The 244826-nt window shown below is 30.8% G+C and overlaps 3 protein-coding genes across 16 annotated transcripts; 1 reads left to right on the top strand and 2 right to left on the bottom strand.

The window, feature by feature from the left end:
* Positions 1–212: 212 nt before the first annotated feature.
* On the bottom strand, positions 213–67342 carry LOC142323670 (uncharacterized). Of its 3 annotated transcripts, none has more exons than XM_075363742.1 (12): positions 67324–67342; positions 63212–63569; positions 61157–61347; positions 58209–58412; positions 54468–54591; positions 37453–37622; positions 26462–26601; positions 21318–21569; positions 4448–4588; positions 3955–4140; positions 1984–2169; positions 213–497 (listed from the first exon to the last, which is right to left on the bottom strand). In XM_075363742.1, the coding sequence occupies exons 2-12, from the start codon at positions 63522–63524 to the stop codon at positions 395–397; spliced, it is 2010 nt and encodes a 669-aa protein (XP_075219857.1). In that variant the 5' UTR covers positions 63525–63569; positions 67324–67342; the 3' UTR covers positions 213–394. The 3 variants fall into 3 exon arrangements, with proteins under 3 accessions (XP_075219857.1, XP_075219856.1, XP_075219855.1); XM_075363741.1 differs by lacking the exon at positions 67324–67342 and adding an exon at positions 63731–63916; XM_075363740.1 differs by lacking the exon at positions 67324–67342 and having other exon boundaries at positions 63212–63916.
* On the top strand, positions 66391–109552 carry Mccc2 (methylcrotonyl-CoA carboxylase subunit 2). 3 transcript variants are annotated; one of them, XM_075363743.1, is made up of 11 exons: positions 66392–66762; positions 69801–70051; positions 78296–78536; positions 80896–81074; positions 83241–83442; positions 91309–91458; positions 92874–92940; positions 94555–94711; positions 98868–98982; positions 102053–102138; positions 109287–109552. In XM_075363743.1, exons 1-11 carry the CDS (start codon positions 66643–66645, stop codon positions 109402–109404), a joined length of 1686 nt encoding a protein of 561 aa, XP_075219858.1. In that variant the 5' UTR covers positions 66392–66642; the 3' UTR covers positions 109405–109552. The 3 variants fall into 3 exon arrangements, with proteins under 3 accessions (XP_075219859.1, XP_075219858.1, XP_075219860.1); XM_075363744.1 differs by lacking the exon at positions 91309–91458 and having other exon boundaries at positions 66391–66762; XM_075363745.1 differs by lacking the exons at positions 66392–66762; positions 69801–70051 and adding an exon at positions 71378–71396.
* Positions 109553–124963: 15411 nt separating this feature from the next.
* LOC142323672 (uncharacterized) lies at positions 124964–162810 on the bottom strand. Of its 10 annotated transcripts, none has more exons than XM_075363750.1 (5): positions 162538–162810; positions 157465–157671; positions 151701–151881; positions 140714–140787; positions 124964–125249 (listed from the first exon to the last, which is right to left on the bottom strand). In XM_075363750.1, the coding sequence occupies exons 1-4, from the start codon at positions 162617–162619 to the stop codon at positions 140742–140744; spliced, it is 516 nt and encodes a 171-aa protein (XP_075219865.1). In that variant the 5' UTR covers positions 162620–162810; the 3' UTR covers positions 124964–125249; positions 140714–140741. The 10 variants fall into 10 exon arrangements, 7 of the variants coding, with proteins under 7 accessions (XP_075219865.1, XP_075219862.1, XP_075219864.1 ...); XR_012756149.1 differs by lacking the exon at positions 124964–125249 and adding an exon at positions 132657–133208 and having other exon boundaries at positions 151732–151881; XR_012756150.1 differs by lacking the exon at positions 124964–125249 and adding an exon at positions 132657–133668 and having other exon boundaries at positions 151732–151881.
* Between the last annotated feature and the right edge of the window lie 82016 nt (positions 162811–244826).

A 244826-nucleotide genomic window follows, 5' to 3' on the forward strand; every position in this document is an offset into this window, starting at 1 on the left:
TCTTCAATTTCTTGGAAATGAATATCTTAAGATTAAGATAATTTTTTTAAGACCTTACTTGAACATATTAAGACATTCAGGTGACATTCATCAACTGAATACATTTATCCTAGAATTCCTACTTCAACACTACTATTATATACATCAAATATTTACTAAAACTAAAATTTAAAAGGTAACAGGATGAAATAAGTAAAGAGTATTTATTTATAATTGGCATTTACAAATATTTACATGTTATAATTATTAGAAAGAATCTTTAAAGCTATGCACTGAAAATTATTTTTATACAATTTAAGTTAAATATACTTCATTTATAATTCTTGCAAGCATTTATCACATCACAATATGTAACTTGTGTAAAGCAATTTCAGTGGTAATGACCATTAATATATTAAGATATTTTATTTCTAAGGTACGCCATCACTGCCTCGGTTCCTTTGCTTAGTACTTCATAACGAGGAAGTTTAAATGGATTCCCAAATAAGTATAAATCTCTGCAAAAAGTAATTTTTAAATTAATAAAAAAATATATATATATATATTATTAAATAAATTAATATAGAAAAATTATAACTTATTTAGTAATTTGATTCAATATGGTATACATTGCATACCAACTTAACACACTGGACACTATGGACTGTCATCCACACCGCCTTTACTGGGTGGCTGCAGACTACCATTGAAATCCTTGTTACTGTGAGCATTATACTTGTTTTAGTTTTTGGTGGGGGTTGCCAACATTCATATACGATTGTCTAATACTTTCAGTAATATTAATTTTACAAGTAAAGTGTGTAGCAGTTTCAGCATATCTTGTATAAAATTTTTTTGCTGATTTTTTTTTTCATTTTGCTGTGTGGTTTTTCCATTTATTGTTATATATTTGATATTTAAAAACTGTTTCTAAGTGTAATAGTGTTATATTCAAAATTATCCATCAGTAATTAAATTTTAAGAGAAAACAAATTATCTATCAGGTAAGAAATTAACAATTTTTTTTTGTTGACAATATTACTATATAATTTTTTTACATTATTTCTTTTTTATCACTTTTTAACATTTTTAGGATGCCTTTACACACAAGGAAGGTTAAAGAGATTGCATTACCAAATGAAGAATTTACTACTATATGAGTTAGTACCATCGACATCATGAAATTCAACCTCAACATCACAACAAAGAGTTCGGGTTGAGAGATATAATTCAAAGTGCCAAACAACTAATGAATCTTCTTGAAAACAGTGATGATATATCTATTTCATTAGATGATTGGTCAGGTGAATCTGACTTTTTAGAAAGTGATGATGATGAGGAAGCGGTTGACAACCTGTAGTAACCCCTTTCAGGAAACACCAGCACACCCTCAGCCACTACTCCACATAACAAAGGTTTACAATTCTAACACAATCCACTAAAAACTGGCACAAAGACTGACCTCAATTCAATGAGCAACCATATACTAACATATTCAGCTTGAAAATTTTATCTACTGAAAGTGATCCTAGACAATACTTGCTTCAACATCACCATATGCCCAAATAACACTTCAAGAAAGTGGTATAAAGCCCATCTTGTTTGAGTACTTACTGCCAAGCCTTACTTACTTTTGCCTACAATAAAGCAAAATTATAATGGGTACCTCAACACAAGGGTATAGATGGAAATGAGAAATCTGATGTGTTCATTAAGGGAGGAGGATCTCTTCCACTATGGCCTGTAAACTATATTTGTTATCAGCCTACAAAAACACATCCTCTTTGAACATGACACCCTTCTCCAGAAACATTCCGTATCTTTGCTGCGGAGGGAGGAGGTTTGTCTTTTACGCAGTAAAGGTACTGTCTTAAGAGAAAAATAAATAAATATAAATTTGCAAAACTTAAGTTGTATTTAAAAACACAGCTTCATAATTATTAATTATCAGTCAAGAACTTTTTAATATTATATTTATGTTCTTAAATACTAGAATATACCTACTTTATATATTTAAGATATCCAAGTTCTGGTGGAACTTCCTGAATTGAATTATTTCCAAGATCTAAAGAATACAGATTTTTTAAATTTTTCAATCCATCAACATCTATTTTAGTAATTTTATTATCACGGAAATTAATAGTTTCTAAAGATGTAATTGCATAAACAACTTCTGGAATCATTGAGAAGCTGTAACAAAAAAACTTATGTCTATTCAATAGTTTAGTTTGTAAGGACCCATCTGTAAAAATAATTGGAGAAATCTTGACCAAAACAAGAACAAATCATCATGACATATTTTTTCGCTAATGCATACAGTATAGAGTGTTGGAAATAATCTCCTTATGCATTCTTTGTTAAATGTTTAACAAAATGGATAAGAAATTATTGATCTACACAAATTAATGCTATTTTTCAACTAAGACTAAAGTATAGTACTATTCTGCAATGGGGTGGAAATTTCCAACTAATTTAACTAATAAATTTTTAACTTACCTTAAGGGAATGCGTGTATGTTGAGCAGCACTGTGTGCAAATCCTTTCTTCAAAAGAGTACATAGTATGTAATGATATAATATTAAAGTCTGTTGAAACTTGATAACGTTTAGCAGAAGCAGAACACACTACTACCACGCCTATCCTATGAACATCTGCTTTTATGTAACCAATCAGATCTTTAGAATCACTCAGCAATAAAACATGAAAACCTGTACACTGTAATTTCTAGAGAGGATTATATTCTCTTACATCTTTGTCAAAAGACAATTAAGTTTTATTCCAACATTCATACTGCTTACTTAATGAACATAAACTACCAGTTTAGTGTGAAATACCCTACATAATTACATAAAAACATACATTACAGGCTCCAGTAAAAATGAATTGAGTTAGCTTTAGCAGAACTACAGTACTAAAAAGATAATAGTACATTTTACTAATGAGAATATTTTTTAATAAAATAATCTGTTTTCTGTAACTAAAACTAACCAGTTTTTAAAATAATATTGAGAAAACTGAATTTCCTCAAAATCAGAAAGGCAGAAAAATGTCAAAAGTTACAGATGGTAAATAAAATTTCACAGAATCACAGTATATAAATTCTGACTTTTTATACTGTTTAAATGCCATAAATTAACCTCTGTCTTCAAATTACACAGAATTAAGACTTCCAACATGACTACTTGTAGATTTATGTTTTAATATTATCTGAACATTATTACTCTTGAAAATAATGCTACTAATTTTAATCATTAGTCGTATATTATAAGGTAGTTTTAAAAGGTTCCTGGAATACATTTGTTAAAAAACACAAAAGAAAAACTAAATTAATTAAAATATTTTATGTTATATTTTCTTGAAAGTAGTTTCCTCATGTAGCTAGCTGGTCACTTATGCCAATATCTATAAAGCTTTTGTAAACTTCCCTAAAAGTTAATAGGTATTTTAGTAATAGATATTTTCTTCAGCTGTTTTGTTACATTATCATTCTTGTGTTACTTCCCTTTTATAGTCAATTTGAGATAAACCAAGTAAAAATCAGGTGGTGGTGCCAAGCCAGGTGAGTATGATGGATACTTTAAAGATTTTAAATTAATGTTTCTGATCTGATGACAACATTTTTAATCAATGTGTTTATAAATACAATCTGTTTCCATCACATTATGGAGAATAATTTAGTTATTTACCTAAAATATACTTCCATTACTTTAACATGCCCAATGCTAATATGATCCTCATAGACATGTTCCTTCAAGCGATATTTACTGTCGGCAACTGATTTTTTTTTAAGCAAGATTTGAACTTGAAAATGAAAAATAAATGAAACTTTGGTTTGAAAAGGTACAATTACTTTATCAAATGGAAGTTACTGATTCTAGCAACCTTTTGAAGTTACCTCCTAAAAATGGCATGAAAGAACTATGCTCACTATTTATTAAGTGATAAATAAAAAAACATATAATAAAACCCACTTACCAGTTACATTCAGCAATCAGTGTTTTAAGCCTGCAAGTTGCCATACCAAGAGGCAATGACTCTAGTTTATTATTACTGATATCAAAATATAATAAACGTTTCATTTGTCCAATGAAATCTGGTATAACTCTCAAATTATTTTGCTTTAAAATTATTTCAGTTAAATTGAAGGCTAACATTTCCAACCTAACAAAAACAAACAAAATTATAATCTATAGCTATTAAAATAAGTATAAAAAAATAACATCTAAATATATGGATAACAAATAAAACAAAAACTTGAATCTTTTTTCTCTTATTCACATCCTTTTGTTTTGTAAGTACTCTACTCATGTAATGGAAATAAATTGTGTAAGGGAGCCAAAGACCCATATTATAAATGATGCAAGAAGACATGAAAATAAAAAGTAAATTCAATAAATATTGTCTTCTTAAATACTAGTTACAGTTTTTGTTACAAGATTTAAATATTACGGATATTATAACACTTTACCTGTCAGGAACAGAAGTGAATTCATTTTTTGATAAATCAATTCTAAAGACTTCTTCTTTTTTTGCTTCTTGAAGTAAACTAGCAGACAATTGACTCAGCTTCATATTTGACAGAACAAGACAATGATTTGTTCTCATGTTCCTTTAACAAACAGATCAGATTTCTAATTTATAGTGTAAACTTTATTAAAGCTTCAATCTAAAATCCTATTTCAAAAATTAACATTACTAACAATTCACAAAAAAAAAGAAATGTTCACCACTAGCAATTCAGATGTAAATTGTGAACAGCAGTATATACTTTCAACTAGTACAATTTCTATGGTGAAATCGTGCAGTTTATATTTTGATTGTATCTGGTATTGATAACCATGAACAGTTACACTTTATTTCCACATAGTTAACAAATCTTTTTCTTTCCAACTAACAGGACAATACTTAAGAGTAAGAATGCTGAAAAATACTGTTTTTATAATTTTTCTTCCAGAAGAAATCTTTTTCTGCACTACACTTTGGCCAGTTTCTTTCAATTGTTATAATTAAAGAAAATGATAGTTTTCAAGATGCTGTTATTCACTAACTCAAGGTTAATCAACTGTTTGCATGCAAAATCACAAAAAATATATGCAAGCACATACTTAAATATAATTTAAAGTCTATATTTATTACATGTATTTTTAATATTAGAAATCATTAAGAAGTAAAGATTTAATTCTTTTTACAAAATTTATTTTAATAAGATGCACAGGGAAATTTTATACATGGATAATATCTTTGATTTTGCACCTGTAATGAAAGAACATATAATATTTCTGTTTTGTTTTCCTATTGGAGATGGTAATACTAATTAATCATTTTAATGGTTTTATACATTAACAGTAATCATCATTAACAATACAATGTGTCTTTCATGTTTTAGCTCTTTTAAGAAGTGTTATATTTCGTTTAAGTATATCCCACAATCAAAGTTTTATAAAAATAATATCTAGTTTAAAGAGCAGTAGCAATCATACGTATACTAGACAAGATATTTTTTGGTTTAACCCAACCAGTTGTGAGTATATTAAATTATCAACTTTTACCCTATGCAAAACTAAATATACCACAATAAACAGAAATAAATAAATATATGATTTATGAAGCTTACAACTTGGAATCATATGTACAAATAATGTACTTTTTAGTAAGACTATACAGCAACTTAAAGTAGTGAGTGGATAGATGTCTATCTTCAAACGAAACTAACTGGCATTTCTACTGGATAAAATGCCTACTGAAGTAAATTATAACTTGAAGTATATGCAAATAAGATCTGAATTACAAATAGTGTGATAAATTCATTATAATGAAAATAGACAAGTTTGAAAACCTATCAAATTACCACTGAATGTTAAAAAAAATCAATTTGGCAAGTGTGGCATCAAAACATGTTTTTCATCTCTTTTTATGTACTTTCTGACTCTATAATTTAATATGAGGTGCGACAATAAAGTAATGAGACTGATTTTTCTTTGCAAGATGTGGCAACCCTGCAGCTTGCATAGGCACACCATCTTTGACCTAGGTCTATAAGCTACTTCTAGCCCAAGCGGCACATTGATGCAACTGCTCAGTCGTGAGTTGTGCTGTAATAAGTGAACACGTATTTGTCTCTCGTCACAGAAATGAAACCGCAAAATATTGCGCAACAGTATGCCATTTTTTTTTGCGTTAAATTGGGTGAAAACGCGATGACAACTTATGGTAAGCTTCAGAAGGCTTTTGGAGAGGAGGTTATGTCAAGAGCTCAAGTTTTTTTGGTGGCATAAAAGTTTTAGTGAAGGCAGAACGAATGTTGAAGATGAAAACCGCAGTGGACGACCATCAACCTCACGGACAGATGTCAACTTGACCGTGCGTGAAATCATACGATCTGATCGAAGATTATCCGTGAAAATTATTGCAGAAGAACTCAACATCAATCGAGAAACGGTTCGTCTAATATTAACTGAAGATCTTGGTTTGAGAAAGATTTGTGCAAAAATGGTCCTCAAAAATCTCACACAACAGCGAGAAACACTGAAAAATGTGTCAGCCGATCTGTTAGAGCAAATGGAAATCAATCCAGATTTGTTGAGCCGTGGTAACACTGGTGATGAAGGTTGGTTTTTTCAATCGATCCAGAGACAAAATGCCAAAGTTCGCAATGGTGCTCAAAGGGATCACCCAGATCAAAAAAAGCTTGCATGTCAAAGTCAAAAGTGAAATGCATGCTTGTGTGCTTCTTTGATTCCAAGGGAATTGTTCATAAAGAGTGGGTACCTCCTGGACAAACAGTTAACCAATATTTCTACAAAGAAATTTTAGAAAGACTTCGTAAACGAAGTCTTCGTGTCCGTGCCAACATTGCTGATAATTGGATTCTGCATCACGATAATGCGCCATCCCATACTGCTCTGTCAGTACAGCAATTTTTAACCTCAAAACAAATTTCAGTACTACCACAGCCACCTTATTCACCAGATATCGCTCCATGCGACTTTTTTCTATTTCCAAGAGTCAAAATGGCGGTCAAGGGACACCATTTTCAAACAACACAAGATGTCCAAAAAGCTGTGACGAGGGTCTTGGAGGATATTACAGAAGATGAGTTCCAGAAATGTTACCATCAATGGTAGAAGCGCTGGAATAAGTGTGTGCAATCAGAGGGGAACTACTTTGAAGGAGACAACACTAAACATGACTAAAACGGTAAGCAACATTTTTTTTCACATCAATCTCATTATTTTATTGTCGCACCTCGTATATTGTGCAGTAATATAAAAGAGCATATAATTGTATATAGGTAAAAATGCAAGTAATAAATGTAGTGATTATATTATTTGTAATATGTATGTTGCATAAGATGAAACTTAAAAAATTAAGATGCACATAGTTATTATCTACCACAAATAAATTGCCCATAAAAAATGTAAGAATAAAATGGGAAAATGACTCAAGTTTCTTGTTTAATTAATGCAGTACAAAATCATATAAAATTAAATTTTCCTGCTCAATTGAATCTTTACAGGTTTAAACATCCTTTTTTAATATTGAAGAAATTAAAAGTTACACATCATTCAATTTAATTCATGTACTTTTCTTTGACTGTTTACATAAGATCATTGTAATTAAAAAAAAAAAACAAAAAAAAATACTCATATTTAAGTTAGTTAATCTCAATACAGACCTGACAGATATGAATGAAAAATCAATAAGCAATACTGTGGTATTTTTTTACTGTACTCAGGTCCAGTATGAATTTAACTAACATCAGAATTTAAGTTTTAGAATTAGTCAGTATGACATAAAAAATAAATGAAAAAGCTAGATGAAAAATACACATCGCACAGAAGCAGAAAATAGGATGCCTCATCACACAGGATTATACAGGACAAACGTAATTATACATGTAACGTACTTTCTTTTTTTTTGGAGGATACAATAAATAATGTACTGTATAATAATCTAATCTTTTATATTTAAACGTGTTCGAATAAAAACCTCCTTGGTGCCACACCTCGGTTAGGTGTATTTATTGTTTATTAACCTTGCTGGTTCATATATAGCAGTAAATAAAATACACTGTTCAATTATGTTTAAAAATATATTTTGATAAGTCATAACAATAATTACATGTTTCACATTTTAATTTAATTTGTATTACATTGTTGAAAAATATATGGGGTTAAGTCAATTATTATCTGTTATTTAGTTATATTTTTGTTTATGTTGGTAGTACTGTCATGTTGCGTAGAAGATTCATGCGTGGTTTAATTGTTGTTATGTGTGTGCAGGTTTGATGCTGCTAGGTTAGTTCCATTATCTCTGCCCTGCTGTTAACCATGGCTGCTCTGCTTTCTGTTTGCACCAAAGAAGAGCAACGTTCAGTGATCCATTTTTTGTGGTCGGAAGGTGTATCAGGGGCCGAAAATTCATCAAAGACTTTTGGACCAGTACGGGAACAGTGTGTTGCCACAACGGAGTGTCTACGAATGGATTGAAAAATTCAAATATGGTCACACAAGTGTTACGCACGATGTAGGAGCCAGACGACCATTTACTGCCACAAATGAGAAAAACATTGAGCGTGCACGTGACATGGTTTTTTTAGACAGACGAGTAACTATTGATGAAGTGGCACATCATCTGCAAATTAGTCATGATTCTGCCTATGAAATCATCCACAACAGACTTGGGTTTCATAAAGTCTGTGCAAGGTGGGTCCCAAAACAACTCACAGTTGCATAAACAAACGTGCTTGGACATCTGCCAAAAACATTTGGATCGCTATGGTAACGAACGCGGCATCTTCTTAGATAGAATCATCACTGGTGACGAAACATGGATCCATCATTATGAGCCGGAGAGTAAATGGCAGATTATGGAATGGAAACACCCAAATTCGCCCTGCAAAAAAAAGTTGAAGACCCAACCAACCGCATGAAAACTGATGCTTACAGTTTTTTGGGACTCACAAGGCCCAGTAGTGGAACATTAGGAGGAAGGGGCACGACAATAAACAGTGCGTGTTACAGTGAGATGCTTACTGCCAAGCTGAAGCCTGCAATTTGAAGCAAACGCCGAGGACTGCTGTCGAAAGGTGTTGTGTTGTTGCACAACAATGCGCGTTCACACAATGCTGAAACGCTCCAGAAACTCAACTTTGAAGTACTGGCTCATCCTCTGTATAGTTCTGATCTTGCCCCTTCTGAATACCGCTTGTTTGGTCCATTCAAAGAGGCTTTCTCTCGTAATTGACTTACTCTCGTATATAATTTACTATGTACATGTTAATTTCATGATGTGTAAATCTGAACCAAACAGTATTAGAATTAGATACATTGCTACATTATTAACATAAAATATCAGCTGAATTGTAACAAATTATATACTTTATTTGAATAAGAAAGCAGTTAGTTTCCTTATTTATAAAATAATAAGGAGGAGATGATACATGTGTCTGAACATACTGCCCGCCAAAAATCATATGATGATTTTTTTGGTATTGTAATGAATAGTTATAGTAATAATATGAAAATAATAATAATGCTTGATTTGTAATCTCAATATGTTGTACACCAAATAATTGTAAATGGATGTATTATATAATGTAGTTAATGAATAAACAATATAATATACAATGCTGCATAGATTAAGCCATATTACAGAACAATAAACAAAGTTTAAATGTGCACATTGGTTAAATACAATATTACAATTAAACTGTTGAATCTATACTTTACTTAAAATTGTATTAATACACATTTCACATATAGTAAAATAATGATTATGTAATTATATAATGCATAATAGTCATAAAGTTCATGTGTATCTTCTTAATGTGTAAAAAATCTCAATCAATATATTACATTGAATGATTGAATAAATAATCTCTAGTGTTGTATCACACCTAGATATGTATTGCACGTTGAAAATAAATAAATGAATAATCTCTTGTACCTATAATCATATATATCTAGGATTTCTTCTAGTGTGGTTTTCATGGGTCCATTGGAGTAAAGGTGTATCCAGTGACCGGCATGTAACTCATGGCAGAATCAATTAAGTGTACATAATCTCTTGTAATTATAATCATATAGATCTAGGCTTTCTTCTGGTGTTTTGTTCGTGGGGCTCCATCGGAGTGAAGGTGTATCCAGTGGCTGATATGCAACTCATGCTGCTGATGAACTATGTGTAAACAATATTTAATATGTATGCATACAATGTTGTACGTATGTATGTATATGTTGTATGCATGTATGTAGTATAGTAACTAGTTTTTAGACTGTCTAAGAGTGTAAGAGCAATATGAACATGATATTACAATTAATTTAATATAGTTAATATGAATATGCAACTTAAGTTATAAACAATAATGCAAAATTTATGAACAAATCAATAATCATATTTTTGAGAAAATAAATCAATGAAATTGCAATAGCAATAGTATATAAATATCTAATCAATCATATTATGAGATACAAATTAAATGAAATTGTAATAACAAAAAGGTATGTAAATAATAAACTCAATCATTAGAGATTGGTAGTAAACAACTTATGCACAGGTCTTCTAAATTGACCATTAAATTAAAGTATCTAAATCAACAACCTTAAAAGGTTGTCAGAAACTGAATAATGTGTTACTTGAACAATGTGGATAACTGTAGTTGTGAATAACTTGCACAATGTGTTGCTTCCAATGCATGCTGAAGTATTCTTGTTGGTGATCAGCACTAAATCTCCAACAGAAAGGTTATGTGATAAATGGCATTGCTGCAAATAGATTGTATGGTATTTTGAAGTAGTTGCTAACGGCCTAAGCAGTTAATTGGAATGTTTTGGTAACTGGGTTCAGATAAAGACGTGAATGGACATTCAATGAATCAGTGTGCCGGTGATAGAGGTTCTCAATTTAAAGGTTGAATAAATTATGAACAATATTTTTTTCACAATGGAAGTTGAACCGTTGAAAAGAAAAGACTTGAGTAGGTATATCCCTAATTGTTATGAATCTTTTAAAAGTTGCGATAAATGACTGACTTCATCATATACTAATTCCAGATGAATAGCTTTGTTTACAAGACAAATGAAGTGTGAGATAAGCCTTACTCAAGGTTTAGATCCCTGCTCACCATGACAAATTATAATTGAGCTGCCACGGTCTACTGCTCAAGAGGAGAATGTTTGATCAAGTTGTTGAACCTGGGTTCCAGACCTCTGCCCGTCATGATGAATCACAATTGGACAGATTGAATCACAATACTATTTATAAATGAGAAATCATCAATAAATTCATTATCGTAAGCACCTAGTAAACCTCCAGTTTTATCAAAACACCAACCATTCAATTTAATTTTACACATATCTAAATCATACAGCAATTTATACTGAAATATAATAATATTTATAATGACAGATTATAATAACAGTTTTATTATAAAACTGTTACTACTTCTACATACTATTAAAGATTCTTTGATCATTTTTGGCAATTTAATTGTTTACCATCAATCATTAACTCTAATCTAATGTCTACAATTATTTGATGTTCTGTTCATTAACACAAACACCAAACTTGTTTTTGTATTCATCTGATGTTGTGTAAGTTTTAGAAGCACCGAAAGAATTGACAATCAGATAGGCAACTCTTGAGTGAACAAAACAGAAGTGTAATGTGATGATATTTGAAAAAATGATTTTCTTTTATGTTATTTATAGATGTCAATGATATTTTAATGAACAAACAACTGGTGTAAGCTTTCTTGAATTTTCTAATAAGCCTGAATTATTACAAAACCATTTTGTCTTCTAATAAATGTTATAATTTTATTAAGAAATCCTTTGATAGCATTTATTGCAATAGGATGGCTTTCAATTGCATCATATTTGCCAATAACAGCAAATGATGTAACATTAAGAAACTGTTTATGTTCATCAAACTGCAACTGGACATATTCAGTAATTAATTCTATTACATCTGGTCCAAAACAGTGCAAATTGATTGACCTAGTCACTCAGCCTTTGGTTTTTAAACCAATCAAAATATTGAGCCAATAGTTTTATTAATGATTCCAGTTCATTTATTGATGATGGTTTGTTTATTTACTGATGAATCTATTTGAGTATTAACATTAAAAATGTAATACAGATGATTAATATATAAATCCAACCTGATGTATCTATTATATTATTTTTGTAATTCAACTTATCTTTTCCATTGCTATTATTATTAGATGTACAATTATAATTCTCTCAAAAAAATTCTGCATAATTCATTTCACAAGTTTGGTTTTTTATTATAATAAATAACAGAATAACATTTTTTTTGTTATTAATTAAATATGATCTACTCAAATTAAATATGATTATGTCAAATTAGGTTACCAATTCTCATCTCTGATAACTAATGATGCATTTGGATTTATATTTTTACTGGTATTTGAAATAAAAAAACTTTTATTAAAATGACCAGTTTCTTTTAGATCTAAATAACCCTGCATTTTCTATAATCAACTTGATGATTTATGACCAATTTAAAAATCATAATTTTTATTTATTATTCTCAATTTCTTTTGAGTGTTAAATTTATCTGCTTAATAGATGAACAAATATGCTTTATAAACTTAAATCTATTACCTTGTATTTTTTTAATGGTATTATTAGCAACTCCTTTGTCTGTTTTAATTTCATTCATTTTTCATCTAATAATGTGTTATTTGTTTTAAAATAAGTGTTGGTTTTGGAGCTGTTGTTTTAATATTTAACTCTTTTAAACTCCCATTTGGGATTGATTTAAAGTACAATATTTTTCCTGAAAATCATTAAACTGCAATTCGAGCTGTGTTTGAATAACATTATGTCTTAACACAATACCTATTTCAAATTGTAAATCTTAGACCGACATAAACATCTTTACCTTTCACAGTCATTTGAAATAGTTTCAATAAAACTATTTTATTGAATAGAAAACTGAATTTTATTATTCAGAGATTATAAATCTCTGTTGAATACTGAAAATAACCTGACAAAAATCTTGTAGTATTCATTAGTATATTTGTTCTGAGATTGTTGATCTATAACCTATACAATGAATGTAATAATTAAGATTTTAATAAATGATTATTTGGCATACCAGTGGTATAAATTATAGCTTTCACTCAAATCATAAAAAGTTTTATTTCTATATCAGGATTATACCTGTTCAGATCCATTTCTAATGTTAATGGTCTTTTATCATTAATTTTTGACTTTATTGTCAATTCATAATAACTGTTTTCTTTTGCCGATATTGAATCTCCAAAAGAATGTCTATTCTTTATTGTTATCTAAATAAATAAGGAGACCTATATTGACACTCCTGTACTCATATCATTCATAAATCTTTCACAGCCAAAACTTGTTATGCTTTAAATTAAATTTTAAAGTAGATAAAAGATTATTTTCTTTACTGTTTAAATCTTTCTTCATAATCAGTTGAAAATGAAGTGAATTCAAACAAGATGGTACATTCAATAAAAACTTTACATTAATATTTGTTACATTATTGTAAATATGTAATTACTCAAAATAATATTTCATTCTAAAAGGTATTTGTAAATTTAATAAAATAGATTTGTTTTGTGTTCTCAACACCAAAATCTAATTTATATTTATTGTCAATCAATAGAAGACATTTAAAATCTCCAAAATAGTTCTTTCCTAAACCAATAGAATTTGATAAAGTCATTTCAGCCACCTTTTGCCATTTCTGTCAACATCAAATACATGATTGTATTCACTGTCTAGTTTAGACAATTTATATGTATAAATCAATGAATCAACATTAACATTTTTAGATATCTTCTCTGTAACTAATTTTTTTCTATCTTGAACAAGATGTTTAAATTCTAAATTATGTCTGAATCATGTTTTTAATTTTGAAATAGGTGCAGGATTATAATATGGTATATTTGAAGGAAATAAATTTGTCTGAAAAAAACTTGTTTGAAAATATTTGAGGACCTCGTATTAGGGTCATTCTAAATACACTTGGTTATTTTAATGTGATCTCTTTTCTGTTTCATGCATAAAAACCTATCTCAATAAGTTACTATTAATTTGTTTTGAGTCACTGTTTAATGTGATTGTAACAAGAAATATTTGTTTCTGTTTTACAATGTCTGACATGACAATAATTATGATGGCATAAATTACTGCTGTAGAAAGGACAGCTAATTAAAAATATCCCTTTGATGGTGGCATTGGTCCTGTATTGTTATAAATTAGTTTATTAATATTATTTCTACAATACCTAAAAAAAAAGTTGGGATAAAATAGTTGAAATAATGTTAAGTTTTACAGTATCCTTCTTCACTTATTTCACAATTAAAGTTAATGAAAGTACCTCTCTGTTTAGTAATTGCTCTTTGATAATATTAATAAAAATGAATTAAATATAAATAAATTAAAATGATGTAATAATATGAATTGCTGCAAATCAGTTCCAATACTGAATGTCTGAATATACAACAATTCCTTTCTCTTGTATTAATCATAAATTAAAGTACTGAATTGTAGAACCTTCAATATCCGCGGTCAGAAGCCCAAAAACATGTTCGAATAAAAACTGCCTTGGTGCCATACCTCAGTTAGGTGTATTTATTCCCGTTATTAACCTTGCTGATTCATATTTAGTAGTAAATAAACACATTGTTCAATTATGTTTAAAAATATATTTTGATAAGTCATAATGAAAATGACATGTTTCACGTTTTAATTTAATTAATTATATTGTTGAAAAATATATGTAATTTACTGTATGTAAATGTTAACTGTATGATGTGTAAAATTGGACTAAACAATATTAGAATTAGATACACTGTTACATTATTAACATAAGAAGGAAGTTATACAAGAGTCTGAACAATACATTCAATTTTTTTTTAGCAGGTCTACTCAGAATTAGTAAGCAGTTCTAACACTATTAGAAAAAAAAGTTTAATTATTTTTACGTCTTACATTTTTTATTTTATGAATATAAGTAAGATTTGTTTCATTGCTTCATTAACATTTACCCTATTTACATATGTTTATCTGCTTGTATTTACCAATTCCTTTATAACTATTGATGATTATGATGATAGATTAACAGTTTAAATACATATATAGTAACACTAGAATTCATATATAAGCAGTTTTTCAACATTGGTTATATTATTCCAAAAAAACAATACTATCATAAATCATTCTTTGTATAAAAGTTTTAATTACCTTTAAAATGAAAATTTTTAAAATCTGCATATGGCATACACACACTACCTAAAATGAGTTACGGAAGACTTACCACATGCACAGATGTATTAGAATAGGAACTTGTCAGACTAATAAGTAATAAAAAAATTCAAGTATATCTGACTTAACAAGAGGATTAATAATTAAATAAACAAAAAATAAAAATTAACCTTAATAAAACATTATATAATATTAATATATTTTGTGTAAAAACAACATTACATTTTATTTATATCTGAAACAAAACAATTTTTATAAATCAGTGAATGTAAATGGCAAACATAACTACAGTGTACATTGTTATCATATACGGTAAGGTGCAACAAACAAAAAAAAAGTTAAATATAGCAGCATGATTTTCAGGACACTACACCTTTATTATTTTATGATGAAGTTTTAAGTTTTCTCTGAGTCAACAGTGACATATGATTCTCATTATTGTTTGACTGCATTATTTCCTCGTTATAAATCACTTAAGGAAAATTAGCATGATTTCTTCTACACATAGGTGATCCTCGACTTTCATGTGATCAGCTAATTTTTACATCATGAATCTTAATGCCCAAGTTTGATACTTCCTGTTTGGACTAATGTAAATCTGCAGTAAGCCACTCCCTGCTGCACTCCATCCAGTCCAATCCTTTGGACAATTTCTTTAAGAAAATGTACAAAACCACAACCGAATTAAACTTATCAGCATCACTATTTAATTATGAGCAAAGATTTTAAATTAAGATAAATTTTAAATTCTAAAATTCATTTTATGAAATATAAATCTTATCTACAAAAATATTTAAAAAAAAAAGCTAAGATAAATACTGAAAAATTTTGTAATAACTTACTTCGCGCTGCCCCTAATAACCTCTGCATATTTCTTATATATTTTTTTATTATTTGCATATCAGGAGAATAGTAATTATATTTATACAAAAAATTAAACCCATTACTACTTAAAAAATAAGTACATAATTTATATTTATTTCTAAGTTAATATTTTAGGCTCTGCAAATAATGATTATAAAAATATACAGTGTTTATAAATTGTTCAGCGCATTTTAAGTGTTAATAAAAAAATAATAAAGGGATGTAATTACATGCATATTTTAATGTTGAACAGGGCATTTCAAACAGTTTTGCTTACAACACTTATTAACTTCAAACAAGTTCCACATTTTACGCACCAACTTTTGTGGCATATAAAATGTCTAAATGATATTCAATTTCACATCACACATTATGAAGATTATCTGAAGTTATTCCATTAATTACACCTTTGATTCTTCTTTTTAGTTTGTTGATGTTGACAACCTTCATTGCATACACCATCTTTGGCAAACCCCTCAAAAAAAGAAATTGAGTGGTGTAAAATCAGGGGAATGAGATGGCCAGGGAACCGGTCCATCATGCCCAACCTAATGTTGATGTAATTGTTCATGCATGCAGTCTTAACATGTAAACCCTAGTGTGATGGTGCACCATCTTATTGGAAGTAAACATTGGGCTGCCGATGTTATGTTCAATTTGTGGTACTGCATACTCCTGTAACACATATAGAAAACTAGCGCTAGTAACTGTTGGCTTAGTGAATAGTCTGATCACTTCATAAACAGTTAACGCACACCAAACATTAATTTTTGGGCTATTACGTTGTGTTTGTCAAATATCATGAGGATTCTCATTACCCCAAATCTGACAATAATGATGGTTAAAGTAACCAGAAACATAGAAGGTAGCTTAATTGGAGAAGATTATTTTTTCTAAAAATGCATTATTGTGTTCACTTTATCAAGAATGTCCAACAAAATTGTAATGGCAAGTTTATCATCTTCAATTGCATGCACCGACTGAATCTTGTATGCATGAAGTTTTAGATGCTTGTATAGAACATTGACAATCGTTGACTGTGGTACTCTCAGTTCTAAACTTGCATAAGTCGATCTACCAGGACTTCTCTGAAAAGTTTCTCTTACTCAATCCACAACTTCCTCGGAGGTAGGAGCATTTTTTTTGTGTACTACACTTCCTGTATCCTTAAACTGCTGATACCAATGTTTAATAGAGTCTTCGTTAGGAGGATCACGGCTGTACTCTAAATGAAAACATCCATGAACAGTAATAACAGCTTCGCTTTCATGAAACCAGAGTATGCACATTGGCCATTGCTCAAATAACAATCCTCCCTGTCATTACATTGCACCAGTGATCATTCAAGGTCACTTTAGTAACTACACTAATGTTTGAAAAAATCAAAGCGCAATACTACATTGTTCATTTTTTATTAACTTCTAATAAGAACTGAATAATTTATGTTCACCTGTATATTCTTTTATCGTTTACTAATTTATAAGGTACTAAAAATTATTTATTACAATAATGCCAAATATATGTATATATATAACTGAAATTCAACTTATTGTTTATCAAAAACTAAAACCCTTTATTGTAGAATCTACTGATGTCACGCTGCTTCCCATACACATGAAATACTGTAGATGAATAATGCAGTATTTAATAACACATCTTATTCTGTTTATTACTTCTGATCGAGATTAAAGTTTTTCTCTAACAGAATTAAATATTATGGAAATATTAAAATAAACACATTAGCATGCTAAAATAAAACGAACTACACGCTAAATTAGACGAAGATGGCAATAACTCACACTGAAATAAAAATTAATTAATCTGATATGCTAAGCATGAATTTGAAATTAATATAAAAGTTGGTTTTTCTTTTATCATTTTTTTTTAAAAACCTTACTTTAAAATTTTCATATCAATTAAGGTGACCAATATTCATTCATTTACAGTTGGGCAAATGTAGCAAAGTACTGTAATGTAAAATATAAACAGGAAACAGCCATGAAAATGAGGGAGTATGATATACAGAACATGACATGTTCTACTTAACATGTGACAATGTGAAAAAAAACTCTTAACTGATAAAATTCCTATCCTTTAAGCATTACATAACTATGGAGGGGGGTCTGTGGAATTTGTAAGTTACAGGTGATTTTCCAAGTCTGAATTGAAATGAACAACACATATATAAAAAAAAAACATAAGAAACATTTATACAAGCAAGTAAATATATATTAATTATGGCTGTAATGTTTACAATTGAACTTTTAAACCTTTCTCCAAAATAACAACTTTAACCAAAGTCAGATCAAACCTTCACAAGGTGTACCTGGATATATCCAGAACAAAGAGGAGAAATTTATCTATGAGATGAATCCAAACAAACTTCACTTCACAACTTCATCTATCATCAAGTCACCCCACTACATCACATCTAGAGTTTTAAATTGGGACCTACTCCCATCACAGGTGACCTGTTGACAGTCAACCATGAAAGATCTTTTAAAGAATACTCTACCGGCTGAACCAAGCAACACCAGAGTACAGAGACAGCAGCACTCGGATATGGTGGGGTACCACTTAGAGAATGGCCACTAGATCATGTCTTCATGGACATACTCCACCACAAAGAGATCTAAAATGTAAAAGTCTTCCGAGGAGTAAACACAGGCTTAGATCACTATACAGTCAAAATTAAAATAAAATTCACTTCCCAAAGGAAGTAACAAGACCAAGCCCCTAAAACTAAAAAAAAAATAAACCTACCCAACAAATCATGAATGAAAATTACCAAAATGAAACCAAAAAAATAACAATCATGGATAAACTCAAACAGCTAGTCAACAACCTTAAACAAATTGCAGAATTCCTTAAGAAAACCCCAAAAAAGACATCAATGGTGGAACAATGAATGCAATGAGCCAGTGGAAAAGACATCAAGCATGGTTATTACACCAATCCCAAAAATCAGAAATATCCTTCCAAAATCTAGAAAACAAAGAAAAGAAACCATCCAAACTCTAAGGAAAATAAAAAGACAACACTATAAAGACACAGAAATCAATAGAAGAAGAATTCAACAAAATGCAGTTGAGAGACTGCTATAAAACCTTCAAAAACTCCACAAATACGAACCCCCAACCCTACTAATGAAGGATGAAAACCATAATCTGGCCCATAACAATAAAGATAATGTGAAAATCCTAGCTAAATATTTCAAGAAACTTCTAAATTGCGAAGAACTGACAGAACTCCTAAACCTCAATACCAGCATCCCAAAAACAACATCACCAGAAAACATCAACCCTCCCACAATAAAAGAAGTCTACCAAGCACTGGGTGAGATGAAGAACTATTAACAGGCGGTTGATCAGATCTTTGTGGAGATCTGTAAAGATGCAGGAAGACAAGCAAAAATTGCCCTTCACCAACAGCTTGTCAACATCTAGATCAAAGAAGAACTACCAGAACACTAGACAACAGCCCTCGTCCAGCCACTACACAAAAAAGCAGCAAAATAGACCCTAACAACTACAGGAGAATCTCACTCCTAGACATAACATAAAAAATTCTTTCAAGAATCATTCTCAACACGATCAGCTTACAAATCAAGAGAATACCAGGGAGGTTTCAGACCCTAGAGGGGCTGTCCACACCAGATCATGAGTGTCTCAAGTTAATAATGCATTACAACAGAAAAAGAAACAGAGAAATGATAGTAATGTTTGTAGACTTCAAGAAAGCATACGACTGCATCCACAGAGAAACCTACTAAAAATTCTAAGATGTCTCAGACTACACCCAAGTTAATAAACATGATAAAACTGACCCTCACAAACACTAAGTCAAAAGTAAAATTCAGAGGTGAGCTCTCGTAACCATTTGATATCAAAACAGGACAGCTCCAAGGCGATGGATTCTCATTGTTCAACTGCATTCTGGAAATGTTAATGAAGGAATGGCTCAAAAGATGCTCCTCAGAAATAAAGATAGGCCAAAAAATCAAAATAAACTGCCTTCCTTGATTTTGCTGACAACTTGACACTGCTAGCAAACAACATCAACAAAGGTAAAACACAGATATTAGAACTTCAAAACATTGCAAATAAAATTGCCTCTATAAAACTGTGTTCTCTGTGAAAGGAAGAAAAAAGTTCCAACATCAACTGTAAAAATAAAGGAAACTATGCTGGTTTTATAAATTTGACAGATAAATCACTTTAAAAATATTAACATTAATGGTAGAATGCAAAAAAAAATCCCTTTTACATTAAAAAAAATACAATAAACATATAAAAATGAAGTGCATTAACAAAATTAAATAATATATACAAATAAACTTCTTGATGATGTCACATTTTTCTGCTATAATACTTACTACAGAGCTAGACCAATAATTAGTTAAAATGAAGAAGAGAATAGTTTTACTTGTTACTAGAAAAAAGTATTGAGAAAAAGCAATTTTTTTTAAATTTTTTATGATGAAAGCTAAATTTCTGTTTACTTTGCGCTGTCTTTTCACAGTTATGCCGCATATAAACAAATATGACTGATACCTTGTGTGTTGGTGTAAAAAAACATCAAACATATATTTTTGTAGATGGAAAATAGTGAATGTGATTGCAATAAGTGATATTAATGTTAGTTCTATTACCAGTGATTTTAAAGTAGAATTACAGTAATAAAATAGTGTAATATTTCTGTAGTCAGCTTAGTAAACATTAGCAAATGGTTTTGCACTTATGTCACTGTACAAAAACAATTTACCTTATTGTATAAATCCTTTGCCGTGTACTTCTGAATTTGAACCTAAACACAATTTAGGTAGGTGCATTAGAAAAAGTTTACTAATTCCTTTTAAAAGACAAATTTTTAAAACATTACATACAAAATAAAATAGATCAAAAATACTATAGTATACTTAACAAAGTGTACAGTCACTTGTAATGTCTAATTTTTGGTGCATCAGTACAAAACAGATATCTGTGTACGATATTGTACTGATAATGAAATTAACATTCTGTCTTCATCTTTCTCATCATCAGTATACAGGTTTAGACAAATAGCCTGTACATAACTGTTCCTAAATCTTGCACACTGCATTTTTTCCAATCTAACTTTCTCTAATACATTTTAAAAAGTATATTTTTTCAGCTACATCATCATGATTACAAGGATATTAAAATAAACAAAGATTAAATATAAGATTCTTACATTTTCAGCACACCATCCTGAATGTCATCTACATTACTATCAAATAAAATACTGTCATCTGCAATTGAAAGTCGTTTTCCTTTTGTAAAGGTTTTATCACAGCCTTCATCAAATGCAATAGACTGTCGTTTAAGGTGAGAGAGAATTCTTGCTGTACCACTCCTTAATATGTCTGTACGAATATCCTCCAAAGGGTTATCATCAACTTTAAGACATGATAAATTTCTAAGATGAGCTAAACGATAAGGTAACCTAGAAAAAAGTGGTTTAATTAGCATATTTTATTAACAGTGTTAAATAAATGTACAATTATTTAATTACCTTATTTTTTTTTAAATGATGGATTATAATTCTGAAGTTTTAATGATGGTATCACTGAATAATTGCATTATGTAAAATAATGAATAAAAAAAAAACTAGAAAGCTACAGGATAAAAGTGACCTTTAAAGATACTGAATGTTGTAAAGCATTAACTAACACTATTTATAAGTGATAAGTGTTTCTTTAAAGCACTTTTTTTACTAATTATACAACAGAAAAATACACAATAATCTATATAACTCAAAAATTGCCCAACTTTCAAGATTGAAATGGAATTTAAAAAAAAATTATTTCTATTCAACCATTTTGTCATACAAATTTGATTTGAGTTTTTACAGCATTTTCATTAAATATTATGTTTTCATATGAAATATTATCAAAAGCGTTGCTTATGTTCAATTGTTACTGTTAAATGTTAAAATTCACCACCACTAAAAATGTGAGTACATCTGACAATCTTTTTGGCTGCATAACCTATAAAAATAACCAGGCTTGAAGAGCTTACATTAATACACAGAAACAGACTGTGTTTGGAGATAAATTAAGGAAATTATTAAGAGAAGAGCAATCGGTTAGGGCAATCACAATCTGTATTGGCACTAACTGCAAGGAAGTAATGAGAACTGGTGAGGACAGATTCAACTACCTGGTATACTCTCCCATTTAATTGTCATAAGAAATGAGAAAAATTATACGACTCTGGTAGATTCAGTTCATTCATATCATTCTTAGTTCTGGTAGTTAGAAGCATAAGGCAAGAGAAAGGTGAAGGAAAAGTTAAGTATACCAAAATTTGAGCAAACCAAACCAGTTAGGTTGATGTTGTGATAGGATAGTGTAACTTGAAAAGCAAAGTAACAGTGGGGTGAAATTTGTTTGTACAGAAGTAACAACAGAGATGCAACATCTTAGAGCTAGTACAAATAAAAATATTTTCTGAAAACAACTTATTTAGGTACAATGAGTCTAGGTTTAACAACTTAAAGTCTCTATTAAGGATATGGAATATCATTCTGGTATCGTTGGGATTACCAATTTTTTTTCTGTTTAACCTCCAGAACCACCATAAGGTATTACTTCAGAGGATGAATGAGGATGATATGTATGAATGTAAATGGACTGTAGTCCTGTACAGTCTCAGGTTGACCGTTCCTGAGATGTGTGGTTAATTGAAACCCAACCACCAAAGAATACTGGTATCCACAATTTAGTATTCAAATCCATATAAAGGTAACTTTCTTTATTAGAATTTGAACCTTAGAACTCTCGACTTCGAAATAAGCTGATTTGCGATGACGAATTCACCACTAGACGGACCCAGTGGATTGGGATTACCAATTACCTACGCAACTAACAAAATATCAACAGACATATCCCATCTATGTTTTCTCTTTTGCCATTCTTCCTTGCCAATGCATGGCAAGGGAGAATATAATTTAGTTTAGTAAACCATCATATTGTCATATATGATTTTTCTTTTATTATTAAAGACTTTATTGTAAAGAGAATTAAAAACTGAGCCTAGGTATGGTAACTAACAGTGCTAATAAATAACCATTACATCTTTGGGGGGTTTTAACAAAAACAAATTCATAAATTTTAATGCAATATAAAATCCAAGTATCTATTTAACCTACTGGTGGCTAGACCAATTGATAAGCAGCTTATCAGATGATTCCTGACAAAATAATCCAAAAGTATTTTTTACTCTTCATTATCATCCAATGTGATACTTAACTAGTTCTAGCATCTGATACTTTTCTGATCTTCTTACAACCTTCTTCAAATTGGATTTTAATACCAGGCACATATATACATTGTCTTGTCTCATCCAAGAAAATTTTAGGAGTTCCGAGAATCCCAGAGTTTATAAAAATATTGTGTTATTTTCAATTTAAGTTAATTTTTCTGATTCTTCTAATTATTTGTGTTTATTCTGCTTGTATATGTGGTGTTATAACTTATCCATGGATATTCAATATATGTTTACTAAACATAATTATGTAAACTGAAGGGCAGTTTTTTTTTTTTACAGAATATTGGCAAAAGACCTTTTTCTTGTAAAAATTAAATTGCATTTTCTTCAGTATTTGATAAATCCATATTTTCATGATATCTACACTGTGTATAACTGTCTATTCTCGCTCGTAATGATTCAACAACATACTAACAACTTTTCCAAATCAAAATTTTACATTTCTATCACATAATTATTATAACATTTCTTGAGTGGAGAACATACAAAAATCATGTATTCCTAGGTAATATTATTTAAAAAACATATTTTTACTCATTTTACATTTCTCACCAAAAAAAAGTGGCGGTGCAATAACAATAAGGCATGTTATTAATATAAGTTGTATATAACATGCATATTTAATGTTAATTTTCAAGATTAGCGAGCAAGATTATGTTTGGTTAGGTTATGTTATAAATGTGGATATATTAGGAATTAGTGAGGTTCGGTGGAAAGAGGAAGACGACTTTTGGTCAGGTGACTTTAGAGTAATTAACTCAGCGTCAAATAATGGGCAGGCAGGAGTAGGTTTCGTGATGAACAAGAAGATAGGGAGGAGAGTGGAGTATTTCAAGATGCATAGCGATAGAATCATTGTAATAAGGATAAAATCAAAACCTAAACCGACAATGATTGTTAACGTCGAGAAAACCTTGGGTTTCAGACGATATATTGCAGCTGATTGATGAACATAGAAAATATAAGAATGCTAGTGATGAAGAAAGTAAAAGGAACTATCGGCAATTAAGAAATGCTATAAACAGGAAGTGCAAACTGGCGAAAGAAAAGTGGATTAAAGAAAAGTGTTCAGAAGTGGAAAGAGAAATGAACATTGGTAAAATAGACGGAGCATATAGGAAAGTTAAGGAAAATTTTGGGGTACATAAATTAAAATCTAATAATGTGTTAAACAAAGATGGTACACCAATATATAATACGAAAGGTAAAGTCGATAGATGGGTGGAATATATTGAAGAGTTATACGGAGGAAATGAATTAGAAAATGGTGTTATAGAGGAAGAAGAGGAAGTTGAGGAGGATGAAATGGGAGAAACAATACTGAGATCTAAATTTAAGAGAGCATTAAAAGATTTAAATGGCAGAAAGGCTCTTGGAATAGACGGAATACCTGTAGAATTACTGCGCAGTGCAGGTGAGGAAGCGATTGATAGATTATACAAACTGGTGTGTAATATTTATGAAAAAGGGGAATTTCCGTCAGACTTCAAAAAAAGTGTTATAGTAATGATACCAAAGAAAGCAGGGGCAGATAAATGTGAAGAATACAGAACAATTAGTTTAACTAGTCATGCATCAAAAATCTTAACTAGAATGCTATACAGAAGAATTGAGAGGAGAGTGGAGGAAGTGTTAGGAGAAGACCAATTTGGTTTCAGGAAAAGTATAGGGACAAGGGAAGCAATTTTAGGCCTCAGATTAATAGTAGAAGGAAGATTAAAGAAAAACGAACCAACATACTTGGCGTTTATAGACCTAGAAAAGGCATTCGATAACGTAAACTGGAATAAAATGTTCAGCATTTTAAAAAAATTAGGGTTCAAATACAGAGATAGAAGAACAATTGCTAACATGTACAGGAACCAAACAGCAACAGTAACAATTGAAGAACATAAGAAAGAAGCTGTAATAAGAAAGGGAGTCCGACAAGGATGTTCCCTATCTCCGTTACTTTTTAATCTTTACATGGAACTAGCAGTTAATGATGTTAAAGAACAATTTAGATTTGGAGTAACAGTACAAGGTGAAAAGATAAAGATGCTACGATTTGCTGATGATATAGTAATTCTAGCCGAGAGTAAAAAGGATTTAGAAGAAACAATGAATGGCATAGATGAAGTCCTACGCAAGAACTATCGCATGAAAATAAACAAGAACAAAACAAAAGTAATGAAATGTAGTAGAAATAACAAAGATGGACCACTGAATGTGAAAATAGGAGAAAAGATTACGGAGGTAGAAGAATTTTGTTATTTGGGAAGTAGAATTACTAAAGATGGACGAAGCAGGAGCGATATAAAATGCCGAATAGCACAAGCTAAGAAGAAAGAAGAAAAAGAAAGCCTTCAGTAAGAAATATAATTTGTTTACATCAAAAATTAATTTAAATGTTAGGAAAAGATTTTTGAAAGTGTATGTTTGGAGTGTCGCTTTATATGGAAGTGAAACTTGGACAATCGGAGTATCTGAGAAGAAAAGATTAGAAGCTTTTGAAATGTGGTGCTACAGGAGAATGTTAAAAATCAGATGGGTGGATAAAGTGACAAATGAAGAGGTATTGCGGCAAATAGATGAAGAAAGAAGCATTTGGAAAAATATAGTTAAAAGAAGAGACAGACTTATAGGCCACATACTAAGGCATCCTGGAATAGTCGCTTTAATATTGGAAGGACAGGTAGAAAGGAAAAATTGTGTGGGCAGGCCACATTTGGAATATGTAAAACAAATTGTTAGGGATGTAGGATGTAGAGGGTATACTGAAATGAAATGACTAGCACTAGATAGGGAATCTTGGAGAGCTGCATCAAACCAGTCAAATGACTGAGGACAAAAAAAAAAAAAAGTTATGTTGATATATATATGATTCATCAGTACATGGAGTCAACATAATCTAAACAAACATAACCTATGCTCGCTTTGCTTACTAACAAACAAATGTTTTGTTTAATATACTGTTTTTGTTGAAAAGAAGTTGCATCAAAAAAAGGTGGCAGTACAATATCAAACATGTCTGAGATCATAATGTACAAATATATCATAACAGATCTGATTACTCAAATTAAATACCTGTTTAACTGATTTTTGCTAATATCCAACAAAGTAAGTGTAGATAAACGAAATATATCTTCAGGAAGTGAAATCAGTTTATTGTTCTGAAGCCATAATTTATTTAAAGGTACGCCTTGCAAATTATCTATTACCAATTCCTGAAACAAATTTATATAAATATATATATATATAATAATAATATTTTTATTTTTCTTATAAAAACATATTTTTTTATGTTATAAAAAACAAACTATATATTTGGCATCAGTCATTAGACAGTTTGATGCTATTCCCCATCTTTCTCTATTCTTGTAATGACATTTTAACTGCAATATATTTATGTTACACTGTTCATCTTTAGTTATTTCATGAATCTTTTCAATGATTTTTACAAGTATACTTGCTACCATTATTAGATTAATGATAGTTATATACAGTTAAGGACTCGCCTCTGATTTTGATGGAATTTAGAATATAGCTTATTTAGGACCTAACTAATTTATTACAACTGAAATCATTCGTCAGAAACATCTTTAACCTGAGGAGTTATGTCCCTTACAAGTTACATGCATCCAAAATTTTGTTATTTTGCACTATACACATGTAACATACATTATCTGTTGACTAAATTATTTGGTTTCAGTTAAATTTAGTTAAGAATAAGGTTAGATTTGCTTAAGATTAGATTTTTCAAAAGTTTTGAACTATGTCTTTTTCAGATTAATAAATAAACCCAATGGTGAAAAATGTAAGAGTAAAAAACTTAACATCATTAAATGAAACTTACCTTTTTTTTTCACCATTGGGTGAAGAACCCTGCTGCTGCTTGCCTGCACAGATGATAGTGTCAGGTTCACACCGACTAAAACCCCTACCCCTTGTAAAACATGATGCCGGAACTGATGATCAGGCATATCATCAGCACCATGCATACCTTGCGAGCTATCATCCAAGCATCATGATACCCATCAAGAAAACACCAGTATTAGTAACATATGTATTACCCAGCAGAGTCCCGCAGAATCATCACATCCACTAGCAATCCTGGTAGACCCCTAGTAGCTAGTCTCATAGGCTGTCCTTACCCTACCTACCCACCGGCATCTCCTCGATCATCTTCTGTTGCTGTATGTCTTTAATAAGATTACAGATGTCATCTCATCTACTTCTTGACTTTAGCATCTCTTGTATTCTACTGCCAGGATTTATGGCACCTCAACCAGCACACCTTCACCTGTGTTCCTCCAGCCTTCACAGACAAAAATGGTGTGTTCTGCTATATCCTGCAACCCACAGTATTTGCAGCTGTCAGTTTCAAAAATATGCCTCACACAAATGTACATTAAAACTCTGGCCTGATAGAAATTGCGTTACGTGGAGGTTAACCTAGATGTGTACTCTGGGATGCCCAGGGAGTTTACTCTCCGGGTGTGATTACTAACTTCAGCATGGCGATTGGTTAAATTGGAGTGCACACTTATTATGGGAGTAATAAGTTAAATGTAGGTTGCGATTAACCTAGTGCTAATCCGAGCGGTCCTAAAAGTTGGAGCTGAAGTGGGAGACTAGAGGTTATACTCAGCTCCCGAACAAACCAGACCTCTCTGGGACTTTAGTTTATGGTGGATGCACTCCAACCGCTTAATTTAATGATCTTTTAGTGGCAATTTAGGCTGAATTTGCTGTGCTGATATGCTGTTGTGGCATACCTGTTGTATTTGTAGGTACTTTGGTACTTGCAGTTTAGGGCTTATTAGTGGTGACAGGCGCGGGGTCTTCGATATTCCGCGTGTAGGCTTGTAGCTTGGTTCCTGAGGGCTACGTGGTAGTATTAGACGTCTGATGTCTCCTTTGAAGGCAAACTTAATGGGGGCAAAATTACTGATGTAGATGTCCCTCAGGGCATCTCACGAGGCTGTACTGAGCACTGTGGAATGTGATCAGTTTGAGGGCATGAAGATGACCTCCGATTAAGCCACACTTGGCTAGGAACGAAGGGGGTGGTGTAGCGACCAGACACGCTACAAGGCGGGATCTTCTCCCTTCTGGGGGGAATCGAGATGTGTACTCTGGGTCTGCTTGCTCTCATGCCAATAAATATGGCAGGGATATAAATATAAACAGGGATGCACCCTGGCAATGACAAAGCTACCTCCAACAAAACTATATGATATGCACTTACCACCCTTATTGCCACCCTCCTCTATATATTCTCAAGCCTAGCGCGCACTTTCCTATACTGCAATGCCCTCAACCATGAAGACACTCCATAAAGGACTATGGAGTCAACAACCACAACATACAATCTTTTCCACAAGGTTCAAGGGCCTCCAATTTTCCCCATCAACTTAGAGTGGTTATGGTATATCCAGCTTTCACTAGCACCTCATCAATATGTGGAATAAAGATTCTCCTCATGTCCAGTCAGACAAGTATTTGGCTTTACACTCCGGGATGGTGGCCACACCTGCTACATTGAAGCTTATCGGCTCCAACACACTCTTGCTGGCCATTATTACAACTTTAATTTTTTGAGCAGCGAGCTGGAGATCATTGATAGCCATCCACAGTGCTATTGCCTTGATCACAGCATTCCATTTCCTCATCAGCTCCTGCTCAGTCTTTGCCACCACAACAAGCACTAAATCATCAGCAAAGTTGATGGTGGTTACACCTTCAGGCAATTTTTGGCCTCAACACCTTGTAATAGGCAACATTCCATAAGTCAGAGCCCAAAACTAACTCCTGAGGAACATCTCACTATGCACCTAAGGGTGCATGGTGCGTGGTGGTGGGTGGTGGTCACAGTAGCACTCTTTTCCTCCGTCCTAGGTTGGATCCTGTATTAAACCCATCCAATCTTTACTTGTCCTTTTATGGTGAGCAATTTGGAAAAATTGGTATAGATCAGTATTGAGCATTATTAATTAAAAAATAACAGGAAATAGCTCCAAGTTTAATCTATAGGTAAAAATAATTTAATCTGTAGTAAGTTCATTAATTAATTCAATTAAATTAGTTTATATTTTAATGTTGGAATACTTACCAAATGTTGTTCGGATTAAACACTCGTATGGCACAATGTAGGGAAAAAAGAAAAACCGCTCAACTAATCTCAAAATAATTTATGTCTGGAATGTTTGACAAAAGTTGTTTAGGAAATTTAGACATAGTAAAAGTTCGCCACCAAAATTAACCTCCAAACCTAATGCAGGATAAAGGTTTGCTCAGCTGTTCTACCCTAAACCAAGCAATGCGGTAAAATTCCTCCCAGATCTTGACAATCAAACTAACCTTAAATTACTTAGTCTATAGGACTTGCCAAGAGCAACTCACAAAAAGTTAAAATACTCACACACACTCTCTGCGCTTTCACTCAATTCCACACACACACACACACACACACACCACTATAGTTTGAAAACATACACACTAATAAATCACCAAAAATTACCCATGAAAAAAACAATAAAAACTACACTGTATTACCATAAAACTAGGATCAGTACACATGTCTGATGTAACTTAACACACTAAGTTATGATATAAACCAACCTACCCTAACAAAACTCATTAAAGTTTTACTTAACCCAGGTTATTTACTCTGTAAATAATGAATATTGCACATTTACCAAAACTTACAAATAACTTAATTAAGTGAATCTATCTCAATCTTAACTTAATTTCAGTTAGTCTGAAAATAATGTACATTAAACTTGTACAGTGCTGAATTATGAAATTTTTGGTGAGGGTATTATGTAACTTACGAGGGACGTAACTCAGGTAAAAGGCATTTCTGAAGAATAATTTCAATTGTACTGAATAACTTAGGTCCTAAACAAAGTGTATTCCAAATTTCATCACAATCAGAAGTGAGTCTGTATTTGTATATGTTTATCAAATTAAACTAACCCTATGTGCATTGCACCAATTTATCTTTTTATATTAAAATTTTACAACAGAAAACTTATTGTATAGGTTACAATTTTTTTTCCTTTAACAATTTTCTATTCAATTCTGAAACCTCTATTGATCTGAAAAAATATATATATTTAAAATATATTATAGCTATTTAACAAGTTGGACACAGGAGGATGACTACTGTCATCCAAGTTGTCCTACTATCCATATCTAAGTTGTCCTTTATACATAGGGATAAAGGACACTACTGTCAACCAACTATTGTCCAGTTCACTAGTGCTATATGTGATGCAGTAAGAATGCCATCTCCTGCAAACCTTTATTCCTCCCTGTTATTTAGTGTGTTCACTCTTCTGTTTGGTACCTTTTGATTCAATTGTACTCTTAACCACTTATTTTTTTTATGATTTTTGAAGTTTTTTTTTAAAGTAATCTCCAGTCAATTAATTTCCAATTCTTGTCAAACTGTATATTATCCTGTATGCCTGTAAGATATAAAATTCACCTAGAGTTATATTTTTGTAAATAAATTTTAAAGCATATATCAGTGCATTTCTAATGGAAATTAAATACAGAAAGTTGAATGTAAGTTTCTAACAAAAAGTTACAGTTTTATCGACTTACAATGCGGTTAATGAGTAAAAGTTAACATTTTTGTTCAAATAATGTCAAAGACTAATGCAACTTCTTTTATTTTATGTATTTGGACTTGTATACCAAATGTGGCCACAGTAATTTTATACAAATTGATATATGCATCATAAGAAATCATGGTAATAATATTACCCTAATTAAAAACAAATTGCATTTTTGACCAAAGTGCATCAATAGCTAAGCTTTTTGAATCATATCTTGGGAAAAAACTTCCAGTTATAACTCTCATCATGTTCACGCTGATAGAAGTGTATATTTCTCATCAAGCCCAGGAATTAATTTACATATTATCTGTTTCAAATTATAATGTTTTTTTTCAAATTTATTCTAAATATGGATCAGTATACTCAATATGTTGGTAATAATTTCCTCCAAACAAATTTTTTGTCATTTTTCAAAGGGATCCCATGAAAGGATTTTCATGGTAAAATTAAGTTAAATCTCAACATTCTGCACTAGGTGGTTTATTTTAATAGATTTTAAAATATAATTTAACAGTAAAAAGGAATAATATGAATCTTAAAAAGATTAATTTAATTAAATTAATAAATATATATTATTTTATTATAAAAAATTGTTATGCAATTTTACAAAATTTTTATTTTAAAATAACAGAAAGAATGAATTGAAACTACAGACAACTGTCACACTCTCTTTTTTAGCCTCCAGACCACTGAAAGGTATTACTTCAGAGGATAAATGAGGATGATATGTATGACAAATATAACCCATATGATCTGACTTCCTGCTGATGGCAGAAGATAACCATTATCCATTATAATTTAAATTATAAATGTTAAAAATAGCCACAACTAAAAACCTTTATATCAAGTCTTACATGAATATATTATAATTTTTTTTAATTTCATCTAGCAGGAAAAAATTAAAATTTCTTGCTGTGTTGAATATGTTAAGTCATAGACCTAAATTAAAATAATTAGAGAATATGTACACATACAAATTTTAGCTACAATAAATGTTGACATGGATATGTCTTATGGCTGGGGTCTTAGAAAAAATTTGTGTGTCACACCATGCGTTACCATGAGTCATCATGAGTTTCAGAGGCTAGGTGTAGTGGTGTGCATAGTGGGAGTAGAAGTGGGCCGCACTCAGCACGCGCTGCGCTGTAGATATGCGCAGCATGTTGCAGTCCCCATTTTAGGGCCTGTGGACCCCGTTTCAGACCCTCAGACACGTGGTCTAAAGTGTGGTTCACATGCATCACTATTTCATCATTCTTCAGTAATTTTGAATGAACATTTTATTAGATAGCGGTTATCAGCTTTGCAAATAAATTCCTGGTAAGTATATCTCTTTCCTATTAAGAATCAAGTTCTGTGTAAAGATTCAACGCTTTTCTAATAAAATAAATAATATAAATAAATTTATATAAAATAATAAAAAATAAAATCGAATCAAAACAAATTAAATAAATCAAACAAATAAAATTTGATCTTATTAAATATATCAAATCAAATAAAATCAAATTGAAATTATAATTTAACTGTTAATTTGTTTTACATATAAAATTAATGTAATAAAGTGAAATTACATGAAAATAAATTGAATTGAAACGAACCAAAAAAAATTCAATGGTATCAAATAAAATTGATCTAAAGTTCTGATATCGACATTATTACCAAACTGTTCATTCTTCTACATACAAAATTAGTCGACTAAGTAATTCAACATTTCTTTACTCTCTTATTCTTTCGTATAAAACAATTAGGTTGGTATAGCGCCACCAATGTAAGTATGTGTAAAACTTGGATAAATAACGATTATCAAATAATATTAATTAAAAATATCAATTAAAGTTAATTAAAAGGTCTGATTAGAGAACTCGACGAACTAAAGTACTCAAGACATTCCGATCATACTCAGCGGCGATCTTAATTTGGATCTACGTGGACCAAATGGTGCTCAATTTCATTGAATTTATGCATGACCGATTCGGATTTGAACTCAACAACGAGACCGTGCTGTTTCCACCACGCAAAATTTGACGTGTATCGATGCAGTATTTTCTCGATATATTGACCTACTCGAAACGAAAGCGTATGTTTCGTACTTCAGTACGCACCGTCCTCTTTTGTCTATGACTGCGCCCTCTACTAACTTGATCAATGTGATGTAATGAATTGTAATCTAGGTGACGAATTATTGCTCGTAAGTGTAAAATATGTATATAATGATTGTAATATATTTTAATGTATATATGTGCATAATTTGATCAAATAAAAAATATTATCGAATATATAAATTTAAATTTGTGTAATTTGTACTTCAGATCTTAATCAACATGAGACATATCCATGTCCGATGTGCCTCTGTGAAGCTGAGGCATTTTTGATTTTTTCAATGTTTTTTCTTCATCCATTTTCAAAATTAGTTTTTAATAACAATACATACTTATCACCTATGACTATTGTAAAAATTTTTTATCACTTCTTAAAATTCATACTACGGCATATAACCTACTTTCTGTTACTTTTGTTTTTAAGGATTAGCTTTAGGTTTTTCAGTGGTCTGTCCCAACTATGTATATGAAACAAACTTATTAGTTTTCATCTTAAGAATGAATGCAAATACATACTCCTTTCCTGTTGTAAAATTTTAACTGAATTTAAATAAAAAGATAAAGTAAAGTTGTGCTGTATGTATTTATAACAAATATTTATTTTACATCATTAAATAGACAAATACATATTTCACTTTTTCAAAATATCAATTTGACATTTAACTGTAATACAATCTATTTCTTTGTACTAAATTAAGCACAATAAAAATACTAAAACAGTAACAAGAGTCTACAATATAAATAAACAAATCTCTTATTTTGACTGGAATACAGAAATACACTATATAGATCGTGTAGATATAAGATAAATTATAAATATAAAAACTATAAGATATAATTATAAATATAAGATAATGAGTAGATGTGTTTAAAACAGTATTAATTATTTAAATACAAATACATGAAATAATATTAATACCAAAAAAAGTTAAAGTAGATAAATACATTAAATATAAAAAATTACTACAAAAAATTCACAATTTTGCAGCCACTATTGAAAATTATTTTGAGGGTAAATTTTCATGAACATGCTGAATGAGATGCAGATTAATCTTTTTTTTTTAAATTCATCAAGAGTAATATTGTATCCATAAAAGAAAATCTTGCAATTGTATTTTAAATAAATTGGTTGGAATATTTTCCAAATCATTCAGCAATTTATTAAAAAATAGCAACAGAAGCATAATAAGGGCCTTTCTTATAAACCAAATTATTTTGTTAAATCATACAAAGACAGTTCTACTGTCTGCTTTGGTAAAGTTGGATTATTTTTTAAGAATAAGTGACCATTATTTTTAGCAATGACTGCACATTCATAAGTATAAACATAAGGAAAGGTTAACATATTTCATTTTGTACATATAGGTCTACAATTTACAATATAATATAGGTGTTTTATGACACCAGATAATCATCTGACAGCCCATTTTTATATCTTAAAAACTTATTCTGACTTTTTGAAGGAGCCCCAAGTGATATTTAAATGAGAATATATGAAGATATAATAAATATTTAATTACAATGATAAGCTTAGTGTTTTATTAAAGTGCTTCAGAGCAAAACAATACTGCTTGATTTTGTTACAAATTAAATGAATTTGATCATCCCACAAGAATTTATCTAATAAAACATCCAGAAAATTCCCTTTGTGGGCAACAGAAATACTATGTTATCATTAACAGGAATTCTATCAATATGATCAGCAATATTATATTTAATTAAGAAGAAACAATGCAACAGTTTTATCCATATTTAAATTAATATGGTTACAATCCACCCAGTGAATAAGTTTTTGTGTTGCTATTAATTTTCAATTCCCTTTAAATAATTATCTTTAGGTATAGAGACAGTTGTGTCATCTGTGAAAGTGATTACAATGAATGGCTCAAGATTTTGAGGCTGGTCATTAATAAACAATAAAAAAAAGCAAGGCGTCAGGAACACTTCCCCGAGGCACTCCGAATTCTTCATCTTGAAGTGAAAACCTAAATTTTACACATGTATTCTTATCAAAAGATGAAATTTTAACTGCTTATTTATACAACTGGTTAAAGTATACTTTAACCAATTGTATGTAAGTTGCTCCTCTGATACCATAGCTACTAAGTTTTTTCATCTGTAAAAATGTGGAACTGAATCGAATGCTTTACAGAGATCAAACAAATTTTATACAGACATTTTTAGTTATCTAAGGAATTTAAAATATTTCCCAGAAACTGTGAAATTGCTGTCAGTAGACAACGTTTTTTTATAAAACCATGATGAAAGTTTGTTAATACAGAATGCTCTTCAAGAAAAGTTAAATATTAACTTTTTACAATTTTTAAAAATATAGACAATAACAAAATTTTTGTATAATTTTATAAATTAAGTGTAAACCTTTCTTGAGGAGGGGAATAACAGAAGTCTTAAAGCAGCTAGGGAATAATCCAATGCTGAAATATTCATTAATAAAATTTGTATGGGGATAACAATAGCACCTACAACTCTTTTAAAATACTAGCAGTAACATCACCAATACCTAAGGAATATTTACTCTTTATATTTAAAATACTGAGTATCAACGAGAAATAATTGAGTTTTAACTTCCTGAGGATCAATGAGAAATAACAATATTGATTCATCAACAAAACTACTTAGTCAGTGAATTGACTTATTTGAAATGGATCAATACTGTTGTTTGAAATACTGAAACAGAAATTATTAAATTCTTCTGCTACCTGTACAGGGGATGACATAACAGAAGTCGAGTCCTTTTGTATCTTTGGTAAAATTATCTGACCTGTTTTATATTCAATCCAGTTTCACTTTTGAGAACTACTCTCATGGTTTTAAATTTATTGTTTGAATTAGCATTAACTCTTCACGGACGGAAACCCATATATGGACTACCTGTATTTATGCTGGAGGGGGGAAACCCATATACAAGTCTCTGAATGTGACCGGCTATGTCTTCACGTAGTTATGAATAAATTCCAAGAGATGGCAGGAGATGTTTTTTCAATCATTTTGAGACGGGAATTCCTGATACAATGTGACTGGGAATCATTTTACTTCAGTTATCAGATGAGTTTAATGCATTATTACCGTGCATATGTAAACAAGATGCATGCATTATTATTTTTGTGTTTTTCGTTCATTTTTAAGTAATTTGTTTACAAACTGTTCCTTTCAAAACTTCATTTTTGGCTAACTTCGTTTGAATTCAAACAAAATTTTAGTGACAAAAATTCAGAAGGAAATAAATAAAAATATTTATATTATTATTATTATAATGAAACCATATTATACTATTCCCTACCTAGGTGCTCTACTTCTTCAAAATTGCTATTGTTATTATATTATTATCAATGTTACTACTGTTACTATTATTATTCAGTGTCTTTTACAAGAAAAGAACTCAATGAAAAACACAACCAAAATCATCACCTATAGTTCACAAATTCTAGTGCACTCAGTGAGACTTGTACCATATTCACATAAGAGTTTTCTTGTAAGATAATTAAACAGTGTTCCTTAACCAGATAAGTGGCAAAATTCAGAAAAAACACAAGGAAAATGCTTTTGTGCATGAATGCATGTTTTAGGTTACTTTAAATTTTTGCATGAACTTTTTTTTTTGAAAATGTCTTCTGCCCACAGCCATAAAACATCACCACCTGTGAAGGGTTAAATTATCATATAAACTTTTAGCAGTTTGAATAACTTTAGCGTAAATACATTTGTGATTTTGCAAATAATTCTGGAGGTTATCACACAAATTATATTCACAGACATTTCATGGAGATTTCTTGGCGTAGAACCAATTTTACAATTCCTTTAGTAATCCATACCTTTTTTTTTATGTTTAAACTGTTTCTTTTTTACTAAAGGGCACGCTAGAAAGAAGTCTTTCTGTAATTTATTAAGAAAATTGTTAAATCTTTCATGAAAGGTAATATTGTTATTACTTTCCCAATTTGTTTCTGACAAGGTACTCAAGTTTATGATTGAATCTTTATCGATCACCCTTTTGAAAAGGATAAAAGTAATTATTTTCTCTTGCCACATTTTCATTAATAAATGATGCTACTACAATTATGATCAACAAGAGTATAATCTGTACAAAAGGATCAAAAATTATATTTTGGTAAATTTGTAAAAATAGTATTTATATAGGTAGCCAAACCGCTTGAATAAATCTGTTATAGTAATTTTTTTTCTTATAATGGCATATCTTTGAAAAATACAACACTTCAACTATAAAGTGTTGAAGGTGAAAATACAGCAATTTTTTCTTTAAATATATAGTTTAAAATTAACTTAAATGCAATATTAAATATTTCTGAAATAACAACATTTCTATCATTACCTTCAACATATTGTTCTGCAAGTGTATTTCAACCAATTTTTGACAGCCACAAAAATTTATGAACTCACAGATGTTGTTAGAGCTTCCATTGAATATGGTAAGATTTGCCATATCATTCAAATTTGGAATAGTAGAAAGAGAGTTGTTTGAAAAATCTAATATTTTTACCGCTGAAACAAAAATATTTAAAATTCAGAATTATGAAGGCTAAATCTTTAATCTACAATTTAAAAAATACTTGAGAATAAGACAACTCACTTTTCAAACAACTTTTAATTCCAAAGGTCTTTTGGAGTTAATTAAAAGCAGCTCAAAAGATGGTGGAGTCAAACAATAAGAAACATAAAATTTCACAAAATGTTACAAATATAACATTTTTCATTACACATTAAAGAGCTTCACTAACCTTTTTAAAACACCTTTACTAACAGTTTTAACAATACTACTGAATATTCCACTGAAGAATGCTGAAAATTCCTTCCAAAAAAACTTTAGAAGAAAAATTTCTTATAAATAATTTTCAAACAAGCTATTTAATAATTTAGAAGTATCACCATGATTTTGTGGCTAATATAGATCATTAGAGAACACGGATTACTAAGATTAGGTTAATTTAAAACTTTCTATCTTGTCTGTTCAACTATGCTATAATAAACAAAGGACATAGAAGTAGCTAAGCGAGTTATCTCTTTAAAACAAATACTACCTTTATCACGATAAGCATAGTCATCTGCCTTTTTAGCATACAAAAATACCATTTCACGGAGTGTTCTGGTCAAGTAGTTTTTGACCATGTTAAATGTTTTCATTTTACTGCGAAAAAATAGATAAATATTAAAAAAAAAGTTTATGAAGTTCTAGAGAGTATTTAAAATTTATTGTTCTGCAAAAATACGACTTCAGAGCACTGTAATTTTCTTTTTAAACAATTTAAAACAGTCCACTGGTTACTGCTCCTGAATATGTAAATTGAACTTTGTCAAAGACCAACATATCAAGTTAGGATTTCCAAGCAGATAGTAAAAAAAAAAGAAGAATTTTACATTAACGCTGCAAACTTGATTTAGTAATACATGCAAGATAAAGTTTAACACCATTTAAAAAAAATATAATTAAAGCAATTTTTTAGAAGTTAAATGATGGCTTTCAAATGTTTTAAATTAACCAAACCTCTTAGAAGATCTTCTGGAAGCACAATTCCATACACTTTCGAGAATGAAATGCTTTAAATTATAAAAAAAAAGTGTTTCCACATTTTATAATGTTGATAAATGAATATAAAACATCTTGACATAGTTTTTAATTTAATATTTCAAAATTGTCTCCTGATTATCAAAAATATTATAACAAGATTATTTTACAAAACCTAAATTTATTAATTACTAGACGAAAATTAAAAAAAGAAATAGTAATAATACATATATTTTAATAATTGGATATTTTTTAAATAATTATTCATAAATATGTATAACAGGTAACTGAAAAAGAACTCTGCGGTTTTACATTATATTTACTTTATTCCATTTAGAATTAGAAATGTTTGTCTTATACATGAAAGTAAAATGTTTTGACAACTTTGTGCTTATAATCTAAAATCTTTTTAAGGTTATAATTATTACTACTTCCTTGTACAAAGTAGAAGTATCGCAAATAATTTTGGTTTTCAGATTTCAATGGAAATATCCCTCAATCAGATTTGACTATCCCTCAATCCATTTTGACTAGTTTCAGCATGACGTCTGTATGTATCTTGCATAACTCAAAAACGATTAGCCGTAAGATGCTGAAATTTTGGATTTTGGACTGTTGTAACATCTAGTAGTTGTGCAACTCCCCTTTTGATTGCAACTGACTGGACCAAAAGTGTCTAAAAAAGCCCAAAATTAAAAAAATCTGGATTTTGAACTTTTTCTTAACAGCAGTAATAAGCTCTCATTGATAGTTTTTCAATGATATATCATAAGTGGTACTTATTTTCATTATCATATAAAAATGTTAGCCAAATAAAATGTTAATTAATGAAGTATTTGGATCTTACACGGGATCGATTTGAATTCGACTTCATCTCCTTTTTATAAATGTTTTTTTTTTTTAAATTTAAATATATTGATTTATTAACCTACGATTGTAAACAATTTTTACAATAAATAATAATTCAATAATAACAATAAAAAAATGAAAAGATATTAGAAGTTATTAATTAAATAAAATTTTATGTACTTTTCATTTTAAGAAAATGTGTATATAGACCAATCGAAATAATCATTTAGAGGGAAAAAATAATTGTTACCTGAACTTCTATTATTTTTTCAACCCCCGAAATCATCTCTCCACTCACCCATTTAATTTTTTTACGTTTATTATAAGCCCCTTTACCATTACCACTTATAAAAGTCCAGATAACAATTTTTTCTCTCTCTAAGTGTAATTTGGTTGGACTAATACTCATATGTAATTTAATAGATGTCCAAGGAAGTCATGTGGTGTCCACATCAGATATTTATAATTAATTGAGTTTATTATTATTATTGTAGCTTATTAAGAGGTAAAATTTTTCTTAGCACTTAATGTAACTCAATATGAGAACTTTACAGCCCTGTAGATGTCAAACCAATAATCTACACTCTGACAAGTAATAGATGTCTGCAGTAATAGCTTCCATGGCTGCAGTAATTCTTTGGCACAGTTGGTCAAGTGACTGGATTTTTTCTTGATATACAATGTCTTTTACATAGCCCCAAAATAAGAAATCCATCAGCATCAAATTGGGATTTCATGGTGGCCAACAAAGCTTCTCTGCCTAACCAGCCTTCTGGAAATCTGTTGTTGAGCACAGTCTCCCCAATTTCGAAATGATTTGGAGGGGCTTCATCCTGTTGGAAAATTAGACCCTCCATATTTCCAATCTGCAGAAATACAAAGTTCTCTAATATGTTTGAGTATACTATGCCATAATAGTCTGATCATGGAAAAAAATTGCCCAAAAATTTGATCATGCATGATAGCACACCAGACATTCACTTTCAGACAGTTGTGGACAAATTCCACTGATTTGTGTGGATTTTCCGACCACCAATCTCGCCAATTATGGTGATTCACAACTTGAATATGAAACGTTGCTTCATCAGAAAATAAAATGCACTGCAGGTAGTTTTCATCAGCAGAAATGAAGACTAATATGGTTGTTACAAACTGAACACTTATTGTGGTTTATTACTAGGTTTAATTTCAAGGAACAGCTAAGTTTATAAGCATAAAGTTTCAATTGCTTGTAAACATCATAGACAGTGCTTTTAGGAATGTTTGTGATTAACACTATGAACTGAATGTTTTGAAAAGACAGCTGAATTCTTTCTGTATATTTGGCATTTGTTTTAGGCCTACCTGGTGAGTGTTTCAAAACATCCCCAGTTTCCAAAAACTGTTTACACCACTTATGTATGCGTGTCACTCAGAGAATTTCTACAAGAGACCCGCATAATTTCTTTGTAAGACAGCCACTGATTTTGTTTGTGCACTGTGCTTTCTCTTTTGGCAACGTTATGGTACTGAAAAGACCTGACTAATAACAGCATCCTAGCCTAAACGTAGCCGCTATCTGATAGAGATTATGTAAAATAAAACTTAATTGGGTCGCTTCAAAATTAAGAATGAAACACTATTGAATGCTATAAAATAAAAAAAATATATTCATTCTTGAAACCACAGAGTACTTTTTCAGACATCTAATATACACGCACGCACGCACATACAAACACACAAAGAGAGAGAGTGAGATTGAGCAGGGGGAGAGAGTAATTATGCACACTTAATTTGATTTTGATCTCCAAAGTATGAAACATGATGTTAACATTAAGTCATTATGCCTCTAAATTGCACAATTTTCTACATAGAAATATGCTATACCCCTAAAGTAATAAATTAAAAAATTATGAACAGGCACGTAAATGTAATTTACATATTCTTTATACTTTAAATACAGTAGATTATTGAACAAATCTTAAAACAGTTATTAACTTTTTTCCATCCTGAGTACCTTCCACTTCTTTAGAGTATGTTAGTAGAAATAAAAGAAACAGGATGGGACTGACTGTAACAAACAGATTGTATATCTTGTTTTGTAAACTATAAAAATGATTAATAGCAGACTGTTAGAAATTTTAGAAATTAAATTACACTATATTACTACGGAATCCTGATATAAGGATTCTATTACTAGTTTGTCTGAGAAAGCTCCCTCAAAATGTAATGAAAAATATATGTAATACATGGAATGTCAGTAAATGAGTTAATGAATCATGATAATAATAATAATAATAGTAATAATCTAGATCATCTGGTCACAATATAGTGGGTGAATATGGGCTGGGCAAAAGGAATGAAAGAGGGGACTGACTTATAGAGTTTTGCAAATTTATTAATTGCCAACACCCAATTTAAAAATCATAATAGAAGAATATACACTTGGAAAAAGCTAGGCGATACTGCAAGGTATCAGATAGATTATATCATGGTTAAGCAAAGATTTAAAAATCAACTCACTGACTGCAAAACTTACCTTGGAGCAGACATTGATAGTGACATAATTTGGTGATAATGAAATGTAGATTGGGGTTTAAAAACCTGAAGAAAAGGTGTCATATGAAACGGTGGAATTTAGAGAAGCTTGAGGAAGAGGAGGTAAAGAAAATTTTTGAGGAGGACATCGCAAGAGGTCTGAGTAAAAAAGATAAGGTAGAAAATGTAGAAGAAGCATGGGAGAATGTTAAAAAGGAAATTCTTAAATCAGCAGAAGCGAACTTAGGTGGAAAAAAGAGAACTGGCAGAAAACCTTGAGTTTCAGACGATATATTGCAGCTGATGGATGAACGTAGAAAATATAAGAATGCTAGTGATGAAGAAAGTAAAAGGAACTATCGACAATTAAGAAATACTACAAACAGGAAGTGCTAACTAGTGAAACAAGAGTGGATTAAAGAAAAGTGTTCAGAAGTGGAAAGAGAATTGAAAATTAGTAAAATAAACGGAGCATACAGGAAGGTTAAGGAAAATTTTGGGGTACATAAATTAAAATCTAATAATGTGTTAAACAAACATGGTACACCGATTTATAATACGAAAGGTAAAGTCGATAAGTGGGTGGAATATATTAAAGAGTTATATGGAGGAAATGAATTAGAAAATGGTGTTATAGAGAAAGAAGAGGAAGTTGAAGAGGATGAAATGGGAGAAACAATACTGAGATCTGAATTTAAGAGAGCATTTAAAGATTTGAATGCCAGAAAGACTCCTGGAATAGATGGAATACCTGTAGAATTACTGCTCAGTGCAGGTGAGGAAGCGATTGATAGATTATTCAAAGTGGTGTGTAATATTTATGAAAAAGGGGAAGTTCCATCAGATTTCAAAAAGGTGTTATAGTCATGATACCAAAGAACGCAGGGGCAGATAAATGTGAAGAATACAGAACAATTAGTTTAACTAGTCATGCATCAAAAATCTTAACTAGAATGCTATACAGAAGAATTGAGAAGAGAGTAGAAGAAGTGTTAGGAGAAGACCAATTTGGTTTCAGGAAAAGTATAGGGACAAGGGAAGCAATTTTAGGCCTGATTAATAGTAGAAGGAAGATTAAAGAAAAACAAACCAACATACTTGGCATTTATAGACCGAGAAAAGGCATTCGATAACGTAGACTGGAATAAAATGTTCAGCATTTTAAAAAAATTAGGGTTCAAATACAGAGATAGAAGAACAATTGCTAACATTTACAGGAACCAAACAGCAACAGTAATAATTGAAGAACATAAGAAAGAAGCCGTAATAAGAAAGGGAGTCCGACAAGGATATTCCCTATCCCCGTTGCTTTTTAATCTTTACATGGAACTAGCAGTTAATGATGTTAAAGAACAATTTAGATTCGGAGTAACAGTACAAGGTGAAAAGATAAAGATGCTACGATTTGCTGATAATATAGTAATTCTAGCTGAGAGTAAAAAGGATTTAGAAGAAACAATGAATGGCATGGATAAAGTCCTACACAAGAAATATCGCATGAAAATAAATTCGAACAAAACAGAAGTAATGAAATGTAGTAGAAATAACAAAGATGGATCACTGAATGTGAAAATAGGAGGAGAAAAGATTATGGAGGCAGAAGAATTTTGTTATTTGGGAAGTAGAATTACTAAAGATAGATGAAGCAGGAGCAACATAAAATGCCGAATAGCACAGGCGAAACGAGCCTTCAGTCAGAAATATAATTTGTTTACATCAAAAATTAATTTAAATGTCAGGAAAAGATTTTTGAAAGTATATGTTTGGAATGTCGCTTTATATGGAAGTGAAACTTGGACGATCGGAGTATCTTGAGAAGAAAAGATTAGAAGCTTTTGAAATGTTATAAATGCTATAGGAGAATGTTAAAAATCAGATGGGTGGATAAAGTGACAAATGAAGAGGTGTTACGACAAATAGATGAAGAAAGAAGCATTTGGAAAGATATAGTTAAAAGAAGAGACAGACTTATAGGCCACATACTAAGGCATCCTGGAATAGTCGCTTTAATATTGGAAGGACAGGTAGAAGGAAAAAATTGTGTAGGCAGGCCACGTTTGGAATATGTAATACAAATTGCTAGGGATGTGGGATGTAGGGGGTATACCGAAATGAAATGACTAGCACTAGATACGGAATCTTGGAGAGCTGCATCAAACCAGTCAAATGACTGAAGACAAAAAAAAAGATCATCTGGTTATAAAATGTTGTTTAAGTTCCTAGTAAGAATGAAATAGTGAGAGAATAAAGGAATTTTCTATTATTTTAAGGTCAATTTCTGACTTACTAATCTTCATTACGGCGGATAGGCAATATTTCTATAAATCAAACACTCTGCTCAAAATCTCTTATCATTAAAGAATTCTTTTTATTCACACCTACCTTATTTAAAAATTTTAAAGAAAAGTTTTTAAAGATTAATCCGATTAATATATAATTCAAAAATTAAAATTTCAATTTATTCTTGTTTATCTGCATTTACCTTGAAACATGGCAGAAACTAAATGTCAGAAGAAATACTAAATATATAAATTTATCTGCTTAGAGTGAAATTTATTTTGAAAATAAATATGATTTAAGTGAAGAATATAAAATGCAACAGTAAGGACAATAATGAGAAATTAATAATATAACGGAATGTAAAATACAATTTAGAGAAATGTGTTATTTAGTGTGCAATATTATAAAGGATAAGTAATGTAAATAGAAAAGTAATAACAAAAAGTAAAATGTAAATACATAAAACAGATTGATACACACAGAAAGAGAGCTTTTATGCAAAGAAGTCTGAAAGTATTAAATGAAGTTCTAAGAATTAGAAAGAAATTTCTGAAGATATCTGTATGGAAAGCAATGCTGTACGATAGTGACACATGGAAAAGTAGAAAGGAGTATTATAGGAGGATGATGAAAATCAGGTGGACTGTTAAGTCTTAATATAGGTAGAAAAGGAGATAAATTTGTGACAAAATCTCATAAAGAGGTAGACTAGGCCGGTCGGTCATGTATAAAGAAATCCAAGTTTAGTTAATCTGGTAATAGATAAATGTATAGAAGGTAGAAACTGTAGACTAAGATAAAGATCAGAATACATAAAGAAGGTAATTGAAGATGCAGTATGTAGTAAATATGTTAGAGTTAAAATATTAGTTCAGAACATAAAGAAGTACGGAGTGTAACATCAAATCAGTCGACAGAATAATGACTCTGAAAAGTGATCCACTAACCTAGTTCTAATAAATTTCATCATGAGTTTCTTTTTCCTTTTATTAGAGATGTCTCTCTTCATTTCAATCTTTATTAAACCATCTAACTTTCAACATTACCTTTTAATAAACTATTTCAAAATTCTCTTTTCTTTATGTTTGTGGTTTTCTCACCAGCCCATGTTTTATTGGCATAAAGTGCTGTGTATTATACCATACAAATAATAAAACAAATTTCTTGTAATTCCTACATAAATAAATGATATAAATAGACTTCTACTCTATATGAGAACGTAATAAAAGTATGATATTATAAGATGAGATATGTTAAATGCTATAGTTAATAAGACAAATCAGGCCGTCAACCATACTAATACTGTTGCAGACTGGTTATAAATTTGGGAATTCTTGGAGGAACAGTGGGTCAGAACAATATTAGAAATTAGACTAACAGCTAAGCAAACATTACAATGTTTTTTTTTTGTTTTTTTTTTTTAATATTTAATAAAATTGTTAAAACATACAAGTAATTTTGAACCGTCTCTTCAGAATATCTAGTGATAAATCAAATTATGATAACCGCAAAGAGAAAACAATCTACTAATGCAAATGTATAAAATTTATGCATACATATCACCAAAGCAGAAATATTACTTTTTTTTAACCTTAAATTTGTTAAAAAAATATTTCTAATGGTGCACCATATTCAATTTGAAATCATTACAATATACATCAACTTAAAACCAGTTTGTTACAAACTGTTAATAATTGAATTAATTAAAATTAATCCTATGAATTAGTTCAAGGTAATCATGAATTATTTCAAATATTATTATCAATTAGTTCATAATTAATTGAAATTAATATTTTGATTTGTAATCATGTTTTCCCATCACATTTACCTATTTCATGTTTATACAAAAATAATAATAATAATAAACCAGAATGATTAATAAAATTAAATACATATATTTTACTGTAAAATTTTTAATTATATAATTTAACTTGTACGTAACTTCATGTACATAAAACAAGTTCTTTAATATTAATTATAGGTTTCTTAAATCAATGAAACAAGATAAGGTAAGTGAATATATTTACATTTAGCTCTTACAATTACAGCAACATATAGTTAAACAATGAATGAGAAAACTATTAGGATTACAGAAAAAAAGACAAGTGCATACAATCTATTATTATACAATCAATATCCACAATGATTGTATTCAGAAAAAAGATAATTGAAAATTGTTGTGTTACATAACTTGAAACATAATAAGAGATTGGAATTGTTGTGTAAATAATTCCAGCTATGATCTCATTAGACGTAGAAGGTATGTCACTTTCAATAATCTAATTGACTTCACTCCAAGAATTTCCTCATCCATTTATTAATAAAATTACAAAGTGTAACAATTTAACTGAAGTTAGACATTCTGTTGTTAGAAGCCAAACAATTTTAGCTGTTTAACGGTTTGTGTCATTTTCAATGAAAAGCTGCTCTGGCAATTAAAACAGAAAACACACAGCATGCTAGAACATCGTGCATGTACAAGAAAAAAATAAAAATATAACAAATAAGGTTTCCCATTAAAGATATAATACTTTATATTTAAATAAATTACAACACATGACTAACATTTAAAGAAAAAAACTGCAAAAGCAACACACATTAACATAAAATCTCTGCTGAAGCAAAACACATCAACTTTTTAGAACTACAGTGGCCTCTCTCTTAACCGATTCTTTTTCAAGAGGGTGATATTTTTTTATATATTTACATAAATAAAAACTGTAACATAATTATGCACTGTATACATGTGCATAATGTTTATCTGAAACAAAATATGAGTATCTACGATAATAACACTACGTAATTAATTACAATATGTAGTTTACAAATTCAAGCATTTAGATAAAGGAAATGATTCATAACAGACATTATTTATCCTAAGAAATTAATCACGTCCTGTACGTCCCTATTAACATAAACATTGCATATATTACAGCGTAACTTAATAAACAATTGCTATACTTTCAATTAGTTTTCTTATAGACATTGTGAGGTTCAGTTCAGTTTATGTATTATCTAAATTGAAATATTTTCTTTGTTTGTTTCATTGCAGTAATTTACACTGTGCTGTACTTTATGAGTTTTTGTATGTACTTAATTTAAATCAAACTGTGTAATGTGAAAAATAAATATGGGCAATAAATGAAACAAGTTGTAGTTTCATTGGAAACTTGCAAGTTTTGGAACATTCAGAAAAGGGGGTCTGTTAAAAAAATTTCCCTCAATTTTAGGGATGGGGAAAGTACAAAAGGACTGGAAGAAAAATAAAATGAACATAAAGGCTTTAGGTTCTAATGTATTAAGTGAAACACCTTCTGCTTTATTAGGTCGCCGTACGCAAAAGAAACTGAACTTAGAAACTTTGAATAATGCTTTATGATTATGGTTTGTTCAACAAAAACATAAAAACATGCCTTTGAGTTGCCCAACAATTAAAAAAAAACGTTAAATTTAAATCAGTTGCTTAATGGTAATGAAAATTTTATTGTTAGTGAAGGGTGGTTTAAAAAAAAGGAAAAAAAGTGTTCATATTTTATCAATTTGTGGAGAAAAGTTAATAGCTGATCAGTCAGCTGCTACTAATTTTTCAAACTGGTAAATAAATATTATAGTTGATGAAAATTTGGTGGCTGATAAAAATTTATAATACTGATGAAACAGGTCTAAATTATAGAATGCTTTCGCATTAGACATTTGCTCAACAAGCAGAACTAAATGCACCTGTTATAAATTGTCTAACGACTGAATTACTGTTGCAATTTGCTTGAATGCGTTGGGCTGACATAAATTATAATTTTTCGATATAGAAAAATCTGCAAAAAATATAAAGAACTTTAAAAAATAATTCCATCATCGCTACCCATTTATTATCGTATACAGAAATCTGCTAGGTCCTTTTTATTTCAAGACTAGTTTAATACTGAATTTATTCCAAAAGTGAAAATATTTTTAAAATCAAAAAATCTTTAAGAAAAAGTTATTCTTTATTAGACAATGGCCTAATTTGAATGAATACGATCAAATTAAAGCCATATTAATGCCAGCAAATATTACAAGTTTAATACAACCAATGGATCAAGGTGTTACAGAGTCAATGAAAAAGCTATGTATATACACACACACAAAAAAAAAGTTTCTGACTTCAATTTCAAAGCAGTCTGACACCTGATATACTACAAGCTTTAAAACAAATTAACATCACAGACTTTATTTACATTCAAAAATGAAACGCAAGTCATTCATTTATACAATTTTATGTAATTTTATTAGATATAAAACTAGTATAATCTTATAATTATAATTTTATATCTATTCTTACAATATATATGTATTTAATTTTTAGATCAAAATTGGGTTATATCACAAACACAGAACATATCAATTCTTAGTTCTATAGGGTTGTAAATGAGCTACAATTCTATTAATTAACTTTTCAGTTATACAACTTTTTTTTTTATTAGAAGACTTTTCAGTTACACAACTGTGACTAGGTCCCATCCAAGTCAGTTAAGAGAGAGAGAGAGAGGCTACTGTACTAAAAAAAATAATTCTACTTTTATGGACTCTTTAAACCACTTCAATGAAACAAGTCCCTATCAATGGTTATTTCTGCTTACCTCTTCTAAACATATATCTAAGGGAAAAATTACATTAACAACTAACTGCTACAACAAGTAAATAATTACTAACTGCTAAATTATTCCATTTTAGTACACATACAAAAAGGGTTATTATTGCTTACATTAACAATGACAAATATACTCATGAATTATATTCTGTGGTAGCACAGTATTAAAACATGACAAATATCAAATAACATAAATTTGTTTTCTTTCAAGTTGTGATAAATTTATTTTCCTTTCAGATCTTTTCAGATAGTTTCTTCAAACATTATCTAGTCAAATATAAGTTGAAATTTAAAATTATCTGCTACCAATTCAAAGACAAACAATAAAGGAAAAAATACTACTGTATTGAGATTAACACTGTAAAAAGGAGTATTTTCACTCTCGTTTTTAAATACATTTTATTTTATGACAAAAAGGTATAAAACATTTTTAGTCTTGGAATAAAAGACAGATTTAATGCCAGTTTTCCTGTGAGGAAAGTTGACATATTCAGTCTAGTCATACAAGTTAAAGTTCAACTCTTAGTTCTATATCCTGACACCGCTTATTTTTGCGTCAACAAACCCTAAATTGGTGAAAGTGTGTTGTAAGTGCAGTACATATGTATCCTATCATCTCATTAATATGGGATGGAGTTACCTGATAATATAGTATATAGGTTCTGACCAAATACCACATCAGATATCCCAAAAATGTCTGACACTTTTTATTTAATGGAATTATCCCTGAAGAAGGTACTTACTAGTAACAGCAAAAAATACTGAAAACTAAAAAAGTTTAGTATTAAAAAGAAAACAAAATTTATGCCAATATTATTGTTAATAAATTTTAAATTGCATATACACTTATGGTTATTAGCCACTAATAAATACCAATAGCATTCATTGAAACTGTACATAACATTTAACTTCAGTGTTCAACAAGAACTGGTTTTTAATATTAAATACAGCTTTAACTTATGAAATTTTTCCTTACTTCACAATCTTAAATTTCTGTGATTCTACACTCTAGATACTCCAGATGTTATGGAACCATTATATTGTAAGGAATGGAGTACACTATCCTTAGAATTACACCAAGTCCTTTTATGTTAATGACTTTAATAAGTTCATAAAGACACTAAACTATACACCCTCAAAACTTCAATACTATATTGTATTATATATTGTAATATATAATAATATTATATATTGTACTATATTATATGGAAGTATAAAATACAACCAGATTATCTTAAAAACACAATCTTGGAAAATAAAATCTCTAAGAATAACAATCTAGATGTAAGGATAAATTTCAAAATTTTATTCCGCATTTAGTAAACTGGTTTATGCAGGTTTGCAATTCTAAAAGTAAATTAAATTACCCCTTAGGGTACCAGCAGGATTAAGGAGAGACTAAAGAAGGGAGCGGCAGCATACTTGCAGTAAAGCAACTTTAAATAAAAATATTTAATTATATTTATAATTTTAATAAACAGAAATCACAAGTAAATCAACTAGCAATCTATCTTCATATACAATATACACATGTTAGAGTATTAGTTCATATTACATGGCTTGTGACTTTTTACTATCTACATAGAGTGTATCATGGAAATTCAACCGGGAGTTCTGTAACCTATTCTACTTGTGAAAATAATGGAAAAAGTTAATGTAAACATATATCCTAAAATGCTTTATTTGCAATTTACAGCTAGTGAAAGATTTCACTCGGATTTCAGCTATCCTGGTGAAATGAGATCACACTGAAAATTTTTAGGATGTTGATTAAGGAGCAGAATTAGTGATTTTTCATAATTTTTGACCTGAAAAATCAAATAAGATAGGTCGGAATGGAATGGAATGCAAAGTTGGCGGGAGTTTATAGATTCTCCCTACAGATCGCAGAACCTGGACAGTGTCCCTTGCTGCTGGATGATTCTATCGGGCGTGTTTTTAAAGGTTTATTTTAGGTGACGGGTCTAATTTTTCAATTTTTTAATATTTTGTGTTTTTAAGGACGGATTTAATTGCATTAAGATAGGTCCCAGAACTGTATTTGCAATAGTTTTTGAGAAATCTGGGGTGAAAACCAATAAACTACGGTAAAACATACTTTTTTTATTTTGACGTACAGTAACTTTGTTAAATGGGTAATAAACACATAAAACTTTTAAACAAAACTTGTAGAGAATTTAATTCTAAACAAAATGGTGTAAGATAAGTAGAATGAAACAAAGAAAAGTTAGAAAAATTTGAATTTCATTTAGAAAATACCTTACATTTTTCAAAAAAAGTACTTATTTAATATAAACAAAAACCAAATTCTATTTTGATGTGAAAAATTTTTAAAACAAAATTAGATATTAAAAAAAAAAAAAAAATGGAAATTACACCATTGCAAAATAAAAATAAACAAACAAAAAATTACTTAGAAAATAATTTTTTTATCAAGACTGAAATACTATAAATTATTTGACAAATTATTATTTCAAAGATTGTAATAAAATAACAGCTGATCAACAATGCGCAATAGTGTATTATTGGTTAAATTGTTCTGTAATGAAAATTATATTGGGTACTGCGAACTGTGCTGTAGTTAATGAAGGTTTTCTGAGAATTTTAATTGAATGTGATTGGTTTGCTGTTGCCGTACTTAATTACAACAGAGGAATATGCTGATATGGTATTCATTTTGGGTGTATCTAATATTAATGCTGCAGCTAATGCAGTAGAATATAAAATACATTTTCTAAATCGCAGGATTCCAGATCCCAAAAAAATTAGTGTAACTTTTCAGAATCTTCAGGAAACAGGTTCACTCCATAGTATATGTACTAGCTATGAATGATCTGTCCAACACGATGCTGCTATTGATGAAATTAAGAAATAAATAAATGTTAATTAATTAGTCTTTCTAAGCAGATTGGGGTTCCATATTCAATGGTTTGGAGGACACTTGAACAACGTTTTATCCTTATCATAAATAGCCAATTCAACATCTACATTCAGGAGATGGCTCACTTCACTTAGAGTTCTGCAACTGGTGAAATAATCGACAACTCTACAAGGATGTTTTGTTTACTGACGAGGCAAATTTCAATCAAGATGGCATCAACAACTTATAAAATGACTATTGGGAAGAAGTAAATCCTCATGAAACGGTGGAAGGCAATTTTTAACACTGATTTAGCATCAACATATGGAGTGGCCTTCTTCACAATCAGCTGTTTAGACCGTTCATATTACCTGGCCGCTTGAATGATGAGAACTACTTGCACTTTCTTCAAGAATTGCCAAAGCTGCTTGAAATGTTTCTATAGTGCTGAGATGGAGAGTATACTTCCAGCACAGTGGCATGCCTCCCCACTTCTTTTGTGTAGTTTCACTTAAATCATAAGAGAAATGGATCAGTTGTGGAGGTCTACTACATTCCTGGCCACCAATATCACCTGATCTAATACTGTTAGATTTTTGCTTCTGGGGATGGATGAAAAATATTGTATACGAGGCATGTTTTTAAAGTAAGTACTATTTTGAAGTTAAAAAAAAAACAAGTACACTATTCTTAACAATTTTATTTTTACTTGAAAGCCTGTACTTAATCTACTTTTCTACATAATTGCTGCCAATATTAAGGCACTTGTCGTATCGTGCAACCAGCTTTTGAATACTGTTGTCATAGAAGCCTGCTGCCTAAATTAATAACCACAGCAACACAGTCGCTTTGACACCATCATCATCATGGTGCTGACCACCCAGATGTTTCTTCAAATGCAGGAACAAGTGGTAGTCACTAGATCGGGACTGTATGAGTGATCAAGTTGTTCCCAGCCAAATGATGCGATGAGTTCTTGAGTTTGATTAGCAACATGTGGACAGGTATTGTCATGAAGCAAAAGCATCCCTTTACTCAGCATGCCACATCTTTTGTTTAGGATTGCATGGTGCAGTTTTTTAAGGTCTCATAATATGTCGTAGAGTTTATTGTGTCACCACAAGGAAAAAACTCCACCAGCAACACCCCCTTCCTGTCCCAAAACACCATACACATGATTTTCCAGGCTGAAATTGTCTGCTTAAACTTCACTTTCTTGGGTGATGTTGAATGCTGCCAATCCATGGAGTGCTGGTCTAGTGTATTGTTTCTAAATAAAATTCAAAATTTTCTAACTTTTCTTTGTTTTATTCAATTAATCTTACACCATATTGTTCAGAATTTAATTCTCTTCATGTTTTGTTTACAGGTTTTATGTGTTTATTACCCATTTAACAAAGTTATTGTATGACTAATATAAAAAACAAACACCAATTTATTGATTTTCACCCAAGATTCCTCAAAACCTATTGCAGCTACAGTTCTGGGACCTATTTTATTTGATTTTCAGGTCAAAAACCATAAGAAATCACTAATTCTGTCCTTTAATTAACATCCTAAAAATTTCAGTATGACTTCATTTCACTGGGGTAGCTGAAATCCAAGCAAAATCTTTTACTATTCATAACACACAAAGGAAGCATTTTAGGACATATGTTTATGTGGATTTTTTCCATTATTTTCATGTATAGGGTAGGTTATGAAAGTCCCGGGAGAACTTCATGATACACCATGTATTTCTACTTGAAACATTAAAATTCAGTGCTTGATTAATATTTTTTTTCTTATATCTAACAATCTTTACAAAACAGGTTGCTGATGAAATATTTACTTTAAAAAGACAACTGGTAGAAGAAGTTTGGAATCACTGATGTAGATTATCAAAGAAAAAGAATGCTAGCTGCAGCTAATCTTTGAATACACAATTGCTTGCTTTGGCATTTAGTGGATGTTGATTAAAAAAGCCAATGCAACTTGAAAGTAAAGAAAAAAATATACATTTATGGTGGAAGACATTACAGAATTTTAAGTACTCTTCACATTGCCAGTGTATAGCAGAAAACCATATCTGCTGTTCTTTCAGGGAAAGGAGATGGTAAATGTAAACACTACCTGTTAGGAAGACCATGTTAAACAACCAGATATGCATTAATAATATACACATCACATGATTTGGTTTAATGTTACTAACTCAGAAAAATTAATATATACTAGTCAAAAGATCTGGCTATCACAAACTGTGCTTTAGCAATACTTATTAACGTTGCAGTGATTATTACTTTATTTGACTATGTTTGCTTTTAGGTTGTACATCCTTAAAATTTCTGAAATTTAAGAACAATAATTTAATATTTGAAGGCAAAACTAAAGCATATTTTAAAGTAAGTGGCAATGTACAAGGAAAACACAATGTTTACAAATATCAAATGACAATAAAATATAAAGAAAGCAGACTTATACAAAGCTATTTTAAGCACGTAGAATCTATCCAGGATTTATTTTTAATTACTCAAACATAGGTACACATGTAAATATTCAAATTTTGTAAACAAACATGCAGCTGGAGTGCAAGAAAAATAATAAACATCAATAGCAATAACACTAATAACAGACTAGTAGTGAGTGGATGGAATATGTGAGTCCACCAAATGAACAACCATTACTCATACAGATAAAATCATTATTACTGACCCCTAAGGCTTTGAATTTCTTCAGGTACTACACTGATATTATTATAAGACATATTTAATTCTACTAAACTAGTCAAATATCCGATGTAATACGGAATCGTAACAATCTTATTGAATGAAATATCCTATAAAAAAATAAAATATAGTAAACACCTGCCGACCATATTCAAGAAATTCACATTAACCGCTTAATTAATAAGCATTAATATTTTTTAAAAAATAATAATTTACAAACAGGAGAAATTCTTCTAGATTAGTTTTTAAAAATGATCAGCTGCTAAACTGAACTTCAATACAATCACGCAAAACAACAAAAAGCCCAAAACACAGGCATGAAAACATTTAAGTAAAAACAAACTCTCTGAAAATTAATTATGCACATATGTTGTACATAGGCAATATTTTATATAAAAACAAAAGCAACAAATGATTTTTAACTATAAGAAACCAATAGCCAATACCACAATTTACCATTAAATAGTAATATGGGCAGCTGTCACACACTTAATGTCCACAACACATGGACTGCAATGTTACTTTACATTACATAAAGAGCAAATTATGTTTTTATACAAAATAAAAGGTTTATGGGCAAAAAACTTCCACATACAGATTTTACAACATTGCATCAACGGTATATGCTGAAAGTTATAAAAAGATATATGAAATGTAGTTCACACGATAGTTTAAACAGAAAACTTCTCCTTCTCTTGTAAAAAAAATTACATTTAAAGCAGTTACATTATTTTGAAAAAAAATCAAATACATTTGAAGGTGCAATATAATAAAAACTTATGCATGACTTCAAAAAAGTTATTCCTTAATAAATATTCAATTTTTGCAAACAAATATATTACTCATAACACATAAAAAACCCATAATACAAATATAAGGTTACACACTAAACAATAAGCTTGTTTCTGAAAAGTTATATCTTATGAACTACTTATGAAAAAACTGAGTTTGAAAAGAGCCTGAAGCAATTACGGCAGAGTACTCTGTTTTTCTGTAGTGCTATTTTAACAGTCCATTATTTCACAAAAGATTATATGTTAAAAAGAAATGTCAAACTATATTTAAGAAAGAAAGATTAGCAGCCATTTACAAATAATTGCTGCTAGGCTCTCAAGTAACAGTAGTGATCTATGTGTTTAATTATTAGATTAAGTACACTACATAATTCTATAACTTTAATTAACAAGATGGAAAAATAGTTCTGAAGGTAAAGATTTTTATTAAAACTGGTCAAAATTTCAACATTCTTAAAAAGAGCAGTCTTCACAGTGTTCTACAGTGAACAGGTGTACAGACAAGTACATGTTATACAGTTTTGTAAAGCAAATGCACTCTTTTCTGACAGATGAACAAAATTTTCATGAGTTTTAATTAAAATTCTTCTTTCTTTTATAACCCTTTTTTTATCCCACTGTTTACTAAAATTATAATCACATAATATTACATTAAAATAGTAAATTATAATACATAACAATATAGTTAAAATGCAAAGCTCAAAGCAAACTCTCAAGAAAATCCAGAAAAGAACATGGTTTAATGTGTTATAAAAGTATATTTTTCCATTTAAGTGGTTCATAAGATATAATTCTCTTCAAACAATTTTTTTTTCTTTAACAATGTATTTTATAATAGTTAACATTTTCTCTAAAATGCCCATTAACTTCTCTAGAATGTCTTCAGTCACAAAACAGACATTCAGGAAAAACAGTCATTTAATCTAATTCACTAAGCTTTCCTGCCAGCATACTGATAAGATTTTTTTTCAACCTGATAGAACCGATACCTTAAAAATAAAGATAGTCTGTGAAAGATACAAGAAACCTTTTCTATTCAGATAGCAACTTTGATGTACTACAGTATACTTTAATAAATTCCACATACGAGGCTGTTTTTTTCCACCTTCGATTGTGCATTTAAGTAAACCAGAGATAGGCGGATGCCAGGTCTGCATGTCGTACGATTGTGCTTACCCCACCACAACCTCTGCTACTGCCGACTCCATTGAATCAGCCTAAGCTAAACTACCGGCAACTGAGCATGGTCACTACAATTGATGCTTTCCCACCATGTGTGATACATTTTCTGCAAGCAGAAAGATGTAGAGCTGCTGAATCTATTGCAGAATAAGCCTAGTGTATGGTGAAAACTTTATGAGTAATGGTGATGTATGGAAATGGTGTAGGAAATTTAAAGAAGAGCAAATGGACGTCCATGACGAAGGTGGGAAAGGACGAAAATCTGTTGCTACTGTATGCTTGGTTGAAAGTGTTGATGATTTTTTCAGAGACAAACAGTGGTTTACAACAAGTGAACTTTCTACAGAAATCCCAGAAATTTCAAGTCTTCTCTGTACACAATTGTGACTAAACACCTAGGATAATGGAAACTGTGTGCACGTTGTATCCCAAAAATGTTGAGTGATGATCACAAAACACAGCAAATGGCATCAGCCTTAATGTTTCTCACATGTTACGATAATGAGGGAAAAGAGTTTTTACAGTTTATTGTTACTGGCAATAAGACTTGAATCCAATATGACAAACCAGAAACCAAACAGCAGTCTAAAGAGTGGATGCAAACTTCTTCTCCAAACCAACCAAAAAAGTTGAAACAGAGACTGAGCAACAGGAAAACAATGGCTACAGTTTTTTGGGACTATAAAGGTGTCTTGTTGGTGGACTTTATGAAGCAAAGGACAACAATAACAAATTAAGTTTATTGTGAATCTTTATATTGCCTCTGCAGTGATCCAGAACAAATGAAGAGGCATGCTCTTGTCCGGCGTGGTTTTGATCCACGACTGCACTGTGCCAATATGACGCAAGACCTTCTCAAACAATTGAAGTGGGAATTTTTCAACTATCCACTGTACAGTCCAGACTTAGCACCTAGCAATTTTCACCTTTTTCAAGAATTGAAGGCATGGTTGGGCGGACAACACTTGCCAACAATGAAGAACTCCAAGAGGTTGTCAAGACATACCTTACCTCATTGGTGGCAAACTTCTTTGAAGAGGGCATCGGAAAGCTGGTGTCATGATACACAAATTCCTAATCATTTTGGTGATTATAAAGAAAAATAAGTTAGATACTACTCAACTTTTAGTAATAAAGTCATTTTGTTATGTCAATATGTCTCCTTTTTTATTGCCCATCACTGGCTGAAAAAGAAAACAACCCTCGTAGATCACTAATGACAGTCCTAGGGACAATTACATAAAAAGTTTTTAAGATGGATCTGTAGATCTGTAATGCAACCAAATGTAAAATCCATTTGGTTCTCAATGTGACAAAAAAAAACTTTCTGTGCACAGGGATATGAAATGGCTGAATATACTGCCTGCACTTTAAATCTCATAAAAATTAATCACCCTGAAGATCCTTAAGGTGAAGAATTAGCAACTCGATTCTGCTAATTCTAATGTATTATTGTAATCAGCAAAAAGCATTGCTGTTATTATTAATAAATTATAGTAACAAGAGATAATATAGCGGTATTATAATAATGTCCAACAATTTATGTTGCGGTTACCTCACAGTTTATATTTTCTACAACAATGAATGAAAGATGAGCAAATCTAAACATAATAAACTGTAATCCCAGAATACCACCTGCACTTTACATTTATTCAATAATCTCCATTAATGAAACTTATTTTGTGCCACTACTGGGAACCTAGACTATAAAAATAAAGAAATACAATTAACATAATAAAATAAAGAATTACCAATATTTTCAGATTAAATAGATTTCCTAATTCTTCAGGTAAAGTCTCTAAATAATTTCTCTGTAACCTCAGTTCCACCAAATTTTTTAAATCGCATACATTTTTTGGCAAATAATTTAAATCGTTATCATTTACAGATAACACTCTCAGTTCCTGAAACCTTCCTATTTCATCTGATATTTTGGTTAAGGAATTATTATTTATCTGAAAAATATAAAAGAAATAACAAAACTGATTTTCTACAGAAACAGCCGATTACAAATGAAACTATAACCATTTGAAAATTACATGCTACATACAATGGATAAATTAAATGCAGCTTTTAATTACACCTTTTCTTTTAACCAAGTGTTTCTCAAGTATTCATATGTAATATTCAATAAATAGGAACAGATCATGACAGCAAAGAGCATAGAATGTTTGCTCTTAAAAAATAGGCTTAAATGGAGTATTATCAGTCAAATAATCTTCTCTTGCAAAGATATAAAACTCACATTTTTTACATTTAGCCTACACAGTTTACTCACAAAGATTATCAATTTATTTACTTCTAAAATAAAATTGCCGAATCAAAATTTTATAGACAAAGCAAAATGGCCTAATACTGTATGAACAATTAGAACCAAATTTATTTTTTATGCTTTTCCTTTCTACCAAGAAATGTCTAAACTAAATTTTAACATAATTATTTAGGGCTAAATATTACAATAAATCACACTAACCACTCCAAGTTACACATCCATTCTGAAAGGTATATTTACAACTTCTAGTGAACATCAGATAATAATAAAAGTTAGTATGAGAATGATCATTTTACATATAACACAGAAAATTGACAGCAACCAATCAAAACAGTGAGTCTGTTTGGATAAATACAGTTTCTATATTTTTACATTCTTATAGTACAAAGAGAAAAAACAAATTAAAAAATATTTATTATCATTTAATTTATTAAATTAATAACAGTTGTGTGTTATATTTTTTTTGTCATTCTATACACTGCAAAGGGTTTGTTCTGAAGCAAATTATAGTGTTGCTGCTAGCATCAGTTTGACTAACCCAACATTTGAATCTCCTTGGAAAAAATATTCCTCACAAAAAATGGGTTATGGAATTAGATGAATTTATAAAAAGAAATTGTTCAGTAACCGGTTAAGGATTTCTATGACAACAGTGATTACCCTACGACTAAAAAAATAACAAGTGGTTTTAACTGATAAAACAGGCTTAGGTGGCTCTAAGATCTACATATTAGTAATTTTTTTTAAATCTCAAATTTAAAAATTGAAGATGTAATGTTTCTAGGAAAACAAAAACACATTCAGTACAAATAAAAAAATACTCTTGACCCATGGTTTGTTGGGACAAAACTTAATATCATTCCAGAAATTACATATGACAGAATAGTACTGTAGCAGCAGTCTTCAAGTTCCAGTTCCAGAAAAGGATTGCGATTTTTAAAATGAAGGATGTCAAAAAATTATTCAAGATACTAAAACGAGTGATGGTAAAAACTGGAAGAATGTGTTGAATATTTTGAAGATTGTTAAATTATATGAAGATTTCATCAGAGAATAAAGAAGATCTTTTATCAGAGAAAGGTTTAGGAGATGGAACTATACATCAATTTTTTTATGAATTTATGCGATGATAGTCATACAACTAAATTGATGAGGGTAAGCTGAGAAAAGTGATATGTTTTAATCAGTAGGTGTTAAATTGTTGAAATTAAGTTTCTTAGGTTAAATAAAAAAATATATATATACTGTTGGGCAACAAGTATTTTATCTTGTTATCTACATAAGAACCAAGGTACGTTTCACTTTACACTTTATTTCTTATTCTAATTGTATAATTTTTTTTTTCTATAGGAAATTAAAGTACTGTTTTTTTAAAATTAAATAATTACTTAGCTTTACACATACAAGGCTGTTTAAACTTTCATTAAGATAAAAAAAATTTATTGAACTAATTATTTTATATTAATAAACAGAATTTAAATTAACATGCTTTTAATTTGATAATATTCATTAAGATAAAAAAATAAAATCAAAAATAAGTATCAGTTAATATACATCAGAATGTAGTAAATAATTAACTTTTAATAAAACACGTAGCAATAGTGTATCACTTGTAAAAATATACAGCACTTACAGAATCATAGAAAGACATGGAAGTAATATGTGTTCTAGAACTAGACCTGAATATTTTATTATATTTATTTCAGTATTCTTTTCAAATATTGAAAAAAGGTATCAGAATGGCAAGCTGAAAATTTGAGTTGAAAAGTTGATTTAAAGATTAAATTTTAGATGTTCAAAAAATTTAACAAATATATTTTTTCCAGATGGATGACGGCCAAATATAGTGGGAACAAAGTACTATTTAATGCTGAAAATTCTGAAAAAGTGTGGATAAAACAGAATACGGTGGTACATAATATTTAAGATACACAACAGGATTAAACAAACTGTAGGTAGACATCTATTATAATAATGGAATATTCATGACAGCCACTCAATAGAAGTGCGTGTACATTTTATGTGACAGTGTGGATTAAACTCAAAAATTATCACACTATAGTTTGCAAAGGGTTCTGTATATTTAAAAAGATTAGAAACTTAAATAACTGAACATCTATTACTCTTTGGTTGACTTATGTGTCTGTAGTTCTAAAATGTTGATACTAAAATACAATTCTGATATAAGTTATTTAGTTAAAATATGAAAAAGAAATAAGTAATTCAAATTTCTTTTTGTATTTTAACTCATACTTAATAAATAAACTGTCCAAGTTCTAATTCATTTTCTGTATAAAAAATATGATATCAAATGTGTTACTGCTTTTTTTTTCTTACACATTGAGAATTTTCTTTCAGTGTCAAAAAAACTTATAAAACAATCTTTTTCTGTAACTAAATTAAAGTTAACAAACTTTCAATACTTACATATAACTCTTTCAAGGAATAAAATATAGTTCCTTTAGGACAAAATTGTTTTAAACAATTATGACTTAAATCTAAAGATTCCAGGTTTTTATAAGTCCACCAAGGTTGTGCTTCTTTATCGTCAAACCTAAAACTAAGCGTCTTTTTTTCTTCTTCTGTCAAAATTTCAATCGACCATACAATGTCAGGTACTTAAAAATAAAAAAATACAAACCAAGATTAAGATATAACACAATGTATAAAATATAAAATAAAGTAATACAAATTATATAATTGGAAATTTTTTAATAGAATATGAAAAAACAAGCAGAAAGATTAGACATCCAAGTGGTGAGCACAATTCCAAAACTTCAGATCAAGCACATTCATTTCATTAAGTGCAACACATATAATTTGACTTGAATGTAATTTAAACAATTTGTAACTTGGAAAAAATTAACAAAAATTGATAACTGAATATAATGTCAAATTTCAATGGACTCAGTCAAAATATTGACTTACATACTCCTTATTGGAAAAAGTTTTTCAAAAGAAATGTTAAAACTTATAATCTATATCCTTAACAATAAATACTTGCTCAATAAGCAACTATTACTCTGTTGATGAGTCTTTGAATTATGTACCTCATAGGTGTTAATATCTCTAGCAGCATTTTCTCAGACTAATTGTTTTTAACTTTATAGCAGGGTAAATTTTATGAATATTACACATGAATTTCACGTTAATTACACTGTACAAGAAATAAATAGAAAGAAACCAGCTAAACTAGGCAGGTAATATTTCCATGATATACAGAAATAAGTATATAAAAAACTGCTATTATACTGGTTTAAGGAGGTGGTGTTCCAAGTTATAACAAGTGACACGGAGAAACAGGTTACGATTGTTCATTGCAAAGCCATGGTTGGAGTGGGCAGGAATATTATGAGTCATAATACATTTTGTTCTCCAGTCAATGCTGTTTAGTTGCAACTGAATATTGGTCAAGAATATAACATGTATTTGTCATAAAAACAGTGACTGTTATAGTGTAATGAGAATTCCATCATCAATTTCAACTTCGTTATCTTGATTTGATTTTATTAGCTTATGCTATGAAGGTATATTTTTAGGCTGAAGCAGTCTTTGAATACTTTAAAGCTTTTATCTTTTGAATATTTTTAAGTTGAGTTATTTTTGCTGTACAGATTTTGGCAAAATATAGAAAAACGAAAATTTCTTGAAAAATCCTCGAAGACTGATGTCGATAATCAGAATTTCACCATAAAGGCTTTGGAGAATTCTAATCTTTTACACCAAAGGCTGATGCACAGTGAAAGAGACAGTTTGGTATGCAATGTCATTAAAAGGAATTATAAGGCCAATTTAAAAAATAAAGATGGTCGTACAGTTAATGTGATTTAAGAATATTGCAACATAAATAAAACAAATCTCAGCAATAAAGTGAGCAATTATCTAAGGAACTACATCATATGATTTCAGCTGGGCAGAGCTACAGCCCCATAGTACAAGAATACAAATTACTACTTCATAAGATCTCTTTGAAAATATTCCATTTGTGTTTATAACTGGGATTATCTACAATACTTCATAATTTTAATTTTAAGTTATTTTATTTCATAAATGTAGATAGAAATTTTGTAAATTTCTGTATTTCAAAATGTTCTATAATTGGTGTTCAGTTATTATTTTATAATTATCTGTTCTTTTATTCTTATTAAGTGTTTAATATTTTTACGCTTATTTCTCAATATCTACAAAAGATAACAAGTCAGTATCTTTTCTAGATACTGATACCATTTAAAAAAAAATTATTAGGTACATGACTAAAGCAGAAAAATAACCATAAATTAAGGGAGTCACAAAATTCTATTGATTATCCACTACATAATCCTACTGGCAGTGCTATCTGTGAATTTCTAGATTCCTCATTTGCTTTTTTAACCTGGGACTTCAATCACACTGAAGCAACTCCAATAACTTATATGTTTCAAAAGAAACATAATAAACAATCAGATAAATAAATTAAAAGTATAAAGTCTAATAAATACATACCTTTAATTAGATATCTGTGACTTAATTTTAACACCCCAGTCTGTCGAGCCTCATTTATCTCAGACTTAGTCAAGCCATCAGAGTCAACATCTTTATCAGTTAGTTCATAAAATAAACATTTAGTATTTACTATACGTTTATCATCTGATAATAACGAAGAGTAATCACAATCCTCTGGGCGAGTTTGAGTAGAAAGTTTTTTTTTTTTCAAAACAAACCTACTTCTTTGTGAACCGACGCCCTTGGTAGTAGCTGAGGACTGACGTGAGGGTTGGGATGAAGAACCTTTAGTCGAAGATGTCGGTTCATCCATATCCTCCTACTATAAAGTAGTCGATGCTTTAAAGAAAGGTTTGGGCTAAACAAAAATAAAATACCTGTTATAAATTTCGCAATATGCGTGATTATTCAATATCATATTTGCTATATTAAACAGCTTTTTATAAATTTTTACTCTCCTTGAGCTGATTCTCAATAAGTAATTAGGTAATTAGTAGTTAGGTTAAATGTATTACACACACTTATCTACTGGTTTCATCATGATAACCTGTCGCACTGCACAATCATTCAATGTTTAAGTTCATCAGTTTTTCAATATACTACCTACAGCAACTGATTTAAACGAACCATTATCTACAAAAATCTGAACGTACACAAATTATTCGTTTAACCCGCTGATAACAACCAAACCAAAGTTCACTTTATTTTCTGTTAACTAGACAATGCCAACTTGATATCGTATCTGACATTTTCAGTTTACCAAGTAATTCTCCTAAGTTTAAAAATACTTTCACTCCCTTTAGAGTTAATTAAAAAATTGTTCAATAGAAAGTAGCTGAGCTATTTAACCGGCTCTTTTTTAACAGCGTTACCAGTGGAATAGCCTTCATAAAAAATCAATCTTAGTGTTTGTAAATTCGATAATGTTCCAATTGTGTCAAGTTCATGATTTTTGTGTTGTGTAAATCACCACGTTTGAATACATTTTGTTCTGTCTCTGAGGCACTGATCTCTATGTAATTGGATAAGGGACCATTTATTGGAATTGGTAAAATTTGAAGCATAAGCTAGCGCCACTAAACGAGTGGCAGAACTAAATAAAATGAAATAGCGCATGCGCAGAGGTAGAGTAGATAAAACTGCTCTACCTATTGTATTTTACTAAAAAGATTCCCTAACAAGTATACAGAGATCAGTACTCTGAGGCAATTTACAGAAAATTTTATTGTTGTATGTTCCGGCTTGCTTCTGTTCTTTGCATTTTTTGATAAGTATGCGTCCAGCCTGCCTGTTATAGTATTTAGTGTTATTTGTTATTTTCTTAAACGCAGTGCTGGAGTGCACCTCCTGTTCCCTCTTCTAAAGGCAGAAAAACATAACTTTTAGTCTGACTATACTTAGATCACTGCTTTGGAATATGTTACTAGTTTACTAAGGAAATGCACATGCAAAAGGTTCTATAAATGCTTAAAAGACAAATAAAAATTAAAATTAGAAGATAACTAATAATAAAAAAGAATTGTGTTTATTTATTACAATACCCTTAATAGAAAATACTACAGTTTTGTTGCAATGCATTATGTTGCTACTATTTGATATTGTTTGAGGTTTGTCACGACATTAACAGATTGACTGCCATGAGACATCAAATGATGTCTCAACCAGTTATCCATTATCGCTATGAGACATAATCTGATGTCTCAGTTTCGCAATCCAATACTGCTATGAGGCATCAAATGATGTCTCAATGTAATGTCACACTTACGATGCAATATTATTGTTTATTTCTCATTTTTTTGTACCAAATTACACATTATTTTAAAGATAAAATTCTGTATATTATTGTGTTGTATGTAGTACAGATGTTTTTCTTTAAATTTGAAATTAAATAATTTTTTTTTAAATCACCAAATGAAAGCAAAATAAATATATTTAAAACTGTTGTAATAAAATGGGAATTGATTTTAGTTGTTTACTAACAAAGCTTAGTTATTTTTTAATACCAAGTACTCTTAAAAATATTAAACTCAAAATTTACTTTAAAAATCTCAATTCAAAGCATAATTATCAGTAATTCAAGTATAATTATCAGTATTTTATTACAGAAGAGAGTGACTTTTAGTAATTTATGTTAAAAAAAGTATAGCAATTAATAAAAATAGTATTCAAACAACTCTAAGAGTTGTAGAATTAAAAATAGATATAATATAATAATACGAAAATGAAAAACGACACTTAAATGTTACTTAATGTATTGTACTGAAAAAAGATTTTATAAATCTAATATGTAATTAACTTTTTCTATGATTTTTTTTCTGATGATACTCTTGCGAACTGTCATTAACAGCGCTGCCAATAACAGAATAAGACTCGCTCAACTGCCTACGCTGAATTAACAAAAAAATTGCCAACATTTTTCAACTTTCTTAATAACCTCATTTTGTTAAGAGCACGGATTCCGTGCGTATACTGGTTGAATATTTCCTAATTAAATTCTGATATGTGAGGTGTTTGTTTCGTTAAACAAACTGAAAAACTTAAAACCGAATTATTTATAAAAGATAATTTGATTCAGTGTTTTTTTATTTCTTTTGCGAACGAATATGATTGTTTGGATAACAGTTGTCTAAACGTAGTTTAAAGGATACTATAGCCTTTTGATTATCCTTTTCGTTTGATCAAGTACAATAGTCATTATTTTTTAAAATCCTATTGCAAAGTAAAAACCAATATCTTGTAAAATGATTCCCAAGATTCAATTGTGCTGTATATATCTTTTGTTAAGCTGCATGAAAAATACTAGTTTATAATTTGACAAAAAATGAACATGTTATTATTTTATACCCCAGATTTAATAGTAAATGTATTATCGGTAGTAAATTCATCCTTAGGCTGTCCCTACGACTTTTCTAAGCCCCTAGACTAGCTCAACTATCAATCTAGGAACACCTATTGAAAGGAAAAATCAGATACTACTGCACACTCGTTAAAGCTCGCGGTATGGACGCCCAGTAATAGCAAATGCTTATTGTATCATCTGAAACTAACAAACAAGTCCTAATGTACTGCATTACATTTTTTTATCACAGTAGAAATGATTAGTTAACTATTTTTAAATCAGAGAGTAATCTTGTTGGCATTGGTGGTCAAGGACGCGTTTCAGGTTCATTCCTACTCTCCCATGCGTTAAAAACACAAGATAAGCGCTGGTATATTATTACTGCATTATCATTGTGTTTACTGTTACTAAAAGTGTCTGTTCATCATATTCGTTCGCAAAAGAAATAAAAAAACATTGAATCAAATTATCTTTTATAAATAATTCGGTTTTAAGTTTTTCAGCTTGTTTAACGAAACAAACACCTCACATATCAGAATTTAATTAGGAAGTATTCAACCAGTATACGCACGGAATCCGTGCTCTTAACAAAATGAGGTTATTAAGCAAGTTGAAAAATGTTGGCAATTTTTTGTTAATTCAGCGTAGGCAGTTAAGCGAGTCTTATTCTGTTATTGGCAGCGCTGTTAATGACAGTTCGCAAGAGTATAAGGTATTTTATTATAGGCTTCAGCTAATTTTTCATATAAAATTAATTACAATTTATTTTAACTACATTTGGCAGTTTCAGTTTCTGAAATAATAATAAAAATAGTAACATAATCCGGAGGGGCTTATAGGAAACTTGAAGGTCGAAATCCATTAACTATATTAATTTTATATGTATAATAAATAATGGCGTTAATAAATACATTTTAGAGTGGTTTATTAATATAATAAAATCAAATACGTTTAAACAGATATTAAAATCTGTTGAAACAAATTTCCATTGACATATTTAATATCATTGTTTATTTACAAAGACACAAATGTGTGCAGAATTTCTCCTATGCAACTAGTAGTGTACAATAATTTAGTAAAGAAAAAAATAAAAATAATAAGAGTTCACTAAATCTTTATATTCCTGGCTTGAAAAATTTCTGATTTGAAATAATTATTTTTTATTTTTAATGATATTGAATACCATGTTCATTGGCCACTAAAAAACCCCAGCATTATCAAAAAAATTTTAAACTACAAACCAAATCAATGATAATTGGTTTTCAAAACTTACATTCAGCTGCTCTTGCCCTGCCATCACAATGACTGGTGCTGCTGCTTACATCCTGGGACCAACAAATGTTTTCAGTGGTTTTGTTTGTTAGGTAGATAATATGTATTTAGAATATGGTAGTAAAATGTTACATTTAAATTGTCTGGTCATTGAATATAGTATTATTGGTACTTATGCAGTTTGTTCCACCCTAAACAAAACTTTAATTGTTATGACAATGCAAAAAAAATGTGCAAACAATAAAAAATGCTTAATACGCATTAAATTGAGACAGAAAGATCTGATTAACCAAATTTTATTTGATAAATACAAACATCAAACAAAATTTAACTTATATTATTGTAACTCTTCCACTTGTCTGATGTAAAACAGAGTCAGGTAAAACGTACTTTCCAGCTCATAACACCAAAAATAAACCAACTGGACAATCTCTGATAATGATAAATTTGACTTTTCAAAAAATGAATCTGTTCGAAATCCAAGTTTTTTGCGACTTTATCTGTACAACGCCAATGGAATCCATCTTTTGCCTTTGAAGATGACATAAGCTGCAATGGTTTTTATAGGCCTTGTCTTTGCAATATCGTATTGAATACAAAAGTCCATGGTCTTGTAGCCATTTAATACAGCTTTCATCAAAAGAAGTCACTTGGTACAAATTTTGCAAAGAATATTTAAATTCTTTGTAAAATTTTTCATAAAAAATAATGTGTTCAGCCATTGTAAATATTCATGGATACAATTGTGGAGCAATTAGATGTACAACATGTCAGTAATGATGTATACGATAAAAAAACGTTGGGGTGGAACAAACTGCTTAAGTGCCCTATTATTGAGTGTTTATATATTTCATAATATTTGAGTGTTTTAAGATGTTCTTTTTTGTGTACATGCAGAATATCAAGCTTGTTGCTAGTATTGGTAGATTTGTGATTTGCTGTTAAATGTTGGATGTGTTGTTGCACCAACTATTTTGCACTACAAATCATAAATCCACCAACACTGGTATTCTGCAAATATATAAAAAAGGATCACATCATAATACACTCAGATATTACATTATGGAATATATAAACATACAACATATATTAAGCAAGCACAATTCAATCCAACACACTTTTTTCATTACATCTAACTGCTTGTCTTCCTAATTGATGGTGGTCAATAAAAAACACCACCAATAACATCAGTCGATATCAGGATCAACATCATTATTGATCCTTGATAACATACGTTTATCCCTGGTCATTTATTACATGCATTATCATCAGTCACTGAAGGTGACCCAAGAGAGACTGAAAAGTTATGGTGTAAGCTTTGAAAATATTATATTTCTTCTGGTCCATCTTTTAAGTAGTCTAGAATTTTAGTAATTTTCATTAGCAAACTGCAAAAATAATTTAAAAAAAATGAAAGTAAAACAAAATTCTGTACAAAGTTCTAACACCATTTTGTGTTCTACACCCAGGATTCTTAATTTTGATGTACGCAGGAGTACACTCGCAAATTTTCCAGTACCTGAAAATTTCATTTTGTATTATAGCAGATTGTAAGAATATGGTCAACAGCCACAGTTGACTGGCTACTTGACAATGTTATGAAAAATTCATATTCATCTTGATGTTTACACTGACAAGAAGTAAAACTTATCTTTTTCGTGTCAAATGTTAAAATTTTTTTATGAATTAGGTTTTTAGCAGTTTATTTTGTCATTGTTTGTCTTTCTTTTTCTGTTTAGCCTTTGGAACCACCATAAGGTATTACTTCAGAGGATGAATGGGGATGATATGTATGAATGTAAATGAATTGTAGCCTTGCACATTTTCAGGTCAACCATTCCTGAGATGTTTGGTTAATTGAAACCCAACTACCAAAGAAAACCAGTATCCACGATCTAGTATTCAAATCTGTATAAAAGTAAACTGCCTTTACTAGGATTTGAACCTTAGAACTCTCGACTTAGAAATCAGCTGATTTGTGATGATGAGTTCACCACAGACCAACCCGATAGGTTTCACTATTTGTCTATGGATATCCAAAACCAAGGACCATTTTCATGCGATCTGATATTATAATTTAGTTTATACTTTTTATGTTAAAATAAAATGTAGGCCAGAATTAAGTTAAAGAAATTTTATGTGAAAGATCAATTTTTTATTTCTCCCAAAAAGCATTACTGGAATAGTGTTCCACTGTGTTCTGGTACCAGAGCACGCTTGGATCTATGGGAACTGGTTTATTGAACATGGCAGCTTAGGTTGTTGGTCATTTTTCCTTACTTTTCATCTTCATTTTCCGTGATGCTACGTCCTGAGATTTTCAGGTATTATGGAGTTATTAGATTATAAGGATACACGATTATTGTTTGCTATCTTATCCAGAATCTATCAGGTAAAAATGTAGTAAAGTAGATTATTATTCTGTTCTTTAATTTCTTTTTAAATTTTTACTTTACTGCTTGTTTTGAACATTTTTAGGAAAATTACACTGGGGTGAAAAATCTTGTTGATGAATTACAAAATACAGTTGAACAGATTTTGCTTGGTGGAGGGAAGAAGTTTATAGAAAAGCATACATCTCAAGGGAAACTTCTTGCAAGAGAGAGAATTGAATTGTTATTGGATCACGGGACTCCATTCTTAGAATTGTCACAGTTAGCTGGTTATGAGCTTTATGATGATTATGTACCAGGTGGTGGTATTATTACTGGAATCGGCAGGGTATCTGGGTTAGTTTTTTAATTTATTCTAATTCTACTTCGGTTTAAGTTTTTTCATGTTTTCCTGGAAATGTTTATTTAAATTTTAAATATTTGATATTATTAATTATTACTCTTTAAAAGGAATTTTTTAATTTTAGCTAAAGTATCTACATATTTTTTCTGCTTGATTTTGGAAATGACTTTTCTGTTATCACAATAGTTCAGTAACTGAGCCCTTTTTTTTCTTATCACAGAATATCAGATCAAAGTTCAATAGTTTTTCTTCCAGTAGTAATATAATACAAATAAAAACAATTGTTGACCAAAAGAGAAAGAAGTATAATTTTTAGGCAAGCCTAATTTTGTTTTTAGTGAGAACTTTTGTAATGATTTAGTTGATTACTACATCTTTACTGTGATTCATTTGTTAAATAATTAGAATGTGCTTCCAGAAGATCTTTTCAGAACTATGATGCAGCTCCTTCCTTAGTGCTATTTTTAATGGAATTTTTCATTTTAAAATAGTTAGGAAACTGCTTAGTATATGGCCAGATTTCATATTTGATTTATGCTTTGTTTGTTAGTTCAGTAAGTAATCTTTTTTATGATTTTGTTGATGATTATTTCGGCTGTATGTAAAATTTACATATTTTGGTTGATGTATTTGCTTGTATTTTCCTCATTCTATGAGATGATTAGCAGAGATTGATTTTGATGTGTATAGCACATGTACATGTTATGAAGGTGAATGTGCAGTTACTCTATTCAGTGTAATATTTAATGCAATAGCTGCAGTTTAATTTGAATAGACGTGACTTGCAATGTTAATTGCTGTAAGTTTGTCAGCATTTGACTAAACTTGTGTAATCTGTTTGTGGTTTAAAAATCAGTAATTATTCTTGAAAATATCACCGGTTTTGAATGTTGATATACATTAACATTATGTATTTTTTAATATGAACAGTTTTGATTTTTGTTGTTGGGTGCACTTAAGTAATATGCTGCAAGTTTGGATATGTAGCTAATCATTGATATGTATTTGTTATTTTAGTGCACTAAGTTCTTCATTGTAATTGTTGGTTGGCATGGGTACGTAATAGGCAACATTAGGCATGTGTAAAAGCTGCATGTTTATGTTATTTATTCAGCAGCAACAGACTGATGCCCAGTAGCAGTTACTGATAGATGATAATGAATTTTTATACTGGGTAAAAATTGCTGTGTCTGATCAGGATTCGAACCTGGAATTTCACAAACCCGGGTTTGTCACTTATACGTTTTGAAATTGTGTTTGCTGCCTAATGAATATCGTGTGATCTAGAAGATGAATGCTTTGTTGCCTCATATGAGTATTCTGCAATTTAAGTTTTAAGTGAGTTTGAGTAATTAATTTAAGTTTGAGTAATTTAAATTTAAGTTGTGTGAAGTTTGCTAAGTGTGAGAAACGTTATATTGTTTAACATTTCTTTTGTATGTAAATGTATAAAATCATTAACCTGGTGGAGTCAATATATAATTTTTGTGTTCTTCATTATGTAATATACCTACACTTTTGAAGTGTTGTAAAAATATTTCAACCAGGAGTAGAATGGATGAATCCATTGGTAAGCCTGGATGGTGTAGTATTTATTGCTATATGTGAAGAAGTTCTGTTTTTATTGTGGCTTGCATTATGTATTCTGGTGGTGTGTTGTGATTCCTGTAATATGTTTATGGTTTCTTGTACAGTTATGTTGATTTTGTTCATTCATGTATTCTGTGATTTTTGTTATGTGATACGTTAGTATGTAGAATAATAGTTGTTTCCTTTTTTTGCCTTAGTATAGTTTAGGTTATGTGTGATTGTTTATTTTTTTGAGTGCATTAGTGGTTTTTAATTAATTATGTTTGTAATATTATGTGTTTTGTTGTGTAGTGAGAGGAAATTTGATTCTGTGTTTTGTACGGTTATGAATATGTAGATTAAATTTCAGTGATTATTCCAAACTTATTCCAGAAATTCAGAATGAGTTCCAAGGTAAAAAATGAACTCTCAGATCATTGTTTGGTGTTCATGCATTTGAATCATTTAGACCAATATTTAATAAATTAAATATTATAATTTATCCATTTTTTAATGTTTAATATTATACTAAAAAAAAGTAACACATTCCTAAAACACAACTATATCCATTTTAACAAATCATAGACTATTTTGGAGTAAGTCAGCACAGTACTTCAGTTTACAAGAAAGAACCTTATTATGTTTTTAATTACCATTTTTAATAAATTACCAATCCATTTCAAAGATCCTTCTACCAATTTATTTAAAATAGAATTTTAAGATTTTCTTTTACAAAACAATATTACTCTACCAATGAGTTGTTAAATAATACTAATTAAAAGAAACCCCCTGAATTTGCATATTTGTTTAATGTGCACAATAAAATGTGCTTCATGTCATTTAAAAATATATGTTTGTAAGAGCTATTTGTGTAGTTTGTTAACTGCTTTTTCATGGTTTCCCTTATTTCATCCAGCTAGATATTGAGGTAGTTCCTTTTTAGCACATTTCCTGATATGATCTGTACAGTGTATAATTATGTGGTGATCTGTATAAAGTATTTATTTTACTTAAACACTACAGTGGACAGACTGGACACAGACTCCACAGTGGAATTGTTTATGAACCATAGGACTACATATATATACATTTATATATTTAAATTCTATTAAATAAACCACCTAGTAAAGAATATTGAGATAAGACATTATAAGCCTTTAACATTACCTGTTCTTTCCTACATTCCATAATTATTTTTTTATATTTAAGGAGAAAAAGCCAAATTGTATTTAATTTTTTCACTGGTGAAATTTTAACAAAAAGTTATCATTGAAACATTCAAAGGTGGTTAACTGTTTTCTTGGAATTTCTCTCAAACCTTGAATTTTTTTTTGTATTTTAGGTAATTATATGCTTTTAAATGATATCTAAAAGGACTGTTTAATGACCAGTGATTAGATATAATCTTACACCAATAAACAATATAAGCCAACAGCCCTTACTTTATGAATATGCCTCGTAAAAAGAAAAATACAGGGATAACTAAAGGAATTATAAAATCGATTCTATGCTAAGAGATCTCTATGAAATGTCTACATACAATTTGTCTGATAATGTCCAGGATTATTTGAAAAATTACAAATGAATTTACACTAAAATTATTATGTTAAATGGTTATTGGGTGATGTAATATCCAATTCAAACAATTAATCTAAAATCATATGGGTAGTTATCAAAAGTGAAACCGGATTTGAAAATGAAAAGCTCAGATAACTTCACCAAAAATACAAAAGGACTTTACTTCCGTTATCTTATCCTCTATTCAGGTACCAGAGGAATTTAATAATTTCTTTTCCAGTATTTCCAACAAAGCCATTTGTTGACCTTTAATAATTTTGTTGACGAATAAGTATTTTTATTTCCTGATGATATGCAGGAAGTTAAAAACTTGTATTTTAAATGTACAGAGTAAATATTCTGTGGGTATTGATGATACTGCTGTTAGTATTTTTAAAGAAGTTGTAGATGCTATTGTCATCCCCTTACAAATTTGATTAATGGAAAACAACAAAGTATTTCCTAGTTGCCTTAAGACTTCAGAGAAAACAACTCTTTCTATATCTGAAGATAACTATTTAAAGGAATTAAAAGTTCTATGATAGCAGCTTAAAAAATTTCCACTGGATGGATTGTAACTACCTAACTTTAAATATGGATGAAAATAATATATACTTTAAATATGCATTGTGTAACTCAAGTAGATGTAACATGGGTAGAATTCTCAATAATGATAATAATAGTATTTCTATTGCGCACAAAGTGAAATTTCTGAGTGTTTTATTAGATGACATTTTTTATGGGATAATTAAATTGATTTGTTTGTAACAAAATCAAGCAGTATTGTTTTGCTCTGAAGTGCTTTAAAATCTAAGCTTGTCATCATTATTAAATATCTATTATGTCTACATATATTTTCTTACAGAGTCATCTCTTGGAGCTCCCTCAAAAAGTCAGAACCCGTTTTTAAGAAATAATAATGGGCTGGCAGATTATTATTTGGCACCCATAAATAGGAATTATGTAGACCTATATTTAGAAAATGGAATATGTTAATTTTTCATTGTATTTATATTTATGAATGTGCAATCTTTGCTAAAAATGATAATGTATTCTTAAAAAAATAACAATATCTGTCTTTATCAAACCAGACAGCAGGGTTATTTTCATATAACTCAACACAATATTTTGGCTCACAGTAAGGGCCTTATGCTTCCATTGCCATTTTTAATAAATTGCCAGTTATTTATTTTTATTTATTTCCGAGCTTGAAGTTTAATCCAGGGTTATCCAGTACCACTACTACTTACTACTTCTTTAGAAATTCTGGGCAGTATTAGAGAAATTTACTTTTTTTTTTTTTTTGTCTTCAGTCATTTGACTGGTTTGATGCAGCTCTCCAAGATTCCCTATCTAGTGCTAGTCGTTTCATTTCAGTATACCCTCTACATCCTACATCCCCAACAATTTGTTTTGCATACTCCAAACGTGGCCTGCCTACACAATTTTTTCCTTCTACCTGTCCTTCCAATATTAAAGCGACTATTCCAGGATGCCTTAGTATGTGGCCTATAAGTCTGTCTCTTCTTTTAACTATATTTTTCCAAATGCTTCTTTCTTCATCTATTTGCCGCAATACCTCTTCATTTGTCACTTTATCCACCCATCTGATTTTTAACATTCTCCTATAGCACCACATTTCAAAAGCTTCTAATCTTTTCTTCTCAGATACTCCGATTGTCCAAGTTTCACTTCCATATAAAGCGACACTCCAAACATACACTTTCAAAAATCTTTTCCTGACATTTAAATTAATTTTTGATGTAAACAAATTATATTTCTTACTGAAGGCTTGTTTAGCTTGTGCTATTCGGCATTTTATATCGTTCCTGCTTCGTCCATCTTTAGTAATTTTACTTCCCAAATAACAAAATTCTTCTACCTCCATAATCTTTTCTCCTCCTATTTTCACATTCAGCGGTCCATCTTTGTTATTTCTACTACATTTCATTACTTTTGTTTTGTTCTTGTTTATTTTCATGCGATAGTTCTTGCGTAGGACTTCATCTATGCCGTTCATTGTTTCTTCTAAATCCTTTTTACTCTCGGCTAGAATTACTATATCATCAGCAAATCGTAGCATCTTTATCTTTTCACCTTGTACTGTTACTCCGAATCTAAATTGTTCTTTAACATCATTAACTGCTAGTTCCATGTAAAGATTAAAAAGTAACGGAAATAGGGAACATCCTTGTCGGACTCCCTTTCTTATTAGGGCTTCTTTCTTATGTTCTTCAATTGTTATTGTTGCTGTTTGGTTCCTGTACATGTTAGCAATTGTTCTTCTATCTCTGTATTTGAACCCTAATTTTTTTAAAATGCTGAACATTTTATTCCAGTCTACGTTAAAAAAAGCCTTTTCTAGGTCTATAAACGCCAAGTATGTTGGTTTGTTTTTCTTTAATCTTCCTTCTACTATTAATCTGAGGCCTAAAATTGCTTCCCTTGTCCCTATACTTTTCCTGAAACCAAATTGGTCTTCTAACACTTCTTCCACTCTCCTCTCAATTCTTCTGTATAAAATTCTAGTTAAGATTTTTGATGCATGGCTAGTTAAACTAATTGTTCTGTATTCTTCACATTTATCTGCCCCTGCTTTCTTTGGTATCATAACTATAACACTTTTTTTGAAGTCTGATGGAAATTCCCCATTTTCATAAATATTACACACCAGTTTGTATAATCTATCAATCGCTTCCTCACCTGCACTGCGCAGTAATTCTACAGGTATTCCGTCTATTCCAGGAGCCTTTCTGCCATTTAAATCTTTTAATGCTCTCTTAAATTCAGATCTCAGTATTGTTTCTCCCATTTCATCCTCTTCAACTTCCTCTTCTTCCTCTATAACACCATTTTCTAATTCATTTCCTCCGTATAACTCTTCAATATATTCCACCCATCTATCGACTTTACCTTTACCTATATATTGGTGTACCATCTTTGTTTAACACATTATTAGATTTTAATTTATGTACCCCAAAATTTTCCTTAACTTTCCTGTATGCTCCATCTATTTTACCAATGTTCATTTCTCTTTCCACTTCTGAACACTTTTCTTTAATCCACTCTTCTTTCACCAGTTTGCACTTCCTGTTTATAGCATTTCTTAATTTCCGATAGTTCCTTTTACTTTCTTCATCACTAGCATTCTTATATTTTCTACGTTCATCCATCAGCTGCAATATATCGTCTGAAACCCAAGGTTTTCTACCGGTTCTCTTTATTCCTCCTAAGTTTGCTTCTGCTGATTTAAGAATTTCCTTTTTAACATTCTCCCATTCTTCTTCTACATTTTCTACCTTATCTTTTTTACTCAGACCTCTTGCGATGTCCTCCTCAAAAATCTTCTTTACCTCCTCTTCCTCAAGCTTCTCTAAATTCCACCGATTCATCTGACACCTTTTCTTCAGGTTTTTAAACCCCAATCTACATTTCATTATCACCAAATTATGGTCGCTATCAATGTCTGCTCCAGGGTAAGTTTTGCAGTCAACGAGTTGATTTCTAAATCTTTGCTTAACCATGATATAATCTATCTGATACCTTCCAGTATCGCCTGGCTTTTTCCAAGTGTATATTCTTCTATTATGATTTTTAAATTGGGTGTTGGCAATTACTAAATTATACTTCGTGCAAAATTCTATAAGTCGGTCCCCTCTTTCATTCCTTTTGCCCAGCCCGTATTCACCCACTATATTTCCTTCCTTGCCTTTTCCAATGCTTGCATTCCAATCTCCAACTATTATTAAATTTTCATCTCCTTTTACGTGTTTAATTGCTTCATCAATCTCTTCGTATACACACTCTACCTCATCATCATCATGGGCGCTTGTAGGCATATACACGTTAACAATCGTTGTCGGTTTAGGTTTTGATTTTATCCTTATTACAATGATTCTATCGCTATGCATCTTGAAATACTCCACTCTCCTCCCTATCTTCTTGTTCATCACGAAACCTACTCCTGCCTGCCCATTATTTGACGCTGAGTTAATTACTCTAAAATCACCTGACCAAAAGTCGCCTTCCTCTTCCCACCGAACCTCACTAATTCCTACTATATCTACATTTGTCCTACCCATTTCCCTTTTTAAATTTTCTAGCCTACCAACCTTTTTCAAGCTTCTAACATTCCACGCTCCGACTCGTAGAATGTTATTTTTTAATTTTCTGGTGACCCCTTCCTTAGTAGTCCCCACCCGGAGATCCGAACGGGGGACTATTTTACCTCCGGAATATTTTACCAAGGAAGGCGCCTCCATTATTGCTATGTGAAAATGCAGAGAGCCACATTTTCTTGGAAAAAAAGCAGCTGTAGTTTTCCATTGCTTTCAGCTGCGCAGTACTCAGAGGACTGAGTGATGTTGATACGGCCGTTTAAGTCGTCCTGACTCACGCCCCTAACAACTACTGAAAGAGCTGCTGCCCTCTTTCAGGAATCATTCCTTAGTCTGGCTCTCAACAGATACCTCTCCGATATGGTTGCACCTTCGGTCCAGCTACTCTGTATCCCTGAGAACTCAAGCCCCCTCACCAACGGCAAGGTCTCATGATTCATAGAGGAGGAAATAGAAATTTACTACACCAAGAATTAATGGGTTAGATTACCAGTTTCTGTCTTCTTCAAAAAAATATATGAAAAAATATTGTTTGGTACATTAGCTAAATAAAAACTTATTATATATATATATATATATAATAATATATATAATTAATACACTTCAACTATATTATTAGTAACAAAAATCAATTGCTCAGCTTTATGGCTAATGAAATATAAGAATTTAAATCAGTTTTAAAAAAAAGATTATTAAAAAAATCTTGTAATCTATTTTGTTTTCAAATGAATAATTTCATCAGAGAACTTGGACAGTAGTGTGGTGGAGCTTTTGAGTTTCATTTTAGCTAAATTTTAATTGTAATTATATATTACAATATCATAACTTGTACTATATTGTTGTTTTGGTAATTTCAGGACTTTAAGTCAGGATATTTACAGAAATTAATATTTTTGCCGAACTAAATGAATATTTTTAACTTATAAAATTTTGTCAATGATATATTTAAGTATATATTTAGTGCGTATGTTTAAGTATTTCTGTTTACTTCAGACAGGAGTGTATGGTGTTTGCTAATGATGCTACTGTAAAAGGAGGAACATATTTCCCAATAACAGTAAAGAAACATCTAAGAGCTCAAGAAATTGCCCAGAAGAATAAATTACCCTGTATTTATCTAGTTGACTCAGGAGGTGCAAATTTACCACATCAAGAAAATATATTTCCTGACCGAGATCATTTTGGAAGAATATTTTATAACCAGGCTTCTATGTCCTCAGAGGATATACCTCAGGTAGTTTTTATTTTTATTTATTTTTTGTGCAGAGAAAATGATCTCAGAAATGTAATAGTTTAGTTTTTTCCTAATATTTAGATGACACAGCTTGTACCACATCCTACGGTCTTCTGCATTTCCACCCCTTCCATATGCTATATATATTCAAATGTATTTTGTATGACAGACAACATACCATTTGTATTGATTGTATTTTAAGCTAAACCATTGTTAAGTATGTTATATTTGTTTTATGTATATATGTTTGTACCTCAATACATTTTGATCTAAATATGAATTTTTATAATGAACAACTAATAATTCAGGTTTTCTGTGGTTAACCAATCTTACTTGAAAAATCCCCTGCCCGAAGAAAAATGATTAAAATATAAGTAAAAATTTTTAAGGAAGTTAAATAATTTAAATTTTTCGGAAGATAGAATTAATGGAATGGTATTCTTTTAATGCTGCTGCCATTAATCTATTCATGTTCTATGAATAGAGAACAATTAGAGGGTAATTCTACAATTTCTTTTATTTGAAAAATTTGAAACATCAAATGAAAGAAAATCTTATCATCTTACTTTCATAGATCTATCTATATACATATTATTTTGTTTTAAATTACCTTTCCCTTCAACATTCAAATACACAAAAATGATTCCTTTTCAGATTTTTTTTGTACAGCTTCCAGTTGGTTTGTTCTAAAATTAGAAACCATTGATTGTAATCATGACAGGAGGAATTGTCTCAATCACAGAAGATATATCTTTTGATATCTCTTACTTTGTCGCAAAACACATATCTATGATTAATTACCTGAAATTCAATTATTTCATAAAATTATGTTTGATAAGTATATTCCACTTATGTTTTGAACTGATGAAAAGAAAAACTCAGTATGATTATTGATGTGTCCTTGAGCTCACTAAAAATCATTATTGCAGCACATTCCAGTATTCATAAATCATACATGTATTGTTTATAACCTTTATAATAGCGTTTATAAATAACCTTTATAATTAGTGTGCTGTATATGCATTAATGTCTTAACTCAACTGAAGACCTTTTTCCATTCCCAAATAATAATTTGTGTTGGTAATTGTTATTTTAGCATTAAATCTTAGTTAAACTTTTCATACACCCTATACTTAGTTCTAAATCTCAAGGGATGATCTAAAATGGTCCAGATATCAAACTTGAATGGAATACACTTATGTTTTTACATAGTCCCAAAAATAGAAATCCATTGGGGATAAGGTCTGAAGACCATGGGGGCCAGACAATCCACCCTTCTCATTTGACCCATCGCTGAGGAAATTTTTCATTAAGAGAATTCTGCATATTTGAGGCAAAGTGTGGAGGATCTCCATCTAACGGGAAATGGAATTCTACAGTATTGGGGTGCTGCATGCCCTTCTAATATATCCAGGAAGATGTTCCCTGTTATTGTTTTTTTCTTCAGAAAAAAAGAAGGGGCCACTTACTGTGTTGTCAAATAGTACACCAAACATTCACTTTTTCCCTGTCATGCTTACATCAGCATGACAGTGAAAAAGTGAATGACAATGGGATTGACAATAGTAAATAACATTACAGTGGGAATGGCAATAGTAAATAAGTATGTGACAGTGTGGTATTGAACCTCCACATGCCGTTATGTGGAGGTTCATATACCAACATTATGTCAATGTAATGATCCAGAAACATAAAACGTTGCTTCATCACTGAAAATGAACTTGTTTAAAAATTTATCATCGGCTCTAACTTAACCAGAATTTCTACAGCAAAATCGAATCATTTCACTTTTTCCTATGGATAAATTTGTAACACCTAAATTTTGTATGCAGTAAAATGTAACCGTCATTTTAACACACTGTGAACAGTTGTTTTAGGAATGCCCAACTTTCTAGAACACTTGCACATGAATTTCTTCAGGGTACGCAAGAAACTTGTTTACACTGCTTCAATTGTTTTGTCATCAGAAACTAATGGCCATCTTGGATGTGTTTGCTTAAGTAGGCTGCCTGTTTCTTTGAGTTGTTTGTCCCATCGCCGAATGTTATTTTATGGATGTGAAGCTGACTCAAACATAGCAAGCCCTTACACATATTGAACCTTCCTTTGCATCACAAACATGATGACTAATGCAGACATGATGCTTATGTGTACCGGAAACATAACATGCATATGTTAGCTTTCGCATACATAAGCTTGGAATGTTTCTCTTTCATTTAACATACAGTTCATTTCTCTACAATGCTTTGTTTTGAAGCTGTAACCATTTAAAACCCTGCTATTATTTTATGGACACGCTATATACTTACACTGTGTAAGATATATATATATATATCTAAAAAACATATATACTGTTTAGATAGCGGTAGTGCTAGGAATTTGCACTGCAGGCGGAGCGTATGTTCCAGCAATGTCAGATGAAACTGTAATAGTTCGAAAACAAGGCACCATATTTCTTGCTGGTCCACCACTTGTTCGAGCTGCAACTGGTGAAGTAGTATCTGCTGAGGAATTAGGTGGTGCTGATCTACATTGCTCGTTAGTATTAGATTACTTTTATTACAATATTTAGTTATAGTTATCCGAACTAAGTGAGAAATCTAAGATAGTAAAGAAAACATAATAAAAATAAGTCTTTAAAAGTGTAATATTCTTATTTATAATTAAAATATGTAAGTAAAATTTTATTTAAATTATTTTAAAATCTAATGCTGATCCAGAATTCAAAATAATCTAAATTTTTGGTAGATAAGCTACTTTATAATGTAAGATTTAAAATGATTCTTCAGTAAACTAGAAACAATAAATACCATACTTCATGAAATGTACATAAAGTAAAATTTAATTATGTGGTTAAATGATATTAAAATAATAATCTTAGTCTGTAAAGCAGACCTTCATAACAAAATGATTCATATAAGCTTGAATATAAAAATTCCTTACATTTGCATTTACATTTTTGTCATCATTTGGTATTCTGCCTGGTGACAGTCCCTTATGTCACCACTGTCTCCATCCATTTCTGTCCACGTCTTTTCCTTTGTCCCCTTGTAGTTTCCAATCTTTACCTCATCTACTAACTTCTCCTTCTTCTTCACTTCCTTTCTCCTTGTATTCATCCATCCATTGCTGTTGTCAAGAATCTACTTAACAGTTTCCTTTCCTTTTGTTTACTTCCTGCATAAGTACTCTTTCTTCTTTAATCCTGTTCAGTACTTGCTCATTCCTCACTTTATCCCTCCATTTTGCCTTCTCTATCGTTTTCCATATCCAAATTTTAAAAGCCTCAATCCAGTACCTTTCCCTCTTCCTCATTGTTCATGCTTCACTTCCATACAACAAGATACTCAATACATAGGGTTTGACAAACTTCTTCCTTAACTCAGTCCAGACTTTAATTACATAGTAATTTCCTCTTACTGATGGCTTTCTTGCCATTGCAATTCATCCTTTTATTTTCATTATAACCTAATCTCCATGCAAAAAGTACCTAAGAATTCCCTAAAGTAATTACATGATTGTAAATGGCTGAACATGCCCTACAGTGTGAGATGAGGTGTTAGAACTGACCCAAAACTACTATTTAACAAAAAACAGAAATATCAGATTACCTGCAAACCTATCATGAGGTCGGTGGTTTGGGGAGGGGGGGTTAAAGTATTTTGAAGTAATTAATACTTGTGTAAGCCATAAATTGAATATATACACATTAATCATCAATTAGTTTACTGTGTTACACACGAACAAAATGTTTTTGACATGCCTCGTAACAATTCTCTTTTATTTAATGAACATTCTTTTCATTCATAATAGAACCTGGGGACATAGATATCCATAATGATGGATATCTATACCTTTAAAACTTTTCCCTCTTCAATGATCATACAGTTATAATATCAGTAAAATACTTTTATTTGTATGTAATTATCAACAAAAACCACCCATAAACATACTAAATTAATAACAAGTTCAATGCAAACTTGCCAATTTACATGTTTTTTGTTGGAAGTTATTGATTTTAACATACTAGAGAACACGTTCAATAAAATCAAACTATTCATAAATATAATTCTATATGTGATTAATTACATTTTCTCATTGAGATTGTATAACAGTGTGCAAAGAATGCTATATTTGTACATTAATTTGATATGTGAAAAATCAACATATGAATTAAAGTTTGTTGGTTTCAGTCACTGAAACCATTTACATTTAAGATTGTTGAACACTAATTTCTTCAACTTCAACAGCTTTGTTGAAAATCTTGGATTTATGTGCATTTCTCTTTCTTGGATCACACATCCTGCCTATACAGGTAGGAAATTTATGTATGCAAAATCATTCTATTTTGGAAAGAAGTAATTTGTGTTTTTTTTTATTGATGAAAATATTTACTTTGTAAAACCATGAAGATCTATATCATCATAATTAGAGTGACCAGTAAATTCTATTAATTTTCCTATATTTATTTGGAAGATCTCTCAATCTGAAATATAAAAATAGCTCTACAAGTCATATCAGGTTATTTTATATCAAACAAATATTATTAAAACTTTCATTAATGCTTATTTTCTTGTTATTTTTATAATTTTAGTTGTATTTTGATATTTCTGTTAATTTTTATCATTTTAATTACATTTTGATATTAATGATATGTGTTGAATTATTTGTTTTATGTAATCATGGGATTTTTAATAACTGAAGTATTACTGGAGTTGCTGATCACTATGCAGTTAATGAAAAACATGCTATTGCAATAAGTCGTAACATAGTTGCTACCTTAAACAGACAAAATCATAATTATAATAATACAGCAAATCCTCAACCAGATCCTCCTTTGTTTGACGCTGATCAATTATATGGTATTGTTGGGACTAATCTTAAAAAAAGCTTTGACATTGAACAGGTGAGAATTTATTTCATTATTAATTTGCATTATGATAACAGACATAATATCTGGTACAATGATAACAGACATAATATCTGGTACAATGATTGTTTAGATTTTCCTGACTACAAAGATATTTAATTTTTTTCTTATTACACATCACTTCTACCTTTGCAGACCAATGTTTTGTACTCAGAATAATAGAGAGTATAGATAAAAACAAATAAAAATAAAAATAGATTCAATTTAATTGGTGTTTTTCTACTTACATAAAAATATTTTCAGTCACTCTTATACTCTTTTTCATTGACACTAGCTCTGGTGTTTTGTAGTGTGGTTCAGGGTGAAATTATCATTCATCCTTTTTTTTTGTTGGAAAAAAGTATCTTTGTGGAAGATAGTTAATTATGATGTAATTGAAATTGTATACGATTAGAACTCTGATAATTTAATACATTGATGTTCTGTATTTAATGTTAAAATTTGCTAAGATGTGGTTGTTTTTAGCATATCATATAAAACATCTAGTAAGTGGATTTGAGAATTTTTTGTGATGTGGTGGTGGTGATGGTTTTTGAGTGGAAGATGATGACTATGTATATTTATATATATCCAAGTATGTTTTATGTAACCATTATAATTTTTTATTGCAATGTTTTTGTTTAGTGAGTGTATTGAATGGCTAGTTTTGATTTTGTTCTAAAAGTTACATTCAGGTTTTTTAATTTTATCACAATTTTTTTTCTAAATCATTTTATTATGATCCCTTTAGTGTTTTAGATTTGTTTTTTATTTGAGTAAGAATGAGACAATGAGTGTACTGATATGTCTGTTATGGGTGCAAGGAATTCTGTACTATTGAGTTCTCCTGTGTGATACTCAGGTGATACGAGTGTGTTGAGTACTCTGTGAATCATGGTTCTAAAAGCTAAGTTTATTTGCATTGGGTGGTCTAAGAAATTGTGAACTAATATCCTTTTCAGTGTTAGTTTTCTGTATGTCTTAAAAGTGTGTTTTTGTTTGTAATGATGAAGTATTTGTATTCAGCTGTGTTCAGTTTTTCATCAAGGTCGCAGACACAACATTGATCCTAAATGACTAGTATTGATGGATTCTTTCACATTACACACATTACAATTATATATTAAGTATAAAGAACATATTTATTTCAAGACTTATTTTTTGTGTGTTTCTAAACGACTAGCTGTTTTCAGGTATATTTTTTTGTAATTGATGTCATTGAATTCATAATGTTATCTAATGTATATATTAAATTATTTTTTCTATGTTTACATTTGTACTTGTGTTACATAAACTAATAACTGCGTTCAATATTTTTTAATTTGTTTTCAAATCACTACCCAAGGCCAGACTCTCGATTTCTCTCAAACATTTTTTTGGTTCTCTGGGCCGGATATGGGTAGTGTTAAATATGTGGAAAGTGTTTGTGGAAGTCGAAATAGAACATAGTCATCTGACAGCTTGTCAGATGACTATTGTATTTGCTTCAGCACTACATATTTTCTATGTCATTCGCCGGTCAGGTTGTGCTTCAACGGAGTTGTGCATCATTTATTGAGTCCATAGCCAATGAAACCAAGTCAGTCACCTTTCTCACCATGGAAGTGTCGGAATACCAATCCAAGTTAGATCTGCTGGAATCCATGTGGTCTCGATTTGATGACCTCCATGAGAAGTTGCTCCGTTCAATGGACCCAGCTATCGAGGACGTGTATGTCAAGAACAAAGTCTATGAGACTAGCATGCTTAATTATTCGCTCACTTGGGTCTCGTTCATTCAAGCTATCACACAGAAGGGTCAACCTCTCAGAATCGTTTGGTGAGATAAACCACAACTGCTCACTTCAACAAGCCATCGATTAGAGGCATCCTCCTGCACATTGCTCTTTCTCAGTTCTCAGGATGGCTCTCTTTCCAGGACCTTTTTGATTCATTAGTGGACTGCAACACAGAAATGCCCAGAGTTGTGAAAATGCAGTACCTAAGAACCTGTCTCAACGGCGAGGCTGCTCAGTTGATCAACCATCTCCTGATCACAGATGACTTGTTTAATATCGCTTGGGGGTTAAGTCTCTGCTTGCTACAACAACTTATACCTGCTCCACTCCACGCAGATCACCAGGATGCTCGATGCTCCACCAATGGCCTTCCACTCAGCCAACCACTTGAACAGGTTGCTCTGTACTACCTCTGAATCACTCAATGTTCTTCACGCTCTTCAGGTTCCAATAGATAATTGTGATGCTTTTCTTGTAATTATCATCAGTAAGAAGCTCAGCCAGCCCTCCTTGAGGCCTGGGAATGCAAAATCAGCCAATCCATGATTTTTCTGCCGCTGTCCGAGCTGTTCAAGTTTCTTGAAGGTCGAGCTCGTGCCATGGAGGCCATAGAAGCCCGAGGAGTTGTGCAGATTGACGCTCAGCCTATTGGATCATCTCAGAACCGCTCTCGCTCTTCTCTGCAGACGTTACGCTCAACACAAGCATTGTCTCATGCCACCAGCATGTCCAATCTGTCCAGCTCAGCCCAAGATGGGAATTATCTGGTACTGAATGGTTCTCCTGCTGCTTCTGCCAGGATGATTATTACGTTGCATACTGTTGCTCTTTTCAGCAGCTCTCAGCATTGGAGCACTGACAGTTCATCACACAACAAGGCTTTTGCTACATTTGTCTGCGTTGACATCGTTTGCAGTCTGAATGATGCCAAATTTGCCGAGATTGTCACCACACATTGTTGCACTTTGACACCAGCTCATCCATGCCTACCATCCAGTAAGTTAAGGCTTTTACACTGACTTCACCAGCTCCAGCTTCAACATCAGTCTATGCAGTGGCTGTCAGCTCAGCGGATCCATCACCAGGACAGTTCAACGAATAAAGATTTGCCTCCCAAGAAATGATCATCAACTCCCTCCAGGATTCCAACTCTAGAGTGGGAGTGCTCTTGGCCACCTGTTTGATCATACTCATCATCACCAACAGCTCGCATCACCAGGTAAGAGTTTTACTGTACTCTGGTGCAGAACTTTCTCTAATTTCCAAACAGTTTGCTAAATGCCTGAATCTTCCTCACATGTGGTCCTCGGTGTTGATCACTGGACCTCTTCTGGGCGCTCATCTGATCTGGTGTACCTCACTCTTCAATCTCGCTTCTCGGACTTCACTCTCAACTGCTCAGCATTCACTCTCAACAAGATCACATCCTCTCTGCTTTCTTTTTCAATTTTCTCTGCTCCACAGTGGCCACATATCCAAGGATTAGATCTCGCAGATCCCAGATTCCTTTGCTCTGCACCCGTCAACATTATTTTGGGTGCTGACGTTTACAGTCATGTCATGAAGCCACAGGTTACCAAGGCAACGGCAGATTCTCTGGTCGCTCAGCTCACAAAGTTCGGTTGGGTAGTTCTAGGACCCACCTCTACAAAGGAAACATGCTGCTCCATCTCTGCTCACACAGCCTTTGATGATTCTCAGCTCATGGATCTCCTCACTCGGTTTTGTAGGCAGCAAGAGGTTCCTGGTGTACCCGACAGTGATCTTTCTCCAGATGAAGCGGCTTGTGAACATAATTTTCAGCAGTCGTTCACCTATGATCTGTCAGGGAGATACATCATACGGCTCCCGTTCAGAGAATCAGGCTCAGCTCTCGGTAACTCTTGTTCTGTTGCTCAGGTTAGGCTCAATCACCTTCAGCGTCGGCTTGATCATGATCCAGAATATGCTCGCCTCTACACAGAATGCCTTGAGGAATGTGATTGCCTTGGCCATATGAGGAGACTTTCAACCGCTCTATTGGTTCAGATGGGATTGTATTACCTTCCACACCACAAGGTCCTCAAGGAGCACAGCTCTACCACTAAACTCAGGGTGGTATTTAACGAATCCAGTGCCACTTCAAATGGTTTTACACTCAATGACATCCTTTATCCAGGGGTGAAATTTCAAAGAGACATCTTTGACATACTCTTGTGTCCTCGACGACATCGATTCATTTTCATCACCAACGTTACTAAGATGTTCTGCCAGATTCAGGTTCACCCCGACGATTGGCCTCCAACAGATTTTATGGAACGATTCTGAAGGTCACCCCTTGACGTTTCAGCTCACTTCCGTCACTTAAGCAACTCTTCCGGTTCCATTCCTCGCCTGTCGAGTGTTCCTTCAACTCGTCAAGGACGAGGGTCATTGGTTTCTTCTTGCTATCGATCCTCTCGCGTCTGATCGATACGTAGACGGCATCTGTGGGGGAGCAGACTCCGAAGAAAAGCTCATTAGTGTTGCTCAGCACATTCAGGAGCTCTGTTCTGCAGGCGGGTTTCCGCTTGCCAAGTGGCATAGCAGTTCATCAGCTTTCCGTAAGAAGAAGTCCTCGTTGCATTCAGAAGATCAATCGGCCATCCTCTTTAATCGGTCCACTTCTAAAATTTTTGGCTTGCTCTGGAGCTCAGTCAACGGCTAGTTCAGGTTTTGTACGTCCCTTCAGGGAGTATAGAACCTTCCTAAGTGCAATATCTTGTCGGAAGTAGCTCAACTCTTTAATCCTCTTGGCTTCCTCTCTTCAGTTGTGATCCGTGCTAAGATTCTTCTTCAGGAGTTATGGCTCGATAAAGTCCAGTGGGACTTATTCTGTCTTACTTGGGCACTTGAAAGAAAAACTTCCAGGCTGATGTGGCTCAACTTGTGGACCTTAAAATTCCTCCATGGTTCAGACTTACTGTTTTGTCTTCTCCAGAACTCCACGAATTTTCAGATGCATCCCAAGCGACCATGGTCGCAGTTGTTTATCTCGTCACTCGTAATTCAGGTGGCTCAGCTCAAACGGCTCACCATTCCTCAATTGGAAATCTCAGCTGCCGTTTTTCTCAGCCGACTCTTTCAGCATGTTACTGATCAACTCAAGAAGCCTGACATGTCAGTGTTTCTATTGACCGACTCCTCCGTAGTGTTCGCCTAGATCAGCCCTACTCCTTCTTGATGGAAGGAGTTTGTCTGAAATCGAGTTGACATCATTCAGCAGCTCACGCCCGCTGCTCAATGGCGTCTCATATCCGGGAAGGAGAACCCTGCAGACTGCGCATCAAGAAGATTGTCAGCAGCTCACTTTACTCTTTGGTAGTCCGGCCCTCTGTGGTTCATTCGAAATTCGTTTTATTGGCTGATGCTCGAGGTTATTCTTGATCCAGCTACACCCCTTGAGGAGATCTCAGGGATTTCCCTAGCACTTTCTTCGTCATCGCAAGAGTGGGACTTATTAGACTGATATTCATCTCCCTCTTCACTCTTGTGTATCATGGCTATCTGTCAATGCACTCTAGCCCGGTTTCGGCGCCTTCCCGACCCCTCTATGCTCCTGCCCAAACACCAAACACCCCCAGGTTGTCCTAGAGGCTGCTCAGCTCTTCTGGATCTGCACCACTCAAGCCACTCATTTCGTTGCTGAACTCAAACTTCTTGCTCAGGGCCATAAACTATCAAAATCGAACCTGCTCACCCGCTTCACCGCATTTGTTGATTGGAGTGGGATACTTAGAGTTAGTGCCCATTTTCAGCATGCTCCCATCAGGGACGACTCCAAGCATGTCATTATATTGCCTCGTCATATTTGACTCTTTTATCTACTAATCTTGATGCTCACCTTCAGACTCTCCATGGAGGAACTCAGTTCACTTTAGCTCAACTTCGTCAATGCTTCTGGATTCTTGGTGGCCATGTGTTGGTTTGCTCTTTCATCTTCAGTTGTGTGGTCTGTGTTCGCTTCAGGGGTCAGAGAACTCAACAACTGATGAGCCAACTTCCTGCACGCAGGGTGAATCCTGCTCATGCCTTTCTCTGTAGAGGAATTGACTATGTAGGTCCAGTTTCTATTAAGTCTTGGAAAGGTCATGAACATAAGTCCTCCAAGGTCTGGTGTGTCATTTTTGTGTGCATGGTCACATCAGCAGTTTGCCTAGAGCTAGTATCAGACTCCGTCAATGGGTTTATCTCAGCATTCCGGTGGTTCATTTCGTGTTGAGGTCCCTGCCAGTCTTTATCTTTTGATTGTGGAACCACCTTCCTTGGAGTGGATCAGCAACTAAAACGGCTGTTTTCTTGTGGCACTCAGGAACATGCAGCTCTATCGTATCTGTTACTCAACGATGGCACTCAGTGTTTGTTCATTCCTCCTAGTGATCTCCATTTTGGAGGAAAGTGGAAAGCAGCAATGAAGTCAGTGATGTTTAACCTTGCTCACATAGTCTGGGATGTTATGCTCACGTATGAGGAGCTCAGCACACTTTTAGCTCAAATTGAGGCCGTACTCAACTCTCAGCCACTCGAACCACTCTTAGAGGACCTGGATGATTTCTCAATGCTCACTCCAGGTCACTTTCTCATTGGGGAGGCTCCCATCATGATACCAGGATCTTCTCTGCACCAGCTTCCAATCTCCAGACTCACTCAATGGCAGCTCATTCAACAACGTTTACAGTCGTTCTGGAAGGCCTGGTCAGCTAGTTCAGCAACCAAGGCCTGGACAGCAGCTGCAGTTCATCTCTAAGTGGCACAACCCCACTTATGACATCTCAGTTGGCTCCTTCGTCCTACTCACAAATGAGCGATTTTCTCCTTCATAATGGCTGCTTGCTCGTGTTCTTGGTCTCCATCCTGGAAAGGATGGGCTCACTTGAGTGGTTACACTTAAAACTGGTACTACTTCTACTCTAACAAGACCTATCTCTAAGCTTGCTCTTCTGCCATTAGCCCTCAACCCTGACATCTCTATGTTGTAGACCGAATATTTTCAACAACTCCATTGCTGACTGCTGGGGGAGGATGTTCAGTTTTACGTCAAGGTTGCAGACACAACGTTGATCCTAAATGACTAGTATCGGTGGATTCCCTCACAAGCTGTGAAGTTTAATTTACAGTATATTGTTTATTTATGTCAAGAATTGTTCATGTTGCTCCCTTATCGACTTTAATTAAAAGTGAATTAGAGAAATCATGTTTATTTTCACTAAGTTGATGACAGAATTCTATTAATTAACTTTTGTTCTATTAATTAATCGTTTTGTTGATACATTACTAAAATGTAATTTTAGTAATAAATAATAAATAATTACTGGTTTCATTAGAGATGGTTCTACAGGAAGAAAGGTTCTACATTTGTAGTATATAACAGGAAAGCATCCTGAAAAAAGTGATTCTTGATAATAGATATATAGCTTTTATTGGGAAGTAGTTTAATTTTACAATATAATAAACTAATGAGTTAAACTTAAAACACAGAGATCTTGGTGTTTTGATGAGCTTATTTGCAATACTTTCCCATAGTATCCAAGGTTGTTTTATAGTGATTTATCACGTAACCTTTTTTAATTGCTATGTTTTACACATTTATATTTATTTTATTTTAATATTAAAGTACGGATATGCTTCTGCATATATTTTAACTAGGAGGATGGATGGGTGAAATGATAGGTGAAAAAATTGTAGACTCTTGCTGGGAATTGAATTATAATAACCTGTAATTAGCTTAAGTGATAAGCAGAATTTCAGCTAGTAATAGAATTGCAGATTGATATTCAAACTGGTGAGATTGTTTATTGTTACAATTATAATTATGAGATAAAAAAAAATAAACCATAACAGAATGCTGACAAAATGGCCTAATGAATCAGTTGATGCTATTGTACATACAAGGAAGATTTGATTCACTGTTGCTGATTTTTCTTATTTGTAGTCAGTTTTTAATTTTTACTGAGGTTGACAAAGTACGAAAGTAATAGTCATTTAATCTTACTGTTACAGGTGTCATTAAATCTTATCTTAAAGGTGCATACTCATTTATTCATTAAGTAGGTAATTTTGTTTACAGGTTATAGCTAGAATTGTTGATGGCTCAAGGTTTTTAGAATTTAAAGCTAATTATGGAAAAACATTAGTCACTGGCTTTGCTGAAGTTTATGGCTATCCTATTGGAATTTTAGCTAATAATGGAGTGCTTTTCTCAGAATCTGCTGTTAAGGTACAAAAAAAATCTCAGCCTAAGTATTATTTAGTGAAAATAAACTGGTATCATAGAGAAATAAAAATTTTGTTTTCAACAATGCATGACAAAATTCTGTGTTGTCCAGGAGACATGGCGACATGGCTAACCATCAAGAAAACTTTTAAGATTTTACGTTTTTTTTTTCAGTATATTTAGTTATCGTGTTGAGATGCAGCATTGTTTTATTTTAAACTTAATTGTTTTTGAATAATAATAACAAAATTATGTTAATGAAAATTTATATTTAAAGTAAAAAAAAAAAATAATAACCATTCCTTTAGTATTAGCTGAAATGGAAAAATGAAATATATTAAATTTCAGTACAGCATTTCCACACACTTTAACGAAGGTTTTTAATCTGCTTTTATGAAAATTAGTTGTAAGATATTAAATGGTTAGATAATTTATCAAAAATTATTACTACAGCATAATGATGTATATTTCTTACAGGTTGAAATGTTATATATGCTTCATAACATGAAACTATTTCTGAATTTTAGTAATTGCCCATAAAATTGTTTGTGATCATCTTCATCAATTGTTAATGTTTATTTAAGTCATATTGATGAAGAAAAAAATAATCATAAGAGTTTTATACTATTTCTGAGGTTTATTTGTGTGCGGAAGATAACAAAAATACCATATAGTCTATAAGTAGCAATAAACACTTTATAAAAAGGTTAGTGCCATTTGAAAGCAATCCCTACACAGAATGGGAGATGCTATGTTATTACAATGCATTAGATAATTGACTTAACATTTTCTAATTATTCTTCTTTATTAACTTACTCTCTCTCTTCAGCCCCCAGGAAAAATGTATAAACAGCAACATTTTTGAATCCCTGAAATAAAAGTGTTTGTTACCACAGTCAAATCATGCATTATAAAATCTTAGTTACAGTAAAGAAGTAGATCATTAAATCAGATTTTATTGTCTTTTTCTAGGATTCTTGTAATTTACATAAAAATGAAGTTGATTTGTTTTTAAGCATAGAAACACAACAATGTAGCATGTACATATTTTATATACAGTACGCAGCAGGATTGTGTGTATTTAACAGCGAAAAATGAAGTTTAAAGAATCATGCTATGTTTGAAAGAACTACACTGAATTACTGTGATGCTGTGCATTTTAAAATAATAGATTAATAGGAAGACGATGTGTTATAATTGAGCCTGTCAAATAAAGAGAAAAAATGAAGATCGTTGTCTATCATTATATGATGTAGGGTTAAAGAAATGTTACTTATGAAAAACTATTCCAAAGTAATGAATGGTTTGGGTTATTAAGATAATGAGATTATGTTTTTTTTAAAAGTTTACACTATTTTTTTAAAGAATTTTAACTGTGGGTTCAAAATAATTATTTTCATTATTCTTTATCATTTCAGGGAGCTCATTTTATTGAAATATGCTGTCATAGAAATATTCCACTTCTCTTTCTTCAAAATATAACTGGTAATTGAAATGGAGTACGTTAAACTATAAAAAACCTTATTTTCACTGGTTAAAACAGTGCTTGAGGTTTTCACAAATACAGTTCTTATAAACATAAGTAGAATTTATCAATTATTGTGAAGACAAGTCTTTTATGAAGTTATTTTCAATTGTCTTCAGTAAAAGGACAATGATGGTATGTTGAAACTGTGAGGTTATTAAAAGGAATGGTGTAAAAATAGACAGTTTTTTAAAGAGGTGGGATATCTGAGTTATTAATTTTTATTGATGTATTAAGAGTGTCATTTTTATTGGAGTTGTTCATTATTGTTGCATATAGGATATTTTGTATTTTTATTTTTTCCTTCATTAGAATACATGTCTTAGAAATCATGAAAATTTTATGATGTGAAGTGAACAAACAAGTTACTTAGATTTCACGTTGTTATGTGAATTGGTTAGTAATATGTGTATGAAGTGTGTTAACAGTTTGGGCAGTATGATTATCATTTCATTTGAGTTTTTGTGTGTACATATGTATAAATAAAAAATAATATGTATATTACAAATATATAATAATACTGGGTGGGCTATAAAAAGTATTCTCGCCAGAATATGGAATATTGAATAGAACATTATCATCATACGTTTGCACACAGGACACTGGCATAGAAAATTGGAACAAAGTAAGGTTACATAAATTCCTGCATAAGAACATTCCTGTGTTGTGCTGAACATGCGTTAGCGATGTATTCAATACCAGAACGAGCAAATATTGTAGAGTCGTACATAAAAACCAGTTATTTGAAGGAAATGCGGTAGTTATTCCATAAAGTGATTCCTAATCGTCCATTCCAGCTAAATGCAGCATTCATCAATCGGTGAAGAAATGGTACCAAACAGGATCTGTTGTAAATGCACCACAGAATAGGGCGTCATCTGTAGAACAGTAAGTAGAGGCTTATGGTCTCTGTGGTCACTACGTGACTTTTATTAATGAGGAATATTGAAAGGATAAGTGTATCAAAACAATCCATACACAATCAATGTAGGTTGCTTTAGATGTTGGCAGGGCTACTTTTTCATGGCCCACCTTGATATTTATAAAAAGTCGTATTTGCAGCTTATATTATATTTAGCTAGTTGTAGTTATTTTAAACATTTTTTTTAATATTTTGCTTTTGAACAATACTCTATGGCTTAATTTTTGTAAATAATGAAGTAGTGTTTGTAACTACAATAAGAAGAAGAAAGAAATATATATATTTGGATAGCATTGTTGTAAATGTTTCATTTTGTTGTTTGGGATTCATCATTTTGTGTAGTTTTTTATCTATTTATTTTTTGAGTAATGCCAAAAAGTTATGTTATGGAAATAATGTTAATATAATATCCATAGTCTGAGGTCAGAGGGAAGAAATTATAATGTGATTGGTTACTGTGAAAATGAATTAAATTGAACTCTTTAATTACAACTACTAGATATGAAAAGCTTTAATTACAAATAATGAAAAAAGGTAAGTTTTAAATTTTCTAATTCTATTGATGTTTTGATAAAGTATTGGCATAACTGAAAGTTTGTTCATTATAAGTTTATTAGATAAAGTAAATAATTGAAAGATAAATTTTTTTCAGGTTTTATGGTTGGTAAAGATGCAGAAGCTAGTGGTATAGCTAAACATGGAGCTAAGTTAGTCACAGCTGTGGCAAATGCAAAAGTGCCTAAAATAACAATAATAATTGGTGGATCATATGGTGCTGGAAACTTTGGGATGTGTGGACGTGCATATAGGTATAATTTAAATTATTTCAGAAAAAAGCTCTAGTATCTCAGACACCTTTGGGTAGACATGTTGCTGGTTATATGGGTTTTTCCAGTTATAAAAATATTATCTATTTTACTCCAATAGACATATTACTGTAAATTTTTGCGTAGTAGGATCTGTGAATAAAATTGAACAAATTTATATGAATTAGCAAAAATATTTTAATTTCAGATGAACATTTTATTTTATTCAAAAATTAAGTTTAATTTTTAAAAAATGTATAAATAAAAATGTTTTTTTGTTGGAGTATATATTTATATAGCAGATGATTTGTCATATACTTCCATAGGAAATGGTCCTAATTAAAAAGAAATTTTGATTTTCATTGTTTCATCATTGTTTCTCAAATGCAGCTTCCAAATCTGCAAATTGTTACATACCTGACTAGAAATTTTCTAGATTATCATTTTTCTGTTTCGAGAATGCTTTGAAATATAAGGCTAGGCACTATGTAAAGAACGGAAAAAAGTGCTTGTTAACATTTTTAGAACTTTCTAATTGTTAGGATATTGGATATTGGGACTTTTACTTTAATTAAAAAAGCTGTGCCTACTGTTATTCTTTTTTTTATATTCTTTTATTGACAGTTACTTTTATATGTTGCCAAGATCAGTTTTGTTTTGTGGTGTCTTTTCTCACTGATATGAAAAAAAAGTTATGTTTCTAAAATTGATAAGACTGGTTTATTGTAAACTACTTTATGTTAAATGGGGAAGGAAATCAAAGGAACTTGATTTCCTCTTAAAGGAGATAATTAATTGTTATAAAGATAGTAATTCAATGTGTACTATGAGAGCTATATGTTACATATTGCTTTCAGAACAAAAATATTTTTATGCTTGTCTGCATGGTACTGCCATATGTAAATGAACCAGTTGCTGGTTTATTTATAAACCATAGCTGTTAGCTATGGATTGTATACTAAACTTATTTTCTTATTCCAAAAAAAGTACAAGTAATATTTTTTTATTTATTTTAAAAATTAAAAGAAAGGCAGTTGAGTTGCATAATTATAAATAATGACAAATGATGTCAAACTGTAGAATTTCTATTCAGACTCTTCTATGTCCTGAAAGGCACATTTACCAAAGAAAAGCATTTATGCAATAAAATTTATTTAATATATTTTTGAAGATGGCTTACAACTTGTTCACAGACGATTGCATTTGACAGTTGATTCTTCTAAAGATGAGTTTTAATGGGTGATGATCACAAGCTTATTAATGACTACTCATCATTTTCCATTGATGATTGCTGAGTTGCTTCCTACAAGTGTGACTGTTTTAAAGTGAATATTTCAGCAAATTTTTGCTGGTTTTTATTTTCTTTTTCTTATTGTTCATAAATGTTGTAATTGAGAATATAATTTTTAGCAGAGTCTGGGTAAACGAGAATAATTATGAAAAATGAACAAAAAATAATTAAATAAGTTTTCCTTTCTTTTCTCACAGACATTTTTTCAAGATAGAGGTAAGGTAGTCAGCAATGTGAAATTTAATATTACTTCTTCATTTTATGTTGCATTTGGATGCCTGTAGTCTTAATAAGCGGAGGCCATTAAAGTCACCATGTCATATAGTCTACAGAGGCACCCGACTATATCCTGAAAATATGCCTGTGAGAAAATAAAGAAAAACTTGTTTAATGATTTTTTGTTCGTTTTTCATTAATATTCTAGGCAGATGTGTACAATTAGTAGACGGTTTTTTGTTTTTTTAATAGTTATTCTATTCAGCACTTTTTGTTGCTTCCAGAACCCTACCATTCAATATACTAATCATCTAGATATAATACTGGTATTAGCTTTTTTTAATTTTTAGAAATGTTGTACTACTTGAATAGAAATTTGAATGTTAACAAATGATAATGTACGTGCATATAAGACATGTATTTTCTAGCTGCAATGTGTTCCTGCTTCCTTTTGCTGAGCACTTTTTTTGCTTGTATCTTGAAAACTATGAATTTAAAAAAAAATCACAAGGCAAAAAGTGTATTTTTTTTATCGTTGTATGGAATACCACCATTAAAATTTGAAAATAGTGTAATTTTTAAATTTTATCCCTTAGTGCAGATAAGATAAATTTTTCACCCCTCCAGATAAGACACTTAAGATAGCCTATGTTACTTTTAGATCAAAGACATGTTACTACATAAAACTTGGTTGTAATTGGTTAGATGTGTGAAGCTACAGAAGGGAACAAATGAGCATATAGTTAAATACAGCACCACTCCTACAGAAGTAATCTGATAAAACAAAATATATCTCGTGCAGCTGGTTAAAAATCTGTGTAATATAGTACAAATGTTGGAAAAAAGCATTTAACGTATAAGAGGATATACAATTTTCATATATATAAACTTTTATTATTTTTTTAGAGAAATACAATGGAATGTCAATTATTGTATACACCATATGATGAAAAATGGAAGCCATATTTTGAATCTCATCAAAAGTTAATGGATTATTAATGTACAAAAGTTCTGGAATTCAATAATTTACAATATTATTTAACAAATTTATTTGTAACTTTGGTTAATAAACATAGAAATACCCAATTTACTTCATTCTTTCATATAGATCTTTATTGAAACTATGTACTACTTACAATTTTTATTATTAAAAAAAAAATTCCCTTTGGAAATTATATTTTTCTACTTATTTTATGTTATATGTCAGCAACGTTTTAATCTTCTGGTCAATTCTTTCAATTGTTTAAAAAGTATTGTTAGTTTTATTCTCAAGGCATGTAGTGAAAGAGTTAAAATGGTGTCGTTTATAATAAGAAGGTATTAAAAATAATCTGGAAGAACTGGTAGTAACTTTGCATGAAGGAAAATTGAACATATAAATTCAGTTTTGAAAATTATAATGGTGATAACTTAAATGAAAACTGATCTACTTATTTTCATCTCAACTGGTTTACGAAATCATATATACCCAGTCAGTTCACATTCTGAAAGTGATACTGTATTAGAAAAAAGTAGCAAGAATATGCTGTTATCAGAGCAGATTTCAAGTGCTCCATGAATATAAATTCACAATATTTTTAATTAATTATTACCTATCATAATTTGATTGATAGCAGCAGTAAATTTACATATTAAGAAGATATTTTATTACCTTCTTCACTACAGAATAATGATTGCAGTCTAAGATATGATTGTCAGAAGCACTATACTTGAAACATACAAGCCACTGATTTATCAGCAGTGAGGGTGCAATGATTGAAAGAAATCTGAGTAACCAGAAGCATATAATTTTTCACCACAGTCTTTTAAGTGCAAGAGTTAAACATTTATCTGAAAATGGATGAGAGTGTAGATGGATTTGGTGGAAGGGACTAGCCTCAGGGCATGATGATGATGATGATGGTAGTTAATCCCATTCGATTCTATGAGGGAAAAGAGTTAGTTTTATTATTATGCAGTTCATGTATTCACCAAATTAATTTGACATATTTTATTGTTGTTGTTCAACAAATACTAACACCATTATTACTTTTAATATTAATATGTTAATCTGTTGCTCTACATAATCTATCTTAATATTTCTTATGGCTGTGATGTATATAAAGCATCTGAGGTATAAGATAAATCAGTTACAGTTGCTTTCTTTGGTAGTAATTTTGCTGCTCATTATTCAACCAGTCCCTGTAATGAATAGAGTAAAGGTGTCGCTTGTGCTAAATATCACATGTTTTACAGTGTACTTGATATGCTGGTAATGAGTATTTATTTCGATGAAAAAGGCAACAGGAATCCACTTCACTGTCATTTTTCCTAGTAAGGTTGGCATGTACTGCTTTTTATTCTTAATGTACACAGAGATGGCTGTGTCATTTTTAGGAGGTGATTTCTGACATGCATGTGGTTACCTACAATTGTTACAGTTATGGAACTTAACATATTATTTTTTTTTTTAACCTCCGAGGTCATCGTTAGGTATTGCTTCAGAGGATGAAATGAATGTCAAGTAGTGTATGAAAATGCCATGCCCGACTGGGATTCCTCTGGAGGTCCTGGATGAAAGGCCTAGACATTACCACTCACGCCATGGAGGCCGGCACTTTAACTTAACGTATTATTATTTTTAGATGACTGACTTAATATTTTTATTTTCAGTCCAGACTTTTTGTACATGTGGCCAAACGCACGAATCGGTGTAATGGGTGGTCAGCAGGCAGCTGGTGTTATGGTTCAACTTACAAAAGCTCAGAAATCAGTTAAAAAGATACCGGTCTGTATGTGATTTAAAATGTATTAAATAAATTTATATATATATAATAATTTACATTTATAATAATTAATGAAAAATCTATTAAGATATAGTCAGAAGAACAGGCTTACTGGTGTTCACTATTTATTTCATAGATTTCCTGTATTACCAACTGAATGTTACCATTATCTGTATATAATTAAAAACAGAAGTTTTTTCTGCCAGTTTATTGGTGTTTAATAATTTGTTAAATGTAAACAAACCATATGATATTGGTACCTGTGATGAAAAAATTATTACCACGTCTATAAATATGAAACCAGAATTTTTATATAGAAAATACATGTTTATTGTATGAAAATTATAAAACAAATATTTTATCTGAACTATTGTCCATCGCTAGCTATACATTTTTCCCATCTCTCTGACAATTTATGAATGCCACACCAAAAAAACTGTTGCTCTTTTGAGGCAAACCAGTCATCGAGCCATTTTTGTACATTTTCATAAGAGGTGAAGCTTCACTTCACTGAGACACGCACTTGCTGAGCAAGTGCTAGTCGATGTAAATAAATAGTAGTTGGATGGAGCCAAGTCTGTTGAGTAAGCCGCACATGAAAGTATTTCCCAACTGAATGCCTCAGTCGTTTCCTTGACTGGTTTTGCTGTGTGTGATGGTGCATTATCATGAAGCAAAATCACTTTGCATTTCCTTTTTTGATATTCTGGTAATCTTTCACGTAATGCTTCACTCAAATTGATCATTTGTTGTTGGTAGCATTCAGTATTAACAGTTTCACCAGGTTTTAGCAGCTCATAATAGATCACATCCTTCTGATCCCACCAAACACAGAGCATTAGCTTCTTTCCGTAGCTATTTGGCCTTGAAATTGATGTCGATGGTTCGCCTGGAGTTACCCATGAACTTTTATGCTTAGGATACTTGAAATATATCCACTTTTCATCACCTGTCACAATTCGATGAAGAAATGACTTTCTTTTGTATCTGGCAAGCAGCATTTCACAAATAGTTTTTCGGTTTTCTTGCTGTCTTTCATTGAGTTCATGTGGAACCCATTTTCCCATCTTCTGGATCTTTCCCATGGCTCATAAATGTGAGGAGAGACGGCTTCTCGTGTCACATTTAATTGATCTGCAAGTTGTTGCATTTGAGCGTCATCCTCATCCAACAATGCTTGCAATTCACTGTCTTCAACTTTTTCGGTGGTCTTCCACGTTCTTCATTTCTCACGTCAAAATCACCACTTTTGAATTTTTTTTTTTTTTAAACCACTCAAAGCACAATGATTTATCAGAAGCATGCTTACTGTAAGCTTTGACAAGCATTTGATGTGATTCTGCAGCAGTGTTCTTTAAATGGTTACAGAAAATCAATGCTGTCCGCAAATCATAGTTTGTAGGTACAAAACTCAACATGTTCAACACTAATTAAAACTATGGTGTTGTATGAAACTTGTATTGTTGTGAGATGAAAGTCTTTGTCAGCTGTCAAAGAAAGAAAATGGTGCCAATGATGCAGTTTGACAGTAATTACATTGACAGCTAGGGCCATCTACGGGAAAATTCCGGTTTCATATTTACACACCTGTGTAAAAGGCTGAAGTAGTTTTTAATTGAAAAATGCTTTTAAACACTTTTCTCTTGCTATCTCAGTTTTTCTTCTTAATTCATTATTAAGCTTTCTATACTTTCTTTTACCTTCCTCTGTGTGAAAACTTTTCCATTTTCTCCTTTCATTCATTTTTCCTATCATTTCTTTAATCCACTCCTTCCATATTCTTTCTCTGTTTTTAATTCCTGTCATTTCTTCAGCTGCTTCTTTTATACTGTTTTTAATATTTAGCCAATGATCATTCACACTATTCGTCTCCGCTCATGTTCTTGTTTTCTCCAGTATTCTGTTTTGATTCTCTTTGACTATCTCTATTTCTTAGTTTTTCTAAATCATAGGTACTTCATTTCTGACCAACCTTTATTTTCTTGAGCTTCAAGTTGATTTTTGCTACTACTAAGTTGTGATTTTCAAACTTTGTGTTCCCACTATCATATCATTTTCTCTGCAGAACTCAACTAATCTCTCTTCTCTTTTGTTTCTATTACCTAAACCATATTTTCCTATTATCTTGCCTTCTTGTCCTTTATCAATCATAGCATTCCAGTCTCCCATCATCAATACATTTCTCCTTTCTTTCTCTAGTATGCTTTCCAGCTTTCCATAATACCCCTCAACTTCTTCAGTATTTTGTGATTTGGGAAATATACTTGAATTATTATAACCTTTATCTCTACCTTCTATCCTTATCATCATCAGGTGATCATCAATATATTCCACCTTTACTTTTCATACTAGTTTCTTTTTTATTAATACATTAACTCCATAATTTATTTCTAATCATTTCTTGTTTTGTATTTTCAAGCTTACTCTTTTGCAGTAGTGTCAGTACAATCCATGTTCCTATTCTTATCATACTTATCTTAAGTATGATAAGAATAGTTTCATTTTTCAGTTTCATTTTTCCAGTCCTCCCTGCACAATTATCCTTTCTGTGTCCATAATTTATTCTTACTTTTTCACAAGCATGAAACCTTATTCTATTCCCCTCCCAGAGATTCAAATGAGGGGAAGCTGGAGCCTTTTATAAAAAGGTTCATCCCATGCCATGATTGACTAAGGATATCCTTAAGGATCTTTAATGCAGTGGTTTCTCATTGCCTTCGCATTCCAATGCCATTGATCTGGTGATTCATCCACCTTCAGGGGCAATTACTCACCCCCAGGGCAATAGAGTGCCCTTCCTTCTACCCGCTCATCTACCCTCATCAGAGGCTGTTGGCACTTAGTAGAAGGGGGGACATTTATACCGATGGCCACTCGGTCACCGGAGCCACGTCTGTGAGAACAGGATGTACCATGTAGCAAGCCATAGCTACACTTTGTGAAGGTCTGGTTGACATTTACATGGGAGAGATTTGTAAAGTTACCAAAACACAATTCACCTGTAATATTAATTAAAACATTTTAAAATCTTAAACATAATTAAACATTGAAATTAAAATAATCTTGTTACAGTGGTCAGATGAAGAAGAAAAGGAGCTTAGAGAAAAAATAGAAAGTAAATTTGAAGAACAAAGCAAACCATTCTATGCAAGTGCAAGGTAACCTATGCTGTGACTAGATTATTTCATACTGTGCATGAATTAATAAAACATTATCCACTTTATTCCTTTTTTTTAGTCAAGCATCATTAAGGCAGGTCTACCATTTTTGTAAATGATGGATACTAAAGCTCTTTAAGGAAAGTTTGTCATCTGCACTGGAAACATGAATGTTAATTACATGTCAAACCTTAATGATAGGGTGGCTTTGGATTTACTATTTAGATTAACTCTGGTAACAGATGATCCTAGTAGAATTACTCTTTCTTCCTGAACTCAAATAGAGTATATTGCAGCAAATTTGGCAACTAACTACTTTGTATTTTCTGTTAAAAGACTGGGTCAGATCATAAAGCTTTCACATTGAAAGTACTTACCATGTCTTTCAAATCTATTATATAAAAGATAAAATAAAAAAGATTGACATTAAATTAACATTTGATAAATCTGAATTTCACACTTATTAGTGTAATCTAGTATAGTATTCTGGGTAAACTAAATGAACCAAATGAGATTAATTCTTTTTTGATTTCTTCCTTGATATCCTATTCAAAGAGGTCAAATATAAGCAGTCCAAATATGAGAACTGATTTACAACAGATCTCTTCTAGTGACGACAATAAAGCCAAAACAAGTTGGAATTTAATTCAAGGCAAAACAGGAGAGTGTAAATCTTCTATTATAAACAATCCATAAAAATTGTATGTAATAAATGGTAATATTATCTTTGGTAAAGTGCTGACAATTAATCTAATAACTTTAATAAATACAGAGTTACTTATTATTGTGTTAATACTATCACTGCAGTGAAAGTTTTTATGCTCCTTGTGTAATTTTTTATGCTGAATTAAAGAATGTAACCAGAATTTTTTCATCACCCACTGTTTTTGGTGATAACATTTTTGAACTATTGCTTTTGTGGAATTCTATGTGTTTTTGTTTAGGACTAACTTGTCTACATAAAAGAATATTTTAAATTTCTAACAGAGAGTACAAACATAACATTATGAAGGCAATAGCTGTATATTCATGATGATTCATTAACTGCAGGTTCTAACATGTCAGCACAGAGCAGTTTTCTGAGTCAAGTTAACACAACATTATTGTTTAAACGTTTGCTGTGTACGCACTTACTATGGTTTCATTCTATTTTGTGATTTACAGTTACTGTGTGAAGTATGCTATGTTACTAAATAAATATGCCAATGAAGCGTGTAAATGATCCAGATAATTTCTGTTATGTGTATGGAGATTTAATGTTTAAAGAACAATGATGAAGTTTGACTCCAGTAGTTAAAAAATGTTATGAACTATACTTTGGCTGTACAGTTGGGAATTAAGGTAAGAACTGGACCCCTCACATCTGCTGTTCGATCTTTGTGAAATGTCTGACAGACTGAGCTAGGTATAATTGACACATGAGTTTTACCATACCAATGGTGTGGTGTGAACCACAAGACCATCTTTTTGGACTTTTATTTTTGTATTACAAAGATAAAAGGAATAAGTAGTAAATCCAGTCATACAGTGTAGTACCCGAATCTACAGTCTACTATAAGATCAATGACTCATGTTAAGGACTTTGTATCACATCCACCATTACATCTAACTAAAAGATGAATCGAAATATAAAGTAGCCACTGAAGTGTGACATAAGGAGCACGATGATCCACTTAGAAGCAGAATCCTCTTCTTGTGAATTTCATCTGTTAACTCAAGGGGAATTAAATGATCTTGTTCACGGTTTAAACTAGTTGAAGAAACAAGCCAAGCTTTTGGGGTCTAAGCTGAAAGACTATCTTCTCCATATTGACACTGAAGTTTTTATCTTTCATAATCAGTTGAGAAAAAAGTTTAGTGTAGTGTAAAAATATTTATGCTGTTATGGAAGCACTTCATCATGGACATAACTCTACAGAATGGAGACTGTTCATTGATTCTTCAAAAACTAGTTTAAAGGCAATGACATAATGCTAGTGAATTTCCTTCTGTGCCATTAGCAATAAACATGAAAGAAACATATGACAATATGAAAATCCTGCTAGAAAAACTTTAGTACAAGTACCATTGGATTATTATTTAAAAGTTGTTATTAATGGGTTTGCAGCTTGGCTGCACTAAATTTTGTTACTTTTGTGAAAATGGGTCAGGACAACATGAGGTGTTAGTATTTCAGAATGGAATAGCCAAAGTGTGAAGCACTTACACCTGGACAGAAAAATGTTGCATATCCCCCACTAGCAAACTCTGAAATGATTCTTCAAACTCCACCCCATATAAAGTTAGGGCTTTCCAAAAACTTTAATAAGGTGATGGATAAAAATGGTGCTGGATTTCATTATTTGAAAGAAAAATTTCCTCGTGTTAGTGATGCTAAAATCAAGGAAGGAATTTTTTGTGGATCCCCAAATAAGAACTTTGATTTGAGATGGACAATTCGAAGAACTGTTAAGCCATGTTGAAAAGTCAGCATGGAGGTCATTAAAAATATTGTAAAACTTTCAGGAAATCAAAAATCCTCCAATTATTATGACCTTGTGGGTGAATTATTACAGTCATTCAAACATATGGGGTGTAATATGCCACTAAAAATTAATTTCTTAAATTCACATTTGATTTCTTTCTGGACACTTGATTTAATCTCTTTGCTGTCAATGATGAGCATGGGGAATGTTTCCATCAGTAAATCTAAGTAATGGAAAACAGGTACTAGTGGCAGTAGAGTACAAGAATGTTTGCAGATTATTGTTTGACTATAAAAAGGGGAGTTCCAGATGCCAAACACAAAAGGCAAAAACATCTCCTTTATATAATATTTTATGTAAGTTGAATAGTGCACTGCACACATGTAATTTCTTATATTTCTTTCAAAGTTTACCTGTGTATACCAAAAGAATGGTGGGTGATGGAGAAAATCTATTTACATATTTGAATTCAGTATGAAACGTTCTATTAGAATCACATATTTTGTTCCTCGTCCAAAAAAAAAGTATATTTTTGTTCCTCAGTATAATAACATTGGTAATATTTCTTCTGTTGCTTGTAAAAACCTTTCTACGTCTGATTCCTGACTTTGTGGAGATTTTATGGAAATTCTCCTGATTCTGATCCATTAGTGAATCAAAGAATTTATGAGCAGATCTGCTAGGTAGCAGATCTAATATCAAATCAGATGTCCTAAAAATAAGACTTCATTAAATATATTAATAATAATTAAATGTAATAAATAATAATATTTTGAAGTTTTGCATCCTGTCTTGTAATATTTTAGCAAAGTGCTAATGGTATAGAAAGAAGTCAGAGGCATCCTTAACCTTTGACCCCATGATGTCATACCTCTCCAGGTCAAAGTTCATTGTGAAAAATTCCCTTCTAACTCGCAGTGTTGCCAATATAAAATGTGTTTGAAGATAAAATAAAACAGATTGAACAAGGTGCTTCCCAGAAATATCAGGAGTTTAGTTGTATGTCCTTCAAACTGTGGTAAAACGAGCACAGTTTTTAAATTGTTAGTATAATGTTTTGCGTTTTAGCAATTTCTATGAATTTTCTAAACTGCTTTATCAACCGATAAATATACATTTTTGCAAAAGTATTATTCGGGATTGAAGGTATAAATTCATTATCCCTTCGGATAATGTATTGTTAGTTATTATCCTCGGATAACCATCAAGAGGTTTTGCTTGAAGAAATGGAAGCAAATTCTGCATTGATTTTTGTGAAAAACGAAATAATATTACGAATTTCGCTATAGGACGATCACGTAGCACCGGACATAACATTTGACGAATTTAAATACTTATGCAGACGTGCGTGGCATCGCAGCAAAAATGGCTTCCAAGTCGTTGATAGAAAAAGTGCAAAGACAAAGGCTTTAACTTCGAGATCTGCGTTAAAGAATTTGTTACGGAATAAAAGAGCACCCACGCTGGACTGCACGCTTTTGAAAATCCTGCACTAGCTAAGCTGCTTGACTGTACACTTCCTGTAGCGCTAGCGGGTCAGCTTACGTTTCCGTTAGTGCTAGCGGGTCTCCTACAATTTCTGCTAGCAGGTACCTTATACCGTTCGATTTAATTACGCACACACATATTTATATGTATGAATTATTCTTGTTCATATCGTTACTTTTCGTTACGGGTGAAATAATTGAACGGGGTAAGCCTAAAGATAAAGTCAAATATGCAATCCGATAGAATTTCTTTCATTGCGTGATGCGATGAAAGAAATTCTATCTTGATAACGAAAAACATTATGAACAAAATGATGAAGTATGCATGAACGATTATTGAGCTAGAATGAAGAGAAGAAGAAGAAAAACGATTGAACAAGCCGAGGAGGTTGAAAGTAAACGTGCGCAGTCCAAATTGAACGAGCGGATGCAAACTGAAAGGACAATACCACTAGATTTTACTTCACTCGCTGATATACGAGAGGTGGAGTTGTGCTTACATCTAAGACTTACGTCCTCACCTGAAGAGTATATTTCATCCGTTACGGTAGAAGAGACGCTCAAGACACCGACAGGAAAGATGCAAGCCTAGCTGGGTTAAGAATCAATTCAAGGCAAACTGGTTAGGGAGTAAGTGCTCGATGCGGTGCATCCTGTACTACCGATCCTCCCATTCTGTCTCTTACAAACGGCCCCTTCTTGGCCTTACTCTCTCTGAGCAAAGAGGAGGTCAGAGGTGCGCCGATCCAGCAAATCACGATTTGATTGTCCCGCTAGGTCAATCAGAGCATCTGGAGGCAACATGTCCCACCTCCCAGAAGCAGCGGGCTTCACTTTCGCGAATGGAACGCGGAACTGCATCCATCCTATCCGCACTTTCTTCTCGGTCAGTATTGTAGCCGTTTTATTCGACATAATTAACATCGCCTTCTGCGTTGCGCCAAAAGCTGGGCGGAGAAAGGTCAGCTTAAATTCCTCTCATCCGCCCAGAACATTGCAACATATTTCTTTATGGTATGTATGTTCCTCAGTTGTAGCGTCGATGTCACCTATATGCACCACCGTGCGTCTGTCAGCCTTAGTTCTTAGGCTCACCTGCAGCTTCTCTGCCTTCGCTTTCAAGACAGATTTGAGTTTCCCCCGCTTTTCCATCTTTAACTCGCATTCGCACCTTATTGTTGTTGCCTTTTCGAAGTGACAAAATATCCTCAGCTTCATCTGTAGATACCCGATCTTTCATCGCTCTCAAAAACTCGGCATATGACCTTCCGGAATGCGGTGCGTGTCCTTATACTCCGATTTAGATGTAGCAACTGCTGTACTCGAGGCAGTACTATCTAGTTTCCGTATATTTACTCTTATGGGGGTATACCTACCTCTACCAAGGTAAGCTAAAGCTTTTTCGCGGAATGCTTGATCTTACTGCCGGAAGGTTGAACACCGGGTTGTTCGACTCCACAAGGACTAGTCGATGAGCCCTAAGCATATCCGACATAACCACATTTTGTTCTCCTTTAGAATCATAGAATAGTGTATTCCTCACCACCAATCACCGTCGACTCCTCTCCCGGTATTACCGATCCCCCCCCATTCTGTCTTAAAACCTGCCCCCTCTTGGCCTTACCCTCTCTGAGCAAAGAGGAGGTCAGAAGTGTGCCGATCCAGCAAATCACAATTTGATTCTCTCGCTAGGTCAATCAAATGCACCTGCTCGTCAGAGATAGCCGGCTTCTTTGCAACCTCCGTCGTCGCTAAAGCTTCGGCAGCCCAACGACGGGTTGCCAATGTTATGAGTTCGTCAACTGTTACTCCTTTATCAAGGTGCTCCTTTATATCTGTACTTCTGTATGTCTTTGTGTAGCTATACAGATTTTGTCGATCGACAGTTCACAAAACGAGCCAAATTCTTCTGCTATGAAAGAGAGCTATTTTCCAATCATCTTAATTTCCCGCTTGGTATTACAGTCTATGCACCTACTCAGGTTAGTGGCCAGGTTCTCCAGCCTGGAAACTAATCCCGGACTGGGACACTTCCTCGTCGAATGAAGCTATCGGAAGGCGTTTAATCGCCGGAAACGACTTTTATCAATAGAAATTGTTGCCAACAGTCCCAACATGTTGGCCTCCATAATCTGAGCAGTCTGCGAGTTCCCTCCCTGCAGGAGAACTCTCCAGCTTTGTCTTAGGTAGGAATGAGTCTCCCTCCATTCCTCGCTATTAGACAAAGCGTATAGCCAAACCAATATGAAATTCTTGTTCTGCGTAAAACTCCGCTTAATTTGAGTACCCACACGGCTGTACAAGGAGATGATCGCGGGGAGAAGTAAAATGTAGTAAATCTGGGGTCAGAATTGGAGGAGGTTAAAGGTTGGGAGATCCTGATCGGTGTAGATATGGAAGGAATTGGTTGGGGAAGGAAGGGTAACGTAGCTATAGGAGAAGGACTTACAAACTTTTACCTCGCCTGAGACTTGAAGAAAAAATTTCACTAAGTTCTTGTTTACTAGTTCTGCACAACTTGTCTAAACACGTATAGTCAACAGCCACTCCAATATGATCCTTATTGCCAATGGCAATAAGGTCGATCCGACTAAAATCTCAGTAAAAAATGTGTCCGTTATCCGATACTCTTGAAAATCATTAAAACACAACCAGTAATATACCATCCAACAGTTCCGAGCCTCCGTTTCCAAAAACTCCAGCAAAAATTACAAAAATCGTAGCGCAGTATAACTATATGTCCTTACGGCACCATTTCACTAAATCTACTCCCAAGGTTGCCTTTGACTTCCCATGTCTATACTACTAGTGCTTTTAAAAAGGAATCTTTTCCAACTGTTTAAAATTTGCTGAAATAACTACTGTTTTAAAAAAGGTAAAAAATATATTCATGAAAATTATTGACTATTATGAATTCTTTCTGCCTTGAAAAATCTTCTTTAAAAGTTTTCTGCCTCGTTCATAGTTTGAAATTCTAAATGAAAAGTACTCCAAGTTCATAAAAGGCTTTTCAGTTGTCTCAGCATTAACAGATAGTATATTGAAGGTTACAGGAATTTTTGTATATCTAATTCTTTTGGTCTTTTCGATTATTATAAATTGGATCAGTATAATGTTAGAACCTTCTAATTTCTGTTTTTTACTGTGGTTCAGTGTTATTTCTTTTATTGTCTTTTTGTTCTTTAATTATTTCAAGATTGTGGGACGATGGTGTGATTGATCCAGCTAACACACGAGAAGTTCTTGGACTAAGCCTGGCTGCTGTCAGTAACGCGCCTGTTTCACCAACTACATTTGGAATATTTAGAATGTAGACCCATTATTATTTTTGATTTAAAAAATACAAGCACTGTAATAAAATTTCAGAACATATTTTAAGGTGAACATTTAATTTTTAAACTTTTATACAAATGAACATATGAGAAAAAAAATTATGGGAATAAAGGTTTGATCATTTTAAAACTGGTTTCTTAATATTTTTTGTAATCTTTGCTTATGTAAATAATTGTTCAACTATCAATGTATCTAAAGCTCAAGAAATAAACACTTAACAATTAATTAATCAAGTTATCATTTATAAATGATGATATTCCCACTAGATGGGAATATCATTGAGGCATGTGAAGACTTTAAGTACCTTGGTTCTGTATTATCACGGGAAGGAAATAGTGAAAAAGATATGTCATTGTATAGCTTTGGGGCAAATGGCTATCTATAAGTGCAATTCTTTGTGGTGGTCCGAAGGGATGTGGAAAGCAACTAAATATAGTTTGAACAAGAATGTTATTGAGAGCATTTTATTATACGAGTCAGAACCCTGGGAAATTAGAAAAAGAGATGAGGGAGATGTTGGCTGTGGAGATGGATGTGCTGTGCAGGAGTTATGGAGTTTCTAGAATGTGGTGCATGAGAAATGAGATCAGAAGAATAGGGCAACTGGTAAAGTGATTGATGTTTTGGAGGGAAGAAGACTACAATGGTATGGGCATGTTTGCAGAATGGAGGAGTACAGATGGCCTAGGAGGATGTTGGAATGGACTCCAGGAAAGAGGAGCAAACGTGGACAACCAGCAAAGCAGTGGATGTCTGGAGTGATGTAGAGAAGGAATTGGGAGGAGGAAAGTTGGCAGGATAGAAGAATTTGGTGGTTGGGATGTGAGAGTTGGCCTTTGTAGCTGCAAATATAAACATTCACGTAGAAGAAGATCAATTATAAACCAGTGGCGTAGCATAGCATGGGCAGCAAAATTTCACAATAATTAATAATATCTTGTAATCTGAACTAAAAATTTGGGCCATTTCTTTTCATATTTTTGTCACACCTACAATTCGGACCAATTAAAATGACCACGGAACTTTTTATTATTTAATCAGTGACGGAACCGGGAAATCCTCTTTCTTTAAGTGAGTAGTCATCTCAGTCGTTCTAGCAACTAGCAACACTGTCTGTACCAGTTGCCTTGCGGTAATTCCTCGTGTTTTATTTTGTGCTCGGATTGTTCACGATGAACATTGTACGAGAATTAATTCTTTCATATAAAGAATAGAGTTCAATATTGTCTAATAACACCTGCAATATCAGTCGTCCAATTCACGTTGACTCAATTCATGATTTTCTTTAGGTGCGTGTTGTGATTGTTAAATTATTGAACTTTGACAAAAAATTTTATGTAAACTATAAATCAATGCTCTACATCAGAGGTTCCCAAACTTATTTTTCTCATAGACCACTTTCAAAATTTTGCTGGTTCCGGTGGACTCCCTGCAGCTACATTTCTACCATATTTCCATTCGACGGAAAATGTGAAGATTAGATCTAACTATGAAAATTTGCGTTAAGGCTGAGTTCCACGAACTAACAGCTTCCGAAAAAAAAGTGAGAATTGATTGGTTAATTTTTGATTGACTGTGCTGTGAGTGGATGTCAAAAAAGTAAAGTTGGCCAATCAAAAACAATGCTTCCATCCAATTTTACATTTTTGACATCTACTCACAGCACAAGAAAGCAATTAATTCTCACTTATTTTATTTAGAAAACTTCCCATTCAGAGTGGTTAAAAGCAAAAGAAAAATAGTATATTTTTTTGTGTTGCATTTATTCAAATATGTAATATTTGGAAACAAATGAGTAACATTTATCCTTGGCAATCGTATTTATATTAGTGAAGAATCAAACAAGTTCATGCAAGATTGCTAGCACACACACCACAAGTCGTATTTCGGCCCTTTGCACGTCTGAGCAAGCGTTGTGCCCGGCGGCGGCGGCGCTTTGCAAGTCTCGACACGTTCATTGTACTGAATATGGAATATGCAAGTTTTTACAAGTAACAGTCGCTGAGCTTCTCAAAACATTATCTGCCTAGATTGATACACAAAGTCAAGCCAACATTTTAGTTCTTCACTATCGAAACCAGATGAATTTTCGTGGACCCCCGCTTACGAATTGTGAACCCCTATTTTTTTGTCACGCCAACGTAGACCCCCGTCGAGTCTCCTGTGGACTCCTGGGGGTCCACCTGGACCACTTTGGGAATCAATGCTCTACATGTTCGACTCTTGGTATACATACACCCATGTGAGTATTACAATTTTTATTTTTGTTTACCTGTTAGAAGTATTTACTTTATACTACATGGCCAATTTTATAAGTAATAACCAAAATCTTTGTACCTATACTAATTAGATTAGGATATAGTGGTAATTCAATGTATAGTATATCTGAATAATGAATATTACAATCTGACTTTTATTCACAATTACACATCCATTTTTTTATAAAAATAACAGGTCAGTTACATAATTTAAACCCATGCATTCATTAATAGTTATATAATTTACATATCTGTAATTATGGAAACCCTAGTTTGTAGTGTAAATACAATCTTGATGGACAGTCAAGATTAATTATTAATTTGTTTGTAGCTTCTGACTATCTACTAAGTTGCCCAAGATTGATTTATTTGAAGGAAAGAAATTAAAAGAGGTAAATTTTAGTAAGTACTACTTTTTTAAATGTATTACTTATTTTGAACTTTTTTATGATACGAACCTTTGGTACTTAGCTAGTTATAATTATAAAATGAAAAAAGTAAGAATGAAAAGAGTAAAAGAAAGCAGGGCTGCTTACCGTAATAAAAGAAGAGCTAAGAAAGAAAATATTAGAAGAAATGAGGGGGTTGTACTTAAATATGTGAAAGGTCCTGTTCCTGAGACATCAGATTTCATGTTGGGCTTAAATTCAACAAAACCCTGCTGCTACAAACCCAGAACAAGCTGAAAAAGTGAAAGAACTTGATAATGTTGATCTGATACCTGTTACAAATGTTGACATTTTTCCTGAAGAAAAATAGTAAATATTGAATTCCAACATCTACTTAGTCAGAGTCTGCATCTACATGTATAAACACGGATCTTGATAGCCTAGAGACAGAGAGTGATATAGCTTCGGTAACGTCTGCTGCCCAATACTGAAACTTAGACGATATCAGAAAATGGCCTGAGCGTATAGATGAAAATATGGAATTGTTGCTCGTTCAGCAAGGCCAGGAAGTTGTTCTGCATATCAATACTAACTTCGCTGAAGCGTCAGTAGTAACATGTTCAGAGTTGTGCTCTATAATATCAAAAGGAAAGACAAGGTGGCTTACCCAGGAATGATTTTACTGTACATTGACTAACGGCGAAAGTTTTATGTACTTGGATTGCTTATTCTCCTTCCAAAGCATCATTATTTTGGTTTTGCTGTCAGTTGTTTGAGAGCGTAAACACACCGAATGTTTTGCTCATGATGGATTTAATACTTGGTGGAAACTGAATTCTAAGGTTTCAAGTCACGAATTAAGTGCACTACTCAATCAAAATTATTGTAAATTTAGTTAAGTTAGCAAAATTAGAGCCCAGACTTCAAAAAGGACAGACTATTGACAAGAAAGAGCAAAACCTTATGGCAAAGGAAACAAAAAAATGGCAAGAAATTCTTATCAGAATGTTTGAGATATTATAAGATTAATTGCGAAACAAAATTTGGCCTTATGTAGTCACAGAGAAAATGATATCAGCACTAATAGAGGCATCTTTTTAGAATTTGTGTATTTAATCGCTAAGTGCAATCCTGTACTTTGAGAATATCTTGTAAGATCTAAAATGGGTAACAAAATTTCAATCACTTATATGTCACCAGAAATTCAAAACGAATTTATTGCAATTTTGGGAGATAAAGTTCACCAACAATCATCAGACAAGTAAAAAAGGCCAAAATTATTTAATTATATTTGACAGCACTCTGGATGTTTCTCACAAAGACCAAACAAGCCAGGTATTAAGTAAGATACGTAGCGATTGAAAATTAGGAAGTACAAGTAGTGGAATCTTTTATAGATTTCATTGAAACAAAAAATAAAACTGCTGGAGGAATTTCAAACATGATTTTGAGCCTGAAGCTGATGATCTCGATATAATGAACTGTAGAGGCTAAGCATATGATAATGCTGCTATGACTGGAAGGCATTCAGGAGTTCAGCAAATAATAAAAGAAATAAATTCCAAAGTTGAATTCATACCTTGCTCAAACCATTCGTTAAACCTGGTTTGTTTACATGCTGTCTCAGTTGAGGTGTGTTCAATAACTTTTTTCAGTACATTAGAAAATTGCTATTCATTTTTTCCATGTCCACATGTCATTGAGAAGTTCTAATAGCAGCTATAGGCAGAGGTTTAAAAAGGATTCAGGATACGTGGTGGAGTGCAAGAGGTGATGCCGTAAATATGACACGGCATGATTACAAAGACATTTTGATCACTTTGGAAAAACTGACAGAGAAAATTGAAAGCTTAAACACAAGAACAGATGCAGGAACTTTGCTAGTCACTTTCCTTTCTCTGTTTCTTGGGCCTCTGGCAACCTGTGCTACATGAAGTGAACAATGCACAAAAATATTTATAAACAAAGGGACTCAACATAAAATTGTGTGCTCAGAAAGTAAGTGCTTTGCAAATGGTACTGATAGAGAAATGAGAGGAATTGACAAATGGCGCTATAAGTTATGGAAAAAATATGTGAAGACCTTGGCATTTCCATGGCACCTCTGTTGGTTCTAAAACCTAAAAATATTCATTTAGTGGACTGTATTTCCAAGAGTGGTTCATCCGTCAGGTGGATAATAAATAATGTGCGGAATTGCCCAAAATCTTATTATTGTTCATTGAAACCCTTAATAACTTAATGTTAACTTACGCAGAGTTGTAATCTTACAATCGTGAATTTATATGGCGACATGAATTCTCTTGATTTATGAAGCATACGATTATAAAGAAGAAATCAAAACATAATAGTTAAAGAAATTTTATATTACCTTAGATTACACATTAAAAAACATAACATAAGACATTTCAGTATCAGTTGACACATTAAATTTTCAACAAGCAGTAATAGAGAGAGAGTTTTTACATTTTGTAGTGTCTTATGCATTACATTGAGGTGAACTAACAACATGGTTTTACTATCTTTAAAGAAAACAATACAACAATTCAAAAGATGATTTTCTTTTGTTTTTAAATTAAAATTCTTCTTATTACTATAAACACATGAAATCATATAGTTAAATCTTGATAAATAATACAAAACTTATTACATTGCTAATACACAGCTACATAAATCCGAACGTCTATCGTTCGAGTAGCGGACTGATGCGAGCACATCCCGCAGCAGAGAGTAGAACTAACTAACCATCAAGACGCGAACCATATGTCCGGTAGAAACACGCTAAACAACCTCAAAGGTGCAAAATATGAGAAGGCACATTTTTCATGATGAAAGTAGATGCCAACTTGTCCCATGAAAATGAGTTGAGACGGAAGCTGTTTTCCTTGTTAGATAGAATAATTGTGAGAGGTTTCAGCACCTACAGAATTTGGCGGAAAAGTTTGCCTATCTAACACCGGCTATACAACTAGATTCAGACAACACTGAATGTAATCTAGATTATGCGTCTGCTGAAATTGATGAACAGGACTTCAAGCTCGAACAAGTTCGACTATGGGCTTTCATAGCTGCCACAGGCAATGAAAATAAATTAATTAATGTGGTGGATCCACTTGGATCATTACAATTAATTGTGAAATCCAAGCTGGAAGATACTCTGCACAATATTATAATAATGCTTCGAATATTCCTCACAATTGTCATAAGAGATAAGTGAGGTAAGCTTTTCAAAATTGAAGTTGATAAAAAAAAAGTACTTTAAGACTATCCAATCTGGCTATCGAGCAAGAAGTATGCGATGCTATAGACATTGATAGTGCAATAAAAGACTTTGTTCTTAGAAAAAGTAGATGAGTAGTTTTAGTTAGACAGAAACTTTATTTTTAATTCTATTAATTTTTCAATAAAAATATATTAACAGTAACAGTATAATTCTAGTTCTAATTGGAAGTTTATTTGTGTTTTATATTCTGCTCGTTGTGTTCTTAATTTTATGTAATATGAGTAATAACTTAATCTTGTTGACCCATGTCATAAATGTGTATATATCAATAAGTGACATACTTGTAAGAACTTTTGAAACAAATGTGTCAATTATATTATAAAACATACATACAAAACTTCTTTATTTGTACCCTGTACAATACACAATAACAAATTTATTCTTAGGGAAAACTTAGAATACTTTAGAATTTCAGTAAATTTTGGAACCTATTGGATTTGAATACCTAAATAAGGGGGCGGCGAATTTGGCCTATGCCCTGGGTGGCTGAAACTCACGCTATGCCACTTTATAAACAAATTTTTTTTACTCGCATGAACTAAATTATGGATTAATTGTGACAGCACTGTGACTTTGTCAGTGCTTCAAGGTGAAGAGGTGAAGATCTAAGTCACAGTGATGATGCTGCTCCTGTTCAATTTATGACAACAACAATCTGCAAGCAATCATGGTTGCAAGTTACTATGTAGATATGCGACTGCTGTCCTGTTCATATGTACAAAAGAACTATTTGGAAATTGCTTTTAAAGTAGTTCTGTTAAATTGAATTTATATAAAGAAAATATAATCTTTCAAATAAGCAAATAGATTTTGCTATTTCAGTATTATTTAAGAGTTAGTCAAGATTAACAATGTGTGGAAATAAAGGACTAAACATAGTTATGCAGTATTTAATTAAATAAATTAATGGGTGACCAAACAACTTTCAGACAATTTTAATTTGTTTAAATATATTTTTTATGTTGTAGAAATAGCAGGCATTTAAGGTTGTGTAATGATTAAGTTATCAATAGGTCATCAATAAGAAAATTTTGTCCAATGAAAATTTTTAAATGCAGTCGTGGGGCTCTTTAATATAGGATAATTACTATTTATTGGTTGAGTTGACCACCCATTATTTTATTTAATTAAATACTGCATAACAATTTTTATTCCATTATTTTCATACCTTTTTTCTTTTTTTAGTTAGATTTATTGTCATTTTTTTTAGTTCAGTTTATTTATTTATTTTTTAATCTTTTGGCAGTCATGTTTTTCAATTTTTATAATTGTTTTTATTATTTAATACTTTTTAGTGATCAATGAGGAAAATTCACGATTCGAAACTTATGCATGTAACGTATTTAATGTACTGAGCTAAAAGAGGAAACTGTAAAAATTTCATTTTTTTATATTTAATTGACATATACCAATCTAAACTTACAGATTTCTCAAGCAGTTGGATTCATCGAGAGACTTTTTGTCATGTGGATCATACAGCAATTTTCTGTAATCCAAACAACTAATGGGTAAACTTTCCAATTGTCTCATGTGACTCAGTGCTACATAGGCCTGGTCCTTTGTAAACATCTACAAAGCTCTATCTAGGGTAGTCCCATGTAGTTTATGCACTATCACAGCCCAGTACAATATTAGTAGCAGTATACGCCGTACTCCTTTGCCTGTCCCCTTAAAGGATTAAATTCAACAATAGCGAGCTCGATCCTCAATCCAATGCTGACAGCATTACCTCTAATCGTACTCATCAAACTCTACAAAGACCGTTTGTGGGAGCTCACTGGGCTCAAGTTGATCTCGGTGTAGTACAGGCTACTCGATTTTTCTGAGTATATCAGTTAATTTTTGTTCTGGTTTAGTTCCATTGTGATTTTGTATTATACTAGCAAATTTCCCCTGTGAATTTTGAAAATCTGAAGATTGGCTGTAAAGATATAACATTTTTGAATAACCGTGATCTGTAAGACTGAGAGTGTACCCAATGGATGCAAAAGTTAGCCTTCAATCTACTAACAAATACCATAACAGCACCCCAGAGGCACTTTGTTAGATACCAGTTGATGGTGATGATTGGTCTAGCCTCGCACAAGGTGCTCGTATCACCTCATCACTCTAGCCTCACAAGCAATCCCCATGGGAAGCCCATTATTATTTAACAGAAATTTTTTACATTTATTTAACGTAAATTTAATTCTATTATATTTGTAATTTTATTCATTCGATTGATTTGAATCAATCACTTCAAACCCAGTGATAAAGGCTCATAGTTCATTAATTCAATTCATTAAAGTTTGTGCTTCAACTGGCAAATCTCCACTGCTACATTTTATATATATATGCCAAAGACAAAAGTATAAAAACAATTTACCACTAAGAGTATAAAATTCAGTAATGCTTCTTACCTTATGTTTATTGTTTTTTCGTAATTGTGCTTTCAAGGGTTTCCCTCATCATCAGTTAAACTTTTTCTTTTAAAAAAATCGCACAATAATTTCAAAAAATTAAAATTATAAACATGTAACAAAATATGCAGTCATAAATATTAAAAAATTATAAAATTAAAAAAAAATGTTATGTGGCTAGCTACACATACAGTACTGTACTTAATAATATTTATGACTTCATATTTTTGTCATATGTTTATAATTTTAATGTTTTGAATTTAATGTGTGATTTTTTAAAAGAAAACGTTTAACTGATGATGAGAGAAACCCTCGAAAGTGCTATTATGAAAAAAAAAAACAATAAGGTAAGAAGCATTATTGAATTTTGTACTCTTGGTGGTAAACTGCTTTTATACTTTTGTCTTTGGCATAAGTAGTACAGAGGGGAATATGAACAAACACAATAAAATGAATTGGTTTTGAAAGTTAATATATATATATATATATATATATATATATATATACATATACATGTAGCCTATGACACTCCCAGAAACATAAGGATTCCAACATCCAGGGTCATACATCTAACCCCCCGGTTGGTCTAGTAGTGGACGCGTCTTCCCAAATCAGCTGATTTGGAAGTCAAGAGTTCCAGCATTCAAGTCCTAGTAAAGGCAGTTACTTTTATATGGATTTGAATACTAGATCGTGGATACCGATGTTCTTTGGTGGTTGGGTTTCTCTGCATGCTAATCATCTCTTCAACATATATATGTTGAATGTTACATATAATTTGTAACATTCAGATGAATTAATCAGCTCAACTGTTTTCAGAAAAGAAGTAACAATCTCACCTTCCTCAGTAAGCCTGGTACGAGATCATCTTGGAAATATCTATACAATATTCAGGAGTAACTTGCAACTCACATCAGGTCACCTTTACAATTACAATTAGAGTACCAATTATACATAAATATTAAAAATCTTTTTTTAAACTTATTTTTCGATTTAACTTGCATAATGCAGTGTGCAACTTTTAAACTGAGTCACTAGACTAAACAAACACAGTTGTGACTTATAATGTTTAATAAATGAAATGAAAATTAAATTCTATATTTACAAAACCAAGAGTGTACATTTTTACCATATTTTTACATGAGATGTTCAAAGTGAAAGATGGATTTTTGTGCTCAAGTGATAATATTTAGTCACTGATGCAAAATATTGTTAATGCCATTGATTTCTTGTTGAATGTTCGCCTTCAGTTCATCTACGGTATGGGAATTTTCTTAATAAAATCTATCCTTCAAATAGTCCCAAAGGAAAAGTTACAACTAGATAAATCTAGGAAACACAGAAACCATTGCTTTCTGCTGATAGTTTGTTCTTCCTTAAAAGGTGTATGAACACATGCTAGTAAAGTAATTATTTGATGTGCAACACTACATGGCTCCATCTTGTTAGAAGAAACAGTACTCCCTTACATGATCTATTAACAGAGCATAAAATTCTTTGAAAATTGTACAGTACATTTCTGTATTGAAAGTTTGGTAAAAAAAACAGTGCCCCGATTACATGACTATAAGAAACAGCACATCATACACAGATTTCCTAATTGTGAAGTGAATGCTTAAATATCTGGTGAAGATTTTCAGTCATCTAATACATGGTGTTGTGTGATTTAACATGTTCAGATAAATGAAAACATGTTTCATAATACGTGAAATGCAGCATCCATGCTATCAGTCCCATTGACAATGTTTTTGTATTGAAGCCATTCACAATAATTACAATATTTTGGTGTGTCTGTTCTTTAAATTATTATAAGAAACTGTTTCAAATTTAAATCTTGAAGAATCTTTCAGCAAGATGCATATTTTACACCACATTGTTGTGATAACTTATGTACAGATTTTTTCAGACTGGCAGAAATTCTTCTTTGATCAGCTAAGGCCTGTGGAGTCCTAATCAAAAGTTGCCTATTTCATTTTGAGTTTGAAACTGATCCCCATTATATGCCATTTTTTAATCAAATTATGTATGCTACTCTTTGCAGGGTTACTAGCATTCAAAAATTTTTCATGAATATTTGACATGTTTCTTGAAAAGATCCAGAACACAAATAAGCTTCCACTATAGCAACCTCTTCTTTGATCAAATAAGGCATTTTAGAAAAACACAACTACAAATAATGAAACTATACTATAGTGAAGCATGAATAGTTCACAACTAACTATAAATAGAAAAAACTGATAGCAGACAAGAGAGGTAAGATAAGCAACCAATAGAGGTTGCAGTAGTAGCAAGGTTAAAGACGACTCAGATAACTGAAGTCTTAGCAAAGTCAATTCATTATCAAGTTGCTCACCTGTATATACAAGGTAAAGTAAATATTTTATTATTTTTTCCCAATAGTTTACCATTAGAATTAAATTAAAAATAATTCTGGAAATTTAATTATACATTATTTTAATTAATTTTTATATTTTATAATAAGGGTCTATTTCATATAGAATATTTGTCTCTTCAATTTTTTCTTAATTTTATGACAGTGATTCAGAGAATCATTAAAAACATAATGTACGAGAGATTATGATGTTTTGCAGAATTTTATTTTCCTTAATAATTTTAAAAACTTAAAATTTATTTATCATTTATGTCATAAATTAAACATCGTGTTTCATTTTTATTATATTTAGAATTTTTGAAAGTAGTAGAATGTATCCTATAATTCTAATCCTTTTTGTAAAGTACGATAAATTTATAAATCATCAGTTCATCAACTAATACACAATTCCTTATAAAAATTAATGTAGGTTGTTACCATCCAGTGTTATCACATTGTATATTATTAACAGCCATTAATGTATGGTTAATTTAATATTATAATTAACAGGTATATTTCAGAGACAGAAGATTGATAAATTATATGATTTATGTCAAAACAAAATGATTTTTTGGTTGTTGTATAAGAGGATCGAGTTCAAGAAAGCATTCCCATTTTCTGAGCACTATTGGTGTTTATCTTTTTCAGGCAGATGTCAGTTGCTGTTGGCCTGTTGGGTCAGTAAAAATCACGCTCTATTTCTGCAACTATTCTGTTAAAGGAACATTTCAGAAAATGACACATTGAGTTTAGTTTTACCAGATTCAATAGCAGGTTAATGTTTAACAGAAAAGCAATCCAAAAGTAGTCATCATTATCATTCAAGAATTTGCATCCCAATATTCTACTTTGTGATAATAAATGATAGTCAACATGTTTAATTTTGATAATGGAGAGATAAGTAGAGAACCCTGAGAACAGATTCAGGTTCCCTCTTTTGCTATGACATAGAAGGAATCCCCTTCAATGAATTTGAACAGTTCTTTTTGTTTAAATCTGAAATAATGCTGTACATTTAACTACATACTGACAAATATTATTACTGTACATGCCTCAAATTGAAAAATTATTATTTTTTGTATTTGTTAGTTCAGATAAGTCTAAAATTACAGATTTAAACATTCTGCAAACCACCATGGCATAGTGGAAGTGTTTGGGTTCAAATCCTGATCAGGCTAGGCATTTTTCTCTTCACTACAAATTTTATGTAATATCAAGAGACTGTTCCTGTTTCTGGAGAAAATAAATAATTTATTATGACCAAGAAAATACATGTCTGAACTGGAATGATTGACACATGTATAAAATTATTTTATAATAACAATGTTTCAGTAACTACTGCTACAAATGAAATCTATAGCCACAGGGATTACTGTTTTTAAATATATACAGGTAGTCCAAAAGTCACAATAAAGAAAGATTATTTCAGAATTTGTAAAGAAAATGAAACATTTGGATACACCAACGTAAATTAGGTATGAGGGCCCACTTTTGTAGCATAACAACAATGGTTGCAATTTATTTTTAAATGGGAAGGGAGTCATGTGACAAATCAAAACAGATTGAAATTTTACCAGGAATTCAATTCTAGTTATGTGAAATCTGATTTCACATAACTGTTATGGTGTAGAAGTTATTGGCATCCAAAAGTTTGAAAATCTTACTTTTCTGCAGGTGACATATGATGGCTTTGACGAAGGAAGAGCGAATTGAGGTGATCCTGATATCTGGTGAATGGAGTCGTCATTGCAGCAGATTTCAACAGGCACCACCCAGAGAGACTACCAATTTTGTATAACACTGTTGCATGTCTCATATCCAAATTCAAGGAAACTGGAAATGTGTCTGATATACACCATAGTGGTCGTCCCAAATCTTCCACTGATGAGACAACCTTGATAATAGCCTAGGCTGCTTTAGGAAGAGCCCACAACGCAGCACTTGACATCTTGCAAGTGAAATTAGTGTTAGTCATTCCTTCATTCTGCGTACTCTTCAACAAATAGCACCATTTAAGATGCAAATGCTGCAAAAACTTTCTGAGGATGACCCAGACAGATGTGTTGAGTTCTGTACATGGGGATTACGTCAATATCAGAACAACCCTACATTCCCACAGAGTATCCTATTCAATGATGAGGCAGTGCTTTATGTCAATGACGAGGTGAACTGGCAGAATCACCGATATTGGTGTGATGAAAATCCCCACTGGATTGACCAATCCAATGTTGATGGAGATGTTAAAATTATGGTGTGGTGTGGGATATGGGGTACCTGTGTGGTTGGATCAATCTTCATCAATGGAACCCTTAATTCTGAGCGATACTTGGACATGCTGAGAGACACTGTCTTTCCTTCCCTTTTAAATGAAGATGGAACATTCCCTTCATTTTTTCAACAAGATGGTGTTCCTCCACACTTTGGGCTAAATGTTTGTCAGTGGCTCGATGTCCAATTGCCTAGGTAATGGATTGGTCAGCATGGCCCCGTGGAATGGCCATCAAGATCACCCGACCTCACGAGTATGGACCTTTATGTGTGGGGGCATTTGACGCAAATTGTTTACACAGGGAAGATTGGTGATATTCATCACCATTTGCCACAGAGAATTATAGTGTGCTGCACGGAAATCGCACCAGAAGTGCTTTTGCAAGTGTCTGCTAGCTGGATTAAGCCACTGGAGTTATACATTCAATAAAATGGTCGACATATTGAACACATCATGTAGCCTTCCAGTGTCAATTTTGGATGCCAGTAACTACTATACTTCTTTCTTTCCTGTTTAGCCTCCGGTAACTACCGTTCAGATAATACTTCAGAGGATGATATGTATGAGTGTAAATGAAGTGTAGTCTTGTACATTCTCAGTTCGACCATTCCTGAGATGTGTGGTTAATTGAAACCCAACCACCAAAGAACACTGGTATCCACAATCTAGTATTCAAATCCGCGTAAAAATAGCTGGTTTTACTAGGATTTGAACGATGGAACTCTCGACTTCCTAATCAGCTGACTTGGGAAGACGCGTTCACCACTACACCAACCTGGTGGGTAGTAACTACTATACTGTAACAGTTATATGAAATCTGATTGCAGAAATGAATTCCTGTTTTCATAAATGTATTCCTGTTTGTAAAAATTCAATCCGTTTTCATACGTCCCATGACTCCCTTCCCATTTAAATAAATGGATGGCGATTTAAAAGGTTTGCTGCAAAAGTGGGCCCTCATACCTAATTTACGTTGGTGTAATCCAAATTTTTCATTTTCTTTACAACTTCTGAAATAATAGGCTGTACTGTGACTGTGACTTTTAGACCACTCTGTATGCATTTATATTATTTTACTGAAATTAATCTTTTTAAGATTCATATTATTCCTCTGTACTGTTAAATATTTTAGATTGTATTAATATACACTACCTAATTTAAAATTAGTTTTAAATTTTTAATATGCAGTTAAATTAAATAATTCAATCATGACTGAGGATGTGGAGTTTTGTGAAAGTACTTTCATAATAAAATTGAAGTAAGATATATCTTATCTTAATATTATTTTGTACTAGGCATTTTATATTAAAATTTAAAATATATACATATCTAGACAGTAATATATATATATATATATATACTATTTTAACTATAATTATTGGCCAGTAACATAATACTTCTCATCAACCATAAAAGCCAACAACTTATAAATTTTTAAAACTGAATAAAATTTTAAAATTAAAAATTGTTATATTGTAAAAAAAGAATATTTAATCACTATATCATTACAACTTTTTTTGCTGCTTCAAGAATATTTTTTACAACACAATGTAATGCAATGATATACTGATTCGGTAAACCATGTTTTTATTTGAATATACACTATTTTTATAACTCCTTTGAATATTTTGTATACAAAGAACTATAAAAAAACTAAATTTTTCTAAATAATAATTTAGCCCAGTGTAATGGTGGATAAAGAAAAAAGAACTACAACTTGAACTCATCCCAAACAATAAAAGGAAGATAAATATTTTCTGGTCAAAAGGGTTAAACTTGACTAATAATATGCAGAGAAGACTTGGATTCAAAATTAAAAAAATCTTTCTATTTAGAAAATCGCTAATTCTAATAAAGTAAATGAGAAAAATATGGGGTATGTGATGGAAAATAACAACACTTCTTTTTAAAATTAAGTAATGTAGGTATAATGGCTGTTTATGAAAACACCAAAGTACCTTTATTTTCACATATAGTTAATTCATTTTAAAGCCTATAATTACAACATACTAGGTAACAGAAAATTCAAATCATAATATTTCTTTTGGAGTTGTATTTATTTCACTATGTGATTTAGACAATGAAAAAAGACAAAAATACCCAATACAAATAATTAAAAATATATTATATTAATTACACATAATTATTGAATGGTTAAAGAAATAATAATAATAACACTTACCTGATTGAGAAGAGTCTAATTTCTTCACCAAATTTAAAAACCGTCATGGAATAAAAGATAAATAAAAACCACAAATTACACTGTAACAAAGATTGGATCTTCTGAATGCTACATTAGAAGCATTCATAGGTTTTTCTATTATCCCTTCAGAGTCAATGGAACAAGAAGTATCAGACACTGAAAATTTGCAGGGATAACAGCATGAATATTTCAATAGATACAGAGTTCTTGAGGAAATAATCTGACTTTAGGGTGTCCCAACAAGATCTGGTGAAGTGAATTTAACCAAAATCAATAGATTCCTAACATCAACTTAACAAAATATGAATTATTAATTTATTAAAATCAATTCTTCCTTTATTGTTGCAATGTGATTATATATACATAAAATAATAGTTATGCTGTGGAAACTGTAATATGTATGATTTCCATAAAAATCAGGTTTAATTAATAGCATTTACTCATGCATGCAATTATCTTTTTGTGAATGGTAATATTCCATGAATGCTTGGGAAAGCCAATTTTTTAATCTTTTTTGGGTAGAAGATGAAAATGTGCCTAATCTCATTTGTGAATTTTCAGTATAATTTCATATTATCTTTATAATGTGAATGTAAAAATAAGTTATTGTTTATTTATAGAAAAGATAACATTTCCTTCCTGACCTGCTGGCATCTGTAACCCACAAATTGTATAACTGAGAATAATAGATAGTAAAAACATATAGTTATATCAGAAAAATGTTTATTAATGCAAGCAGTAAGATATAATTTTTTTATATATGTATACGATTTAATTATATAAATAATGGTGCAAATAATTTTATGACCTATTATAAACATATTAACTATGTGACAACAGAAGCAAATTCAAAGTGGTTTTTTTACACTAATGATACATGTTAACAACAATATACTAAAGATCACAAAATACTACTAAAATAATCTTCCCAAATCAGTATTATAAGATAGTTTACAAAATAAATAAAAAATAATGTTTTTATGACAGAAGAAAAAATTCTGATATGCGATAATTCTATCATTGTAAACTATTTCATAAACAAATAAATAATGATCAAAACTTTTTGTTATTCTGGATTTTTACCATGTGCTTGTGAACAACTCGATGCACATAACTTAAGGCTACAATAAAAAATTGTGCAATTTTACTTATAACAGGAAGATTCTTCTCGAGACATCCATTGTCAGCTGTGTACAGTGTATGACCCAAACGTTATGCAGTGTATGGCAGCAATGGGTCCCATTTTTTTTAAATGGAAGGACAAACATCCATGAAGAAGAGAAGAGTAGGCTTCTGTTGTGAGTGATGATTTTGTCAGTGAAATTGATGAAAAGTGCATGAAAAGCACAGATTCACTATCTCTGAACTTTCTGAACAATTACCACAAATTTCTCGTACAATTTTGTATGAGATTTTTACTGATAAATTAGGCTACCAGAAGTTCTGTACTTGGTAATTTCCAAAAAGGCTCACAGAAATCCATTGAAAATGGCCTCTGCCACAGACTTCTTTCCATGTTATGATGCAGAAGGAGAAAGTCTTTTGAAGAAAATTGTGACTGGGGATGAAACATGAGTAACTTATGTGAATGCAGAAATGAAACAACAGTCAATGACCTGGGGCCACTCCAGTTTGGCTCCATGCAAGCCAAAGAAAGCCTGTCAAACTTTGTCAGCAAGGAAGGTTATGGCTACAGTTTTTTGGGATGCCAAGGGAGTTCTTCTAATTGATTTTATGGAATGTGGTATGATGATTACTTCAGCAGTTTACTGTGAAACTGAAGAAAGCCTGCCAAACTTTGTCAGCAAGGAAGGTTATGGCTACAATAGACAATTTAAACTGTATTAAGAATTTATTATTTGTCAGTAACATATGATGCTCAATAAATGTTTATCCTATTCAATTTATGAAGTGATACTTTTATCTGTACAGTTTGTCTTTACTGGAATGAGTATAATGTGTTGGCACATTAAATTGTAATGCAAGATTTGTTAATGGCTGCTGATAGCATATGAATTCTTTTATTTAAAGTACAACAAAAAGGTAAAGTATTCTTTTATTTGGGTAGTATAGTAAATAAATATTTACTGTAAATTATGATTATAATTTACGCTGTAAATTATAAATTCTCTAATGTATCTGTGCTATGGTGTATGTGGTTCAAACTGTAAATATAAAAACATGTGTGTTCATAAATTAAACATTGAAAATTTTATATTTTTATCAACTGATTCAATTAGTGAAATAAGATATATTTATGCAATATGAGTAAAATAAAATATATTTATATCGATTTGCAAAATGGATATATTTAACCGATCTGAAAATGGTGAATGTATGATACAATCATGTTCACATGATTGTTTTAAACAGAAGAAAAATTTTTTTTCTATTTTCACATTACAAGTATTTTATTCACTTCTATTCTATGTACAATTGTTTCCAAAAGTAGAATGCAATTATTAAATTATTAATAAATGAAACATTATTTAAAATGTTATGCTTTTATAAAAAAGGATAGTATGAAAATTTTTTGTTGTAAGTTAGATTCAACTGTAACGTGAAATTTTAGTAAATACCACTCTGTAATATCTATATCATTTGTTGTACAATGTTAAACATTAGACCTGTCTAGTATAATAACTGCTCCGGTACATATGCGTACAGGCTGTCTGAAATGATATACATAGCTATTTAATAATGAGTAGTTATGTATTTATCCACGATAACTGACAAAAAAAAATTATCTAAAACAATAAACAAAATCAACATTTTATAAATAAGACATTTTTAGTAACTTATTTGAACATTTTTTTTTACTTTTATGACTAAAGATGATCATAAGAGCAATTGAATATTTTTTTGAAGTTATTGAAAATGTCATATTTATAAAATGATTTGGTTTGTAATCTCAAAAACAGTTTTATATAATATGAGTGTGTTAAAAAAACAAAAAACTTGTATAATTACATAAATTACTATATTTGACAAGCTGCTGATAACAGTTAAGTCAAAACATTATAAGTGCGTTTAGTGTTACTGTACTTAAATATACTACCATGATTTATTTCTTATTAATAGAAGCGCACTGATAGCTTTTTATGCTTAATATAAACTGTTGATTATATTTATATATATATATATATATATATACATACATATAGTATGTATATATATTTCAAATTTACCTTGTTTTTATTTTAAATACAAATCAGTACATTTCTATTTTCTAAAAATACAAATTAATAATACTCTAATATGCACAGTAAAAAAAAAAACAAATAAACTTCATTAACATTTATTATAAAAATGGGCTTGTATCAACCATAGAATTATAGATTACTTTTCAAACTAAAACTTTACCACAATAATTTAAAAAAAAAAATATATATATATATATATATATTAATTGTTTTTTTTATATAATTTGTATATATATATATACATAAAAAATAAAATAAAAAATACTGCTTCTCTAAAAAATATCATAACCACAAAGAATGACTTAATAATGCTTTAAATTTAATTTCAAAAACATCCTTTTTTATGATTCATTTTGATTTTCGGAAATACTATTCATGTTACAATGGAATTATAAAAAAAAGTATATAATTTGTTTAATAATATCATATAAAGGTTTATACATATTTGATTATTTATATTTACCTATTATACTAAATTCATCAGCAACAATGTGAACATTTATTTTACATTTACAAATTGAATTAGAATTTTTAACAATTAGTATAAATTACGCACAATGAAGTTTGCTAATTAAGTGCAGAACCCTGCTCTTCCTGACAAATTCAAATTATATTAGTTAATTTACATAATTTTAGTTAGGGGAAAGAATTTACATTTTATGAGCAATCATTATGAATGTAAAACAATGACTAGAAGAATGGCAGTCTAAAACATTATATGCTTATTGGAAAAAACTGATTGTTAAAGATGGTTAAAAATACAAAAAAATTGCTTATACTGAAATTCCATTGTGAAGAAATAATTGAAATCATAAAACAGCTATCAGGATGATTTTTGGCATTGTCAAGAAGAGATGATAGTAGGTGACACTGAATTCAAGTAAAAAAAGTTGAGAATGTACAGAAGAATTTTAAGTAAAAATGATTAAAAAAGGAATAAAGTAACACTATTTTACCTCAAGCACTGTCCTTAAAATCAACCAGATAAAATTTCAAACGAAGACCTGATTAGTGATCACAGTAAACAATTAAAGTGGAAAAGGGGTTTGGTTTGATATCATTAAAATAAGAACAATCTTTATAAAACAAATAAAATCAACTGGTCTTTGCGTGAAATAATATATTGTGGGTACTAAAGTTTTTAATACAATTTAAACAAATTATATTTTAATTTTTTAAATTTTATTTCAATTACTATCTATTTTGAGTTATAGGATGTTAATGACGTAAATGTACATAGCAGAGAACTTTTTATAGCAAAAATATGATTCCAAAAAATTGCTTTTTATTTTTAAAAGTTTCATATATATATATATATATATATTTTTGTTTTTTTGTTTACTAAATATTCACTTTAAAATCACCTGTAAGTAATAATAATAATAATAATATATAACATAAATCAAGACTCTAAAGAATCTACATGTTTCTGGTTGCCTTAACTTCATGAAACTTTAAAATTTTCAGTTATTTTATATAAAAAATAATAAGTAAAGAAAAAATAAAAAACTATACATAATATCCAGTGGCGGCTCGTGTATAGGCACTGTGGAACTGCAGCACCCCCTATTCCACTTGATATTATCAATAACATTTAATATAATGAGTCCTTTTTTCTTTAATTCTTTCTTTCTACTTGTACAATATATAATCCTTAAGCTTAATGTCAGTAGCCACCTACTCTTTGTGAAAAAGATATAAAAATCTTTGTATAGAACTATGTGCTTCACAGTTCCAATGGTGTGGTGTTTGGCTGTTGTGCACATGCCACATAGGAAGCTGTACATGAGATTGTGAGGGAGAGAGAGCACTGTTGCTCCTGCAGTGCCAACCCTGGCGTGCTGGTGGAAGGTAGTTTTTTTTTTATTTCGCATGTGTATGGAACGTTCTTTGTTCATTCCCTTTTCTAGTTTAGTCGGTGGAAGGAATATGAAAGTGGTTTAGTTGTTTTTTCAGTAGTGATCAGAAGATGGCAGAAAGCAAGGGGTCTTTGATTGCTAAATCTGTCCAAAAACACACTGGAAGGGTGAAAGAGAAGGTAATTAGTAACTAATTATGTATTTGTTTCTGGTGTACACAGAAATTTAAATTAAGTGCCATTGGACCAAAAATGTTTTAGGCAGATATTTTTTTACATTATTATCTAATAATATTAAAAAAATATTATCTGTATTGACATTTTATTATTTACTCAGTTAAACTGAATATGGTTTTTAAGCACATGTGCTTAAAAACCATATTCAGTACCATGTACCATATTCTTGAATGTTATGAAGTGCAGAATTAAATTAATATCCTGCTTCCAGCTATTCTATTCGATTCATTTTTTTTCACCTCTTATTTTACAGAAAACTTTAACAATGGCCTTAAAAAGGCCCAGAAAAAAATTTTCTGGAGCAGCACCCCCAATAATTTTAGCTACAAGCCGCCACAGATCATATTATAATATATGTACAGTAACATAAATATAATACTTTTAACAAACTGCACATCATAGTGTATGTTAAACTGGTACATATCAGTCGACAGAGTATGGCACTCAATTTTTTCACACATTTTTATACAAACATGTGTGAAATACAACATATACTTTTCAATTAACTAAACTGTTGACTGAGAATCCGTTCATTACTAACTGCACAAAAAATAGCCAAGACAGGTCAATTTTTGTTTTGCTTCTTTCTAACCTCTATTTGTAATATAATCAATAAGAGGTAGCAAGGTTTCTCTTGTACAGGCCTTCGCTTGCTTTACTGATTAAAGGTAATGAATCTAACTTGATCTGGATACAATTATAACTTTTAAAACTGTATACAATGTGAAATTCATTAGCTTCAATTTTTGCAGTGAGTGGGACCTATGCAAAATCACAATCTACAAAAAAACCAGAAAATATACAATGGATTTATATTAACTACACTGTGAAACAGCCAGTAAAGCATTACAAAAAAGAGGTAAAGTATATCATTTTCTGTTAAATTGATAAGTACAATTAAAAATTATCAATACAATTACAATTATTCAATATATAAACTACAATTGGAGATATTAAGATAGCACAAGAATAAGCTAAGCCATGAATTCAGTTTATTTATATCTGGTCTAAGTTTATCTAGAATGTACACTCTTTTAAATAAAGATAATTTAATTACCTTCTACGTCTATTGGGAATATTTTATATACAAACATTTTTTTTTTTTTATTAAGGCATTACAGTCACTGATCCCTTATCTGTTTCAAATTTAGACATTTTTATAATTGTTATTAAAAAAGAAATAAATAAACATACATTATTTTAAATTATTTAATAAAATCTAATAAGCAAATGAAAATAAATGAATTAAGGTGAATTGAACAATACTGTTAGATATTACAATTACTGCAATTTCTATACTTTAATTATTTTATAAAGCTCTACAAAGGTAATAAAAATTTACTAAATATACAGTTTTTTTTTTTTTTTACATAATAAGCGTGAATCATGCTGTAAGCTCTCTCTGATTTTAATAGCTACCGAGAACGTATAATTTTAAATTACATTATTCAACTGATAAAAGCACTATTGAAAATTAGTACAACTTGCATAATGTCGTTGCAAGGTTTTTTCCCAAGATGGCTTAAAAAATTAATGTACAAAGTGATTTCTATTAAAATAAACAAAATAACAAACACAATGTACAGGCTAATAAAAATTATGAAGCAATATTTAATATATATGTATCTTACATATCTATTAAACGACAACATCTTCATTATCACAATACTGTTCTGAATATAAGCTTCACAGTTTACCTCAAAAATAGTACATAATATTAATATTATTATTAACTGTTCCTGAGCTGTTGGTGAATGTATTGTCAAGCAAAAAAATGTGTCGAGAGTTAATAGCAGACACATCTACCATGATATTCTATCCTCAATGAGCTATTGTTGGATATATCAGCCACTACATATTTGATTCTTAATAAAAAAAATTCATATAACTATTAAACGATCTTGCTAATGTTTAACTGGCAGAGCCTAATAAATGTATAAAGATGTACATCTACTGTTAATCCTTGAAAAACAAACCACATTACTGTAAGAATAAGGTGATTTTTGTTATTTGTTTGATAATGTGCTTATCATGTTTCTCCTTTGTTTTGCTGCTGCAAAGTGAACATATTTTTTCATTTATTATTTTTAATAATAATTTTTATTTTATGTTAATTTTTAGTCTTTTTTTTACATTTTTATTTTGTGCTTTTATTCAGACAGTTTATTTTTCAAAATAAACAATGAATTATTAAAAAATAATATATCTTTTTTTATTATAAAAAACTAATCAGCAATAATGATATTTTATTTCATTTATGAAACAAAAATTTGTTTGGTTTTTGGAAAATTTTCTTTAAAAATGTGAAGGACTTTTTTTTTAAAGTTCAGCTGTGTTAAAGTTAGGTTAAAATTCTGTGTTAAGGTTCAGTTGTGTTAACTGGATAGCAGTATGGAAAGTTTAACAACTGCTAAACCAAGCGCAGAATTTCATTGTTTTACTTTACCAGTTATTGGCTATTTTTACTTAATTTATTTAACACCAGGGTTTAGTTTTTAGAATTATACTATCAACACTAATGCAATTTAAGTGCATTAGTGTTAAACACTGAGAACACTAATGTATGACCTATGAAGCTGATATCCAACAGATTTAAATTTTGAACTTACTTAAGGATATCTTGTATTCAGAACATATATTATTTATCATAACGACAATCTCATCATAATAGCTAAAAAAAAAAGAATAAATAAATAAAAAGATTGTTAAAAATAATAACATGAGTTATAAATTCAAGTTAAAATGGTAAAAAAAACATACGAGTCAGAAAAAAAAACAACAAAATTTTAATGTTTAAAAATAAAAATATACACTATTACATTTGATTATGAATAAACACACATTATAACCAAATAAATAGTAAATATCACCTTCTATATCTCCCTGAATAATTTTTTCACTGCAAATAAAATAATGTGCTTGAAAGATCAAAATATCTACATTATCAAGAAAAACACAGACATCTGTATATTTACCCAGAAACTGGATTATGAAGTAAATACTCCCATACGCAGAAAATGATTTAAATAATGTTATAATAAAGGTACATTTCTTGAAGAAACAATACTTTAACCAGAGAAGTAAAAAATGTGGGACATTTTCTAATTTATAGAAAATCTTCTAAGAATTGAGTAACAGGCGAAAAAATAACTTTAGTTACATAATACAGTTAAGATTATCCAGGAAATTCTTTCAGGAAAAGATATATGGTACAACTTAAGTCTTTTAGGCGTGAACAAGTTCATGCAATATAATGGAAGCTATCCTGACTAATAATTTCATCATCACTCACAGAGTTCTGTCTTCTGGTGTTACCTGAACAGAATTAAATGTAACTGCTTATGATATAGTTAAATGATCATTAGCATGCATCATGACTAATAATATTCACACAAAAATTCATCCAGCTTGGGAGTCATTCAATTTAAAAGGTAGTATTTTAGCTTCAGCTTATATTTCAATGTATAAAAATAGATGTAGTTCCTTATGTACAATCAGTATACATAGAGGCTAAATCTAACACATCACAACACATTTACAACCAGTAATTATTCCTGCTGGAAGATGAATACTATCACAGTTTAACTAATTATAACTAAATACCATTAATTGAAACCAAAAACTCCATGCAATACTTAATACAACAAACTCAGAATTAAAGAACTACCTCTCAAATGATCCAGAGGTAACTTTAACTGTTCAACACTATTTTCTCATTCTTAATTTTTCAAGAAAAGGTGGTAAGGGCTTCAAAAAACTTCTTTATTTCTTTTTACTGAAAAAAAACTTAATAAAAACATTAAGTTCAATACTGTAAGAATCTGAATCAAGGAGTAGATTTTATATATATAAATATATTAAATGAAATTAAAACATCATAACATGGTAAATAGATAAGTTAGATTAATACCATATTAATTCCAAGAATCAATTTTCACAGGATCCTGCATCTTCAGTTGGTATTTAATCCTATAATTACAGTAACATAAATTGTTTTTATAATTTGTGAATTTGTTTAAAAATATTACTGTTTTATAAATTTTGAAGTAATTATGGATGAATACGCAAATTCTCCTGTCCAGTACTGGAATGATGTAATACTTAAAATGTCATATTTTCTGATGTCATTATTGCCAACCGTTAGGATTGTAATTTATTATGTTTTCATAATATCACCAATTTCAAATGCGGTTTGGTAGTTCATCAATTTATATTTTTGTTTACATATTTATTTTAATGTAATTATAGAATTAAATATCGTTTCAACTTATCTATTTACTGCATTTTGGTGGTTTAAATTTCATTTAATATTAAATTTTATTAGCACAGTGTTAATGAATAATGTTATTATGTTAATGAATTATTTAAATTTTCAAAAAAATATGCAGATATATTATCAATAATAAATAAAATAAAAATATCGCTTCTTGCTTATTTTTATCAGATGTATTAAAAATTTAAAAAAGAAGGATGTTATTTCTTCTCAGACAGATTGTCAAATGATAATTTGAAGGAAAATTTTTCACTGATAATAAGATATACTGCTATCTATAATTGCATTTATAATTATATGAATTCTACTATTTGTTGAATCCATTCATCACATTCAAATTTCTCACGCTCATTTATTATATTAATATCATTGTTTTTTATCATAAGCATTCTTTCAAGAGACTGCGTTTTTACTTTATTATTACTTATTTCTAATATTTTTATGTCCTGTAAATTTGAAAATATATGTTGTATTTTATGTGACTGCATAGTTTAAATTTTTGTTTATTCTATTTAAATGCTTGTAAGTGTTCCTTAAATCTTTTTTTAAATGTTGTTTTTGTAATAACTATGTAGAATTTATTATCAATAAATAAATAAAAATATCACTTACAGCTTATTATTTCTTTTTAGATTCACATTATTAGTGCTATTGTTAAATAGAATTTATTACATTCCTATTATGATATCTATCCTATTGCGGTAATATAAATCCTAATATTAATAATATAAACGAACAAGTGAAATTTGAATATGATTAATGGATTCAGCAAATAGTAGAATTCATACTATTATATTCATCCAATAGAGAGCAGTATGTATTATCAGTTAAAAAATTTTCTTTCAAATTAGCCTTCTTAATAATCTAAGAAGAAATAACATTCTTCTTTAAATTTTTAATACATCTGATGAAGTGGTATATACCACTTCAGAAAAAATAAGCAGCAAGTGATATTTTTATTTTATTCATTTAATGATAATAATTATTATATACTGCTACGATGCTAAACAACAAATTCATATATATATATTTATACACAAAATTTTACCAGTAAAAATTATCACAATTCTAAAAATAGCACCTAAATTCTTTGAAACTCATTCAATCAAATTTTAAGTCTAAGTTGCTTGATTTTACTTCACTATTCTTTGTATGTATACATTCTCAGCAATGCAGCTAGTGCAGAGGCTTACAATGCCATGAAATGTGCAATGTGTTACCCAAGGTTGTAAGAAACACAATCGCACATTACAATGCAAAGATGTTTCAGAATTAGATATCACAAAGCTCCACCTTGGGGAAGAGTGCAAAAATGGCTATGATTTAATTGTCAAAATAAGCTGTGAGTACAAGCCAGGGACATCCTATAGTAGCAGACTATGACTATGTTATGGAGTCTACCAAAAATATCTATTTCAATATATTACACATAATATTACTTTTACAATGTTCTTTTAGAAAAACAATGTATATTGTTACTTTAATTAAAAATATTTCAAGGCTACTAATCACTAAAGTAATTCATTTAAACAAAGAAAGGTGACTGTATAGAAGTATTCTACTTCAGGTCTATTACTCTTGCTCTAATCTGTTTAAACTTAAAATATTATTTATTATTATTTGGACAAATTTAGTCTTATTTGAATTTAAATTTTTTTCTGTCGAAAATAATTATTGAGGTGATTTCACTAAGCATTTGAAACAAAGAATATATAAAATCTCACTTGAGAAACTGAAAAAATACTTATATTTTCAGATCTTGTTCTGAAGTTTCATAAAATTGATGATAGGGTCAACATTACTCTCCCTCGATAGACTGGTATCATTAATAAATTTATTCATATTTAAACAGCTAATTTGGTTGTCATATAAGACACTTGAATTATATACTACTTTTTTCACACTGAATTTTAGAGATGGCATCACATATTTTCTTAAATTTATAATTAATGTTATTTTGCTTTTGAAATGCACATGGTTTTATACAATTTATAAAACAAATATACATCTGGAATGTATAGTAAACATGATTGATATGATTTATAATAATGAGATCAAAAGATACATACGAGTAAATCAATTTAAGTGATGTTGAAGTTTTCTATGGACATAGACTGAGTGGCCATACAGTATAAATGAGTATATTTCATACTAGATATCGCAGTACTTGTTTAGTTAACTTGGTGCCAAATGTTGTTTGCTGTTTTAGTCATTCCTTCCCGCATTATACTAACAATGACATCAGTTTTATTATATCCACTATGTAACAACATACTAATCTTTATCTACTTCTTAACCTAAATCTATTGTAAATTAAAAGAACACAACGAGAATAAAAGCGATTGTAATATTAGAATTAAAAGAACCATTATTTAACGTTGACCGTATTTTTTAAATTCAAACTCAAACATGCAGTTATATACAAAACGGATATTTGGAGGGTGCCGAATACCAAACGAAAAACCATCATGCTGTTGCAACAAAATGGTACTTTATCAATGAATAAATTATGTGGAAAGGGGCCATAACATGAACCTATTTTGGTGATAAACATAAAATGGTGCTGCAATTTATGTAAGGGTTAGATAAAAGTTAACATCTGTATCCATAACTGGTTAGAATTAATGAATTCTGTTTGTTACAGTCATAGGATTTATATACTATTCAAGTGAACATCTCATGTCAATTACTGAGCATGAAAAGCAATTGAAAATGAGTAAAGCTACTGTAATTGATTGGAATATTTATATGTGAGAAGTGTGTGTGTGTGTGGACTTGTTAACAAGGCAAACTATGTGTTAAAATACACAAAACAGACTTCTGGCCTCCTGCATCACAGTACCAGTGACTACTGCATAATATAATAAGTACATCAAATCAAACTAATGCAGTAATGTTTATTTATATGTAAACAGAAGACTAGATTGGTCCCTGTAAAAAGACAACTACCGATATTTCTTGAGCCAGAAAACAAACGGCCTCATTTCAATATTTCTGTTAAAAACGGAATACTGCTATATGTGACTACTGAAGAAAAAATGGTGGTAGACACTATAACCAGATTATTTCATAACTAAAGTGGCCAATTAGAAATAACATTCCTTAATTTCTTCTAAAAATTCAATGAAAAAATGTAAGCTCTCTGAATTTTATTATTTATAACTGAATCCTTATTAAGTATTGGGCTGGAACAAACAAATGCTGAATATCTTAAGGAGACTGATCAGGTATTATAACAAAATCTTCACAGTGGCTGAAGCCTCCGCTGATGAACACTGATTTTATTGGAATTATTAGTGATCTCTGCTGCATTAAAAGACTGAAATTTTTTTATTCTATAGTTAAAAGAAAATATAAACTCAAGGCATGAATAAAAAAAAGTTTTAAATACTTAAAAATATTTATTAGTGCTACATAGAACCCATTCAAAAAGTGAACACTTAAGAAGTAGCTAAAAACAATTCAGGGTGATATAAAAGATGCTGACATACTACAATAACAATGATAAACCAAAAAATAAATTCAATACAATAAACAACATTCACAGACCAACAATTCTATCCTGTTTAATACAAAAGTATAAAATTTTGCCTTTTTTTTAAAGTATTGAAAGTATATACATTTATTACATATAATATATAAACACATTAGAGAGTATTTCAAAACAAAATGTGATAAAGCAGAATAGGTTAACAATAAGAATAATTCAGTTATATTAAAATACCATATTCACTTAAAAAATAATTATCACAATTGAACTCAGTCAAGAGCTAAATAAAACATCTAGCAGTAATAAAATCTTAAATATATTAACAGATTCATTGCGGTCATTTTACAAGTGAGGTAGCAATTCTGCCAACAAAGGTGCTTTGAATCACTGAAGGAACTGTTTTGCAGTAGATATTCAATATTTTTCATTTTCAACAAAACTTATAACAAATCTATATAGAATGAGGGCAAGTAATAATAGAAAAGTGGAGATATTGATAATCAGAAAACCAACAAAAAAAATTATTATTAGGCAAAAGTTAATAGAAAGTATAAAAAAATCTTAATCAAAGAATCTACTTGACTGTGATAGTGGTCTTCAACAAACTTCCAACTTGAAACGGGTCAGATTAATATACTGTTTATGCAGTTATAAATCCGTATGACTTTTGTTTGGTACTTCAGTATGTTTAAAAATCTATAAATTAGTACAGTATCATCATCCAACTATCAAATCAGAACACAGCTTACCCAAGTCTGTGGTGTGGAAATATTGTATCATAATAAAAATAAAATTAAATATAGTAGAACTTGTCTACATTAAAATATCAGGAGTAAAATATGGTGTTTAAAATTTATATAGGATTTTGCCGAATACAGTGATAAGAAAAATAAAAATTATCTACATATTGACAAATGAAAAATTTTTTTTCGATAATGCTACAACATTGATGGGGTAAGCTGAAAAATAAATTTACACAACATTATGCTGATTAAAGGGTTTATTAAGGACAGCAATTTCCAGTAATTCATATCTTACGTAGGCAATTTTAGATACAACCTTCCACATGTATTCATAAAAAATTAGTGTTTAAGAAGTTAATATACATTTTTATTAAATTATATTGTATCCCTGGTAACTACATAACCTTGTACATGATTAATAAGTAATAAATATAATATGGCATTACAGTTAACATGCAGTATATTAGTGTACAATTAACGCTATCAAATATGTGGCCGGAAATGAGTTATCTCATTCTTCCTGTTTTGTTATAATATTTTAATCTCAGTTGCTATAGATTTGTGGTTTAGGTCAAACATATGAATGATTTATTATTATTAGTGTTTATTAATTGTTACGGCTGATTTATATATTTTATTAAAGTGTACAAATTTTCTAAAAATCAAGAGAGCATTTTCAGTTCTTCAGAACTATAATATTATATACTGTGCTTGTCAAATAGGCCATGACATGACCTTGAAATTTATGCCACGCAAGTCTCCATGCTAGAGATGTTTTAAAAAGAAGTTTATGAACACAGAACATTGGCAAGTATGGGTACTTGATTACATTGTTCAAAATTTCCATTTGAAAATATGCTGTTATTTACTGTTGGCCATTTCAGATGAAATTCATCAAGTTTTGTGAACATGAGCTCAAGTTTAACCATAATACAACTGATGGAAAAAATTACCTGAGGACAGTGTGCACTGCAAAACCGTTAACTATCAAAATGCTAACAATAGTCCCAGACTTTCAGTGGAAATTGATCAGTCATTATTTGTATGTTGTAAGTACAGTGTTGGACCCAGTTGTATCAATAGTGGATTTTTGACGCAGTATGAAAAAACAAGGAATGTTTCCTTGTTGCCAGTGAAAATAGATTAGCAGAAATCTTGCTTCCTATAATAGTATGAAGGATTGCACCCAGAAGCATTATGTCAAATTTGTTGTGTGCCTACAATGGAATCAGAAATGCAAAAATGAATTACAGACAACATGGTCAAACATGCAGGTAATTTTTGCTGACTTCCTAAACAGTGCTTATACACAACAAGTGGAGGTTATGCGGTCAATGGTGAACTCTTTTCAGAAAACATCACCTAAAAAATATTAAGTTACTTAACAGCTACTTTTGTAAATTTATATAGAAGAAATTGCAAGCAGTAGGAGTAAAACTTTTCTGGTTTTTTAAAATGATTTTGGCAAGTTCTAGCATAATTTTATATGCCTATATTGTTAATTCTGTTTTAGAGCTCATACAAAATGCTTAGCCTAGTACATCCAAATATTATTCATTTAATAATTAAATTTTATAAATTAGTTATTTCTATTTTTCTTATTGCTGCCAATACCTGGGTATATCAGGAGACAGATGATACATGCAGAGTTTGTTGTCATAAATAGGAATGGTTTTACTAACTCAAACTTCCAGTAGGACAGTTTATTTAAATCGGTTCCAGTCATAAGTGAAATGGTTCATAAATTGAAGTTATCACTATATTATGGACTAGAATTAACATTTTTAGAAGACCATTTCTATCTGTGAGATAGACATTTCATTGCCCCAATAATTTGAAAATTTTTCACCATTATGAAAATTCATACAACTGATTTTTCATTAACAATCAATATTAATATAAAGAAAAAGGTTTTGCCAATTGAAAAATCCCAAGAACTTGGACCGCAATGAAAAGGTTATTTAGTTGTAACATTAACCACTAAAAAAATCAGAACTTCTCACTTATTAAATTACTGCATAAAAATACTGAAGTTAAACATTTCATGTAGACTTAAATAAAAATAATACAAACACAATAAATGGATTAAAATTTAATACCCTTTTTTAACTTAAATAATATATTTAACTTGAGAACTGATATAATTACTTATAGATTACAAAGTATATTAAACATCATTAAAAACAGTACGTATATAAAACTATTTGGTACACAATCAGTTCAGCAGTTACTTACATATTAGAAGAAAAAATAGTTACAGAAATATTAATATACATAATAAATACTCATGAAAATGGTATAAAAATACACTTACCCATGTTATCACTGTTTTATTTATCTCTTTACAACTTTAAAAGAAATATAATTACACAATTCTTGTTTGCCCACCTGCAGAAAAATTGAAATTTTTTTAATTTTATATGTATACTTTCTATTTACCGTATGCTTTAATTTTATAATTAAACTATTATAAAAAATTGCTGACAGCAGAAGTGAATGTTCTTTGACAAACGGGTACTATTGTACATTCAGTTTTTGTATCTACATATGCATGACTGAATGTTATTAAAAATAACAAAATAGTTATTCGCATGTAAAAGAACAAACAATTGTGTAACTCGCAAGTCTTTTTTTTTCATAACCAAAATACAATGAAATCAGAAAAATATTTACTGCAACATTTTATAGTGTCAAACAAGAATAATTCTATTCATAAGATCTAGATTTACTTTTTATCTTCATAATATAGTAGCTATAAAGTGAATTACTAGCAGTTGATTTTATCAATTTTCAAGCTAAATATTGCTTAGGCAGCACGCCTGAGCAATATGGAGTTAAATGAACCCCCATAGTGAATGTACACTGTATCATGGATGATTAAATCCATTTACTGAACCTAATTTTAGTAATTTAAAATTTGGAACCATGTGTAAATTACACATATATTTTGGATATAAAATGAAAGATTACACATCAAATTAACAGATAAAATACTGTGGTTTTTGTCAGATTTCACTAAGAATGGAACCAGTACGTTTTAGCATGCTTCTATTAAGAACTAATGACTTTTGACAGGACACAAATGTTCTTTTAAAGTTAACCTGAACAAGTAAAATATGCAAAAATGTCTGAAACCCAAGTATAGCTCACGGTGTGCTTAATTTTATTATAATTTTAGGCATGTTTTTTCTTTAGGTTTGTTAATTAGTTTATTTTGTTCTAATCAGTTAGTTCCTAAAGCAATATGATACATTTTAATGAAATTAAGAAGAAAATATTAAGATACAGTTGTCAGGTTTCTCAGGATCAGGTTATTTTAATTTAAACCCATCGGGTTGGTCTAGTGGTTAACGTGTCTTCCCAAAACAGCTGATTTGGAAAGTCAAGAATTACAGCATTCAAGTCCTAGTAAAGCCAGTTATTTTTACACGGATTTGAATACTAGATCGTGGATACCGGTGTTCTTTGGTGGTTGGGTTTCAATTAACCACACATCTTAGGAATGGTCGAACTGAGAACGTACAAGACTGCACTTCATTTACACTCATACATATCATCCTCATTCATCCTCTGAATAATTATCTAAACGGTAGTTACCAGAGGCTAAACAGGAAAAAAGAGAGAGAGGTTATTTTAATTTAGATTGCAATTTCTTAGGTTTAAAACTATATTTCTGATATTACTGTTACTGATATTTCTGATATATGTATGATTCTATAAGGCTATTTTATCATAATATCAAGCAGTTTTAAACAAAATCTTTTGGAGAAACAGATGACAGTAAAGCATAAAATTAGATTCATAAAGAAACTTCTTTTTTCTAATATTATGATACAATACTTCATACTTTGCTTATATTTAAAATAACAAAAAACATAATATAAGTGTGTATTAAAACAAATAGTATTTCATTCAGGCTTTCTCAGGTAAGATAAAGTTTACTTCTCTAAAAATTCTACAATATATTAAAATTTACTTTAAACACCCGGAAAACCTATAGACTTCCAGGGATGTATATGTAGCCCAGTAGCTAGGTTTCAGTTTTAAAGTTTGATCAAGTTGTTAATATCTGATCCAAGTTGGAAAACAGACTTTATAACATTCAGTGAAGTTAGTTAACTATGCCGCTTACAGATATTAAGGCAAATATTTGTAAATAAAAACTTTTATTTATAAGAACACTGTACAAAAAATAGAAAAAAAATCAAGCACAGAACAGTGCCTGATTAGTCATTTAAAATCAATTTTACATAAGCAAAAATCTTTTGAGAAGAAACAAAATGGAAATACAGGTAAATAAGGGAAAAATTAAACTAGAATAAATACCTGGAAGCCTCTACATCTTCCAGATGGTTCTGATAATCAGTAAAACAAAATTTAAATATCTTTATTACTTTTTTCCATTAACTTCAGAACTGATTATGTTTCAGGAGCATGTAGCTCACAGAAATTGATCCTCTTTAAAATGATAAAAATCTTTAAAATTTCAATAACATCATACAGCAAATTAAAAAAATATGTTTTTGATATATTATTTGAAACCACAAAAAAAGCGTACGATGATAGAACTGATATAACTTAACATATGTAACATAATGTGTAGTATAATTATAACAACTTAAACCACATAAAATTAATTACACTACAGAACCAAACTACATCCATTGAAGTGAAATTGTAATAATTAAAAAATTTCTTTTACAACCAATTATGCTATGCACATCCTATAAGCAACTACGAAATGTAGTAATGTAGTTAAGCAAGAGTAAAGCTAATATGAGATTTAAAAAAAAATTACTAAAAATCACAATATCCACATTAACAACAAATTAATATACATTAAAAAAAAAAATTATAAACTCTAAAAGAAAAGGTGTTAAAATTTTATAATTAAAACAGGGGCAAATTAGCATACTTAATTAATAAAGTGATAAATTAAAATCCTTTTAATTCTAATGACTTATACAAGTTGACTTTCAAGTTCTATTAAGAGGTATATATAGGAGGGGAAGGTGTTAAATGGGAAAATGTACAACCTTGTTAAAAAAATATATATGAGGGAAAACGTTTAATGGAGGCAGTGTATCTAATGTATATACTATAGTAATTGTTTTTTTATGTGATCCATTTGATCAATTGGAATAAGCATTAGAAGTGGCTTAAACTTGTGAAGTGGTATTTGTACAAGCGGTTTCCACAATAAGTGCATTAAAAAAAAATGAAATGAGAGATTTTAATTAAATTTTTTTATAAAAGCTGAAAAGTTTTATAGTTGAGCAAATGGACAGCTACAGCTACGCAAAATGTAAAACAGCTCTAAAAGATTAATTTATAATTTTTAATTAATATGAATTTTTCTTAATGTTTTACTGGAAAAAAATCAGTAGATAATGAACTAAGTAGGTACTGTATTCAATTTTTAATAAAAAAACTGAAATAAATTTACTTAAAAATAATGTTTTTTTAACAGGTCATGATTTTGTCATGATTTCAGTCATTCATTTGGTTATTTTAATGACGTCAGAGATGTTTTTTTAATACACTCTCAGCTAATGTTATTGCTAGTTATTACTGTCAGTTAAGAATGCATGTATTTAGGATAAGGTTGTAAAGTGTACAAGATTTTAACTTGTCTGTTCATTAGATAAATTGTTACTGAATGTTGATATGATTAGTAATACTTAGGGTGTTAGTAATCTTTGTGTATGTACAGAATATTTGAACTGATTTTTATTTTTATCATTGTTTGATCCTGTATTTTGTTCATCTAATATAGAAAATTGTGAAGAAAAAACAGTTTAGATTATATATTTCAGGAGTACTGTGTTTGGCGGTTGTGTTCTGCTTCAAATGACTTTGCTAGTATTTATGGATACATTATATCCAGTGACTTTAATTTGTAAGAAAGTAGAAATATTTAATTATATACAGCGTAAAATTCTTAATCTTTAAAACTTGTAGGGTTAGTCATGTTCGCAATAAAATTTCACATTTTTCCCTAGTCTTTTCGTAAACATTACTGATTACCCTGATTCAAGGATAAACTTTTAAATTGTTTTTGACAAAAACAAAAATCTTAACTTTCAAGGTACACAGAAAACCAAATGTTTATCAATGATTCAAGCATACTTTATAACTTCATTTTCAGTAGCTGTGGATGGATGAATAACAAACATGCAATCAACCAATCATTAATTATCTCAACAAAAAAGTAATGAGATATCTAAATAATGTGATTATTTTTTAGACTAAATTTATTTTCTCTATCATGCACTAGCACAAATAATTTTATTTGATTTTGAACATATATAAATTATGCAGCCCAATAAATAATTATCCTACAAAAAAAAAGAAAAAGCTTTCTATACCAAATTTGAAAATTCACCAGTTCCACACATAAGTATTTTGTGTATTTCTATTATTGATATAATACAAAATAAAAAGTGTATGAAAATTGATACTAAGAATAATTAAAAGCCATTATATTATGTTAACTTTCACAATTACAAGATAAACAATGTTTAAGGTTTTTTCTCGTGCAAAGGACACTTATTTAATGATGTGTGTAATATACTGGAAGTTTCTTTTACAACATAAATAGAATAATATTAAAGGCTAAATAAAATATTCTGGAATTCTTGACTTGAGGATGACTGAGGCAATAATAAAACAAAAAAAACTTTCTTATCTAAATCACAGTTATCAAAATTCTTTACATTTGCTAAATTATCCTTTTTGTTTCTGGTGAATGGAGAGGCAATAAACTACTTATTACAATGATGGCAATGATATCTGTGTTAGTCATTCCCAAAATTTAATTTCATTGTTTTTACTCAAAAGTGTAAAGTGTACAGTACTATACCAATAGTTTATTGGGGAATAATTTTAGACAAACATTTCAATTTTAAGTGGTGTTAGAGAAAGAGAAAATGAAGCAGCCGTGACAATATAGTAATTACAAAAAATATAGACGGAAGTGCAGATTTAACAAGGTGACATTAACCATGCCTGTAAGCATTTTTAAGAGAATAATGAGGATAATATATGTCTCAATCAATGAAGGAGAAATCTGGAGTATACGGTTTAATGATGAAATAGAAAATATACTCTAAAACCAAAATATTATTAAGTTTTTTAGGTCCATGAAAATCACCTGGTTTGTTTCCTGGTTGGCTTCTGTTGGAAATCTACAGACTTCAGAAGCCGAACTTGACTGGAAAGACAAGTAAAACAAAAAGTGGAAGTCCAAGGATGAGCTGGTTGACAATTAAAGCAATGCAGAAAAAGAGAACTGAAGAAAGTTGGTAAAGTGAAAAGAGAATTGCAGACACATTGTGAAAGAGTTCAAGGTCCATGACAGACTACAGTGCTAGGAAAAAATAAAATTGTAGGTGCTGTTATAATTAATTCTAAAAATAAAAGCATAGTTAGAAACTGTAAAAGGTAGTAGAAATTACTCACAGCAGGAAGCAAAAATTCTCAAATGGCTTCATCTGATAGTGCTGATTCTGACTGCAGTGCTAGGCCTAGTATCAGTACACCTCATTTTACTCCTAAAGTATATAAAGAAAACATAAATGGCAGAAATACACTATTATCTTCAGTATAGATTTACTCAAGCTAAAGGATCTCTTTTTGAGCCAGAGCCTAATTGTGTTTTATGTAGTGAAGTAATAACTAACGCATCAATGAAGCCTTCTAGTCTTAGGTAACAGTCAGAGAAAAAGTATTCCAGTAATAAAAGTAAATCAATTGAGTTTTTCAAAATTTTATTTCATGGGAAAAATGTTGGGCACAAACATAAGAAACTGTGGCACCTAATATGAAATGGAACCATTGCTTTATTCACTAAGAAATTTTAGTTGCAAAGAAGATGCCAAGTAAATTATAAAACATGTTTGTTAACTTAAGATAACTCCTCAACCTCCTGATTTCCTGTGTCTTCTCAAAATGATGTGAAGAAAAAGGAGGGCAAAATATTATGTAACTTTTTTGCATATGTATCAAGAGGAAAAATACTGAATGGATTCTTTGAATTATGTGATGAAGTATGGCTATTTATAAGAAATTTTAAATTGCCTAGTGGCCAAATGATCAACTACTTGGTTGTATCAGCTAGACTACTTAGCAGATATTTTTGTATATTTCAATACAAGCCTTCCCAGTTGTAATGCGAGTATTTTTTAAATTGAAAATAAGGCTGAGGAAACTATTACAAAATTCAGGCCATGGGCAAGCCACTTTAAAAGTAGTTTTCATACTATCCTGACAAAGGAGTAATTTTTGGAGGGTAATAACAAAGAATTACTAACGGAGATTAAACATGTCATCACACGTGTCTGAACAAGTGTGATGTAGCAAGTATTTTCATAAATTACTTCCCTGTATCAAATACTGAAGATTCATAGATAAAATTCATTTGAATATAATGAGATACAATTAAAAATTCTTTTGAGAACCAATATGAGCTTGATGATACGACTTATGATGGCTCATTAAAATATTTTTTTAAAGCATGTATTCTGGATCAATTACGTGAAACATTTTTTTTACAAGAAACTAGGTGAAAAGGTTCTGAATTACAATCTCCCACTTTCCCCCTTTTATCTTTGTGTATAAACATTTTCAATGTGTTGTTGCTTGAGGAACAAGTACAGAGAATTTACCTTGATGCTGGTCCTGATTTAAGATTAAAACTAGCAAATATTGAACTAAATGTGGAAGGCAGTACTGGAAATTAAAACAGGCATGTCTTCTTCCAATATATTTATAATCAACTGCGGTAAGATGTGTGAAACCATTAAGCATAAATAAACTGTTACCTCATAAGTATTTTGTAAATTATACAAATAAATTTGTATGATTTAGCTTGCTTCTATTTTTTCACAAACAATGTTGTATATTAATTTCTACACTGAAACAACTTTAAAAAAGATGGAATCGATGGCTTAGCTTTTTTAAATGAAGTGATCTATGGTGCTGAGATAATTTAATTGGGAACTGCTGAACTATATATTTTTTGTTTTTAGTTTTATATACATATGTGACTTTATTATGAGTGTCAACTATAACAGGATTGTTTTCTTATATTCATGCAAAAATGTTTTTTTTAAATAAAATTTACATAGTAATTGTTCTTTTTCTTTATTATTATTTTTTAAACTTTTTATATTTATCTCATTATTTTGTGACCAAAAAATCATTAAAAAAAAATATATTTTTGTGCTTTTCAAGTTTATTTTCCTTTTTTTTCTATATAGTGATCTGCGAGATACAAACATAAATACCTTTTTAAATCCTTCAGTATTTATGGCAGAGGAGAGTAGTAGGAATACACAACAAAAACCCACAAACAAGCCGAGACATTAAAAGCGTTAATAAACAATAAAAAAATATCACTGTACTTAGATTAAAATAAACACATAGTACAACATACAAACAAGTACATAGAGATCATGTTAAAACTTTTTTTTCAAGAAACATGCAAGTTGTAATATGTACCTGAATTACAAAAGTACAATTTTTATATAGTAATGTCCTTGGTCAAGTATGTTTATTTCTAATACAATTACCTTGGTTGGTAATGTCAACTTATATGCAAACTGAACTGTTGCAAGCATTCTTTCATCATTATTCTATAATACCCATTCATAAACTAAGTGCTTATGTAGATATTACAAAACAAAAAATCAAAGTGACTTAATCTAACATACAACAAGTTAGTAACGATAAAATATCTGTGCGATGTTAACTTATATGTAAATTCTCAAAAGAAGTATGTATTCAAAGCATAAAACATTTAATACAAAAACTAAGGCTTTTGTTCAAAATTCTTCTTCGTATAAATACACATGACAAGAGCATTTAAATAAAAAATTTGTTAAATTAAAATTTTTTTTCAATTATAAATTTTTACTGAGACAAAATATTCCTAGTTACCTGGACGAACAAATACATAAATTCTTATGCCAAAAATGCACCAAGTTACTTTTCAACTTTTTTAACTTCAGTGATTAACAGGAACTGTTTTATTAAATATGGTTAACAATGACATTTTAATCTTACTTCATAGCCTTTCCAGTCCAGGATGCTATTAACCGAGGGATGCAGTTTATGGTCTCACCCAGAACCCAAGGTATGACCTGTTATGTAATATGTAGATTTGAAAAACAACAGCATCAATCACAATAACAGATTGGATGTTCTTTGCAATAAATGATGCTTTATAATCAGCAAGAAACTACATCGGATTGAAAATAATCTGTAATATAAAAGGTCATTTTGCATAGGCCAATGATATCAGTAAAGCTGGTTTTTACTAGTGATAATTCTAATATATAAGATATCAGAAAAGGAAAGAAAAATGATGTATTGACTGAAAACAGAAATTTTCAGACAAGTTTTGAGAAAGTATCTGGATACTCTCTCAACTTTAAAAGAAACAAATTCCATGAATTTGGATTCCTAAGCAATAAAGGTTTATTACTATTAGGTTTCATTGATGGATATTCTTTCCAGGACTAACAGGTATAAATAATCTGTTTAATTAGTTACAGAATGAGACTAACGAACAAGCCTGTTAGAAGAAGTTTTAACCACAACAAAAAGAAACAAATTATCATTTTAATTATATTTCCTTGATATGTACTTAAACTGAAGAATAATCTAGACCAAAAACAGAAGTTTGATTGTTAAAAGAGAGAATAATTGATGCTGATATAATTTGTTAAGAAATATTTTGATAAAAAAAAAATTACGCAAAATTTTCAACATTAATAAAAAAAAGTTATCTAAAGTATATTTAAAAATGTAATTATTTATGAAAAAAAGGAAATTATTAGTAAAACTATTTTATAAAAACTTAAAAAGAAGTTAATCATCAGAGATAAACTATAAAATATTAATTCAGCTTTTTGTTAAATGCAATTATCATATTGTATACAGGATAAATATGATTCTGGGTAAGGCACTGATCTGATAATTTTATAACTTTGTTGTTCAAAAATACTTATAACACATCAGGAAGTAACATCCTTAAGCCTAAAAATCTTGAAGCACAAATAAAATGCTAATGCCTAAATCCATAACTGCTCCCAAGGATCACAGACATTTAATTTAATAATTCCAAATTTTCCTGGAATTCATTAATTATTGGTTAATAACCATAAAAAACTATAATAATCTCAGTACGTAAGTTTATAGTTATACAGCCTATTCTAGTTAGGAACATAAGCTAACATTTTGTTGTCCTGTTATAAATATTTAATTTAGGATAAATATTAAATGCCTTTATTTACATGTGACCTTCAGGAATACAACCGACAAGTAAAATATAACTGCTCATTTTCTTAAAGATAAGATTTTCTGATAACCTAATGATATGCAGGCTGACAAAATCATGGTGATGTTAGTAAATGCTATATACTTAATAATAAGATGCACAGATAAGGAGAAAAATGAACTTCTACAAAGAACCAAATAAACTGGCGACTTACCTTAATACAATGGTGATAAACTGTTTCAACAATTTTCAGGAATGTCAGTAAGTAATTAAAAATTACTAGCGGACAGCATCTGATTGTACATTATTAAACATAATAAAATCAGCTTATAATAACAAAAATGAAATAAATAAAAACCATTGGGGGAAACATTAATCTTAATTTATAATAATTACATACATTTTTTTAAACTATTTATTTTTATTTGTGTTTAGCATTTTGTTACTAATTTTAAAAAAAACATTCCACATAGCACAGCTTTAAAACATTTCTTAGTACAAAAATAGGTACCATTAAGCTCTCTCAGCTGTCTATGGTTCATCTGTTTCAAAATTCTAACAGGACAAGTGAAATGGGAAGAAAGACTACTGCTCCATCTGCTCCAAGAGCACATAATAATGCTCTTATTGTTTTATAGCAATCTGTTATAAATGCATCTTATACAATGTTCAGTGAATGCGTTGGAACACTATGTATGGATCCTTTAACATTTATTAATTATTTTTAAAATTGTGATTTTTGTCAAGTCAATAACTCAATCACAAAATATTTACTGAAGAAAAACAGGTTATAAAATTGATATAAATATGTTAATGGATTGGACAATACAAAAAATGATATAAAGATGTTTAAGAGAAAGAACAACTTATAACATGATGTCATCTTTTAAAATTTTTATTAAAAGGTATGAAACACATAATCCCAGAAATGACAAATTTCAGAGTCAAAGGACTTTTTACAATAAATTAAATTTTTTTAAAAAAAAAGCTTTACATCTTTGTGAACCTGATCTGAATAATACTTTTACTGAAAAATATTCTTACACATGAAATCAGAATATATTAAAATTATCAGTTCTATTTTAATACTAACACATTGTGAAAAACAATAAAATATTATCAAACAATGCTGGTCTGTTAAGTTATTAAGTTAATAAACGACACAAATCACATAAATACAAAGGTCACATTACTGTCTTCCAAACAACATAATGATTGTAAAAGAAAAAACATAGTATGCAAGAAATCATACAAATACAAAGGGCACGTTACTTTATTCTAAACACTATATATTATAGGAAACATACAGTATTAACTGAGAAATTTATACATAACTTATATTTGGTAACATAATACAACTGAAGTGTCATGCGATTAAAAAATATTCTAAGATCACATTACACACTTGTTAGAATAAAAAATAAACATAGAAATAATTATTTTGGATTGTTTTAACTACATACAAACAAACAGTGTAAAATCAATCGTGGAATTATTTTATATATATATATATATAAAATAAATTATAATATAAATAATAGAATTATAATAACAAATACATAACAAAGCACTGCACTAACGATATATCATCACTCAATACTTTTAACAACATGCATAACAGTAACATTCTTAAAGAAATAATAGATACGCATGTTAACAAGTAATAACATTTTATAACATAAATCTTATCAACAAATATCACAACACTATAATACAAAAATACACAAACATTGCATTTACATAAATACATAAAAAAATTTCCTAAATAGAAAATATTCAAATATCAGTCAGTTTTTTCCTTTGGTTTCATTTGTATCTATAATTATAATGTAATAACTTACACAAATTACATTAATAATAGAATGCATTTGTGCATCCTGAATGACAATGAAGCATAAACAAATAATTTACAAATCGTAATGAATACATAGGTTTACAATAACCATCATCATTATTATAACTTATAATTCTGCAAATCAAATAACAATAAATATACATATTTATTAATAAAGTATCTCACGCAATGGGTGGATCATCATCATCATCATCACCTTGATTGTTTACGAGGACTGTATCATAATGTCGAACCCTTAACCGATACAATCGCTCCATCCACATATAGCGTTGACCAATATACACTAGGCCACCCACAAAAGCAACAATAATACAAGGCACGATTAGCCAAAGAGCTACAGTAAAATCTGTAACATAAAGAAAAATTAATATAAAAGAAACTATAAACTAACATAATTTTTTTTAACATGCACAACTACATTACTGGAAAATGAGAAGTGTGCATTACACATTTCAGGAGCGGGTTGAGATGTAATGGACACAGGAACATAATGGGAGAGCAATATGTTGAATGAAATGACAAGTGCTACTATCTAGTAGTTTCATTCTCCTACTAACATTCCAAAACTCACTGAACTCACTCATGCCCTCTCATATTCTGTTGGTTGCCACTGTTATGGAGTCTTTCATGCCTGCTATGTCAGCATGTCTAAAACAGCAGACATGATTGAAATTTTCAACAGCAGAAAAGGTGAATTTTAGTAAAATCTATTATTGTCTAAAACCAATTTACGATGATGAAACTATTAATCAAAATTTTGTTAATAAGTGGGTAATAAAATTTTGCCTCAGAAACTGGTAAATGTATGTTAATTATGAACCTTGCAGTGGTTAACCAGTTTCTGTGAGGAGGTATTTCCACCACCTTTTGGTAATTCTAAAACACTTAGGAGAAGTGTGTGTTATGTTCAACAATACTCATATGTTCCATCTCCTTTTTATGCACAATATATATTTTTTAAGTACAAAAGAGTAGAGCAAGTGCAACCATAAATTTTTGTAGTTATGAATGGTTCATCCAATTTTCATGCAGTTTTCTAACAATACCACCTCATCAATATCTTGGTCTAAATTGATTATTCCTGAACTTTTATTGATTTATCGTAAAAAAAAAAATATATTGCAACAAATTTTTCCAAACATTTAAACTAATTTACCAACAATATTACTGAATATTTAATTACATTTATTAAAAGGAAAAAATGATTATCTATGGTTTGTTTACAGTAATAAATTGATAATGCTAGTAGTAGCCTGTTTATTAAATATACATAAATATTAATCTTTCTGCAGTTAATGTAGAACGACATTGCATCATTCTGTTTTTTTTAGCTAAAAGATTATTTACTTATTTTCTACAGAACTAGTAAAATTACCTTTTAATTAAGAATCAATACTTTTAATCTTCTGAATTGTAACCCATATATAATTACACGTTAAAATATAATTGTAAAAATAATAAATAGTTTAGCAAGACTGTACATTTACTTTAGTACAGTAATCATACACCATCAATTGTGATTAATTAAAGATACTTAAAATAACAATTAACTTATTAAACTGTTACTGCAATTATGCAATGTTTGGTTACATCTGTCATGTTGGTTGAGAATATAAATGAGAATGTTTAAATTGAGACATTGACACAAAAAATAAACATTCATTAGATGTAACATTTACATCCTACAAAACATATACTAGCTCCACAAATCGAGAAACTGCTTTTGGAACTTTATACTATAATTATATTTTAATGAATATTTAGTAAGTTTTTTTAACTGATGATTGTGCAGGGAGATTGGGAATAATGAACTATTGAAAATGGTGATAAACTTGAAATTGTAGATCTTAAATAGGAATGTTGCTTGCCTAACAAGTAGTACAGATTGAAAGATAATGATACAAAAGCAAAATAAACAATGTATAGGAATAAAAGGTTGGTTAAGAGAGAAATGTAGTGATGCATAAAAGAAAAGTTTTAATTCAGTTTAGAAAAAAAATTAAAAAAACATTTTGGAGAAATGAGATCTAAAGGAATAAGAAATGTGGATGAAGAACAATCAGATAAGAAGAAAGCAGCTGTTGGATGGTGTGCGAGTATAAAAGGAATATTACATGTCAAGGCCATGAACATAATGTAATTTGAGAAGTGGCAAGTGGCTGTATAAAATCCAAGGCACAATCACTTCCAAAAACAATACAACCACCCTAAAGTACAACATCCCACGACAGGATTACCAAAGAAAGTACAGTAAGTGACTATCTGGCCAAATAGGCAGCTGGCCGAGCCGGATAGCAAGAAAGCCAAATATGGCGGAGTTTAGTTTAATCATTTAATATGAGTTTGATGACAATTTAGAAAGCATTAGTAAAAAATATTTTGAAGACATATTTATGTACATGTTAAATCGATGCAAAAATTCAGATTTAAAAAAAATTTTTAATCAGTATTTCTTAAAAATTCACTGAAAAAGTAACACTGTTTCTATAAAAGAAAATCTTTTAATTGTATTTTTAATAAATTGGTGGAAAGATTTTTTTGACAGCTTGTTAATTTATTAATAAAAGTAAAAGTAGCATAATAATGCTATTTGTTATAAGCTGAAGAATTTAGTTGAGTTATATGAAAACAGTTCTGTTATGTGGTTTGCTATTGGTGTACACTGTTATTCTTTAACAATAAATGAACTGACTAGTCTTTTTTTCAACTAAGACGGCACATTAATAAATAAAAGGATAAGTTAACATATTTAATTATACTACTAGAGAAGTGGTTTCCCATTTTCTTCTTCAATATCATGTATATCAATATGACAAGCTAACTGAAATGCAGGTAATACTGCCCTATCTTCACTAAAGGAGATGGCTTTCAGTAAAAACCATTACTCTCACTCACATAAGGTACCTTTAACTGATGTTTCTTGTACCTCAGAAGCTTGGAATGGTGCATGGGGCACAGGGAGATGGAATTGAAGGGTGAACAACATGGCCAAGCCATCAAGACTGGCTGCAATAGGGTCCTATGGCAGCCTTGGCCAATGGACGGACCCTTAGATAATGGCCAGTCCACTGATCAGAGAGTACCTGGAGCTGTCATGACCGCTGCTTCTGGGAAGTTGTCTGTTAAACGCAGGCGGAAACCCAGGAAAAAGTGATGGTCTACTAACCTTACCATGCTACGCACAAGAGTTAGGTCTGCTAGAAGAAGATACTAGCGTCACCCCCAACCAGGGATTATCATTGATGTGTGCACTGAGTGTCTGCGGATCTACCGGTGTGCCCATAATGAGTACATTCATGCCGTCAAGGAACCCAGACTCAAGTTATGGCAAGACTTCATGCGCGAGTTGCAGCGCAACCCCTGGCAGCTCACAAAATCATGTTACTGGCCAAAGCCATTGCACGTGCTGTCCAGTGTTCGATGTGGGTTTGGTGGTCATGATCATACTTTAACATCTGTGGTGGCATACCTTGATACTCTGTTTCCAAAAGCTCCAGAAGGTAATGCAGAGGTTGGTGTCGGGGCAGGTGAGACACCATTCCCTGGCGCGCGGGCTGTGATCCCGTAGATATAGACCGAGTGGCTTCCTGAATGGCACTGAGAAAGACACCAGGAACTGACCAACTTGACCCAGATATTTTCTACCATCTGCTGCCTGTCATAAGAGAGCTGCTTGGCAGGCTGTTCTCAGGGTACCTTAGGCCATGGTACATGACTATTTGTCTAACCGTACAGCTTTGAGTAAGGATGCGCACCTAGTTGTGAAAAAATCTATTATCAGGGGAAGCCTGCACGGTTCAGTTCTCGGTTCCCTGCTGTGGAACCTGGTATTCGACGGATTTCAGGGATTGACATTTCTAGTCTGGCCCAGGCTTTTGCCGATGACTGTCTCCTTTTAGTTCATGGTAATTCATGACCACAGCTAGAAGACCCAGCCGCAGGCGGCCTTATCAACCGCACAGGGCTGGATGGACATGCAAAATTTAAAGATTTCCTGTGCCCAAGATAAAGTTTATCCTTCTCAAGGGTGCAGACAAATTATCATAGAGTCATAACCCCCATATTAAATACAAAGGCTGTGTAATCAGTCGAGTTACAGTTTGTTTTGTTTGATGAAAAGTTGCTATTTAACAACCACATTAGGCAAGCAGCAGTGGACACCATCTCAGTGATGCACAACTTAGGAGGATTGCTTGGAAAGACTATGGGTTATCAGGTCGTGAAATGTACATGGTGTACCGAGGTGTCTTCAAAAGCTTGATCTCTTAATCGACACCCATTTGGGCGCATAGGTTGGATATGAGTAGAGCACTTCTTCAAAATTTAAGGAGTACCCAGCACAGAGCCTTAATTGTATGCACTGGAGTTTTTAGAACAACCTCCTGCGAGGTTACCACCGTATTGGGAAAGACTCTCCTAATCGATTTGGTGGTGAAAGTTCAGGCAGCCATGTGGAGAATGCGAAGAGATCGAGGTATTTGGGATGCGGTTTCGAGCCAGGCCACTACTGGAGCGAAGTGGTGATCACAATGCATCGGATCTAAATTTTGTTCAGTTGTCCATCTCCCACCTGTGGAAGAGGCTACAGAGCCTCGTGATGGAAACATAGCAGCTGGAATGGGACACCACCACTAAGGGAAGATTCCTTGTATAAGTTTATACAGGATCTGGGGGGGTTGGTATGCCTCGAGCTTGTTTTTACAGGCAATGGGTGCCCAGGTGCTCACCAGCCACGTTAACTTAAACCAATATCTGTTTCAGTTCTGCCTGGCAGCTGATGAGCTATGCGTCTGCGGGTAGGTCCAGTCAAATGAACACCTGTTTGATTGCCCTGCTCTTGGAGGGGGGCCAGAGACCAGGCAAATCTAGAACTTAGAGGTCAAGAGAAAAATTGGCCACTCACAAGCGGCGAGAGCCGCATTGTCAGACCATGTGTGAGTTCCTAGATGCGGTTTCTTTGTTCAACTGCATCAGTAGTTTACTAAGGGAAACACTCTTACCACATTGCCATGGGAAGCTAACCCTGAGTATGGCTGACCACCAGCCAATTATTATGGCTCCAAGTGTTATAAAATAGTGGACAGGTACTTGCTGCCATTCAGCGACCTAGGGGTGGCAGCGAATTGTTGCCTAGACGAAATAAATTTTATTTTTGGATGTCATATTATTTTTAGTAGTTGACGGGGTGTGTCTACCCATTTTAGCAAATATATGACAAGTGAGCGGTTGGGACACGTAAGCCGGTGGTGTATGGCACCATGCTTAGTCTACTCATGCTGTTAGGTAAGCTCTAGGAGCTATGTTAGGATACTGGTTACTAAATTGTTCAAGACTCAGTTGCCGTTTGTGGTAAAGACATTCGGTCTTATGCTTTGGGGCGACCAAATGGGGTGGTGGCGAGAGAGATACCTAGCAAACCGATGTACCTCAGGAGCTTTACACTTATCACAGCAATAAGAAATGTGAAATAACAAATTAAATGTATTGTTGTAAAACAATGTCTTATATTCATTATTTTCATACAGAGGAAAATCTATTTGATTATATTTAGAGAAAGAAAAAAAAAATTGATGAGTTCAGATTACTGTAAATTAGATCAGGATCTGAACTCCGAATGATTTTAATAAGAATTGGATATTAGAAGCAGAAAATATATTAACAGAATCGATGTGATGTTTAGCCGAGTACTATCCAAATTCATTCTGGATAAAAGAGAAATGTTAAATAGCCATTCTTTAAATACAGTGGTGAAAATTATAAATGGATCATGTTCAAAACAGTGAATGAATGAATGAATTGATAAATATCAGATAAATTAATCAAATGTTTCTTTATGCACGGTTAAGTAGAAAAATAATAATAAAAAAAGGATTCTAAAAATCAGCTCACATTAAACAATTATGAATAAAAAAAAATAATTGCCTCATACCATTTGTTCTAACATTTGAATTCTGGTTACTATCAGGGCCGACTGTAGGAGTAGTAGCAGCAGTTGAATGTGAAAGAATACATGTACCATCTGTTCTAACAAAATGTCGCAAACAATCACAAAATCCAAGTCCTGGTTGGCTAATAGCTTCTTTACATGTTTCATTTTTACCACACTCAAAGGGTACTCCAATTTTACATGAAACTCCTGTAAAAAAAAATAAAGAGAGAACATAAATAGACGTGTAAGTGATCTTTTATTTGGTTTTTATCAGTAAATGGTACACCATCTAATTAAAAATAAAAGCTTTTTACATAAAATATGTGTAAAATGTAAATTAAATTACTAGCAACATCTCCTGTGCCCAATTTGTAGCAGAAAGAATACCTATGAACATATCCTTGTTCTTATGCAGATTTTGCTACATACATTCAATAAATAAGAATAAAGTTGTGGGCTTGTTTGGGTCTTTTCTCTAAGTTATCCCAAAATTTGTAAATCCAGTCTAAATGAATTTACTGATAGCATGGATTTGTTTTTACTAATGACAAATAAGTTCTGAAGGATGTGAAGAGCAATATTTTTATAATCAAACACATTGTGTGTGAATTTAGAAGTGGTGTCATTTTGATATGGATTGCAATTCTGTAAAAGCCATTACTCACTCTTTCAACTGTTTCAGTTGTTAAGGGTGAAAATACTATAGAAATCTCTTATACAATATTACATTGAAAGTATAAAAATATAATTGTGTTTGACTTCTTTGTTTATAACTGGTGTGGTATATATTTTAAAGTTGTGTACTACATGTTAAGATTTGTTAGCTTTATCTCCTAGAATGAATGAAAAGTGTAAAAAAAGTGTGGTTTGTACTAATTACATAGTAAAACATCAATTAAAGCAACAAAAAAGGAAAGAATTAGGCTGTCTACCACTACCTGAAAGTAGCTTTTATTCCTTATTTATATTATTTTATATGTAAAAAAAAGCTCACAATACATCTATAAAATATTTATATATTTAACAACTATAAGAAACAGAACAATAAATATTAGCATTCAACTTCATCAAATATATAAAAATTAATTATTTTATACACTGATTCTTTAATTAATAAAAGGGTGCTATATTGATGAACTATACTCATAATACTGCAAAACAATTGAATTTATGTGGTTCTATCCCTTTTGATAAATTATTTTGTTCTGTTGAGAAAAACATAGTGTATAACATTACAGAATGCAAGGTATCATGATATACACTAACAATCATGGTTTCTTTTTAAGAACCACTAATCGACTTACATTAAAAAATGCATATGATGTGATAGCAGTAACAATATAATAAAAATCTCAATTAGTTTAGTCTAAATGTAAAAAACAAATAAAACATAATAGATGAACTTCAGTCACTCACTTGCATTACTAGATTCATTTTTTAGCTTTTTTCACTATATAATATTGGTATTATACGTGAAATTCATATACCACATAATAGTAAGAACATTTACACACATCATAGTAGAGTAGCATCATAAAGTAAGTGATTTATATTTCAAATAAGCAAAAATTTATATATTTGAGCATAAAAAAACTGTAATATAGTAAGTTATAATGTGGGTGTAATCTGTAATAAATGCTTTTCAAAGTAGATAACTAAACTGTAGAATAAGACAATTAAAAGAAAAAACTTTGGATTTAGGGCCTGGGTTTAAATTATGTTCTATTATATATAGTGAATTTAATTATGCAAAGTTTTCCTTCTTACAAAGAAGTACAGGTTTCTTTTTTATGCATCTTAGAAAGCAATGTTATAATATCCTGATTTGATATTGCCAATGATAATATAATCATGTTAATGATAATATATTTTCACAAAATTAAGTATTCATTTATGTAAATTATTTTTTACAAAAATTATTATTAAATCCTTTTATTTAAGAGTATTCTAATACTTAATTTTAATGGGGAAAAAAATTAAATTTGTTCACAACATACTTGCAGTCTCCACATTTTCTGCTCATTAAAAATGTTTAATGCCGACCTATCACAAAAAATTACAAAAAAAAAGAACAAAACAATCAGTAAAATATCTATTTTATATAATAGTAATGTTATTTACAAATAATGAACCAGGAAAAAAGGATTTTATATATATATATATATACACACACACTATCTAAGAAACAAGATTTCTGTGTGCTGTGTGAACAAGCTACGAGAAATATAGTTTAATAGGTTTCAGCCAGTGAGTAGTCAGCAATTTTAGTAGACATACTCTTAACTTTATTCAAGCCCAGCTTAGTAGATATGGTTTAATGTAACATAATATTATAAAAGACTTAAACATCCTGTACTGTAATAATCAAAGAGCAGTTTTTCCTTAATAAATCGTAATTTTTTAATACAAGCCATAATATAATAAAACATGATTTGTATTAAGTCATGTACATATTATCCCTTGGGTCTTATATATCCTAATAAAACATTTTGTCAATCAAGAAACACCTTTAAGAACACTAAACAATAACTTTATTCAGCATATAATAAAAAAAAAGTTGTAAACAAACTGATTAATCACAGCACTAAAAATATCACGAAGTAACTAAGTCAATTTATAAATCACAATAAATCAGCTGAAAAAATTAAAACAATTCACAATTAAATGAAATATTACAAGAAAACAAAAAAAATCAATAAAAACACCATTCATAAAATGATATTAAAACTACATGCAAAAAGAATTATACACCAGGCCAAATGATAGGTTATTTCAATATAAATCAATGCCATATATTTATTCTAGAAGTTAAAATAGAAAAATAGTTAAAATAGAAAATAGCTTTTTTATTTTTGGAAGACTGATACCAGTTAAAATGTCTTTTATTTATGATCCACCTCACACTTATTTCAAAAGTTACATTAGGGTAATAAGGCATCAGTCAGCTAAATATAAATAAAATGTGCATATAATAAATATTTTCGTCCATGTTGGTTGGTGGTAAAGATTATATAAAAATATTAATTTTTAATGACAAAACTGAATCAAATTTATTTCCATACAACACTTTCTATTTCTAATCTTTAGTCATAATACCTACAGTTATAACATCGTAAGAGTTAACATTGATTGCTAATAATCTTAAACACAAATCCTCAACATTCACAATCTTAATATTCAACAAATAAGAAAAATTGGCCTCATATATTAATGCGGTCAATGGACTGAGGCAAACAAAAATGAAAAAAAGAAACAAAATGAAACAAGTACCAAATCAGCAGACACAATTAAAATCTTAACATAAAAAACAATACATCACTTACCAAAAATTTAGAATTTACACTGTACAAGTGTAATATACATTATTTTCGGACTAAATAAATAGGTTTCAGTGAAATTAAGAATGAGATTAGATTCTTTTAAGACTAAATTAAGTTAGGTTAAGCTTAAAGTGTGGGGTTTTGGTAAATGTGCAATATACATTAATCATGGATAAATAACTTTTTTTAAGTGAAAATTAATTAAGTTTACTTAGATTTAGGTCAAGGTTGAGGTAGGTTACTTTAGTTTACAAGTAATTTATAATTTTGACAGAAACTTACTGTCATTTATCAGAAGTCACAATTCAAGACTTCTGCTCAACTTAACCTTAAGAAAATTTAACTGAAACCAAATTACTTAGTCAGGAAATAATGTATATTACATTGAATAGTGCAAAATAATGAGAATTTCAGTACGGGTACTGTGTAACTTATGAGAAACATAATCAGGTGAAAGGCATTTCCAATGAATAATTTCAATTGTAATGAATAACTTAGGTTCTAAATAAGGTATATTCTAAATTCCATCAAAATCACAGGCGAGTCCATAACTGCATTTAATTACCAGCAATGTATTAATAATTAATACATTTGTAACATTTTCCAATGATGCAGAACATCACACGTCTGCTTAATACAGAAAGCTAGTTTTAAATATTTGCTTATGAACACATTAGTAAAATTAAGAACGTTATTTTTTTACAGAAAGAAGTACATTATTTATCCATTGCTTTATGCTATTTGCTCTAATCTCTTTTATGACTATAACCTGTCAAGCATTTTACTTGGAAGAACAAAAGGCACTGATCAAAGTTCACAGTTGCTGTCTCTATAATCTTATCATATTTACTAAACATGCAGTTTCTATGGTGAACAGAATGATGGTGTGATTAAAATGGGTAAATATTAGCTGTCTTTAGGAGGGTTTGGAATATCAATGTACAACATATTCAGCTAAGTAGAGGCAACAGGATACTATTTCACTTCACAATCTCTCTAGTAAGCATTACATGTAAAGCTTATTATTCTTGAGCACAGCAATGGTATTTTCAGAAAGATTTATATTTCATATCAAATCCCCTAACAAAGATCTGCTACAACCCTAACAGACAGACCTTTCTTCCAGATCAAATGAAGATGGGTGAACATGGCAATTATCAAGGTATAAAAAAGCATCAGGCTAATGCTTTTCTCAATAATGTTCCACAATACTCCATAATGCAGTTATTACACAAAGTTCTAATATCTTGATTAAAACTCCAACATGCACTTTTGTCCCAAATTATGGTAAAATTTCAACAGGTAGGTCTTTCTATTAATTGGCAAACTTGATTACATTAGGGCAGTTCATTTCATAAAGGATGCTATTATCCAACACATCTCATGAAAAAATATTGTTTTTAAAAGAACATATTTTTCGCTGAATTTCTAACGTTAAAAAAATATTACAGTCCAGGAGGAAGGAATCTCATTGCTTACAGTTACAACTGTGCTGAATGTGGTGTTTTTCCGATACATTTATCCGAGAACTTAAATGAATAATAAGAGATAAAGACTACCTTTACTCAAATTACATGAGTGTTAACAAGAGATCATTAATATATGAACAGTCATCTTACAAAATCAATTTAATTCCAACCGAAAAAAATGAATAAACGACAGATAAATGTTACGTAGAGTTACAAAACTTTAAAATTAAAAATATTGTTAGGCTGTTTTCAAACGTATACTTTGTACATAACAAATTATTTACCTGAAGAAAAGTGGCTGAAAGTAAGAATAAACAACAACCACAGAACAAATCGTAAAACTCTAATTTCTCGGTTGGCGGACATTATGTAATCACGCACAAAGATCGTAACTGTATACTGAAGAATAGATCAGCATAACACTAAAGGTGTAATATATAACAGTACGACGGTGAATGAAGCAAACAACCTCAACAGATGTCACCACAGTCAAACGATAAACACTAACTTATCACACATTACATGACTTGTTAACAGATTTACGTCCGACAATATTAAACAGGAATGCCAACTGCATAATCAATTTTGATCAGGAACGACAACAGAAAAACTTTTACGTTATATAAATATCTAAAATAGTATTATGTTTTCTTTCGATGATCACGATTTGAAAATTATCTACTTCATTATTCACATCATTTCGCATAGAACAGATTTCTGATTATTGGATTAAGTGAAATACAAAACTTAAAGTGTATTATAAATCGGTTCAGGTTAAATAGAACTGCACTATCAAAACACAAAAAAACTTTTTTTGAACATTGTTCATAAGTTTGACTTAATGATGAAATTAGAATAAAATATGTCATTTAAGTGACTAGTGAAGTGAAAATTGATTAATTTAACAGATCATTCTACGTAATGATATAGCTCATTGATTATTTTAGGGCAGAACCCTCTTTCAATAACCTTTTATAAAATCAACCGATCAAATCGGTCGGGATAACAAAGAATATTATTAAGTAAATTAATCAATGACTTCTGAAAACGTGTTCTTACAATAGAAAATGTAACAACCTCAAAATTTTAACAGAACGTGTAATCTCATTCGGCTAGAGCAAATAACATAACGGGTTCCAACTTTGTCTATAAATAACATTATAAATTAGAAAACAAAGAGTTGAAAATATAAGTACATTTTAATATATCTCGGTAAATGTTTCACGAAATAGAATCTAGATCACGATAGTAATAATGAAGCGGTTACACATTTTATTGCAATTTAATATTTTACTTTTTATGGCATTAGTGGAGAGTAAAAAAAAAAAAACTGTTTTACACTCAAGCACGGATCCAGAAAATCCTTCGGGGGGCCATAAGAACTTTTCATGGAGCGTGAATGGGTGCTCCAAGGAACTGCAACTAATGCCTATTTTATACATTTTACATGTTTTTTTTTTCTGTGTACACTGCAGCAACAATATAAAATGTCAACTTAATTTTTAAAACAAACAGCAATTTATACATACTACATAACTATTGTATATACTACATAATATTGTACATTCAGTAACACTTTTAAAAAGTGAACAAACTTAAAACATAATTAACAGTAATTTATAAATATTACGTACCATATTCAACTCAATAACTTAACTACATTCTACTTTTACAAATATTTTTAAAATAAAAATAAAATTATAAAATATAATCATATAAAATAACACGTGAAAAATAAATAAATAGATAGATGCATTGTATAGTTTATATCCTAAACTCGATGCAATGCGTTTTTTTATCAGAAAATCTACCAATAATTTTGTATGGTTCGATATTTATATTGCGGTGAATGTGCAACAATGCCTAACCATTCAACCTCTTTTGTGTCATAGTGGAACTAAGCCACAATTTGAATCTTTTTAATACACAAAATGTTCTCTCTGATCTGGCATTAGATATTGCTAGTGTACTGCAAATTCGTAACAAGAAATGTATATTTTGATAAATCACAGGATGATACTCATATCACTGGATTTACTCAGTAAAAGAAAAAGTTTCGTTTTTATCGGCCTACTTAATGTCCCATTTTTCAAGTTCTATCGGTAATGTTTTCCCCACTAATTCGGGAGACTTATCTAAAAAGTAAGAATGTATTTTAACTGATTGCTCAACCGCTTGAAATCGCAGCTATTCTTGTTATCAGGAAATAAAATTGAAAAATTATATAATTCTAAAGTATTATTTGAAAATTTGGCTTCTATGTCCTGAAATGTGTTATCCAATACCTGAATGTATTCTGATTGCTTGTAATATGTTTCTGGGTCAGTAGTTAAATAATTTTCTCTGTGAATTTATTTTCCAAGGACTCTTGGTATTTATATTTCAATTTTCAGCTCTTCAGTCACTCCACTTCTTTCAAGAAATATTCTTCACTTTTTTGACATCTTACAAATTTCAGAGCCATATTTAATTCATCACTTGTCAATTTTAAATCAATGTTCACTTTTTGTAAACATTGACTTAGCCCTTTCATGCACAATAGATCAGATAAACAAACTATAACTACCGAAGTCTCACTATTAGTTAATGATTTCAGTACCCCCTTGAGCTTTAACAGAAGTATCCCTATCTTTCCATTTTGAGGCAGATGTTAAAACATTCGCAATGTTTCACCAATTTTTTCCCTGGTTAATTTCACTTGCTCTTCGGTCATCTCCTTGCTATCTTCTATATTTTTTTCAGAATCATCAAATGAATTGATTACATCTCATAGCAATAGATTCAATAAATTGTTCATGCACCATAGTTAATAAACAATTGTACACATTGCATACAATTTTACAATATCTAACTACTAATGTTAACTGGGATTTTTTATATATATCTGCTGTTTCGTCAATATTACACTGTAAAATTGTGACATCTGTATTTCTGATATAATTTGAGAATGCATTCTTTCTTTACAACATTCAATAAGCTTATTTTGAGTTGTTTTGCTAATATAAGTCGCTCTGAATGATATATTTTTCAAATGGGATTTTAAAATTTGATCAATTTCAGCACAATATTCTATAACAGCTCAGAAGTTTCCTTGAGTTGCCGGACTTTCTTCAGTTTCCATCAATTTATTGTCATCTCGGTGACCATGGAGTGGTATATTATTTTGATGCCCAAGTTAGGGCACTTGGTGTTCAAGGTTACTTGTCTATGGTATTATAAACATACAATTTGCTGTCCCCAAGGTGCTTAGGGTATCTCCATAGGGAGCCTCCAGCCTCCACTGGACCTATGGGGAGAGGTTGGGAAGAGACAGGGGCTAAGTGACAGAACAGTCTAAATGACCTTAATTTTCCACCTTGTCCACAAGAAACAACAATAGAAAATACTTCTGAATAAAATTAAATTAACTATTACAAAAGAATAATACTTTTCAGAAGGTGATTAAATAAGTAGATTAGATAAATAATATCTAGACACTGAAATAGCATGAAAATAAATATATACTCGTATACCATCCAGCATAAAACTCAGACAACAAAGGAACTTCACAACAAGCAAATGAAGCATTATATCACTGAAGCAGTAAGTGCAGAACTCAGCCCTATAGAAAATGGTTCTATCAAAAATAAAACAAAAATTACAAGATTCGATAAATTGACAGCGCAAAACATACAATAAAAGTGGTATAACTTAGTCAGTGACACCATCTACAGCTTGATGTATTTCACCAATAGAAGGATGAGCAAAAAGATCCAATAGATCAGCAAATCTATTTGCCAGACCAAAGCATCTTAAAATTGGGGAACACTCAGAAACTCTCCTAACAAAGTAGTCTCCTGACATTCTGAACTGGCACCTGCAGTTGTAACTCCTGACATTCTGGCAAACTATTGTGAATTTTTTTTTTTTTTAAGAGGTGGAGGTTCCCCGTTTATGGGCGCCTAGGTAGTGTCAGGCTTGCTAACAGGTTTCGCAAAGTGTTATTAAATGTGTATGTGTTCCTGCACACTACCAACTAAACCTCCATCCCTGGCTACCCACCCTTCATGGTACAGCTGGTGTGCATTACTTCAGGAAGGGGGAAATATGCCCTCACACACATTCAGACACCACGGTCAACATTCACCGGCCTACACACCCACAAGGTACCTCACATCAGACTAAAATCACACCACACACTCCATGACATCCAATCATTACTCCAGAATACATACTTCACGCCGCACACTCCATCACATCACATCAATAAGTCACATCCAATCACATAATCAAACACCTCATGTAGTTCCCTCTGGACGCTTTCAATAAAATCATTAGTAAACCTTGATCTTTGTTCCAAATGACCGTACAATACTTATGAGGATGAACAAGTGTTTTATACAACAACAACCATGTGGTTTTCAATATGGAACGATGACAAAGCCATCGTATATCACCCAAATCTCTTCTTGCCAATGAAGCGATGGCCTCAACATGGCATACAAAAGAAAGCTTCGAGTCAAAAAGTCCCTCATCTCCTGAAGTTGCTCAATGCAAGAGTTGCCCAAAAAATAAACATGATCAGACCAATTCTTCTTCCTGATGAAAGTCATCATCTTTGTCTTTCCAAGATTCAAAGGAAGACCACTCTCAACAGACCACAACCAAGCCTCATTTCAATACTTTCTGCAACAGCAGATAATCTGCAGCTGAAGAAATCCTCCGATAGATCTTGATGTTATCAGCAAACATTAGGACAGAACAACCAACTTGCTCCACAATAACGTTGATGAAAATCAAAAAAAGGAGTGGACCAAGTTTCGATCCTTGAGGAACACCAGAACCAATCTAAAATTCATCAGACGTGGAGCCACCAAAACGCAATCTGAAACAGTGCTCTGCAAGGTAAGAAGCGGTCCACCTAACCAACGAAGAGGGGAAACCCATTTTCTCCATTTTATTCAACAGAAGATTATGTGGAACCTAGTCAAAAGCTTTTTCTGGAAGTCCAGGTATACTAATCTACCTGACCGTGGCTTTCTACTGATGGACCTATGATTTTCTAAAGGGTACAAAGGTTCGAGGTAGTTGACCTACCCAATAAAAATTCATGCTACTCCACAATAACCTTAGGTTCAATGTATGATCAGAATTCACAGAGCAAAATTTCAAATACCTTCGGCAACACACCTAACACATAGATGGGATGAAAGTTGTTGATACTGGAATCATTCTCCTTTTTAGGTGTGGGGGTGACCCTAGCTTTCTTTCATGTCCTGGGAAAATACCCAATCTTCAAACTTAAGTTGTATAAGTCGGCCAGAATGGGAGACAAAACATCAGATAATTATTTTACAATAAACGATGGTATGTCATCGATCCCAGCTGCCGACTTTCCATTGAGAAGATTAATGGCACTGGAGACATTATCAGCCGAAAAAACAGGAATGGCTGGCTCCATCACATCAACATCTGAGACGAAAAATTGCCCAACAACAGCAGGTTGACAAACAGACTAGAAGTACTCACCAAAAATTTGACTGATAAACTGAGGGTTGGTACACACACGGTCCACCATCACAGCCGCAACAGAATTCTCCGGTGCCCTATTGTTACGGACGTACTTCCAGAAACTTTTAGATTAATACTTAAAATCACTTTCAACCAAAACCCCGTGCCTTTGCTTGTCCCGTACCAACAACCGCTCCGATTTCGCTCTTAATCTTTTAAATTCATCATAGTAGATAGAAAGACCATATTTTTTGTAAGAAGCATGGGCTTTTGCTTCTCACGAATTGCTGAGATCAAACCTCTAGAGAACCAAGATCGGTAACCCCGCAACTTCGACCGCCTTTGAGAAATATTGTCTTGCATACACCTCTTTAAAATCTCGTTCAGCCCATCAACAGCATCGTCAATATTATCGAAATTATCTATTTTAAACCTCTCCGAACGGTACTGGTAACGAAGACCCAAGTAGTCCAAAAGAAGACCTAACCTCTTGCCTACAAAATGACATATCACCAACAGAAAACAAGAATGGAGGATAAATCTATCTTATTTAGTATCTCGAGACAAATATCATCGAGGATATGGCGCTGAAGATTTGTAACGACCAAGTCCAAATTGTTACAATCACATTTTCGAATTTGGTGCAAATGCATCAAATCTAAAAATTCAAACAGAACAGCAGCCTTTAGCTTCCCATAAAATGTGACATTAGAAGTGCACCTATCGAACCAATTAACACCCACCAAGTTGAAATCACTAGTCATTAAGAAGTCGTTGGAAAACGCCTCAACCTTACTCTGAAGTTCCTCCAAATAGGACCTAAACAAGACAGTAGGAAACTGGGAAGGAAAATAGTAATATTTCATATTAACAGCGATTGTCTACCTTTTTGAGATATATCGACCCAAAAACATTCGTTAGTTAACTCCAGACCATATCTACGCACCACCTGGAAGGTACGTTTTACTACCAGCAACACGCCGCCGCCGCGCTCAACAACGCCAGAAAAATATTTTCTGTCTACCCTGAATACCAAGTACTTCTGTGGAAACAAGTCACTGCCCAGATGTATATCTCCAAGCCAGGTTTCAGAAAAGGCAACGACGTCATAATATCTATCTGCTCAATCCTCCATCTTGGTCCTAAGACCGCAAACATTCCGGTAGTATACCCTAAGCCCCATTGCTAAAAGATGAAGCACCATCCTCCGATGCCTTGTTTGTATCTATTAAGAGTCCTTTCGGCGAACGATAGAACAGAGAGATGTGAACTCCATCGGGCCAAGAGTCTGCCGAGTTCACAGTGGTAAAGTCAACTTCATTTACCAGCACGTAGAAAGAGTTGTAAGAAGGGTGCTTCATCCTAAGCTGCCTAATCTCAACCGAACCAAGACCAAGTCCCACAACAATACACCCACAACACCTGGCGTCACCGAGGTATGAGAGCGGGAAACAAACAATACCTTTTCCTTTGCCGCAACAAGATCGGGTTTAGCCCCCACTTTTGCCAAAGATGACCTTTTTGGCTGACTTCCTAAGCGCTGATGTTTTCGGACTTACTTCAGTGGGCATGCCTTTCTGAACCCTTGACTTCTTACTAACGAACTTGCTCCAAGTCTCCTCATCGACAACTTTGGAGGAGGCAACGACCTGTGACAGAGGAACGCCCTCAGCCTCAACCAACTGCAAGACCTCAGGAACACTTACAACCTCCTGAGAAAACTCTCTGCAACCACTGGAGGATCCCTGGACATAACAGGCGCAGGTCTTTTTCCGCTCCCGCCGCTTCGTCGGCTACCTTGACGGCACTGACCACAACCAACGTCAGTAGCAGAAAGAGAATAATAACAACAGCGGCGGCAACGGCAACAACAGCAACAATAATAATATATCTCTATGCTACAGTTATCCTTCATGAAACTACTTTATCCAACTCAACATTTCTTCTTCAACCAGTCTTCTTTTCGTAGTTTGTGTATTTATGTATGTATGCATTTTATTTTTCTCAAAAGCCAGTTCATTTTCTTGATTTGTCTTCTTTCACACTTCTTTATTTTCTAAATTCATCTTCACTGATAATATATTTTTTGTTATTCAGGGTTTCCTAATATCAGTCTTCTTTCTACATTAAGTTTCTTAGAAACTTTGTCTTTATACGCCCTTTTAATCGGCCTAGATTTCATCTTTTAGTTTTCAGTTTTAAAAATTTCTTTTAACTTCAGTGGACATTTCATTAATAAATAAATAGTTATGAAACGTAGAACAGTTCTAATATATTTCTGGTTATTCATCGCTTTCCGCTAAGTTTTATCATTTTAATCATTCATTCCTTAAATATTTCCACTATTATTAAAACCATTAATCCATTTTTCACAGTACAAACGTTTTGGTGATTTTTATCAATTTTCCTAGTTCATTCAAGTGTATATTATTGTCTTTATATTTATTTCTAACAAGTTTATTTCTATTGTAACAATTTTCTATTCTATTTCTTTGCAACAAGTTTTTCCTTTAAACTCTTAAATTTCAACTTACACCAAATTTTATCAATAAATCATTTATGATCATCGTACATGACTATGTTTGACACTTTCCATAACGCATTATCTGGTTTTACATCGATGTCGAAGCATTACATAATCAATACGATCCATCCTAAAACTTCTGCTTCAGTAATATCTACATGATTTCTAAAAACTTTATTTTATACTGCTAAGTAATATTTAGGAGATTGTAATATTTGAAAGCCTACAACCTCTTTCATATTTTTGACCGAGCCTCAACTGTCCTATTAATGTCATTTCTTTTTCTTCCACTCACAGTAGTAGAAGAAAAAGAAATGAGAATTCTATTCACTTGATTAGCAATGTTTCGTCTACCTGAGAAGCGCAATGCAACATATCCATATTCAATATTAAATAATTACAGTCCATGCAATGAATAGCTTTCTGAACTGTTAATGTAGACTTTTCTAATCTTTTTAAATAATTATCTTCGTGTCATCTGTGAAGAGGATAGTTCAAAACTTTATATTTTGTGTGTGAATTCTTACTGAAAAATTGAATTTCAACTGCCAGTTTACGTTCGGTAAAGCACATTTTTATAATTTAATAATATTAGTGGATTTGAAGATACTATTATTATTTATAAATTTCATTAATATTTTTGTGCTAGCAATTTTTGTTGTAATCGTTGTAAATATTATTCTATTATTTATAATTAAATTTGTTTTAACACTACATGAAATATGTCTTTTTACTACTTAAAGTAATGTATGTAAATTTATTTTATATTATTATAATTTTTTTGTTAACAGGCATAATGTAACACCTATTTAATTTATTTAACAACTGATGGAAGCAGCGGTGAGAATGAATGAATATCGAGCTAAGAAATTTAAGTTGTTGAAAATCATAGTAGCCTCAACTCTGATTTTAGAATTTTAGTTTAGTGAAACTTAAAATATACGTTATTTAAAACCAATATTTCGTTATTTATTAATAAAAAAATTCTTATATTTTATTTGATGTCAATCACGTCATGTACAAACAGAAACCCGAGCATATGTTTACGTATTTATATTAGTTCAACAAAGCTAATTGTGTTCATAATGTATGCATTACATACTGTCAGAAACAAACGTACTGTAACATCCCTCACCCTCGGCCATTATGTTAGTGATAGAAAAAAAGAAACATATTATATGGATAGAGTCAACTGTAGTAATCGAATTAACAAACAATTTATCTTATCCGAATGTACATGCACAGTATCTTACATCTCCTGCCACTGAAGCAAATTAGTTATTTCCAATTAAAAAAAATATTATCATTATTATTACAATTAATATTTTATTTTATATCATATGAGATTACAAGATGTAGCCTCTTCAAGTCTAGTTCGACATGTAAGCCTTCAACAGTTCTCGCCATGCTTGTCTGTCCTGCGCTGTCCTCTGCCAGTTGGTTCCAGCCACCCTTCTAATGCCTCTGTCCCATCGGTCTGGTGGCCTGTCTTTTGGCCTTTGTCACTCTCTTGGACTCCACTCAAGGACCGCCTTTGTCCACCTTCCATCACATCTTTTCGCGATGTGCCCTGCCCATTGCCATTTCAGAGCTTTCGCTGTTTCCATTATGTCATGCACTCTCGTTATGGCTCTTATGTCTTCCGCTCTTTTCCGGTCCCTCCTTGTATAACCTAGGATTTTGGCTAAAACTACGAAAATTGGCTAAAACATCAAATTTTTAATTTGAAGCTATGACTTTCACATAATCTTACATATCACCATCAAAACTTTTTGTCAAATCCATTCTGAGATATCGTCCTAAAATTATTTTTTACCTTTTAGTACGTTTAATTAATTAGTGGTGTTTTGACATTTTTTTACATATTTTTTATTTTCTACTTTTTAATCTTCATAAGTTTATATTTTACAGCTGCGCTAGCGCGCAGGTTTGAGCATATTTAGCGAAAAATCGGTTCGGTACGACTTACGGTGGGTGAGTGCAATCAATTCATAGGAATAAAAATTTAATTTCCGGATAACCAAGATCCGGTAGATCAAGAGTGTACCCGATGCATTAAACAGTTAGCATACGATCTGCTGATACGTACGCCGTTCGAATAGTGAAAATCGGACAAGCGGTTGCCGAGATATTACGGTGGCATTCCATCGCACCCCGTTCCCAATATCCGAACGGCACCCTGGGTCACATGAAAATACTATCATTTGACGGGTACCACTGGGAGCAGATGGGATAACGTCGAGGGGGCCGAAAATATGTTTGAGAGCGCCAGGACCGACCGTTTTCGAGATATTTGCGATTTTCGTCCGAAAATTCGGATCCGGTCAAAAAGTACTAAATTTTCTCAAAACTTCGGTCGCTACTGTACAGAATTTCTAGTAGAACTGTATATCCTAATATATATCTAGAATACTATATAATAATATCTAGAATAATATATATCTAGAAAGTTATAGTGATTTTTTTTTCTCGAAAAAGCCCCCAATTTCCAGCCCCGTCGTCCGATTTTGCCCATTAACGGACTCGACCGAGATTTTGGGTCGTTATATTTTATGTATCAATTTGAAAGTGATTGGCGCTAAACAAATTACAGCAGTTATCGTGTCCACAAGAAAGTGAAATATATATATATATATATATATATATTTATAAATGTATACATAAACTTTTGAACTGACGGCGGCTTGGGGTCTGGGGGATGTGAAACGCGAAGATATGCGAAGTTTTCCGGAAGTCGAATCATGGCATCCATTATAGTAGGTAGCTTTCTTATGAAATCTATCTAAAAAGTGGGAACGGAAGCATAATTCCGTTTCCCTTTCCGCTCCCTTTAATTCCGTTCCCTTTCTTATACGCAAGTATTGTGTCGGAGATTACCCGAAAACAATTCTGTTGTTTGGTTTGATAGAAATGAATATTGTTATTTTTTAAAGAATAAGTGACTATTCTTTAAGTAAAGGTTGCACATTCATTAACACAATTACAAGGATAAGTTAACAAATTTAATTTGATTAATATCGGTCTATATAATTCATACTTACAAATACCAAACAATGGTCGAACAGACCATTTTTGTATCTTGAAACTCTTGCTGACTTTCTGAGTGAGTCCCAAGAGATGATATAATTTAGACGAGTACGAATGTATTTCCGTACACGTGTAAGCATATATATATTTAATAATGTTGATTAGCTTATAAGGCTCTTCAAAAAAAAAAAATAATAATAAAAACGTTTGATTTTGTTGCAAATGAAATAAATTTGATCGTTCCATGAGAATTTGTCATCTAACAAAATATCCAGAAATTTATCACTGTTGGGTAACAAAAATACTACTTTTATCATTAATGAGAATTCCATTCACGCCATTAGCAACGTTAGGTCTACCTGAGAAGTACAATAGAACAATTTTATTCATTTTTAAACATAAGTACATTTTAAAATTTTATTTTAAATAAATCGGTGTGTAGATCTTTTAAACTGGTCTGTATATAATTAAAAATGGGAACGGAAGCATGAAATATCTTTTTTTTTGCATTTTGTAAGAAACAGCTACATGACGCTCGTGAAATTAAATTTACAAGAATTATTAAACTTTCTTTTCCTTTTTGATTCATTGAAATTTGATTTTCCATTCTCCAAATACAAGAGATTAATTTTTTTAAACATTTTATTTAGATGTGATTTTCGCCACTATTTCTATTCTTTAAAGATTTACGCTAACATTTTAAAAATAAATTTCTGTAATATACTGTATAACTTAATTATTTCTTTATTGTTATTATTTTTTTTTATACGATGGTTAGGGAGTTACATGAACTTGGACAAGGCTGTCTTCTAAAAGGAGAAGATTTTTATACTGACAATACTGTGCTGTTTCAACGAATTTTAAGGAAATATTAGTAAAATTTTGATAGGAGGATATAAATTGTTAAAAGAAAAGTTTTATTGGTGCTACTATAGAAGGTTTAGGAAATATTACAGATCAACTTACAAATACGGTTGAAATCTCATTTTATAGAAAAACACATCAAGTTTGTCACCCGACATTCACTTTGGTTCGATATGGCTTTCGTTTGTAATACGACATACGAGTACATCCCACATGAAGTCGGTTTAATTCCAGATTGTAGACAGCATGTTGGGCGTTATCTCTGCAGCTGCGGCGTTAATTCGAAGTGTTAGCTCAACAAGATCAGCAAATGGTAGTGGGGTGGTGCCCTATCCCGCTGATAGTAGTGTCCATCTAGTTCATCATCGTTTAAGTGAGGAAGTGACAGATTTTGAAGCATGTCCAGATAAACGATACCATTTACGGTTGCCTCCTGGAAGAAGAACGAGCCGTACAGTTTTTGTTTGCTTAGGATATAAAACATTGACCTTAGGGCTACCACGAATGTACTGCAAAGTTTCATGATGGTTTTTATTACCACATATTCGTCAGTTATGGATTTTCACCTTGCCGCTGGTGTGAAACGTTGATTCATCCCTAGAAATTACATTATCTAAAGTACATCGTTGTCTGCAATTCTATCCATCATTTCCACTCAAAACTGTTGTCAAGCATCTTTGTCGTCATCTGCAATGTCTTGAACTACGGTTAGTTTTATGACTTCAGGTGTAATTGTTTACGTAACATGCGCCAAACAGTCATTCGTGTAACGCCAATCTCACTTGACGCACGTCGAGTTGATTTCTTTGGACTTCGTGCAAAGCTTTTTCTGAGTTGTTCCACTGCACCTTCAGGGACGCTTGGGCGTCCTAGTGATTTTGTATGATTAACAGAACAACCTGTCTCAACGAAGGTTTGGTGTCAAGAGTAAGTTGTACGCCTAATGGGAAGCTCCCGACCGTACTCTCTATGAAAAATTACGAGCACGTTCCATACCAGCAAATGTAATCACTTTAACAACATTGGTGATAGTGCTGGTGAATAAATTCGGTACTAACGAATTACGTGAGTCAAAACTTAATATGTTTTGCTATAAAATGAGACCTCAACTGAATCTGTAAGATATCTAAATAAATTTTTATATGCTTTTAAACTCCTGAAGTCCTTTTTGAATCACTGGCACAATAATGTATATTTTTTGGATGTTTACTGATCATATGAAATAAAAAATAAAACTCATATGTATTTAAGATTAAGCTTTAATAAAAGGACTTACGTACGTGTAGACGAGAGGAAGTATTTTTATAAAAGAAAGAATGGTTTATAATTACATAAAATAATTGTAGAATTCTTGAAATATTAAAAAAAAAAAAAAATAAATAAAAAATAAATTGATCTTAAAAATTTTGTATTTTTTAATAACCGACTAAACTGATTAAATAAACAATGTTTGTAACTGATAATGCATTTTGCCTTACGGCATACAACATAAGTGTGTTTACGACGATGTCTGTATGTAGTCTGTCCTAATTGTCAAATTACATACAAACTAACAATTTAAAAGACCAAAAAAAAAAAAAAACAAACAACCGCAAAAAACCAGGTAAACAAAAAAAAAAAAAACAGGGTAGTCTGTTTTACTGTTTTCCTGTGATTTTGTTGTTGGTATTTCAATCTGTCTACATCCATCTCGGGAAGTCTGAGCTCCAACACTTTGTGCAATTCGCCGTGATGACTATGCGTTATCTCTATAATTTCGGTAGCGTCATTATTATTGTCACTTTTATAGTTCTGTCTATTAAATTCCTGTGAATCTTTGTCTTTTCTTGCCTGATTTTGTCAATAAAATTTTCGTATCTAAATTAAACATTTCCTTTAAAAACGATATGTATATTAGACATAGCTGCAAATGTTTTGTTTCTTTACAAAATTAAATATTCTTCAATGGGATTCCACGAGCTAGCTTCAAAACTAATTATCTGATAGTATATTTTTGGGAGTTTACTATTCATTTGAATTTACGCTGTTTGAAACAAATATTTTCGCTCTAGGTAAACAGTACGTAACTGAAATTACGGATACGGTTACTCTATAGTAAATATTAAGAGTTTACTAGTGTGAATGCAACTGGGGTAAATTTGAAAGAATTAAGTTGAATTTAAATAAATACAAATAATTTTTGGTAATTCAGGACTGATTTTGAGCCCCTTTCTGAAATCATTGACGGAGTGGTAGCATCTTGGTCTTTCATTCGGGGTTCCCAGGTTCGACTCCCGGTCAGGCACGACAATTTTTCATAAATAGAATTTTTTTAAATTCCATTTCCACATCCCTACTTACATGTTTCTCTGTAAGCTTCTGTAGTAAATTAATTCATCAAGCCAAAAAAAAAAAACTTCCATCTTCTTAATCAAATCGTGTCTCAACCTTCCCCGAGAAAATCGCAAGTGATAGAGAAAGTTTAGTTTCCTAATTTTGTGTTGTAGAAAATAAAACATTTTTATAAATAAAAAATAAATAAAATATTTTTAGGAAAAGTAACTTAAAAATATACATATATATATATATATATATATATATACACTACAAAATAAGTATATACAGCTACATTAGTATTTTTGACGACGAGCTTCTCTGTTTGCTGTTTTTTCTCAATAACCTGTTAATATGGTTTTTTATTTTATATATTTTATGTTAGTTTTTATAAAGCCAGTATTTGTAGAATAGATTTACTTTTCATCTAATAAATATGAAATATGAATTATTATATCTATAATAAATTCATAAATATGTCCTAAAATAAATAAATATAAATTAAAATAAAAATATTTATCCTTACCACAGAATTGTAAAATTAAAATTAATTATAATAAATATGTTTGGACAAGTGTTTAAACACTACCGTATTACATGTTTAATGTGATATTACCATTCTGTTACGTCTGTTATACCCCCACCCCCGTCTAGCCATTCTCTAACTTATTTCGAAAACTTATTTACCGTTCACTATAAATTATGATCACTTTTTGAACGATATAATCTTTTATTTATTAAAAAAACACCAACGCAGTATATATTCATCTAGCTCTTGACATCTCTCATTAGCAGAAATTTATAAAACCTTATTTTTATTCGTTAATGGAAAAGAGAAATATTAGAGTAAATTTTGTTTCTAACATTTCACAGAGATTTACGTTTCAATGACGATTGTAAGTACATGTAAAACAAAAGCTGGAAGGGGAATAAAATTATAAGAATGTTCAGTTTTCCAGTCAACGAAACCGGATTCGAATGAATGAGTTACAAATAAACGCCAGCTACTATATTATCGGACGTGTGTTATTGTATCCGTGTGATAGTGCACGGGTATACATGCGTGAATGTCGACAGCTGATTCTTTTATGGGATTCTTTGCTTTTAAGGATAACTGTATAAAAAGAACTATTCATCGATCAGCTTACTTTACGGTATAGGTCAGACAGGATAATGTTGGTAGGACTGTGTATAACGGCCTGCTTGAGATGTCCCGCTACCTTTAACACTCAATCGTGTACACTGGAGTCGTCCTAACCTCATCATGGTGAGTTGTACACTGAAGATAATTACTGACTATATTTATTTATACCTGAATTAAATATATTATAATTAATTATTATAATTTGTATTAATATTAAATAATTATAGTGAATGAACGAATAATTAATTCAAATGGACTGTCGTATACAAATGAAATACATATTAATAATAATTGTTTTGTTTATGTATTGTTAATGTAGATGTTATACTATTCTATTTATTTTATACCGGCAATATCGATTTGAAATAGTTCATAATTTTTTAAACTTTATTATTTAATTATTAAATAAAAATACAGCCTATCAATCACGGCCTATTGTTGTAAGTTTGTTGAATTGATGTATTCAGTTTTAATTATTAACAGTATAAATATTACGTTTAAAAAAAACTAATACAAATTATATGGAAAAAACTTCTAAACCAGTTTCTTTGTGAAAATTTTCTTGAAAAACATTAAGAATAATGCATTTTACAGAAATAATTCTTTTTATTTTATTTTATTTAAAAATATTTATTTAAGCCCAGTGAATTAAAATATATTTATTAGGAATTGTAATCGCCGGTATATTAGTAAATTTAGTATTGCACAACCGCTTTGTTTAGGATGGCTGATTGAAATACAAAAATTACAGTAGATTAAAATTTTAGAATATTTAAACATATTACAAACGGTTTATTGGTGAATACGTAGCGTAAAAGTGCCTATGGTATGGGGACAAATTCTGCAAATTTATTCTATACCTTGAATGGTGCATGAAGTTATTCAAATTCATCGTCACCAATGGATATAATTTTAATAATACAATTTCCAGTAAACTTTTAATTTTTCTATAATAAATATTTTTAAAATTATTAGTTTCCCTAAACTTAGATAATTTTACTTTCGACGCACTGTACCATATCCTCTGTTTGTCCGATTTTTAACTGTAAGTTTAACATCTAACAACAAACTATTCTTAACAAACATTTGAAGTCTTCATATTTATTGGGTAAAAAAAAGCAATTGAGCAAATTACTATTTATAAAGAGACATTCAAATTACTTTTTATATCCTCCTCAAAAAATTATGTGTAGTCTTTGATAGAAAGAGGAGTTGAAGCGGCTTTTCTGCTCATTTTTTTACGGAATCATTACATGTTACCAATATTAATTTTGAAGGAAGCTATAACATTTTTTTTTCTAAATACCACGGAATTTAATTAGGAAATTTCTAATTTTATTTTCTACAAATAGCTTTTTTGGAAACAAAACACTGTTTCTGAGACAAAAAATGTGATTGATGATGTGAAATCTTTAACACTTAAAGCTTCACTAAAACCTCTTCAGTTATTTCTAAGTTATTATACCATAAACATCAAATCAAACTGTGAAACTCCTTATCTTTTTATAGTGAAGAAAAAGAAGTAAAGAAAATTAATTAAATGTATATTTTATAATTAACTATCTGAATTTAATTTCGTTCTTGCGAATATTGAATTAAAGGAGCAACCCGAACAACGTAAAAACAAGGTTCCTAAAAATATTTGTTAGATTTAGATTTTTATATCTTAATTTTTTTCTACTGACAGTAGATCATAAGCGATTAAAAAAAACAAAAAAAAAAAAAAAAAAACAGTTATGTTAAGAAAACTTCCATTAAAAAAAAAATAAAAATAATATTTCGTAGGAAATTATTTAGAAATAAAATATTTTTCCAAAGCGAAGGAAAAATCATTACAAATTTTAAATATTTAAAACGAAATGTTTTATGCTATTTTATCTCTTGTCAATTAAAATATTTCGATTAAATACTTCATCTATATTAATAAAAAATAAAAATACATTTTCGTCAAGAAAGGGAGAATCCTTTCCTCAAATTTTGAATTTTTAAAGATTTAGCCTGCAAAAGGTGTTGTAATTTTTATCATTTGAATTCTTATCTAATACATATTCTTAGTATAATAACTGGTTCCAATCTGTTCTGGGGAGGAGATTTTTATAAATTTACCATTTTTAATTTTTTCTTAACTTATTTATTTTCATAAGTGCATCTTGGGCAAATAAATGGTGGTAGACTATTCTCGCCAAAATGGGAAGATTACTCCTGTAAGTATTCTAAATTAGTACCAAGAGTCTACTTTAATTTTGATCACGCTGATTTTATAGATTTCGTTAATATTTTGTAGGCTGTTTTTTGAAGTGTGAGGACACTTTTGGCAAATTAGCTTAAGTTCTGGATGAAACTCAGATAAAACATAAAAAGTAAAATATGAGTTCTCTACAGGCTAGTTACTTGCTACAAAATCAGAGCGAAAAAAATGATAATTTAGTACCTTCATGGACTTTTTTCTGATGTACGGCTTACACACACAACTTAATTAGAAATATTTATCATTTTATTTAAATACAGTATTTTTTGTTTATTTAATTCAATGATTTTAACTAAAGCACGCGCGAATACCATATTTTATCCGCGCAGGTATGGCATTAGTAGCGGCCACTTTAAATAAATTTTTATACTTTAATTATTATTCATTTATTTAATTCTACCGCTCACCTGTGACGACTACAGCCGTAGTCCGGCCGCTAAGTGGGATGTGGGGTGTGTAAGAAGGGGGTGGTTGGGTTAAGACACCACTTTGATGAAAAAAAAATTTGTCGATCCAACGAGATAGTAACAGAAAAAACTGCAAGAAAAAAGACTCACTGTACTGCCTTCTACAACGTTTCAAAATTATTACTATTTTTTGGAATGGGGTGCAATTTAACAAAAAAACGTTTTACACAAAAGATGTTTTTTTATAATTGTTCCAAAAAATACTTTTAAAAAATACAACGAAAATCACCCCTTGTACTGTCTTCTATAACTCTTAAAAATTAAAACCAATTTTAGGAGTAGGGATGAAATTTAGCAAAAACATTTTTTACAGTAGTTGTTTATTAATATTCGCAAAATTATATATAAAAAAATATATAACCTTAATTATTCAAAATCTAAAACGATTTCGTTTTCCCCCCTGTATCCCCCTCTCACTAACCTTTTGAATTGAAAATTTAATAGCATCAATACACCATATGTAGAAGTAATTTGACCAAGTTTGGTCAAAATCGGTCAAGTAGTTTTGGAGATATAAGGCGATTTACAAGCCAATAGACATATTTGTCGCGGAAATTTCGATGCCATTTTTCGGTTTTCTGGGGTCCTTAGGGGTCAATTCGTCAAGAATCCGTGAAAACCGGATATGCCCAATTTTGACTGATCACCATACTTTAACTTCTATATAGCTACAGCTTCTATATAGATGGGAAAATAAAAGAATAACTACATTCTGATGTTCAGATTTTATTGCTGAAGGTGCTAAAAATGTAAAGTTTCCAAAATATAAAACTTGTGAATTTTTTTTACGCTCCTAAAGATTTATATCATGGTTGTAAATGTGGTTACTTTCCTAAATTAAGTAATTAAATATATATGAAAAAAGAAATTGAAGAATCCATAAAACAGAAAGAGGGTTTTTTAAGACAATTCAATTTTTTACGTAATCTCATACTGTTCGTTATAATGTTGTAGCGTAGAAAAAATGGTAAAGCTGATCGGTGTCTGAAACCGGGGCCTTCCGGATTAAGAACTAAGACGACGGATGATGACTTTAAATTGATAATTGATCTTGTTAAGTACAACAGTTCAGTCTGTATAATGACTAAATAAACATATATTATTCATACCGCATAAGTATGAATAATCTGAACTAAAATATCGTAACTAAAAATGTCAGCTCTTAATAAAGAGCTGATGTTATAAAATAATGTACCGTGAATGAATTATTGTAAAAAACAAGAATTCATTTTATGTTATTGTTTTTATTTAAAAATAACTACAGAGTGATTCATAAAATATGTAACAAGCGTTCAGAATATTTTCTGCTGGTGAAAATAAAGAAAAAAGTTCATATAAACGTAGATTTGGAAATGCTTTGTTAGCGAGTGTCGGCAGGCTAAAGATTTCGCCCTTATTTCTGCGTAAATCTTGGCACCCAGATTAAGGGGTAAGTTTAGTAGCTTTATATGAAATCTGACCTGAAAAATGATAAAAAAAAAACAATAGGTCCCAAAACTGTATTTTTAGTAGTTTTTGATGGGGTAAAAGATAAAAGATTGGGGGGTCGAAACAACACTAAAACAACTTTGTTAAATGGGTAATAAACACATAAAGGTTTTAAACAAGACTTGTAGAGGATTTGATTCTGAGTAAAATGGTATGAATAAAGTCCACAGATATTAAATACAAACATAAAATTTCGTAGTTTATTAAAAACAAAACATATCAAAATGTGGCAGATTTTAAGTTGATATTAAGCGAAACAAAATTTTCTACGTATTTTCAAAGTACTGGTATGAATGCTTCAGTAGGCGATGTGCATCGTCTTTCATGTTTTCTGTTTTTAAATATTCGAAGTATCGTCAACAATACTCTTATGAAGGAGAGTACACCTCCACAAGGTTTTGGAGATAACTGCAATTTGAGTTTTTTTAAATTTGACTTGTAGTTTGTATTTTGATTAAAGAAAAGATTATATATTTATCTGTGTTTTTGGTATAATCGTTTTTTTAAATCGTATTTTTTTATTTACTATGTATTTCATTTTTTTATAGATTATATAAATCTCCAGAGTTTTAGTTATATCGATTAATACTATGAAGTATTTGATGCTAGTTAGATACGAGATTAATAAGTAGTTAAATAATTTAAGTTATAAAAAAGTTAAATATACAGAATAACATATATTCGGCACAGGTTTTTTCTTTAGTTGTTAAATATAGAATAATGTAGCTGTTAATATAGAATAAATATAGTTAATAATTAGTTGTTAATATAGAAAAATTAACGTTACCTACGTATAATTCTGTAAGCCCAAATTTATAAAATATACGTTATCGTGTAAGCTCACGTTTTTCGATTATAATTTCCCAAAAAATTAAGATGAAATAAACATAACAACAACATTCTGAGTGATATACGTTAATTTATATCTTTGATGATAACTTATAATATATATATATATAATCTTAAAAATAAAACCGACTTAAAAAAATTCAATAAAAATCATAAAATAATTCTTTAGCAGCTATGCCTTAAATCTCAACTTTTAGAAATCGGCGCCAAATTAAGGGGTTGTAAGTCGGTAAATGCGCCATCTTGTAAAAGTAAAAATTTTTTAGATAAATAGTAAGGGTTATTTATTAAATCTCATTCAATTTTTCGAAAGTCCGTATTCTTTTTTCGAACAGGCCTGCAGAGGACCTAGCAAATATCATTTTAATCCCTTTGTACTAATTTTCCTTCTTTCTCATCCAGAATTCTTTTATACTTTCTTTATGAAGTTTTATATTCCCAAAATTTATAAAAAAGATTTTGTCCGATCTATCTAAATCCATTCGAATCAATGTCCTACAAAATTTAATTAGTTTTATTTTCGTGCAAAAACGATTGGAACATCACAATGGCATCACGATATGAAAATCAATTACGAAGTAATGAAGAGAAAAGAGAGGAAATTGTGTATAAATTGTTAAATAATTTACGAAGACGTCATTTTTTGTTTAAAAAACTTTATATTTAAGGTATATGGGGAAAAAACGTATATTAAAATATTAAGGAAACTTGCTTTAGCAAATAATATAGAATTATTGAAATGGGTCAATTCGGTGAAGAATTAAGTAAAAAAAAGATCAAATTGAGAAATTCCTACGTTTTAGAAATCTGTTAGTAAGTGGAGATTATGAGTTTTTATTAAATTATTCATTAAAAGGAAATTTTTTTAGATGAAACTTGGAATGTTTTGTTATGTAGTAAAAATTCGTCATTGCAGCAATATCCCGTCGATAAATATTTATAAAACTGCAAATAAATAATCTAGTGTTTAAATTGAAATAAATTATTTTTTTAAAAAATGTTTACAGGAGTAACAAGCTGTACAAAAATTTATCTACTTCACATAAAAGTAAATATTTAAAAAAAATTATATAAACTTTTTTAAGAAATTAATTTTGAAATTTAACATTTTAAAGAAATCGAAAGAAATAATATTTTTTAATAATCTTGTGAAAAGTATTTTATACATTTACAATTTAAGCAAAATTCAAAATGAAGAATTCTCGACTGTTTAACAATAAACATATTAAAATCGTACAACTGTTAAAAAATTCATGTTTATGATTTTACCTTAAAAGCGACAGTTAAAATTACAAAAAACACTTCTTTTTCTAGCATTTCGATAGGTTTTTAGAGAGTTCTCTTGTCTTATCGTTAAAAGTTGTTCAAAATAAATTTTGATGATCAACTTTAGAAAAACATTAGTTTCGGGTCATCTGGAGATTTCTTTGGATATTCACATGTATCACGTGTAATGAAGAAATTGTTTTGGACCTAATTTGATAATTCTTTTCGGATGGATTGTTACAAGTATCTAATATTGTATTTCTGTAAGCATTACCTTCGATCATTTTTTAAAATGACATTTAACAATTTTAGGTGCTTTAAATTAAACTAAGTTATTATTTTATCTTATACGATTTGGATAAACAGAGAAAATATACGAGTTTAAAACTTGTAATTTATAATAAAATGTATTTAAAAATCATATATTAATTACATTTTAAATTATTGTTATATATTATAAATTACGTTTTTTTTTTTTATTAAATAATATTCTTTTATATTTTTTAAAAACAGAAAACCGATTTTTATTCCCTTTTTGTTTGATTTTCAAGGTCACTAACGTCGACAAAAAAATTAAAAACTATATATTTGTAAGGTATGTTAAAAAATGAACTTGTAATTAATACACTCGCGAAATTTCAGATTGTTTCGGTGATTATTTCAGCAAAATTAAACTTTCAACAGTAACCGGTATCTTGTCCAGTTATGTGGTATAAGATCGGCATTTATCAAAATACTTTTTTCATAGTAATAATTAGTTTTATCGTGGAAATTAAACAAGTTTAGTAATCGGTAATTTTAAAATCATATTTGGGTCTTATTTTTGGAATGCTGCTTACATTTTAGATTTGTTTTTATATTGTTTTGTTTAGAGGTAATGAAAAATCTAATTTTTTACTGTTACAACAATATTACATTTACTTTAATTTACAATTATATTATATTTAATCTTTGTTATCGGGTCTATAAAACGAAATAATTAGGTTTGGCTGGAAAAGCCAGAATCAGTACAAATGTAGTAAAAAGCAGGTGATGCTAAATTCATTTCTGTAAATTTTCATGGAGAACAGAAATCATGAATTTTATCTCATGCGATAAACAAATAATACAAGATATAGAGGCATATATGTTATCGAACTCGAGGATGATTTTTTGACCTGGAGGACCGGCAGCGATTCCAATGATAGTAAGAATACAAAGTCAAAATCTTCATATGAAGAAATTTACGAGGAAAAAGAGAACGCAAGACCTTCGAAGATCGACTCGATTCTATATCAAAAAGCCGTTTACGACTTCCAACTACCGGAAAAATATTTTACCGGAAAAAATATTTTCTAGAGTAACAGATAAAATTCTGTTTTTAATTTAACACTAATTAATTTTATACCTATTTACGACGTTGAAACTGCACTATCAGGAAAATAGAAAAATAACGGGGGAGCATTTTTTACTGTAATCTCAAAAACCTTTATTTATTTAATTTGAAAATCATAAAAATAACGCAGAAAAAACAACGTTTAATACAGCGTAAAATTTAATTTTTTTCATCCAGTGGTTTTACGATCAAACTTTATAAAGGTAAGCTGTTTCTTTTGTGACGACAGCTACAGCTAAAAGTTAGTAATGAAATTATAATTTGTAATAAATTATTTTAATTAGATAAACTATTCTTTTTAAAACTAATCTTATAATATAAAACAAATAAAAAATCAAAAAATCATATTTTTAACAAATTCAATAGAAATATGATAAAATACTAAAATTATGGTATGTTAGCTTAAATTAGTAGATTTTCTGTAAACGATTACTCAAATTCGACTAATGTAAAATGCAACTCGGTCAAAATCTTCCAGAACGTAACTCTTGTATAAATCAAAGGCCAACTGTAATTAGTTTTTTATTTTTGTGAGAATTTTGAAGTAAGGTTACTAAAACAAATTATACTAAAATCTTTTTGATTTCTTTACTGAAAATTTTATGTTAACCGACTCGTGAGACAGATTCATGCGATGTATGTTTTAAGAAAATATTTATTATTACGAAAATGTTTGGTACTACGGCACTTCTAACAAAGATATTTTTAAATACGATATTTGCACTGCTAAGCTTATTTAGAATACGCTTTAAAAGTTATTATTATTTAAGGTCTTGAGTAGCTTTTATGAGTGACAATATTTAGATTTTATCAAACGTTTTGTTTTCTATGTTTACTTAAAATTGCTTAAAAATAATTTTTTCATAAAAATTAAGTAACTACTTCGTTATTTTTAGCGGAATATTTTCTAGGGTTATTTTTTGTGTCAGCAGCTATTTCACCGGTTCGGTGAACTTCATTCATTTCTATTCTGTGTCAATTTTTAGCTTCAACATACCTCTTAGTCTCATTTTCTCAGTTATCTCTTCCGTATAACTGTTTTCTTTTATAATTGTTTTAAATTCTATATTTTTTTATAAAACTGAATTCACTAACCCTGGTTGTCTTAATTTGTGGTCCATCAGCCTTATCCTTCTTAAGATTATGCTACAAACTCCTCTCTTCTGTTTGTGTTAAAACCTTTTCATTTCGTACTACATCAGCCCATCAAACTTAAAAAAATTTTCTGTAATACCATAATTCAACATCCGCTATTATTTGTTTTATTAGCTTCTTTATTGTCCATGTTTCACTACAACAAGGTGCAAAAGGAATTTAATTTTACCTATATCTATGTTTGATACCACCAGATTTATTTTTTGCCGAAAAGAAATTTGATTTACTATTTTTAAAAGCTATCCTTTGCTAATTTCCTTCTTGTTCACTCTCATTGTAATTTAAATATCTAAATAAAAAATTTCATCGACTTCTGGAAAGTTATATGCTCTGCTATCAGTTAACTTCCCGTTATCTTCTTTTATACTGTATTCCATCAACTTTATTTTACTCTTGTTTACTTTAAAATTAAATTTCTAACCCCTTATAACGATGAATCCATAAAAAATTCATTCCTTCTAACCCGTTACTAGTTTCGGTCAAAAAAATCAACAAATATTAAAAATTATAATTTTTTTTGTTCATTGATTGTTTCTTTGATTTCAAATTTTTTTTGGCGATTTCCGTGTCGGTTGTTTAGTAATAAAATTAAAGGAAAAAATAAAGTTATTTTTTCTGTTCCAAGCGTCTAAAAATCAGCCTCATGGAATTATGTGAATAAGAATAAGCAGCATCTACATTTAAAATATACAGTATTAATTATAATTCATATATTTTAATGTTTTTGCTTTTTTAAGAATTTGTAATTAAGTCGGAGGTTGGAAACCAACATTTTTTGGCCCTATATTGAAAAAAGTGTAGCTAATACTTTCATGCTTGTTTATCTTAAAAATGGTACTTCTGTAGGAGGTTTTAACTTTTTATTATCTTTGCCGTGAAAAGGATGTAGAACAATAAAATAAAAATTCTAAGTCACTTTATCGTTTCATATATTTCAGAAAGTTAACTCATGATTAAAACTTATGAATATTTTAAAATTTAGAAAGAATGGTTCAGGTAGATCGATGAAACATTATGTAATGATGACGGCTCGAAGCTATATATTTATTGCCATTTTTTTTTTTTTTGTCTTCAGTCATTTGACTGGTTTGATGCAGCTCTCCAAGATTCCCTATCTAGTGCTAGTCGTTTCATTTCAGTATACCCTCTACATCCTACATCCCCAACAATTTGTTTTACATACTCCAAACGTGGCCTGCCTACACAATTTTTCCCTTCTACCTGTCCTTCCAATATTAAAGCGACTATTCCAGGATGCCTTAGTATGTGGCCTATAAGTCTGTCTCTTCTTTTAACTATATTCTTCCAAATGCTTCTTTCTTCATCTATTTGCCGCAATACCTCTTCATTTGTCACTTTATCCACCCATCTGATTTTTAACATTCTCCTATAGCACCACATTTCAAAAGCTTCTAATCTTTTCTTCTCAGATACTCCGATTGTCCAAGTTTCACTTCCATATAAAGCGACACTCCAAACATACACTTTCAAAAATCTTTTCCTGACATTTAAATTCATTTTTGATGTAAACAAATTATATTTCTTACTGAAGGCTCGTTTAGCTTGTGCTATTCGGCATTTTATATCGCTCCTGCTTCGTCCATCTTTAGTAATTTTACTTCCCAAATAACAAAATTCTTCTACCTCCATAATCTTTTTTCCTCCTATTTTCACATTCAGGGGTCCATCTTTGTTATTTCTACTACATTTCATTACTTTTGTTTTGTTCTTGTTTATTTTCATGCGATAGTTCTTGCGTAGGACTTCATCTATGCCATTCATTGTTTCTTCTAAATCCTTTTTACTCTCGGCTAGAATTACTATATCATCAGCAAATCGTAGCATCTTTATCTTTTCACCTTGTACTGTTACTCCGAATCTAAATTGTTCTTTAATATCATTAACTGCTAGTTCCATGTAAAGATTAAAAAGTAACGGAGATAGGGAACATCCTTGTCGGACTCCCTTTCTTATTAGGGCTTCTTTCTTATGTTCTTCAATTGTTATTGTTGCTGTTTGGTTCCTGTACATGTTAGCAATTGTTCTTCTATCTCTGTATTTGAACCCTAATTTTTTTAAAATGCTGAACATTTTATTCCAATCTACGTTATCGAAAGCCTTTTCTAGGTCTATAAACGCCAAGTATGTTGGTTTGTTTTTCTTTAATCTTCCTTCTACTATTAATCTGAGGCCTAAAATTGCTTCCCTTGTCCCTATACTTTTCCTGAAACCAAATTGGTCTTCTCCTAACACTTCTTCCACTCTCCTCTCAATTCTTCTGTATAAAATTCTAGTTAAGATTTTTGATGCATGACTAGTTAAACTAATTGTTCTGTATTCTTCACATTTATCTGCCCCTGCTTTCTTTGGTATCATAACTATAACACTTTTTTTGAAGTCTGACGGAAATTCCCCTTTTTCATAAATATTACACACCAGTTTGTATAATCTATCAATCGCTTCCTCACCTGCACTGCGCAGTAATTCTACAGGTATTCCGTCTATTCCAGGAGCCTTTCTGCCATTTAAATCTTTTAATGCTCTCTTAAATTCAGATCTCAGTATTGTTTCTCCCATTTCATCCTCCTCAACTTCCTCTTCTTCCTCTATAACACCATTTTCTAATTCATTTCCTCCGTATAACTCTTCAATATATTCCACCCATCTATCGACTTTACCTTTCGTATTATATATTGGTGTACCATCTTTGTTTAACACATTATTAGATTTTAATTTATGTACCCCAAAATTTTCCTTAACTTTCCTGTATGCTCCGTCAATTTTACCAATGTTCATTTCTCTTTCCACTTCTGAACACTTTTCTTTAATCCACTCTTCTTTCGCCAGTTTGCATTTCCTATTTATAGCATTTCTTAATTGCCGATAGTTCCTTTTACTTTCTTCATCATTAGCATTCTTATATTTTCTACGTTCATCCATCAGCTGCAATATATCGTCTGAAACCCAAGGTTTTCTACCAGTTCTCTTTATTCCGCCTAAGTTTGCTTCAGCTGATTTAAGAATTTCCTTTTTAACATTCTCCCATTCTTCTTCTACATTTTCTACCATATCTTTTTTACTCAGACCTCTTGCGATGTCCTCCTCAAAAATCTTCTTTACCTCCTCTTCCTCAAGCTTCTCTAAATTCCACCGATTCATCTGACAACTTTTCTTCAGGTTTTTAAACCCCAATCTACATTTCATTATCACCAAATTATGGTCGCTATCAATGTCTGCTCCAGGGTAAGTTTTGCAGTCAACGAGTTGATTTCTAAATCTTTGCTTAACCATGATATAATCTATCTGATACCTTCCAGTATCGCCTGGCTTTTTCCAAGTGTATATTCTTCTATTATGATTTTTAAATTGGGTGTTGGCAATTACTAAATTATACTTCGTGCAAAATTCTATAAGTCGGTCCCCTCTTTCATTCCTTTTGCCCAGCCCATATTCACCCACTATATTTCCTTCCTTGCCTTTTCCAATGCTTGCATTCCAATCTCCAACTATTATTAAATTTTCATCTCCCTTTACGTGTTTAATTGCTTCATCAATCTCTTCGTATACACACTCTACCTCATCATCATCATGGGCGCTTGTAGGCATATAAACGTTAACAATCGTTGTCGGTTTAGGTTTTGATTTTATCCTTATTACAATGATTCTATCGCTATGCGTTTTGAAATACTCCACTCTCCTCCCTATCTTCTTGTTCATCACGAAACCTACTCCTGCCTGCCCATTATTTGACGCTGAGTTAATTACTCTAAAATCACCTGACCAAAAGTCGCCTTCCTCTTCCCACCGAACCTCACTAATTCCTACTATATCCACATTCACCCTATCCATTTCCCTTTTTAAATTTTCTAGCCTACCAACCTTTTTTAAGCTTCTAACATTCCACGCTCCGACTCGTAGAATGTTATTTTTTAATTTTCTGGTGACCCCTTCCTTAGTAGTCCCCACCCGGAGATCCGAACGGGGGACTATTTTACCTCCGGAATATTTTACCAAGGAAGGCGCCTCCATTGTTGCTATGTGAAAATGCAGAGAGCCACATTTTCTTGGAAAAAAAGCAGCTGTAGTTTTCCATTGCTTTCAGCTGCGCAGTACTCAGAGGACTGAGTGATGTTGATACGGCCGTTTAAGTCATTGTGACTCACGCCCCTAACAACTACTGAAAGAGCTGCTGCCCTCTTTCAGGAATCATTCCTTAGTCTGGCTCTCAACAGATACCTCTCCGATATGGTTGCACCTTCGGTCCAGCTACTCTGTATCCCTGAGCACTCAAGCCCCCTCACCAACGGCAAGGTCTCATGATTCATAGAGGAGGTTATTGCCATTATAAAATGTATATTTTTTTGTGTAGCGCATATTTATTTTGCTATTTGTCATTCTTCAGGTATTATAAATGTGAGAATCAAAGTTCTTATAATTTTAACAATTTTTTAGGTATTTTGTGTGATTATCGCACCCTAAAATTACCATAACTAAGTATGAATATCGAAAACTTTTATTGTAGTAAATAATCTGTGAAAATAATTATATTTTTTTTATATTCCTGTACATTATATGATGGACGAAGTTTCCGATCCCTTGATATTCACTGTATTTCTTCATAATCTGATAAAAAAATCAACTATACGCGTGTAGCATTGATGTAAATAGTAGGGAGAGATTATTTATTTCCTTCCTACAGCCATTATTTAGTACTTTCCCTTTCGTTCACAATCCACGAGAAACTCTTTGTATTATAGTACATTTTGAGTAAAGAAAACCAGCAAACAATCAAATCATTTCACATGTAAGATTCACTGTTTCACTTGTTATGTGTTAATGTCACGACACGAGATTTCTTTGTATTCAACAGCATCGTCATTGAAATTTTTCTCTTTTCAAACAGACGTGTTCATAAAAATTCATTTAGAAATAATTCTACGGATATACTAAGGAGAATATATTACGTGTTATGAGGGTTTTTAAATTATTATTTTTTGTTTTAAAAGTAATAAACTGTTAGCTTATATTGTGCTACAGAGCTGTTATCTGCAATAAGCGAATAGTTTAATATAATTTGCTTCAAGCTAAATAGTTTTAGTTAACTTTGTATAATTTATAACGTTGTAAACGAATAATTCCAATGCCTGTGGTTACGTTGGATCGACGGTGGGTCTAGTATAGATATCGTTTTTATTATTATTTTCGACATTATTTCGATATTACAATCTATCAATGATTTATTTTTTTACTTTTATTTAAATGTATTTTAACATACATTACTTTGACCTAAGTGTCAAATGGTATAAAAATTATATATTTAATAAATATAACACATGTTATTTTATTACACATGGAATTTTAGGTAGATTTCGTAAGAAAGCTACCTATTATAATGGGCACCGTGATTCGACTTCAGGAAAATTTCGACATATCTTCGCGTTTCATATCTCCAGACCCCAAAACCACCGTCAGTTGAAAAGTTTATATATACATATATATATATATATATATATATTTACTTTTTTGTGGACACGATAACTGCCGTGATTTTGTGCCAATCACTTTCAAATTGTTTCCTAAAAATAACTTGACCCAAAATCTCAGTCGAGTTCGTTAACGGCCAAAATCGGAGTAGGAGTGTGAAAATGGGGGTGACTTCTTCGATAAACCAAAATATCGCTATAACGTTTTTATTAAGTAAAATATCGAATTCGTATACAGTTCCTAATATTCTTTGTATAAGGGCCTAAAATTTATCTAAGTAAAGTTTTTTGATATCCCCAACCATTGGCCCAGGGGGTGGAAAAAATGGGGTTTCGAAGACAAAAAACCATACCTACCTTATTAGGTACAGTACCGAATCGGATTAAGGTGATCGTTAGTCCTCTAAACATTACCAAAAACATTTGTCTGAAACAATTTTTGATATGACCAACCCTTATGGCAAGGAGCGATCAAAATATTGTTGACATTTTGCAACAAAATGGGGCATACGACAAGCCCCATCTTACGATGGGGCTTGTTTACCATGCCCCATCGTACGACAAGCCCCATTGCCCCATTGTACGACAAGCCCCATCTTACGATGGGGCTTGTCGTATGGTAAACATGTGAAACATTTTCACATGCAACCATTGTCGTATTGAGTAAATTTGAAATTTTTTTTTAACTTTAAGGTGGACATTTTTTTTATACCCACTTAGCACCGGTGAAATCTATCTCCGCCTTCCGGCGTGCCGAAAGGGATTTTTTATTTCACTTATAATTTTTTTTTATAATAAAAAAAAATTAAATATTTAATAAAAATTCTTTTTGTATAAATCACGGCTAATTTTATTTGGAAGAGGAGATGTAACATGATTTAACAGTTTTAAAACTATTACAAACAACTTTTTATTGATAAATTGGAATTTTCACTGTACTCGTACTTTCTTGTGGTTTAACATTTAAGTTTTTAAAAAACGAAATATGTTCGTTGACTTTAGAAAATTTTACATTTTGAAAAATTTACGATTTGGATTGATTATATGTTAGAAAAATGAATCTAGGTTTATTTTTTGGTCTCATTTATTCTTGTTTTGGGTATATCGATTATCTAAGATATCAAGAAGTACGCGTATTATCACTCGGTACAGTAAAAGAACAGGTGATCATAACTATAAGAGGTTATTACAATCGCATTATATCTTTAATAATGAGTTTCAAACTCGTCTCATATTAAGGATAAAACATCGAGGGTGATGGTACTTTTCTCCCCGATCACTTTTTTATGTTAACTTATAGAACTGAATTTCATTATTATCAGTTTTTATAAAAATAGAAAACTAAAGAAAAGGACGTTTTTTTAAATTAATCTTTAACTTAACTAGAATTTACATATTTTAATAATTTCCTTTGACCTTGTTTAATTTAAGTGTTTTACAACCAACAACGTTCTTGTTATCGGCGGCCATTTTTTTAACGAATAGATCAGCTACTTTAATCAGAAATGACTATTTAAAAATAAAGATACAGATATGTACGTTTTGATTAACTGCATAAGGAAATATGTACACTCATTACGAATAATGATTATTATACGGGGAAAAATATTACATTATTTTAAGAGAAACATTCGTTTTTAATACCAGAAGTATAGTATAAGGCTATACTGAAGTCCCATCGACATATATGTATTATAATATTTAGCTGTAGACTAAAGCAGCCTTTATGATTTGATATTTATCTTGTGCGGTCACAGTATTCTTTTAGTTTCGGATGCTTATATCAAAAGTACTTCGGTGCAAGCGCTGTTAAAGTTCTTGTAATACGTACTCGTTAGCGGTATAGGACTTCAAATCAAATTCAGGCAGTACATTAATAGTTCCAGAAAAAAGTACTGAAACGATCACTTACAAATATGAACCACTACTCGTAAGACAAGAAACCGGCTAATCATTTTCTTGTGAAAATTACTATAGTTTATCCATATCGACGTGAAATATTTAATTTTTATTTACAAATGTAATTTCATCCGCAAAATGCTAACGGTTGTTTATATATTACTTCAAAATTCATTCTATCCATATCGATAACTTTTCTAATTTTTTTATAAATCACCTATCCTAACCGAATTAGCTGTTACTAAAAAAAATGCCGTTATCTGAAAAGCGATCGGACAAAAAACCCAAAATGAGTAAGGACAATACATAAAAGTTATTTACTCCCTAGGATTTACTTTTATATTTTTTGCGCGTTTCAGAGCCGCGTAAAGTATTATTAACAAATTAGATTAAAGAAAAATAAACGTAAAACAAATTAAAGAAAAAAAAAATTTTTAATTTTTTTTTTTGTGTTTTGATCAAAAATCTCAGTAATGAATTTAAATTATACTTATTACTACTAAAAATAATGAGAACGATAAAATAAGACCGCTTTCGAGTTATCACCGTCGTTATAAAACAAGTTATTAAGATTTATACTCGTCGAACAGTATTGTAGTAATAAAAATTACTCGTATAAATATTACTACGAGTAATTTCACAGGAAGTATTCTGCCCTTTATAATGTCAAATTTTTGGTTTTTATATTAATTTTTATCGATGTTTACTCATTATGAATATAAAATTTAATATACCACAATTAACGAGAGAATCTATTTTAATATTAATTATTCCGTAAGTTTTCATGTTGGCTTTTTATGAAGAATTTTAATTGCCATTTAAATTAATTTAATTATACCTCAACTCATTATATAAAAGCGGTATTTTTAACATTAGTAGTATTAAACTGTATTACTTGAAAAAGCTAACTGTTTTACTGAAAGAGGTTGTAGTACTACTTCTGTTTAGGTTATGCTAGAGAGAATATAGTAAAAAAATAATAATTATTTCAATAAATAAATCCTTTATTTTTTAAATAAAACATATTTATGAACCATAATTACACGTTTTTATTTAGTTATATAAATAAACAAATAAGTGACAACTCACCAGATATTATAAAATGTAGATAAAATAATCATTTTATAATAAAAAAAATTCCTTTCGGCATGTCAGAAGGCGGAGGTGGATTTCACCGGTGCTAAGTAGGGGATAAAAAAGATTTCCATCTTAAAGTTAAGAAAAACTTCAAATTTACTCAGTACGACAATGGTTGCATGTTTAAAAATATTTCACATGTTTAGCATACGACAAGCTCCATCTTACAATTCCAGCAACATTTTGGTTATCCCTTGCCGTAAGGGTTAGTCATATCAAAAGTTGTTTCAGACAAAAGCTTTATGTAATGTTTAGAGGACTAACGACAACTTTAAACCGATTCGATACTGTGTCTATTAAGGGAGGTATGATTTTTTTTGTCTTCAAAACCCCATTTTTCCCACCACCTGGGCCAATGGTAGGTGATATCAAAAAACTTTAGTGAGATAAGTTTTAGGCCCTTATCCAAAAAAATAGTAAGAACTTTAAACGAATTCGATATTTTATTTAATAAGAAAGTTATAGAGATATTTTTTTTTTTTTTTTAAAAAAGCCCCCATTTCCAACTCCATGGTCCGATTTTGGTCGTTAACGAAATCAACCGAGATTTTGGGACGAGTTATTTTTAAGGAACAATTTGAAAGTGATTGGCGCAAAATTACGGCAGTTATCGTGTTCATCAGGAAGTGAAATATATATATATATAAATGTAAATATAAACTTTTAAGCTGACGGTGGTTTTTGGATATGGGGGATGTGAAACGCGAAGATATGTCGAAATTTTCCGGAAGTCGAATCATGGTACTCATTAAAATATTTCTTACGAAATCTACTTAAAAAAAATCTATCTACCTATCTGGAAAAAAGGTTTTAACGAAAAAGAAAAAAATACGGTAAAGTTTGTACATAAAAAGTAGTATAAATTAAATTATATGAACTGTTACGTCTAATTAATAATTAAATCTGAATTGACATGTGTGGTATTAAAAGACATCGGTTACGAGAAAATCTAGAGTAGTCTTTTTATAATCAGAAGATATTGTACTAGCAATGTCAGATTCATATTAACAAGTTTAGTCTTTGGACGGTTAATTTTTTCAAATAGTACTTTCATACGAATAGGGTCTTTTCTCTTATGTCCGCGCCACCTACTTTGTAGGAAATATTATGTGGTTATTTATCGCCTGTTGTCGTTATTCTTTACTAAACCTTCCTCTTATGCGGTAAATGTTCTATGGAAGTTGTTATTCGGGAACCCATAAATCCGTTATTATGTGATGCAATCGAAATAAATCGTCGTCGCCTCCTCCATAGATATTCACATGAGTCAAGTAATTGACGGGATATCTCATATTCAGTTCGAGTTCTTCGCTCTCATCGACTCGTTTTTATGTTAGCTTCGGTAACGTTATCGACATAGTTCTACGAGCGGTTGACTATTAGGTAGGTGAAATGCATGTTCAGAACGGTAGGAATACTTCCTATACGATTTTCACAAATCGGAAATTACGGATGTATCCGGCTCAATGGACACAAAATAATGTGATCTACGATCTGGATCTTTGTACATGAAGAACTCATTACCTATGGGACTGAACAACCCTTATAGTAGATATACGCATCCAAAGTTAGTTTTCCGTTTGGAAAGCTGCGATTCAAAAATTTCTATAGCACTGTGTAGCTCACAAATTTTCGGTTGGTTTTTCATTAGGTGGTCGGCACGGTTCTCGAGTAAATAGTTCTTCCGATAGGTAATAACATTTCACTAATTTCAGAAATTATAAAAGATATCACTGTTATAAAAGAGAATTATATGAACAAAAAATTGTCATCTTTTGCAGTTCAATAGTTGTGTAATCGTAGTAAAGTGTTAATCTTACAAGCTGATAATCATAGGATCAAAACTTAGCGATTTCGTTAAAAATACTGATAAAAAAGATGCAAAAATAAGGGAAAATATAGTGGCAGGGACATGAGAGAAAGACCTTACGACTGAAAAATATATATCAGAAAGGCTCCACCTTCTTGTATTTTCTGTCTCTCCATGTAAAGATTATTTTGCAGCTGGTAGCGATTACCTCTCGTAAAGGACAATTTACGAATAATCTTTGCTGTCCATTGTCGAGAGATATCACTGAATATTAGTAAATTTTTAAAGTAGAGGAGTAAAATAACTTAGCCTTCTACTTAGACAACTTATAATTTTTTTATCGTTTTGTTTTTCACAAATAAAATTGGATTTTACGGATAATTTTACTCTTGTTTATAAACAGTTAATGGATATAGAATTATGAAGAAATATTTTTATAATTGTTTTTATATCTAGGTATAAATTCGATATGATCTTGCAACATAAAAATATACATTTCGATAAATGTAACAAAAAAGAATAATTCGAAGGTTTTTGACAATTTATAACTCGCGTCATCGAATTTTTTGTTACCGCTTTAGTCCAAATCATGGAAAATTAAGTTCCATGGCAAAATAAGAAGAAACAATATTTACTTTTCTATACCGGCATTACATTTTCTATCACCGTGTGCAATAAAATTTTTGTTTTTTTTTTATTTAAAGAAATGTTTATAACATTTTTTGGATATAAAAAAAATAAAAGTATTGTGATACTGGAATGAACGACAATTCTTATTTTTCTTATTAACATTATTAGTGTCTCAGGTCATGTACTCGTGGTTAGTGGTATCTACTATACATGGGTATAACTTGAACGATTGTGATTTACTAAGCACGTATGGCCCCAGTTAACTCCTAACCTGAATCTACTTTTATGGGATATGTACAGATCTGAACGTGTATATTAATTATTCGATATGTCGTATTGCGTTTGGAATTGTCATTTTTAATTTATATTTTTTATTTTTGACTGATGAATTAATTCATCTCAGAAGATTGTACTTGGGAATATGAAGATGGAAATTTGTAGCGTGTGAAAAATGCCAAGCGTGACCGGGATTCGAACTCGGGACCTCCGGATGAAAGATTGACATGCTATCACTCCGCCACGGAGATCAGCGCGTTTATTAAAACATTAACATTAATTATCTTCGGTAATATAATAAGAATGTATTATCTTTTTTCAGATTCAGCATATATTTTTGTGGCCATTAAAGATTAATCCTCTTGGATTAAGATTCATCCTATGAGCTTGGGAACTCCTATGTTTAAATTTGTCAGTGTAAAGGGCCATATCAAGGTTGTAAATATATCTGAAAAGTATAAAAAAACTGGCCTTTTTTTAAAATTCTCTCGAAGTAGTTTTACTTCTGCTTTACACTGTTACCTGGAGCTTAATACGGTCGTGGTTTAGTCAAACAGGAAATGTATACTGTGTTTTTTGTTAGTTTATTATTAGATTTTATGTTTTTTGTTTGTTTATTTTGAAACCAACACAGAAAAGAAAATACCGGATCACTTTAAAAAAAAATAAAATTGTACATCTTGTCTCTTTTGATGCGACTGCTCGACTTCACACGGATACCTTTCTATCTTAACTCCATAAAAAAAATGTGAAAATAATTCCAAAAAGAGTACTCAATACGGTTTTCTATTGATAGATTTTCGATCCGTAAAAATATTACGATTTTACTGAAAATTATGATGTAGTATTAGATTTATGCATTCCAATTCACCCGGAGTCAGATCGTGGATACCGGTGTTCTTTGGTGGTTGGTTTTAAATTAACTACACATCTCAGGAATGGTCGAACTGAGACTGTACAAGACTACATATCATCCTCTGAAGTATTATCTGAAAGGTAATTACCGGTGGCTAAACAGGAAAAAGAAAGAAAAGTCCACCCGGATTCGCGATCATCGTGTTTAATTGATTTGGTGGATCATGGTGGATTTTAGATTTAGACTTCATTTATGTTTTATTCCGATAATTTGGCGTATAGAGTTGTAGAATGGTAAAAAACTGGAAAGTTTGTTGTGTAATTTTTAAGAAATCCATGAATCAATTTTATCAGATATTGTGACCATCCGATTACCTAGGATAAGCCGTTTCTCTTAATTTAATTCCAAAAAATGTAACATATGTTATAAACTTGTTTAAAAAATCGTAATCAATGATATAATGAAGAAAACCAACAAATTTAACAAAAAAGAAATTCTAATATTTTATTTTTTTCATATTTGTATTTCGCGTTTCAGCTGATAGGTAATCGAGGCTAAATACTTAAATTATTAAGTTATCTCTTTTTAGTACATAACACTCATGTGGACATTATATTGTTACGGGAATTGATCGAATGCAAGAATAAAGAAAATTATTTGAAATCTTTTTTTATGTTTTAGGTGGTATAAGAAATTATTGTGTTTGCTCGCGGATATATGAAATTGTGCCTCCCGATGTCTCAGACGGATGTTTTTTCTTAATCCTATTGTAAAAACGTGTAATTAATTTCATAACATATATTGTTGTGACAAATTGTAGTGTCATACACAGTAAATTATTTAACAAACAGAATATTACTCAACATTTTTAAGCGGTATTAGATTGCGTGTGTATTTTAGAGAATGGATTTTCTTAACCACATTTGATTTACACTTTTTTATCGATATATTATTCTGAAATAAAACTTGTATAACAACTTAATTTTATCGAGATAACTGATAGAGTGTTACAAATTAAAAAAAAGGTATTTTATTAATTTTCGGAAATAATTGAGAAATAAATCATTACAAAATTTAGACTGCTGACTTCCTTAGGACAATTCTTTCTTATCTTGAACCTGCTTTGAAAACTTAATACTCATTACAAGTTAATAAAAAATGTTTGGCAATGATAAAAACAAAAAAAAAAAATTATGATTTTAAGGAAAAAACTTTTAACGCATCTTACATTTTCTTTTCTGGTTTAATAAAAAATGCTTTTAATGTTTCTCTAAGTGTGATACTATTTCTTGAATTGCTTTTTTGTGTACTTTACAGATCTGTAAATACAATTTTTGCATCACCGTTAGTTTTATAAAATTACCCTTCAAAAAAAAAAAAAGGAAAATGTAGTTAAAATCTGTAAAATTTATAATTTTGCATGTTCATACCTGTGTTAGAATGATTTCGCTGATGCTTTTCTTTATAAATAGCCTCAGGCTATTTATAACAGTAATCGGCTAGCATGTTAGTATTCTATTTCCCTTTATAGCGGCTTTCCATCGCCGAAATGTGTGGGTGGAAACGTTCATCGTGTTCGTCACTTACGTCACCGAGGTTGTCCGAGAAAAAAATCCAGATGTGAGTGGAGGAAATGTATTTTCAAAGACTTATTACATCCCATAGCTCTGTATGAAGTAAGAAGTTGATTAACAATATCGTGGTAATTGTCGGATTTTTATTTGACGAGAAAACGTTTGCAAACGTCTTTAAATGAATACATTAATCTTTCTACATTATTTGATATTGAGTTAAGTACATCATCTTTGACCAAATCTCTTATTTGAGGACCAACAAATATTCCTTCTTTAATTTTTCCTTCACTTACATTCAGAAATTTCTGCCAGATGAATAAAAATCATGGACTATCGTCCTTCATTGCTTTTACAAAAATTTTTATTAGTCCTAGCTTGATATGAAGAGGGGGTAAAAATACTTTTTTGGTTTCAACTAAGGACTCATGAATGATATTTTTCCCCTTTGGAGTTAAGTTGTCACGTTTCTTCTACTCTTTGGTAACATAATATTTATCCCTAGCTCGGCTGTCCCATTCGCAAAGAAAACACATGTACTTAGTATAGCCTAACAAAATAGTTATAACTTTCAAATCACCACATATGTTCCAGCTTTTTTTTTTATAATTTATTTTTTCAAGAACGTCTTTCATCACATCGTATGTCTCTTTCAAATTAAAGCGATTAAATCCAGTACTTAATACAAACAACACTGCTGTGTTTTCAGCTACATGTTTTGACCTGCACAGATATGATTAATCTTGTCCATGAAGATCTTGTCTTAAATCTTGCCATGATTAATCTTGTCTTCAATATTAGATATGATGTCATAATATGTGACTATGATATGATTTAATTCTTTGTCTAGTATTGTTTATTTATAGCTTAAAAGTTACGTTAACAAAGTTAAACAATAAAAAAAGAGCTAACAACATACAATATAGGAGCTTAACATGCTAACTATACGTTGAAAAATGAAAAAACTTTTTAATTAAAATTCAAAAATTTTTCAAAATTGGTGGGTGATAGAAAGATTCTGAGTTCATATTCGTTTTCAAAAAAAAAAAAAACAGATTAAAGTCATGAATCGCATGTTAGGAAACAAAAATTATCAGTGTAATCGGAATCGATTACGCGTGCTTTCAAGTAACTAATAAATTGGGAAGAGTGTACCCTCAGCAAATGGGTTTTCAATGGCATAAGTAGGAAACGAAGGATTTTTTTTATATTTACCGTCTATGAAATAACCGAGTCTACATCGATGTACCCCGACGATATACCCCATACCTTCCCCGTAAACGGGTAAAGCAATTCAAACGTGTTCGGTGGATGTTCTTTAATATCGTAAAAGTTATCAAATCGTTAATGTTTTATGCTGCGGCTGATGAGAACTTTTTAGAATTTTTTTATAGACTTATTTTTATTTTATATAAATTTGCCGGAGTGTCGAAGGTGGTTATAGTTAGCCTTCCTGAGCGGTGGTTTGATAATTCGGCCGATACTGTCCCCGATCATCATTTTGTTGATTAACAATATATACTGGCTTGTGATCGATGCGTGTGACAGGCTACAGGTACATTCATAATACGAACAGGCAACGCAGCTTTCTACTTGCTCCGAATCAAGAAAGCTGCACTAAATACCTGGTGATTACGAATCGATTATCAGCATTTCTAATGTGTTTTTTTTTATTCTTCATCACTGTTCTGTTTCTCTTTACTAGATTGGTTAAATTAATGCCAAAAAATTCTACTGTAATCATGGTACAATATTCTAATCAAATTTAAAGATATAGAGTTAGCTACTAAGTTTAGTAATAGAACTTGGTCTTTGTATTCTAGTTAAGATAATGTTTTTACCCGCTTAAAAATAGGTTTTCAATTAAACTGTTTGCTAAAGTTACTCGTTGTTTTGCCCATAAAGCTAAAACCTCTGAACTGAGAGTACAAAAACGTTTCGTAAGTAATGAAAGCTTCTTAAAAAATGGATTTAGATAAAATCATATCGCATAATTTATGTGAGTATGAAAAAATGGAATAGCGGTGACCTTTCAGATATTAAGGATAGTTTGAAAATTGTTCTCATCAGTAACATTATCAATATTTGAGAAAAAAAAGAAGTGTCTTGTCTGTATGTTTATAAAAAAATAGAATATTGGAATTTTACTTTATTCGTGTATTTTTTATTATTTTTAAAATCACTGTTATTCTCTACATTTAATATATTTTAATCTTTAAAGACAAAAATAATTTTAAACAAAGGTTTAACCTTTTGGAATACAATGTAATTAGATCTAAAAAGTTTAAATAATCTTGGTAATCCCTAATTTTCAGATTCCCACCTGTTGACACATGTTATGGGTTCTTACTGCTGTTCCGAATCACTGGCAGTCATCATTCATTCAAATTTAATTTTTATAGAAGATCGAGAATATTCTAGAGTATTTTAAACGAAAATTTTAGGTTTTTTTAGCTTTTTAAATGTAAAATTCCTAAGGAAATTATAGTTATTATATTGTGGTTATTTAGGATATTACGTGAAACATTATTTTGATCATTCACAATTAAGGGATGGCAATTAACAGTAAGACAGTTATGATTATAACGTTGTAACGTAATTAAAAAAAAAGAAAAGGCAATAACTTTCTGGTGAATTCAATAGCAGAACTAACTGAACCGGAATATTTCTTTAAATTAGTACCAGATAATTAAAACTTTTTTACTTAAAAAAGAGAGGTCAATATTTCTGCTCAATTCATTCTAATTTTTACAGCTTTTATTTATTATTTTATGTTTAAATAACTTAAGTAAATTTTATCGAGTAAAATAAAATTTTGCAACTACACAATGATTCAAGCTGGATAAAAAAAAGTACTTCCTAAAATTCTGAAAAATATAAACACCAAAAAAATTCTGGTCTTTTTTCTAAAATTGTCGGTCCATCGTTAAAAATAACCGAGCGGGTTCAAAAGGATAAAAGAACTAAAACAAAAATCAAATCCTATTTATCAATCAATTTTTAAAAATTATTGATTGATATCTACTTGAACTTGACGTAAACACTTTTATGAGATAAAATTCTGTATTATTTTTTTAACAGGAACTTTCTATATCTTTACTTTGTTTTAATCATTAGTAATTTAAAACTTTGTTTATTATAAGGTGTGAAAAAAAAAACTGGGTACGAACTATCTTGAAAGTATCGACCATTAAATATAATTTCTCTTGAGAATAACGCGTACATGCGGGATCAAGGTCGATCAATTTGTTGACATTGTTTTCTGTAAAATAGCACTACTTAAGGCGATTTACGTTTAAGCAGTTAAGTTCTAAAATAATAGACAGTTCGTCGTTACCGTCGAGTGTAAGATTCGAACAATCATACATTTTCTGCACCTCAAAATAAGATATCAGTTAAAATTTATAGGAAACTGACTACTGGGCTCGGTTTTAATGTGGTAAATGAAATAAGTATAAGAAAACGGTGAAAATAATTTCGAAACGGAAGAATGAATTTCCTCTCGAAAAGTACCAGACAGTCTAAGAAATACAAACTAGGTCTTAGATCTCATGAAGGGAAAGTCCTGAAATTCACCTCCCCCCCGATAGAGAGAGGGCAACGATTATATATATTAAAGTTGGTTGGTATATATATACATAAAATCGGCTAACGAATGAAGGGACCGGACAGATCCCAAGATAAGGAGCTCCGCCCCTACACCTGTTAACGGCTTTTCGAAGGGCAGATGAGTGGTAGGGGTTAAGGGCACTTTATTGCCCCAGAGGTGAGAAATCGCCCCCAAAGGCAGAAAAAACGTGTATAGGAAGTCAACAGCATTAGGATACAGAAGGCAACGGAATACCACTGTATAACATTTTTCCTAATCAGGCACTATGGTGATGTCTTCCTTTGTTAAATATTCCGGAAGTAAAATGACTTCCCATTCGGATCTCCTGAGGAAGCAGCAGAAGGAGTGTCAGAAAAAAAGCTGTGAGAATAGGTACATGGAATTTGAGAACATTATTGTCGCCAGGTAAGTTGGAAAACTTGAAGAGAGTGAAAAGAAAAGCACTGGATAAGAACAAATGAGACAGCAATGGTGTCAGGGACCTGCCAACAGGCAGAATACCACATAATGATGATGAGAATGAATTTGCAAGAGCGCTAATCGTTTCGTGCTCAACAATTATCAACGACTCAAAGAAACGGGTTAATGATTAACAGAAAAATATTATCGCGTGACCATCTCGGTTTTGGAATATGTTTTACCGGTTGTTTATCGAACAGTTCTAGGTTAAGTCTTCCGTCAAGATTTATACTAAAATAAGATTTTTCGGGTGGGTATGGTAAATATTTTACCGAAAATCAAAAACAAATACGAATGGAATTTTTCACTCGGTGAACGTTTTCAATTACCCGGTATGCACTTCAGATTTAGTTTCAAACTCTTTTGATCTGTTCAAAACGTTAAATAATTTTTGGGCGGCAAACAAATCGCTAGTGATGAATTGAAGAAACTGTCAAGCACTGTTAAAGGACTGGCGGTATTAGAATATGGCTAGAGTATTTTGAAGGTAACGGATAACTACTACGAACGCCTAATTGTTGGTAGAGATAATGCGTAAAATCAGCTAATCGTATGTATAGATAATTATAGTAAAAAAAAAAATTGTTTGTTTCCCTACTAAACATTTTGTAATCAAATTATATTTATTTAGATACCTTAATTTTTACTTTAAAAACACAAAGATTAGTTCCGGAGTTTAAATTGCATTAGTTCAAAAAAAAAATATTCTAAAAGTGATTACAAATTCACAATAAAAGAGGTATAATGTTCATTATAAATAATATTATATCTAGATATTATTACGTGTGATTAATAAAGTGAATGAAGGTCAATATTTTGTTATTCCATTTAATTTAGCTTAACAAATAGAAAGATCATATAAAACGAAATTATTTCTTATTATCCGATTGATAAAAGCCTTTATAAATCCGTAGGTTTTCTATTATTTATATGAGATTTATGGAAGTATGTGTGGTCTTAATAATAATAATAACGCGTTTACTTACAAATTCTAAGCATAATAGCTATAATACCAAGATGAGTGACTAAAAGATTACATGCTCTGTTAGTTCTTTATACATCAGATATACATAAAAGGTGTTCCGGAAACGGAAATGAATAGAAGAACGAGTCATTTCTTTATATTACGGGCTATAGTAAAGCTCCGTTATAAAATAAATCCATTAATAAAGACAGACACAAATACATATATACAGAGTGTATCACGAAGTTCTCCCGGTACTACCATAATCTATTCTACTCGTGAAAATAATTAAAAACGTTCATATAAGCATATGTCCTAAAATGCTTCGTTTGCGAGTTACGGCTAGTGAACGATTTCGCTCGGATTTCAACTACCCCGGTGAAATGAGGTCGTACTGAAACTTTTAGGACGTTAATTAAGGGGCATAGTTAGCGATTTATTATGGTTTTTGACCTGAAAAATCTAATAAAATAGGTCTCAGAACCGTAGCTACAGTAATTTTTGAGAAGTTTGAAAACCTGGAAAAACAATAAATTAAGTAAAACCTTGTTTTTTAATATTTGACATTCAATAACTTTGTTAAATGGGTAACAAACACATAAAACGTTTAAACAAAACTTGTAGAAAATTTAATTTTGAACAAAATGGTTTAAGATAAGTTGAATAAAACAAAGAAAAGTTAGAAAGATTTGAATTTTATTTAGAAACAGTATATTATTACATTTGTCAGAAAAGTACTTATTTAATGAAAACAAAATCGAAATTATTTTTTGATAATGTGAAAGATTTGCAAAAAAAATTACTGTTAAAAATAATTGTTAAAAAAATTGGAAATTATACAAAAATTTTGAAATAAAATTAAATAAAGGAAAATGACTTACATAATAATATTTTTTTTATTAACAGAAATACAATAAATTAATTGAAAAATTATTTTTTCAAAGTTGGCAATAAAATAACAACAGCTGATCAGTAATGCGCAATACTGCTTTTTTAGCGTTTAAATCATTCTGTAAGGTACATTAAGTATATGGGGTAGGCTACTGTGAAATGTGTTGTTAAAATTTGCTTTGAATTTTAGTTTGAACCTGATCGGTTTGTCATTGAAGTAATGCCGTACTCACTTATAGCAGAGGAATATGCTAATATAGTATTCAGTTTGGGTGTGTGTAATGGTAATGCTACAGCTGTTGCAGTAGAATATGAAATACGTTTTCCGAATCGCAGGATTTCAGATCCCAAAACGAATAGCGCGACTTTTCACAATTTTCGGGAAACAGGTTCACTATCTAGTGTTCTTACCAGCTACGAACGATCTGTCCAACACGACACTGTTATTAATGAAATTATTATGGTGCGGTTTAGCGCAGTCCAGGCGTCATAGACAAACCCACCGGGTTGGTCTAGTGGTTAATGCGTCTTCCCAAATCAGCTGCTTTGGAAGTCGAGAGTTACAGCGTTCAAGTCCTAGTAAAGCCAGTTATTTTTACATGGATTTGAATACTAAATCGTGGTACCGGTGTTCTTTGGTGATTGGGTTTCAATTAACCACACATCTCAGGAATGATCGAACTGAGAATGTACAAGACTACACTTCATTTACACTCATACATATCATCCTCATTCATCCTCTGAAGTATTATCTAAACGGTAGTTACCGGAGGCTAAACAGGAAAAGAAAGAGGCGTCATACACAACGTCTTTCAGAGCGGATCGGAATTTCGCATTCGATGATTTGGAGGACACTTAATCAAGACAAGTTTTATCCTTATCATAAACAGCTTGTTCTACATCTACACCCAGATGACGGTCTGTTTCGCTTGGATTTCTGCAACTGATGGAATACAAATCGACAACTCTGCTTGTATGTTTTGTTTACCGACGAAGCAAGTTTCACTAGAGGTGACGTCAACAACTTATGCAATGAGTAACGATGGAAGGCAATTTTCAACACCGATTTAGCGTCAATGTTTGGTGGAGCCTTCTTCACAATCAGCTGTTTGGACCGTTCATATTACCTGTCTGCTTAAATGCTGAGGTCTACTTGCAGTTTCTTCAAGAAGAATCGCCGCAGCTTCTTGAAGATGTTCCTCTAGCGCTTAGACGCAAAGTATACTTTTGGCACGATGGCGCGTCTCCCCACTTCTCTTGTGCTGTTAACACTTACTTAAATCATTTCCCTGAGAAATGGATCGGTCGTGGAGGTTCACATTCCTGGCCAACGAGGTCGAGATCTAACACCTTTGTAGTTTTACTTCTGGGGATGGATAATAAATATTGTATATAAGACAAAATACATTCTCGTGAGGAATTAATTGTTCGCATATGGATGCGGCTGAGCAACTTCAGGACAGCCTTGAAGAACTAAAAAGAAAAAAAAAGCAATAGACTACAGAAGCGTGCCAAGAAATGTGTTGAAAATGACGGGCTCATTTTTGAACATTTATTATAAACTGGTACATATAATGATGCACTTCGGTCTAGTGTGTTTTTTCAAAATAAAATTCAAATTTTTCTACCTTTTCTTTGTTTTATTCAAGTTGTCTTACACAGTTTTGTTCAGAATTAAATTCTCTACAAGTTTTTTAAAAATTTTTATGTGTTTGTTACACATCTAACAAACTTATTGTACGTCAAACACAAAAAACAGGATTTTTTACTCCAATTTACTGATTTTCCAGTTTTCAGATTTCTCAAAAACTACTGCAGATTCGGTTCTGGGATCTATTTTATTAGATTTTTCAGGTCAAAAACCATAATAAGTCACTAACTTTGCCCCTTAATTAACGTCCTAAAAATTTCAGTACGACCCGTTTCACCGGGTTAGCTGAAATCCGAGCGAAAGTTTTCACTAGCCGTAACTCGCAAACGAAGCATTTTAGGACATATATTTAAATGAACTTTTCCTTTATTTTCATGAGTAAAGTAGGTTACGAAAGTCCCAGGAAACTTCGTGATACACTCTGGGTATGTATATATTTATATATATATATATATATATAAACTATGGGGTTTATAGGATCATATGTGTGTATGTGTGTGCTCGCGCAAGTACTCGATAACGGGGAATGAGTTATTTATTCATTCGTTTAACAGAGAGAAGAAATTTTGAAAAAAGAAACAAATTTACTATATAAAGTTTAATGCACATACAGAGTGAGCAACTTAATTTTATACTTAATTTATAATGTATCTAGTGGATGAGCTTACATAATAAATGGGGTTCTATCCGAACGTTTTATAGTTCAATCGGGTCGGACATATCCATATACCACACAGTTCAAGGAACGGGCAAGATTTTTTTCTATTTTAGGGTCATTTTTTTTCTCCATATTTAAGTTGGTCAACACGAAATTGTTGATTAATAATGTGATGCTGTCATCTGGATAAAAATGCATAGGTGGATGAATTTTCTTTCAGATACGTATCACCTGCAGAGTTGTAGGCAGGATGGACGCCTAATGTCTGGAGGGGGATCTGAACTTTCATTATTAATTAATGTATTTCATATCCGTATGCAAAGAATTGCACAGCGGATAGTTAATATTAAATATACTATTACTATACCATTTTTAGATATTAATTACTTAAAAATTGGGTTGAGTTTTCGTTCTACTGGTTTAATTTGATCGTTAGGATTCAATTAATGATATAATATTAAGAATTGTTGGCCTGAGAATGGATGCTACCGACTGCCATACGACAGATTGTGTAATTTGGCTTGTGACATGTAATTTCAAAATTAAAATAAAATAATTATTCGATCGCTTCTTATTTTTATAAATGAATCTGGGACTCAAACAACGGTTAAATTTTATGGCGGTGTAATTTAACTAGATTTCCTTTATAATTTTAGAGAAAAGTAGAGGAAAAAATATTACAGAAATAACATTACATAAAGGAAGTATAATTTAAATCGAATATAAATGGGTGAAAGATAAATGGATTATGATTTATAAAGTTTTCCTCGTTTCTTAGATATCTTCAAAACAATTCAGATAATGACGCAAAAATTATGTTTTAAAGGATATAATCTATCAGTTTTTCTATGAATAAAAATAATGCTTTGTTTTATTTTAAATTTTATTCTATTTAATCTACAATCCCCTGAAAGCTTTTGCTAAAAGTCAAGCCTCACAAATAAATAATGAAAAAACTTTTAATAAGGCCAGGCAAGAAATTTCGTAAATAAAAAAAAAAATACTCGTATGAATTTTATTTAAAAAAAATTGTATTTCCTTTCAGTTCTATCCCAAGAAATCATCCGATAAGATGAATTCTTAAATTATAAAAAAAAAGATTTCTATTAAGGAAGAGAGGATGGCATCCTCAACAGAAAGAGTGGATTAATTTAGAAACATCGAAGCATGATTTCTGCAAAAAAGTTTTCAAATTTTATATTTTTCTTTAAATTTCTTTATACTTTTTGCGCATTGATTGTTCAGCTATATAAAATACAATGAGTAAATTACAAAAACAATTTATTGCTAGAAGATTGAATAATCGTAATTATATTTTTAAAATGATACTACTACAAATTATATATACCTAAACTTTATAATTATGTCATAAACGTAAATTATTTAATGTTACAACAGTTTATTCGTTTTGTGAGTTGTAGGGACAACATTAGTGAGTTGTAGGTAGAACTATTATGAAGGTCGTCTCATAGTAATTTTTTCATCATTTATGTTATTTTATCGAGCGACCGGTTCACAACCGTCTCGCGTTGCGATTTCGATAGCAGAATATCGTATAACGGATCGTTTGTGGACATCACTTCCTGTAGTACCTATTATGCGTTTTTAACATATGTATATTGCTGTGGAATGTTTAGCGAAGTAATTTTGGCATGCATAATGCATAACCAGTATATAATAATAATATTATTATTAGTGTAGTTTATTAATTATTTTATCCTGTTGATAAAACGCAGATTTTACCTTTTGTTTATTTTATAGAAATGAGAATATTTTTAATTGATTTTTAATAGCAGGTTCGGTTTATTGTTAAAAATTAGCGTTAGAGTTGCTTTTAATATAAAAAATATAAAAAGTTTTTTATTAAAAATTAATTCTTGTTATCAGGTTATCTAATGAATAACACAATCTAGCTTGATTAGCATTTAAAATAATTTCATTAACATCTTTTCTTCTGCTGAAATATTAAATATCATCAAAAGAAAAAGTTCAAATGGTTTACTTAACAAATTTTTATCTAAAACATTTTCGACATATTGTGGAGAAATAATTTCTCATCGGAGAAATAATTATTAAAATATAACAAAAAATTGTTATCATCTAATTTTGTATCCGTGGTCTTTCGTTCGTGAATGAAATTAATAGTGGATTGGACAGGAGTAAATTATTTTCTTCGAAGCACGGGTACAAGGGAAGCCATTCTGGTCTCGGTCTAACCTTAGAAGTCTTAAGAAAAATAAGGCCGCTTAATGACATTTTTATACCAGCAAAAATCATTTGATAATGTACGGATATGGGTCAACATTGTAGAAAAAAAAATAGGTAGCAATAATAAGAATACGAGTTAAAGAAAGGTAACATCTGATTCAGAAAGGAGTACGTCAAGGATATAATCCATTCCTCATTGATTTTCAAATTGTATCTTGAAGAAGGAATACAAAATCGAAAGACAAATTTGAAATTGGAATAACCATTCGTGGAGAAAATATAAAATGTTAGAATTCAGCGGTGAGATTGTTTATTTAGCAGAAACCAAAAATGAGTCAGAAGAAATTCTGAATGCCGTGGATTAATTTGGTGGATTAATTGGTTCAAAGTTTACTTTGAAAATACGTAAATAAGCCACAAAGAGTGCAATTAAAAATAAACTTAAATACAAACATGAAACTTACGAGATATACAAAAAAGTACTTCTACCTATATAATTTAAACAACTGTTAACTAAAAAATTATAAAATATCGCTTTGTTTAATGCAAATCGAAAGTTGGTTTAAATATAATTAAATAACTTCATCTCCACTTGGGCTGGATAGTAACTGATTAAATTTTCACATTTGATGTGGATCTTTCTCAAAATTTTATCATTATTTTTGTTAACAGTTACTTTTATTTATTTATTTTTTATAAATACAGGAAGAATTATTTTGCAGTTTGCTACTACGAGTATTTTTGTTATTTATCTATTTTTTTTTTTTTTTTTATTCAATATTTATGTTAAGTTTAGTTTTTGTAGTTAAGCTTAATAATTCCTTGTGTTTCCTGATAATGATCATGTAGCAATTGTAAGTCATGTTTAGTAAAAGGTTCATGAGCGTTTTCTTTGTTCGTTTTTATATAGTTTTAACTGCAGATAATATGAGAATATTCTAATACTGGGAATTTTAATGTCATAAAAACAATATATCCGTTGTTCTTAAACTCCTTGTGTTTTAACTGACTAAAATTTTTACAGTTACTAGATTGAAAATGAAAGATTCTGGTTAAAATAAAATTCCTGTATTTACACTAGTTCAAAGTATAAGGCTATTCTTAAAATTTATTTAGGGTTCGTAAAAAAAAAATCAAACAGTTTTTAAGAAAGAAGAAAGTGTAGTTCCGTAGTAACCACGTAATTTTTTATTTTCACAAATAATGGGAGTACGAATGACATGAAAAAAATTTAAAAATATTTTTAAGTTTTAAACATTTTGAAATTATAACAAAAACTCCAAAAGATGAAAAAAGGTTATTTTATAAACGTTTCTTTTATTTCCTATCTTCATTCAAAGTTGTTGCAAAAACTTTATTTTGTTCAATTACATTTTTTTGTGATCTAAAATTTGTTACATGATTGTCCAGAAAAAGGAGTGTAATGTATTTAGGGTGTATGTATGTATGTTTATTCTTCTGTAGCAGTTCAAAGGCTGAACCAATGTAGATGTTAACCCGCGTTGGAATCCTTACGTTACCGGGAATGTTTTATGCTATAAAACTATGTATATATACGAGTATAAATATTATGTAGTAGTGGAGATTTTCCGGCTGAAGTACAAACTTTAATGAATTGAACTAATTAACTGTGTGAGCTGGGCTTTGAACTGAATGATTCGAATCAATAATATTACAAAAATAATAGAATTACATTTACGTTAAATAAGTAAAATAAATTTTAAAAATGTGTTTAATAATAATGGGCTTCCCATGGGGACTGCGTTGAGTCTAGAGATGTGAGGTGATACGAGTACCCCGTGGGAGGCTAGAAAAATCATCACCATCAACTGGTAACAAACGGGATGCCCCCTGGGGCGCTGTTTTGGGAGGTGCAATGGGGTCCTCTTATAATATCTCTGCAAACAATCGTCCGATTTTCAAAATTCAAATGTAGTATTGTTAGTAAGTTGAAAGCTAACTTTTGTATGCATCAGGTACACTCTCGGATCTAACAGATCATGGTTATTCGGAAATGTTATATATCTTCACAAACAATCTTCCGATTTTCAAAATTCAACAGGGTATTTTCTAGTATAATATAAAATCACGATGGAACCAAAGAGCGATTTTTTTTTAGCAATCGTGATTTTTACTTTAATATTTTTTAATTTACTTAACTCTTTGCCAAAAATTAGTGGCTATTTCGCAGTGTACTTCGTGCTAATAATCTAATCTGCGCATTCTTATAATACAATAATATATAAATCTAATAAGATAATAATCCGTCATCAGTCCATCCGTCTGTCTAGATGTTGATTGAAGTTATTTAGCGGTAGACTGTTGCAGAAGACAAGCGAGAAATTTAGAAAAAGATTGATCTAGCGGTGACCGATTTAACTATGTTTCCTTCGGAGATTATAAAATTAAAATATAGTGCGTAATTCAAAAAGTACAACTAAAATACAATTAGAGAAAAATATTTGTTACCTGGACTTTTATAAGTGGAAATGGTAAAGGAGCTATAGTAAACGTAAAAGAAATAAATGCTTGAGCGGTGGGGTGGTGGGGAGATTTGGGGGGGTTGAACAAAAAAATTTTCAATACAAAAGCTGTAGATCATGAAAAAATCTACAACTTTTGTAGAGGTCACTTTTTAACATAACCTCAACATTTCCGAGAAAAATGCGAAAAATCTTTTTTTTTCGTTTTTTATTTTTCATTTCCGCAAAAATAATTTAATTTTGACAGAACTTGGTGAAAGCATATCTTTCTGTCTTAAATAACCACAAATTTTGTTGACGTCAACTTCCGCCGGAAATCGCAATAATACCATTTTTCACCCACTTACAACCCCCCAAATCAACCATCCACCACCCCCGTTCACGCATTTATTTTTTTACGTTTATTATAAGTCCCTTTACTATTTCAAGATAAAAGTCCAGGTAACAATTTTTTCCCCTCTAAATGAGTTATTTCGTTCGGTCTAAATGCGACAACTATTACCGAATTTCCTAAAAAAAAATATGAGAAATTATAATGTTTACCAGGGTTATTTTTTAATTTTACCAATTAAATTCATGCATTTCTTTATCTTAAAAAAAATCAGATTGTATAAAAAAGTGGATGCAAAAACATTTAAAATAATAAAAGCTGTTGAACTAATATTATTGGTGTTTGGGGTACATATACGTGGGTAAAAGGGGAAGTTGAGGCGAGAGAATAAAATCTCAAATCATACAAAATTAGTTAAATTTCATTTTTTAAATATTTTACGAATAAAGAAATTTTCCTTAATTTATTCTTATTAAAGATTAAGAGTTAAAAAGATAAGAGTTGAGGGTACGTGGAGTCGGAAGGTTCCCGATGTATTTATTCCTAAAATTCAGTTGTAGACATAAACCTATATTTTTGTTAAATTGTTAAAAGAAATAATACAAAATTGTTAATTGAACTAAAAAAAAAAAAAAAAAAAATGTTCTTATAATTTTCCTTTTTTTACATAGCATATAAAAGACACCATAAAAACTTATTTTATGTACTCTACTGTTAGCTTTATGCAATAGCACAGAGAGTTTCGCAGTCTGTAAGTTTGCCGTTATATGGCCTGCAGTTTACACCTGCCCATCGACCTGTATTGAACCTCACGGTTTATGAAGGACTACAACGTTCACATCGGTTAAAATTGATGCCGCTTTCCTTTGTTTGAAACGCCAACCATAACACTTGTATTCCAGTTAATGTAATCTAACATTCTAACAGTTTTATATACATACACTTTGTTATCTGGTTTCTCACCCAGTTATTTCGCTAGGTTTTATCTTTACTTATTCGTTTATTATTTTTGACATCTGGGTTATTTTTCTTTTGATGATCTACATAAAGCCGTAATAATAATTATCGGAATTGTTTTGCCGATAGCTTTCATGTGCTATAAACATAATTAAGAAGATTAGCTCTTGTTGAACCATGCTGGTATATAAATTTGTCTTCGGTTGCTTAATTTTCGTTACGTATATCGTGTAAGAAATTTTTAATCGTATTTGATTGTATCACGTCATGGAATATCTTGGATTTTATTATGTGGAAAGGAGTAACAATATTGTCGACTACACATTAACCAGAATACAGTTGAGATTTAAGGTGTTAAAGATTTTAGTAAACCGTTGAAAAGATCACATCATTCACATTATGTACACCAAATTAAGCCTACGTTTTTTATTTCACTACCTAACAGTATATATATATATATATATACATATAGCGTTTTTCTAAGATATTAAAAAATTGAGTCCACTTGAAACATCCTATTTTCGTTTTTACATATAATATCAATCTCACTCTTTAGGAGAATTGTTCTGATTTTATTTTATAGAAATCAGTCAAACGGTTTTTAATTTAGCACATCAGAATCTTGCAAGATTAAAAAATAATATCTATTTTTCTGGGTGTTTTTATAATTATGAGCTTTTTTATAACCTATAATGCAAAAATTAACCATTTGTTTTTAGATAAACGCTAAATTATTTAGTTCTCAGATTAATATTAACTAAAAGTTATTATAAATAAAGTAAAATGACGGACCTGTAAATAACTTACACTGTTTTTTTCCAGGGAATATTTATTTAATCTTCCGATAAATCTATTGACATAATTTATTAAAGATCGATTGTAACCGATATTTTTTTCGCAGTCGGTTTTTGTTCCTCTGTTAAACTTTTTTTACGTTTTAATTTTCTATATTGTTTCATTAAAAACTCATTTAAAAAATAAAAAAGGAACTTTATTTATGCTTGTATTTTTATAAAAAAAAAAAAAAAAAAATGCTCTAAAACACGATTTTAGGTTATATTTTGTTTTTTATAATTTTCAAGCTTTAAAATAAAAAAAATAAAAATAAAATTAAGAAAGGTGTTGTGTAATATATGTAAAAATAAGAGATTCACACTAACCAAAAGAACATATACAAATTTTTCGTGATTTTTTCATTTTATCTACATTTTTACTAACCAATTTAAAAAAATAAGTTTTGAAAGGGAAACTCGTATTTGTAGTTTTTGAGTTATGACCTGTTGCGTTCACGCAACGTTGAGAGTTCCCTGCAACTTGCGATGTTGCGTTAACGAAACGTTGGGAAATGATGTAAACAGTAAACATAGGATTGATAATTACGTAAAATAATTTTATTCATAGTAATAATAATAATAATAATAATAATTTCAGTTCACACTATTTTCTGTAATATTTATAATTTTAAATTTTACTTTTCAGCTGCCTCGTGAAATTTTTTAAAACAGTCCACATGTAAAAACACTTGTTATTTCATTCAAATATAAACACACTTATATGATACACTCTACAGCTTCGTTTTGCATTAGTTTTACTTCTGTTTATAATAAGGTTAAATTGGTATTTTCGTACATTGTCTGGTAAACTCGTTTTACTGGAGTATCCTAACAGTAAATCTCTGTCACTTATGTCAGGTTCTTCAAATTTCGCTGATCGAAGTAACGAAAACACTAACTGCGATTTGAATTCTATCAGGCTAATTTTCTTTCCTGTTGATAAAATACCAAATTTCACCAGCTTTCCTCTTATGAAGGTTTTTGCTTAATGACGTCCAAATTAAGGGAGCATTTGCTGGTCAATTGAAATTTTATGAGAAAACACTCCAAATTGGCTGAATTTGACATTCAATTTATTATAATATAAGCGGAGTTTTGAAAATTTTTCCGATTTGTCTAGTTCTGTGTTGTCTGATAAATGAATATATCTTTTAATTTCAGCAAATCTATTTCGTGGCACTGTCTCTCGTACAGCAGTTAATACCATTATCGGGATCTTTACTCCAGTACATTTTACATTGGACAAGCGAATGATAGCCTGTCAGAATAAGAATTCCATAAAATGATTTCAATGTGGACGAGTTAAAGCTATGATTATTTTTTTCCTTAGAATATGAGATAGAAAACTCAATAATCTTGTCCAGGAACACGGTATCAAAAATTAAATTGAATCTTTCAAGAACTGTTAGACCTCCGTATTGGTTTTTATTTCTTCCACAAGTTTATTTATTACACTATCATTTGGAATTTTTTATGTACTTGGTAAAGAATTTCCCCAATTTGGACACGGTTGAGGTTCCTTAACTTTTTGTTTTGACATTTTACATTTGGTTGGTTCAATAATAACGGAACTATGGACTTCAAATAACCAGTGATATCCGAAGGAATGAGATTACTCCCATCGTTGATAACAATTTGGTTATCATCAATATTTTTTTCGTCCGTATTTTCATGGACATAGAGTGGCATAATTACTGCATCGGCACCGCATGTTACTTCCTCTTCCTAAATGTCATCGAGTGCTGCAAGCAATTCTTCTGATGTTCTGTAATATTCTGTTTGAAACCCATAGCAACGACTGTGGGGGGTACTGGTCAAAGTAATATGTCAAGATTGGTTTGCTAATAATTACGTGTAACTGTTCGGTGATAACACAAACTACACACTAGAAACTAATAACTAAATTTATGAAGATGACATTTATTGCGATAATGAGGTAGGTTTTACCGGTGCTAAGTAGGGGATAAAAAAAATGTCCACCTTAAAGTTAAGAAAAACTTCAAATTTACTCAATACGACAATGGTTGCATGTGAAAAAACGTTCCACATGTTTAGCATACGACAAGCCCCAAATTTTTACATTTCCAGCAATATTTTGTTCAACCCTTGTAAGAGTTGGTTATATCAAAAATTGTTCCAGACAAAAGTTTTAGGTTATGTTTAGAGGACTAACGACAACTTTAAACCGATTCGATACTATGCCTATTAAGAAAAGGTATGATTTTTTTTCTTAAAAAAAAAAACATTTTTTCAACCCTCTAGGCCAATGGTAGGTGATATAAAAAAACTTTACTGAGATAAGTTTTAGGCATTTATCCAAAGAATAGTAGGAACTTTAAACGAATTCGATATTTTACTTAATAAGAATGTTATAGTGACATTTTGTTTTTTCGAAAAAAACCACCCCATTTTCACCCTCATGGTCGTTGATTTTGGCCGTTGACGAACTCGACCGAGATTTTTGGTCGGGTTATTTTTGAAAATGATTGGCGCTAAATTACAGCAGTTATCGTGTTCACAAGAAAGTGAAATATATATATATAAAATTCTGAGCTGACGGTGGTTTTGGGGTCTGTGGGATGTGAAATGCGAAGATAGGTCGAAATTTTCTGGAAGTCGAATCATGGTACCCATTACAATAGGTAGCTTTCATATGAAATCTATCTAATTCAGAACTACGAATGAGAGATCATAGACATTACGACAACGGTCAAGAAACAAATTCATATAAAATTTTCTACTTCTCAAAATGTAATAAATTGTCTTGCCTTAAATTTAATAAAGCTAAAATTTCAAGTAATCATATGGTGGTAAATTCAAAAAATCGAAATTTTGAACGAAAAATCGGGAAAACCCCCTTAAAAATATCACATACAATATGGATTCAGAGCTAACGTTAAAAATATAAAGTTTCATTTATGTTATAAAAATAATCTACTACTTATACCATCTTTATTTTTATTTTTTTCTAAAAAAATAAAATAAACAGTTCGCTTGTTACTGTATGTAAAATTGCCGTATAGTTTGATATATTGAATACTTGATTTGGAATTCTTAGAATTACATAATGACATTATGAGAAAATTTTATCAGCACTATAAATGAAGTGCAAATGTGTGGTACACATATAAAGCTGATAATAGTAATTGTACACGCAGTCTTAAATTCAACAACTAGTTCAATTTTCATAAATGAAATTTTATTAAAATAAATTTTTACGAAATCCGCTTAATTTATTGATATGTAAAAGCGATGTTAAGAATCTTTTAAAAAACTGTTAAATACGTAGACTGTTAATATGGAATTTTTTACGCAGTTAGGTAAATAAAAATATTACCAATAATTTGTTTGCTTAAAAATAAGTTCGGTAAGCAGGATTAGCCACCATGTATGAACACTTGATAACCACCAAATTTATTGCAAACCGAATAACACTCATCGTCAATTATTAGCAATATACTATTTAATCTGTATTCTCTACAAGCAATTTATTAGATGATCATAAATAAGCCTTACGGGATTATCTAACTGATCCGCAGACCGCGTCGTAAAAACCAATTGGTTATTGTAACTGATGTCATAAGCGATTCGACAGATGTTTACCAGAGAAATATGTTATAAAAAAAATAATAATTTTTTAATTTAAAGCTGTATTTCTACATTTGACCTAGTAGATTAAGTTTGAACCGATGTAAAAAAATGTATATCTGCATGTAAGGAGAGGATTCATATAATTTAAAATTATTATTTATGAATATATTAAAAAAGTCCATTTTATGGAATTATTATTTTAAATCACAGGTTAAATGATACAATAGCTAATGTAAGTGGAAACCTAATCCTTGAAACAGAGCAGCCTAAAAAAAATTTCGAGTATTTAAGTAGCGGATTTTCATCGATAAATATCCTACATAAGAACTGGTTTGTACATTTGATGAGTAATATGTTGGTTCAGGTTAAGTCTTAGCTTCATTAATACGGATAATCATTGGGATCTAGTGTAGAACAGTAACAGTTTTTTCCTCTTAGGAGGTGATCTTTACTTATATTCTAGAAGTCCGCTTAACCGACATAATTGAGATTGGAAAAGGTTACATGGTGAATAACTGTAAAATTTGTTTAAAGTAGCGGTCATTGAATTAAACCTATTAAGTCGCACGTATGCGATAAAAACATAAAATATAAAAAGTAGCCTACGATTTGTAATGATTTAATAATAATTACTATTAAGATAGATCTTTTTCTAGTTTATTTGATCTTTTAAAAGTAATTTTTTTTTCATTTTTTAATCATGAAAAGATAAATACTAGATTGTTTAGATACAACAAAATTTTAGTTTCCGTTTGCCATAAAGCTTGGTGAATTATTTTGTTTTTTTTTTTTACTAATTCTTTTCTAGGAAACATTTCGATAACCTTTAATGAAAGTCATTCCAAAATGTTTATCTTTTAATTTATTTACAATGAAATAATTATTAAAATTCATCCTGAACAAGTAAAACAAGAAAAAAACTTTTTTTGCAGAAAAGTAGGATACACCCGTTTAAAATTTCAGAAAAAAAATTCCAGATATGTAAGTTAAAAATATATTTACTTTAATTTGTATGTGTTAAATTTTTAACTAAATTTGTCATAAGCGAAAGAATCGTAAAAAAAATCCTTAAATGAGGTGGTAAATATCTTTTAGTAATTTAAAAAAAGGTTCACCCAAAATTATTTAAGATTTTCTATTCTGCTTAATTTTTTTTTGTTGAAATATTTTGTTAGAATACATCGTTATTAAATAATCGAAAATTTAGTTTTACAACGTGATTTTTTGTTGTACTGAAGAGCCCATTTAAAATGAAAAAAACTTTTTCCCGTAAACATTATAGTTAAATTTTATAAGGTTTATTGTTCACTTTAAATTAATTTTGTTGTAATTTCATGCTGAATAAGATAAATTTATTATTCAAGTTTCATAAAAATCAATTCGGCGGATGTGTTATGCGATGCCCCAAAAAAGGCGGGTAAAGATCAAAATAATGAAATTACTTCTTTCAGTTCGATACCTAACATGAAGATTTACAAAACAAAACGTGTTTACGTCTTGTACTCTCAAAACTTCATTTATAGAGCGTATGTGAGATACTGTCTACTCTTTACTATTTATTAATAAAATTAATTTTTGTTTATTTATTTTTTTTTGCTTGATGAAATTCACTACAGAAACTCGAAGCTTGTGCATAAGAATATGAAATGTAATTTTTTTAGTGCATGAAAAATTCCATGCCTGACCGGGACTTGAATCCGGGACCTTCGGATGAAAGGCTGAGATGCTACCATTCGCGCCAAGGTGGCTGGCGATTATTTTAAATTTCCTTTTAAAGAATTTTGTCTTTGATTATAAAAACGAATAGTCAATTTATTTTGAGAATCACATCTTTAAAATATTCCCTGTGGTTAATCCCCGCATACCGATGCAATCTTTGAACGAAGCTAACATTTCTGCATAATGGTTTGTTACTTCCAATACCTTACATCTAAATTCTAACGATTGACTCTTAAGTCATTGTGTAGCGCTGCGAGCACACGTTTTAAGAAATTCCCGCAAGAAAAATTCAGCGTGAAACAAGTCAAGGGATCTTGCATGAAACGTCATATCATCAAACCGAAAAACCATACATGATTCTCAAACATTTCACGTAGAACTGCCAAACCCTATCTTGCAATAGGATCCGTAATGCCATCTTGTTGAAAATAAATAAAAAATTCCGTTGTCATTCTATTAACGTACAATAAAAATCTAGTTCGACTTGACATATTGATTTTATCATTAATATCGACCGAGTGTTTATCGAGCTTCTTGAAAAAAAAGGACGCCGATAAAGTCGCTTCCCTCTTAAGAAGCCAAAGAATAACTTTTTCATAAATGCATTGTAGTTTATAAATATTTTTTTGATTTGTGTTCCATTAGAAACAAAGGTTCTGTTTGTTAATAATAAACCTTGAGAGAGTATCATATAAAAACAATCAATAAGTTTTTATATTACTCCACCATTCTTGGGAAAAAAATGATGTAATTCATCGTGATCAATTAGTTGTTCCATAATTTATACATATTTTTTTTTTTGGGAGGGGGTTAAAAGTTTCTAAATGAAAAATAAAATAAAGTCCGGGATTTAATAGATTTGAGGTATTTATGCGAGTGTAAACGTGTTGCTTTTACACGTTCAGTGATTTTTTTTCGTTATTTTGCAAAATAAAATACAATAAAAAATTACTTCAAATAAAGGCAAAACTCAGTCTTCATAACTATTAAGAAATTGTTGAATCGATTAAAATATATCTTCGTACGATTACAAAAAATAAATAAGTACAAAAATATTTCGTTACCTACTCTTTTTTCTCATTTCTCATCTTATAACTGAAAAAAATAACATTTTTTTCACGGATAAGTATGACAAAATACTGAAAAAAAGAAATGTAAGATAGATTACACAATATAAAACACTATTTTTATTTTCTTAAGATTACGAGCAGTTATGGATCGATCCCAAATTCTCTTCATTCACATTTTTTGTGTTTTGGATTCTATTTCATTTTCTTGCTCGACAATAAATTTTTTTTTAATTTGGAACCGGTTATTTGCCTGAATTGCAAAACTATTGTTGAAATAATCCCTGAACTTACACTATGATATTAAATACTGTATTATGCTATTTAATACTAAATCCAGAACTTATACTGACATAAATCAGAAAATTTGAATTTTATCCGTCTCCCTTTAACGTATAAGTTATAAATATGTACAAAAATAATTAACGGCTAAAATTAATTTTTTTTGTAATGCTTTACTGATTTTCTACCTTCTCGTAACTGGTTTTTTTTTCAAATGTTGTTATTTTTTTTTTCTTGAAATTTTACGGGCATCGACTACTAAGGTCATTAGCCCTCGTCACGTTTTTAGAAAGAAATTATTATCACCATCAGGATAGTCATATGTTAAGGGAGTAAAGGGCCCTTACATTTTATTTAAAAGCACAAACTACACAGACCATTAAAACACAAATAACAAAGACAAGCACAACACTTACGGGGTGTAAAGGGCCCCGATATTAAAATTTGAGATAAGGTTCTCAAAAAACCATGAAATTAAAAATACAAGTTATCAATACCATTATCTTCTTCTACCTGTCTCGATTATTTGTTAATTTTAGCACCCTCGGGGCGACCAGAACCGCCGTTAAGCAGAATATCAGTCGCGCCAGGATGCCGTGGCAGTTGACTCTCCATATAAACAGGCTACAGGCATGCATTGCGCCCACCCATAGCCTCCGCCCTCAGTCCACCCTTGAGGGACCCCATGCCATCATTGGACACACCACGACTCACTGCTCTTGAATGCAGACAAGCCAGGGTGGCCTAGGCAAGAGGGCTACCTCCCGTCACTATACGTGCCACGCTTCAAGACTCCCATATATGGATGAAACTACCTCTTAGAGACTCTTTAACGCAGCTTTAAAATTTCCATTTTTATAGACTTTTAAGAAGTTCACTGGCGTGTAAATATGCAACTATTTTTCTTTCATTTCCATTAGCTAAATCAGCAATAATATCATTTCTTAGACGGAACCTCTTTCTGAGGTCCTCATATATTGTGCACTCTTCTATTAGATGCTTAATTGTAAGTGTTTTATTGCAAACACCGCACATTGGTCTCTCATCGCCGGTTAAAAAATATGAATTTGTTAATCGCGTGTGACCGATTCTAAGTCTGGTCACAGCTACTTGTTCTCGGCGAGTCAACTTCACGTCGCTTTTCCATTTATATGGAGAAGTTTTTACTGAGTTTAATTTTGTATTTAAACTCCTCCATTCAGTATTCCACTTGTTTTTTACTACGATAGTTAGACAATTTTTAACATCTGCCACTCTTACAGGAAATGCATCCAAATCATCGCAGACTGTTGCCTTTCTGGCAGCTTCGTCTGCGCTCTCATTACCTGTAATACCAACATGCCCTGGAGTCTATATAAATATGCATCGCTGTCCTCGTTGATTTAAAACGTATAAAATGGACAGGATGTTTGAAATTAAGACATCCTTAATGTTTTTGTTCCGAATTGCAAAAAGTGCACTTAGAGAATCGGAACAAATTAGCACTCTCTCTTCGCAATAATCTTCTGTGAAGCGAAGAGTTTGCTGAATGGCAGTAAGTTCTGCCGTATAAACACTAGCCATATCTGGCGGTTTCCAACAATGGGCTTCTCCATTTACATATATGGAGCATCCAACACCATGTTCAGTTTTAGAGCCGTCAGTATAAATTCTGATATATTCTTCATAGTTACTGACGGTGGCTAAAAATTCTTGTTGGATGATCACTGCTGGCTTCTTTTTTATTTCTCACTGAGAGAGATCCAAGCTTGTATTTTACTTATTATGAACCTACGTATGAATATGAAAAATGAAAAAAAATTTCTTCTATTTTTATAATTAATTGTTTATTCTGAGACGTTGGTCTGTTCAGATTTTTAGCATGGTTTCCATTTAACCGTTCAGAAAGATGCTAGCTAAGGTAGTTCTTTATTTTAACCGGGAACTGGCACACTTACCCATCATTCCTGACATGTTATATATATATATATATATATATATATATATATATAAAATTGCTCGTGTTTAATTGCCTTTTCTGTTTATATATTTAATATTTTGTCGCTTCTGTTGAACCACAGGAATTAATCAATGCGATAGTGCATTCGATCGATGTGAAACGGCAAATCCTCTTTTTAACATAAATTTATAAAAGAAAACAAATATTTAGAACGTAGAGCTAAAAGTAAAAGAGGAATAAAATTGTTATTTTATTAAATAAAAATCTAAAACTGTACGGGAAAGTTTAAAAATATTTTTTGTAATTTATTTTTTTAAATAAATTATATTAACTTCTTTTTTTGACTCCGACACATTAGAAGTCATATTTAGAAGCAGTTTTATTTCTTCTTTCACCGATGTAACTTTGCATTTAATATATGACACTGTAAAACTATAAAATATGATAAAAGATATCATCATTTTTTATAAGTTAATCACAGAATAAAATTAAGAAAACATAAATTAATTTCAGTTCAGAAATATTCTTCCGTTTAAATTTAGTTTTTTTTAAAAAAAGACTGATCCGTTAAACGAAAACCAGACGAACAATTTTTTCGGAAAGATTGACTGACAGTCATTTTTTCGAAATTTTATCAGAATCTTGAGTATAATTTTTGTAAACTGTCGGTAGGATATACCAGGTAAATCGGATCACAGGATAAACTGAATCATTTTAAGCTGCTTACATTCAAAATAGAAGTTAGAAAAACAAAATGTTATGTACGATAAGTTTCTACGTTCTTTTATGTGATAAACGATGGACTGTCTGGAAAATCAGTAACTATTAATTAAATACACGATCATTTATAGGTTTCCGATTTTTTCCTCCTGGAAAACCGAATGTAAATTAACATATTTAATACTTAATATATATACGTAAAATATTTTGAATTTTAAATATTGAATTATTTTTCACAAATTAAATATTTAATTGAGCACATGGATGCGAAAAAAACTGTCCGTACTAAATCACGCGTTACACTAATTAAAATTTAAACGCGACGCATCTGTGGTGTAAGAGGGGAAAAACTTTACAACAAATCGAACCATTATATTTGGTACGATATACATACAGTTAGGTTTAAAATTATATACGTAAACGGTATATAACCGGCTTTATTCTCAGGTGACCGTCGGATGATTTCAGCTAGTCTATATATAACGTTGTAAGTCAGTTTACCTGTAAAAATTGGATAGAAAAAAAAAATAATTGGAAAGAATAAATTGTGACAAAGTAAAATCGTCCGATCAGATTTTAAGGTTATTTATTGATCGTGTGTTATTACAGAATTAGATAATATAGATTCCACGATGCGAGATATATATATATATATATATATATATCTCACCGATTGTTTTTTCTTTCCTTAAACGTTGGTTAAATTAAATCAAGCGGAATGAAATTTTTTTACATGAAATTGAAAAACAAAACCGGCACATTTGATAAAATATTCTTGTAATTTTTACCTAATTTGAAAATAATTAATCGTGTTATCGATATATATATATATATATATATATATATATATATATATATATTATTTAGAATATTATAAATGTATACGTGTATATTTTAAAATCTCATTTGTAAATTTGAATAAAGTTACTTATTAAAATTTTTGAAGTAGAAAACCTATCGTTTTAACTTTATAACTTTATCCTTTCTACGACTATGTGATTTTGATTACTATCTTAAATGTTTTTAAATTCCATTCGTATAATGTTGTACTTACGGGTTTTCTTATATTTTATTAATCTTATAATTAAAAGTAAATATCCATTCGCAATACGGTTAATTAGGCTTCTTGTTTTGGATCAGGAACTTTTTTAACATTATTAATTAATATCTGTTAATTGGGTTTAAAAATGGTAATTTTTGGCATTCTGTTTATAAAAACAAAAGTTATTTAAATTTTTTCAGCGTATAGAATATCACTGTATGCTTTTAAACTTTTTCTCTTTACGTAAACAAGAAAGGAAATTAACATAATTATTTTCTGTATAATAAACTTACCGTATTAAATGCACAACTTTTGTTTTAATGATATAGAATTATACGGCGTAAGTAAAATAAATTCCTTTCTATAAATGAATATTAACATTTTTTTAAATCATGCTTTTGGTACACACTAAAGAACATTCTGCAGCCTTTTTAGCAATACATCGTAATCTGAGAAGACACTGTCGGATATGTTGACAGTTTCCATTCTTAAAAATGATAGTGTTTAAAATAAAAATTATTATAATTGTTTAAAAATATATTAATAAAACTGAAATTTTTAAAACTGAAATGAAATTATAATCGAGCATTCGAATTTAAAACGGATAAATAAATTTATTGAAGAAATTAATAAAATAAAACACGATAATTAATTTAGCGAGCTTAATTAAAAAGAAAAGAAATGTAACAGTCAGTTGTCTTAGTGTAACAATTCTTGGTGGATTTCATAAGTAAAGAATAATTAATACGTCGTTATCTTTGCTGAAATCAAAACACATTGTTGCTGAAAGTCAGCCGCAGGAGAGTGAGAGTGTGTATGCTGAGAACTGAGTAATAATAAAACACACGTTGCAAGTGAAATTAAGACCATCTGAGAAAGTATATATATATATATATATATATATATATATGACATAAGATAGTTAAGCGAACTACATTCTTATGCACCAAGTAAATCAATGCATGGATGGCTACAGTAAATGTATTTATATATAAAGATTAATATATTTATTTTGTTTTTTATTTTTATTCATCCATTCATATTTAAACATTTGAATAATTATCAATATTTGACTTTAAATAATAAATAAAAATTATTATTTTAGATATTTGTCTTTAAACAATTGTCTTTAAAAAGAAAATGAAGATAGCGAGTTTAAATAAATGTAACTTGAATAATGTATAAATAAAGATTAATATATTTATTTTGTTTTTTATTTTTACTCATCCATCCATATTTAAAGATTTGAATAATTATCATAGTTGAGTCAGACTAGTTTTATTACAATTTCATTTACGTTATATCGTAACTTGATATTAATCCTATTAATGTAAGTAATTAGTTTGCAATAACACTGGTGTTGCATCAGACTAGTTATCTAAATCAAATCCGCCGGGTTGGTCTAATGGTGAACCCGTATTCACAAATCAGCTGATTTCGAAGTCGAGAGTTCCAACGTTCAAATCCTAGTAAAGGTTTTAAAGTTACTTTACGGATTTGAATACTAGTTCGTGGATACCGGTGTTCTTTGGTGGTTGGGTTTTAATTAACCACACATCTCAAAAATGGTCGAACTGAGACTGTAGAAGGCTACACTTCTCTTACACTCATATATATCATCCTCATTCATCCTCTGAAGTAATACCTGACGGTGATTCCTGGAAATTAAACATGAAAAAAGTTTATCTAAATCAATTACGTTAATTGAAGTCGGCATTAATCTTATTTATTAATTTAATAGAAATCTATCGGAAAAACATTTACATTACACATCGTAATAATAATTTTTCTGCAGAATTCACGTGTTTTACCAACAATGTATTAACTTTATTTATTAGAATGGAAATTTCTATAGAAATACATATGTCAATGACTTTTGAAATTATTTATAATTTCAAAAGTATGCACACTTTCATTTAAAAGTTATTATCCGATAATATATTTGCCACATTTTTTTTGTCGAATATTATATTAATTATACAATATTATTTGCGTCAATTATTGCAAAGTTATTTAACGGTAATATATTTTATATCGAATCATTTGAATGAAAATTACTATAGAAATACACGTGTTCGATAACTTTTGTAAATTATTTATCGATATATTTTCGTGATATCTATTTACTTGAAATAAACTCAATGGCTGTTTTATATAAATGCCGGCAAAAGTTTCATTGTCTTCACACCAGGCTTTCTACGGCAGCATATAAATATCATAATTATTTCATGTACTTTTTATTTGTACATCTACGAGCTACTCTATCTTCATTAAGGTGAGTGAAACGATTTTTAAATAATTATTATTTTACGTAATTGCTTTTAATAATAAATAAAAAATTATTTATTTTTAATAATTGTCTTTAAATAATAAATAAAAATTATTATCTTAAATATCTGTCTTTAAATAATTATCTTTGAATAAATAATACAATTTAATACACACTTATTTTCAGTTATAGATATGAATTTTTATTTCCAGTTTATATAAATGCAAAATATTTAATTAAGTGTTAAGTATATTTTTGACTCAAGTTCCAGAAGAATTTTTATCTAGTTCCTGGCTAATTTTATATAAAATTATTATTTTAAAGAATTATTTAAAATAATTATTATTTAGAATAGCTGTCTTTCAATAATAAATAAGGCATTTTTATACGCACATAAAACCATTTTTATACGCACTTTTCTCCAGTTATAGATACGTATTTTATTTTTCAGTTTATTGCACATGTTACAGATATAATAAAAACCAATAATTATTAATTGTGAGCGAGTCATAATGAAGTATTTCTATATAATCAATGGATTAATTAGTAACTACATCCCCACTCGAGTTGAGAAGAATTTCTATCATGGTTAATTTTATAAAATATAAATGCATTTCTAATATGCAGTTTAAACGAAAATATATATTCTTTAGTTTATAGATATGTATTTTATTTATTCATCAATATATTAAGTATTTAAGTATATTTTCACTAAAAAGAACGAGAAGATTTTTTATTTACTCCTTAGATAATTTCTATATATTTACAATTTAATTTGATATATTATATACAAATAGAAACTATGTGTTAACTATATTTTCACTCGAGTTCGAGAAGAATTATATTCAGTTCTGGATAATTTTATAAAATATTAACGTATTTTAATACGAACTTTATATGTACTTACTACTTACGAGGGATATCTCTAAAGTAAAGACCGCTGGGAAATTTCTCTCCTTAAGGTTGGCGAACCTGTGTTGTTCATGGCCACGCCAGTAATGTACACACTTCATTGTTGTCTGAAAGTTGTGGCGTTGTAGTATCTTTGATTACGTGTGAGTCATTACGTTATAAAATGAATAGGAAAATCGAAGTTGCCGCCGACTGTGAAATACGTGGTCATACGTTTTTTAAACAACAAAAATGTTAATCCGGCTGAATTCATAGGCAGTTGGTTGCTGTATATGGTGATAATATAATGAATGAAAGAAACGTCCGAAAATGGTGTGAAAGGTTTAGAAATAACAGAATTAATGTACACGATGAAGAACTTTTGGGGAGGCTCTCGATAATTACCGAGGACTTGTTGAAACGCGAAGATGATGAAATCAAAAAAGATCGTCGCTCAACCATTTCCGACCTGGTCCTTCTTTTTCTGATGTTTTAAGAGCTGTTATCGGTCGCATTGTTCATAACCGTTTAGGCTTCAGAAAGGGCCACAGTCTTTTGGGATCGGTTTTGCATACTGCTGATTGATTTCATACCACGTGGAATCACTGAAAATGCAAAAGTCTACTGCGAAACTCTACGTAAGTTACGGCGGGCCATTCAAAATCGACGACGTGGGCGGTTGACCGATAACGTCGTCCTGCTGTACGATAATGCTCGTCCACATGTTGCGGGTCCAACAGGTGATTTTCTGAGAACATTTGGATGGAAAATTTACGATCACCCACCTTATAGTCCGGACTTTGCTCTTTATGATTTCCATTTGTTTGGGAAATTGAAAGAATTTTTGAATGGTAAGCAGTTGGCGGGTGACGATGAACTTAAAAATGCTGTTAATCCGTGGCTAAATGGACTGGCGTCAGAAGAATACGACGAGGCTGGTGTATCTTGAAGCTGGTGTATCGCTACGATAAATGTCTTAATTCACGTGGCGATTATATAGAGAAGTATTATAATGTATGTGGTTTAAGAGAAATAAAAAATATTTATAAAGTTTTCAGAATAAATTTCTTTACAATGAAACGGTCTTTACTTAAAGATAACCTCTCGTAATTTTATGTATTATATTCATATATAAACTATTTAATTAAGTATTAATTTTTTTTTTCACTCGAGTTTGAGAAGAAATTTTATTAACTCTCTAGATAATTCTATATGTATTTACTATTCTATTCTTATTCATCCTAATATAATATTTGAAGATTCGCACATTAAATGAAATATGTTTATATTATACGCAGATTAATTGTATGTTGGTAGTAGGGAATATTTATTTACGAAAAAATTGGCGCATAAAGTGCTATTTATACTTAATTCAGGTTCGAGAAGAATTATTTAAATTTTTTGTTTACTCACTAATATACAAGAACACAATAAATTATTTACAGAACAGGTTAATTTTCATTAAGAAATATGAACAGTTTATTTTATTTAATATAAAAGCATTAAAGAATAAACTTAGATTATTGTTTTAGAATTAATAGTATTTTTTATTTTACTTATATATAGTAACTGAATAATTTATGTACAGAACAGGTTAATATACATAAAGATGTAAGAACACTCTGTTTAATAATATAAACCTTTTACTTATTCAAGAATAGTTTTACAATGCCGATTTAGAAGTAATAGTATTTTATTTTACTCGCTTATATAGAAAACAGAATAAATAAATTTATTATTTAAAAAGCTTTTATTTTATTCCTCTTAAATTACCTATCTATTTATTTTATATAACTAAATATATATTTTTATATTAAGGTATGTAAATAATATCTATATACCAACATACACATAATTGTAACCTTATTTACCCCAAATACATCTAAATATGCCTAAATATATACTGCGATCGCAGGAACAATTTAATATGAATATATAAAAGAATGGTTTATTACTTATAAATTAACTATACATATTCTCTATTAGTGCTTATAAAATAGTTTAGCATTATTATCTATACTTGCTATTGGCCTAAATAGTATTAGAAGAGTAATTAAAAATATTGCTTTTCAGAAAAAATGGAAGATTATGAATTTGATCTAACTGATCAAAAATTAAGATTAACCGAGGCGGCTGTGCATCTCCTCAGAAGAGTGCTGGTCGAGACAAGGGCGCATCGGAATAGAGCTGCGATTAATTTCGACAACGCGTCCTTTCTCACCGCTCTGTTATTTGGGTTGAGGAGAGCACAGCCAACCGGTTGCAGGCGTCAACATTGCGCGCGAGAGCGGCGCAAACCACACCACCATCATCACCAACGCTGTCATCATCATTATCACCACCATAACCACTTCCACTATTGCCAATTCATTTGCTATAATCACCACCATCATCATGCATCTGGAGGTTATCATAACCACATAGGCTACTGCTGCTGCAACACCCTCAACGTCTAGGGCTGCAGCAGCATCGTCACTGGATTCAGCCTTTGAGCCTCCACGAAGGAATCGCGGGCTGAAAGCGGTGGCGTCAAAAAGATCGCATGCCTCTACATCGGCAGATAAAATTCCTGAAACACCTCGAGCAAAAAGTCGATGTCAATTTTAAGAAAATTAATCTATTGATCACGAATCTGAGGAAATGTACTGTCAAGACTCGTAATTGCCAGAAAAAATGAGTGAAACATTAAGAAAGTTACTTCCTTAACCCCGTTCATCACCTGAAAGGTTGGGTGAGCTCAGCCCACAACCGGTGACAGCTGCGAGGTCTATACCAAATTTAACGGCAGACTAGCCACAGGATGCGACCAGGAAAGCATCGTCGCATAGGCTGTCTGAGTCTCAGTCTAGTGTAGCGTCGCAGATGGGTTACAGCATCGGACCCATCTTGCGAGAGGAACAGTCCACCAATTCGATGCTAGAAGCATCATATTTCAGGCTCTCTGAGCCTAATTTGGGCGAGTCATCGCTGGTGGAGATAGATTTTGATACCGCCGTGCATGAGGGTTCTCCCTATATTCTTCAATCATGGATCAGGAAGCGGTAGAAAACATCTTCGACTTCCTACCAAATTAGGGGTGTTCATTCTATTCATTTCATTTCATCTCATCTCATTTTCATGTAGTATGTTAATAAATATTATTTTGTAACCGCTAGTCTAGTATTTAACGGCTAGAATTATTAATTTAGTAGTTTATTAATATTATTTTGCTAGTATTAGTTTACTAGTACCATATTTAATTAACTGATAGTGTAGTAATTAGTAAATTTTATATTCATTTATTATTTTAAAAAAAAAAAAAATTATTTACAATATATTTATATTACTTACCATAACCTTATCAGATAATATTGCAACTTAATGGAACATAAGTGGATATAATTATAAAAATAAAATAACTATATTTTCACAATTTACAAGAGAAATAAATGTTAATAATATTAATATTTTAGTAGTTTATTAGTATTTAATTAATTGATAGTGTAGTAATTATTCGATTTTATATACTGTTTATTATTTAAAAATTGATTATTTACAACATAATTATGAAAATAAAATAATTATTATTTTCACAATTTACAAGAAAAATAAATTTTGAGAAAAATAAATCAAGTCTTGATTTATCTGACAAAGACCAAAAGATCACTCCGACGACGAGTCATAAAGCTAAAGATACTGAGACAAGAGTACAGGAAAAATCTGAGTCAACCAAAATGGAGGTGCAAGTAATTATCGAAAAAGCACCAGACACAGACGATAATAAGACTGTACGTACAGAGGCTCCAAAAGCTCAGAGAACAACTGTGGCGAGAGCATCTGTATCAGCCGGCCCAAGCACAGCCTTAGACATTGAATCAAGTTCATCAGCCGCCGAAAGTGCATCGCTTGCGAGTTTAGATTCAATTGCAACGATGCTCACAGCACCATTGAAACTTTCATCACCTGATGTAAGCCGACGAACGTCATTGGCATCAGAAAGAGAAGACGATGTCATGTCCGAAGCCTCAGACACACTGTCATCGAAAGTTGAGGCCGTTCGCAGAATAGAAAAACGCAAGAAAGGATGGCCGAAAGGAAAGCCTAGGCGGTAATTTGTTGGATTTGAAATTAGAAGAATGTAAAATTTTGAACATTTTTCTATGAAAATATGAATTATCGAACCTTTTTTTTTATTTTTTTTTTGAAGTGGGATGGGGCTAATGACCAAAGTAGTCGATGCCCCTAAAAACCTCAAAAAATAAAAAAATAAAAATAAAAAAAGGAAACAAATTAGAAACCCCCTCTAAAAAGTAAAAAATAAGAATTAAATCAAATTGAGAATTTTAAACAAAAAAATATAATATATTAAAAAATATAAAAATGCACTGAAAAGTAAAAAATAAATTATATAAACATCTAATAAATAACCAATAAATAAAAAATAAATAACGGTAATAATTATTAAATTTTAAAATTAAAAGTAATGAAATATTTAGTTAAATAAAAGCGCGGCGCAGTTTTTATAACAATGTTTTCGAATAAGTATTTATAGACATTTGCCTTATTTTAAAATATATTTTTTGTTTAATGAGGTTGTTTAGTATATGTATATACTTTATGTATCTGTAATAAAATAACTCAAGTTTTAATTCTTTTTGGTTCAAATTTTCATCGAAATGACCTTTAAGAGTTAATAAGATTAAAAATAAAAATTCAATTTAAAAATCTTGCACAAAGTTATTACATTTTAACGGTAATCTGAAAAATTATTAATTATTATCATTATTATAATTGTAATCGTAATTATGAATTCATTAAATAAAAATTCATAATTAATTAAAATTAAACTTTTAGCGGAGGAGTGCGTTCAATTTGGCTTAGATTACAAGCAGAATTCGAAGATGAACTCAAGTATGTGAGAACACGTACAAAGAAAGCGAGTGGGTGTATTTTCCCAGATTGTTACTTGTAGCTAGTCAGTCTCAACTGGAGAGGTTCCAGCAGACCTTTCCGCCTCCTCGCGTCGTTATTGAAAAAAAGGAAGATTAATTATTGTAAAAATAAATGTTGTGTTGTTTTAAATAGATTATAAAAACTGCGCCACGCTTTTATTTAACTAAATATTTTCATTGCTTTTAATTTTAAAATTTAATAATTATTACATTTATTTATTGGTTATTTATTAGATATTTATATAATTTATTTTTTACTTTTTAGAGGGTTTTTCTAATTTGTTTCCTTTTTTATTAATGTTAATATTAATATTAGTTATATGAAAGCTTTTTTAAAAAATAATTTTTTACATGTAATCAAATATATTTTTGTAATTTTTTTTTTGTATTTTTTTAAAGACTAAAATATTTAATTTTACACATCGAAGTTACATACGTGTACCAAATTTCAATCATTTTCATACGATAGTTCATGAGAAATGAAAATTTTCAACTAAATGCATGAATTTAGCGTAGGGGTAGCGCGTGGCGGCGTGGGGGTGGGTGGAATCAAATTCCGACACCGTAGTGCTGTATTGTCATTGAAGTTACATACGTGTACCAAATTTCATTGACTTTCATACGATAGATCAAAAGATATTGCAGTTGCAAGATTTGATTATTCCTAAAGCGAATTAAATAAAAGCTTTTAAAAACAAAATAACTATTATTTTCACAATTTAATCTTTATATGTAGATTACTAAAACAAGGCGAATTTCAGACTTCTATTGATACTCGTAGTTTATTTTAAAAACTCTTCAAGTAAATGGAATCTGCGGGTGGTTCGTAGATTCTGACGGAGTTAGTACTCCTACAAAAGGAAGAGTTTTACTAGATGCGATGGATGTAGGCGACCCTGCTGTGGTATTCGATACCAGCACTTGCAATATTACTTCCCACTGTTGGTAGATGAGTAGCTGGACTAGTGGAGTTAGATCTGACTACTGAAAGACTCGATACCAGTGACGGGTCACTTACAAAATTACTCCTCACCATCGGCAGATGAGTAGCTACACTAGTAGAGAGTTAGATGTGAATGCTGAAAGAAATTTTCACCGCCGCTACTATCTACATAATAAGGCGGTTGAGTAGTTACACTATTAGAATTAGATTTGACCGCCGGGAAGCTTTTTCACCACCAGCACTGGCTCTATAAAAAGAAGGCAGAGTAGTAGGATTATTATAATTAGTTGTGGCAGCCGGATATTTTTTTCACCACCAACAGAATCTATATAGGTCGCTGAGTAGTTACACTATTAGAATTAAATGCGGTCGCTGAATAATTATTTTTATCACCAACATTGTCTGTATATTAAGACTGCTGAATAGTTACAGTACCGGAATTAGATGCGACTTGTGAATAACTTTTCTCACTACCGACAGCGCTATCTATATAAGTTCGTTGAGTAGTTGCACTATAGAAATTAGATGTTGATGTTGGAAAGCGTTTTCAGTACCGGAATTTTCAATGCAATATAGTGCTCTAGCGTCATGTATAGTGTACGATGTTTTTCTTCTTGTCTCTTCTTTTTCATTCCGATTAAAAACCCTGTTAAATTTTCATCTCCGCTTCCATCATCCATGAGGTCTATCGTCGATATCTGTGCTTGAGACTCTATTTACCTATACAAGTCACCATATCGTTCACAGCAAATACCAACAGCTCTTCACCGGCTGTATGCGCTTTTTCACACTCTGTTATTTTTAAGCTCACTAAGATACATGCTTCAACTGTTTCTTGAATACTGTCTGTAAAAGACGACATAATTTTATTTGTGCATTTTATCTCTGACAATTTTCGAACAAAATAATCCTTAGGTTTGTTTTTTAACGTTGAATTTTTAGTTGTAAGGTGCCGTTTAAGTAATTAGGGTTGCGTGCTTTGGTTTGAAAAAAAAAATTAAAGCAGATTATACATCGAAGTCGTGGCCTATTGTTTACATCCGTGACAGTAACTACAGGGTATCCCATGTAACCCACCGGATGGGTCTAGTGGTGAACGCGTCTTCCCAAATTAGCTGATTTGGAAGTCGAGAGTTCCAGCGTTCAAGTCATAGTAAAGCCAGTTATTTTTACGCGGATTTGAATACTAGATCGTGGATACCGGTGTTCTTTGGTGGTTGGGCTTCAATTAACCACACATCTCAGGAATGGTCGAACTGAGAATGTACAAGACTACACTTCATTTACACTCATACATATCATCCTCATTCATCCTCTGAAGTATTATCTGAACGGTAAAGGTTATCGGAGGCTAAACAGGAAAAAGAAAGAAAAGGGTGTCCCATGTAAAACGCAACCCAACCTTATATTGGTAGGTATTGAAATAATAAAAAGGCATGTGTAAATGTAAATGTAATTTTTATTATTACCATCCATTACCTTACATTTAGAGTAAATGTTGGAAGTGGCCGCCATCTTCTTGAATACAAGCTTCAATTCTTTTTACAGCGTTTCTTGCAACTTTTTTCAAAGTTTGTGGCTGGATATTTAATACAGCTTGTTCAATATTGACTTTCAATCGTTCAAGTGTTTGTGGTTTGTTGCTGTAGGCTTTTTCTTTGAGGTAACCCCGTAGAAAAAATTCCGCCGCAGTCAAATCTGGAGATCTTGGTGGCCACAAGCCTCGACCGATAACACGATTACCAAGAATTCCTCAACGAAATCAGAAGTTCAACCTGCATAGTGCGATGTCGCACCGTCATGTTGTAGCCAGCAGTGTCTGTCTTCCTTTGCCAAGAGTGCAATGAACTGAAATAAAATATCCTGATATCGTTCTGCATTAATGGTGTACTCGAAAAAAATAGTACCGATTATTTTCTTCCGCGATATCGCGTACGACACGCCCGTGATAAACATGGTGATTTTCAGCACTCCAAATTCTACAACAGTAGAATTTGGAAATTCTGGCTGTTCACGTAGCCATCCAAATGAAACCATGCTTCATCTGTGAAAAACATTAAAAATTCATAACATTAATTCCCTGACGTAGAAATCGACGGAACCATTGACAATATTGTAGCCGCTTTTCTTTGTCGGGCTCAAGAAGTTGATGTACCGTTTAAATGCGATAAGGTCGTAATTGTAATTTTTTGGTCGCCCGATGAACAGTTGATTTAGACAAATTAATTTCAGCAGACAAACGTCTGATCGATTTATTTGGCGAGGCGAGTAATCGGTCTTTGATTTCAGTGACTGTATCTGTATTCAACACTGACGCAGATCTTTTTTAGTTCCTTGTTATTAACAGAACCGGTTTCTCTAAATTTTGCAACTAACCTTAATACTAATGTTTTGTTAGGAGCTGGTTTATCTGGGTACTTATGGCGAAACAAATCTTGCACTGCAACCACTGATTTCGTACTGAAGTACGACTCAACAATGAAAACACGTTCATCTAGCGAAAACACCATCTTGTCTCTAGCAATACACTAAACGATATGATTGCATTGTTGTTACTATCGGTAGTGTTCTACTGCGTCGCCGCGATGTTCAGATGTTGGACGAGTACATTTCAGTAACGAGTAAGGGAGTAAGCTTGACTTTTGAAATTTCATGGATGAGTGATTGATGGGTTGCGTTTTATATGGGACACCCTGTACAATAGTATTGTACTGAGGATCATATTTTCTTCCAACTTTTCATACTTTAGTTTGAAAAAGATCTTATCTCACCGCAAATTCTAAAGTAGAGCTCGATGGTATAGGGTTCTTAACTGACGATGTTTTGTCTGCCCTTGTCAGTTATCCATGTCGATTTATACTTTAGCTCGACTAAACTAAATCAAATTAATTCAAACAAAGGATTAAATAAATATAAATATAATCAGAAAAGTCCCTTTCGAGATACGTACGCCAACACTAACATTTCAATTTTATTAAACGAAAAAGTAACCCGATAACAATATTTTCAAATAAGATTATAACACAGTGTGTAGAATACCGCAAGCAACTGTATCCGTCTGTCTGTAGGGTAACCACGACCGACTCGCTTAACTGCTGGAGGAAGGTACGGCAATTCTTTTGCAGTAGCCATTATGAAATTCCACGTACATGTGTGACGCAATACACGTATGGGATAGACAAGTGCGGTGTGACATGTAAGAGCCCGTCACTGTTGCATGTTCGTTCTTGCTAGCCGAATAACTGATATTGCTATTGTTGCTGTACACAAATAATTTCCTTAAATTAAGGGAAAATGAAACGCATGATATATTAAAAATCAAAACTTATATTAAAATACAAAACTTTTGTATTATAAGTTTTTTTTGATATTGTTATGTCTATTTGCGTACCACCATGAGAAGCTCTGCTTACTACTGTGGTACGCTTACCACATTTTGAGAACCGCTGATCTAAAGATTAGTGTCGCGTCATATAGCAAAAATTTTCAGAGGCTTCTTCAACCAATAACTTAATGGCTGGCATCAGTTCTGGTTGATGTCGTATCCTATGAAATTGAATTGAAAACTGAAATGAATTTTTATGAAAATTGAGTAATATTTCTCGGCGCTCCTGATAGGAAGTCGCAGTTCCATGGAGTGTCGAGGTGCACACGATTTAAACCACTGTAATGATGTAAAATCAACAGAATTATAATTTTTTCTTACTGAATAATTTGTTTATAGACTTTTTAAGAACATTCATATTAAATTATTGGAAAATTGTTGAATTATGTACTACATTTTATATATTAATTTTGTGATTAATTATTTTCAAAACTGTATTTGTTAATCTCACACTCAATTTTTTCTTTAACTTAAAACCTTTTTTTAATTTTATAATCTCCAAAGGAGACGTAGTTTAAGCGGTCACCGCTGAATCGCGTCTCTTCAAAACAGGTAAATAACTTCAAGATCTGGTTAACCATTTAAATCAATTTGTCTGTTGGCAGACAGGTAGACGAACAGAGGGACAAATAATTTTACAATAAAGTTTAAAAAATACTTTAAAATATATAAAAGTTTTCTATTTTTTAAATTATAATAGTTGTTTTTGTATCGTTGTCTGCGTACCACTTTGAGAAGCTCAGCGTATCACCAGGGAGATACGCTTACCAAAATTTGAAAATTGCTGGTGAAAAAAATTTTCTGCTTACATTTGTCCAAAAATTAGTACGTATTTGGAACTGCTTTCTGGCGTGTATTTTTGTATGCGGTTATGTGTTTTGAATACATGGAAGTCGGTGTATTTTGATTTGTCTATAAGATTAAGTACTTCTATTCATTACAAGACTTCTGTGTGAAACAGTAAAAACAGTAGCAGATTGTCTGATACGCTAGCATTAATACGTTTGGTGATTGATTAAAATTTATATTTTGAGTTATGATGATTAGCATCGATTATCGATGATGGGTTAATTTCATTTTGATTATGCCGATTAATTCCGTTTTAAATAAACAAATTTTCTATATTTTTCTCATAGTTTGTCTATTGTGTTCATTTGTTTTGTGTTCATTGTTCATAAAATAAATATTCATTTGAATAAATTGAATATTGAATGAATGTAAATGCTTTTTATACACAGACAATATTTCCGGTGTGTTTAGGATTATTACCAATATCTTCCCGTTATTTGTGAATAACAGAAACTTTTATCTATCCGTTTGTATATGATTAACCTCTTACAAGTTAAATGATTTTTGCTCTCAAAATACCTTATTACAGAGTGATTCAGGAAGAATGTAACATTTAGAACATGCTCTACTGGTGAAAATAAGTTCGGAAACGCTTCGTTAGAGAGTGTCGGCTGGCGAAAGATTTCGCCCTGATTTCTGCGTTTTCGGTAAAATGACGGTAGATTGTAAATCTTGGGACCCAAATTAAGAGGTAAATTTAGTGGCTTTGTATGAAATCTGAGTTGAAAAAAATTGAAGAAAAAAATTCGTTTCAGAACTGTATTTTTAGTTGTTTTCGAGAAATCTGGAGTAAAAAACAAAAAATTGGAGCAAAAAAAATGATGTAAGTTTATCGACATAAGAAACTTGGATTAGTGTTTTGTTTTTAATTTTGGAAAAATTATGTATTACTAATCCTTTGTTTAATATCCTTTGTTACTATCCTTTTGTTAATATCCTTTGTATTTAATCCTTTTTTTACATAATTTTTTTCATAACCCAACGAATGTAGGCTATTTGACTCATGAGAAAATTAATTCATGCACAATACTAAAAAATAATAAGATCCTATACAATGTTCACTAGGAAAAGGGAAGAGTGAAGCGGTTTCCTACTGCCTTCTTCCTACTGAGACGAATATACTGTTGTATATCAACGTGGCAAGCCCACTGAAATTCAGGTAATCCAACCCTACTAGTGAAACCTTTACTTTGTTCACCGTAGGAAATGATTGCATAATGAACATCATTACTCCAAGAGAAAGAAACTCTTTACTTATACCATTTGCACATCAGATTGCTTTACATGTGTCCGATTTGTTACAATGATTGGGACGTCTAGGATAAAGCGATAAAGTAATGTACCCCTTTCTTGAAACACAACGCATTATATAATCTATTTTCATTCATTTATTAACATATAAAACTGTAATTTTGCTTTTCCGTTGGTCAGAATTTCCACGTTTTATTATATCTTTGTGTTTCATGCAATATTAAAATACATTAACTGATTATCTTTTTTTTTTCATCTATATACCTTACGGCTCTTATAGCTAATATGTGGTCAAATTATTTAATTTTATTGATAAACTCAAAAAAGGAAAAATGTTTTGAGTCTATAAATGGTATATTATTAATTTTTCTCCTATCATATTTCATGATCATCAGAAACTTTACTGAGTGTATGGGCAATCAGCATTTTTTTCACTCTAATCAAACAACATAATTTCTTCTGGGAAAAAACTTAATTTAGGTATCATAATCAGAAAATGTACACTCTAAATTTTACAAAATGAATTATTATTTAAATTTTTAACTAAAACATAATCTGCCTTTGCTGGCACAACTGTGATTTTGAACTCGTATACTGATCATTGCAAACGTTCTTTTATAACTTTATTTTGAAACATAACACTTCAAAAAAAAAAGAAGAAACTGTGTATAAGTTTTAAAAACAACTCCATAAAGTACATTTTTATTTAATAATAATAATAATTAAGTCATATCATTTATGAAATAACAATGAAAGATTAAAATAAGTTTTTTACCTTAATAGAATTACACAAGAGCATTGCCCTGTGTAAATTATTACCGATATAAATACATGTTGAATACTGCACTAAGTATATACTATTTAATTATTCCACTGAAAATAATTATTATGCATTGTAAATAGTTTATGTTTATTACATTATTACAGTGGCACATTAACTAATTTTTTTTTTTTTTACCTAAAATTAGTTATAGTGTCATGATAACAAAGCCATGTCAAAAAACAATTGTTATGAATGATATATAAATATTCTACATGTGAAACTCATTTTAAGTATTGCAGAAATAATTAATAATAAAAGTAAATATTCAAAAAAATACTTTGTAGAAAAATGTTCTACATTTTTCTACAGGGGCCAAGGAATCCGTCCCGGAAACAAGTTACGGAGAACAGCCATCGTTGCCCTCGCTGTGTGCGCTATAGCTCCATCCTGTTGGAATAACACATTTTGAAAATCGATTCCCCGGTTTCGTAACTCAGGGATGAAAAACGTATTCAATATCGCAATGTAACGATCAGCTGTTACAGTTACAGCAGCGTCATTTTCTTCAAAAAAAATATGGTCCAATAACCTTTCCTATTGCACACCAGACAGTCACCTTTGGGCTATGAAGTGGTCTCTCGTGAAGCTGATGTGGGTTTCTTTCTGCCCAATACCGGCAATTTTGTTTGTTGACGAAGCCATTCAGATGAAAATGAGCTTCGTCACTTATTAACAATAACAAATTTTCATTTTCTTCAAAAATGGTAAGCATTTGTCGACAAAAATGTAATCGCTGCGTGAAATCTTGCTCGTTTAACTGCTGCACGACAGCTATCTTATAAGAATGGAAATGCAGGTCTGTATGCAGAATTCGTCTTACCGTACTTGTGCTCATTTGAAGCGCTGCTGAATGCCTCTGAATAGAGCGGCGTGGGCTTCTGATAATGGCTTCCCTTACTCGTTCGATGTTCTCCGGAGTGCTAGCAGTTCGTCGGGGACCCGGTGGTTTTTTCTTCAATATTGAACCGCTTGTTCGAAGGTTGTTTACCCATCGCAATATTGTGTTACGAGAAGGGACACTTGCATTACGATGGATATTAAACTGACGGAGGAAATCTCGCTGAACAGCAGTTACGGATTCGTCATTTCGCACAAAACTGTCATACGCGTACAGGCGTTGGTCTAGCGTCCACGGCTCCATCTCAACGACTAAAATGTAAATGCTATGAACAAAGGAAACGTCAGACACCAGCCACGTGCCCCTCCCACCATGAACGCCCGAGTACAGCCCACTTCAAAAACATCCGGTTCCCGTGAATGACTGTATAAAGAGAAATATGCATAACAGCGATAAATTAAATGAACTGATGCAATCAGTTAGATAGTAATAGTACCACGCATTGCGTGGTACTATTACTATTGTTCAAGAGTTTTTAAAAAATAATTTCTTCTTTTTCAGTGAAAAATTCAGTTATAAAAAAAAAATGGTAGGACAATAGATTAAATTTAGCTATGACAATAAATCATTCTTGAAATGAAACTATACACATTGTAGGTTAATAGGCATAATAATTGCAGTTGATTTACAGCATAATATTTATTAAAACCTTTCCTTTATAATTCTGACTGTTTTTTAGATTTTTATTTATGTACCTACATTTTTAATATAAATTTTAAATGGGGATCAACTGGTATGATCATTATCTGATTAAGAATGAAGTTATTTATTTTATTTTACTTTTTGGTTGAATGATATTAGTTTTTGATTTAGATTATATACTATGTATTTTAGTTGGTTAGTTGACACATAATCTCATTCATGAGAGTAGTATAGAACGGAAAATTTTAGTTCATAAAAATACAAATGGTTGCTAGGATCTGAACCTGGGACATTCCAAGTGAAAGGCTAATTCTATTACTTTGCCATGGAGGTCAGTGGTGTAGTATTGTATTATTGCAGTCCTTAATTTACATCAATCATCGATCTATGAGAAATCTAATGATGTATGTATATATATACATAATTAATTTATTTAGGTTAAACTTTTTAGTCCATTTTTTTCCTCTGTAGCTAAATATCTATATATATAATATAATATTTTTTCAGTCTCTGTAAAGGACAGAATTACAGAAACACTCTTACCTTTAATTCTTTTACTTCATCAAAATGCTTTCAGGCGCAAGCTCATCCTCAGTGATATATTTTACAAATTCTTAAACTGTTTACAATTTACACAATAACATTATTTGTTTAAAATAAAATAAATTTTATAAAACTTTAAATACATTTAAAATAAATTTAGAACAAATATTTGTTCAGTCAAGAATGAAAAAGTATTACAATGAATATATATACATTTTGTTTATATATATATATATATATATATATATATAAACAAACTCAGAATTGGAACAATAATAAAATTGTGACTGAGAACACTACGAACAGATGATGTAACTGATAAAAAAGACCTTCATTTATTTTATCCACTAGTATCAATGGGGGTCGTTGAGATCAGTTTATTGGATGTTTTATAAAAATTTGTTATAATACATTAATCAACCCATTTGTTGATTCAGTACTGAATTGTCTGTAAGGATTGAAAAATTGTAATGTACTTAATCCTTTGAGTTAAATTTAGTGGACTATCTCAGAGTAGATCAGTGTAAGATAATAAAAGATCTGAATTACTGAATTGTAATATCTTATAAGGAGGAAGTATAATTTTAAAATAAAAATAAATAAATAGCAATCTCTTATTTCAAGCCAGTAAAGTTGCAGAAAAGTACTTTGTAAAATCATGGTGTGTTCCACAATTTGTACTGATTTGTGTTTCACTTATTTGGCTAAATGAGGTTGAATAAATAATTCTTAGAAACAATATATAGCTTTTGAAGTAAAAGATTGTTCAAAAACACTTTCTTTAACCAGTCAAGATTTACTGAAGTATTTAAGTAAAAAGCAGATATGAAAAATTGAATTGCTGCTGAATTAATTGAGTTGAACTGAAAAACCTCATTTTTAGAGTCAATAATTAATTATTTATATATATATATATATAAAACAAATTTAAGTTTAAAAATTCTGATCTTTTTGCATTTTTTGTTTGAAATTTTGAATGGCCTTATATGATAATGTTACTCAAAAGTAATTTTATTTTTATCTTTTTTAAATCCAATAAAAACATATATTATTATTATATTATTTTTAACTTTTTTCAGATGAGATGCTCCGATTGTGGCTCAGTAGTTCTGACAGCATTTTCGATATGGATTTGGGCAATAGTAAGTATAGTATTAGCAGTAATAATACTAATAGTATGGTTTTTGTACATATTGATTTTTTGCTGTTGTTCTTTTTGCAAGTATCAGAACAACAAAATGTACAAAAACAATATAAATGAACAATATTTTAAATGAACAAATACTATTAAAATCATACACTGTTCAAGTACATTAAAAACTATGATACTTTACAACTTAATTCAATCATCAGGACCACATTCAATTGCAGTGTTGTTGTTTTGTCCTATTTATTATTCCCAGCAGAAGTCTCTGGAAAAGTTTAACTTAGAGGAAAAGCTAACTCATGTTCAGGTAAAGTTTTTATAACATTCAACTTAAAATAAAGGGTACTGAAATCGATTTAAACAAATTTTTCTGTAATTTTTAATGAAGTTCATCATGAATATATCAAAATTTTAGATTTTGAAAATGTTTGTTAATAATATTAATAATTTATCAACTCAAAATGAGAAGTATTCAACAACTTACTGTTTAAATTTTAGTATTTTAATAATCCATTATTTTTAAAAATGTTTTATTTAAACTTCTGTAATAATACACAAAAACTATATTAAAAAAATATGATGTAATCATATTTGTGCTTCAAAATCACCAGTATGTGCAGCAGAATCTGAATAAACAATTGATACCAAAGACAATTAGTTGAAGAATTAATTAATGTTAAACTATTATTATTGTAGTAGTGGTAGTAGCAGCATTCATGACTAC

This window comes from Lycorma delicatula, chromosome 4, assembly GCF_047948215.1.
Source record: "Lycorma delicatula isolate Av1 chromosome 4, ASM4794821v1, whole genome shotgun sequence".
NCBI classification, from domain to species: domain Eukaryota; kingdom Metazoa; phylum Arthropoda; class Insecta; order Hemiptera; family Fulgoridae; genus Lycorma; species Lycorma delicatula.

What these genes read in the sequence shown, in the direction of transcription:
- LOC142323670 (XM_075363742.1), bottom strand. Translation starts at nt 63,524, where the DNA reads ATGGATGAACCGACATCTTCGACTAAAGGTTCTTCATCCCAACCCTCA. An exon ending in TTCACTTCTGTTCCTGACAG is followed by an intron (nt 4,141 to 4,447) that starts GTAAAGTGTTAT and finishes TGTTTTTGTTAG; the next exon opens with GTTGGAAATGTTAGCCTTCA. An exon ending in GGATATCTTAAATATATAAA is followed by an intron (nt 498 to 1,983) that starts GTAGGTATATTC and finishes TACTTTTTGCAG; the next exon opens with AGATTTATACTTATTTGGGA.
- Mccc2 (XM_075363743.1), top strand. Translation starts at nt 66,643, where the DNA reads ATGAGGTTATTAAGCAAGTTGAAAAATGTTGGCAATTTTTTGTTAATT. An exon ending in ACAGTTCGCAAGAGTATAAG is followed by an intron (nt 66,763 to 69,800) that starts GTATTTTATTAT and finishes GAACATTTTTAG; the next exon opens with GAAAATTACACTGGGGTGAA. An exon ending in GGTGCTGATCTACATTGCTC is followed by an intron (nt 81,075 to 83,240) that starts GTTAGTATTAGA and finishes TAATAACTGAAG; the next exon opens with TATTACTGGAGTTGCTGATC.
- LOC142323672 (XM_075363746.1), bottom strand. Translation starts at nt 162,619, where the DNA reads ATGTCCGCCAACCGAGAAATTAGAGTTTTACGATTTGTTCTGTGGTTG. An exon ending in TTCAAATGTTAGAACAAATG is followed by an intron (nt 151,882 to 157,464) that starts GTATGAGGCAAT and finishes TTTATGTTACAG; the next exon opens with ATTTTACTGTAGCTCTTTGG. An exon ending in GATGATGATCCACCCATTGC is followed by an intron (nt 145,953 to 151,700) that starts GTGAGATACTTT and finishes TATATACTTTAG; the next exon opens with GAGTAAAATGAGGTGTACTG.